The following is a 288,358-nucleotide window of genomic DNA, read 5'->3' on the forward strand; positions in this document are numbered from 1 at the left end:
CATCATTACACAGATCTCTCCTATTTCCCTTTTATAGCCACATTCAATTCCCTCTGTCCCCTTCCCTCTATAAAATGGTTGGCAGTAATCTGTTTTCCATTTCTATAATCTTGTTGCTTCAAGAATGTTGAAAGGGATTGAGTTTTTCACCATGCATAATTATCTGGAATTCACCCAAGATATTGCACATATCCATAGTTTGTTCATTTTTAACTGTGGAGTCATATTTTAAGGTATACATGTACCACTGTTTGCTTGTCCATTCACCCATTCAAGAAATTTTGAGTTATTTTTGGCTCTTACATATAAAGCGGCTATGAATAGCAATACAGGGTGTTGCCTGAAAATGTGTTTATAATGATATGCAACTCTTTTCCTAACTTTCTGGCTGATAACCACAGAGCAAAGGACATCAAAGCATTTGACAAATATCCTAGACCACTTCCTTATAACTGACAATTAAATAATGACTCATTCTTATCAGTACTTGCAGTTTTACAACTATCTCTTACCTGACCTTGCAAAGTCCTTGACTGAGCCTTAACTAGATAAGATATATGTTTTTCAAAGCATATTATTTGAAACATGAACTCCTGAAATGTTCCTAAAAGGTAGTGGTGGAGGGGGGTTCATGGTCACATTGAAGAATATATTACTCTTGAAATTAACAAATGCACACTGGTGTACAAAGGAGGAATTCAGTAGCCAGCTACCCAAATTCACATCCCAGCTTCATCACTAGGAAATAGTAACCCTTGGCAAGACACTTAACCTTCCTATACCTAAGTGTCTTCATTTGTAAAAGGAATAGTATTCCACTCATATGAATGGAAGAATGTGAGGACACATAGAAAGCACTTGATAAATATTATTTATTTATTTTTATTATTGCCATGACAAATTTAAATTTTCATAATACACATGCCAGGCCCTATTCCTGGAGATGCAGATTCGTTAAGTCTGGGGTAAGAGTCTGGTCTTGATGGAAGCAGAGGCTCAACTTTATTAAAAATATGTCCAAGATAACACTATAGACAGTATTTAAATGCAGACCAAATTTCTTGGAGGGGAGGCGTTACATTTGTGTCCATGTACAAATTTAGTACATCCTTTAAATGATTAACTCTGCTATCCTGAAGAGTGTAGTTCTCTCTCATGTTGGGATTATAACATCATAAACCCATGATTCCTCAAGAGGTAGTTCAATAAAACAAAAGCAGTTTGGTGCAGTTCACATACATACACACACACACACACACACACACACACACACACACACACACACCTAAATATATAGCAATTAGCATGGATACATGAAAATTTTAGCTGTGGGTCATAGCTTAGCAAATCAAATCTACAATAAGACATTATTTCCTTAGAAATGAAACAATCATGATTGCTATTATTTCTGAAGGTTCTACCACCACAGTGCTTGTTTCCAAAGATCTCTTTCTGATCAAATACGAGGACAATTTCCAGGGCACACAGGGAATCATTCTGGAGGCGGTGGCAATCTTCTGACCACTTCCATAGCAATCCTCAGGTAGGCTTTAGCCTAGAAGAAAACAGATTCATTTGTTCCACATGAACTGTTTGTCATAGATGCCCACTGTATTTGATGGTAAAAAGGTTGGCTGAGAGGAAGAAATTCAGTAGGGAGGAGATAATGCTGTGTATATTACAAGTGAAGCAGGGGAGAAAGGATTTTAGATTATGGGAGGGTAATTATTTGGAAGGCGACTTTCTGAAAAAAATATGTAGAACCAGCAATTACTGTTTTTCAAACTCTAATCCTAGTGTCAACACACTAGAAACCCTGTGTAGTTGTAGAAAAATTATACCTTCCTCCTCTGATAAGTTGATAATCCTGAGTTAGATACTACCAGAACTGCTTTGGCATAGAGGTCTTAGTCATTTTAAGGAGGATTATTTATCACCACCCTATGGTTTATCTTTAGAAAGCATTTTCTTTATTCTAAATGGTTTGTAACACCAGCACTGAGTACCTGTGGGCTCTTTTACCTAGCAAATTTTGGGTGTCATCCAAGAATTTCTGGTTCAGTGTTACACTCTTCATCACTGGGATCTGCAGTGCAATGAATTACTAAGAGAAGCTTCTAAGCCACAGAGTGGGCCACAAATTAAACCAAAGCCCATGTGTCCTAGTTAGAACAATGATCATAGTATTTGAATTTTATAAATTTTAAAAACTAATTGCCATGCAAATATTACCTTCTTGACTTATCCTACTCATAAAACACAACAACAAAACAAGCAGTAAGATTTTTTAAAACTATTGATGTCTACATTGATATATTTACAGTCATGCACCCTATACCACGTATCAGTGATAACAGCTAAAATTTACTGAGTACTTAATATTTGGCAAGTATTTTATTTATCTACATAGTTACCATGGGGGTAAATTCTGTCATTATTCTCACTTTACAGATGAGAAATCAAGACCCAGAAAAGCAAAGAGTCCATCCAGAGCATTAATGCTAGTAGATACTGAGCTGGGCTTTGAACCTAGCTGACCAACCCCTCAGTTCTGCACAGTAAAAAGATATATTTGAGGTGTGTTTGCTGACTTGATGAAATGCGTTAAGGATGCTTCACATATCTTCATTTTTAGAGACTGCCTGAATCTTAAGAGTTGAATTATGTTTTAGTTTTACAAGAAAACTGTTAAAATTTCATCTCAAAAGTTCTTTAAAAAAAGCAGCTTTCTAAACATGGATAAGTTAAATGGTTTTTACTGAGTACCTACTATATCAAGTACTATATCAAGTACTAAGTACTTCACACTTAGTCATGTAAAACAAGCATCATGGGTTCAACTTCTATGAAGAAACTGGAAGTTGTTTTCTCAAGGTCCTAATATCAGCAGACTGGAAAACATTCACACTAGGTCCAACTCACTCTAATGCCCAGCTCTTTCTACTATACCATATATTAAGCAGTTACTCACAACACAAGAAATTATAATCATAATGAATAGTCTAAAAATGGTTTCACTCTGTTATATTTTATAGAATCAATCATTTTTGTTTAAAATGGAAATAACTTGTACTTAAAAATAAATATTTTTCTTGAACTTAATGTGTTAATTTTCACTCATCATCCTTACAAATACTTTTTTTTCCCTCCATACTGTGGGATGTAATGATATAAAGGGAAGCAGAATAGCTTGAGAGTGAAGAATTGGGGCCTTAAAGCAGATAGGCCAGGTTTGGAATCTCAGCGTCAGTACTTATGAGCTGAGGGGCCATTGGTAGGTTACTTGACTCTTCTAGTCTTGTTTTTCACATCTGTAAAATGGTTATAAAATATATTTACCTAAAAGGGCTTGGGGGAATATTAAGTGAGAATAAGGCATGTGGAGTGCTGGCACAGAGGAAGCAGATAGGATTTATGAGGAGCTGCTGCTATTATCATCATACACTTGAGAAATTTGCAATCTCATTAAAGAGCTCATATTAACATGCCCTTTAAGCACATTTCCCACCTGAGGAATAATTAAACTAAACTTCTCCTTTTTGTTTAATACATATCTGGCAAAAAGGTCACACATACATCAGATGTAAAAGATTTGACTGAGATTTCCCAAACACTCTCTTCTTCCATCACCTCAACTCAACACAACCAATCATTCCTTTCTACTCTAGGTCTCTTTATTAAGCCGCCTAGAAGCACAAATGTACATATAGAACCTATTTGTCTGCAACAGTGGAGAAGCCAATATGCAAGAATTTTATGGAAGTTTCCTTTGTCTTTAGATGTTGAAGTTTTAATTTGGCATGCATGGTCATTTCATATTAAGAATGTGAAGTGATACTTTGGAAAATATGAGACAATAAAGTTTCCACTTACATTTGTAAGTCTTTACCACAAGTTTCTTATAGCACATTTTTCTGCACCTAATATTTGTACTTGATAGAAAGGATAAAGCCACAAAATTATCAGTCAATCATGGGCCCATTTTTTGTATCCTGGTCTCAGTCAAGGGCAAAGACAGTTTTAGTTGAATCAACAATTATATTCTGACCTGCATGAGGCCATGCTATTGCGTTTCTACTTTCTAAGTAACCACCTTCCCCTCCACCCCGCACCTTCCTCTATTGCTTTCCCTGGCTGTTAATGCCACTCACATTTGGAGTTTTCCTCCTTTTCCCTAAGTGGTGTGTGTATGCATAGGGTTTGGCCATTTGCTGGGTCCATAGCAGCCTGTCAGTGCTTTTAATTGGTGCTACAAGTCCTTCCAACTTTTCCAATGATATCTCAAATTCACTAAAATTCACACCTTTAAATTAATCACTGCCTTTAGTGTTTGCCTCTTCTGAAAGCTAAATGTTGTCAGGAATGTTAACTCCTTAGTGCCTTTAAAGTATTCTGTGGGTAGAGAACTGAGAGTTCTGACAGTTGGTGCTAGAGGAGGGAGTGATGGGATAGAAGGGAATGTGGATTAAGAAGGAAGTCAAAAACAAAAGATGAAACTTTGCTGATTAGTAATTTTGTTTGTGGATCAACCTCTAAAAGCAAACAAAAAAGTGTAGGGCTAAAGGGCTAATGAGCAACTGTGGGGAGCCACTCCTGAATTACATCAAGCCATGGAGATTTAGGTTTTTTCCATCCACTGCTCCCCTGCACGCATTAGACTGACCAAGGCACATGACCTCTATCTCCGCTCCATGAGGAAGACCCGTCCTCATAGCTCCGAAGTTGGGTGTAACCCGTTGGCAACTGAACAGCCCACCTCCTACCTTATCTGGCAAAGAACATTCCATGAAAAACCTTCCATGTTCCCTGATATAAATAAAGCAAGCGGGAGCGCCATTTTGTTCTTTTTGGTGTGTGCAAGCTCCATCCTAAGGTCGGCTAGCTTGTCCTTTCAAAAACATTTCCTGTGTTCTGTGGTTTTTTTTGTCACACAACCTTTCTTTCTTAGTCTTTATTTCGCAGCCAGCCCATTCTACCAAGAGGAACCCCATTCCCACCACTTGTGCGGGACACAGGCGTGAAGCAACAACTAATTTTACAGTTTCCATTCTATTAACTTTTGTGGAAGTTTATGTTGGCAAGTAAATTCTCCCATTATTCTTTAAATGAAGGTGTATAGGTAAAATGGGCACTGAGCTTCTGCCAGTACCACAGGATCTATTGAAAGTGTTGTGATTACTTTCTGGGAGTGAATTTCCATTTCAGTTTGTAGGGGAAAAGGAAAGAGTTTTATAAGCAGGCAAAACTCATTATGAGTCTAACTAGAAAGATGCATATTCCAAGACTCAATTACAACTTCCTAACCTTCAGGAGTTAACTTCTTTAACACTAAAGCTGGGAACTCTACTCTCATTTCAAAATTCAAATTCTGCCACTGTGAATTTCAAATGCCAATGGAGAGTGACATTTATCTAGTGTTATGTAAGGGAATGGGCATAAGTGGGCTCAGCCCTTTAATAAAGGGAAGAGAAAAGACATTTCGTGTCATGACATCTTAGATGGAAGTTTCAGAAGTTAATAAGTACAGTTGTATTCTATTTGGCATTTTTCAAAGTATTTTCACATTATTATTTCATTTCATCCCCATTATGACATAAATTTATAGGAGTAGAGAAAGGTTCAAGAGGTTAGGGAAATTGCTTCAGGTTACACTTAGAAACTGGCAAACTTGATGATGAATCCCTGCGCCGACTCAGCTTTAGTCTTTTCCTTCCATGCAGAGATCCCCTTTGAGAATTTAACAAAAGTTCTTGTTCAGTTCCCCAGAAAAATGTTTCTTCACACATTCTGGATTTAATTTCAGGGGATTCTCAGACCCATGTGAAGATCATGTTGGGCCTTGCAGCCTAAAAATCCAAGAGGTAGAGTCTGCTTATCCTCTTCTCTAAGCTCTGTGATATTATGAACAGAGTTGAACTGAAACTCAGCTTATATACACAACAGACACTGAACTAACCTTGCAGTTATTAGAAAGTGAAGCAGACAATGCATTGGGAAGAGAATGCATGGGCTGTACATCAGAGGTGAGCGTGGAACTGGCTTTCAGTACTATCTTAGACAAGCTTCCTTAATGTAAATGAACCCCTGCTATTCATCTAAAATAATGTAGATTATTATACCTATCTCCCAAATATGCTATGAGAATCAAATAAAATAATGTATTTAATATACTGAAGCACTATAGAAGAAACTGAAGAAATAATAGCTATAATATAGGACCCAGAAGTTAATATACTGGAAAGAAGCTAACATTTGAAAGGAATAGACTTGTCTTTTAATCACACCTTACAATTTAATACCTCTGTAAATTATTTAAATTCGATAAGCCTCAGGTTCCTCATCTGCAATAACAGGGCTATTTACACATTAATTTTTTGTGAGAATTTCTGAGGACTGAAATAATGTAAATAAAATGCCTGACAATGTCTAGCACACTATAATTAACATTATTATTAAGAAGATGACTAGTGATAACAAATATCTGCAAATCATGAGTAGGAAGTAATATCTTCCATGGAAAGAGAACTAAATACAACATATTATTTTTTCCTTCTTATGGCCATGTCTAAAAAAATTGATCAGATATCTTCATATTCTTACATGAAATTCTCACCATTTTTACAATAACCTCACCAAATCAAAGTTAGCCTAAACTATAAAGGTTTAGGCTGTCCTACAACTCTAGAAATGTTACCCAGAAACAGTAAAATAATGGGTCTAATATTTATGCAAATGTAGATCATATTGTAAAAATATGTAACTCCAAAAAACTCCACAAACACAGTTGTTTAGACTTTCAAATCATCTTAACTATCTTTGGATGACTGTTACATGTTCTCTTCTATTATATTCTAACATCACTGTGATGTGTCTTGCTTTTGGAGAATTTCAAAGAAAAAAAATAATAGGTGGAAAAATATTTAAAAATCAAAACCCATAATTGAAATAAACTAGTAAGTAACTTTTCTTATTTATAAGGAATCACTGTGGGATGTCTAAATATTCTGTTCTTGGGAGGCATTTGAATGTGTGTAATTTTTTAAAAAATCCTTCAATTTTGGTATTTTTCATATACTACATTTATAAAATATACCTATAGTAGTTGGGATTGTCAGGTTTTAATTACGAAAGCAATTAAGAATTATAGTTTTACACTACTCTAAGATTTCAACTCACTCCAGGCAGAATGACAACTATTAAGAATACAAACAATAAGTGTTGGCTGGGATGTGGGGAAAAAGGCACAATCATACATTGCTGGTGGGATTGCAAATTGGTGCAGCCAATATGGAAAGCAGTATGGAGATTTCTTGGAAAATTTGGGATGGAACCACCATTTGACCCAGCTATCCCACTCCTCTGTTCATACCCAAAGGACTAAAAAGCAGCATACTATAGTAATGCAGCCATATCAATGTTTGTAGCAGCACAATTCACAATAGCTAAATTGTGAACCAAACTAGATGTCTTTATTCATAAGTGGATAAAGAAACTGTGGTATATATACACAATGGAATTTTACTCGCCTTTAAAAGAGAATAAAATCATGGCATTTGCAGGTAAATGGATGAAGTTGGAGAACATCATTTTAAGTCAAGTAAGCCAATCCGCAAAAAACCAAAGGCTGGATGTTTTCTATCATAAGTGGATTCTGATCCATAATAGGGGTGGGGAGGGGAACATGGGAGGAATGAAGAAACTTTAGATAGGGCAAAGGGAAGGGAGAGGAAGGGAGGGCATGGGGGTAGGAAAGATGGTAGAATAAGGTGGATATCATTACCCTAAGTACATGTATGAAGACACAAATGATGTGACTACTTTGTGTACAACTAGAGAAATGAAAAATTGTGCTCTATATGTGTACTATGAATTGAAATGCATTCTTTCATGTATAATAAGTTAGAGTACATAAATTTTAAAAAAGAATTAAAGTTTTGCTATCTGAAAGCTATCTATACAAGACTAAAAAAGGAAACAAAATTTTTTTTGGCTTTGAAGAATCGTTTTTATTGTGGAATATAAAAAGAATATAAAGCATAAATATATTACTTTTCTAGTGGAAACACAACCCAGACCAAGAACCATACTTGCTGATAACCTTGAAATCCTCTATTCACTTCTTTCTAGTCATCTCACCAAAGTAGCCACTGCCCTGACTTAATGGTGATCACATCTTTGGGTCTTGGTCTTAATTTTTTTTTAATTTGTTCCAATTAGTTATACATGACAGTAGAATGTACTTTGACACATCATACATAAATGGAGAATAATTTAACATTTAATCCTAAAAGGTGGAGAAAAGTAAAACAATGATAACTGCTATGCTGTATTTACTCAAAGATCATATTACCAGCAACTCAATCACCTGTGCCATAGCTATTAACCCTTAAGAAAGGAAAAAGGCCCTTGGGCCTCTGAGAGAGATAACTCAAAATGAATCAACTTTACTCATCCAAAATTCTTGGTGTAATTTATTCTTTATTTATAGCTCTAGCCAAGCTGGTATCTTTTATTTTTTCAGTTCACAGAAGATTAGACAAAGCAAATTAGAAGGAAAAGGGTAGAGATTATGGAAAGACAAAATAATATAGTACTATAAGGTTACATCCATTAGCTAAGACAAACTATTAGAATAAGATTGACTGGGGATATTCAGGAAAGGGGCACAAAAACTACACCAAAATTGATCTACTAGTTGACAACTCACTTTTTAAAGTTAAATGGCAAGTACTACTTAGGACAGAGAAGATACATTTTACTTCTACTTTGAAAAGATTAAAATAAAAGATTTTATGCTTAAACATTTTATATTTTGGCAATTTTTAAAATCTATTAACTGTATCCCTGATGATATTAGTTAATGAAACATTACTAGTCTTTGCATTCCACCTCTCTGATGATGCACACTCTTTATCTATCCAAGGTAACACTTTATTACATTAGCTTCCCTTCTCCCAACAATCAACTGGACTTGGAATACTGAAATATAATTATCTCATTATATTTCACATATTTTTAATAGTTTTTTAGTTGTTAACAGACCTTTGTTTTATTTATTTATATGCAGTGCTAAGGATTGAACCCAATGCCTCACACATGCTAGGCAAGTGCTCTATCATTGAGCCACAACCCCTAGCCCCTTTATAGACTCTTATTTGTGTTTCTCATGAGAAAACTGGTTGGGTGATGATTCTCTATAAGTGAATTTATTGAGCCAACACTGGCAGCCTGCCATATAAAACAGTGATTAATTTAAATATATTTTGAACAAGTTAACTAAACCTTGTTTATATATATGCTCTCTGAACATGAACAGATAAGCTTGATTATCCCAATGTTATTTTTCAAAAAGTGTATATCCTGTAAAAAGTAATAAAAAATATTTAAAATCATAACTTACCTCATCACTTTCAGGCTGTGAAAACACAACTGGCTGGCCTGTATCTGAAGTCTCCCTTATACTGGGGTATAAGGGGATCTCTCCTGAAAGAGCCCATAAGATATTTGTTAGTACCAGAGAGGTCTGTTACAGGCATTTGGAATTTCACTTTTTAAATTTTGGGAAAAAAAATAAATAAAATCTGAACAGAACTCATTTGAATTAAACTGTATTATGAATATCTTTGAATTAAGCTGAGTCATGACATTCTCAATTTGTTAAATCTCGAACAAAGGAATTTCAAACAAAAATTTAGAAGCAAGAACTGCATGTGAGCACACGAAGTCTATGTGGCAGTCAACCAAGACATGAAGCCTCGATTTGCTTTTCACTGGAGGTCTTTCAGCAAGGAATGGCTTAGGAGACATTTTTAAATTATTTTCCCCTGTAATATCCAGTACAGATACATCATGCCACACAGCAAGAGGAGAAGATGCAGAGGCCCAGTAGTCCAAACAAACTACGACAAAATAACCTTCCGATGCTTGCAGATGAGTAGGCCAACCTGTTGCTTCAGCTGTCTGCCCCTCTATCAAGTAGAATCATCTTTCTTTTGCAATTTACTAATCTATGTACCATTATATGTAACTTGTAAGAGTTTGAAGAGTTCTCAGGAAGTATATAATACAAACCTCCACTATATAGATAGTAGTCGGAGATGTTACCTGATTTCAGTCTCAATCTCTTCATAATTGAATCTGCTGCTCTAGTTCAAGGGGTAACCCTCTGGATTCTGTGACTAAATTAAAAGGCAGGAGATGGGTCCTGAGCTGGAACTCTAAATTATTTTCCCATAATAATGTTAGACATGGCAGTCTGCAGCACTATCCAATTTTTGTGACCTGAAATCACTGTTTCTGTATCATTGTATCAATGTTTCTGATAACATTTTTAGGCTACTGTACACTTGTGAGCCATTGGTTAAAATGTAACTTCCCAGTAAGAGATTGCTTCTTTATGAGATGTTTCAAATTCTAAATAAATGACTTACAAAATTGCACCACTCATAAGTTAGGGAATTACAATATTGTCAACATAATTCAATAATTCCATTATAATTACACATTTACTTTATGATATAAGTGAATGTCAATCTGTTATGTCATTATGCAGATTTGGAAAATTGAACTTTCTAGGTTAGTTAATGAAAACAGTTGCAGAATATAATTAGTGGCTATGATTATAGCGATGTATCAAAATATATCATTAGTATTCACCTAGCATTATAGTTGCTCCAATAGTGCAAATGTTTATTAACAGTAACACATTTAACATTAACTTTTAGAAATTTAATTATAATAGAGAATGTTTTGAAATTCTTTGATCTCTAAGGGATCTTAATTTTTAACTACCTAAAACTAATAATTCATATTCTGTCTCCCTTATTCAGAATGTAATATCTGCTATTTCCCAGAACAGAAACTCACTCACAATTACAATATCAAAACATTTTCTAAAAAGTCCATTAAGTTGTGGATTTTTGAAAAATCTCGTTTTAACCCAAATCTGGGTTTTGCTCACTTAAGATGATTGTAGTTCTTCTCACTAATTTAAATTGATTCTTTAATTCAGTGCTGTGAACAGTGTACATAATATAAATTTCAGGTGTCATATTTTATAGACATTAGCAAACACATAAAAAAGATTATAGATAGAGGAAGATGGCAGTGAGAGAGAGGAAGAAAGAAGGGGGAAGTACTGAGGACACCCAATTGTGTTAATTGCATTTATTAATATGTCCAAGTGAATCCCACAACTATATATAACTATAACGTACTAATAAAAAATATTGTAGAAAGCAGTAAATACTGCCATTTTAAAGCTGTAAAAATGACAAATACAGAAGTGATCAGGAAGGCATTTTTATTTATGCTCTGAGAACTGACACAGAAATCGCATTTATCTGTTTATACTGAAATATATGTGCCCACTTAGCCAACAAATTGATAACCATTATTTAAAATATTGCTTCAAGATCACTGTACTTGGACCACAAAACTTTCTTCTCAAATTTAACTTACAGGCAGTTTTTATCTAGTAGAAATTATTATCATAGTTCGTAGAACAAATCTACCAAAAAAGCCAAAGAAAGGTTAACACATAGAATGGCACTGTACTAACATAATTAAAACACAAAGCCAAAAGCCACTGATAATTTTCTGTGACACTATCACCAAGCTTCAGACCCATCTTCCCTTCTGCAACTTCCACTGCAGAACTTTACAATGTTAAAGAACTTAACAATAACCCACAACCCGCGGACCAACTTCCACTGCAGAACTTTACCTAGAACAACTTACCCAGAACATCAAGATCAAGGGTCTGTGCTAGCTTCTTTGCACCATCAGCACCAAAAATATGAGTTTTGTGTTTACAGTTTGGACACTGGAAAACACTCATGTTTTGGACAAGACCAAGAACCTAGAATTAAAAAAAAAAAAACATTGAAATTAAAATAAAATTACATCATATTTTAATACATCATTTCAGCACTGAGTACCTACTAGGTGGTGATATAATAATAAGTTATAGACTCTGCTCTCAAGGAACTCACAAGGTAGTGAGACATAAAGACATAGGTAATTAATACAGTGATAAGTACTAAAAGTCACTGAGTAAACAGGAGCCAAGAAAAACTGCCTGGGAAGAATAAGAGGAGTTTTTGAGTAGCTCACAGACATTTGTTTCTTCAGGTTGCAAGTGGCAAGAGTGGGCAAGGCCTACAAAAGGAAATACAGGCAGAAGAAAGGGCACAAACTGAAGCAGCCAAATTTAACTATTTGGGCCCACATAATTTGTAACCTAGTGTGTGGTCAAGACAGAAGATGGTTTGTTAAGGAAGGCCAGGGTCAGAAGGTAAGGTGCCAAATGCCATCCATATATCTGAGACTTAGACACAGGAAACCACAAAGGTTTTTAAAGACAAAAAAAGATGATATCAAAGAGTTAGTGTTACACAATCAGATTAGTCCTGATAACAATATGGAGAAAACAAGAGGGGAGAAAATAGATGAAAATAAATAGTTAAGAGCTTACCTGTGGCAAAGTCTCATGGTCAATAATAGCTAACATATAACATATAACAACAACCAACAAACAGGCCCAAACAGTGCTTATTACAGATCACATACTAGAATAAATGCTTTAAAGGGACTATCATATTTTCTCCTCACAAAAAATTCACAAGTATTTTATCACCCCCATTCTATCCTTGTGAAAACTGAGCCTGTCAGTTCTTATTAGAATGTTATTGCTTGAAACAAAGTTTTGTAGTAATATAGAAAATTCCCATCTCTTTCTGGGTTTCCCTAGCTTCTGGCACAAAATAGATCCTTAACAGACATTCACTGGATAAATACACAGGCTCCGCAAATATAATCTGTATTCATGATCCTTTTAATCTCGCTTTCTTATTGATGAAAAACAGTGACTCCCTTCCAGAATAAAAATGCAGAACACTACCATCAGAAGCTTAGAGATAACAATGTCTGGATCATCCTATCAATTCCACCATAAGATTATCACTGCAGAAGATTAGAACATTTACATATAAAATGAAGAATAGCATTGATAGTCCATAATGAAACAGACCAGAAAGTGATAAAATTTGTTATTCTTTTGGAAAGAGGAACAGGAAAGACTAAGGTTGCCCACAACACATATAAATGAAGACAAACAGTGAAAGACATTAATTTGGAGCAAAGCATGTTCTAAGCATCTAATATATATCCTTTTGCTGATGCAAAGTATCACAAAAATAAATTACACTGGGTTTTGGTAATTCAGCACCAACTCCAGAAAGCTAGAAGAAAACATAGCTTCATAGCAAGAGCACTTTTTTTTTTTTATTCACTATGTCCATATGAATATACTTATTGCTTGGGCAGTTTTTCTGCCATTTATGTTAAATGTTTTATATACCCTGACTACAGGGCTTTCAACTTAAACATAAGAAATATCATTCAATAAATAAGATTAGGATATTTATAGACAGTGAAAAATCTAGGCAAGGCATATTTCAATTCATAGAGAACAGGAAAAGCCTTATTACCTTGGAATTTCTTAGACTTCCCAAGACATAAGAATCAAGAATATACCTGCAGTTTGCATGATTTACTTCTCATTATCAAATTATTCTCCATGGATTGTATAACTATCTCATATTCCCTACAGACTACATAAATGTCACAGACATAAAATATGAAACGACAACCAAACAATATTTAATGCACTCTTATTGTATACCAGTAACCAGGCTAAACACAAATGCTAGCATACTGTGGTGAGCCAAACAGACTTGATGCTGGCCCCCTTGAAGCTTGAGCTCTAATTGCAGAAATGCATTAAACAAGAAACACATTTCTGTGGAAGCAAAGCACAAAGTATATGAAAGAGCAGAACAGAGAAGACTCCACTGACTCTAGAAGTCAGAGAGGGTTTCTTTAAGGAAACATTTAACCTAAAAGATACAGGATAACCAGGCAAAAACTAGAAAAAGGGAAGAAAAATATTCAAGACACGGAGCATATGTCTACCTTCAAGAAATTGAAAGGCCAGTCTTGAGGCCTCGGGGATGTGATGAGAGTGACATGCAATCAGGATGGCAAGGCAGGGCATATGGGCCACATTCAGGTGTCTGGGTTCTCTAATGAGCACAGAGAAGCTGCTAACGGTTTCAAGTTACAGAGGCCAAAGTGGCCAGCAGTTTAGTGGACTTACTACTTGGGGTTCCTATCTCAGATTTAAAAAATAACACAAAATATCAGAAAAAAAAACTAAAAAAAATTGTCTTTGTGTATTTACTAAACAAACACAAATTCAGGTCTGTGTGCTCCAAAATCAATCGTGGAAAGGTGATCATTTTTAGTGCTATTTAAAATGTTCAGTTGTCCCAGGCACAAAGTTAGGACTTTTCTCCTCTGCAATTAGGTAATGACATGTAACTTGTTTTGGCCAATAAAAAGTGAGCAGAAATGTCACGTGCCCCTTCCGGGCTGAAGCTTTAAGTGTTAGTTTTTCATTATCTTTCCTTATCCTTTCAGATGGGAGCTGCTCTGTCAGTCTGGGTGCCAGAGTTAGAACAATACAGAGGAAATGTTGAAGCCAAACCACAATGGATATGTAGCAAAAGAAAGGAAACTGGTGTGGTTTTAAACCACTGGAATTTAAGGATTGTTAACACACATGGCCTATCCCATTTTGGCTGATACAGAAGTATATAAAGAAAATATTAGAATTACTATTTTATGATCACCTTTTAAATTTCAATTATTGTGCTTTATAATACAAATAGGATTAATTCAGTAATATATGCATACTATATACTATATATATGTATATATAACATAAATATTCATATATTGGGTATATGTTCAAGCATCATTTACTGATGATTCATAATCAAAAAAGTTAGGAAATAAAGAACCCTCTGTATGTTTGAGAGCCAGGGTTTAGACAACACTTGGCTCTATTACTACTAATATCTAACTTCTTTCAGTTCAAGGATAAATGCCCCAGTAATGTTTCCTAGGTCATCTTAAATAAACTAATTCCACTTAACTTTAGAATTTCTTATCTTAAGAACTTCTCATATGTATATACCTTTGCTTGATTAAAAAATTGATTGTAATGAAACACTAATTTATAGAGGAGATGATATAGCACTGCATGTTAATTGCATATTCACATGGAAAATAATGAATCTCAACCCACTTCTCACCACATACACAAAAGTTAATTCTAAGTAGATGTAGAATCAAATGTAAAAAGGTAAAACAATAATACTTATAGAAGAAAATAGGTAGATGCAGGCAGAGATTTTTCTAGAACCATACAAAGAGGCATTAAACATCAACTTGACATTTTATTAACTAGAACTTCATCAACAGAGTGAAAAGGCAGACCACAGAGCAGGAGATGGTTTTACCTGAAATATATAAATAAATATATAAAGAACTCCTGTAAATCAATAAGGAAAAGTCAGACAACACAATAAAAAACAGACACGAGACTTAATAAGCACTTCACAAAAGAGGATGTCCAAAGTACATTCATGCTTAAGACTAGTTTAGGAAAGATGAAAATCAGTACAACAAAAACAAACACAAATACCAAATGTTGATGAGGATGTGCTCATTTTTCAGCTGGATTATTTGTTTCTAGCTCTTGAGCTGAGTTACTTAGGTATTTTAGATATTAATACCTTATCAAATGTATGGTTTGCAAATACCTTCACCCACAGATGGTTTGTTTACTCTAATTGTTTCCTTGCTTGTGCAGGTGTCATCACATTTATCTATTTTTACATTTGGTGTCTGTGCTTTTGGGTTCATCTCCAAAAGATCACTGGTCAGAACAATGCCAGAGAACTTTTCCCTCATAGTTTCTTCTAACAGTTTTAGAGTTTCAAGTCTTACATTTAAGTCTTTGAGCCATTTTGAATTACTTTTGTATATGATATGAGATAAGGGACTAATTTTATTCTTCTGCATGTGAATATCCAGTTATCTTAGCATCATTTACTGAAGGGACTATCCTTTCCCCATGTGTATTCATGGCACTTTTGTCAAAAAACAATTGGCCACAAATGTGTAAATTTATTTCTGGGTTCTCCATTGTTCTATTTCTTGAATACAAACAGTGTGTACGTTCACTTTGTAAAAATTCATTGTGGATACACCTCCAGTTTGTACCTTTTAGGTAGGTAAGTCATAGTCCAATAAAAATTTGCTTAAATAAAGAGGTAGTCATGAGAAGACTAGTAATAAAGCAATAGGACAAGGAACTAAAACAATGGTATATTACTCATCTTGTATACCTGCACACAAAAATAACCATCTGATTTAAATAGGAAATACTATATAAAAATAAGAAAGTAGCAGTAAAATTAAGATGAGCTGCTTGGGAGAAACAACCTCCTGTTCTTCTTAATACTACAATGAAAGATCTGAAACAAAAGTCTAACCTCAAAGAAGCTGTGAAATGATGAGGTTATAGATCTGCAATGTCCGATCAGATAATCATTTGTCACATGGGGCTACTGACCACTTAAACTGTGGCTGGTTAGAACTGTGATGTGCTGTAAGTATAAAATACACACTGAATATCAATGACAGTATGAGTAAAAACAGGTAAAACATATCAATAATTTTTTAAGTTTGTGTTTAATTTTCAATTTTTTTGTCAAAGCATATCACAGATGCACACAAAAACATGCTCAAATCTTTAAGTGTATGGCTGAATGAACTTAATAAAGTACAACCATGTTACTAAAATCCTGCTAAGTACTGCCAGCACCCTGGAAGTTTCCTTGTTACCCTCCAAAACACTTCCCCAGAGGTATTTATTTTTTTTTGTAAATTTATTTATTCTAATTTGTTATACATGATGGAAGAATACAATTCATTTCATATTACACATATAAAACACAATTTTTCAAGTCACTGATTGTACTCAAAGTTTTTTCACACCATTCATGTCTTTATACATATACCTAAGGTAATGATGTCTAACTCATTGCACCATCTTTCCTACCTCCTTGCCCCCTGCCTTCATCTCCCTACCCTTTGCCCTGTCTAAAGTTCCTCCCTCCCATGCTCCCTACCCATTGCCATTATGAGTCAGCATCCTCACTCAGCCTTTGTTTTTTGGGGATTGGCTTACTTCACTTAGCATTATATTCTCCACCTCCATCCATTTACCTACAAATGCCATGATTTTATTCTCTTTTAATGCTGAATAATGTTCCATTGTGTGTGATTGTAATGTGTGTGTGTGTGTGTGTGTGTGTGTGTGTGTGTGTGTGTGTGTATATATATATATATTTTTTTTTTTTTAAAAACAAAGTTTCCCTAACCATTCATCTACTGAAAGACATCTGGGTTGGTTCCACAATTTAGCTATTGTGAATTGTGCTGCTATAAACATTGATATGGCTGTGTCCCTGTAGTATGCTGTTTTAAGTCCTTTGAGTATAAACTGAGGAGTGGGATAGTGTGGGTCAAATGGTGGTTCCATTCCAAGTTTTCCAAGGAATCTCCATACTGCTTTCCATATTGGCTGCACCAATTTGTAGTCCCACCAGCAATGTGTAAGTATGCCTTTTCCCCATATCCTTGCCAACATTTATTGTTGTTTGTATTCTTGATAGCTGCCATTCTGACCGGAGTGAGATGAAATCTTGATTTGCATTTCTCTAATTGACAGAGATGTTGAACATTTTTTCATGTCTTTTGATTGATTGTATAGCCTCTTGTGAGAAGTGTCTGTTCAGTTCCTTGGCCCATTTATTGGCTTATTTGTTTTTTTTTTTTTTTTGGTGTTAAGGTTTTCGAATGCTTTATATATCCTAGAGATTAGTGCTCTATCTGATGTGCTTGTGGTAAAGATCTGCTTCCATTCTGTAGGCTCTCTATTCACCTCACTGATTGTTTCTTTGCTGGGAAGAAGCTTTTTAGTTTGAATCTATCCCATTTATTGATTCTTGGTTTTAATTCTTGCGCTACAGGAGTCTTATTAAGAAAGTTAGGGCCTAATCTGACATGATGAAGATTTGGGCCTACTTTTTCTTCCATTAGGTGCAAGGTTTCTGGTTTAATTCCTAGGTCCTTGATCCACTTTGAATTGAGTTTTGTGCATGGTGAGAGAAAAGAAAGAAAAGAGAAAAGGTTTCATTTCATTTTGTTACATGTGGATTTCCAGTTTTCCCACCACCATTTATTGAAGAGGCTATCTTTTCTCCAATGTACATTTTTGGTGCCTTTGTCTAATATAAGATAATTATAGTCATGTGGGTTAGACTCTGTGTCCTCTATTCTGTATCACTAATCTACCAAAAGCACTATATAGATTCAATGCAATCCCAATCAAAATCTCAATGACATTCTTTATAGAAACAGAAAAGCAGTTATGAAATTCATCTAGAAAAATAAGAGATTCAGAATAGCCAAAGCAATCCTTAGCAAGAAGAGTAAAGCTGGTTGTATTACTATACCAGACCTTAAACTATACTACAGAGCAACAGTAACAAAAACAGCATGGTATCAGCACCAAAATAGACTGCTAACCTGATTTCTAACACCATAAATTAATTTTATCTGGTCTTGCACTTGATATGAATGAAATCATGCAACACATTCATCCAGCTAAACTATTTCTGTGTGGTTCATTTTCATTAGGTCCCCAAATTTCATATCCATTCTCCTATGGGATCACTTGAGTTATTTTCAATCTTTGGATACTATAAATAATGCTTGTATTAATGTTTTTATATGTCCTTTTGTGGGGGATTGGGTATTAGGTTATACCCCAGCTATCCTTTCCACTATAATTGTAATTTGCATTACCATAATTATTACTTAAATTGAATATATTTAAAAATGTATTGGTCATTTTCATGTCATTTCCTATAAAATGCCTGATCAGGTGTCTGGCTTATTTCATCTGTTCACAGGTGCCTAATTTCACCCATTTTCTCGTTTTTTTATTTTTACTTTTAAAAATATGGCTACTAAAAATTTATAAGTTACATTTATATACAATATATTGGTAGTTATCCTATTTAAAGTTTCAAAGTCCTAATGATGTCCAAAAACATTTTATCAGGTTCTGTGATTTATTATAAATATTTTAATATATTGAATAGAAATGAAACATTTACTTTCAAGAATACTCAAAACAGATTAAACTATCAGTTTCTTTGCTTTTAGCTGGAATCACATCAACAAAGAGTGATAGCACTCTTATGTGGTTATCTTGTCCTGTGCAAAAGCTCATACAACAGTTTTATACATATAAAACTTCATGTATGGATAGACACACACATACATATATTATGTATCCTCTCTTTAGTTAATTAAATAAATTAGTTATTAAAAAACACATGCAGACTGTGTGGCAAACAGCTCTTTCAAAACATAGGGTGAGCTGGAGAAAAACATAAAAGAAAGGTGTGAGCATTAAAAAGTTAGAAATCACTACTCATATTCATTTAAGAGCAATCCTCTATAATCACTGGGGCTTTGAATGGGGAAAACTAATAAACTAAGGAAGAACATTAGAATATCCATATTCCAATTTTGTTCATAAAATTTTTTCTTTCTTAAATAGGAAAGAATTCATTTCCACATGGCCCCCACCAAAAAAGCCTTACATTTTATGAATACTTTATGTATTGTTAAGCTGTTTGTTTATTGTAGAGCTATTGTGTATTTCCTTTGATAGCTGAAACATTATAGAACAGACGTTTGTTATAGCTTAATTTACATAATGCCATTGAGATGCAGCTGTAAGCATGCTCAATCATTTTTTAATGCCTCATCAAAGTATAAGCTCCTTTTCTTTTTACCTCAGCTTGTTTTACTGAAAGAAAGCTAACATCAGCCACCACCAACATTTTATATGTTATTTCAATTCATCATTGGCTCAGAAGGGTACTTCCTTTATTAACTTTTAAAAAATTGACTCTCTTGAAATATCAACATTGCTCTGAATATTGGATTTTTGTGTCTAAAGGTACTGAATTAAGCAGGCTCAAAAGGCCCCAATTTTAATTTCTTCTTGACATTTTAAACCCAGATTCAGGTAAGTAACAAGCAAGATTTTCAGGCTACTATATAATCCAATTTCTCAAGGTTACAATCAGGTTAAATGCTTGCTGGTTGGAAACTGTCATGTGGATTAAAAGCTATGTTTCAAGAAAAATTAAGGAGGAAAAACTTATTGTTAAATAGAGAATGAATTATAATAAATGAAACAGATTAGATTCATAAGTGCTTTTCAGTTCTCCATAGGCTCAAACCAGTTTTTGGTAGACATCTGAAGCATGTCTATAGATATTATAATTTTAAAAAAAATTAGATGGGTGTTCTTTTTTTTCTTTATCAGAAGAAGTAGTCTGACATGGAAAGAATAACAAGTAGGGAGGCCTGCATCCATGTTGCTCTCAAAGACCAACTAAGTAGCTGTGGGACCATGATATATAACTAAATTTTTCTATTCCTTGAATTCTTAATCTCTAAAATGAGGATTATAATGATGTCTAAAGTCTACCACTATAAAAACAACATTCAGAGCTACCATTTATACTACTAGGTACTGAGGTTGTACTACATACTGCATATATGTGCCACAGTGACCGATAGATATTGCCATCTCTACTTCATGAAAGAGAACAGTAAAGCTAAATTATTTGTTCAAGATTACACTGTAAATAACAAAGCCACAATCCAAACTATTTAAGTTACTGGTTTGTATTTGGAAGTCACCAAAAAACAAACAAACAAACAAAAAAAAAGATGTAAATGGATAAAGATTTGGTGTATGGAATTAGGTAGCCTGAGATAATGAATATCCACATGGTTTAGTAGAGCAATTTAACATAATAATTAAGGAAGGCCTAATTAGAACCATCTTCTTGCCACTTGGTGCCACAATCAAGCTTCAGACTTCATTCTCTTCTCCAAGATCCTGAGCATGAAACTCCCTTTCCCTTAATCCTTATTCGACTTTATGTCAATGAAATTTATAGATTTTTAATTCCTCTCTATTTTTTAATCCATCATTTTCTTCTGGTTTCATTTGTTTACCTGAATAATCAGAACCCCAATGATAAGCAAATTATAATGAAGACTCCTATATCCTACAGTTATCTCACCCTGAGATATTCCCTGATGATGACAGTACTAAACTTGAACTCTGGATTATCCACAGAAATTGCAGTTAAGAATGTGGGGTCTAGGGGATAGGGTAATATCTCAGTGGTACAGTAATTGCCCAGCAAGTGAGCTCAATTCCCAGCATGAGAGGGGGGGGAGGGAGAGGGAGGGGTAGGGGTAGGGAGGGAGGGGGAGCGCTTTATGAAACAGCAGGCTACTACTTGGTTAAATAATGTCCTCTACTTCACAGGCTTGTTTGCAAGGATGACTTTAATTAATCCAAATCACAAAGAAGAGCATCCTAATTTAAAACACATATGAATTGAGAGATTCTGTGGCAAGACACAGATGAACATACTCTTTCAGTCTCTAAGAAGTAATTATGGCTACAATGCAGAATGCTGTCTGGTCTTGTAAAGGTTATCACTAGAGAAAAGTCATTTTTCTAAAACTAAAATTACCCAATTGTGAAGAAGGAAGCCATATGTGATATATCATATGCAAACCAGTTAACATACATTCCTAAAAAGAATTTAAATAGTACATTGTAAGGTCTCCACAGGCAATACTGAGAGATTCTTTAAATATATCTGAATTAGTCTGTTTTTCATTACTATAACAACATACCTAAGGTGATCTAACATTTTAAAGGAAAGAGGTTTATTTAGCTCATGGTCTTGGAGATTAAACGGCATGGCCCTGGCATCAGTTTGGCTTTGGTGACGACACCATGGCAGATGGCAGGAGTTTGAGAGAGCAAGAGATTGCATTGCCAAACAGAAAGCTAGATACTGATTCAGGGGTCAGTTTTACTCTTGTAACTCATTCTCAAGAAAGTTCAAGGTCCCCATCATCCCTTCCAAGAGCATGCCTCCAATGACTGAAGGACTTCCACTAGTCCCCACCTCTTGAAGATACCACCACCACACTAAAGATAGAAATCTCCAACACATGAGCCTTTGGAAGACAAACCACATCCAAACCATAGAACATCAAAGGTAGTAAATAGCTGCAAATAGACTGCATCACACCTCGTGTACTGCGCCACTGCACAGGTGAATAACGAGTTAGAACGACCAAAAAATATCTTGTTAGGAACTTACAGCAAAATTGGGGTGCACTGAAACCTAGAGGAAGGATTTCCAGCACCGAGGTCTGGCAATTGAGTCTCAAACACGAGCCAACTGTGCGACCGGATATCCAGGCTGACTGATCCACGCAGCCCGCCCCGCGGCTACAGACTGCGGGGAACCGTTGAGAAGTGACCAGCAAGCAGAGAGAAACGTCGCTATGGATTCTGTGGAATCCTGCCGGCTGAGCCCTCACTGAGCCCCGGGCTGAGTTCGGGATTTCAGACTGGGAAGGAAGCAGTACAGTTCTATCCCCCACAACAGAAACTCCACCAAGGAAACCAGCGGCCACCATCTTGGAGAGCTGACATAACCACCGCCAGTCTCCGACAGATTGAAACAATAAAACAGGTGTGTGTTAATCAGCTCATCTCCTATACAGCGGGAAATTCGCATAAAATCTCTCCTAGGCTTTCCGGGGGAGGGATTATCTGAGCGAGCCTGTGTAAAGACGCGGGGAAAGCTAGAGACACCTGACCTTCAACTCCCCCTCCCATCAGCGGCAAAAACAAAACCTGTCTTGCCAGCGCTGGCGGGGGGGGGGGGGGAGGGGGGGGAGGGGGGGGGAGGGCAAGCAGAAAAAAATCAAAACAATAGAGTGCCGGGGTTCCCAATAGCCACCCTCCACACCCAGTGAATGGCAGGCTTAGAGTACACTTTGAACTGCCGAGAGGCATCACTCAGGGAAAATCTGGTCTAGCAGGAGAAACCAGGACTAGCAGGAGAAACCAGGGGACTAGAGGCCAAGCCCTCGCGACTGGGCGGCTGGAGACCCCATGCCCACCGGCGACATCCCACCCGCTGCCCGTGTGACTGGGCGGTTGGAGACCGCCCGCCCGCCAGCGACAGATCACCCGCTGGCTGCCCGCGAGACTGGGCAGCTGGAGTCCGCCCCCCCATCGGCGACCAATCACCCACCGGCTGCGTGCACGACTGGGCGGATGGAGACCGCCCGCCCACCAGCAACCAACCACGCGACTGGGCAGCTAGAGATTGCCCGCCCGTTGGCGACAGCCGGCCCGCTGTCCGTACTGGGCGGCTGGAGACCGCCCGCCCGCCGTCGACTGATCGCCTGCCTGCTGCCTGCATGACTGGAGACCGCCTGCCCACTGGCGACCAACCACATGACTGGGCGGCTAGAGATCGCCCACCCACTGGTGACAGCCTGCCCACTGCCCTCGCGACTGGGCGGCTGGAGACCGCATGCCCGCCGGTGACCGATCGCTGGGAGCTGATACCAACCAGAGACAGTCCAGTCCCACCCCCCCATTCGAACACCCCGGCAAGAAGCCTGGGGCCCACCATAACAGAGAGGTGACATCACTGAAGCTCGGCTGTCGGAATTCCTTCTCAGCAGAATCCACTTTAGCAGGCATAGTCTACCAACACAAAGGAGAGACAACAGAGATATACAAAACCAAAACAAATCTATAGAAGAGAGCAGAAACACAGCAATCAAATAGAGCTGGAAAGTAATGTGAACATCATGAAAAAACAAGGGAAAAAAGGAGTACAAACAATGCAGGACAACTTAAATATACAGGAGGACCTAGAAGCATCAGAAACATGGATAGGGAAAGAACTGAAGACATACATAACTCAGATGGAAAGGAATTTTAGAGAAGACATGAGACAGCAAGTCCAAGCAATGAAAGTATATTTTGAAAACGAATTAAACAAACAAATTCAAATGACAAAGAACGAGCTTTACCAGGAGATGGAGATCTTAAAAAAAAATCAATCAGTAATCCCAGAAATGCAGAAAACTATAAACCAAATTAAAAACTCAAACGAGAATATTACAAATAGACTAGATCAAGTAGAAGTCAGAACATCAGATAATGAAGACAAAGTTTATCAACTTGAAAAGAATATAGTCAACACAGAAAAGATGCTTAAATCTCATGAGCAATCAATTCAAGAGATATGGGATGGCATAAAAAACCAAATTTGAGAGTCATCGGGATAGAAGAAGGCATCGAGATTCAAACCAAAGGAATGGACAACCTATTAAATGAAATAATTCTAGAAAACTTTCCAGAGATGAAAGATGGAATGGATTGCCAAATTCTGGAAGCCTACAGGACCCCAAACATTCAAAACCATAATAGACCAACTCCAAGACATAATTATGAAGATAGCCAACATACAGAACAAGGAGAGAATATTAAAAGCTACGAGAGAAAGGAGGCAGATTACATTCAGGGGTAAACCAACTAGGTTAATGACTGATTTTTCATCACAGACTTTGAAAGCGAGAAGATCCTAGAACAATGTATTTCAAACTCTGAAAAATAATGGATTCCAACCAAGAATACTGTATCCAGCAAAATTACGCTTCAGAATTTGACAATAAAATTAAAATCTTTCACGATAAACAAAAGCTAAAAGAATCCGCAGCCAGAAAACCAGCACTGCAAAGCATTTTGAGCAAAATACTACAAGAGGAGGAATTGAAAAATAGTGCCCAAACTAACAGTGGGAGGTATCTCAGTAAAAAGGGAGGAAAATAACCAAAAAGTAAAAACTAGCTAAACTAAAATAAATAAATAAATAAACATGACTGGAAGTATAAACCATATTTCAATTGTAACCTTAAATGTTAATGGCCTAAACTCACCAATCAAGAGACATAGGCTAGTAACCTGGATCAAAAAAACAAATGCAACAATATGCTGCCTTCAGGAGACTCATATGATAGGAAAAGACACACAGGCTGAAGGTAAAAGGTTAGGAAAAATCATACCACTCACATGGCCCTCAGAAGCAAGCAGGACTGGCCATACTCATATAAAATAAAATCAACTTCAAACCTAAGTTAATCAAAAGGGATAAAGAAGGACACTATATACTATTAAAAGGAACCATTCACCAACAAGACATAACAATTATCAATTTGTATGCACCAAACAATGGTGCTGCAACGTTCATAAAACAAACTCTCCTCAAGTTCAAGAGTTAAATAGACTACAACACAATAATTATGGGTGACTTCAACACACCGTTCTCGCCAATTAGACAGATCCTCTAGACAAAAGCTGAATAGAGAAACTATAGAACTCAATAGCACAATCAATAACCTAGACTTAACTGACATATATAGAATATATCAACCATCATCAAGTGGATACACGTTCTTCTCAGCAGCACACGGATCCTACTCAAAGACAGACCATATATTATGCCACAGGGCAACTCTTAGTAAATATAAAGGTGTGGAGATAATACCATGTATCATATCTGATCATAATGGAATGAAACTGGAAATCAATGATAAAAGAAGGAAGGAAAAATCCTACATCACATGGAAAATGAAAAATATGTTAATGAATGATCAATGGGTTACAGAAGACATAAAGGAAGAAATCAAAAAATTCTTAAGAGATAAATGAAAATACAGACACAACATATCAGAATCTATGGGACACAATGAAAGCAGTTTTAAGAGGGAAATTCATTTCTTGGAGTTCTTTCCTCAAAAAAAAAAAAAAAGAAAAAAACCAACAAATAAATGAACTCAAACTACACCTCAAAAACCTAGAAAAGGAAGAGCAAAACAATAGCAAATGTAGTAGAAGACAAGAAATAATTAAAATTATGGCAGAAATCAACGAAACAAACAAAAAAAACATTGAAAAAATTGATAAAACTAAAAAAATAAATAAGATTGACAGGCCCTAGGCCATGCTAATGAAGAGAAGAAGAGAGAGAACTCAAATTACTAACATACGGGATGAAAAAGGCAATATCACAACAGACACTACAGAAATACAGAAGATAATTAGAAGGTATTTTGAAACCCTATATTCCAATAAAATAGAAGATAGTGAAGATATCGATAAATTTCTTAAGTCATACGATCTGCCCAGATTGAGTCGGGAAGACACACACAATTTAAATAGACCAATAACAAAGGAAGAAATAGAAGAAGCCATCAAAAGACTACCAACCAAAAAAAGCCCTGGACTGGATGGGTATACAGTGGAGTTCTACAAAACCTTCAAAGAAGAATTAATACCAATACTTTTCAAGCTATTTCAAGAAATACAAAAAGAAGGAGTTCTTCCAAATTCATTCTATGAGGCCAACATCACCCTGATCCCGAAACCAGACAAAGACACTTCAAAGAAAGAAAACTACAGACCAATATCTCTAATGAACTTGGATGCAAAAATTCTCAATAAAATCCTGGCAAATCGAATACAAAAGCATATCAAAAAAATTGTGCACCATGATCAAGTAGGATTCATCCCTGGGATGCAAGGCTGGTTCAATATACAGAAATCAATAAATGCTATTCACCACATCAATAGACTTAAAGATAAGAACCATATGATCATCTCGATAGATACAGAAAAAGCATTTGACAAAGTACAGTATCCCTTTATGTTCAAAACACTAGAAAAACTAGGGATAACAGGAACTTACCTCAACATTGTAAAAGCTATATATGCTAAACCTCAGGCTAGCATCATCCTAAATGGAGAAAAACTAAAGGTATTCCCTCTAAAATCTGGAACAAGACAGGGATGCCCTCTATCACCACTTCTATTCAATTTAGTTCTTGAAATACTATCCAGAGCAATTAGACAAAAGAAATTAAAAGCATAAAAATAGGAAAAGAAGAACTTAAATTATTGCTATTTGCGGATGACATGATAATATATTTAACAGACCCAAAAGGGTCTACAAAGAAACTGCTAGAGTTAATAAATGAATTCAACAAAGTGGCAGGATATAAAATCAACACACATAAATCAAAGGCATTCCTGTTTATCAGCAACAAAACTTCTGAAATGGAAATGAGGAAAATTCACAATATCCTCAAAGAAAATAAGATACTTGGGAATCAACCTAACAAAAGAGGTAAAAGACTTATACAATGAAAACTACAGAACCCTAAAGAGAGAGATAGAAGATGATCTTAGAAGTTGGAAAAATGTACCCTGTTCATAGATAGGCAGAACTAACATCATTAAAATGGCGATATTACCCAAAGTTCTCTACAGGTTTAATGCGATCCAAATCAAAATCCCAACAGCATTTCTTGTAGAAATAGTTAAAGCAATCATGAAATTCATATGGAAAAACAAAAGACCCAGAATAGCAAAAGCAATTCTAAGAAGGAAGTGTGAATCTGGAGGTATAGCAATACCAGAGTTCAAACTGTACTACAAAGCAATAGTAACAAAAGCAGTGTGGTACTGGTACTAAAACAGGCAGGTGGACCAATGGTACAGAATAGAGGACACAGAGACCAATCTACAAAATTACAACTACCTTATATTTGATAAAGGGGCTAAAAGCATGCAATGGAGGAAGGATAGCATCTTCAACAAATGGTGCTGGGAAAACTGGAAATCCATATGCAACAAAATGAAGTTGAATCCCTTTCTCTCCCCATGCACAAAAGTTAACTCAAAATGGATCAAGGAGCTAGATATCAAATCAGAGACACTGTGTCTGATAGAAGAAAAAGTTGGCTACGATCTACATACTGTGGGGTTGGGCTCCAAATTCCTTAATAGGATGCCCATAGCCCAAGAGTTAATAACAAGAATCAACAAATGGGACTTACTTAAACTAAAAAGTTTTTTCTCAGCAAGAGAAACAATAAGAGAGGTAAATAGAGAGCCTACATCCTGGGAACAAATTTTTACCCCTTACACTTCAGATAGAGCCCTAATATCCAGAATATACAAAGAACTCAAAAAATTAAACAATAAGATAACAAATAACCCAATCAACCAATGGGCCAAGAACCTGAACAGACACTTCACAGAGGAGGACATACAATCAATCAACAAGTACATGAAAAAATGCTCACCATCTCTAGCAGTCAGAGAAATGCAAATCAAAACCACCCTAAGATACCATCTCACTCCAGTAAGATTGGCATCCATTATGAAGTCAAACAACAGTAAGTGTTGGCAAGGATGTGGGGAAAAGGGTACACTTGTACACTGCTGGTGGGACTGCAAATTGGTGAGGCCAATTTGGAAAGCAGTATGGAGATTCCTGGGAAAGCTGGAAATGGATCCACCATTTGACCCAGCTATCGCCCTTCTCGGACTATTCCCTGAGGATCTTAAAAGAGCGTACTATAGGGATACTGCCACATCAATGATCATAGTGGCACAATTCACAATAGCTAGACTGTGGAACCAACCTAGATGCCCTTCAATAGATGAACGGATAAAAAAAATGTGGCATCTATACACAATGGAGTATTATGCAGCACTAAAAAATGACAAAATCATAGAATTTGCAGGGAAATGGATGGCATTAGAGCAGATTATGCTAATCGAAGCTAGCCAATCCTTAAAAAACAAATGTCAAATGTCTTCTTTGATATAAAGAGAGCAACTAAGAACAGAACAGGGAGGAAGAGCATGAGGAAAAGATTAACATTAAACAGAGACGAGTGGGGGGAGAGAAAGGGAAAGAGAAGGGTAAGCATATGGAAATGGTAGGAGACCCTCCATGTTACACAAAATTACATATAAGAGGTTGTGAGGGGAAAGGGGGGGAAACAAGGGAGAGAATTGAACAACACCAGAGGAGATAGAGAGGGAAGATGGGAGGGGAGGGGAGGGGGGACAGTAGGGGATAGGAAAGGTAGCAGAATACAACAGTCACTAATATGCCATTATGTAAAAATGTGAGTGTGTAACCGATGTGATTCTGCAATTTGTATTTGGGATAAAAATGGGAGTTCATAACTCACTTGAGTCAAATGTATGAAAGATGATATATCATGAGCTTTGTAATGTTTTGAACAACCAATAAAAAAAGGTAGTAAAAGGTAGTAAACATACTAGAGAGTTAAGTAGAACCTCTTGATGACCACATAGGAAAAATTATGCTCAAGGTTAAAAAAGAATAAATACATCACTTGCCTGCACTTCCACAAAAGAGTACCTATTTTTTAATTTTAATGCTGGTAGGCAAGAAAATTAGGTAAAATAGGACTAATAGATGCTAAAAATGCTTTGGTTGACATTACAAACACAGAAGTTCTGAAGGCATTCAGGGATTTAGATGTGGCACTCAGTTCAAATGAATAACTTTTTGCCATAAATGATTACTTTTTTTTTTTTTTGTATGAGGGATTAAATTCAGGGGCACTCAACCACTGAGCCACATCCCCAGCCTTATTTTGTATTTTATTTAGAGACAGGGTCTCACTGAGTTGCTTGCTTAGCACCTTGCTTTTTCGGAGGCTGGCTTTGAACTTGTGATCCTCCTGCCTCAGCCTCCCAATCTTCTGGGATTATAGGCATTCGCCACTGCACCTGGCCCATAAATGATTACTTTGCCAGAAAAATAATAAACCACAATTCTGATCTTTATTGTCAAGAAGGTGTTTCACATTTGTAGGATATTTAATAATGAAAGTGGGAAATGGAAAGAAAACAGTGATAAGAAGTGTCTATTCGAGGTTGTAGTATCATCTAGTTTTTCTTAGAAGACAATATAACCATTTACCTTTACAAATTACTAAAAAGTTTCAGAACAAAACAGGATTTTTCTTTCTTTGTTTTTAGTAGACAAAGTAAACCAATCTCTCTCTTATAAAATGAATAACTATTTACAAGGCTGTTTAGAACTTTCAGAGTTATTTATTAGGAAACAAAAAAGGTTAAAGATTAGGCTTTAATCTTCATATTTATTGCCAGGCCAATTATATGGTATAGACTGCTGGCTTCTCACCAAAACCAATGGTCTCATCTTCCTTGGCACATAGCTCAACTACACATGGGGGTCTCCTTGTGCTAATGTGACCAGCTGACTTTCACCTAGTGGAATGAAGTACAAGTTTCTGTACTGCATTTAGGCTTGGTCAATAAAAATTTCCATGAACATGCTTCTGTACTGTGTTTTTCCCTCCAGGATGACTAGAATAAAGATGGTCCCAAACTTAAAAGTCACATGGAAGGGGCTGAGGCTGTAGCTCAGTGGTAGAGTACTTGCTTTGCACATGTGAGGCACTGGGTTCAATCTTCAGCACCACATAAAAATAAATAAAGATATGTGTCCTTCTACAACTATAACATATATCTATGAAAAAATGACAGAGGCACCAACAGCCTAAATGACCACATGGAAGAAGGCTACCCTGACTGCCTGTTAATCTACTAGCAATGTTAATGTGAACAAAAAATAAACTTGTATTTGCATCATTATATTTTGAGGTGTGTTTGTGACAGCAATTAGCTCAACTTATTTCAAAGTTTAAATAATGCAGATTTTTAGAATCTTAATGACTTTAGCAACCTAAGAACTCTTTATGAAAAAGGATGGTTTAGGTTCAACTAAAATACTCAAAATTAAGGAAATCTCATACAGTATTTATCTAAATGTTTAAAAACTTCTTGTCAAAATTCTTATTAACAAATAATGCATTAGTCAAAATGCCTAAGCCAAATACATAAACATCTATGAATTACAAAGTTACCTGCTTCAATGACAACATCATGAAAAGGTATTATAATAAGGGACATTAATTATATGACATTATATCAACATTGAGTGTTCAGATTGTGCCAAACACTGTAATGAGTCATTTAGCATTACATTATCCCCTTTATTTCTCATCTCAACTCCCTGAGGGAAATACTACTATAATCCCCACATTATGAATGAGAAAATTGAGGTATAGAATAACTTATTCATATCATAAGAGTTACAAATGACACAGCTGGAATTTGAACTCTACAGTTCAAATTCCTGAGCTCCTGCTCTTCACTACTAGGTAACAATGGCTCTGCAAGTAAAATGTCTTATCATCCCCAAATTATAAAATTTTGAGAGTAATTTAATTTGAAACTAAATGAAATCAAAATGAACATTAAATAAAGAATCCTCTAAATAGTTAAAAAATATGAATAATAAGTGGTTCTATCTGATGCAAATGATATTAAAAAAGCCAGGACCAAATTGCTTTCTCTATCAGTCTCTTCCTTGACAAACAGTATTAAATCATAACCTTCACAATGAATAAGGGCAGAGATTCATGAGCGAGAATCTAACCTCTTATTTCTAGTTTGTTGTCGCCCTGATCAGAAAACCAGCCCCTGGTAGATTTATTAATGGCAACATAACTCTCAACATGTCTTTGATTTCTGACTTTTTGGTTCAACCCCTGACCCCATGAAGTCAATTGCCAAGCCTGCTAAGTCTTCCTTGAAAATGTCAGGTACATTCAATTCCCCTTACTATGTTCACTGCCATTGTTTTAAATCAGACTTGTACTACCTGTCACCTACTCTAGTGCTTTTCTAACATTTTTTTTTCTCCTAGTACTGGGGACTGAACCCAGGGGTGCTTTACGCTGAGTCACACCCCAGCCTTTTAAATTTTATTTTATTTTTAAATTAAAAAAATGTTAATTGTAGGTGGACACAATACCTTTATTTTATTTTTTTAAATGTGGTGCTGAGGATTGAACTCATTGCCTCACACATGCTAGGCAAGTGCTCTACAACTGAGCCACTACTGCAGCCCTGTTTTAAAATTTTAAGACAAGGTTTCACTAAGTTGCTGAGGCTGGCCTTGAACTTGCAATCCTCCTGCCTTAGTCCTCTGAGTTGCTAGGATTACAAGCATGTGCCACTGCACCTGTTGTTTTTTTTTCTAACTTTTTAGATTGTCTTCCTGTTAATAGAAATATTTTACATCTTGACCCAGTATAAACACATATATATGTGCATTTATAACAGACATCAAATTTTTATGAAATAAGATTTTCTCTTCCTAAGAGCAATGTACTCTAATATTACTTAATATTTGGTTACATCTCTCACTATCGATTTCATGATCACTGGTGGGTCACAACTAGTAGCGTGAATAACTTTAACTGTTGCAAATGCTTCCTTAGTGCCATCATGGTCTCCTGGCTCCTTTCTTTTCACCTCCACCAAATTAAACTTTTTAAAGGGCCATACTAACTATGTCTACTTTTTATACTGTCTGCTTCATATCCTATATGGATACTTCCTATAATCTAAAGAATATAGTCCAAATCCCTTGGTCTACCAGACATACGTCAATACATTACCCCAACTACAAAGTGAATAATCCTGATCATAATTTGAGCTTTTCTGATTCTTCTCAGATCACATTCTTTTCCCAAGTCCTTAGATATGTTTGTGAAAATTCTACTCAATCATTCAGTATATATTTATTTAGTGAGCAGTTACATGTCCTATGCATAGAGTGAAGCAGGTGGTCCCTGTACTCATAGAGCTTATAGTACAGTACTGTAAATGAGAAATTACTGACAAAAGGAGAAATAGAGTACAGCTGGAGTAGAGAGAGAAAGAGTTCACCTAGTGAATGGCAATGTGGCACCATGTCTCCCAGAGAAAAAGCCATTTGCTTAGTCTAAGTACCAAAGGATTTCCCAGGTAAAAAGTAGGAAAACATGATGCCAAGGGTTCTGAGGGAAAAAACGGTACATAGAAATCCAAAGAAGTAGAAGACCAGCTTGGCTACAGCAGAGAAAATTCAAGGCAGAGCAGTCCATCAGCCTGGGGAAAATGGAACAGTATTCCGTAGATGATGTTATATCCTAGATTGAAGTATTTACCATGACAGCCTATGCCAAGTATCTTAGCATCTACAAAGGTTTAAGGCATGTTTTCTTGCCATCCAGGAACTCATATTCTTCTGTGAAAACTGATAGATAAGCCTTTAATGGAGCCAAAGTAGATATATGTACAAATAGTTCAGAGAAAGGATTTAACTTTTCCTGACATATTGGGAAAAGCTTCCTAAGGGAGGTAATACCTGAACAGAAATTTGAAAAATGATATGAGTTCCCTAGCTGACAATGACTTATAAAGCAAAGGACCAGCATATATAAAATTACAGTACCAAGAAAAATTTTTTAAAAAGCATGACTTTTCCATGATGGCCCACAGGACAATTGTGTTTTCTTTCTTTTTCTTTTCTTTCTTTCTTTCTTTTTAATATATGACAGTGGGATGCATTACAATTCTTATTACACATATAGAGCACAATTTTTCATATCTCTGGTCATATACAAAATACTTTCACACCAATTCATGTCTTCATACATGTACTTTGGATAATAATTAACATCACATTTCACCATCATTTCTAACGCCATGCCCTCTCCCCTCCCTTCCCCTCCAACCCCTCTGCCCTATCTAGAGTTCATCTATTCCTCCTATGCTCCCGCTCCCTATCCCACTATGAATCAGCCTCCTTATATCAAAGGAAACACTTGGCATTTGGTTTTTTGGGATTGGCTAACTTCACTTAGCAGCATCTTCTCTAACTCCATCCACTTATCTGCAAAATTTGAAGACAAACAACAATAAATGTTGGCAAGGATGTGGGGAAAAAGGCACACTCATACACTGTTGACGGGACTGAAAATTGGTGCAGCCAAAATGGAAAGCAGTATGGAGATTTCTTGGAAAATTGGGAATGGAACAACCATTTGACCCAGCTATCCCTCTCCTCAGTCTATACTCAAAGGACCTAAAAACAGCATACTATAGGGACACAGCCATATCAATGTTTATAGCAGCACAATTTACAGTAGCTAAACTGTGGAACCAACCTAGATGACTTTCAATAGATGAATGGATAAAAAAAATGTGGCAGATGTACACAATGGAATATTATTCAGCAATAAAAGAGAATAAAATCATGGCATTTGCAGGAGGATTGTGTTTTCATGCTCCTAAGAATTTAGAGACCCTGCACCACCATGGAGTTGGTTGGCAGATTGAGTAAGTACTTGAAGAAACAGGCTTTGTCTCCTTTTTTCTTTTGTAAGTCCTACAAGGAAGCTTATCATAGTACTGTACTTACAGAAAGCACTCAATATCAGTAAATATGTATATACTAAGTGATCCCTTATTTGAGGAAGGAATAAGAGAGTAAACATATTCTAAGATAATTTTCATGGGTTGGGAAGGATATGACCAAAGAAGGAAGTGAAATATCTGTGACTCAAAAATTCAAATGGTAGGAGAAGAACTCCAAATCAATAGGGCTGGGACTCCCTTGTAAACAAAGGTAATAAAAATAGGTTAGGTGAGAAATTACATAAATTACTATTAAAAATGTGTAAAATTGAATGTTTTTAATTTAAAAAAATTGTGTACGTACAAGTACTGGCATAGTTGATATCATTTCAAGCAGAGAATAGAGAATTTAATAGTTCATCTCTTCTCCACCTTTTGATATCTATGCATTGAGTTTTAAGAAAATCATTTAAATTATCTTCAGCAGACATTACTAACTCAGTCCATACCAATGAATTCCAATGACATCATTGTTTCCATGGTAACTAATGCACTTCAAAAGGGGGAAAACAGAGAACAAGACTAAAAACCAGAGGAAAAATGGAATAAAGTGGAATAAATAAAGAATAACATCTCCTTTGCATTTATGGAACACTTTCTAATTTCAAACACTTTACCATTATTTAGACTCTGAGGCTTTTAAGAGCCAGGGGTTCTTAGAAGTGATCAAATCCACTTCTCACTTTCAGCCCAGATTCCCTTCTCAAGGTAGCTGCACTATGGTTGTCAAATAACAGATAGAGCTCATTGTCAAAATAGTTCTCACTCATTTACTTATAAATGTTGTTGAACATCTTTTTTGATCTGAAAGTTTAAGAAATCATTAAGACATTCTACCTCTTTAAAAAATTTCACAGTTGAGAGGGCAAATAATATTAAAATATGGGTGAAAAAAGAGGGCTATAATAAAGATATTGGAAGGCATTAAAAAAAACAAAGGAAGGAACCATTAATTCCATCTTGGAATCAATCTTAGATTACACAGCTTCAGTGACTTATTTCTACTCTCCTTCAGTCCCACACACCCACAACCACATCCTGGACCTTACCATGACCCAGATCTGCTCCAGTTCTGAAAATCTGAACTCCAACATTAACTGTTCGAGCCCAAACAGTTCTCTTATTCTCTAAATAATGCCTGAAATACTCCTATGTGCCTTATACAGCCCATCATCCTTCACTTGAGATACTTCTTCCCACATTCCCTAATATCCTCAACTTTTATCCTTCAATGGCATCCACCTAATAATAGCCTAACCTGGATTTTGTGACCATCCCTTTCCCCCTTTGTTATGTTCTAGAAGGATTATCTTTCTACTTTCTGTCTTAAAACCCAGAGAAAATTTTGTTAGAACAGTATGAGGCTGTTTACCTTTTTATTTATTTATTAACAGATAGTAAGTGCCACGGTCTGCCAGTAAGTACAAGTTAACGCCTAAACTAAAAGGAGTTAGACATGCTGAATTTGGCAACTATAGTTATCAGACTCTCAACTAGCAAAGTCTAGTAGTCTAGTAGGAACTTCCCCATAGTCGCTGCCACCTCAAATGACTATGTCAGCGGAAATAGTCTATTGACAAGGGGATAAAATAGGAAAAAGTTCTTACTCCCACCTTTTTAAGTTTATTTTCCTCACAGACTTCATGATGTTTTGAATAAGCTAGACAAGTTTCTCTACCTCCACCTTATAGAATGAGAAGTTAAGCATTTACTTACACACAGAAAGAAGGTCATTATCCTAACCTTAAGGTGATCTTAACAGACCATGGGCTCTATTACCTCATTTCTGCCAGAAAGAATGACAGATTACTTATAAATTCAGAGTCATCATTTTTAGTAGAAAGCCCTCTCTCTTAATTTTATAGTTTAAAATATCATATAATAAGCAAACCTTTTTAGCTATCTGGGTGGGCATTATTCATTTCTAGTTTTTCTTGGAGGTCATAAAGTCACTCTGTTCAAACTAGGTGTTTTAGAGACAAAGTTTTATGAGATGACCATTTGGATATTATTGCTTTAAAATTTTTCTAAGCTAAAATTCACAACATAGAACACTGGCCCTACACTACTTATCAATCACAATTTTACCCTTGCTAGTGAAAAATAGCCTTAGATTACCTGGAAGGTAAGAGTTAAGGTGTCTTCCTTATTAGGCTCAATTTTCTCCTCTTTTTCTTTTTTTGCCCTGTGGTGCTGTGTGCATGTAAGGTAAGTAATCTACCACTGAGCCACAACCCCCAGTTCCCAGGCTCCTCTATTTTCACCAGAGCATGTTGATCCAACCCAGAGCTCCACGTTTTGTCAATGCACACAGCTCTGCATTAAGTGGCAGGAGAGAAGAGGTACTTGTCAAGGAAGGTCACCTGAATCCCACTATTGTACAATTTTATACTTTTCAAATCTCCCCTGATAAACATTTATGAAAGCTTTTCTGAGAGTCCATTCATTCTAATACATTATTGGGTCTTATCCTGTGTCATGGTCTCATTTAAGTATCTGAAGATAGTTATGAATTCTTTCTATGCCAAAATGAACATAATTGAGCATATACCTTGTTATGGGAAACAGGAGATAGAGAGAATTATGAGATCTCTGAAGCTAATCCAAGAGCTTAAAAAGCTCTGTTGTATAAACTTTAAAATCTATCCTTGAAGTTAGCAAGTCCATTAGAGAGCTGCATAGACAGAAGTATCACCTTGGCCTTGTACTTGTACACCTTGTACACTTTGTCACCTTAGCTTACTCTAATTGTCCCCTGGCACAGTTTCTCTTGTTGAGGCATACTTGAAGGAGAAAGCTTTTTTTATTATAAAAAAGTAATGAGAACATGTTCAATATATATAGTTTCTTCTTTCTGAGAACACTGAAAAGTTCTCTTCTGGTCTCAGCTGTTTCTCTGGAGCATCCAGACTTTTTTCACCTTGTGGTAGTTGAGGGTGTTTTAATGGTGCCCTTGGCTGGTAGAAAACTCAGGGCATGCCTCCAGCAGGTATTGAAGTTCTAATGGCATGCATTTATACTGACTTTCTATTCATTCTATCTGATTTAAATTATTCTTTGTCTGTTTTATTATATTTTTACCTTGTTCAATTTTATCATACTGTGCAGAAAATCCTGAAGTATCTCTTAGAAGAAGGTAGGCTAATAGTGAGTTAAAATGTAGGTATTTAAGTCAGCTATTTCGCTGCTGTGACTAAAGGACCCAACCAGCACAATTGTAGGGAAGAAAGTTTATTTGTGGGCTCACGGTTTTAGAGGTCTTAGTCCATAGAAAGCTGGCTCTATTCCTTGAGGAGGCTGGAGGTGCTCGAGGTGAAGCAGAACTTCATGGTAGAAGAGTGTGATAGAGGTAAGCAGTTCACATGATGATCAGAAAGCAGAGCCACTCCACTGGCCAGACACAAAATATATACCCCCAAACCACATCCCCAATGTCTCACCTCTTCCAGCCATACCCCCTGCCTCTAGTCACCACTCAGTTAATCCCATCAGGAAATTAATACACTGATTGGGTTAAGGCTCTCACAATCCAATAATTTTTACTCTGAACCTTCTTGCATTGTCGCACATGTGAGCTTCTGGGGCATGCCTCACATCAAACTATAACAGTAGGAGACAACAAAAGGAAAAAAGTATTCTTTTTTTCACTTGTTCTCCCATAAGTAATCTCTTCAAGTCTATCTACTAGTTTCCTAAAATGCTCATCATTGTCATTATTTTTTTTTTCAGTGAAGAAGGCTACAAGTATTTGAGAGGAATAGAACTTTTTCAGAAAACTTGTATCAGAAGGATATTTCAGAATTTTTCTTAATTAATAATGTATAGACAGGTACCTATAAGAACTTTTAAAGTGATCATAAATATGAACTAGGAATTTCATAAAAATTTCTGTACTGGACTAAATTAAAACTCAGACTGTATTCTTCAATTACTTGCTTCTTCAGTTAGAAGAGTTTCATTTTTTTCAACAATGAAGCTGTCGATGCTTACCGGCACATGGACTTTTCGAAACATCTCGGCACCTTTGTGTGCATCCATCAATGCAATGTCTTGGGGTGTGGAGACAATCACAGCACCTAACCAAAAGAGAAACAAAACTGTTGGGAGTTGGCCTGGCTCCAAAGACTAACTTCCCCATCCCTCCAAAAGAGCCATCCAATGGTGAGCCCTGCTGGCTCACATGATCCTTACCCACCAATCACACTAGCCCTGCTGGCTCACATGATCCTTACCCACCAATCAGACTAGTCCTGCTGACTCACATGATCTTTACCCACCAATCAGAAAGCACCCATGCCAACTGTCAAACTGTTCAACCATTAAACTGTCATAACTGTAAAACCACCCCTGGCTCTATAAATATGCAGAGCTATTCCTCAATAAATGGGCATTTTCTCCAACCATGAGCCTTGTTCATTCTCTCATTGGTGCCGAAACCCGGGAGGGGGAATGCCTCGCTGCTCGAGGGCCCCCCTCTCAAGGTTTGCCGTCATCGTCCACTCTTTTGCACACTGCTACTACTCACACAACACTGGCTCTTCAGTAAGTGAGTTCCCCTATCGGGTATCCAACTTCAGATGGGCTACACAGGGGCTTTGACTGTAATCATCCAGCAAATCTCTGATGCCCAATCTGGAGGAGAGAACGTACCCCACCACGACCTTCACGGTCACGGTGGACTCTCTGGAACCCAGTTCATGAGCGGGAGGTACTGAGGGGTAGAAGAACAGGCACTCCTCTCTCTCTTAACCACTCTTGTCCCTCTTCTGACCTATGGGGGCCTCTTCTTCCATCCCTGCAGACTCCCTCTTATTAAATTCTGCAAACAGATTGGCCTTACTATCAATTAGACAATCAAAGTCAATGGCCCCCAGGAGGACCCCTAGATCCCGCAATTCTCAGAGATCTGTTTAACTTCTGCGAGCCCTTGAAAAAGTGGAAGGAGATCCCCTAAGTTGAGGCTTTTTTTCCTCTTCTTCGTTTTCACCCCGGCCTATCCGGCAGATAAACCCTATCCCTACCGACCACCCCCGTTGGCTCCGTCCAGCCCCTCAGGTGCTTGCCCTGATTCGGCCGACACCTTTAGTCCCCCCAAACTAGGTCCTGCTCCCTAGTCCCACAAACCATGGCCTCCTTAAGAGAGGTTGCTGGACCTGAGGGCATTATCCCGTTCTCTATGAATGACTTCATGCAATTCGAGGGAAGGTTGGGCTCATTCATCACAGAAGAGAGTTTCAATTGGTCCTCCAGGCTTATAGCCTCACTTATATGTTATTGGCTAACACTCTCCTTCTTGAGGAACGTACCAGAGTCTGGGAACTTGCCAGAGCCCATGCGGATGAAACTCACCAAGTTAATCCCAGTCACCCTCCGGGGCCACTTATTGCCCCAGATAATATACAAGCTGTCACACAGAATAGGGACTGATTCTCTGCATATATTATTGCTGGACTCAAAAAAGCGGCACGGAAGGCCATCAATTTTAAAAAATTACAAGAGACCCCATCCAAATTTCTGGATCAGCTTACGAAAGCCCTTCAGCAGTAACCTAGATCCTGAAACCCCAGATGGCTGTCATGTCCTTATGACATATTTCCTCTCGCAGAACTACCCCAACATCTGGGCCAAACTAAAAAAGCTCAAACAAGGCCTTGCCACCCCCCAGACTGAGAAATTTCAGATGCTAGCCCAGGCCCTGCAGGGTGCTTCCTCAGGTCACCGTCCATCACCTCAGGTCAAACCACCCCCACCCCACCCTCCGGGCACCTGCTTCAAGTGTGGCTAGGAGGGACACTGGGCCAGGGCATGTCCCACACTACATACCCCAATACCTCATGCCCTAAATGTCAACAACAAGGTCATTGGGGCTCTGACTGTCCTAGATGCCGTAAGAGGCCTATGACCAGGGAACCCTCCGATCTTCTGGGCATGGCAATCAATTGATGGAGTCTTGGGTCCTTGTTCCCGGCCGTAACGATCAACAGACAGGGACCCAGGGTGCAGATTCAGGTGGATGGACACAAGGTTGACTTTCTCCTTGACACTGGGGCTATCTTCTGAGTCCTGACAGAATTCTGGGGGCAAACGGTGCCGTCCACCTCTCCTATTGTTGGGGTAGGAGGAAAGACCATCTATCCAAGAAAGACTTCCCTATTACTCTGTTCCACAGACAACTTCCCATTCTCCCAGACATTCCTAATTATGCCCCAATGTCCAGTTCCTTTGCTCGGCTGAGATATTCTCTCTAAATTCAATACAACAATCAATATCTGGGCTCCTAGCATCAGTCGGGCCCCAGAATCAGCCTATTCATCTTTTCTGGCCCTTTTGGCAGAAGACTGGCCATTCTGCTCCACTTGTGAGGCTGACATGAAACACCATACTAAAAAAAGACCCCTACCTATGAACCTGGTTGACCCGATTCTATGGGATACCCACACCCCCTCCACCGTTTCCTGCCCACCAGTTAACATTCATCTCATGCTATCTTTGTTTATATATTTATTTTTTAGTTGTAGTTGGACACAATACCTTTATTTTATTTATTTTAACGTGGAGCTGAGGATGGAACCCAGGGCCTCTTCTATTGCTGAGCCACAACCCTAGCCCCCAAACAATGCTATCTTTTAATTCTTCATGGAAACATTACTTCTCTAACATTATGTTCCTTACAGCTTCAAAGAGTCTACTCCATGAGTTAGGTAATTCATACAGATTTTATATAAATAAGAAAGATGAGGAAATGTGTTCTTTGCTCTTGCCTTAGACTCCTCACTTCTAAAATCACAACTGATCAGTGATTAAGAATCATAACTATATCACTGAATCCTCTTCCCATTCACATAATGTGCTAGTGAGACATGCATAAAGCAGGCATAATGTCAAGAAGCTAATAATCTATCTGGGAGAACTTCCCGCCAAAAAAAAAAAAATCAAAGATTACAACACAAATTGCCAAGTATTAAAGCAGAGATGTGCATCTGAAGTTATAAAGGAGGGACAGGAAGGAAAGCTAACTGGAACAGAGGATGATGCTCTATGGGGTGGGAGGTGAAAGATTAGAAGCATTGAGGAAAAGTTTCAGAAAGATTATTCCTAAGTAGAGACCCAAAAGTTTATTTTTTATTTTTATTTTTTTAAGAGAGAGAGGAGAGAGAGAGAGAGAGAGAGAGAGAGAGAGAGAGAGAGAGAGAGAGAGAGAGAGAGAACACACAACATCCATCTTTGTTTGTAATGTGGTGCTGAGGATTGAACCCAGACCACACGCATGCCAGGTGAGCACATTACCGCTTGAGCCACATCCCCAGCCCCCAAAAGTTTTTTTTTTTAATTTTTTAAAGACAAGGATTTTTTTTTATATATTTATTTTTTTAGTTTTAAGTGGACACAATATCTTTATCTTATATTTATGTGGTGCTGGGGATCAAACTCCATGCCTCAAGCATTCTAGAAGAGTGCTCTACCACTGAGCCACAACCCCAACTCCCTAAAGTTTATATTCTAGAAAACTCACACTGTAGAGATGGTTTGGTGGGGGATAAACTGAGGGCCATAGCATGAATTCAGATTCAAAATAGTGGTGACTTGAATTAAGGCAGTATTTAAGTGACAGAGATGGAAGCTTCCCTAGATCTCCACTATTATCCTTACAGAAACCAGATAGCTATTGGGATGGATACAGAGTTTTGAGAAAAACTGAAGTATGATTTTTTTCATTAAGTGAAAACAACAAAGGCCTATTTATGATTTACAGAGGCTATAAATTTCTTAAATTTTATGGTTTCTTCTACATTGGAATTTTTTTGCAGTACAAAGATTCGGTTTCTTTTAGATAATAACCCCAAAATAATTAACATGAATATATTATAGATCACATGATTGGCCAAAACCTTTTAACTAAATACACAGTGCATGGACATTTCAGAACCCCAAACCATAAAATTGGTACCAAATTGTAAGGTTTATCATAGTTAATGAAAATAGAGAAAGAATTAACAATAACTGATTATACCAAGTGGAGGACAAATGACTCTACAAAGTACTGTCCGAAGGGATGTTCTGAAGAAATTAGAATAGAGAAAATCTGTAGACGAAACTAGTTTTCACCAAGTACATGGTGAAATAAGGTAATATAAGCTAATAAACTTAAAAAAAATCTGTGCAATAGTAAGCTACAAATTCATCTTGCAATCAGCATTTTCATTTCTGCAAAACTTTATCTTTCACATTAAATGTCATTAATTTGAATTTTATTGATTTTGTAAGTTTTCTTATATTTTTATGTTTTTAATGTTTTTAATTTTATAAGAGCTATAAACAAAAGGAATTTTTTAAGTAACTATTTAAGTAACTAGTTTTATAATAAAAATGAATCAATATGGGATAAGGGGAGGAAATTACTTTCCTTTTAGAAGGAGGGTTTACATTCATTATTCAAGTTTGAGATACACCAGCTTTAGAATTCAAACACACAAGGATTTGATGTTTGATTCTACAGCTGATTACCTGTGTGATTCAGGGATTACTTAACCTGAGTTTCAGTTTCTTCATTTACAAAATGACACAGTGATATTTAGATTTCAAGATCTGTTATGATTTAGATAATAGGTGTCTCCCAAAAGCTCATGTGTGAGATAATATAAGAAGGTTTAAAGGAGAAATTATTGGGTTATGAGAGCCTTAACCCAATCAGTGAATTAATTCCCTGACAGGAATTAACTGAGTGGTAACTGCAGGATGATAGGGTGTGGCTGCCGGAGGTGGGTCATTGGGGGTATATATTGGTGAGCTAAGCTTAGTGTGTCTGTATGGCTCTCTCTTTCTCTCCCCCCCTCCCCACCTCCACCTTGGTGTGATGTCTTGAGCTGATTCTCTCCACAACACTCTTCTAACAAAACGCTCTGCCTCACCTCCAGCCCCTAGGATGGAGTCACTATCTATGGACTGAGACCTCTGAAACTGTGAGCCCCCAGAAAAACTTCTCCTCTAATTGTTCTTGTCAGGTCTTTTGGTCATAGCAGTGAAAAAACTGACTAAATCAGGACTGAAATAATACAATAAACCACTGTACACAGAAGCTTAATATGGTGCCTCACATTCAATAATGACAGATATTATTAATAATACCATCACCATTATTATGTTTTTTTATTGTTATTATTAAAATGTCTTAGAAGTTGCTGAGAAGATAATTTTCCTATATGCCATCAGACAACTGCATCTTACTTTCAAACTGTTCCATGGACAGCTATCTTCCTATTTTAATTTATTCTGCCTAACAAACAATGGTTCTTTTTCCTCTATTTTAAGGATGGATAGAAATCATATTTCTGCAAAAATTATACTCTATAAATCTGATATATTTCCATGGTTTGCTATCTTTTAGATTCTGATGTCAATGTTTCACCATATTTTCATTTTCAGCCATTCTGAAGGGAAGAATTCTAGCTCTGGCCCCATCTAGCTATGTGACTAATCTTGTACAAATAACTCAGAATCACTCTGGGTATCAGTTTTCATAGCTGTAAAATTACTACATGTACTGGTCTCCAAGGTCTCATTTATCTCTGATTATATAATATAGCATTCCCACTTAACTATAAACATTTTCAAAACCACCCTTGCTCAACCTGACTGCCCTAAAATAATCTCATTTAGGTCAATGAGAAATGCCCTCTCCTTCAAGAAGTATTGCCTCTCAATCTCAGAGCCATTCTCTTTATACATATGGAAACTCCTTAGTTATTCCCTCTAAATCTTCTCCTTAAATATATACTAGTATACACTCTTGTCTACTATTTGCACTATCATTACAAAATATAGCTTTATGATTGTTATGATTTGGATGTGGTTTGTCCCCCAAGGGACATGACAGAACTTTTAAGAGGTGGGACCAGAACCTTTAAGAGATGGGTCCTTGTGGGAAATACTCAGGCTTTCATTGAGGATGCTGTCTTTAGAAAAAAATAAGGTAATTTTCATAGGACCCCAGTTAGTTCCTGCAAAAGAGAGTTGTTATAAAAGAGAGCCTGACTGACTCTTTGAATTTCTCAGACTTCCTGTCTTATTATGTGATTCCTACTCCCACATGCCATTATGCCATCTACCATGATGTGATATAGTCAAGGGGGTGTTTACCAGAGACCAAATGGATGGGGCTACCTGATTTTAGGTTTTCAGTCTCTAAAACTGTGAGCTAAATAAACCTATTTTCTTTATAATAACTATCCTTATGTATTTTGCTTAAGTGGAAAACAAGTTAACACAATGGGAAGTTATGTTTATTTTCATCTTTTTAATCAAACAAAAACAATGATGTAATATCTTACACAAAATAGGCACTTAACAAAATATCAGTGACTTAACGACTTTCTTTTATTTTCAGACTTATCCATCCTAGATTACTGCAGCATGAATTCTTAGTTGATAACTCCTTAAGAGTCAAGAGCTCTGCATTAGGTACTATACAACCTCAAAAATTCAGTAAATCTCAATACATCTCAATTAACTCCTCTATAAAATGAATTTATTTCCATTGGTCTATTTAAAGTGTTATTTCATTATTTTATAAAAAATAATATGAAAAATAATAATTATGTTCACTGACATTATTTTTAATAGCTATAAGACACTAAAGAGAGGGATTAAAGTGATTTGACTTTCTCTATACTTAACCCTAACAAAATCACAAATAACATTCATTTTAGCTGAGATTCTTTGCTGTCTGAATAGCACATAAATTAATAACTTTTTGACATGGAAAACCAGCATGTCCCATTTAATATTCACAAAATATGTGAACATTTCATTGGAACTACCAACCACATTAATTGAAATTAGTGACTAAGTCTTTGATCACAATATAATCAGCCTTTGGCATACTGTCCTGGTCCAACATAAATCACTATCTCTTCACGTTGCACTAAAATGTAGTGTATCCTGTAAATAACCATTCAAACAGCCCAACAATGGCGTTTAGAATTTACTAGAAGAAATAAATAAACAATAAACAAACCTCCAATAAAATTAAATTTAATCCTTAATCAATTTATACATCTTAACTCCAAAATTTTAACTTTAAAAGAACTATGTCAATTTTTTCTTATTAGTATCGCTTAGCTTAAAAAATGGTTTCCAAACCCTGGTGTTACATTTTATCTTTATGGTTCCTGGCTTTTCTTCCTATTAAATATTAATTTTGTTCATGGCTCATGAAATGTGAACCATTATGAACATGCCTAGAAATTTCTTCCTTTATAACATCACTAATGATGTCACTTCAGTTTCATGATGTTGGAAAACTTGTGCTCCCTGTACTGACCATAAGAAAATGTCAGCAGAAGCAAAAACTATCAGCAGTAGCATTAAAAAAAAAGAAAGAATGCTCAGTTTGCAATAAATGGGATTATCTGGGAGACTGATTACCCATCTCAAGAATTCCATTGAGAATTCTCTATCCATTTTCTAAGGTAAATGTCTAAGTCCTAGCAAATAATATTATTTAAATATATTTCCCAACTTGTAATCTGCTTTTTATCAGCTGTCAAATTCTAAGAAAGGTCATCTTGGTAGATTCTGAAAAATATGAAAACCTCTTACAAAATAATGTAGAGTACTATCTTAATTGTTAATTCTCTTTACTATTAAGAGGAAAATCTACAACTGTATATCTGGATTTGGGTCAGAGTTCAGAGTAGTTAAACATTTAAAACTAATTATTCCAGATGTTAGGCTGATCATAATTACACCACTGTTGGAACTACTCAACTATGCATTCTAGTCTCCAGGGCATAGATGGAATCTAATTCCCAAGCTTGATTGAGAACTTCAGGTTTAGAACCTCATAAACATGTACAACAAAATCTGCTCAGAAGTATACCTGGAGGAATAATTCTATCTTACAACTACTGAGCCCATCAATGCAAAACCAACTAAGACTAAAAACAAACATTAACTATTATTCTTAATGCTCACAGTGCTTTTAATATTTAGTGCTACTGATTCTCCTTAATTTTTTTTAGAGATAGACTTGCAGCAAAAGACAATAATCAGAGGCTAGGGATATAGCTCAGTGGTAGAGTGCATGCTTAGCATGTGTGAGGCCCTGGGTTTGATTCCAGTAGCATAAAAGAAGAAGAAGAATCATTCAACTTCTTCTGATTTTAACACAAAAAATAACAAACATTTTATGATTTTTAAGTTAACCATAATGTAGATTGGCTTTGGTAGTTTTCAGCTCTCCTTTTTCTCCTTGGACTTTCTGAATTATAAATATTATGTTCTGTAAGATCAAGGAAGTCTACTAATATTAGTATCAGCTTAAGCAGTACATGATTTAAAAGTCAATTTACCTCAATTGTATTCACAGACTACACTCCAACAGCAATAATTCTCGGAAGAATCACTGTTGTAGACTCCATGCTACCTTCCAACAGAGTTAAGAATTGACTACAGTCACAAAGAGGATGTGTCCTATTAATTTAGGGTCACAAGTTCAATGCCAATTTCAGCAACTTAGCAAGACCCCATCTCAAAATAAAAAATAAAAAGGGTTAGGGATGTGGCTCAGCAGATAAGTGCCCCAAGGTTAAATCCCCAGTATTCAGAAAAAAAAAAAAGAATCAATCATTTGCTCACCCCAGAAACAAATCACATTAAAGAAATTACATTAATTGCTGCCAAAACAGATTTATCAAACACAGTAATTAATAGAAACCACAGTATTTGAGAGCTACTGATGAATATGAACATGTTGTACTTTGTGAACTTTAATTAAGAATTCAAGTTCATCAAAGGAATATGGACACATATCTATTGTTTAGAAATAAAGACTGGTTCTTCAATATAATAGATTCAACAAGTAAAGGGCTTCCAGCCAATTTACATTAATGATACTACAAAGATTTAACCAGGGTCACCCAGGTTGCAATCAATAAGGAGACACTGGGGCTCAATGAGGCTTCCACAGATTTTCAGGAGTATAGGATGGAATGAGATAGATCTTATCACAAATACATGTTCTCTCACTCTCTCCCTCTTTGTCTTTCTCCCCCTTCCTCCCTCCACCTTTCTCTCTCTCTCTCTCCCTCCCCTGTCTCATTCTCATCCCCCTTCTCTATTCTGATGCCTCCAATAAAGTTAAGATAAAATCCTGGTTTCTTTCTAGTTTTGTATCCATGCTTACGCTGATCAGAAAACACCTTGGGAAACCTACACATTGTACAAATGTGTCTCTACAACTCAGAAAGATCTTTTCTTCTTCTGAAGGTCTGTTCATGTTGAACTCTAAGATTTATTATTCTGCATTTCAAATTCTGTTAGAAGCACATATAGCTCAGCTTGCCTGCAACTACAGCAAGCCACTACTAAAGGATGCTTGTTTAATAATGGAACACATTCCTTTTGAGACATGCTAGCCAAATTGCCCAGGCTGGCTTCGACTTGTATCCTCCTGCAACAGCCTCCCTTGTAGCTGGGATTACAGGCATGTACCATCATGCCCGGCTCAACACATTCCTTTTTATAACCATCTTTTTTTTTTTTTTTTTTTGCTAAAAGATCCAGAGAGAACTGCTACTTCATTTACACTAGATTTTATATAACCAGGTACATTTCATAAAAGAGAGGAAAAGAGACTGAGACTCTATATGGGAAGATCTTAGTCAATATCCAAATACGTTGTACTTAAGATGTGAAGACATTCTTCAAGCTATGCTTCAGATCCTGATAAATTTCTAACATCTACATCCAAGGGCAAAACCTTTTTAGATTTTGGGACTTTACTTTTTCCAATATTTGATGGATTTAAAAGTAGCTTTTAAAATGAACCCAATGACACATTGGCCATTATATTATTCACTGAACTTTAAGACCTTTAAGGAATTTTAGCTGTCTAGCTTGTCATGAAGGAAATGCTCAGAAATTCAGCAAAACTGAATGATCTCAGACACTATCTAAACACAGGATAGAGGACCACCTGGTAGGAATTCAAATAGATGGTTGGCTTAGACAAGAAATTCTCAAAGTTAAATATAGAAATCGGGAGGGGATGCTTATAAAGTCTGGGCCTTTTTGTGTCATAGTTCAGAAATTATTAATTCTCAGGCTACTTCTTTGAATTGTACTGTAATTTCTACTTGTGAAGAATGTTCAGCCAAATACAGGGGCCCTAAAGAGTTTATTTTAACTGCAGATTAGAAATATATTATTTATTAGCCAATGATGTTATATTTAATTTTATAAAGTTTTATCTAACAAGGACTAAAGTTTCAGAATGAAATACCAGGAATGACCTAAAAGATAAAATTGTGGAATACAGTTGCTAGTCTTTCTAACAGTTGGTATAATTTGTGTAACAACAAAGCAAATTTATTTTGGAAAGAATTTTTATAATTTGATAAATAAAACAAAAACTCTGTCTACATCATGAAGTTCTTGCCAAGTATCCATTAATTATAACTGCATCCAACATTTGCAATGGAAAGACAGTGCACCTGAAAGAAGTCCAAAATTGACTATCTCCTTTAATGTTCCAATCTGGGAACTGAAAACATAAATGAAGATTTACTATTCCAAAACACTAGGAAAATCTATAATTTAAGTCTTCTATTTAAAAATACTTTTTAAAGTTATAGATGTACACAATACTTTTATTTTACTTATGTATTTTTATGTGGTGCTGAAGATCAAACCCAGTGCCTCCCATGTGCGAGGTGAGCACTCTACCGCTGAGCCACAACCTCAGCCCCTTAAGTCTTCTACTTTAAGATGCAAGCATGTTTCTAGCTTTATAGTATGGGTTAATTATAAATTGTAAAATTGTAAGGAAAATACAGCACTAAAAATTCAATGCAAACAGTATTGTTCCTTTTGCTTTGAAAGAGTAAATTACAATCAAGGAACTATTTCAAGCAGAGGCCTTTGGCCATTCACGTATTTATCACATCACCAATAAGTTTCTGATCTCTCAATCCCTCATGAGGGTAGGTTTTCACATCACAAAACCACTGTCCAAATTCACAAAGAGTGTCATCATAGAACAGACAATTGATTAAGCCAGGTAAATTACTGATGGAGAGGAAAATACCAGGGTGAACATGTGTGGGTTTTTTCCTCAAGAATTTTTGATGAGTAGTTCAATCAGAGAGGCAATAGGCCCAACACTTTTCACAAGCCAGAAAAGTCTTTTCATTTTAAGCAATGATGAAATATTACAGTAGCTTAATTTAAAATTCCTATCCCATCTCATTTAAATGAGAAAGTAGAAAAAGGGTCTCTGGCTTTCCTTCTATCAATAGGGCCCAGACAGGAAAGGTCTTAGACAGGGAAGAAAGGACATCACCTCATTATCATAATATAACACCAGATGTTAGGGCAGCTTTTCTGGAGCCCATAGATATTCAGGGTATTAATTAGCTGAATACTTTGCCATACACAGCAGCTTTTCCCTATCCAGGAGTTAAGAAATCAAAATAGGACCCGCACTGTGGATTATTAGAACATTAAGAACTACTTGGATGTTTTCTATATCACTTTTGCCATTCCCTGGAAGAAAAAGAAAGAACAAACCAGGGATTATAATGGCTCCCCTGTTAGCTGCTCAGTCTCTGTCCCTTCTCTTATAAGAAAAATTTCCAAATGTTTCATTTCTGTATCAATCTTTACTTATAAAGAACATTTCCCCCCTAATTCTGTCCTATCAAAAACAACTTTTTCATCTATTACTTCTCACTACACAAAATATATTTGCATCACTGCTCACCTACAGTGTATATATTCTCTTTATGTTTAATGACAGTATAATATTGTCTCATGATAATATCGATTTTCTACCAATTTGAGTGTATTATTGTGCAGTACTGTCTATATTAGCTTGAAAACTTCTATAGAGCAGGAATCTTGTCCCCTGGCTTTGTATTTCATCTGTCACAGTCACTAATTTATAATGAAATGATGACCATGAAGATGAGAAGCTATGTTAGTTATTCCACTGGATGTACTCTTCCTTCTTTTCCCTCTTCAGTCTCTGCCCAGGTTCATTTTTCCATCCTCTGTCTCTTGACCAGTGAGTGCCCTGGTAGCTGACCTCTGTGGATTGTATCACCGAGTTTCCTTGTCTTTTGACTCCAAATGGGGATCTGCCACCAACAAGTACCAGTAGCAGAAAAAAGAGAATGTGGGAGGGAAAAAAGGTGAAGTATTATTACCTACCTTGCATGCTACTCTCTCCAACCTTGCTATAGTTCTGAGAATGGCCATAGCTTTCATCAGACAGCCCTTTCCCAGGGTTCCAAGAAATCTCCAGCTTCCACTAACACAGTTCACTCATTTGCCTCTTCAGGGGTGTGTATGTGGGGGGGGGGCAGGGGGCAGTAACAACTTCCTACTGTCACTAGTCCCTGGGTACTTCACCATCTCTTGATGGTTTTCTGAATGTTGCCCACACCTCTGCAACTAATCCCTTCATTAAATGAATTCTTTCTTTCCTGCTAGGACCTTGACTAATATGTACTTTAATATAAGTAAATTACTGAGACTTCAATTCTTGGTAAAATTAATCTTCACTTAATTCCAATAGTTAAAATGAAACTAAGACAGTTTTTAGACAGTAATTCAGAGGACTTCAGTTGAATAAAGAAAAAAATATTTTAGGTAATATCTATTAGAATTTGAATACTAAAATAGTCCATGTATTTTCAAGGAAATTATAATACTTCTTGAAGAATATTAATCATTTTCATTATGGAAAAGCAACTGAGTGATCAATGATTCCTAAGAGCATATAAGCATGCATTTAAGACATACTTCCAGAAGTCAGTCTTGGAATCTGTCCAATATAAAATAGGCAACAACTAATAAACAAATTAAAGAAATAAGCAAAAAATTAGTAAACTGTATAACTAAACAAAAAAGAAAAAAAAAGTAGAAAAATAATAAAGCCAGCCATAAAAAAAAACTCTGCCTTCTCCTCTTGGCAACTTCAATAAGATAAGAGCAAATCTTAAGACTATAATTATAATTGGTCATTTCTCATCCTTTAACCTAACTCCTTTCCCTTCAGCAATTACTGCAACCACTAGGTATCATTCTGGTCTATACTTGTAATATGTAATGATTCAACAGTCTATGTAAACTCAAACTTAAATCTATTAGCCATTAATATTGCTGTCAACACATTTACCTTTATTGTTGTGATACAATACTTTTAACACAAGTAAGGAATTATTATTTTTCTTCAAAATTTCTTCTTATAATGAGCCTGTCATCCAACCCATGGAACAAAATGGAACACACATAAAGAGCTGCTAATTAGCATTCACAAAGAGGATCTTTTTGCTTATACAGGTCTGCCTGCATAAATTTTCTAAAAGAATGTCTTTTTCCAAATATAAAAAATTTCATTCTCATATGGCTTCTAGAAATACAATGACACCAAGACTCCTAACTGATGACATTTCGCTACCCCTCCATGAAAAGCTCTTTTAAAGTCAAGTAGTTTCTAAAAAATGATACATTTAGATAGAGCTTTTGCACCATCCAGTGATTACAAAAAGGATGAATTATTTTCACATCAGTTTACTCCCATCTCATACTTAATAGCCTGTCTCACCAAAGAAAACATCTCAGATTCCATTAAGGTTACCAATGTATTAAAACATTCAAAATATCCATAATAATGAGGTTATATCAATATTTTAAAATAAAAGTATATCTTGTCAAAAACTTAAATTACATGCTTTTAGTAATTAAATGTCAATGAAATGACTTCGAAAATCAGTAAATAACTCGTGAAGACATTTTAACTATTTTTCCATGAGTTCACTTATATATGCAACTACATCTTTGTGAAATTTGGGGAAATCTTTAGAAACAGGTTCGATACAAAGGGTAACTACTAATACTTAAATTCCACATAATAAAAAAATCCACTACAATATATAAATAATTTGTATTTGATAAATTACTTTGTTAATTGCTCTTTTGACTTTAAATAAGTAAAAGAATATAAAATTTTCTTATAGTTGTATTTACAAAACAGACAAATTTCCTAATATTTTCTCTCATTCCATACTTGCTCAATAAATATTTACTAAGTGCCTGCCACATACACCAGTGCTGTAAGTTATTGGACTGCTATTAACTAGTGAAGTTTGTATATTTCATAGTTTAATATGCTTGAGTGCCTACATTTCTGGAACATAGAATTATATCACCACCTTTCAAAATGTCTTTATGTTTTTTTAAATATGCTCATTCTGATAATCTGAAAAACTCAATTTATGCTTTAGATCTCTAATGGAAAATTTATAAGTTCTTTTTTAAGCATAAAAATGTTTGCCTGTCTTGCAGTTTGTTTTTTCTCTATGGCAACATCAACACATCAAAGAAAGCATAAATTACTTTAACCTTTTAAGATTTAGATTTACCTGAAATGGGAATATTCTGTGAAACCGATAACTGTACATCTCCTGTTCCTGGTGGCATGTCAACAACTAAATAGTCCAGTTGACCCCAATCTACCTAAAAATCAAAATGACATAAATAACATCATTGTATAAACATTCTAGTAAAAATAGTGAGTATAAACAAAATGAATGTGCTAATAACAAATCTAAAATAACAGCTGTCACTTGAGTCCTCACTAGGTGCCAGGCACCAAGGGATAAGGTCAAAGATGAATACATGACAGCCATTGCCTCTGGTAGATCTTTGAATGATACGCTTAAATTTCCAGATAGTAATGGCAACCCCATTTTACAATTGTCTCCTAATCAGGACAAATCATTTAATTTCACTGGGTATAATTCAACATTTTATCTAAAAGGTCTTAGCTTTTTGCCCTTGGGGTTTTATTGTTGTTGCTTGCTGGCATAGCACTTCCTATGCAAACATAAATTTTCTAAATTTGTTGAGAGCCAGAGCCTGCTCAGTGATGCCACCCCCAGCTGCAGCCCCAGCAAACTTCCAGCTGATTGGCTCCTCTGTGGTGACGCTCATTGGGCTGTTTCCCTGTCCTTTCAGACCATGGAGCTGCTCATTGGGGGACTCTTTTGGCTCCGCCCACACGACCTGGAAGTCTGCCTCAAGGGGGGGGGGCAGGGGGAACCTGAGGTTCTGGCTCACTAAAAATAAAGTTTGTTCCTGCTTGACAAGTGGCTTGTGAATTGTCCCCAGCCAGACTGTGGCATAAATTTATCATTTTTCCTTCACAAAATATGACATACTAATAATGAAAACCAAAACTTAATAAGAAAAAAATTAAATATAACTACCATCCCAATACTATTAACATTGATTCTTTCTTTCCAAACATTTTTTAAAAAGAAATTTAGCAATTATATAAGTCTATAATGCTCAGACTCAATCTAGTTAGTTCTTAAGGATATCTTGTGCTCTTTTCTTTTCAGATAGTTCTTCCCTGAGTTTCCAGTCTTCTGAAAGGTCCTAGGATCCTCTCAGTTGCCTCAAGTAGAATCTTGGAATCATACTTAATGCTTCCTTTTCCTTCTTTACCCCAGTCAGTTATTCTGCCTGCTAAAATCGTTCAAATGTATCCACATTTCTCTTCTTCTACCGCCAAGGAGCCAAGGGAGGTCACTGCCACCTATTACTATTAAAGCCTCCCAGCCATTCTCTCTGCTCCAGTATTGCCCTTCCAGTCTGTCCCTAGCAACACTGAAAACAGACCACATAAAAGATGCAAGACTAGTTGTGCTTTTTTGCTTAACACTATTTTCCAGCTTTTAGGATAAAATCTGAGTTTAAGCTCTAAAACACTGTGTCTTGTGTTTTTGAGTAGTTCCTCCTCATTCTTCAGATCCTAGTTTAAAATTCGCTTCCTTAGGGAAATCTCCCACTAGATTAGATACAGTGTTCCTACTGTATCTTCACCTAGTCACTCATTTATTTGTCAAAGAAATGGTTAAGTACCTTCTATATATTAAGTATTCATAATTAAATGGTATCATGGTACCTACTTTTCAGAACTTGAAAGATTTTGTATCTTCCTATAAAACTAAACTGAGTTAGAATACTTTAGAAAGGAATGGACACATAGGAGATAATTACTAAGTTTTTTCTCCCCACGGAATGAATGATCAAATAAACACATACAAAAAGGTTTGAGATTTGTTTTTTTTTCCTTTAATCTAAATGGTAACTGTGTAGGTAATTCCATATTATGATTTGTATAATTCAATGTGTAACATGCCTTTTCCACATAATCATTTTTGATAAAAAGTTTGAATGAGATTAGATCAATAGATTCGTTCACATATTAATACACCTATTCAACACATATTTATTGAGAATCTATTAGGTGCCAGCCATTGTTCCAGGTGATGGGGATAGAGCAATGAATAAAACAACATTCTAGCTACTGATATTTTATTAAGGGAGACCTGAATACAGACAAATCAGAGCAATATGTGTTATGAAGAAAACTACAAGCATCTCTCACTATACAGTTATTTGTCTCCTGTTTTGGATAACCAGATCAAATAAGAAAAGTTCTAAAAAGCTCTTCAATTCTTGAATTTCATATATAAAGTGATAAAGAGTTCAGATAGCAAAGAATTTATCAAAAAATTTCTTTGACTTTCATTGGTTCCCAAGGTCAGATGATTAAGAAAACTTGTACAGTAGAGAGAAAGGATAGAATGGTGACCGGTGCTACTGTAGAAAGGGTGGCCAGAGCCACAAATGAAGTGATAAAGCAAGTGATGCAGACAGCTAAAGAAAAGTATTCCAGCCAGGAGCCCCAGCAAGTGATAGGCACATACAAGGAATAATGAGAAAACCAAGTCAGTCTTTCTAAAATAACACCCCATTACCACTGATCTCTCTCCTTCCCTGACATTGCTTTTCTTCAAATATTTACCAGTATCTGACACTACATATTGATTTGTCGTTTAGTAATCCTATGCTATTTTACAAATGTATGCACTTGATACTGATAAAATGCCATATTTTAAGAGAATGATGATATGATGAACATTATTTGGCTAATATTTAATATAGGGTTCTTTGGTTTGAAAAACAATTACCCCAAGGTTAACTATAAACACCATCTATAAAATATCTCCAAGAAAAGATAAAGGATGGGCTGGGGTGAGACCCTAGGTTGTATCCCCAGCACTGAAAAAAAAAAAGGGATAAAAAACTTTTAATTTTTTATTCTCAGTAAGCAGATTAACAGGTTTGTTTCAGAGAATACCAGATGACTGGTGCCAACAATTTATCACTGTTTTTCCTTAGCATTTAACCATATTTATCATGTTATCTTCAAGTTCTTATTTCAGAGACCTATTAAAAAATTGTTAAGGCAATTCATTTCCAATTACTCTTAAAATGAATTTAATCTATTTGAGAAAAGAACCTAGTTCAACACCTTTGTCACACATAGTGGCTATCCATAAAGGCTTGCTGATTGGAATTGGACTTAACTAAAGTTGATATGTGAGTTTCAGTTTTATGATATTCACTAATACTAATATTGAAATATATTAACTACCAAGAAGTTTCAGTTCTCTTATAAAAGAGCCACCAAAAGTATTGATTTTTAGAATGATTTGGGGCTTCTCCAGATTCTACATAAGAGTTTGTTTACTTGTAGAAATTATGTTTTACTAAGTGTAAAGAAATATACCAGAATCTCATTTATTAATAAAACCCAGTGGTAGAACCAGATTTTGTGTGTCTTGAAGCATATACATTTTGTATGGTTCTCTAGTCAAATAGAAACACAAAATTGTGAATGCAAAATTAAATAAAGATATCAATATAGATGCTCCTTGACTATAATCAGATTACAACTCCAGAAAATTGAAAATGTCATCAGTGAAAAATGTGTTTCACATACCTAACCTGCCACCCACAATAGCTTAGCAACACTCTAGGGTAGTGGTTGTCTTCATAATGCATGGTTAACTGAGAACAGGGGCTTGCTGTGGCTGCCCAACATAACAAGAGACCATAGACAACTAGTCAGGGAAAAAGATGAAATTCCAAAATCCGAAGTAGTTTCTATGGATTGTGTATTGCTTTCCCATCACTATAAAGTGGAACTACTTTAAGTCTCTTAAGTAGGGAACACCTGTATTTATTTAGAATATGAAAAAAATCACCATTAAGTGCCAGAACTTTAAAGATTCAAGTTCTCTAAGATCTCTTGAATAACAGGAATGCTTCCTAAATGCAACCTGGTTTCCACTCTCCACCTAGAACATTGTACAATTCCCAAGATCTCATAAGGTCTCATGTGAACATGTAACACTAAGCTGAAATTTCATTAGCTTCATCGCAATCCCACCTCTGGTAAAACCTTCTCAGTTCTCTCTCATGCTCCAGTCACAAAGGATTACAGTAGGAAAGTCTCAGTCAGTCTAGAACTGAAGATACCAAGGTAGTCCAGATGCCCTATGAATACAGAAATAGCACTACTGCAGAGAATTCAGCATGTAGCCACCAAGTCAAATACATGTAAAACTGAAGGGGGACAAAACAATGAAAAAGGAGAATCAAAAAAAGAAAAAAAGAAGTCAGAACTTAGTCCTCCTAATTGGCACACAATAGGGAGGCCAAAGTTACCAATAATATATTGACTATATATTTCAAAATAACTAGAAGAGAGGATTTTGAATGTTTTCACCACAAAGCAATAATAAATGTTTAAAAAGGCGATAAATATGTTTATTATCCTGACTTGATTATTATACAATATATATCAATATTGAAACATTACATCGTGCCATATAAACATGTACAATTATGTACATATTTATGTAATAAAAAACTTAGGAAAACAAAAACACAAAGCCAGTGTCCAGGGCAACTGAGGAAAATGGGATGAGACAAGCAATTAGGACTTGAATCTGTAAAAAGAAGCTTCTCACTTGATGCCTCTTTTACACAGTAACTTAGGACTCTTATGTCCCTTGGAATTATTTGACATGCATCCAGATCCAAATATAATGCAGTCCCAGAACTTGTACAAAGCCATATCTATCTTATCTATCTATTTATATATCTGTGTCATGGTTTAGATGTAGTGTCCCCCAAACCTCACATGTGAGACAATGCAAGGAGGTCTGGAGGACAAATGATTGGGTTATATCTTTAACTCAATCAGTGAATTAATTCCTGATGGGATTAACTGAGTGGTGGCTAGGCTGTGGGTAGGTGGGCTGTGGCTGGAGGAAGTGGTTCACGTAGGGCATGGCTTTGGGGATATATATATATTTGTGTGTGTGTGTGTGTGTGTGTGTGTATCTGATCATCATGTGAACCAGCTTCCCTCTGCCACACTTTTCCTCCATGATGTTCTGCTTCACCTGGAGCCTGAGGAATGGAGCTGGCCTTCTATAGACTAAAATCTCTGAAACCACAATCCCTCAAATAAATTTTTCCTCCTTTACAGTTGTTCTGGTTGGGTCATTTTAGTCACAGCAGTGAATAAAGCTGACTACACAGTCTGTATCCCATTCCTGATGTGAAAGTCCTAAAATCCTTGGAAACTCCAGAATGGGAAGAGTGTCTTTTGTATGCTCATGAGTTGACAGGAGGCTGGAAGCTCTTAGCCACAGTGTGGGACCAACCATGTGATCAGAGAATTGGAACTTTCAGTCCTACATCTGACTCAACCAACATGAAAAGGGAGAAGGGCTGAAGGCTGAGTTGACAAAGCAATGGCCAATGATGTAATCAATCATGATGTAATAAAGCTTCTTATAAAAACCTAAAGGACAGAGTTCTGAGGGTTTCTGAATAGCTGAATATGTGAAAGTTCCCAGAGAGTGGCCTTCCAGGAGAGGGGATAGAAGCTCAGTGCCCTTCTCCCATATATATTGCCCTACACATCTCCTCTTCCATCTTAGTGTTCATTTGTATTCCAAATCTCTGGCTTGTTGTCCACCAAGTGATTTCTCCTACCATGATGCTATCCACAATGCTGTGATGCAGCCAAGGGGGCCCTCATCAGAGGCCAAACAGATGGAACCACCTGATCTTTGACTTTTAGCCTCTAAATAAAGCTCTTTTCTTTTTCTCCTTCCCTCCCTCCCTCCCCCTCCCCCTCCCACCCCTGCTCTCTTTCTTTCTTTCTTTTGGTACTGGGGATTAAATCCAGCAGTGCTTTATCATTGAGCTATATCCACAGTCCTTTTATTTTGAGGTAGGATCTCAATAATTTGCTGAGGCTGGCCTCAAACTTGTGATTCTCTTGCCTCAGCCTCCTGAGCTACTGGGATTATAGGTATATGCTTCTATATCCAGCTAAACGTCTTTTCTTTATAATTTACCAAGCCTTAGATATTGTTACAGAAGACAGACTAATAAAACTGGTATGGAAGACGCATTTAGCCTGCTCTCAAGCCCCATGGCCAAATTTTACAGGCAATAATTACCAAACTCCTAGGACCTTAGATTCAACTAATTTCTAGGATTTGAAATCATTCTTCCAGCTCTAAGAATTCTTGTTATTTTTATACATAATTATCTCCCTAATTTCAATGTATGCTTCCTAACAGAAAAGAACATTTATATGCATTTCTGTACTTTCCTTCTACATCCAGCCCTCTCCACAGTGTCTAACAATATTTAATCAACAGCCACTGAATGATTCTGTGAATCAAGCTGCTTACAATTTTATTATACAACTAAAATTAAAATCTTTGCCATAGGAAAGTACAATAAACTAAATATTCAAGGACATGAATTTAATGGGCTACTGGATACAGGTGCAGACCTTAACAACATCTCTCGTCAAGAATGGCCAAAACATTGGCCATTACAACAAGCCACTCAAAAGCTTCAAGGCCTAGGAGTGGCGACTAATCCCCATAGAAGTGCAATGGTATTAGATTGGAAGGATCCTGAAGGATGTGAAGGAACTATACAGCCATATGTACTGGATTATCTTCCTGTAAATTTATGGGGACGAGATATCCTAGACCAATTAGGCTTGACATTAACAAATAACATCAACCAAAATGCACCCACTATTATGACTAGACAAGGTTTTAGGAAAGGAAAAAGATAAGAAAAACAAGAACAAGGTATAGCAGCACTAATACAAATAGATCAAGGAACAGACAGACATGGGTTGGATTTTCAGAAAGGGCCACTGAGACAATAAAAATTACCTGGAAATCAGAAAGACCAGTATGGGTTCCTCAGTGGCCCCTGACTAAAGAAAAGATACAAGCAGCCCATGATCTTGTCAAACAACAATTAGCAGAAGGACATATACAACCTTCTGTTTCTCCCCATAATACTCCCATTTTTGTCATCAAAAAGAAATCTGGTAAATGGAGATTATTGCAAGATTTAACAGCCATTAATAATGAGATGGTTATTATGAGACCTGCTCAATCGGGGATTCCTCAATTGTCTGCTTTGCCAAAAACTTGGTATGTTTTAGTTATAGATAATAAAGATTGTTTTTTTCAATTCCAATTCATCCTGAGGATAGTCCATGTTTTGCATTTACTATACCTGCACTGAATCATGAAGGTCCTGATCAGAGATATGAGTGGAAAGTACTCCCTCAAGGGATGGCTAACAGCCCAACTATGTGTCAAATTTATGTTAACAAAGTAATCCAGCCACTTAGAAATCAAAATCCTGAACTACAAATATTTCACTATATGGATGATGTATTATTAGCACACAACGCTAAAAACACATTGCTAGAATGTTATGCCACACAAACTTATTAAAAAATTATAATCTAGAGATAGCAATAGATAAAGTACAATTAAATTTTCCAATTAATTATTTAGGAGTTCTATTACCCTCAACCATGGTCCGTCCACTAAAAATTCAAATACAAGTAGATCAACTCAAATCACTTAACGACTTTCAAAAGTTATTAGGAGACATAAATTGGATAAGGCCTTATCTAGGTATACCAACAGGAGAGTTGGGACCTTTATTCGATATCCTAAAAGGTCCATCAGATCCAAATTCACCCCGCATGTTAATGCCTGAAGCAAGAAAGTATTAAAAATCATTGAAACATATATGGAAAATATGCATTTGGATAGAATTTATATAAGTTTGCCTTTATTATTTATTGTACTACCAACAAAAAATATTCCTACAGGAGTATTTTGGCAAGAAAGTCCATTATTATGGATACATTTATCTTATTCTCCTAACACTATTCTTACTAGGTATCCTGAGGCTGTAGGACAATTAATACTCAAAGGACTAAAAGAAGCAAAGGGAGTGTTTGGAATTTCTCCCAATAAAATTATTACTCCATATACTATGAATCAAATTGATGAGTTAGCTAATGAGTTAAATACTTGGGCAATAATCATGTGCAAATCTAATGTTTCATTTGACAACCACTTACCATCTAATCCTTTATTGTCTTTTTGGTCATTGTATCCTGTAATTTTTCCAAAAATGACAAGAAAAACACCTATCATGAATGCTCCAAATATATTCACTGATGGGTCAAATAATGGTAAAGCAGCAATAGTTACACCTGATCAAACTTTTACATTTTTAGTACCCAAATAATCAGCTCAAAAGGTAGAGCTTAATGCAGTATTACAAGCTTTTGTGATGTTTAAAGATTCTGTATTTAATTTATTTTCTGATAGTCAGTATATAGTTAATGCTATATACTGAAGATGCTGGTAGGATTTCCCCTTCCTCTACTGTTTTCTCTTTGCTTTCCACTATACAAAGTCTAATCTGGGACAGAAAAGATCCATTCTTTATAGGACATATCAGGGCACATACAGGATTGCCTGGAGCCCTTAGTTTGGGCAATGATTTAGCAGACAAAACTACACATGACATACATATTTTCTCTATACTAGAAGAAGCTATAAATTTTCATAAAAGGTTCCATGTCAATGCTAATACTTTACAAAAGCGTTTTAAAATAACTAAGGAACAAACTAGACAAATAACAAAACAATGTCAAAACTGTGTGACCTTTTTACCACAAGTTAATCTTGGAGTCAATCCTAGAGGATTGATACCTAACCATATTTGGCAGATGGACGTCACACACTTGCCAGAATTTGGAAAATTAAAATATTTGCATGTTACAGTTGATACTTCTTCTGGATTTTTGATGGGCTCCCTTCATGCTGGAGAAAAAACTAAAGATGTTATAGCTCATTGCTTACAAAATTTTGCCACTGTGGGCGTTCCAAAACAGTTAAAAACAGACAATGCCCCTGGTTATACTTCTACCTCTTTTAAACAATTTTGCTCATCATTTGGCATTACTCATATAACAGGAATCCCATACAATCCACAGGGAGGACAAGGCATAGTTGAAAGAGCTCATCAAACTATTAAAATGTACTTATTAAAGCAAAAATAAAGAATTGGGAAGAGGTATATATTCCCCAAAGATAAACTTAAAATAACCCTTTTTACTCTAAACTTTTTAAATTTGGATTCATCAGGACTTAGTACTGCGGAAAGGCATATGTGTTCAAAAAATGTGCATAAGCCCAAGGTACTTTGGAAGGATATTCTAACAGGACAATGGAAAGGTCCTGACCCAGCAATTGTCTGGAGTCAAGGGTTTGTTTGTGTGTTTCCATAGGGAGAACAGCAGCCCAATTGGATTCCAGAGAAATTAACTAAAGGGATTTCTACAGACCAAAAAAAAGATGATTTGGCTCAAATCCATAACAACTGATATCCAAAACTCCAGTTTGGCTATCCTTACATCTGGCTGAACCAGGATGCTTTTTTCAATATCTATTTTATTATTGCCCTTTTCCACATCATGAAGTTCTATTTTGTTTTTTGAGCTCATACAGACATAGGTTAATGTTTTGCTGATCAGTTCTATTTTTTGACTATAGAGTTTTTAAACATTGCAATGGAGATTTCACCTGTAAAAAGTTATAAGGCCTTTACTATTATGTTATGTGTTGTATGTATTATGTGTGCACACTTGTGTTTTGTGTTATATGTTTGAATGTACGTATGTCCATATATCATATATGATGAGAGCTCATGAAAAAATGGATCCAAATATTTTTTTTATTCACATGATTTAAATGGTTTAATTTAAATTGGGTAAATAGCTGTTGAGGATTGTTTCAATATATGAACAAAAAGGAGGTTAAGAGATCTGTTTGTTTACTTTCACCTTTCCTTTTCATTATATTTAATAATTCTCTTCAAGATGATGTAAATTGTTAAGAAAATTGTTTTCTTTTAGTGCCTTCTGGAATGTTACATAATCTTTTCTTTAGCCATTATTGCCAGAATTTCTATCTTCATCCCAGTGCTGGTGAAGACAAAGATAAAACCAATCTACAGCTTCTGCAATAGCCATCACTTAACTGCTTGCAGAACTTGCCTGGACTATGTATCACTTGTATGCATTGTGAACTCACCTGTATGCATTGTGAACTATCTGTTGGTGCAGCGACTTGTGGTATTGTTGGGGTATTTTTGCTGATGATGTCATCGGTGGTACAATTTTTCCAAAAGGAGCCGTCAATTGGCTTGGTGTATCTTCCTCCCTTCTGCTTGTCATGATTGTTCAGCTAAAATTTGGGGGCCAACAGAGGTAAGGCAAAGAACCTCACCCCCCCCCCCCCCCGCTGGTACAAAGACCTCTCCACAGGTGTGGCTGTATACTGAACCGGTAGTCATTGATGGGTAAGATCCAATTGCAATGGTACCAACCTAAGACAGGAGGCTGACGCCTTGAGGTCAGCTCATCCGATAACAGGTAAGAACCATATGCACTATTGGACAACCTAAGGCAGGCATGGTCCCTAAGCCACATGATTGCTGTTTAAAAAGAGAGGGGGAGATGTTGAAAGCCACAGCCGAAGGGGCCCCAGCAAACTTCCAGCTGCTGGCTGATGACTGGTTCACAGCGGCCCCAGCAACATCTAGCTGATTGGCTCCTCTGCGGTGATGCTCATTGGGCTGTTTCCCTGCCCTTTCAGACCACGGAGTTACTCATTGGGGGACTTTTTTGGCTCCGCCCACGTGACCCAGCCAATTGGCCTCAAGAGCAGGAGGATTGGGGGAGGTGGAGAGGCTGGTGGTTGTGGGAGAGGCTTGTGGGAAGCCAGTGGTGGCAGTTGGGCTCTGAGGGTTTTTCCTGAGGAGCTGTTTTGTTTGGCCTGTGTGGTTCTAAAAATAAAGTTCGTTTCTTTTGACAAGTGGCTCCTGAATTGTGCCCAGCCAGACTGCGGCAATAGGTAACTTTTACATATAATCTAAATGGAACATGAAGTGTTTTTCTTTATATCTGAACCATGAGTTTTGCTCTGCCCTGTGGCCTATTTATAAAATCATGCAACATCTTATTTTAGTTATGAGAAGAAAATTGCTATGAAATAAAAATTATTTAAATATAAATTCCACAGCAAATGTCTGAATAATACAAAAAAAATTCTACTACAGTTGATGGCCTACTGGCTTGTGGAAATAAATGATACAACACAATAAACTTATCCTTGAAATTATTCTAAGAGTTGACCCAATTATACAAGAACACACTATTCAAGTTACAATAATATAAGTATTCTTCCCCTAATCTTTTCATCCTCCCCACCATGATAAAGTTCTCCATTCTTTTTAAAATATCTGCTTTTCTAAGGAGAGGCTACTTGGGTAAATCCCTCCAAAATTACTATAAACCCAAACAGAAAGTGTACGGAGAAAAAGATGAAAACTTTATTCCTCTCCTTTCCCTTTACCATCATCTTCCATTTCCTTAGTTGTCCTCTTAGTAGAGATGTAAAGCAGACTGGACTTGACAGCTTGGAGAAGGAAAACTATTTCGATAAGCTAGTACATGGATCCTTCTTTGAAAACTCTCTGAACCTACTTACTTAAATAATATTTAAAACATGCTGTCCCAAGGATGACTATGTAAACACATACAGTTGAAACAGTAAAACTTCAAAACCAAAAATAATGACACTACCACAAAAGTAAAAGTATTTCAATTACTTATAGAAACTCTTAAGTTCTCTCAAGTCCTGCTTTGGGTCAACTGCTTATATGTATAGATTTTCATAACCTAGGAAATAGATGTTAGTGCAGGATAGGACTGGTACCAAAAAAGTCTGAAATACTACAAACCCATTTGAAATATCAAGCTATTTTAAAGAAATTCCCATGGGCTGGGATATAGCTCAGTGACAGAGCATGTGCCTAGTATGTGTGAGTTCTGGGTTCAATCTCCAGCACCAAAATAAATAAATGAATTAAATTACCAAAATAACCTTAAAATTTATTTATTTTTGGTATATTATGGTTATACATACCAGTGGGGTTTGTTTTGACATATTCATAAATGTAGAGAACACAGTTTTCTCCATTTCAATTCTCAGTAGTAGCCCTTTCCCCCCCATCCTTTCTTCCCTGATTAAGTTTCTCTACTGATCTTTCTTCTATATTTATTTCAATTGGTGCATTACAGTTATATAAAATTGGAATACATTGTGATATATTCACACATGCCATAGCTCAATTTGATCAACATCTTTCTCCAGTTTTTCTCCCTTTCCTTTCTTCCTTCTTCTCCTTTGCTCCCCTGCTTCTACTCTACTGATCTCCTTTCTGTTTTCTCCCTTTTTATTCCTCTTTTCTCTCTCACTTCCACATACGAGAGAAAACATTCAACCTATGACTTTCTAAGTCTTAGCTTACTTCACATAGCATGATGTTCTTCAGTTCCATCCATTCACCAATGTTATGGTTTGAATGTGAGGTATTCTCCAAAAGCTCACATGTGAGACAATGTAAGAAGGTGCAGAGAAGAAATGATTGGGTTACATGAGCCTTAACCCAATCAGTGAATTAATCCCTTGATAGGGTTAATTGAGTGGCAACTGAAGGCAGGTGGAGTGTGGCTAGAAGAGGTGAGGTATTAGGGTGTGGCTTTATGGTATACATTTTTTATCTGGCAAGTGAAGTATCTGCTTCCTGATCATCATGTGAGCTGCTTAACTCTGCCACACTGAAAGAAAATGGATGCCAACCAAGAATACTATACCCAGCAAGATTAAGCTTCAGATTTGAGGATGGAATAAAAACCTTCCATGATAAACAAATGTTGAGAGAATTCACAACTAGAAGCTTGCTCTACGGAACATTTTCAGCAAAATATTCCATGAAGATGAAGTGCGGGGGGAAAAAGTAGAAACCAGCAAAGGGAGAAACTACACTAAAGGAATAGTCTATCAAAGGAGAAACTAATTCAACTTAAAAACCAGAAATAATTCAAAATTACTTGGAATAAAATCATACCTCAATAATAATCTTAAATGTAAATGGCCTAAACTTATCAAACAAAAGACATAGACTGGCATATTGGATTAAAAAACAGGACTCAACAATATGCTAAGCAAAAACATCCACAGACCAAAGGTGAAAGGATGAAAAATATATATCACTCACATGGACTGTGTAAACAAGAGAGGTTTCTATCCATATATCAGATAAAGTGAACTTCAAGATAAAGTTAATCAGAAGGGAAAAAGAAAGACATTTCATACTGCTTAAAGGAATTATACATCAACAAAATATAACAATCATAAATATCAATGCCCCAAACAATAATAGAGCATCTATGTACATCAAACAAACCCTTCTCGGTTTCAAAAATCAAGTAGACCACAACACAATATTACTGGGTTACTTTAACACACCTCTCTTACCAGTGAATAAATCCTGCAAATAAAGAAACTATAAAACTAAATGATTCAATCAATAATTCAGACTTAACAGACATATATGCAGTATTTCATCCATCAATGATCGAATATACTTTTTTTCTCAGCAGCACATGGATCCTTCTCTAAAAAAAACCATATTTTATGCCACAAAGGAACTTTTAGCAAATAAAAAAAAAATGGAAATAATACCTTGCATTCTATCAGATCATAATGGAATAAAACCAGAAGTTAATACTAAAATAAAAGTAGAAGTTACTCTAACACCTGGAGACTAAATAATATTCTACTGAATGACTAATGGATAGCAGAAAAAGTCAGGGATGAAATAAAAAAATACTTAGAAGTAAATGAGAATAGCAAAACAAATCTCTGGGACACTATGAAGGCAGTTCTAAGAGGAAAGTTCATTGCATTGAGCCCATTTATTAAAAGAATATAAAATAGCCAAATAAATAACCCAACATTATATCTCAAAGCCCTAGAAAAAGAAGTACAAGTCAACATAAAAAGCAGAAGAGAGAAAATAATTAAAATCAGAGCTGAAATCAATGAAATTGAAAGAAAAAAAACAATTGAAAAATTGATAAAACAAAAAGTTGGTTCTTTGAAAAAATAAATAAAATTGAAAAACCCTTAGGCATCCTAGTGAAGAAAGAGAGAAAACTCAAACTACTAGAATTTGTGCTGAAAAAGGAAATATCACACCAGACACTTCTGAAGTACAGAGAATAATTATAAACTATTTTGAAAATTTATATACCAATAAAATAGAAAATATTGAAGATATCAACAAATTTCTAGAGACACATGATCTACTCAAACTGAATCAGGAGGACATACACAATTTAAACAAATCAATTTCAAACAATGAAATAGAAGATGCCATCAAAAGCCCACCAACTAAGAAAAGCCCAGAACCAGATGGATTCTCAGCAGAGTTCTATAAGACCTTCAAAGAAGAGCTAACACCAATTCTTGTTAAATTATTCCATGAATTAGAAAATGAGTGAACCCTTCAGAACTCATTCTATGAGGCAAATATCACCCGGATCCCAAAATCAGGCAAAGACACATCAAAGAAACAAAAGTTCAGACCAATATCTCTAATGAGCATAGATGCAAAAATTCTCAATAAAATTCTGGCCAATCACATACAAAACATATGAAAAAGATAGTGCATCATTAGCAAGTGGAGACATACTAAAATCAATAAAAATAATTCATCACATCAATAGACTTAAATACAAGATTATCTTAATAGGTGTGGAAAAAGCACTCTTTCTTTTTCAAACACTAGGAAACCGAGGGATAGTAGGAACATATCTCAACTTTGTAAAACCTATATTAAACCCAAGACCAGCATCATTCTAAATGTAGAAAAATTGAAAGCATTCTCCCTAAGAACTGGAACAAGACAATATGTCCTCTTTCACCACACTTTTTATTCAACACTGTCCTTGAAACTCTAGCCAGAGCAATTAGACAAAAATAAAGAAATTAAAGTGATATGAATAGGAAAAGAAGAACTAAAACTATCACAATTTGCTGACAACATGATTCTATGTTCAGAAGACACAAAAAATTCCACCAGAAAACTGCTAGAACTCATAAAGGAATACAGCAAAGTAGCAGGATATATTAAAAAAATTAACACCCATGAATCAATTGCATGTCTATATATATCACTGAAAGAGAAATTAGGAAAACTACCCCATTCACAATAGCCTCAAAAAATAAAATATTTGGGAATAAATCTAACAAAAGAGGTGAACTATTTCTCAATGAAAACTACACAAGACTCAAGAATGAAATTGAAGAAGACCTTAGAATACGGAAAGAACTCTGATTGCTCTTGGAGAGACAGAATTAAGATTGTCAAAATGGCCATACTACCAAAAGTGCTATACAGATTTAATGCAATTCCTATTAAAATCCCAATGACATTCTTCACAGAAATAAAAAAATCAATCATGAAATTCATTTGGAAAAAATAAGAGACCCAGAATTGCCAAAGCATTCCGTAGCAAGAAAAGTGAAGCATCACAATATCAGAGCTGTAGTAACAAAAATGGCATGGTATTGGCACCAAATCAGACATATAGACCAATGGTGCAGAGTGGAAGACACAGAGTCAAACCCCACATAAATACAGTTACCTCATGCTAGATAAAGGTGCCAAAAATGTACATTGGAGAAAAAATAGCCTCTTCAACAAACTGGTGCTGGGAAAAATAGAAATCCGTATGTAGCAAAATGAAATTAAAACCTATCTCTCACCCTGCACAAAACTCAACTGAAAGTGAATCAAGAGACACTGCACCTACTAGAAAAAAAAAGTAGGCCCAAATCTCCATCAATGTTGGTTTAGGAACTGACTTCTTTAACAAGACTCTTAACACACAAGAAGTAAAATCAAGAATCAATAAGTGGGATGGAATCAAACTAAAAAGCTTTCTACAGCAAAGGAAACAACCAAGAACATAAAGAGAGAGCTTACAGAATGGGAGAAAATCTTTACCATCTGCATCTCAGACAAAGCATTAATCTCCAGGATATATAAATAATTCAAAAATCGTAACACCAAAAATCAAATAACCCAATGAGTAAATGGGTTAAAGAACTTCACAGAAGAAGAAATACAATTGGTCAACAAATATATGAAAAACGTCCTTGAGCTGGGGATGTGGCTCAGGTAGAGTGCTTGCCTAGCATGTGTGAGGCACTGGGTTTGATTCTCAGCACTGCATGTAAATAGTCTATTAACAATTAAAAAAATATTTTTAAAAAATGTTCAAAATCTCCAGCAATTAGAGAAATTGAAACTAAAACTACACCGAGATTTCATCTCACTCCTGTCAGAATAGCAATTATCAAGAATACAAGCAACAATAAATGTTGGCAAGGATGTGGGGAAAAACATCCATTCATACATTGCTGGTAGAACTGAAAATTGGTGCAACCACTCTGGAAAGCAATAAAGAGATTCCTCAGAAAACTTGAAATGGAAACACCATTTAACACAGCTGTCCCATTCCTCAGTGACTTAAAATCAGCATACTACAGTGACTCAGTTGCATCAATGTTTACAGCAACTCAATCCACAATAGCTAAACTATAGAACCAACCTATGTGCCATTCAACAAATGAATGGATAAAGAAAATACTGTACTTACACACATTACTCAGCCATAAAGAATGAAATTATGGCATTTTCTGGCAAATGGATGGAACTGGAAACTATTATGCTAAGTGAAATAAGCCAATCCTCCAAACCAAAGGCCAAATGTTTTCTCTGATATGCAGATGCATATTCACAATAAGTGGGGGGTGAGTTTGGGAAGAATAGAAGTTCTTTGTATTAGACAAAGGGGAATGAAGGGAGTGGGAATGGTTATAGGAAAGATAGTAGAATGAAGTGGACATTACTATCCTATATGCATATATGATTAAATGACTAATGCAATTCTACATTGTGTACAACCAGAAGAATGAGATGTTATACTCCACATATGTATAATTTGTCAAAATACATTCTGCTATCATGTACAACTAATTAGAACAAATGAAAAAAATGTAAAAAAAAAATGAAGTAATATTCTACTCTTGAACCTTAGGTTAGAGGGGCTAGTGAATGGTAAAGAGGTGAGATGGTAGGTTTATGGATAATGGGTGAACAAGAGCAGAAGGAATTAAGTAGTTACTGAGAGCCTAGTATAAGGTCAGTATTAGATACTTTGGAAATATATAATGCTACAAAATAGATACCTCTATTTTACAGATAAGAATACTACAGATTAAAGAAGTTATGGAATTTTCCAAAGGTCATGCTGTTGGTAAATGACAGAGCTGGGATTTGGATCCTTGACTGTGTGACTTGCCTCATGTTCCCATTCTCCCAGAGTTGGTTATAGCTCATTAAGAATTGTTCGAGCTCATTAAGAGTTCTGCTAGTAGGGTGGGGGTTGTGGCTCAGTGGTAGAGCACTTGTCTAGCATGTGTGAGGCACTGGGTTCGATTCTCAGCACCACATATAAATAAGTAAATAAAATAAAGGTCCATGAGCAATTAATAAAAATATTTTTTTAAAAAAGAGTTCTGCTAGCAAAATCTCATGACTCTAAGTACATAAGAACTTCATTATATTACTTTTTCATATGGTAAAATAGGAATATAAAATAGAACCTGCAGAATGGCAGAAAATTATTTACACAATATAAAAATGGAAAAATTATTCATTTATTTCCCATTTTTTCCGCTTTCTGGTACAGTATAATGATGTTTATTTCTCTCTCTCTCTCTCTGTGTGTGTGTGTGTGTGTGTGTGTGTGTGTGTGTGTGTGTGTTAAGGTCTGTAAACAAGGGTCAAAATAACACCTGGTATTTTGCCAGGGGAATGTTAGAGTTCCTAAACAAGTCTGGATGGTGCCTGGCAAAATGCCAGAGGGAGTGGTTTGAGAAGTAACAAAAGCGAGCCATTAAGTGTGGAGATTCCTTATTGGTTGACTGATGTATCTAGTTTATGTTAATTAGATAAGCTGTGTGGAATGTATAAATAGCTCTGTTGTCCTACAATAAACGGCTCCTACTCCTGCTGTATCAACGTACACAACTTATTCGTCACCCCCCGGTTATTCTGCTGCAGCGGACTGTGGCATATGTGTGTGTGTGTGTGTGTGTGTGTGTGTGTGTGTGTGTGTGTGTGTGTGTGAATGGTTATCTCTGTACTCTTTACATGATTCTGAGTCTTTTGTATTATAAAGTAAAGGGTTCCAGTAACCATGGAAATTTGAGGTATAAATTTCCTGACTTTGTGCTATAGAAGAATACTAAGTGAAGTTAGACAATCCCCAAAACACTAAATGCCAAATATTTTCTTTGATATAAGTAGGCTGATTTATGGTGGGATAGGGAGAGAGAAGATGGGAGGAATAGACGAACTCTAGATAGGGCAGAAGGGTTGGAGGGGAAGGGAGGGGGCATGGGGTTATTAATGATGGTGGAATGTGATGGACATTATTATTCAAAGTACATGTATGAAGACATGAATTGGTGTGAATATACTTTGTATACAACCAGAGATATGAAAAATTGTGCTCTATATATGTAATAATAATTGTAATCCATTTCACTGTCATATATAAATTTAAAAAAATACTGGAAAAAAAAGCCTCAACAAAAAACATTAAAACAGTCCAAAGGGGGGGATATTTTAACTTTCAATAATCTACCATTAAATCCAGGTTTTATATTAAATCAATAATTACAAACATCTACACAAGGAACTTATGTGGAACAATCATTTAAATCATAGTAAAAAACCTATGAAGACTAAGAATAGATAAAATACTTTAAAGATGTTCTAACAATACCTATAGCTTTTTAAACATAACATTTTTGAAACTGGGTCAGTAGATTTCATTTAAAAAAATGAAAAATCTAAATCATATCAAATAAGAAACTGATCACAAGAAATTTTAGCTCCATATGCAGTTAAATTTTAAATATAAGCTATTATACTGAAGTTTTGTATTTTAAATTCTGATTCAGACATTACTTGCTATGATCTTAAGAAAAAAAATCAGCACTGAAAGGTAAGTTTGACAAAAACTGAGACTATGAACCTAGCTTGGGCCAGATAAGAATCCAAACATCTATTTATCAGATAAAGGACTGGGAAACATGCATATAAAAATTCTAATAATCTTTGTGACAAATTAGCTGTGGGATGATGGGCCAGCTAAGTAAGTGCTATGCCTTAGTTTTCTCCTCTGTAAAATAAAGTATTTTTAGGATATCACTAAGTTTCCTTCAAATTACTTAAAAGGGAAAAAAGGCTGACAAAAATCTGTGCAACCTGAAAAATATTTGGGGAAATTGCCTGCAGAAAAAGTAAACAAAAGATATTTTACTCCAAAGCACCAAAATACCAAACTTTTTTAAAAAGGAGAAGGAAGAGGAAAAAAGAAATAATAACAGTAGTAATAGTATACCTCCTGTTAGAACAAAAAATCTCTTAGTAACTTGATATAATTCACAAATTTATTTTATATAATGACCTATTTCCTTTGGAAAATTTAGCTGAATTTTATAAAGAATCCTAAAATATCTCACTGTACCCATCTAGGAACTAATAATTAATAATTATATTGATACAAAATGAATTTACAAACTAGATTGTAAAAATAGACCCACAATTGTTAAGGGGATGTCCCCCCAGGTGAGAAACAGGGAGGGATACAAACCTCCTTTTTGACCACTCATGACCATTTATATACTCAGCCAACAAAACCAAGCTCTGCTCATTCTGGTACTTCCCACACATCTATTATTGTGGATCAATAAAAGAATAGAAGAAAACATCACTTAAGAAACTTGTCCTAGGGGCTGGGGCAGTAACTCAGTGATAGAACACTTGCCTTCCACGTGTGAGGTACTGGGTTCGATCCTCAGCACCACATAAAAATAAATATTTTTTTAAATGAAACTTGTCCTATTTGTTTTCTTGCTATACATGAGATTTGTTTACTTTTGATTTACTCTATTTCTGATACCATCTAACTTCAGGTATTTTTTTTTTCTGATTTGTCTTTAGTTACTAGAGAAACTGTTATTTATGTGACTTCTCTCCAGTTCTTAATATGATAATCAATTAAAGAATTTTTTCCTTTGGATTACCCAAATATTTTCATGCTTTTTAAAAAATTAAAGGATTAGAGCTACAGAATATTTTTTAAGAAATAACCTTTTAGTAGGTAAAGAAATTAGCAAAATGTTCAGTATAAAGCAGAAGGGTTATGTGAATGGTCAATGGATAGATATGCTAAGCACAAAGGTGTCAAAGTCTTATTAGTAATTCACTGAACTTCCACAAGATGTATACATTTTCTGTCATTTTGTTTCTTCATATTACAATGGTATGAACAGACAATTTTGCAGCTAGAAAGGACCCAAGATATTATCTTGTCCAAGGTTTTTATTTTACAAATAAAGAAACTGAAACTCAGAAGTTAAATGATTGTCTGAAAGTTACCCTGGAAAGTAGGGACAATTAAAACATTCTTTGTCTGCTTTAAAATTTTGTTTTAGAAGGGTAAGTGATATTGTGATTGTTTTAATATTTATTTTTTGTAGTTGTAGTTGGACACAATACCTTTATTTGTTTATTTGTATGTGGTGCTGAGGACTGAACCCAAGGCTTTGCACGTGCGAGGCGAGCGCTCTACTGCTGAGCCACAACCCCAGCCTTGAGATTGTAATTAAAAAAAAAAAGTACTAGATAATTACATAGTAGTAGTATTAGATGAAAAAAGTTAAAAGTTACATTATCATATAATGTAAGAAAAAGTTAGAATATCTCAATGAGCATAAAAGGTTTAGCCTTACCAACAAATACTACGAAAAAAATTGTTCATTTGTGAGGTCAACACATTCCAAAATGATCCAAACAAGTAATTTTTAAAATCTTTTTGATTTGCCTTGATAATTTAATCATAGTGAATTGCCTTTTTGAAGGCTAAAGGAAAAATTCTCCAGAGTAACACTAAGCATGAGAATATTTGGTCAAAATATAATTTTAAAAATATGTAAGTAAATTTACTAAAACTAGGGACTAGTGAAAAGTCACATCTGTTGTTTGAATAAATTAAATTAGTATATTTTAGAGACCTATACCACGTGTCTACTGTTAAGCAGACTTTCATCTACAAAGCCAAAGAGAAGGCTGTACATTTGCTATCATAAGTAGTGACCTCATAGTGAAAACTAAATAATGCAGCAACCTTTAAGTGTAACTAGTTTTACCACAAAAGATTTTTAAAAGGTTAAGGAATATGAGAATTGAGATGGAGATGATAAGATATAGAGGGAAATAACAATGAGGATGGAGGAATAATAAACACATAAAACAACCTAATTCCCATTTCACCAACTTCAACATTTTCTAACTTCCTGAACTACATAATTACTCCAGAACCATACAAAAGACATCTAAAAAAAAACCCCTAAAATCATGAAATTTCAAAGAAGTAAGATAACGGATGATTTTATTTATCTCATGAAAAGACCATTAAATGAGCAATCCTTCATTCTCATTTAAGTTCACTGGTCATTTCATCTAAGCTTACTCACAATAATTTTGTATCCTGATGAGCAAGTGAATGTGGCAATGTAGCTAGAAGTTATTCCTGCCTCAATAGGTAACTAGTATGTTCATATTTATCTAATATTATGTGCTTAATGCCAGAGTACAAAGTAACCCAGTATAGAGGATAATTTAATACCAACATTTACAAATACTAAGTACTGTTCTAGACATCAGGTATACAGCAGTGAACAAGATCTTTGAAGTCGTTGCCCTCAGGAAAGGGGGATAGGAAAACAAATAGCAAACCAATTAGTAGATCACTTGTAATCTTGGTGAAAGTTATCTCAGTGTGTTATCTGTAAAACTGGCAAACTAACATTACTTTTTATAAATATCATTATATCCTTCCCAAACAAAAAACATGACAAACGTCTACAAGTCAGAAATTACCTCTGGACTTGTATGCCAATTATCCCTGCTCTATCCCCACCTCCAGTACTGCATACATAACAGATTGTCCACCAGAGTTTGAGGTGAGGGCACGCTGTGAAATAGAAGAAAACTAACTATTACATGATAGGGTTCAATCCAAGACTTTGTTCTATATAGATGTGCTCTCAAATAAAACCATAATGATAAATATGTACCATTTGAAGCATATTTTATCTGCCTTAGTTTCAATGTGAGTTTCCATATAAGTCATTTTTATTTAACAAATATGATGACTATCACTTTACAAACCTTTGTTACCAACTAAACTAATGTAAATCAGATTATGAATTATAACATATTTTGACATGAGAATTCTTTTTTCTCCCAGTAGAAGAAATAAATTTTACTTGACAGGATGAATGTATACTTTTGCAAAATTGCATCAAAACAGGCATATAGCTTGGTGTTTGGTTCTTGTATTTAAGACAACTAGATAAAAATGAGCAAATAAAATTAAGGGTTAAAGTTCTAACTAAGCTACCTTTGCACCAGAAATAAGACCATTTGGATATAAGTAATTAAAAGTCTTTGAATCAACTATTTTCTTGGTAATTCTGAAACATTAATGTATAGAAAATAAATTAGAGAAAAGCAATACATGCAGATTCCCTGTGTAAGTTAGTAATGGCCTGAATCAATCAATCTCTGTGTGTATGTGTCACATGTATCACACACACACCACAATCCTCCCCAATCAACAACACATGAAAACACAGGCAACACATGAAAACCTACACTGAGAAAACTAAGGCTAAAACTGAGCAAAAAAAAAAAAAAAAGAAAGAAAGAAAGAAAAGAAAATTGAAGAAATGTATACTAAAAATACATCAGTGAACTTACTCGTTTAAGGACAGGGGACAAGCTTTATTCACTCTTATATGTTCATGCCACGCACTGTTCAGGCACACTGAACAATAAATGTCTAATTTTTCTGAGAACCACAGAGGCAATTAAGAGACCATTCACATCTGCCCACCACCAAAACTAGTGACCTCTGGCACCAAAGCCCACATTCTTACTATGTAATGTACTTCCTTTCAATAAAGGTTACTTCTATACCCATTATTCTCATTCCTCTCCTATTATCCTCAAAAGATCTTACATAGATCCTTGATGAAAGTTCTGAATGTAACTAACATTTTGAAGGTTTTACAAAGACCATTCAACAAACTTCACAACTAATCTATGAAGAAACCCAGGAATGATAAACTAAGACTAAAAATGGGTGAGAGAGGGTGAGGGTGAGAGAGAGAGAGAGAGAGAGAGAGAGAGAGAGAGAGAGAGAGAGAGAGAGGGAGAGAGGGAGAGAGAGAGAGAGAAACTTATACTAACAATAGACCATTACCACTGCCTTCCTTCCTGTTAGGCAGTGAACTCATTCATTTAAGGACAGAGGACAAGATTGGCTAGTTTCTCTATATCAGCAATTGTTTTAGAATTGGGATAGAAATTATTGGCTATACATTATAATATAAGCTCAGAAGTAAGTACCTATGAATCAAAAAGCCATGAGCTCCAAAATCCAATATGCAGATGAACAATGTTTTGCTACAAAAATAAAAACCTTATTGGCATTCATACTTTCTTGAAGGGCTACTTCACATCTATTATTAATGAGGCACAGGAGTCCCCATATGTGGAACCAACACTTCTCTCAAAAACTGAATGTGGATCCATTTAAACTGCATACATACATATAAAAATTATACACACACTCATAATACATGCTTTATCAGATGTTTTAATAAACACAGAAATTATATAGTCAACATGGGTGCTATCCCATACACAGGATGGTTTATTAGCTTTTCATCACTGACCAAAATATCTGACAAGAATGGCTTTGAGGTGAGACAGAACATCATGGTGGAAGTGAATAATAAAGGAAAACCATTCAACTCATGGCAGCTAGGAAGAAGAGAGTCAGAGGGAGGAGTCAGGGACAGACTATATATTCCCCCAGGCATGCCCCCAGTGACCCACTTCCTTTAGCCATGCCCCTCCTGCCTAGAGTTATACTACCCAGTAATCTGTTCAAATTAATAATCCATCAAATGGTTTATTAATCTACTGATTAGGTTACAGCTCTCATACTCTGATTGCTTTACCTCCTTTGGGGTATGACTTATATCCAGAAAATATATTTTCTTTATAACTAGAAAATTTTTAAATTGTTTATCTCTTCATAGTTGTAAGCATGAAAAACTATATACAGAGACTGCTCGGAGATCCAACATGGCAGCAGGCGCGGAGAGATCAAATCTCTGACCTCTTCAGCTGTGCGGGCATAGGAAGTCGTAAACTGTCTAAATGCTGTTTGCTCAGGATCACTAGGCAATGCAGAGCTGACGTGGATCTGGGGCGAACAGTCTGGGCCTCTCAGAATACACACCAAGCTGGGATCGGCTGCATTCAAGCTCTCGTTCGCCTGCTTCTCGCAGCCAAACCACTATGACTCAGCACTAACGATCCCGCTGAAACAACTGGACAGCCCTTCTGATCCTACAGAAGGAAATGCCAACCGAGCCTTCATAGGCAGTGGCCACAGGATTGAAACAGGGCTTGGGAGAGACAGTCAGGACCCACCCGTTGCATTAGTCACCCAGCAAAGGGAAGGAACTGTCACCATTTGCATGGGATACCACCATGGCGGAGAAATGATGTCACCAAAATGCAGCAGAAGAGATAACTTCATTGAAACCAGCGGCAACAGCATCAAATAAATTTATAGGAGTAAACAGTAACTCAGCAGTCAAACAGAACAAGAAGTAACATGAGCAGCATGAAAAAGCAAGGAAGAAAAGGAGTACAAACAATGCAGGACAGCCTAAATATTCAGGAGGACCTAGAGTCATCAGAAAAATGGTCATATAAAGAACTCAAGGAGCACCTTAGACAGATGGAATGGAACGTTAAGGAGGATACGAGACAGCAAATTCAAGCAGCGAAAGAATACATTGAAAATGAATTACAGAAACAGATAAAAGAAGAAGTTAAGCATCTTTATCAGGAGATAGAGATTATAAAAAAAATCAAACAATAATTCTAGAAATGAAAGAAACTATAAACCAAATTAAAAACTCAAATAAGAGTATCACTAATAGAGTGGAGCAAGTAGAAGCCAGAACGTCAGATAATTAAGACAAAATATTTCATCTTGAAAAGAGTCTAGTCAACTCAGAAAGGCTGGTTAAAAATTACGAGAAAAACATCCAAGAGATATGGGATAACATAAAAAAACAAATTTAAGAGTCATCGGGATAGAGGAAGGCACAGAGATTCAAACCAAGGGAATGAGTAACCTGCTGAATGAAATAATTACAGAAAACTTTTCAGAAATAAAAAAGGAAACGAATATACAAATTGTAGATGCATACAGGACACCGAGCAAACAAAATCACAGTAGACCAACGCCAAGACACATTGTTATGAAGATATCCGATATACAAAACAAAGAGAAAATATTAAAAGCTACAAGATAAAGGAGGCAGATTACATTCAGGGGTAAACTAATAAGGTTAACAATGGATTTTTCATCATAGACACTAAAAGCGAGAAGATCCTGGAACAACGTATTTCAAACACTGAAAGACAATGGATGCCAACCAAGAATTCTGTATCCAAGAAAATTAAGCTTCAGGTATGACACCCAAATAAAAATCTTTTATGATAAACAAAAGCTAAAAGAATTTGCAGCCAGAAAACCAGCATTGCAAAGCATCTTGAGCAAAACACTACACGAGGAAGAAATGAAAAACAATAACCAAAACCATCAGTGGGAAGTGCCTCGATAAAGACAGAGGGTGGGGGGAAAGCTAATCATGGAGAAACAAACTAAATTAGAAAAAAAAGATAAATAATCAAACATGGCAGGAAGTATAAACCATATATCAATAGTAACTCTAAACGTTAATGGCTTAAACTCTCCAATAAAGCGACATAGGCTGGTAACATGGATTAAAAAAACAAATCCAACAATATGCTGCCTCCAGGAGACACATCTGATTGGAAAAGACATACACAGGCTCAAGGTGAAAGGTTGGGAAAAAATATACCACGCACACGGTCCTCGTAAGCAAGTAGGGGTGGCCATCCTCATATCGAATAAAATCGACTTCAAGACGAAATTAATCAAAAGGGATAAGGAAGGACATTATATACTGTTAAAAGGAACCGTTCACCAACAAGACATAACAATTATCAATATTTATGCACCAAATAATGGTGCTGCAACATTCATAAAACAAATTCTCCTCAAGTTCAAGAATCAAATAGACAACAACACAATAATTATGGGTGACTTCAACATACCTCTCTCACGATTGGACAGATCTTCCAAACAAAAGTTGAATAAAGAAACTATAGAACTCAATATCACAATCAATAACCTAGACATAACTGACATATATAGAATATATCAACCACCATCAAGTGGATATACTTTTTTTCTCAGCAGCACATGGATCCTTCTCAAAAATAGACCATATATTATGCCATAGGGCAACCCTCAGTAAATATAAAGGGGTGGAGATAATTCCATGCATTTTATCTGATCATAATGGATTGAAACTGGAAATTAATGATAAAAGAAGGAAGGGAAAATCCAATATCACATGGAAAATGAACAATATGTTACTGAATGATCAAAGGGTTACAGAAGACATAAAGGAGGAAATCAAAAAATTCTTAGAGATAAATGAAAATGCAGACACAACCTATCGGAATCTATGGGACACAATGAAAGCAGTTTTAAGAGGGAAATTCATCGCCTGGAGGTCATTTCTCAAAAAAAGGAAAAACCAACAAATAAATGAGCTCACACTTCATCTCAAAGCCCTAGAAAACGAAGAGCAAAACAACAGCAAATGTAGCAGAAGGCAAGAAATAATTAAAATCAGAGCAGAAATCAACGAAATTGAAATAAAAGAAACTATTGAAAAAATTAACAAAACTAAAAGTTGGTTCTCTTAGTCCGAAGCCCGGTACCCGAGCTGCGAGCCGCGCAGCGCTCAGGGCGGGTGACTCCGGTAGTGGCAGTGGCGGCTGCGTTCGCCTCGCCGTGGGAAGCTACGGGGATGCGCGTTTCCTCCGAAGGTCCCTTCAGCGGCGGCTCGGAGCGCGCTGCCCTGCTGCTGTAGGGAGCGGCGTTGGAGCAGTCACTCGCCCAAGACCCTCGGGACCCACTCATTTCGGCCCCTGCATCGTAGTGCCTGTCCCCGACTCCAGAGGCGCGGAAGAGGAGCGGTGCCCTCGGCGGGGCGAGGAACATGGGGAGAGCGGTGGAGGGGCGCGCCGGTGGCTTTCGTGGCTGGGGCTCTGCTTCTGGACAGCAGGGACTGCGGCTGCCCGAGGATCACTAGGCAATGCTGAGCTGACGTGGATCTGGAACGAGCAGTCTGGGCCTCTCAGAACACACACTGAACCTGGATCGGCTGAATTCAAGCTCCCGTTCGCCTGCTTCCCGAAGACAAACAGCTGTGACTCAGCACTAATCCATCCGACTGAAACAACCGGTCAGCCCTTCTGATCCTACGGAGGTAAATGCCAACCGAGCCTTCATAGGTAGTGGCCACAGGTTTGAAACGGGGCTTGGGAGAGACAGTAAGGACCCACCCGTTGCATTGGTCACCCGGCAAAGGGAAACAAACTGTCGCCATTTGCAAGAGATACCACCATGGCAGACAACTGACGTCATCAGACTGCGGCGGAGGAGATAACTTCATTGAAACCTGCGGCTACAGGTGTGTAATTCGCTAGCCTTCCCTCTCCACACATCGGGGAAACCTTAAGGGCCAATCTCAGCTCTCCTGTAAGGGCCTCTCCCAGCTCTCCCGTGAGCACGGTAGCCAGACCGAGGGAATTAGAGGTGGCGCGGGACCCGCCGTCGCGGGACTACCGCTCCCACCAGTGCAGACAGCTGAGGTCTCTTGCACCAGCTACTGGGGGTGTGGCTACCGGAGGGGCAGTAAAATTCGCTGAGGATTCTCAGCCCCAAGCTCTACAAACTTAGGGTCTGAGGGAATGGCAAACTGGAAGAGTGTGCCCAGTCATTCATGACAACAGGGCTCCCAGGAGCAGCAGACCTGGTGTGTACCCAGTATTGTGGTGAGCAGCACCTGTGAGAGGGGCCTGGCTAGAGGAAAAGTGGGGAAGTGACTAGACACAAGAGGACGCCCTAGGCACCCAGGATTGGAGACTCGCCCAGTCTGGGAGGAGGAGCTGCTGCACAGTGATTGGTTTCCGCGTATTGATAGGAGAAACTTGGCCCGGTGGTCACAGCGCCACCTACTGGAAGAGAAGTTAATCAAACTCTAAGACTGCATTTATTAGTTTTTTTTGTTGTTGTTGTTCTTGTTTTTTGTTGTCGTTATTGTTGTTGTTGATGTTGTTTTTTTAATTTTGATTTGGGGTTTTCTTTCAGTTTCATTTTTCTTGTTTTTTTAATTTTTTTTTACAATTTTTTTTTAAATTTTTTTTTCTTCCAATTTTAATTTTTTTTTTATTATTTAAAAAAATTTTTTTTTCTTTTTTTATTTCCTATTTTTTTCTTCTTTTGTCTTTTCATTTCTTTTCAATTATCTTATCCCCCCTTCCTTGAATTCTACCTGCTTACTCTCATTCTCTTTAGTGACTTTTTCCATTCCCTTCTAATACCTTTCCTCCCAAGCATCAAATAAATTTATAGGAGTAAACAGTAACTCAGCAGTCAAACAGAACAAGAAGTAACATGAGCAGCTTCAAAAAGCAAGGAAGAAAAGGAGTACAAACAATGCAGGACAGCCTAAATATTCAGGAGGACCTAGAGTCATCAGAAAAATGGTCATATAAAGAACTCAAGGAACACCTTAGACAGATGGAATGGAACCTTAAAGAGGATACGAGACAGCAAATTCAAGCAGCAAAAGAACACATTGAGAATGTATTACACAAACAGATAAAAGAAGAAGTTAAGCACCTTTATCAGGAGATAGAGATTATAAAAAAGAATCAAACCATAATCTTGGAAATGAAGGAAACTATAAACCAAATTAAAAACTCAATTGAGAGTATCACTAACAGAGTGGAGCAAGTAGAAACCAGAATGTCAGATAATGAAGACAAATTATTTCATCTTGAAAATAGTCTAGCCAACTCAGAAAGGCTGGTAAAAAATCACGAGAAAAACATCCAAGAGTTATGGGATAACATAAAAAAGCCAAACTTACGAGTCATCGGGATAGAAGAAGGTACAGAGATTCAAACCAAGGGAATGAGTAACCTGCTGAATGAAATAATTACAGAAAACTTTCCAGAAATAAAAAAGGAAACAGATATACAAATTGAAGATGCATACAGGACACCGAGCACACAAAATCACAGTAGACCAACGCCAAGACACATTGTTATGAAGATATCCAATATACAGAACAAAGAGAAAATATTAAAAGCTACAAGAGAAAGGAGACAGATTACATTCAGGGGTAAACCAATAAGGTTAACAACGGATTTTTCATCACAGACACTGAAAGCAAGAAGGTCATGGAACAATGTATTTCAAACACTGAAAGACAATGGATGCCAACCAAGAATTCTGTATCCAGCAAAATTAAGCTTCAGGTATGACAACGAAATAAAAATCTTTCATGATAAACAAAAGTTAAAAGAATTTGCAGCCAGAAAACCAGCATTGCAAAGCATTTTGAGCAAAACACTACACGAGGAAGAAATGAAAAACAATAACCAAAACCATCAGAGGGAAGTGCCTCGGTAAAGACAGAGGGCGAGGGGGAAAAATAATCATGGAAAAACAAACTAATTTTTTTTTTAAAAAAAAAACGATAAATAATCAAACATGGATGGAAGTACAAACCATATATCAATAGTAACTCTGAATGTTAATGGCTTAAACTCTCCAATAAAGCGACATAGGCTGATATCATGGATTAAAAAAACAAATCCAACAATATGCTGCCTCCAGGAGACACATCTGATTGGAAAAGACATACACAGGCTGAAGGTGAAAGGATGGGAAAAAATATACCACGCACACGGTCCTCGTAAGCAAGCAGGGGTGGCCATCCTCATATCGAATAAAATCGACTTCAAGACTAAGTTAATCAAAAGGGATAAAGAAGGACATTATATACTGTTAAAAGGAACCATTCACCAACAAGACATAACAATTATCAATATTTATGCACCAAATAATGGCGCTGCGACATTCATAAAACAAATTCTCCTCAAGTTCAAGAATCAAATAGACCACAACACAATAATTATGGGTGACTTCAACACACCTCTCTCACCATTGGACAGATCCTCCAAACAAAAGTTGAACAAGGAAACTATAGAACTCAATACCACAATCAATAACCTAGACTTAACTGACATATATAGAATATATCAACCATCATCAAATGGATATACATTTTTCTCAGCAGCACATGGATCCTTCTCAAAAATAGACCATATATTATGCCACAGGGCAACCCTCAGTAAATATAAAGCGGTGGAGATAATACCATGCATTTTATCTGATCATAATGGAATGAAACTGGAAATCAATGATAAAAGAAGGAAGGAAAAATCCTACATCGCATGGAAAATGAACAATATGTTACTGAATGATCAATGGGTTACAGAAGACATAAAGGAGGAAATCAAAAAATTCTTAGAGATAAATGAAAATACGGACACAACATATCGGAATCTATGGGACACAATGAAAGCAGTTTTAAGAGGAAAATTCATCGCCTGGTGGTCATTCCTCAAAAAAAGAAAAAACCAACAAATAAATGAGCTCACACTTCATCTCAAAGCCCTAGAAAAGGAAGAGCAAAACAACAGCAAATGTAGCAGAAGGCAAGAAATAATTAAAATCAGAGCGGAAATTAATGAAATTGAAACAAAAGAAACTATTGAAAAAATTAACAAAACTAAAAGTTGGTTCTTTGAAAAAATAAATAAGATTGACAGACCTTTAGCCATGCTAACAAAGAGAAGAAGAGAGAGAACTCAAATTACTAACATACAGGATGAAAAAGGCAATATCACAACAGATGCTACAGAAATACAGAAGACAATTAGAAATTATTTTGAAAACCTATATTCCAATAAAATAGAAGATAGTGAAGACATCGATAAATTTCTTAAGTCATATGATTTGCCCAGACTGAGTCAGGAGGATACACACAATTTGAACAGACCAATATCAATGGATGAAATTGAAGAAGCCATCAAAAGACTACCAACCAAGAAAAGCCCAGGACCGGATGGGTATACAGCAGAGTTTTACAAAACCTTTAAAGAAGAATTAATACCAATACTTTTCAAGTTATTTCAGGAAATAGAAAAAGAGGGAGCTCTTCCAAATTCATTCTATGAGGCCAACATCACCCTGATTCCGAAACCAGACAAAGACTCCTCAAAGAAAGAAAACTACAGACCAATATCTCTAATGAACCTAGATGCAAAAATCCTCAATAAAATTCTGGCGAATCGAATACAAAAACACATCAAAAAAATTGTGCACCATGATCAAGTAGGATTCATCCCTGGTATGCAAGGCTGGTTCAATATACGGAAATCAATAAATGTTATTCACCACATCAATAGACTTAAAGATAAGAACCATATGATCATCTCAATAGACGCAGAGAAAGCATTCGACAAAGTACAGCATCCCTTTATGTTCAAAACACTTGAAAAACTAGGGATAACAGGAATGTACCTTGACATTGTAAAAGCTATCTATGCTAAGCCTCAGGCTAGCATCATTCTGAATGGACAAAAGTTGAAGGCATTCCCTCTAAAATCTGGAACAAGACAGGGATGCCCTCTATCACCACTTCTATTCAATATAGTTCTCGAAACACTTGCCAGAGCAATTAGACAGACGAAAGAAATTAAAGGCATAAAAATAGGAAAAGAAGAACTTAAATTATCACTATTTGCAGATGACATGATACTATACTTAGAAGACCCAAAAGGGTCTACAAAGAAACTACTAGAACTAATAAATGAATTCAGCAAAGTGGCAGGATATAAAATCAACACGCATAAATCAAAGGCATTTCTGTATATCAGCGACAAAACCTCTGAAACGGAAATGAGGAAAACTACCCCATTCACAATATCCTCCAAAAAAATAAAATACTTGGGAATCAACCTAACAAAAGAGGTAAAAGATTTATACAATGAAAACTACAGAACCCTAAAAAGAGAAGTAGAAGAAGATCTTAGAAGATGGAAAAATATACCCTGTTCATGGATAGGCAGAACTAACATTATCAAAATGGCGATATTACCAAAAGTTCTCTATAGGTTTAATGCAATGCCAATCAAAATCCCAATGGCATTTCTTGTAGAAATAGATAAAGCAATCATGAAATTCATATGGAAAAATAAAAGACCCAGAATAGCAAAAGCAATTTTAAGCAGGAAGTGTGAATCAGGCGGTATAGCGATACCAGATTTCAAACTATATTACAGAGCAATAGTGACAAAAACAGCATGGTACTGGTACCAAAACAGGCGAGTGGACCAATGGTATAGAATAGAGGACACAGAGACTAATCCACAAAGTTACAACTATCTTATATTTGATAAAGGGGCTAAAAGCATGCAATGGAGGAAGGATAGCATCTTCAACAAATGGTGTTGGGAAAACTGGAAATCCATATGCAACAAAATGAAACTGAATCCCTTCCTCTCGCCATGCACTAAAGTTAACTCTAAATGGATCAAGGAGCTTGATATCAAATCAGAGACTCTGCGTCTGATAGAAGAAAAAGTTGGCTCCGATCTACATATTGTGGGGTCGGGCTCCAAATTCCTTAATAGAACACCCATAGCACAAGAGTTAATAACAAGAATCAACAAATGGGACTTACTTAAACTAAAAAGTTTTTTCTCAGCAAGAGAAACAATAAGAGAGGTAAATAGGGAGCCTACATCCTGGGAACAAATTTTTACTCCTCACACTTCAGATAGAGCCCTAATATCCAGAGTATACAAAGAACTCAAAAAATTAGACAATAAGATAACAAATAACCCAATCAACAAATGGGCCAAGGATCTGAACAGACACTTCTCAGAGGAGGACATACAATCAATCAACAAGTACATGAAAAAATGCTCACCATCTCTAGCAGTCAGAGAAATGCAAATCAAAACCACCCTAAGATACCATCTCACTCCAGTAAGATTGGCAGCCACTATGAAGTCAAACAACAACAAATGCTGGCGAGGATGTGGAGAAAAGGGTACTCTTGTACATTGCTGGTGGGACTGCAAATTGGTGCGGCCAATTTGGAAAGCAGTTTGGAGATTCCTGGGAAAGCTGGGAATGGAACCACCATTTGACCCTGCTATTGCCCTTCTTGGACTATTCCCTGAAGACCTTAAAAGAGCATACTACAGGGATACTGCCACATCGATGTTCATAGCAGCACAATTCACAATAGCTAGACTGTGGAACCAACCCAGATGCCCTTCAATAGATGAATGGATAAAAAGAATGTGGCATCTTTACACAATGGAGTACTATGCAGCAATAAAAAATGACAAAATCATAGAATTTGCAGGGAAATGGATGGCACTAGAGCAGATTATGCTTAGTGAAGCTAATCAATCCCTAAAAAACAAATACCAAATGTCTTCTTTGATATAATGAGAGCAACCATGAACAGAGCAAGGAGGAAGAGCAGGAAGAAAAGACTAACATTTAACAGAGTCATGAGATGGGAGGGAAAGGGAGAGAAAAGGGAAATTGCATGGAAATGAAGGCAGACCCTCATTGCTATACAAAATTACATATAAGAGGTTGTGAGGGGAATGGGAAAATAAACAAGGAGAGTAATGAATTACAGTAGATGGGGTAGAGAGAGAAGAAGGGAGGGGAGGGGAGGGGGGATAGTACGGGATAGGAAAGGTAGCAGAATACAACAATTACTAATTGGGCATTATGTAAAACTGTGGATGTATAACCGATGTGATTCTGCAATCTGCATTTGGGGTAAAATTGGGAGTTCATAACCCACTTCAATCTAATGTATGAAATATGATATGTCAAGAGCTTTGTAATGTTGTGAACAACCAATAAAAAATTTAAAAAAAAAAAAAAAAAAAGTTGGTTTTTCGAAAAAATAAATAAGATTGACAGGCCCTTAGCCATGCTAACGAAGAGAAGAAGAGAGAGACTCAAATTACTAACATACGGGATGAAAAAGGCAATATCACAACAGATGCTACAGAAATACAGAAGACAATTAGAAATTATTTTGAAAACCTATATTTCAATAAAATAGAAGATAGTGAAGACATCGATAAATTTCTTAAGTCATATGATTTGCCCAGACTGAGTCAGGAGGATACACACAATTTGAACAGACCAATATCAATGGATGAAATAGAAGAAGCAATCAAAAGACTACCAACCAAGAAAAGCCTAGGACCAGATGAGTATACAGCAGAGTTTTACAAAACCTTTAAAGAAGAATTAATACCAATACTTTTCAAGTTATTTTAGGAAAGAGAAAAAGAGGGAGCTCTTCATTCTATGAGGCCAACATCACCCTGATTCCGAAACCAGACAAAGACACCTCAAAGAAAGAAAACTACAGACCAATATCTCTGATGAACATAGATGCAAAAATCCTCAATAAAATTCTGGCAAATCGGATACAAAGGCACATCAAAAAAATTGTGCACCATGATCAAGTGGGATTCATCCCTGGGATGTAAGGATGGTTCAATATACGAAAATCAATAAATGTTATTCACCACATCAATAGACTCAAAGATAAGAACCATATGATCATCTTGATAGATGCAGAAAAAGCATTTGACAAAGTACAGCATCCCTTTATGTTCAAGACATTAGAAAAACTAGGGATAACAGAAACTTACCTCGACATTGTAAAAGCTATCTATGCTAAGCCTCAGGCCAGCATCATTCTGAATGGAGAAAAATTGAAGACATTCCCTCTAAAATCTGGAACATGACAGGAATGCCCTCACAACTTCTATTCAATAGAGTTCTCAAAACACTGGCCAGAGCAATTAGACAGACGAAAGAAATTAAAGGCATAAAAATAGGAAAAGAAGAACTTAAATTATCATTATTTGTGGATGACATGATTCTATACCTAGAAGACCCAAAAGGGTCGACAAAAAAACTACTAGAACTAATAAATGAATTCAACAAAGTGGTAGGATATAAAATCAACACGCATAAATCAAAGGCATTTCTGTATATCAGCGACAAAACTTCTGAAACGGAAATGAGGAAAAAGACTCCATTCACAATATCCTCAAAAAAAATAAAATACTTGGGAATCAACCTAACAAAAGATGTGAAAGATTTATACAATGAAAACTACAGAACCCCAAAGAGAGAAGTAGAAAAAGATCTTAGAAGATAGAAAAATACACCCTGTTCATGGATAGGCAGAACTAACATCATTAAAATGGCGATATTACCAAAAGTTCTCTATAGGTTTAATGCAATGCCAATCAAAATCCCAATGGCATTTCTTGTAGAAATAGATAAAGCAATCATGAAATTCATATGGAAAAATAAAAGACTCAGAATAGCAAAAGCAATTCTAAGAAGGAAGTGTGAATCTGGAGGTATAGCGATACCAGATTTCAAACTATATTACAGAGCAATAGTAACAGAAACAGCATGGTACTGGTAACAAAACATGTGGGTGGACCAATGGTACAGAATAGAGGATACAGAGACTAATCCACAAAGCTACAACTATCTTATATTTGATAAAGGGGCTAAAAGCATGCAATGGAGGAAGGACAGCATCATTCAACAAATGGTGCTGGGAAAACTGGAAATCCATATGCAACAAAATGAAACTGAATCCCCTCCTCTCGCCATGCACAAAAGTTAACTAAAAATGGATCAAGGAGCTTGATATCAAATCAGAGACTCTGCGTCTGACAGAAGAAAAAGTTGGCTCTGATTTACATATTGTGGGGTCGGGCTACAAATTCCTTAATAGAACACCCATAGCTCAAGAGTTAATAACAAGAATCAACAAATGGGACTTACTTAAACTAAAAAGTTTTTTTCTCAGCAAGAGAAACAATAAGAGAGGTAAATAGGGAGCCTTCATCATGGGAACAAATTTTTACTCCTCACACTTCAGATAGAGCCCTAATTTCCAGAGTATACAAAGAACTCAAAAAATTAGACAATAACAAATAACCCAATAAACAAATGGGCCAAGGACCTGAACAGACACTTCTCAGAGGAGGACATACAATCAATCAACAAGTACATGAAAAAATGCTCATCATCTCTAGCAGTCAGAGAAATGCAAATCAAAACCACCCTAAGATACCATCTCACTCCAGTAAGATTGGCAGCCATTATGAAGTCAAACAACAACAAGTGCTGGCGAGGATGTGGAGAAAAGGGTACACTTGTACATTGCTGGTGGAACTGCAAATTGGTGAGGCCAATTTGGAAAGCAGTTTAGAGATTCCTGGGAAAGCTGGGAATGGAACCACCATTTGACCCAGCTATTGCCCTTCTTGGACTATTCCCTGAAGACCTTAAAAGAGCGTACTACAGGGATACTGCCACATCGATGTACATAGCAGCACAATTCACAATAGCTAGACTGTGGAACCAACCCAGATGCCCTTCAATAGATGAATGGATAAAAAAAAAATGTGGCATTTATACACCATGGAGTATTACACAGCACTAAAAATGACAAAATCATGGAATTTGCAGGGAAATGGATGGCACTAGAGCAGATTATGCTTAGTGAAGCTAGCCAATTCCTAAAAAACAAATACCAAATGACTTCTTTGATATAATGAGAGCAACTAAGAATAGAGCAGGAAGAAAGAGCAAGAAGAAAAGATTAACATTAAACAGAGACATGAGATGGGAGGGAAAGGGAGAGAAAAGGGAAATTGCATGGAAATGAAGGGAGACCCTCATTGCTATACAAAATTACATATAAGAGGTTGTGAGGGAAATGGGAAAATAAACAAGGTGAGAAATGAATTACAGTAGATGGGGTAGAGAGAAAAGATGTGAGGGGAGGGAGGATAGTAGAGGATAGGAAAGGTAGCAGAATACAACAGTTACTAGTAGGGCATTATGTAAAATTGTGGGTGTGTAACCGACGTGATTCTGCAACCTGCATTTGGGGTAAAAATTGGGAGTTCATAACCCACTTGAATCTAATGTATGAAATATGATATGTCAAGAGCTTTGTAATGTTGTGAACAGTCAATAAAAAAATAAAAAATAAACTATATACATAATTCACTGGCTTTTGACTGCTTACAATATTTTTCACACTTCTTTTTTGGAATTATTTTCAAATTCTGTAAAATTTAAAATGTTTCATTTATGTTCCAGTTAAGTCTAAAGGAAATTCTATAACAGTAGTTCCAAAAATTAAATTATCAAAGACAACATCCCTGAAATAAGTTCATGTTTCATAGAGTATGATTTCCTAAATCTTAAAAGATGTTTTCCATATAACAAGCCACAATAAATCTACATTAAATACAGGGAAAAAATGAAATAAACAGGGCTGGGGTTATAGTGGTAGAATGCTTTCCTAGCATGTGTAAGCCACTGGGCTTGATCCTCAGCACTGCGTATAAATAAAAGTAAAGGTTCATCACTGACTAAAAAAAATTTTTTTAAAAAAGCAAATCTCCTTAGAAGAAAATTTATACTGGCAAACACCCAAATCTGAGCAAGTTGCCAGATCTGTAGCACTAGTAACTAATAAAAACAAAAGCAGATAGTGGTGTATTTCTGGTGAAAAAGTCATGATCTAAGATCATACTGGCCATACACAGGATGGTGAGAGGAGCCACCCTTGGCCATGGCAAAATAAGTCCAATTCTGCAGCTCCTGATGTGCTGTGGAATAAAAGCTTTTCTAAGACACAAGGATACAAAAATTCACCAGTCTTCATACTGTATTTGTATCTCCAGTAATAAAGGAAAGTTATTTCACGAGTGAAATACATCATTTTACTCAATAACCATTATGAACAATTTCCCTAGTTATTTTGAATGACAACAATTACTTGAATATAAATATAGTCACATACCTCATGACAATGGTCATGATAATGGTCAATGATGGGCCACATGTATAATGGGGTCCAAAAAGATTATAACAGAGATAAAAAAATTACCATTCCAAAGTGACAACTTAGCAGTCATAATGTGGTAGCACAGTGCATTACTCACGTTTGTAGTGTGGTGTGTAAAAATCAACTGTACTGCCAATCATAAAAGTATAGCACATTAATGTAAACTGCATAATAATTGACAACAATAATAAAGGACTGTTACTGGTTTATGTATTTACCATAATATACTTCATATTACTCTTTTAGAGGATATTCCTCCTTATAAAAGCAAAACTTACTATAGAAAGTGTGCAGCATTATGCCAACAGCAGTCTCATAGCTCATATTTATCTTGTCTCCTGATTGCATTAAGAGGTCACAGCAAGTGACTTACCTACACCATGTAAGTTGTGTAAACATCCTATAATGTTTGTGCAAGGAGGAAACTAGCAGAAAACGCATTTTTCGAAAGTATCCTTGTTGCTGACTCCTAACTATATAGTGTTTGTGTGTGTGTTTAAAAGAGAAATCTTCATCTCCCTATGCATTATAATTGTATGTGCTTTGTTTTTATTTACATCAGCCAAGAACTATTTGCCAATTTTTCAGATCACATATAAGTACAAATCACAAAAATTAACCTCTACTTATCTAGAAATAAAAAACAAATTTTAGATAAGATATGACATTACTCAAAACACAAATAAATACTAAGAGAAAATTTGATATTTTGTGAGTTTTCTAAATTCTTCTGACACTTTGCTAATAGAGTGAATTTTCTCACAATAAACCTTTGAAAACATTAATAATGAGAATGCCAGATTGTGGTATGTATGTGTAATAAGAATTGTAATGCAAAAAAATAAAACAAAGTACATGTATAAAGACATGAATTGTCGTGAACATACTTTATATACAAAGATATGAAAATTGTGCTTTCTATGTGTAATAAGAATTGTAATGCATTCCGATGTCATGTATTTAAAAACTAAAATTAATTTTAAAATAAAGAGAATGCCAACTGTAAAAATAAAGAGAATGCCAACTGAATTTTAAATAGCTTTGCTAGGCAACAATAGTAGATATTATTGATATTTATACATTAAAAGATGAATAAAGAGTTAACAGTTCTATATACTTTTAATTGATTTACTCAAAAAAACACTTACTGAACACCAACCATATTTGCCAAGCATTTGAAGTAGTGGGAATTTAATGATGAACAGGATAGTCAGGAACTCAGCACCACACCTGTGGAACTTATACTCTACAAGGTGGGAATAGTGAATAAACACATACAAAAGAAAATGTAAAATCATAATAAGTGATCTCATGAAACAAAAGAAAATGATACTGATTGTGACAGTCGCTTTTCTGAGACGAAAAGCTTAAGATAAGACATAAATAACAAGCTGGGATAGACCATACAGATTGCAGAAAGTTCCAGATAGAACAGACCTAAGTTCAAAGTGAAAATGAAGTTGGGGTATTTGATGAAAAGAGAAAAAAAAAAAAAAAAAAAACTCCAGGCAAGGGTGAGTTTGGTAGAGATACGGAGTAAGTAAGCAGAAATCAAATCAGGCAGAACCTTGAGGCTAATATAAAGACTTTGAGTTATGGTCTAAGGACACCAGATTTTTGCTTTGTTTTATATTTAATTGTAGTAATTTTAAACATGCATGAACGAAAAGAGCAAAATTAACCCCTACATATTATTTATCATTTGTTTTTAGTGATTATCAATTCCTGGCTAGTCTTATTTAACTTATACCCTTACACATTCCCTATTTACCCCTCAGGCATCATACTGCTTCACATACACAGATTTTAGGATCTGTCTCTAAAAGACATGGACTCTTCTTGCAAATACTACCACAATCTCTATAGATTATCCTGTATCCTATAGGTTATAATCTTTAGGTTATTCTAAATAAGAAATGTCAATGGATTGTACTAGAATAGTAGAAAAGAAAAGAGAAACAGAAAGATTTTGGATATATTTGGAAAGTAAAATCAACAGGGCTTGCTGAAAGATTATATATATGGAGCGAGGGAAAGAAAGAAATAACGGGTCCTAAGTAGTTGGCCTGAGCAAACTGGTTTATGGGAAACACAAGGAGAAACAGATTAGGAAACAAAATCAACTACTTATGATGTAGATGAAATTAAACCAATATTTATCACATTGCTGTTTGTATCCTGCCAAAAAGTAATAAAACTTTCAGAATAAAAATAAAATATAATTTAAGGATATTTTTCTATCAACAATACTTTTTGTTGAAATATAAATATGAAACAGGATAAATTTTGCCCTTTTATATCAGATAAATATATTTTCTAACCCCCCACACTGAGTATATATTAAAAAAAAAGACATGCCAGGCTAAAAAAAATTTTAAAGGATGGTAATAAATATTACTTAAACTCAGATTGACTATGAATCTCTCATAGGAGCTAAGAGATCACTACAAGTAGAAGAGCTAGACAGATGGCCAGAATATAGAACAATGGAGAAGCAGGGCTCAAAAACAATAACCAGTTGATTAATATTAACAAACTAATCTTGGGAGAAGATGGGAACACCATGGCTGGATGAGGTGGTGCACTCCTGTAATCCCAAGAGCTGGAGAGACTGAAGCCTCAGCAACTTATCAAGGTGCTAAGTAACTCAGTGAGACCCCATCTCTAAATAAAACACAAAAAAATGTGGCTTAGTGATTGAGTGCACCTCAGTACCAAAAAAAAGAGGGAATACCAATTCTTTTTTTAGCAGCTCATGTTCCATTCTGACATTTCTAAGTGAGTACCATTAATTCAAATTGTCCTGTTGGATTTTCTCTTAACCTCTCTCTAGGAAGTAAGAAGAAGAATATGGAAAGTTTAAGAGAGAAGCCCAATCTCAACATATTGACAACAAAAGTAATTAATGTTAACTTATAAATGACCACATTTATAAAGATATATTATCTAAATTTTCATACTGAAAAGGAGTATCAGATTTGTCACAAATAATTAAAACATATAAAAATTTTAGAATATTACACAGTTGGGTAATCTATATTTACAGAATATCTAATTGGTGAGATAAAAATGACATGAAATCACTCCATATTCATATATGAATCATTCATACCAGATTATGAATGTAAAGAATCATTCACATATAAATTAAAATATGAATAACAGTTGAACAAATTATATGGATTTGCATTAGAACATATGTATGTGTAAATTTAGCTTATTTAATAGTAACTGGGCTCCAGGATAGACCTTCCTTTTTTATATGTAAATGATGACTCCAGTTACATTTCCCGGTGTCAATATTGTCCTATTAATTGGACTCTACTGATTTAAGGAGTAAAAGAAATAACTGCCACTCACAATCAAGCTACAAAATAAGAAAAAGGATAAGCACAAATATAATTTCAAACACCACAAATGCAGATCAAATATTTCAATAATTAGCAAGAGATATCTTAGACTTAAGGGAACTATTGAAAGAAAGGAGGGTGGATTCATTTACAAAGACTTTAAAAGTAAGGATGATATTTTAGCTATGTCTGAAGACAAAAAAATCTTTCAATATAATGTACACATTAAAATATATAAAGTAATTCTACTATATTGTGTAGAATTATTTTAAAATATTTTGAATTCTGAGATATAATTGCTTTTTTAAGTACTATATTTTATCCTATTTTAAAATGCTTTTCTTGACACTTATTTTAAAAGAAACATAATTAAGTACTTTGTGCTTCTGTATATTTTTCTTAGTCAGAATCATCATGAATGTTTAAATGCAAATTAGTTCCATCAAATATCCTCAGAGATGATAAATAGTATTCTGAATATCAAGTATTCAAAATGCATAGTCAGACTTCCAAACTGCTTGTTTAAACAAAAAAATGTGCAAACCCAGATGATATATCTATTGACATTATTTGTAATGCAAATAGATTCTTTATATTTATATATATGACATAAGATCTCAAATGAGGCCTCTTAGCCTTAAATTTTTTTGCTAATTTACTAAGAGATCCCCACCCCAATGCTCTACCCCTCCGGGTAATTTCCATTTTTTTCTAACTCACTCCCATGTAAAAGTTTCACTATATTTCTTCTACCTCATTATCTCCCTATCTAAATTCTAACCCTTCTCCAAAATAAGTAATTGACAATTTCTTCAACATCCATCTCATGTATCATCCTTAACATGGGTAAAGTGAGAAACAGAGTTATGGTTTGGCCTAACAACAGCAATGCACATATTTTCATTCTCTTGGTCTTTCCAATTGCTATTTCTTTGATCTCCTCTGAAAGCTACTCTGATTACCCTACTCTTAGCTATAGAAATTAGTGTAATGTAACTTTTAAGAAGTTGGATGGAATGTAAATCTAAGGATTTTAATGAGTAGTCACAGACACAGGATGTCAGGGATTATCTGATCCTGGGGAAATTTTTCTCACAGTTAAGGTATATATGGTATAATCAAGCCAGAATTTCTATAAACAAGTGAGTGAAGATATTTCAGAAGCATTTTAAGAATCTTACGTTTTATATTCAAAACAGAAAGAAGGAGGAGGAGGAGGGGGAGGGGAAAATGATGATTATGACAAAGAAAAAGAACTGCCTAATAGAGGATATCACCATAACCTGTAGTACGGAACATTAGCGTTAAATCAGCTTGTAAGAGTTAAATAGATGGGAAGTGACATTAGCCAAATTATATTGTTATATTGTGCATATGTATGAATATGTAACAACAAATTTCATCATTTAGTAAACTATAATGCACCAAATAAAACTGTGGAAAGAGGGGAAAAAAAGAATTTCATAAAATATCCACCTATGGTCACCTCTAAAGAATCACTGAAAATATCATTCTCCAAATCTTTTATCAAATCATTAATTCTTTCTGTTTTTACTCTATTCAATACATCTTTGCAATAGCTTACAGTTTTCAAATACACAAATTATATCATTTATATCTTAAAGTAACAATTTCTTGATAACATGTATGAAAATAATAATCACTAAAATATGTGCAAATTAAATATTAGAATGGGAAGGCATTCTTTAGAGATTCTTATGTAAAGAAAGGAACACTCATATGTTGCTGGAGGGACTGGAAATTGATACGATCATTGTGGAAAGTGGTATGGAGATTTCTCAGAAAACTTGGAATGCAACTACCATTTGATCCAGCTATCCCACTCTTTGGTTTATACCCAAAGAACTTAAAAATCAGCATACTATAGTGACTGAGCCACATCAATGTTTATAGCAGCTCAACTTACAATAGATAAACAATGAAACCAACCTAGATGTCCTTCAACAGATGAATGGATAAAGAAAATATGGTATAAATAACAATGTAATATTACTGTGCCATAAAGAAGAATGAAATTATGGCAATTGCTGGTAAATGAATGGAACTGGAGAATATCATGCTAAGCAAAATAAGCCAATCCCCCCTAAAAATCAAAGGCTGAATGTTTTCTTCTGATATGCAGATGCTGATTCACAGATACTCCAATTAGGTAGAGGGGAGTGAAGGAAGGGGAGAGGGTATGTAGGTAGGAAGGATAGTAGAGTGAATCAGACATTATTATCCTATGTACATATATGACTACACAACTGATGTAATTCTACATCATGTATACCCAAAGAATGAGAATGTGTCAAAGTGTATTCTACTGTCATGTATAACTAATTAGAACAAATTTTTAAAACTGGGGAGAAAAAAGAATGTAGAGTCTTCTTGAACTAAAGACACTATTTTTTTACTTTTACTCCTTGTACTTTAACCCTTTTCATAGAACAATGAAGAGAGGTTACCATCAATGATGGAAAGATTTTGGAGAAGTCATGAAGAAATGGAATCATGAAATAAAGAACACTAGAGCTTTGAGTAGGAGAAAGAATAAGGCATTGAGATATGTGTGATAAAAGTGGGTGTAGGAACTATATGCCATTCTAAATCTTGAGGTTCTGAGCAGCCTGAGGAATGGTATCACAGAGACATCTGAAGAATTGGTTTCTTTCATTTGTTAACTGCTATGTCACACTTCAGTTATCAACATTTTCTATTTTCAGGAACACTTTGTTGTTATTTTTATATGGACCTTCACATTAAAAAAGTCTTTTTCTATACCCAAGCAAAAGGATGGCTTCTTTGAGAATCTTTGAGTTATACAGTAGCATCTGAGAATGGGTACCACACTATGAAAGAGATAAAAGATACCAATCTGGCCAGTATGAGATTTCTACCAGGTATGTTCAGCAACCTGGCTATAGAAATAGAGAGGCTAAACTGCAATTCTGATACAAGAATGAGCAATTGAAAAACAAGGAGGAAAATGGTGAGAAAGTCATCTAAAGGATGAAGATGAACTTAAGATTCAGAAAAGAAGGATATATTGTAAGGTACTGTTAAGGTCAGAGAAAGTAAAGATATCAGGAATAGGTTAAATTGACAGTGTGCTACATAAAGTGAAGGAATAAGTTGGAAGTTTGGAGTAAGAGTAGGACTCTGAAAGGTAAGACTTATAGGTAGGAGAGTTTTACTAATAATAAAATCTAAATGAGATCATGGTAATGGATTGCTGAAAGAGAATATGGTAACAACAAATTTGGAAGAATACAGAATAACCACTACTTCTAAAACTGGAGAGGCAGACAGGTAGATATGCAATTTGATATAGAAACCCACAAGCAGAAATCTTGCTCAGAATAAGTTCAGGAAAACCTAAACTGTAACTGACAATTGCTGAAGGTTCAGTGCTCACAGTCAAAAACTCCAGGAAGATTCAAATATAGGAGGATCCCTACAGTTTGTGAGTTTTACATACAGGAGCTCAACCAGGTTCTCACAGTGAATACCTGAGAAAAATCTAAAGCTTTAGGCATAAGTAGTAAAGCAGCCATTCTGCTATACAAAAGAGGATTCGGTTATTCTCAAGAATGTCTAACCCTCAGAAGAAACTATTTTACCAAAGCCTCACCTGCTGGGTTTATATCAGAGCCTAACACATCCCAGTTAAATTCTGCCCTTCCTGGAGGAAAGTGGGGGAGGCTGGCAAGCATGGGTCTGTGAAACACTTCTGAACTTCACATGCCAGGGGCACAGATTCATTAAGAGACTAGGACCTACCCATTCACTGGACTACAGAATACTTCCCCCTCTACCCACATCTCAAAAACACATTGAAAGACCTATTTACAGCTACTCCTTTTACAGAATACATCGTGTCTGACTATCAAGAAAAAGTACATTGGAGCAAATTATATTACATGCTTGTGTAATTATGTCAAGATAAACTCCAATGTTATAAACAACTATAATGCACTAATAGAAAAATTATCAAGAGAAAAAAGTACAATGCACACTAAGAGGCAAACAACAATAAAAAAATCCACCACTAACAAAATACAGTTTGAAAAGACAAAGCAAGTATGAGAACCAGACTCAGATATGGGCAAACATGTTAGAATTATCAGACCAGAAATTTTTTAAAATGATGATTAATATGCTAAGGGTGCTAATGAATAAAGTAGACAGCATGCAAAACAAATGGCAATTTAAGCAGAGAGAAGGGAATTCTAAGAAAGAATCAAAAAGTTTGGGGGCTGGGGAGGTGGCTCATGCGGTAGCGCACTCGCCTGGTGTGCGTGTGGCCCAGGTTCCATCCTCAGCACCACATATAAACAAAGATGTTGTGTCCGCCAAAAACTAAAATAAATAAATAAATAAAATAATCAAAAAGCAATGCTGGAGAACAAAAAAAGCTGCAATGTAAGTGCAGAATGGTCTTGATGGGCACATTCAGAGACTAGAAACAGCTGAGAAAAGAATCTCAGAGCTTAAGGACATCTCAATAGAAACTCACAAACCTGAAAACATGGATTTAAAAAAGGAAGGACATCAGAGAAGAAATAAGCAAAGGTAAAATAAAACTTATTTTTCTTACAGATCTAACAGGTAACAGTGTTCAAGATAATTGTGATAATGTTTTCAAATGGATATTTTTCATACACATTCATATGTTTAGATATATGCTGATGTAAAAGTGAAATGAATGGCAGTAATGACATATTGGATAGGATGGAGAATTGGGATTTTTGTTTGTTTATTTGTTTGGACTGGGGATTGAACCTAGGGGCACTTTATCACAGAGCTACATCCCCAGTCCTTATATATTTACTTTTTGAGACAGTCTTAGCAAACGTTCAAAATAAAAATATAAAAGGTTTTTTTGTTTATTTTTTTTCCTATGGATAGAGCCGAGAACCTCAGATATGCTAGGCAAGCGCTCTACCACCCAAAACTGAACCCTGGTACTCAAAAAAAAAAAAAAAATTGGATTTTGGATTTCTAGACTAGGAATGCTCAACTGGTAAATCTATGCAAACATTCTAAAATCTGAAAAACGCTGACATTTGAAACATTCCTAGTCCCTCGCTTTTAAGTAAAATACACTCAACCTGTATGTACAAGGTTATTTTAAGATATCACTAAACGACTATTAGAATGGCAAAATGATAATGATTGTGATATCTATTCTACAAAAATGTAATTTTAAAGAGTATCCACCTAGGGGGCTGGAGCTGTAGCTCAGTGGTAAAGCACTTGCCTCGCATGTATAAGGCACTGGGTTTGATCCCTGGCACCATATGAAAATAAAGATATTGTGTGTTCATCTATAACTAAAAAAATATGTATTAAAAAAAGGAGTATCTACCTAAAAATCACTACTAAGCAGGGCATGGTGGGGGTGCCTACTATCCCAGTAACTCAGGAGGCTCAGGCAGGAGTATCCAAGTTTGATACTCCTAGACAATATATCATCTCAAAAAATTTTTAAAAAATTCTAATTACTAAGAAATGCTTCAGGTACAACCACAGATGTAAAAACTTATTGTTTTATATTGATATTTAAAGCTAATTCCTCTCCTCAGACGTTAGATGACATATTTCTCTGTTGGGCTGTCCAGATTATCATTTTCTTCTGGGAGTAAGAAAACATACACAGAGATAAATTAAGTCCTTCAAAGTACTTGAAAGTATACCAAAAAACAGAGTATAAAATAAACACAGAATAAAGGAATCATCAAGGGTCCCCCAAACATTTAAATCTCAGATTCAGGCTCACAGAGTTTCATCTGCAAAAAAAGTAAAACAACAAAAACCACTCATCACAGCTCTGTAAGGCTGAAGCTTCTGACGAAGAGAATTCCAGTAGAACCCACGTAACTGGCAATCTCTTAACTCTACCCTCCAAATAGCTTAGCTTTCCAATTACTTTCTTTCCTGAGTAATTGCCACAGCTCCCCCTTGCATTTGTGATATGGCCTCAGGTAAAACAAGTGAAAGTAATGTTAGTGAATGTGAACATATCAACTACTTTGTTCAGAACATGAACTATGACACAAGTAGTAACAACAGTTATGTTTCAAGTTAGGTACTGAAAACTTAAAAGCTCTCAGATTCTTAAATATTATATTAAAACACAAAGGTAATAATGTAAAATTTATACATATCTGGTAATAATGTAAAATTTATAAATATCCATCAATGAACTTATTTCTTAAGTAAAAACTATACTTGCAAATAAATACTAAATTAAAAGCATTTCCAAAGAACAAATAAACGAAGTATCAAAAAAGTTAGAGCTTGGAGGCTTATGGTTTTAATTTTCTATATTCTTCTATAAAAAAAGGAGAGATTCAACTGTTAAGTGCAACTAGAATGAACAGAATTATTTATTACTGTAGGAAGCACAAAGATATAAATAAGATGCTTACTAGATAGCTATCAAGGGTTAGGTTTTGATCACATATAGGGTCACTTGATTTACAATCAAGATGCCACAGAAGTTATTTATTGGGATAGCTAAATACCCCTATGGAAAATAACTTTGACCCTATTTAACCCTCATCAAAAAAATTAATTTGAGAACAATCATAGACTTAAATGTGAAAGTTGAAATGATTAGCTTGTAGAAGAAAACACTGTGAGAATGTAAAAGAAATATTTCTTAAATAATACATAAACATAAAAAGAAAATTTGATGAATTAGGCTTAATTAAAAGAAAGAATATTTGGATCAAAATATACCATCAAGAGAGTGAAAATACAAGCAACGATTAAGAAAAGACATTTCCCATACATCTGCAAAGGGCTCCATACACAAAATATATATCAAATGCCTATAAATCAACAAGAAAAAGACCATAATGTGACTGAGAAATGGACAAAAAACCTGAACAGGCACTTCATAACAAAAGAATATCCAATTAGCCAAGAAGCATGACTCAATATACATATGCATTTTTAAACCAATATATACCAAAACATACCCACAAGAATTGTAAAGAGACAGGCATACCAAGGGTTGATAACTGGAACTCTCATATATTAAAGTTTGGAGCATAATGATACAACCACTTTGGAAAACTGCTTAGTATCTGGTAAACATACACAAGCCAAAAATCCAGCAATCCACTTTTAGGTATATATCCCAAAGAAATGAGTACATCTCTATGCTGTCAAGTATGTACAAGAATATTTATAGCAGCTTTTAAAGTAATATCCCAAACTAGAAACAAATTCTACTTCGGATATGTTATAATATATATACTAATTATAGAATAATACAATGAAATACTATATAGCAACAAAAAATAGACTTACATCGGATATGTTATAATATATATACTAATTATAGAATAATACAATGAAATACTATATAGCAACAAAAAAATAGACTTACGATTCATGTAAAAACACAGACAGGTCACAGTATTATGCTGAGAAAAAAGTAAGGGTTAAAATATTCTACTAATATGAAGTTTAAAGACAGACAAAGCTAATACATATTTAAAAGCACCCTAGTACACACCTATAGTCTAGTGACTTGGGAGGATGAGGCAAGAAGATTGCAAGTTTGAGGCCAGCCTCAACAATTTAGTTTTAATTTTAATTACTTAATTTTGACCCTGTTTCAAAATTAATAAATGGAGATGTAGTTCAGTGGTAGAGTGGCCCTGGGTGCACTCCCCACTACTGTTAAGTAAGTAAATAAAATTTTTTAAAATTAAATATATTTTAAAGAAGTCATATACTGGTTATTTGTGGGTATGAATAATGAGTGTGAAGGCACAAGAGGGAAACTCCTGGGTATTAAAAATATTCTAGATCTTGATATGGGTAGCAGATATATAGAGGCATATAATATATTAAGATTAACATACCTTACACAATTTATTGTTAAATAGTTCTTTTAAAGTTTTTTATTATTATTATTACTTTTAAGTTAGAGTGGTGGGGGAAGAAGATAAAAACAATGTTAAGAAAAATCTGAACAGAAAAGCAACATCACAGGCTAGGGTTTAGCTCAATGGTAGAGAGCTTGCCTAGCATGCACAAGGCCCTTGGTTGATCTCCAGCACTGCAAAGAAAAGATTACATATTTAAAAGAATTCTATGCACAAAATAAGTTTCAGACAAATATTTATTGATAATGATAAGGAAAAAAGCAACAAAAGAAAACAAAACCCCACTTCATTTCAAACAACCAGGAAAAGTTATAAGACTAAGTAATATATATTCACTCTGAAATGTATATAAGCTACTATAACAAGTTACCATTTACTGAGAATGCTTTATGTGTGCCTGTAGTAGCTTGTGAAGCATGTGTCAGACATATATCACACCAGTGATAGATAAACAAGTAATGTGGCTTTCTGCCTTTCCAAGATCATAAATGTATATTCATCCTGATTTTTAAGACCAGGGAAGCAGTTCTGCTTCGCAGGTAAAAGAATTAATGGGAGGAATAGGGCTGTGGCTCAGGAGTACAGTGCTTGCCTAGCACATGTGAGGCACTGGGTTCGATCCTCAGTACCACATTAAAAAAATAAATTAAAAATAATATAAAGTTATATAAGAAAAGAATTAATGAAAGACATCTAAAAAAAACAGACACAGAAGAAAAGCAGGTGCTCTTCCCTTATACTTTTCAGTTCTTTACTCCCTTGATCAGATACTATTATAATACCAAAAAGGTAGGAGTGATTATATCACTCAATATTCTATGGTTTAAAGTAACTAAGAGCTAACTTTGTCATTTTCTTATTGATTTGCTATCACTTGAAAAAGCAATTTAATATATACTTATGGGGGAATCCATTAGCACCACAGAAAGCACCAAAAGAAATTGACATTGAGTGGTAGATGTATACTAGAAACAATTTGGGCCTCCCTTCTAAAACGAGAGATTTTGTAATATCTACAGGCATTTTTAATTATCAGAAGCTCTGAACACCTAGTGGACAGAAACTAGAGATTCTACTAAACATCTTCTAGTACAAAGGACAACATTCTTTGCCTCCCAACAAAGGATAAACCAGTACATGGTATGGTAAAGCTAATAAAATTTAGAGTGGGTATAAAAGGAACTAAAAAATGTTATGTCATCTGATCATCCCTGACTTTTCTTCCTGGTTATAATCCAGAGATCAAAGGCCAGATCTAAAAGACTACCTAGGACTCACAGAAGAGGGACAGCTAAGAGAAGCCCTCTGTAGAACCTCTGGATTTCTATGGCAACATCATCTTTGATTATGAATAATAAATAACATTTATAATCATGCAAAGCATATGGTATCTAAGATTATAGTGAAGCTGAAAATTTTCTATTGCCTAATGACACTAGACTGTAGTCAACTGAATGTCACAGTGTTATGCATTACTAGTGTATTTATAGTGATGCTAGGGTAAATAAACCTATTAGTATTATAAAAGTATGGCATATTCAATTGTGTATGGTACATAATATTTGATACTAAGTGAATATTTTACTGGCTTATGTTTTTACTACAGTATATCTTCACCATTATTTTAGAGTCTCTTTCTTTTACTTACAAATTTTAAAAAGTTTATTGTAAAGTAGTATGCCATACTATGCCAGCAGCAGCCTCATACATCTCCTATGTACTGTGTCTCTTGATTGCATCATTTCCTCGTGTTTGACTTATACCTGTGTTACATTGTACATTACAGCCCTAAGAAAAACAGGCAATACCATATATGTATCATATGGTCTAGGTGTAGAATAAACTATACCATTTAGGTTTGTGTAAGTACATTCTATGATGTTTGCACAATGACAAAATCAATTATTAATGCATTTCTCAGAACATATCCCATATTAAGTGACACATGATTACATTTAAAATGAGGCAGTCAAAGTAATACTCAGGAACATTTATAGACTTAAGTGTGTTTATGATTCAAAAGATAAATACACTACAAAATTAGAAAATTAAAATACATCCTGAGAAAGCAGAAGAAACTTAAAAATAAAATTTATGAAATAATAAAATACAATTAACTATTACAAAGATATTATGAGAAAATTAAAGATCAATATCCCTATGAAAATAGATAGAAAAAAATAAGCAGGTAAAGCAGAGACAAAAGCCCCCTCTCCTCCTCCTTCCCTCTCTCTCCCTCTCTCTCTCTCCCCGCCTCTCCTATACAAAATATAAATAACAAAGGACACATATGTAGCATATAAAGAACTTCTACAAATTAATATATTTTATTTTTTTTTAAATGAGCAAAAGCCTTAACTTATCTCACACAAAGAAGATATTCAAATAGCTAATAACCACATGAAAAAGTGCTCATCTCCACTGGTCATCAGAAGAAAAAATAAGCAAACTTAAAACACAATAAGATATAAGGCTTGGGCTGTAGCTCAGTGGTAGGGCACTTGTCTAGCATATGTGAGACACTGGATTCGATCCTCAGCACCACATAAAGATAAATAAGTAAAGGTATTAGGTCCATCTACAACTAAAAAGACATTTAAAAAACACAATAAGGTAAACATTATACTTCCACTAAAATGACTAATGTCAAAAAGAATGACAATTCCCACATATGGCTAGCAGGAATGGAAAATGGTGCAGTCACTCTGAGAATCTTTAAGTAGTTTCTTATAAAATTAAGTGTATATCTACCCTGTGATTCAACAATTCCATTTCTAGGAAATAACTCAAAGAAATAAAAAGTATATATTCACATGGGAGTCTGAGGCAGGAGGATCGTGAATTCAAAGCCAGTGTCGGCAAAAGCAAGGTGCTAAGAAACTCAGTGAGACCCTGTCTCCAAATAAAATACAAAATAGGGCTGGGGATGTGGCTCAGTAGTCGAGTGCCCCTGAGTTCAATCTCTGTATGCCCCTCCTGAAAGTATATATTCACAAATATATATCAAAAGTATATAGTAGTGGCTACATTCATACTAGCCCAAAGAAGTTTAAACAACCCAATTGTCCAACAACCAGAGAGTGGATGAATAAATTATGGCATATTAAGATGAAATACTGTGGCTGGGATTGTGGCTCAGTGGTGGAGCACTTGCCTAGCATGTGTAAGGCACTGGATTTGATCCTCAGCACGAAATAAAAATAAATAAAATAAAGGCATTGTGTCCATCTACAACTGAAAAAAAAAAGATGAAATACTACTCAGCAATAAAAAGATCAAACTACTAATGTACAGAACATGGGTGGATCTCAAATTATTCTGAGCAAAGGTAAAATTACTCTATGACAAAAATATTCAGAGAGTGGTTGTCTCTGGGAAAACAGAGGAGAACTGACTGGAAAGGGGCACAAGAGAACATTCTATAATAATAGAAATGCTGTTTGTCTTATTTTGGATATTGGTTTTATGGGCATGCACAATAGTCAAAATTCACCAAAATGTTCACTCATCATCCTCACATTTTATTCCATGTAAGATGTACTTTAGTAAAACCAACAAAATAACCTGTATATTCAATCAACAAAGGTCAAAAGATTTCTTTTCTTAAAAAATAATAAAATAAGACACCATTTTGACAAATCATTTAAAAAAAATTAGAGGGGCTGGGGTTGTGGCACAGTGGTAGAGCGATTGCCTAGCACATGTAAGGCACTGGGTTAGATCCTCAGCACCACATAACAAACAAACAAACAAATAAATAAATGTATTGTGTCCATCTATAACTTAAAATTATTTTTAAAAAAAGAAAAAATAGAACTAGAAATGAGAAAGAAAGTTTAACAGAAAAAAAGTTTAACAAAAAAAGAAGTTTTAAAAAAAGGAGTTTAACAACAATGTAATTTTTTTATATTAGAACAGAATACTAAATATTCTATCATACCAATAAAATTTTCAAACTAGATTAAATGGATCATTTCCTAAGAAAACAGAAACTAACTAATGCAAGATGAGAAAGAAAATCTAAATAAAAATATAAGAAGGTGGGCATGTGGCACATGCCTATAATCCCAGCTATTCAGGAGACTGAGACAGGAGGAACACAAATTCAAGACCATCCTCACTAACTTAGCAAGACCGTGACTCAAAATAAAAAAATCAAAAGGAGTGTGAATGTAACTCAGTATTAGAGCACCCCTAGGTTTGATACCCAGTACCACAACAATTCCCACCACCACCAAACAGGCATACATGATATGGAGTTATGGATCCTAATTGAAACAAGTTATACTTATTCTCTGTAAGCATAATATGTTAAAATACACTTTGCTGTCATGTATATCTAGAAAGAACAAATAAATTTTAAAAAACACACACTCACAAAATTGAAAAATAATCAAAAACCAGCTGAAACCCTGAGAGTAATTAGGTCCAGATACATTCTTAAAATTTTTTATTTTTTATTTCTTTTGGTACTGGGAATTGAACCCAGGGGCACTTAACCAATGAGCCACATCCCCAGCTGTTTTTTGTATTTTCTTTAGAGGCAGGGTCGTGCATAAGGCTTCGATAATTTGCTGCTCCTGACTTTGAACTCAGGATTCCCTTGTCTCAGCCCCAGCCCCTGCCCCCCATCTCCCCGGCCACCCCTGGAATTACAGGAATTCACCACTATACCCAGCTGGCCCAGATACTTTTAAAGAATTCTTCCACTTTGGAGACTGTGAATGCACAAAACTAGAAAACTAATGTAATTCTAATTTTTAAAAAGGTGCACTGAATCAGCAGTGTTTTAAAAGAATATGCCCTAGAAATGTAAAATAAATGCCCAGAGTCTGAATTGTAGGAGAAGTAACTGGTCCAGAATCTAGTTTTACTACTTTCAAAACTGCAAAGTTAAAGAAAGAACAGTGGTAGCATAGCTAGAACTTAGGTCTTTCAGCTTACTTTCTCAAGTAAAGAACTGGAAATCTGAAGAGCCAACATGAAATCCAAATTCTATCCTTAGGTTATATTACATATTTGATCAAGTTTTGAGAATAATACTCCAAGTTTCTTCTGGTGATGTTCTCTTCTGAGGAAGGTTACAAAAGGAGTTAGTAGTATTTCAGAATGTAATTCACAAAAATAGACTGTTGTTAAAATTTAACTCTGGGTTTTCAGAATACTAGGCATTTCCAAGAATTCAGCCTCTTAGCTCTCCAGGTACTAAAAGCTGACAGTTGACAGCATTGAGTTTCTCATAAGCAAACTGTTCCCTGTATTCATTCTGGGCACCTACCTTAGGGTCTAAGAAATATTAGATACTTAAATATTTTCCTGAATGAAAGAAGGGTGAAGTTACAACAAAAACTTAAGCAATATTAGGACAGAGCTAAGTAAATTTGCATTATCACAACATTACCCATTTTAGAAGAGATGATGAAATCCAGGGGAAAAAAATGTACTGTCTTAGTCAAATTTATTGCATAAGCAAAGTATCGAATTTGGAACTCACATGGGCTCTCTGGGCTTTCTGATTCTTTGCACTGAATATCTATATCTCTGTCCTTTTTTGAATTTCCCACTTTTTACTGTTCCTCGTTGCATTGAAGATGATTTATTCTAATCTACCTCCCTGTTCACTAATTCTCTTTACATTTGCATCTAATCTGATATAAAATCTAATAACTAAACTTTTTGGGGGGGGGGCAGGGTAACCAGGGATTAAACTCAGGGGCACTCAACCACTGAGCCTCATCCCCAGTCTTATTTTGTATTTTATTTAGAGACAGAGACAAGGTCTCACTAAGTTGCTTAGTGCCTCACTGTTGCTGAGGCTGGCTTTGAACTTGAGATCTTCCTGCCTCAGCCTCCTGAGCCACTGGGATTACAGATGTGCACCACCACACCCAACCTAATAACTAAACTTTAAATGGTATATATTTCAGTTTTTAAAATTATTTGAATCTTTTTTTTTAACTCTGTTAGGTAATTTTTTATAGTTTCCAGTTTCTTACTGAATTTTTTAATTTGTTCTAATTAGTTATACATGACAGTAGAATGCATTTTGAAACATCATTCATAAATGAAGTATATTTTCTAATTCTTCTGGTTGTACATAATGTAGAATCACACCAGTTGTGTAATCATACATGTTCACAGGGTAATAATGTATGATCCATTCTACTATGTTTCCTACCCTATATTTTCTGTCCTTCCTTTTTTTTTTTTTAGAGAGAGAGAGAATATTTTAGTATTTATTTTTTAGTTTTCGGTGGACACAACATCTTTCTTTGTATGTGGTGCTGAGGATCGAACCCGGGCCCCACGCATGCCAGGCGAGTGCGCTACCGCTTGAGCCACATCCCCAGCCACCCCTCCTTATTCTTGACTTTATTTATTTGAACATAGTAAGTTGTTTTATACTCTATGTCTAATAATGCCAATATTTCATCTTCATTGAGTCTATTTCTATTGCCTGTTACATTCACTAATGATTATTCAAAGTGTCTTTGTTTTGTTTTGTTTTTCTGTGCCTGGTTATTTTTGCCTGTATTCTGGACAAGATACTTGAAAAAAAATTATTTGAAAAAATAAACTGATATATTAGATGATGATCTAATATCTAATATGGTGAGAATATTGAGCCAAGATGGTGGCAGGATGCTTTTAGTGCTGGGGTGTCTACTGAGGTAGGGGGGAGCCTGATGAGGTCAGGGGAGCTGGGCGACTACATTGTGCTACAGGTAGGTAGCAGCTGAGTGACTTGCGTGGGAGTGGAGGGGAGTCTTGGCGATCTGTAGATGTGTTAATAGGTGATTCTGCTAAGGTGCTCACTGAGTCTTACATGGGCTAGAACTTCGGGCTTTGGGTCCTGCTCCAACACCGGGTGTTCTGCTCCAAGGCTGAGGCCCGGGAGTCCCGCGCTGGTGATTTCTGTGGAGAGCAGCTGTATATGGGTCCTCTAACACTCTCAGAGATGGAATATTTCGATTAGGTGAGATCTGCGGGCAGGGTGGTGTGGGGCAAGGGGTGGCTCACTCCCTTCCCTCGACAATGTTTTTCTAATCTGTATTGTGGATCATTTCTAAAAGGGTAAACCTCTGGAATATTTTTATACTTGATCAAAATAAATAAGTACTCTTTATTCTATTGCTTGCATATCATGTAACTCCTTACTGCATGACACAAGAGGGTAAGGTGTGCCTTTTTTGTTCCTCAATTGTTGAATAATAATAAGTGAAGAAACTCATTCAATTTAAGATACTTTATGATACTTTAGCTTCTTAATGCTTTTAATTTTGTATGAAATTCTACAGTAACAATGTTTACTTTCTACAAGGGTTCACTCTTATAACAGGATCCCAAAATCTCAGGTTCAAATTTAGATAATAATAAATATTAACTTTGGTTTTCAAGTGGTTTAAAAACAATTTTAAAATAATCACAGAAGCACTTATTATAATAGCAACATCTCACAAAGGGGAAGAGCAGCAATCAGCTAGGTTAGAGACTACAAAGTAATGCCACTCAAGAAAGGACAAAGGGAATAAGAATGACAACTATTGATCATTTGACTACTAATGACTTCCTCAACCACAGAGCTGTCTCCAGAATCTCATTATAGCTGATATTTTTTCAAGTTTCTATGTTTGCAGTAAATCTAGATCTAGTTACCCACAGGCTTTATACAGACACTTTCAGGTTATAAGGTGATTCAAACAACATACCTAATGCATCTATACTCGGTACATACTTCTCAAATAAGTCCATCAAAAATGTTATAGCACAACACAGAAGAAGAAAAAAGTCCATTTAAGTGGCTGTCAGTTTCTATTTCCTTTTTTTTAATTTTCTTTTTTTTAATTATTAGTTGTTTAAAACATTACAAAGCTCTTGACATATCATATTTCATACATTTGATTCAAGCAGATTATGAACTCCCATTTTTACCCCGTATACATATTGCAGATTCACATGGGTTCCACATCCACTTTTTTACATACTGCCATATTAGTGTCTGTTGTATTCTGCTGCCCTTCCTATCTTCTACTATCCTCCCTCTCCTCCCCTCCCCTCCCATCTTCTCTCTCTACCCCATCTACTGTAATTCATTTCTCTCTTGTTTTTTTCCCCTTTCCCCTCACTTCCTCTTATATGTAATTTCGTATAACAATGAGGGTAGTTTCTATTTCCTTACTTGAGTTTATAGGAAATAAATATCAAGTTAAAAGCACCTGAATCCACTAAAAATAAGAGTGTTTTAAATGCTTTAACACAAAGTAGTTGAAAACATGAACTTCAATTTTTTCCTTCTATAATATAACGAAACTCGGATTTCAGCTGACAACTTCTATACTAGGTTTTGACTCAAAGCAATTTAGAAATAGCAAGTCAAAAACTCCTTAAAAATAAATTAGAGTTTATAATAGAAATAGTGACAGATGCTTCTTTAAAATAATGTCTGATAAGACCACTATATTTTAGAAATGACTTCATCACAGTATGCACACAAGTTTTGTATATTAAAATGTAAGAATGCCTAGTCTATAATTAAATCAGGATCATGAATAGTTCAATATAATATGTTGTAAAAAAAAGCATAATGTGACAAGAAAATATACTGAGTTAAAATATAATGCAAGCAGGGATTTATTAAAGCTTGTCATTTAGATTTAAACAACAGGAAATATCAACATAAATACCAGGGAGAGAAGTCAACAAGTACAAACTTACTGCAGCCTAAAAATGATTGATTTCCAGTGAGACTAGTGTATACCATAATTACTTATGAAGCCATATTCATCATGAGATGATCAAACCTCTAGACTGAGATGAAAAATATGAAACTTTAAAAATACATAATTTTAAAAAGCTTAGTTCTTCTGCTTCTGGAATCCTTGGTCATCTTACTGCTTACAGCTTACTTTGCTTCTACTCCTGCTATCACTCTTGCTTTCTTCTGTCTTTGATAGTTACAGGATACTATTTCTACCAAGCCCTGCTTATGAACTCTTCACATCTCTATTGTAACATAATGATTTGCAAAGCAAGCAGGGGCTAAAAATATGACCTAAATCAATTCTACCACCCTGAAAGAAAACTGGTAAGTGCTCATTTACTAAGCTGTTAAAGCTAAATGATGAACTTGAATTCATCATATTTAAAAAGAAGGAATACAAAAACATTACAAAAACAATTTTCCTAAAGTAACATGTATGCCTCAACATACAAATTATATCAATACAGAGTTTTATTAAATAATTTACAACAAGTTTTATCAAATAACACTACTGTCTCTAATCTTATAAAAATATTGGATTAGTCTTTTTGCATGAGTATGTGTTCTAGTGATTACTCATAATTTAGTGGTTTCAACAAGGAGCAATTTGCCCACAAAGGTACATTTGCAATGTCTGGAGACATTTTTTAATGCCATAACTGATATGTATGTGTGGGAGTGGGGGGTTACTGGTATCTGATGAGTATATAGAAGGCAGAGATGCTGCTAAAAATCCAACTCTATATAGAACAGATCCCCCAAAACAAAGCATCATCATCCCATAATATTCCTAGTGCCACAGTTAAGTAACACTGCACTAACTCCTTTGTTTACTTATTAAATAGTAATTTTACATAGTTTCTCCTATCTTTATCCCAAGTAAACACTCAAACCACCAAACAAAATCAGTACTGAACTTAAGGCAAAGAGGAGGGAAGTATGTATATCGACTTTCAAGAACAATTGAATCATTCATTCATTCAACAGATACAGGGCATTAAGTTATGCATTGAGATATTGTAGCCCCACAGACAGACAAAATCTCTGCTTTCATGTAGCTTGGGTGTTAGTGAAACTCGGAGGCTGAACAAATTTTCAACTGAATCAAAAACCCTCAGTGCCTGACACAGTCTGAAAAATTGATGTATCTATGAATAAGCTGTTATACTGATATAGCATTCATTCTATTTTTGGAAATGTCTTTATTTTAATGAGCCAAAATAACCTTCTCCATAGTTTTCACCCTTGAATCATAGTTCTGCTCTCTTGAATCATAAAGAACAAAATCTCTGTTCCACATGACAGCCCTTTACACATTTAAAGACAGCTATCATACATCTCTAAATTTTGTCTCCTAAAGGCTAATACAATTCTACCAGTGCTTCAGACAGCTTTTTATAAGACATGATACTTAAGAATAGAAGGAAATGAGTAAAAAAACACTACAGTTCTGCAATAATTTAGGCTATTAATCAGTATGTTCTATGTAATTTTTCTTCAATGATCCATCTCAAACCTATAATATTGCTTTTTGTAAGAAAGAATATAACATTTAGTAACTCCTATGTACAAAGAAATATGCTGCAAATTTTAGATGCATTATCACATTAGATAACCATAACAATCCTGTGAAGTAAACTGAAGTGTCTTTAGTTTAGCTCTAAAAATAATAGGCTCAGAAAAATTAACAGAATTTTCCCAAGACCCCATCCTTTACCTAAGCCTATGTTGCCTAAATAAAATATGCTGACTTTCATATTTTAATTCAGTTATTCAGATTACATTATTTCTATTTTACAATGAAGGCAACCTCAAAGTAGTTCATGCTCACATAAAGAAGAATTCTATTCTAGTAAAAAATGTACACATAAATTCTTACATCGAATGCCACTTTCGAATACCAAGAATATATGTTCTTTTTCTACCTATTCTGTATAGTTATAGTGAATTCTGGTTAATAAATTCTACATAGCAAATATTTTAACAAATTTGCTTTTCTATTAAGGAAATAATTTAAGACAATGTCCATTTGAAATTTATATACTAATTAGATATACTGTAATAATATACAATGCCAAAAATTCTTAAACTCATTCATGGTAGTCAGGCACTGTTAGAACAGGAATTAATAAAGCAGACTGTATTTGTAGCACTGAACAGGCCTTTTAACCTCTCTCTGTCTCTGTATTCTAACTTAAAAATGGAGGAAAAAATACAATCTATCCCATAGACTTGTTGAAATCAGAACAGGCTTTGAGTTGGCATCATCCTACTTCTGTTTTTCTCATCCTTTCCTGCATTTAATTCATTCCCTCAACACAAACCACCAAAGTAATTCTTCCAAAAATAAAATCTGACCATGTCACTCCATTGCTCAAAAAACCCCAATGGCTTTACCACACTTGAAATAAAACACAAAGCCTATACAATTCTACATGATCTAGTCCTTGGCTTCCTTGCTCACTTGGGACCACTGCACTTGGTCCCTCCATATTAAGGCTCTGACAAATACTTTCATGGTTCAATCCCTTTCCTTCAACCAAGTCTCTAGTTAATTCTCATCTACTCAGATAAGCCTTCCCTCATCATTCTCATATCTTGCTTTTTCTTCCATAACATTGATCACTATTATTTTAATTATTTGTTTCTGTCTCTCCCATAAAACATATGATCTATGAAAATAGGATTTTTATTTCTAGAGCCCCTATCATGGTATTTAGCACATCGTAGATACTAAATAAATGGTCAATCAACTGGCAAGGTGGTCAAATACAGTTGTCCAGCAGTGGCCTCTCCTCCACAAACAACTAGAACAACAAACAAACTGTTGCATTTTAAGGAAAGTGGCCAAGCAACAACTGTCAAACCCAGCAAGGAAGAGGTAGAAACCCCGTAAGATGTGGAGACCTGGGATGAGAGCATAGGGTAGAAAAAAACACACCTGATAACTACAACCCTAGCTTCTTGGCCAGGAGACTCCCCTTTGCAAGAGACGGGTAAATAAGAGAACCCAACATCAAAACAGATGCTGCTGCAGTGGAATTGACATATTGGAGATTTACCCTGCAGGCTATGCCACTGTTAGGCCTGACAACACACATTCCATCAGCACTGGCCTGCCCTGCAGCACTGCTTGGTTCAAGCACAAGCAAACCATGCCTTGTGCTGCCACTGCTACTGAATAAATATCCACCACTCCCAATGCAGACTGACTACTCTGTAGGTATTATGGTTTGGATATAAGGTGACCCAAAAAAAACTGTTAATGCAGAAATACTAAAAGGTAAAATTATTACCTGTAACCTGATCCATACATCTTAGTTTGAATGGACTGACTAGGTGATAAGCATAAGCAGGTAGGGTGTAGCTACAGCAGATGGGTCACTGGGTGTGTACTGAAAGGGTACATCTTTCCTATGAACTCTTCACCCCCTCTTTCTCTGCTTCTTTGCTGACATGAGGGGAACAGTTTCCCTCTACAACACCTTTCACCCATGATGTGCTGCCTCACTTTGGGTCAGAGCAATGGAGTTAGCTGTGTATGGACTGAGACCTCTGAAACCATGATCCCCAAATAAACTTTTCCTCTTCTTAAGTTGTTCCTGTTGCTTATTTTGGTCACAGTAACAAAAAGCTAACTAAAATAGTAGGTATCACATTGCTATGTGTACCACACACACATGGGGCAATAGAGTACCCTCTCCTCTATGTGGTCTCCAGAGACAAAAGGGCTCACTGACCATTCCACCACATATACCGTGCCTAAAGCAATCAATTATGGCTGAAAAATAAAAAGAAACTACACCATGGCTTCCAGCTGGAATCAAAGCCAATATAGATTATCAAACTGACATCCTAAAACAAATTTTCAAGAGAAAATACTTTACTATGAAACTCAACTTATGAAAGTGATAGAGACAACTGATCCACCAGATGCATAAATCTTAATGTAGGGACACAAGAAGTATGAAAAAACAAGGTAGCACAATGTCTTCAAAGGAACTCAATAACTCTTTAGAAACAGATCCAAAAGAAAAGGATGTTGACAAAAAACCTGGTAACAGTTAAAGAAAATACAAAAAGATAAAATTAGGAAGACAATTCATGATAAGAATGAGAAATACAGCAAAGAGATAGAGATCATAAAAAATAAACAAACAGAAATCTTGGAAATGAACAACTCAATATATAAGAAGGGAAACAGAAGCCTTATTAATACAGTAAACTAGCAAATCAACAAAGATAAATAAGAGAAAAAGAAAAGAACAAGCCTATTAAAAACAAACAGAAAAAAGTTAACAAAATGATATCAGCAAGGATTTACTATGAATTATAATATTTTATCTAAATAAGCTATATTTTTCCAAGTAAAAGATACAGAATAGCTGAATAAATAATCTTATTTAGTAATAAGATTAAACAGGATGTGGCCTATAAGAAACTCATTTCACCAACAAAGAAAGTGAAAGGACAGAAAAAGATATTCTACACAAATGGAAACTGAAAGCAAGTAGGAGTAACCATACTCATATCAGACAAAATAGACCTTAAGACAAAGGATATAAAAAAGAGACAATTAAGAGCAATGATCAAGAGATAGATTCAACAAGATATCATGATTGTAAAAGTACATACATTTAATGTTAGAGAGTTCAACTTTACTTTAAAAAAACACAACGCATTATTAGATCTAAAGAAAGAGAATTTCCAATACAACAACAACAGTGGGAAACTACAACACTCCACCTTCATCAATGTACAGATAATCCAGACTCAAAAAAAAAAAAATCAACAGATAAACAGTTAAATAATACTCTAAACAAGCAGATCTAACAGAAATTTACAGAATATTTCATCCAACCGCTGCAGAATACATATTCTTTTCATCAGCACATGGAACATTCTCTAGAATAGACCTTGATTTAGACTATTAAGGAAGTGTCAACAAATTCAAAGAAATTGAAATCATACCCTATATCTTTTCTGGACACAATGGCATAAAGTTAGAAACTAACAACTTTCACAGGCCTGTAATCCTAGCAACTGGGAGGCTGAGGGAAGAGAATTGCAAGTTCAAGGTTATTCTCACCGCTTTAGGGAGACCCTCAGCAATTTAGTGAGATTTTGTTCCAAAACCAAAACTAAAAAAAGGACAGGGGATGTAGCTCAGTGCTAAAGTGCCCTGGGTTCAATCCATTTAAAGAAAAAAGAAAGAAGAAAAGGAAAGGAAGCAAGCTAGTTAGCTTTGGAATGATACAAATACATGAAAACTAAGCAATATATGACTGAATGAGTCATGATGGGTCATTGAAGAAATCAAGATGTATATTACAAAATTTCTTGAAACAAATGAAAATGAAAACATCCCCAACTTACTGGATACAGCCAAAACAGTACAAGGAAGGTAGTTTATAGCAATAAGCATCTATACAAAAAAGAAAAAGAAAGATTCCAAATCTGCATCTGATTTATTAAATGCATCTGAAAATCATAGAAAAGCAAGAACAAACCAAACTCAAAATTAGTACAAGGAAAGAAATAACAAGGACCAGAAAGTATTTGAATAAGTAAACAAAATCAACAAACCTTTAGCTAGACTAGTGAAGAAAAAAAGAGAGAGAAAACCAAAATAAATAAAATCAGAGGTGAAAAAAGAGACATTGCAATCAATACTTCAGAAACAATAAGAAATAATTAGGAACTACTATAAACTACTGGAAAAAACTAGAAGAAACAGATACATTTCTAGACAAATATTAGCTACCAAAATTGAACCATGAGAACAAAGTAATCAGAACAGACCAATAATGACCAATGAGCTTCCGTCAGGAATAAAGAAAACTCCCAACAAAGAAAAGCTCAAAACTGGATGGCTTCATTAATACGTAATATCAAAATTTAAGGAAGAACTAACACTAATTTTTCTCAAACTACAAAGAGAAAATTGAAAGGAGGGGAATCCAGGCGGAAGTACCCTGATATCAAAATCAGGCAAGAATACAACAACAAAGAAAACTATAGACCAATATCCCTGCTGAACATACAAAAATTCTTAACAAAATGCTGGCAAACTGAATTCAATAGCACATCAAAAATATTATTCACTGTGATCAAATGGGATTTACCCTAGAGAAGCAACGATTCAACCAAATGTAAATAAATAAATGTAATGTATCTCATCGACACAATGTAAGATAAAAATTATATGAGCATCTCAATAGACAAAGAAAAAAATCAGTAATATTCAGCATTCTCTCATGATAAAAACAAAAAATAATAGCTACAGAAGGCTCATACATCAGCATAATAAACATTGTACAGGACAAATCAACAACCAATATCATACTAAATGGAGGAAAGCTGGAAGCATTTCCTCTATGACCTGGAACAAGACTTAGATGTCTACTCCCACTACTCTTATTGAAGAATATAAAACTGAAAGTTTTAGCCTGAGAATTTAGGCAAGTGAAAGAAAGAAAAGGCATACAAATAGGGAGGAGTCAAATTAACTCTGTTTGCAAATGATATGATTCTATACATAGAAAAACCTGAACACTCTATCAGAGGGCTATGAGAATGGATAAATTCAGTAAAGTTAAAGGATAAAAAAAAACTCCATGTACAAAAAAATCAGTAGCATTTACATACACCAATAACAAATCTGCTGAGCAAGAAATCAAGAAAACATAAGACCCCAAAAAGCCAAAGCAATCCTCAAGAAAAAGAATAAAGCTGGATGCACCACCATACCTGATTTCAAGACATACTACAGAGCCACAGTAATCAAATAACATTGATACTGGCATAAAAACAGACACACAGTCCAATGGAGCAGAGGAAAATCCCAGAAATAAACCCATGTGTCTACAACCAACTGATGCATGATAAAGGTGCCACAAACTTACATGGAAGAAAGTACACCCTCTTTAATACATAGTGTTAGGAAAACTGGATATCCATTTGCAAAAGATTGACTCATTCCTTTCACCCTATACAAAAATCAATTCAAAACTGACCAAAGACCTTAATGTAAGACCTAAAACTATGAAACTACTAGAAGAAAACATGGGAAACACTTCAGGACACAGGTATCGGGGTAAGACCTCAGAAGCATGGGTAACAAATGGGATTATAACAAACAAGATACTGCTGCACAGAAAACAAAACAATCAATAAAGATACAACCTATGGAATGCAAACCATTCACCTGACAAAGGGTTATTATCTAGAATATATAAGGAACTAAAAAAACCCTCAACAACAAAAAATAAATAATGCAATTTAAAAATGGATAACATTTCTCCAAAGAAGAAATACAAATGGCCACAAATGGCCAACAAATATGAGAAAAAGGTGCTAAATATCATTAGCCATCAGAGAAATGCAAATCAAAGCCACAATAAGATATGATCTCACCCTAATTACAATGGCATTTATGAAAAGGAAAACTCATAACAAATGCTGGTGAGAATACAAATAAAAGGAAACTCATATACTATTTACAGCAGTTATAGAGAACAATATGGAAGCCTCTCAAAAAAACTAAAATAGATCTACCCTATGATCTAGCCATCCCATATCTAGGTACATATTCAAAGGAAATAATATTGGCATATCAAAGAGATATGTGCATGCCTATGTTTACTGCAGCATTATTCACAACAACCAAGAGAAGGAATCAACCCAGGTATACATGGATGGATGGTGTATATGTGTGTGAGTATATATATATGTATATATATATATTTATCACACACAGTGATAAATATATATATATACATATATATACACATATGTGTGTATATATATACATATGTGTGTATATACATACACACACACACACAAACACACACACACACACACACACACACATATATATATAGTGATGAAATATTGGACTATTATCCATAAAGAAGAATGAAATCCTGTCATTTTCAGCAAAATGGATAGAAGTGGAAGACTTTACATTAAATTAAATAAGCCAGACACAGAAAGCCAAATATTACATGTTCTGTTTCATATGTAAAAGTTTTTTTAAAAAGTTGATTTGAATGTAAAATAGTGACTACTAAGAGCAGGAAGGGAAGAGAGAGCGGGATGTTGGATAATGGTATCAAAACATAGGCAGATAGGGCTGTGGTTGTGGCTCAGTGGTAGAGCACTCACCTAGCATGTGTGAGGCACTGGATGTGATATTCAGCACCACATAAAAATAAAATGAAGATACTGTGTCCACCTAAAACTAAAATAAATATTTTTTAAAATAAATATTTTTTATTTTAATTATTTTTTTAAAACATAAGTTCTGATGTTCCACAGCACAGTGAAGTGTTTATAATTCACAATAACTTAGACATTTTATGAAGAGCTAGAAAGTTGAGTTTGAGGGCTCCAAACATAAAGAAACATTAAGAAGATGAAAATATTAATTACCTTGATTTGATCAGTACACGTTGTATACATGTGTTGAAATTTTACACTGTACTTCGTAAGTATGTACAACTATCACATGTTCATCAAAATGGAACAAAAAATTCAAATGAAGTTACTTAAGAGGCAGCTGAGATGTAAAAGAATCCTTTCCCAGGTATATATGATCTTATGAAAGCTACTGAGCTTTCTTATACTTCTGTTTTCTTATCAAAATAGAAAAAAAAATGTACCCTACCTCATAAAAATTATGAAAGTGAAATAAAATAAGAGGTGAAGATTCTAGGCATATTCTACTATGCTAAATGTTTGCTCTCTCAGTTCATGGACTATAAATTCAAGCATGTGGAGTCTACTAGAAATACTTTCTATTTCGTGGATCATGGACTATAAACTCAAGCATGTGGAATCTACTAGAAAAATACTTTATATTTCGTGGAATGTTGGCAGCGTCTGTCCCAGACTCAGTAAATGTTGGCATTGAGTTCAATTCTATAGGGCAAACATATCTAACTCCCCAATATCTAATTTGCAGAAGAACCAAAGAGAGCAACTTGCCAAAGACTTTTTTAGTCACTAATGAGGTAAAACTGATAATCATGCACTCTACTAAAGGGGATCCACATTTCTTTAGACTGGAAAGACTTCAACATTGTCATAATTCCATCTGACTCCCCAAAATTCATATCATTTTTTACTCATTTGTTCATTCAGCCAACACACACACAGTAAAATTCAGCTACATGCCATGTACTATGTGTTCAAGATGAAAAGAACAAGGGTTGGTCCCTCACCCACCAAGAAGGAATTCAGGGGTTTGAAAATGGCTAATATTAAGGATTATGGAAACTCTAGGAAGAAAATCAATTATTTTATGAAAGGCTTTATTGTAGCATTGTCCAACAGAAATTTCTACAGTAATGAAAATATTCTTTAATCTGTGTTATCCAATATAATAGCCACTATTCACATGTGGCTACTGAGTTCTTGAAATATGCTTATGATGGACAAATTAAATTTTAAGATTTATTTTAATAAATTTAATTAAGTAGACACATGTCTAGCAATTACTATATTGGACAACAAAGATCAACAGGATAGGTAATATATGAGTAGAAATCATCAGAGATAGGAGTTAGTGTATTCTGTGTAATGGGAAGGACAGGAACTACACAAAAGTCTCTGAAAACACCTTGGTATGTTCAGGGAAGACTGCCTAGGAAATATGGAAGGTGTAGACCAGAGAATAATAGGTTAAAAGGGTTAGACAGGACCAAAATATGAATGTCTTTAAAAACCAGCTAAGGCTTCAATATAATATTGAAGACAATAAAAAATATCAAAGACTGTAAAGCCAAGGACTATATGACTACATCCATGGTTTACAAAGGTAATTTTTAACTATAGGATGAGTAATATTTTGAAAAATGAAAAGGCCAAAGGGTGGGAAGACCAGTTCTGTAGCAGATACTGCAGTAATTCAAGTTAAATGATGAAGGCTTGAACTACTATAAAAACAGTGAGAATAGAGATGAAGGAACATATTCCAGAAACGTTCTGGAGATAAAATTAATGAGATTCAGAGAACTCTGAGATGTGGCAGACAAGAATAAATTAAAGTAGGAACTACTGAAGTACCAGCCTTAAAAAACCCAAAATAATATCTAGGTATTTTTACATCAAATAAAGGAATTAAAGAAAGTTTATAGACTCCTGTTCAATGTTGTATTTAAGAAAACAACCCAAATAAGACAATAAGCTCTTAAAAGTCAAATCAATTATGTAATCATTCACGATGGTATACAGTAGAGTTATTAAAATTATTTTTAAAGAATACACACAGGATAGTGTTCATTATATGGAAAATGAAGTAAATAGGCTATAAAGCATCATATTTAGCATTATTATGAATTCATTTTATGCATTAGATTTTTTTTAATTAAAGGAATATGCCAAAAAATCAATAATGATTTACTTATTAGTGGGTCATTTTAGGTATTTTTGGTGACTATTTTTTTTATTATTTAATGATACTACAAGTATTGAATATTTTTTATTTACAGAAATAAACTTTTGCTTTTTAAGCATTGTACATAAAAGCACTAGGCCATAAGGTGGATCTACTAAAGTCCACAGCAATGTCACAAATGGAGGATTTGACATGCATGGCCAGATCTCAAGTCTACTATAGGAAACTAAACTTGCTAGCAAATTGACTATAAGGCAAATTGTTTTCTTTTAGAAAAATCTACTCAGACTATGAAGTATAAAATGAATTATTTCCCATTTAATTTACTTATAATGTCTTAACATTTGTAACAGGAATGACTCAGCAAAAGTTGCTGCCTAGGTATTAAAAGTAGGATAACACACCTCATAGCTTAAGCCAATGGTCAGCAAGAACTGCCTGAGTTTAAAAAAACTCTCAAGTTTTTTTAAACTCAGGCAGTTTCCCACAAACTTAAAGTAACTCCCACCCTCATTCCTTGTATATACTGCTGGTTATCACATTCTTGGGCATGTACTCTCCTTCTCTCTCTCTCTCTGCCTGATCTGCTGACAAGAGGGCTATCCTCCACACTCAGGATCTGTAAGTAATAAATCTTGGAATTTATTTCCTATTGTGATGGTATACTGACCCCAGCATGGGCCAGTTAGAGTATCCTTTGAAAGATGCACTGTAAACAACCACATCTACCAACACTTTCTTTACTGTTTGGGCAAGACCCCTAGCTACTTTGATGGTAGAACCCCAATTTAACTAGGGGCCCTCAGAATACATGTATAGCTTACATCTGTATACTTGCAACTACAGTTGGGAATGTTGTATAAACCTGCATTTTATTCTGCCACACAAAATAAGAGATTCATTCTATTCATATCAATTACAATTACTCAAGTTCATTTGAAATAGAGCAGACACTGTATGCTGAAGAAGCGGCTCAGTAAATGCTAACCTTTTTTACACATGCATGCCAGTCCTTTCTTACACTTAACAAAACCCAGCTTTCCAAGTTCTAAATTTAGATTTAAAAGAAATTCTGACCTGGCATAGATAAGCCTACTACAGAGATACATGGCTATGACAAATTCTTATACATACTGTATGTGAACAAAAGATAAATTAGATAAAGGATATAATAAATTCCCTCATTAAATAAAAAATGAAAGAAATTTTCCAACCATAATTTTAATCACTGTACTTTGCTATAAGATAAGGGTTGTACTTGTTTCAGGAAACCACACATATAATAAAAAGATAACGTTAGACTAACATTTCCAGCTATAATGCCAAGGCTTATTCTGATCATTCTACAGAAGAAGTAAATAAAAGGCTGAGAATAAAATCACTTTTCCATTTTAGATTTCTACAAACATGGTTTGATTTCCTTAACTAAAATTAGTTATATAGTTTATTTTTATGCTTTCTATTAAAACACACTGGCAGAGGACCATCTTTACACTGGGTCACTTGTAAAAAAGCTGTACAGCTAAGTAGCAGTCATTGGCTCATGCAATAAATGTAATGAAATTGACCAAGGTTATACATTGAAGTAGTAGCAGATCTGGGACTATGGCCAGGTTTCCTGGCTTGAAAACTAGTGCCTCTTTCTGACAAGATTACAGTTCTTAAATTAAAATATATTTTCCCAGAGAAATGAAACAAAGGATACATTTTAGGATACCAGTTAGCAGCACTTGGGAAACCTTATATAGCTCCCAAACCCAGAAACTTCCTTACATATTTTGGCTAACTACCATATATGACATAGTGGGCAAGAGTCACTAAAATAATCACTCCACAAACAAAGAGAATTCAGAAATCTGCAATAGCAATTAGCCACCAGTATCTTACTATGTTTCTGTGATCTGATGTCCATTTCCATGGAAACAGGAAAAGAAGTGAGAGGCAGCCAAGAGAAGAGATGTCAGAACTTGTCAGGTTCAGTGGCTGGGGCTGAAAGCTGAAAATACCATTTTTTTTTTAAACAAACAGTATCAGCTGACTTCTGGCATATAATCGATTCCCAAGTTAGGCAATGTCAGCTTGCTTAGAGAAGCATAAAGCTAAAGAACAGGCTTGGGGTTTGTTTTGTTTTTAAAAGCTTAGATTAAGGGGCAGAAAGACATTAAAAATCAAAATGTACAATATTCTAAATTTCTAAAATTTAAGAATACAACAGAATTATTTCAAATTTCACGAAGTAAAGGGAAGAATTTCTTACTATGATTAAGAGCCCTGCCACAGAACACTGAGTGGAATGAGTTGTAACAGGGTGGAGGTAGGGAAGAGTCCTCAGACAGAGGAAGCAGCTCATAGAAAGGCCGGAGACAAGAGAGTGGGTGGCCCTTTTAAGGTACTGCAAACACCCTAGGGCACTCAGTGTGGGATGAGGGGTTATCACAGGAAGCTTTCCCAAAAGAGGTGACATCTAAGCAGAGAGGTGAAGGGTGAGATGGAGTTTCAGAAGAATATTTCAGTAAGAGGAAAAAGCAAAAGTGAAAGCCTTGCTAAAGCAAGAGAAAGCAAACTGAATTCAGGAATAGTAAACTGCTTAGGTCAGTTGGAACAGAGTAGGAATAGGGGAATGCACCATGATTAGATCAAGTAGGCCTGATTTCCTGAGTTAGATTTTGAACTTTTGTCCTGAAAACAAGGTACAACTAAAAGTCTAAATCAGAAAAGTAACATGATGGGGGGTGGGGGGCGTGGGTAACCTATACCTTGGAATGGCTTGTCAGACTAGTTCAGATTACATAGAACCTGGTATGAAGTCTGTTATAGCTTTCCCTGGGAATGGAAGTGAGAAACTACATTGGGGAAGGGACAGCAGACAGATGGGAAACATAAGACACAGTGAATATAAATAGTGAGAAGGATGAGTCAAGGATGGCACTCAGGATTTTGGCCTGAATATCTGGGTATATGGTAGTTCCTATCACTGAATCTCTGTCATAAGCAAAGAAGGAGGAATTTCAGGTGAATGGTGATAAGTTCTCATCTGGACTTTATGACTTTGAGGGATCCATGAGACAATGAAGCAGAACTATCCAATTGGCAGTGGATCTACAATTCAGGAGAGATAGTTGGGCTGAACTTTAAGTATCTAGACTTCAGAATTAGATAAAATTGCCCAGAGAGAGCATAAAATCAGAGGAGAGTCCTCCAGATAAATTTTAGAGGCTTTAAACTATGTTCAAATGCTGGCTGCATCATTTACCAAGTACATGACCTTGAGTTATTTAATTTCTAAACCTATAAAATTAGAATAATTATACCTATGCTGAAGATTGATAAGGAATAAGTAGAGAAATGAGAAACTATAAAGTAGAATACTAAAAGATAAAAGGTAGATACCACAAAAGAATGCAGTATTAGAAAAACTAGTGGAAAAGAGTAGCTCATGATTTGTTGAGAGCCACAGCCAAAGGAGCCCCAGCAAACTTCCAGCTGCCGGCTGATGATCCAGCTGCCAGCAAACTTCCAGCTGCCGGCTGATGATTGGCTCACAGTGGCCCCAGCAACATCTAGCTGATTGGCTCCTCTGCGGTGATGTTCATTGGGCTGTTTCCCTGCCCTTCAGACTGCCAGCTGATGATTGGCTCACAGTGGCCCCAGAAACATCTAGCTGATTGGCTCCTCTGTGGTGATGTTCATTGGGCTATTTCCCTGCCCTTCAGACTGCCAGCTGATGATTGGCTCACAGCGGCCCCAGCAACATCTAGCTGATTGGCTCCTCCACGGAGCTGCTCATTGGGTGACTTCTTTGGCTCTGCCCACGCAACCCAGCCAATCAGCCTCAAGAGCAGGAGGATTGTGGGAGGTTGAGAGGCTGGTGTGTGGGGGTGAGAGGCGTGTGGAAGCCGGTGGTGGCAGTTGGGCTCTGAGGGTTTTTTCCCTGAGGAGCTGTTTTGTTTGGCGTTTGTAGTTCTAAAAATAAAGTTAGTTTCTTTTGACAAGTGGCTCCTGAATTGTGCTCAGCCAGACTGCGGCAATGATTAATCATCATATGCTGCAGAAGTCAATTAAAATAAGGAATGAAGGGGCTGAGGTTGTGGCTCAGTGGTAGAGCACTTGCCTAGATTGTGTGAGGCACTAGGTTCAATTGTCAGTATCACATATAACTAAATGGATAAAATAAAGGTCCATCAATATCTAAAAAATATATTTAAAAAAATAAGGATTGAAAAGTATATGTAGGATTTTTTTTTAAAGGCATCTTTGGTTACCCTGGCAAAAGTATGGTGGAGGAAAAAATATATCAGAAAAAAAAGTGGTAGGCAAGGGAGTGGCAGACAGATACAGGAAATTCTTTTAAGAAGCTTGGCAAAAGAAAGAGCAAAGATTAGGTAGTTATCTAGTATAAATCATGAAGTCAAGATAGAATTGCTTAGTTTTGTTTGTTTATGTATGTTTGTTTTGACTGGAACAAACTTGATAGGTTAAGATGTCTTTAGCTGCAAATATGAGAAAACCTAATTATCAATGCCTAAACAATTAAAGCACTTATTGCTTACTTTTAAAAAGTCAGAAAAAGTACATGACTCTGGGGTTGTGTTTTTGTGTTGTTGTTTTTTTCCCCAAAAATCTCAGTGATATCATCCAACCAAGTCTTTATCTTTTCATTCTGCCAAAAAGTGACTACACAAGACAGGCATCATGTCCTTAAAACACATTCCCCACGGAAACAAATGGTGAGAACAATGCTTGCCCTCTGTTAGGAAGCAAAACATCTTCCCTTGAGGTCCCCCCATTAGACTTCTTTACAGCTCATTGGCTAGAACTGGGTCACATGGCCACTGTTAGTGATAAGAATAGGAAGAAGATGACCAAACTTTCCAGTTCTATTTTGAAAAAGTAAGAAAGATGGGAGTAAAAATGACTTTTACATAGCCAGCCAATACTGTCTGCCACGGTAAGTTTAAATGCTGATGAGAAGATGGTATAAAAAAGAGAAAAGTCAAGGGCTGGGGTTGTGGCTCAGTGGTAGAGTGCTCACCTAGCATGCACGAGGCACTGGGTTCAATCCTCAGCACCACATAAATGTAAAATAAAGATATCGTGTCCACCTAAAACTAAAGAATAAATATTGAGAGAGAGAGAAAGAGAGAGATAGAAGTCAAAGACATGGAAGGGAAGGGGTAAAAGTTAATTCAGATCCAGATAAATCTATAAGAGGCTGGTTGGGAATTGAGAGAGTTTGTGCCACATAAATTTAATTTCAACAGAAAATAGAATTACTCATTTAAAAGTCTCAGATGAGGCTGAAGGCTAGAAGTCTTCAGAATAACAAAGTTGATTTTAGAATAGTTCGTATTTAGAACATAAGAGAGGGCTGCCTAGGATAATAGGTTTCTGGGCAAGATAGAAAAAGAAAAGAAGAAAGAATCATTTCCTAGAGATTGTTGGCAGTGTAGATATCATTTATTCATAATGCTACCCATACCACTTACAAGGATTTCCTTGAAATCGTACAGCAGTATGAGATTAAGAATAGAGAAAGCAGATTGTCGAATTCACCATAAACTGGAGCTTATGGTTTAGAGGAAAAGTAATATAGCAATGAGTAGCAAGTACAATACAAAACCAAGGAGACAAACGAGTTGAAGTTATCATCAGCAAGCCAGTGAAAGAAATAATGGGCCATATATTAATTGTGTTAGGAAAGAAATGAAAGTTTTGAAAAAAGCAGACAGAGTAGGACAATCAAGGAACCCAAGGTATACTGGCCATAATAAAAGGGCTGAAAATGTGGAAAAACTACGGTCAGATGAATAAGATAAGTACCTCCAGTGGACATGTTGGATGCCCTGAAAATAAGCAGCTAAAGTAAAATAGACATATAGGGTACTCAAGCAGGTGAGGAAATTGAAAGATTAGGATGTTAAATGAATTGTCTACACAGACAATGAAGTCAATGAGAATTGTGCTTAGGACTAGAGTAAAAAGGAAGAACCAATATCTTTATTTACAAAAGAGGAAAGATAACCAAAGGAGAAAGGGAGAGAGTGATTATTCTTTTAATAGCAATGATTATCAAAAAGAATATAAGTGTGGAGGAGAAGGTGTCTGAGGAAACAAAGAATATGCCAAATCTTATTCTAAATCTACAGGTAGACAGTGAAAGAATGAGCTGTATCCACTAAAGAAGACTTCATGAAAAGTTATATCTGCAGGGAGTCAGTTTTCAGTTTCAGATATTAAGAAAAACTTTATTTAATATAAAACTGGAGCTCCAGAAGTACAAAACAAAAATTTGGGAAGAAAAGGAAGGAATATTTGAGTTTAGAAAAGAAGTCCTATACAGTATAAAGATGACCAGAGAGGCTTATATTTCAGAGATTACCAAGAATGATAGGAACACGGTACATAATGGGATTAGGCCTACAGGTATTCCAAAGAACTAGTCCTAGTAATCTCTCTGGCTGGAAAACAATATGGCCCAGAACAATTACACTTTCAAGGAATTACTATTCTGAATTATATCGCCTGATTTTTTCAGTAACAATGTATCATACAGGCTAGGTTAACATTCTAATTTAGTTTTAGACACACATACATTTTGGAAACCAATATTATTCACTTCACAGGCTATCCCAAGAGCTTGGGATAAAAGGGAATTTGAGTTGGGGATTTTTTCAAATTTGGTAATATTTGAAAATATTCAAGAAGATACCTTGGGGTTGGAACACAAGTCTAACCATGAAATTCATTAACTTTTCATATACACTTTAAATATACATAGCCTGGAAGTAATTTTTTGGGGGGGTGGTAATCGGGAATTAAACTCAGGGGCACTCAACCACTGAGCCACATCCCAGCCCTATTTTCTATTTTATTTAGAGACAGAGTCTCACTGAGTTGCCTAGTACCTCGCCACAGCTGAGGCCAGCTTTGAACTTGTGATCCTCCTGCCTCAGACTCCCAAGCCACTGGGATTACAGGTATGTGCCACTGCGCCCAGCACCTGGGAATAATTTTATGCAGTATTTTTACTGCATCTGCATTTTGACTACAACTGTCACAAGAAGCCAGATGTGAAATTTTCCTCTTGTGCCATCAGGTCAGCACTCAAAAGATTTTGGATTTTGGAACATCGTAGATTTTGGATGTTAAGATTAAGGATCCAGTTAAAAAATAAATATTGAAGAAAAAAAAAGATTAAGGATCCTCAAACCTTATTTCTATGTAGTGAAGAATTTAACCTTGTACAAAACAAGGACTCAACATAACTGGCTTCTGACTTTAGCTTTTAGAAATAATTTCTAAGGTCTCTGCTAGACTATAGGCCTTGAGCAATGGAGTAGGAGTTTGCATCATGCCTAGAGGGACAGAAGAATAGAGACTAAGATCGGACACCTGCATAATGAATTATACCCATGTCATAGATCCCTCAATAAAGTTCAATCATCATGACTCAGATGCTCTTACTCAGTTGGCAATATTGACACACATTCTCAAACATTAATGCCAGAAGACTGGCACATCTTAACTCTGCAGAGAAGAGAGTAGAAGTTCTGAATTTAATAAATTCTTGAACTCTAACCAACTTCTTCTGTTGACTGATTTTAATCTGTATCCTTTTCCTGTAATAAACCATAATGTGAATATAAAAGCTTTCAGTGAGTTCTATGAATCCTAGCAAATGATTGGGAACCCCTGAACTTGCAATCAAGTGTTGTAAACAAGGGCAATAATGCCCTCTAACTTCATTATTTGGCCTAATTTTTTCACAATATATGTTCTCCCTAAATCTATTTGTTCATGGGGGTGGGGGATAATGATTTGAAAAGAATACCTGAGATTAGCTGAAACTGTCACTGAATGGCAACTAGTTTACTAAACTGCTAATGACCACCTGCTTCCATAAATCCCTCTGAGCACTGTACAAGTCAACAATTAATACTATGGACTGCTGAGTTTTAATCTGTATAAAGCAGACATTGTATCACTGAGATGGAAAAGTCTCCCTTTACTGTACACCTTGTTCTAGGTAACTGTGAAATGCCATTGTACCTTGGTGTGATGTGATCATGTCCAAAGAGTAAATCTTGTGAAATAATTTGAATTCAATTTTAAATTTTGTTCTTAATTGATAAAATAATAGTAATATTTATGGGTTACAATGTGATGTTTAATAATACAATGACATTATGAAATAATCTAAATTAAACTAACAAACATACCCATCATCTCACATTCTTATTTTGGGGACAATATTTAATATTTCACCTATAGCTATTACATTAATAAATGAATTACTGTAGTTACTGACATCATAATATAGAAGGATTTATCAAACTTCTCATTGCCATATTATTTAAAAATACTGTAATAACTAATTTCCATATAAAAATTGCCCCCAAATAACATATTACCAAAAATGTTAAAAATGCAATTGACATGGGATAAAAAAGGGGCATTTAAATAATGAAGAGATTCACAGACAGTTTCTCAGAAATGCCTTCTAAATCATAATGAACAGAACACAAAATTTGTAGCCAATTTAATTTACTAATATCAAATGATCATTTCAAGGATGATATAAAAGAGAATTTTCATTCTTTTAAGTAAAAACTTAGAACTTTGAAAAACTTCCAATTGTATAGTTTAGTTGCTCAGCCTAGAGAATCAGCAAGATTAACTGTAGGACCCTGGCCAAGTTATTTAATTTCTTTGGGCCAGTTTCTTCATTTATAAAGTAAAAATAATAACAGTACCGGGCTGGGGATGTGGCTCAAGTGGTAACGCACTCACCTGGCATGCGCGGGGCGCTGGGTTCAATCCTCAGCACCACACAAGATAAAACAAAGATGTTGTGACCACCGAAAACTGAAAAATAAATATTAAAAAAAATTCTCTCTCTCTCTCTCCCTCTTCTCTCTCTCTCTCTCAAAAAATATAAAAAAATAATAACAGTACCTATTACATAGAATTGTGTGGGTTAAATGAGATAACACTACAGGCAAACAGCATAAGGCTTATACAGCTTAGCACATGGTAAATAGGGATAATATATTAATCTGACCTATCTAATTTGATGCTTCTTACATCCAGCTAACTAATTCACCACACTAAAACTCTACCAAAATAAACTAACTGTAACAGTCTAACATTTGTTTCTGCAACATAAAGTCTTGGCATAAACACACACACACACACACACACACACACACACACACACACACTGCTAATTAAAAAACAAAAGTAGAAGGAAGGAACAATAAATAGAACAGAAGAATAGAATAATAATAGAACAATAATAGAATAGAAGGAACAAATAAATAGAAGGAATATCATAGAGTGGAGAAAGGGAAATGGCAGGAGGGAGAAAGGGAAGAAAAAAGAAAAGTAGTAGTACTGGGGACTGAAATGAAGCAAATTATTTTTCTTGCATATTATCATTACGTCAAAATGAACCACACTATTTTGTATATTCACAATACACTAATGATGTTTTTTTAAAAAAAAATCAATGGGTAAAGGTTGATAAATAATGCATGGATTTTTTTCTTACTTAATATTCCTAAAATTATTCCTATGAATTTATGAATAAAGTCAGAGGGCAGGTTGTTTTAAAAAGTAACACTGATGGTGTATAAAATGACTGATATCATGAGAGTCATACTTTGGGAAGAAAAATCTCTGAGTAAGTGAGAGGAGGAAATAAATTTAGTGATTGGTGGATGAAAGAAGATAAAAAGATTACCAAAACAGTCACCAGAAGTTTAAAATAGCCTTTCAACAATGAAAAAAAAAGGACCAAAATGAATGACATGGAATTACTCTGCAGCAATTATGATAGAAATGGGAATACAAATCACTCACCATTAAAAGAATCACTAGAAAAACATGTAGACTATAAGTTATACCATTATTTTATATACCACCAAGAAAGAAAAAAATTCTAAAATTAAACTATAAGAAAGTGCTAAATGTTAAACTGATGACACAATACCACAATGTTGTTGATTATAAAATACACTCCCATTTCAGAGACATTAAAATTTGAAAAACATGTATCTTAAAATTAATGAAATATAGTATCTGCCTAAATAGTAAAAAGAGGTCACAATCCTATGAAATCCCCAGTAGTATTCATAACCTCCTCATAGCCTGCTTGGGATCTGCTGAAGTCTCCTTGAAGCTCGAACAGCTCCAGCAGGCTTATGACATCTGCCTTTGACCCCATGATCCCACATCTGCACCTGAAGAGACAGGGTAAGCCCTTGCCCATCCAACAGGGGCCACAGCTCCAAGAAGCTCTCCTTAAGACACAGCAAGTAATTTTATATAACCTTTATTAAGGCGCTTTAATTATCACTGCAGAAGACACGATTCTTTTATAATTACCTCATCTAAGACTTAGTTCAAATTGTTGTAGATTATCTTCAAGGTCTACATCAACTACAGAATTGTGTGAAAAAGTCAGAAATTCCTCTGGATGTGTTCAAGGTAGAAATGGTCTATTGTTAAGGGTTTGGCAATCAGCCTCCTTTTTAATTTACTCATTTTCAAAAGCAAATTACTTTAGCCTCACTGGTTTTTGCTGCTAATGAATTGTGTCTGACATCTTTCATCCTCCTTTGATCAATATATTCTTCTGGCTTAGCACAGTTTTTCCTAATAGTGCTTCCTTTTGCACTAATTTTGATTGCTGGTTTTCAATTAAACGGTAGAGTACCATTTTATCAATTCTCTCAGAAACAAGCCGGTTTTCTGCATGCTGCCCACTTAAGTCAGATATACAATTAGAGCCTGCCCTTAACATGAAATGACCGTCTCAAGACCTCTACTGCATCACTTTACTCTGGCACATACACAAAGAATGAAATGAGAAAAGTTCTCTGTTGTCAGACAAAAGAATATATAAGTGTTTTTGCTTTATCAAAGAAACACTGGCCCAATTTAAACCACAACAATAGCTTTGATTCCTAGCACTTTTAAGTTCTTTCTCTTGTTACTTTCTGTTTGCTCTTTTTTCAGTCATGCCTAGATTTAGGCTAGATTCTCTATTTTTCTCTAATTTTCCTTTCTTCTTTATTTAGATGACAGAAAAATCCATTAATGATATCTGTTGTAATACTTTTATGTTTGGAATAAAGAGGCAAATCATATGTTTTGAAATTCTATGTATTCTGATTCTCTGTATTCACTTGCTGAGAATGAGAATATGAAGAAATAAAATCAAGGTAAAGTCTACCTCTCCTTATGAAGCACCCGAGTCAATGACAGAGAAGTTAGCCCACAAATGGGCTTAGAACATGGTTATCATTCAGGCAAAAAGATATATTCAAAGTAAACAAAGGTTTGGAACTCTAAAGGGGAAGAGCAGGGGGTGAGAAAATTAATACTGTATTGAAAAGTTCCAGGGAAGAAGGTGATGCAACTAGGTAAGGAAGCCATTTTACCTTACCAAAGAGAGAAACAGCTAGTGATAAAACGAATGGGACATGGGGAGATGACATGGTAGTTCCTGCATCCAGGACAATGCAAGATATGTCTGAAAGCCCTAAAATTTAAGGAAGACAATTTATAGCCAAGAATAGTGAAGTACTTTCATCTTTCAAAGGTACCAGAACAAGGGCTAATCATCAATACAGAACAAAAGATAATCTAGCTCAGCTAGATTAGCAGAAAACAAAGGGTATTTTAAGTAGAAGGAAATAACCAGCAATTAAAATTCATAGGCTGTTTGTAACTCCTTCTGACAACTTGTTCTTTTTCAATGCTGTTGCAGAGGGCTACAACAGAAGGCCTTCACTGGGTAATGGGTTAGGAAAAATGCTCACAGAGCCACGGCACTCTCCTTAGCCTCACAAACAGCTCCAACTCAAAACTAGAAGCAGGAAGTGAGAGTATGAGTGACTGACACTGTAAACACTAACTCCCTGTTCTTAATACTTTGGTTGCTTTGTTTTATTTCTGTTGCCATCTTGATAAAATTACCCATGTAAAGCTTTAGATCACTTAGTAGTTCTAGTAGGTGAAAAGTGTCTCTATACCTGTATTAATAGGAAAGAGAGGAAACAAAAGTAAATTGGTGAAGACAGATCTACTCCAGTGCTTAAACAACTCACTGTAAATGACTTGTGTGGGAAACTGGGAACAGTCAGTGCCAGTCTAAAAAAAATTGCAATACTTTTGGTCTTAGAAATCTATAATAGCAACATGTAAAAAAGAATATTTCATTATAATATTCAAAACTGCATGGATAAGTACTCAGTCATCACAGTGAGTTGAAGGTAAGTCATGTAAGTCATCCCTGACAATTAGCAGAAAATGAAGGGCATTTTAAATAGGAGGAAATAATCAGCAATTAATATTCATAGGCTGTTTCTAATTCCTTTTGACAACTTGTTCTCTTTCAATGCTGACCGCAGGGTTTCTTCTATGACATGGAACCTAAATGAGATTGCAAAATCTGATATCCTATAATGATAGCACAACCTAAATGGTCAAACCATATACTACTCAGCCTTGTTCTCTAAATTCCAACTTCAATTGCCTTAAATAAAACACTATACAATGATATATGAAAAATCACCAACATTTCCAGCATATCTGAATGTCAAAGGTAAGTCTAAAACTAAGCTTTTTCTTTTCTTTATTTCTTTTTGGTGGTGCTGGGGATTGAACCCAGAGCCTTGTGCAAGCACTCTACCGTATCTCCAGCCCCCCTAAAAACTTTTTAACAATTTGAAATCTGGAACTTTTTCTCACACATTGTTGTATCTTCAGCATCTAACCAACGTCCCAAACATAGTAAATAATAAGTAGCCAACAAATGTCTACTGCTGAAATGACAGTCTAATGACATTTTTTAAAGTACAAAAATAACTGATGCAAGTTCAATAGATAATTATTAAATGAATGAATAAATGCATGGTGTTTAAAAGAAACTTATGCTAGATTAATCAAACAAAGCCACTTATGAAATAATATTACCTTATAAAAAACATTTCAAAGAACCTGGCACTAAAGCCAAGTTATAATTCTTTTTCCTTGTTTACTAATCTATACTCTTAAACAGGAAATAGGAACTCAAAACTAACAAGGAACTCAAAACTCTTGGGCCTCAGATTAAAGTTCCAAATAAATCTAAGTATAATAATTGAGATATATTGTATAGAAAATCTGCTTCATGTTTAAAGGGCTAAAAAATAAAAATATTAAAAACAAACATGTCTTAGGTGCTTGAAAGACTACTTACTCTCTACCCTCTAACTGAATTAATTGGTGTTCTTCATTTTTAATGTTTCATGAAGACCTAATAAAGTATTTTAAAGTATGAGCTCATATAAAGTACCTGATGATGCAAAAATCATAAAGAGGACTGAATAAGGTCAAATATCCAAAACTGACAATGAAGACATTCAATGACTTCACCAATACTTAATGCAGTCTGTGAACCTAATCCCTGCAAGGTAATAAATTTCTTTGTTATATTTAAACAGGGCTAACTTAATTATCTTAAGAACATCATTTAATATTTTATCTCTTTGCCTAAGTGTCTGAGAACCTTTGAAACTTAATATATCATACTATAAATCTAGATGAGAAAGGTACTTTGTTATTAGTTATATAATGTCAAAAGAAGAAAAATGAGTAATTTCCTTAGAAACTGTTTAAACTATAAGTGACTACAAAGAAGGTGTCTGCAGTAATTTTTTCATGCCTCCATATATCTTAACAGTCAGATGATTTCCAAAGCTATTGCTACTGTCAAATAAGGATTTAAAAATATAATTTGGTTAAGTGCAGATGCCTTACAACTACTATTTAAAGATAAACAATGAACTGTTTAATGACTCATCTTAATGAGAACTATAAGGGCCTGTTTAAAATCTTTGGGAATAATTATTATTTGATATAAATATTACTTAAAATCAATGGGTTATATAAAAATGCTTTCACTATATAGACTTTATATTGAAATAGTACTCGTAATAAAATTTTATGCATATTTATTTCCACAATACATTAGTCATAACCTAATAAACTTCTATTTGCTGTAAACATTAAATACAGGAAAGAATTTGGTTGTTAATTATCCTATTAAACACTGGGAAAAGTACTGCCTATTATAGCTTCTTGTATAATCACTTGCCATTTGAGAAACTATGTATCAAACTCCTTTGGCTTTTCCCATGAGAGGTACTTAGGAGGTTCAAACTTTTTTTTTTTTCATTTTATACAGGATTAAGCAGAGCTTAGCCCAACTCAAAAGCAAAATTCTTTAAGAAACCAAAGGCTGAGAACATTCCTTATTCAAACGTGAGATTCCATTGTCAGGGAAATCACTAATACCAACTATCAAGGGAAAATGTCTCATTCCTATTGTAGGATCAGCTAAAGTGAAACTGCTTCTTTAGTTGCTAGGAAACAAGGAACTCATTATATGCCATTATCAGAACCCTAGAGAAGAAAACTGGCATCTGCTTCACATTTGGGGATACCAGAGATTGAACTAAAAGCACTGAAACTGCTGCCAAAATCCCTGGTCTCCAAGGTTTACACTGTGACCACAGCAGGTGCTCCTATCAGACTAGCCTTTGAAGTTTCCCTTTCTGTAGCTATTTTTCTAATAACTAAAATTATTTTTCTAATATCCCACATTTTCAACTCGGGATTCTAAGAAAAGATTTGCTCAGGAGTTAAACTAATTAAGTTTATGTTGAACACAATTTAAGAGTCAAAAATGCTACTCAGGAATCTTCTAAATTACTGAAAAGTTAAAAACTATTAGTTATTCATTGAGTGAAATATATTACATGTTTATGTCTTTGATAATTAAAGTCAAGATGGGAAATAAAAAGAAATTATTTCAAATATCTAGAGAAAGAAAAGAGACACATAAAGATAAATCCAGTACTTAAAACGACATTCTAGCATTTAAGTACCTAGTTTTCCTAACTGATCCTAAAGTTTTAACTTCTTATTTATGTCTCAACAAACTTTTTTGAAATACAACACAAAATATATTCATGAACACATACCCACATAACCATGTTTATTCATCAATCTTTTTCTTTCCATTAACAAATCAGATAGAAGGACGCAGGGTGAAAGTAGAGAGATAAATTACTAGACATTGGCAAGTTGAAACCAAAAGATTTCTATACTACAGCTTCAATATTCTTTTTTAAAAAAACTTACAAACCATCTTCCTTCATTAAATTAAATCATGTGAGGCTCCATGCCATATTATAATTCTTCTCTCCACCTCCCACCCTAATATTCACCTCATTTCGGTTACTTACATTTGCCATTCTGGGCTCAAAAACCTGCCCTGCTCAATAACTAACCCCAAACTCTTATCTCGAGCTACTGTGCTGGACTTCACTAGCAGGCCCACCTTCTCTCAAACTGACTCTTGCTCATCTTCTTTGTTTTATAAATATTATTTCCACTGAGGATTGCCAGATTTAGCAAATAAAAATACAGAAAACTCAGTTAAACTTGAATATCAGAAACAATTTTTTTTTCATTTGAGTATGCCCCAAATTATTCATTGTATATCTATCTGATACTCAAATTTAGCTGAGTATCCCACATGTTATTTGGTAACCCTATTGTAAGATACCTTGATCCCTGATACTTTCTCACTTTATTAGAGACCTGACTTTTTTCACATAACCTTATTTTATTTAAAAAAATGCCTAACTTCTTAAATGTCTTTCCTTTTATGAAGACAACCATTTCTTAACTTCACTTCTCACATGGCTTCTCTTGTAGCCACTGAATCACTTCTTCCCCATCACAGGAGATTTTCAATTAGTTGATGCCTTCAATTTTTCCCAGTTTCCTGATCCCTCCTGACTACAAATCTTCCTGGAAAACAGGATTTCATTTCAATGTTTCCCTCAATTTATTCCCTGGGTACATTCCCCTTTTGAACTTTCTGCCATGCCAGTTACTAATTCTAGATCTAACAGTAGGTTTGCCCACGTTAACTTTCAGGCTTTAGAGAGTTACTGAAGACAGTCATAAAAACTTGGTAAAACTAAAAGCTTTGACATTTAGCATCCAATGGGCTTTTTCTACTGCACAGAAATCCTATCATTCATCTTTTAATTTATTCCTCTGAAAGAATTATAAAGCATGTATCATTATATCCCTAAACGCAATTTCAGAACTGGGTTAGTCACCTGGGATAACTGAATTAAAGCTGCAAATTCCTTGGCCATACCTTGGATTTACCAAATGAAAATCTTCAAGTGGAAGAATTAAATAGGGAAGCTGTAAATCTGAATTCTCCACTAGCTCCTAGCTCTCCAGGTATTTTATGAACACTGAAATTTGTGAATCATTTTTTATTGAGTAAATTCAACGTCCTTTTCCTTCCAACTGAGAAGACCAAGGAAAAAATAACTTTTATTAACTTTTTTTTAGCAACAAATATGATAGGGTTACCTCATCTACTCTCCTTTCCATTTGAAGTTTGAACTTGAAACTATAGACTTCCTTCTCAAAAATAATTCATATGATATCTAACTTCATTGCCTTTGTCTCTTTCATAATATTCCTTTTTCAATAATCCAATTATTTCCTACAATCTTCAGTCCCTGCTCAATGAATCCTAGTACCTTGGAAAAGATATGACTGTCCCCTTTTGTGAATGGAGGAGGCTTTCTTTTCATACCATTCCCCCATAAGCTATTTCCCCAAATCCCCATAATGGCTGTTTACCTAATAAGCAGAAATACCACCCCCTTTATTGTCTTGCTTTAATTTTATTCTTAAACTCTCATAATCCAATTTCTTTTTCATTCTCTCTCCTACCCAAAGTTAAGAAATGGTCACATAATAGCTGTTATCTCCTTGTCCTATCTCAAGCCACATTCTCACTGAATTTTCATTCTTAAAACTCTCCAAACTAGAGATTCTCACACTTATTTACAGATTAGAATCAGATGGAGACTCCAAAAATGCTGATACCTGGGTCATACTACAAGAGCATATGATTTAATTGGACTGGAGTGTGACCTGAAGTTTTTCAAGATCACTAGATGATTCTTTTGTACAGATATGTTGGAAAAACATTGCTTCAAACACATAACCTAATACTCCACTGAATGTAAGATGTATCATTATTGTATATAGCACAGTTAAAGAACAATAAAACACCTAAAATGAGTTGGAATCTATCAGGAGAACCCTACAAAAGCTGGAATCCCAAAGGACTACATTCTTTTAAACTAAAGTAAATGAAAAATCCAAAATTTAGAAAGAAATTAGAGGGAATAAACATCAATAAATCTTGGCCTTGGCAGGAGAGTGGGACATGGCATCACCTTAGGAACATGAACCCTAAGTTGGTACCCACAATGCTTTCCATTCTGAATTCATACCACTGAAGTGGACCCAAAAACCTCTAACAGAATTTAGTTGAAAGGTGCCTCAGATTGAAAGTATTCCCAGATGACTGCACTTAGATCCAAGCATAAAGTAACCCTAAAACAGCCATAAGTTACAAGATATATCTTGATTAAAGAAATAAAAATATTAAAAGAAAATTATATTGTGATCGATAAAATACAATAATAAGAGCACACTTATATGATACAGGTTTTCTAAGGACATTACATGTTTTAACTCATTTAACCTTGAAGACAAAGAAGCTACCATTAATCCCATTTTACAGGTAAGGAAACAAGCTCAGAGAAGTTTTTGCTCAAAATCACAGTGCGATGAGGACTTAAAACTCTTAGGCCTGCAAATAAATATCCAATAGACAACTAAAAGCAGGATAATAAAAAACTTGGCATTTCTGCCCACATTTTGCATCTGTCTCATTTGCTGTGAGTCACATTGGATTTCAGGAATAACAAGTCTGATCACAAACATCTATGATGAATTGACACTATCCCCCAGACAACAGCAACTTTCTTATTACACAAAACCCCCACCTGACCAATACTGATATCAAAATCAACCAGACTACACAGTTTAACCAAGAATGCTTGGCTATGCATATTTCTGGTCTCCCTTGTCTATATAATCTGGAAGCTCATGTCAGTACCCTCAAAGATATGACTTGAGATGCTTGTCTCACCTTTCCTTTTCATTATGACCACATGGATTAAAGTTTCTTTTCTGCTCTTCGCCATTACTTTTTCTGCTTTGTTTTTGAGGCAAGTGGCCAGATCTGATTTGTTGGGACCCCCAGAGTCAGGCCTCTTGTCTAGAACTCTAGAGACAACAAAACTATTAGATATGGAAAATGGAATGAACTCAGGCAGATGTGGCTCCAGAATCCACAACCTTAGCAACCAAGCTATGACAACATCCATATTAAAGGGATAGGCAAGAATATAATGACCCTAAGCTATAAAGGAAATTATGAAAGTTACCAGAGAAAAAACACAGTACTCACAGTGGAACAACTATGGAAATTATTGCATATTTCTTATCAGAAATAATGAGGCCAGAAAATGAGGCCAAAAAACAAAAGAATATCTTTAAATTGTTGAAGAAAAAAAAAGTCAACTCAATTCTATATACAGTGAAAATATATAGGGAAAAATAAAGATGTTTCCAGTACATTGAAGTTGAGAAAATTTATCACCAGTAAACCCACACCACAAAAGAACACTAAGAGAAGTTCTTAGGTTAAAGAAAAAAATACATCAAATACAATACAATTCAGATCTAGAGTGAAAAAATGAAAAGCATTAAAACAATAAATATGCTATTGTTTTCTTATTTAATTAATTTTCAGTAATACAGATTGAACCCAGGGTCAGTCTGTCACTGAATTATACTTCCAGCCCTTTTTATTTTTTATTTTGAAACAGGGTCTTGCTAAATTGTTCAAGCTGGCTTTGAACTTAGATCATCCTGCATCAGCCTCCCAAGCTGCTAGGATTACAGGTATGTGCCACCCTATCCAGCCATTGGCCTGATTTCTAAAGCAAAAATGTTTCTAAATAAAACAAATAAAAAGGAAAAACACCCTTAATTAGAAGCTTATATGATGGACACTAGCCTGAATGTAGTCCTAAAATATAGCTTTCCAGCTCCCATTAATATGCACAGATGAAAATGACTTTACAAAAGATTGTAAGTTAGATATACAATAATTTACTACTCTAGGTAACCTCTAGGCATCCTGATAAAATAATAAAATAAATTCATTTTCTCAATCTCAACTTTTATCCTGATATTTCTGTGGTATGTTTGCTAAAAATGTAACTTCACTGCTTATAAGAATAAACTGACTTTCAAATAATTTGTCAGAAAGCTCATTTTCACCAAATCTCCACTTGATCCTAAGCCAGATTACCAAATTTTCTAATATTTTTAAATGGAACTTTTGATAAATGTTAAGGACAATGAGTAAAATTAGATAACCAAAGTGTTGAGAGATTAGAGAAATTTTGATATAAAACATGTATAATGATCTGTACAATTAGAAAAATGAGAAATTATACCCCAATGATTCAAATGTATGAATTGCCAAGATCATTGTAATGTCATGTGTAGCTAATAAAAAAAATATATAATGCAGCTGGGTGCTATGGCACATGCCTGTGATTCCAGTGACTCTGGAGGTTGAGGCAGGAGAATGGCAAGTTCAAGACCAGACTCAGCAACTTAGCAAGACCCTAAGCAACTTAGAGAGATCCTATGTCAAAATAAAACAAATAAAAAGGGGCTGGGGATATAGCTCAGTAGTTAAGTGTGCCTGGGTTCAATTCTCAGTACCAATGGGGAAAAAAATGCATAATAGGCAATTAACAAAATTATTCTATATTCTCTGACAGTATTCAACAGTAGAGAAAAGAAAGGCTGGGTTAATCTAGACAAAGCTCTCCTTATATACTTAGATTATTCAATCCAACTTTCTCTTCATTTATTACCGATAAATTAAAGTTGATTGGACAGACAGTATTGGACAGATTTATATAACTACATATACTCAAAGTAAAGCAAAATTACATTTTTATGAAGCAATTTAAAATAACAAATACCATAATTTATATAATTTTTCTACATCTCAGAAATGTCTATACTGCCCCTGTAACTCAATAGTGACCACAATAAGATTAACCATAAAGCTAAAGGAGGCAGATTACTTATAAAAAAAAAAAAAAAGATTTGTTCTTCATACCACAGACTCAACAATCAACAAAACAATCTAAAATAAGACACAGGGTTTTAGTACTCACAAGCAATGAGAAAGACTAAATCATGTAACACTGAAATTTGGTCTTGGCACCACATAACTCATTATGTACATTACTCATTGTACATTCAGCATATCAACTAGATTCCTTTGAAAAAAATCTCAAACTTGATTGAGGATTTTAACAACTCTCCAATCAGCAAATGTGTTAACTACAGCCTTTCCAATAATAAAAAGATATTTAATACAACTTTCTTACCTGTCTCAACAGTTTCTCAATGGCTGACATTACCATAAGGCCTCTCCAAACTACTGGTGCAGTTTCTTCAACCAGGAAGCCCATAGACATACTGCAACAGTAATATAAAAACAAAAGTCATTTCTATAAATTAATGGATATTAGTCTGCAAAGTAAGACAAAATTAAAAAGATATGCTCACCATGCAATACCGTAATTGAAAAGAGGCCTCATAAGGTTGTCTGAAATAAGAAAATAAATGTCTCTTTTAGAAAGGTAAACCATTATACATAAACATACTGCTACGGTTTGAATCTGGAATGTCCCTGGAAAAGCTCATGTGTGAGGCAATACAGCAATATCCAAAAGTGAAAAGACTGGATTATGAGGGGTCTGACCTCACTGGTGGATTAATCCATTTGATGGATTAATAATTTGAATGGACTTACTGGAATATGTGAAAACAATAGGCAGATAGGGCACAGCTAGAAGTAGGTCGCTGGTCTTGAGGGGCATGGCCTTCAGAATATATCTGTCCCTAGCTCCTTTCTCCCCTCCCCCATCATTCCCACTTGTTATGAGTCAAGCAGCTTTCCTCTGCCGTGCCCTTCTAGCATGATGTTTCTACCTTGGAGTCAGCCAACTATGTACTAAATCTTCTGAAATCATGAGCCAAAATACATCCTTCTTCATCTAAATTGTTCTTGTCAGGCATTTTCATCCCAGCAAAGTAAAGCTGACTAACACACACTGATGTTTATTCATCTTTTAAAACATTTTATTATTTTTAATTGATAAATAATCACATATGCATGTATGCATTGTATAATAGTTATATCAACATAATTAACATATCCATTTATATATATATCCTTCCTTCCTTTATGGCAAGAACATTGAAATTCACTCCTTTAGCAATTTTGAAATATATAATAATGTATTATTAACAATAGTCACCATGATTGTTAGAACTTATCCCTCCTGTCTAAATGAAACTTGTACCCTCTGATTAACATTTCACCTCTTCCTATGCACCCTTGTGGACAGGCTGCTTGTACTGCTGTAATTTAACTTACAATTAATTAAACTCAATTTGTAACCATTTAAACATTAGAACAATCATACTATTTATATTCTTTTTTATAATCTTCTTTTTTAAAATATTTATTTTTTTAGTTTTAGGTGGACATAATATCTTTATTTTACATTTATGTGGTGCTGAGGATCAAACCCAATGCCTCATGCATGCTAGGTGAGCACTCTGCCACAGAGCCACAATCCCAGCCCCATAATTTATATTCTTGATAAATGCAACATCTAAAAATAGTTGGAATATAGTTAGCTCCATTAAGAAACAATTCATCTACAATTTCAACATGTTTCTTAAAAAATAGCCTCAATAAGTAATTTTTCACCAATTATATTCATGTATATGGATATACAAATACATAAATTATATATATGTATATATATATATGCTTATCCAGTATGCATATTCTTATATGTGTATATTTGCATATACACACATATAAACACACACATCTAATCAATTCTCCCAACACTCCACAGGGTTGGGATTGAACCCAGTACCACAAAAGAAAATATATTTTTACATAGTCAGCAAATGGTTATTATAAAATAGTTTCTTTCAGCACATTTTCTATGTAACCACATCTTCAATGACCACCAGTGTTGGGAAAATTTCATCCACAGATCACTTACTAAAGATGCCATCCTTTTCAGGTTAGCAGGTTTCATGTAGTAATACTCCATTGAATATTTTTCCCTCCTGAGGCACTAAACACTGTCTCCATTACTTCATACATGGACCTATAACATCTAAACCTAAGTCATCATTATGTTTTGGATTTAGAATGTCCCTTAAAGGCCCATGTGGTGAAAGATTTAGTCCCAAGCTTGGTGTTATTGGGAGGTGCAAACTTTAAGAGGTGGGCCAAGAGATCTTTATAGGTCACTTGCCCTTGAAGAGGACTGTGGGACCCCATTCTCTTCCCCTTGTCTTCTTTCTCTTACTATGAGCAGCTTTGCTCCTCCACATGCTCCCCTACATGTGATATTCAGCCTTGCCACAGACCCAAAAGCAATGGAGCTAATTGACCATGGACTGAATCTTCTGAAATCATAAGTCTTTTTACTTCTTTTTAAGTTGATTCTCTCAAAAATAACCAGAAACTTCTACAAGTGATATTGGAGAAAACATATCTATAGCAGTGAACTCCTATTTTCTTATTATTTCGGAGAAATCTACTTCCTTTCCTAATATTTTGTTCATATTTCATCCAATATTTTAAGGTATATTATCATAGGAAGAGTTTCTCCAAACACCTACCCTGCCAGATTGCCAGAAATACACATGGAAAGTTACTTATTTTTATGTAGTGGTCTTATATCTCACTTAAAGCCCCCAAGGTATCTTTTAGAACTCTCCTTTTTTGTTGTTGTTGAGTTTGTTTGTTTGTTTGTTTGTTTGTTTGTTTGTTTTTGGTACCCGGGATTGAACTCAGGGGCACTCAACCAATGGGCCACATCTCTAGCCCTAGTTTGTATTTTATAGGGTCTCACTGAATTGCTTAGTGCCTCGCTTCTGCTGAGGTTGGTTTTGAACTCACAATCCTCCTGCCTCAGCCTCCTAAGCCACTGAGATTACAGAAATGCACCACTGTGCCTAGCACTAGAACTCCCCTTTTTTTTTTTTCCATTCGTGTTACAGTCTGGCTGAGAAGCTGTCTGTATTTTGCCTGTGTCACGAGACTTTCTGTGAAACTGATTTTTATTTTTTATTTTTTTAATTGATTTTTAAAAAATATATGACAGAAGAATGCATTACAATTCTTATTACACATATACAGCACAATTTTTCATATCTCTTGTTGTATATAAAGTATGTTCACACGAATTCATGTCTTCATACATGTACTTTGGATAATGATATCTATCACATTCCACCATCCTTGCTAATCCCCTGCCCCCTCCCCCTTTCCTTCCCTCCCCTCTTCCCTATCTAGAATTCATCTAATCCTCCCATGCTCCCCCTTCCTACCCCACTATGAATCAGCCTCCATATATCAGAGAAAACATTCGGCATTTGTTTTTTTGATATTGGGCTAACCTCACTTAGCATTATCTTCTCCAACGCCATCCATTTACCTGCAAATGCCATGATTTTATTCTTTTATTACTGAGTAATATTCCATTATGTATATAAGTTTTATCTTATTATTCTGTTTGAATCTTCTACATAGGCAAATATATTAAATGGAATTAATAATAATTTTTTCTTCTCCTTCACTATATATGCTCCTTCCTTTTATTTTAGGACATTGGCTAAAAACTGCAGCAGCAATAGCATCCTCATCTTGATCTTAATGGAACATAATACAACATACCAAAATAAAATCTGAGAATAAAGTGAGAACCTGTTTCAAAATACAAACAAAAAAGGCTAGAAATGTAGCTCAATGGTAAAGCATCTCTGGTTTCAACCCCGCAAAAAATCTAAGTAGTTTAAACCCTGTTCAAAACATGACCAGAAATTCTAACTAGGATTGGGATAGTCAAAAACATTCTCACAAAACTGAAACATAAAATCTCTGCATACTACATAAAGAATAGTCTTTGGGGGCTGGGGTGGTGACTCAGTGGTACAGCACTTACCTAGCATGTGTGAAGCAAAGTGTTGTATTCTCAGCACCATATATAAATAAATTAAATAAAGGTCCATTGACAACTAAAAAAATATTTTCTTAAAAAATGGTCTTTCACTTATTTTATCAGTATGTTATGTCATAAACCACAGAAATATGAACTTCAAATTTCTTGATGTTAATGAATGATATTATAAATTGAAAGCTCAGCAAAGCAGAAAATTCATCACCAAGTTAAATGTGTATCTTGAAACTTCAATAGGTACTCATTTCTACAGCCCACACAGTAATGTAATGCTTAACAACAGGGATGTACTGAAAACTGCACTGTCAGATGATTTTTGTCATGTGCACATCATAAAGTGGACAAAATGTACACAAACCCAGATGGCATAGCCCACTACACACCTAGACTACACGGTATGTGTATAAATGAGTGTGCATGTACATGCACATGTGTATGTGTGTGTGTGTGTGTGTGTGTGTGTGTGTGTGTTATAATCTAATGTTCCTAGGGTCACAATAAACAAAACAACATGAGAGTAAATCAAGCACAAGAGAAAATGATGCAACAAAGGGACACAATAAGCATAAACTATATGTACTACATGAAGCTGCTGCCAGAAATAACATGGAACATTGTTTTACAATAAAATTTTTTATGAGTATAAAGAATATACTCTAAAATAACATTAGAAGCCTATTAAATATACAAATTAGTAATATAGTTACTTATCAACTATTATGTACTGTACATAAAACAAATACTTAAACCAGTAATACAGTCATTTACTATTATTCTTACAATCATTCTATTATGTATAATTGTAGGCACTATACTTTCTTACAATTGGCAGTAGTAGGTTTATTTACACAAGCATCTCCACAAGCATGCAAATAATGCATTATACTATACATTATGTTAAGATGGCTATAATGTCACTAGTGAGAGTTTTTTTCAGTTTCTTTATAATCATATGGGACCACTGTTGTATATGCAATTGGTCATTGTTCAAAATATTAGTATAGTGTCAATGACAAATTGGAATGATACAGAGAAGATGAGAAAAGTAAATCAAAACTACAGTGAGATACCATGTTACTCCAGTAAGAATTGCTATCATCAAAAAAGACAAAAGATGTCACTTTTTTTTTTTTCAAGGATGTAGGAGACAAGGCACACTCATACATTGCTGGTGGGACTGCAAATTGATGCAGCCAATATGGAAAGCAGTATGGAGATTCCTTAGAAAATTTGGAATAAACCCACCATTTGACCCAGCTATCACACTCCTTGGTCTAAACCCAAAGGACTTAAATCAACATACTACAGTGACGCAGCCACATCAATGTTCATAGCAGCAAAATTCACAATAGCCAAACTGTAGAAGCAACCTAAATGTCTATAATAGATGAATGGATAAAGAAACTGTAATAAGTATACACAACAGAATGTTCCTTAGCAATAAAAGAGAATAAAATTATGGTATTTGCAGGTAAATGGATGGAGTTGGAGAATGTCATACTAAGAGAAGTAAGCCAATCCCAAAGAACCAAAGGCCGAATGTTCTCTCTGATAAGTGGATGCTGATCCATAATGGAGTGGGGAGCATGGAATGAATGGAGGAACTTTGGATGGGAAAAAGGGGAGTTGGGGAGTGGGCATAGGGGTAAGAAAGATGGTGGAATAAGACGAACATCATTACCCTAGGTACATGTATGATAGCCTGAATAGTGAGACCTTACTTTGGGTATAACCAGAGAAGTAAAAAATTGTACTCCATTTGTGTACAATGAATCCAAGAGCATTCTGCTGTCATGTATAACTGATTAGAATTAATTAATTAATTAATTTTAAAAAGTTTAATAAAAGACAAAAGATAATAAGTGTTGGTAAACATATAGAGAAAGGGGAAACCTAGTACACTGCTGGTGGGAATACTGGTACAGTCATTATGGAAAACAGTGTAGAGGTTTCTAAAGAAATTACAAATAGAATGACTGTATAACTCAGCAATCTTTCTTCTGGGTATAGATCCAAAGGAAATATAATCACTACCTCATAAAGGTATCTGTACTTCCATGTTCACTACAACATACAATAGCCAAAAAATGAAAACGATCTAGATATCTATCAATGGACAAATGGTAAAGAAACGGTGGTATGTACATACAATGGAATATTATTCAGCCTTAAAAAGTAAGATCCTGTCATTTCCTACAACCTACATGGACCTGAAAGACATTATGCTAAATGAAATAAGCCAGACACATAAAAAAAAATATTACATGACTTCACATACGTGAGGACTCTAAAAATACAAAATTTAAATATATAGAGATAGAAAATAGTGATGGCCAGGTTGGGGTATGGGTAGGAATTGGGGAGAAATAGGTTTAAAAAAAATACAAAGTACCAAACAAGTAAGATAAACAAGTTGCAAGATTTCATGAACAACATGAGAACCTGAGTTGAGAATACTGTATTGTATTAAGGGTTTCTTCTAAATGAGTAGATTTTAGATACTATTGCCATGCAGGTGGGAGAAACAGGTAACTCTGTGAGATGATGGCTGTTAATCTGCTTTACTACAGTAGCCATATTACTACATATATCTGTTTTATGAAATCTGTTGTATACCTTAAACACAAAAAATAAAATTAGGAAAAAAAAATTAACATGGCCCCTGTACAAGGATGATATGCTAAATTTAACACGGAAAAAATGTATACTGAACCCCTAAAAATATATAGTATATACATTAAAAAGAAAGTTATAGGAATATTCTTCATTGTCTTTCACTATGAGTGAGTAAACAAAATTAATACTGCCTAAAAACATTTTACTTTCACTGATTAATAAAATTATCATAAATGCAATGTTGGCATAGCTTGAAGTAATATTTTTAAGTTAATAGAGAAAGGCTCTGAATAAAAACCCCATGGTTACAAATACAAATTAGTTTCTCTGTCTTAGTATTTCATCCTATAAAAAAATATACATACCAATTTTTCCACATAAACATAATAGAAAAATTAACCAAGTATTACAGGTTGAAAGTTTGTATAAAAACTTTGGAATCCAGTACCCTGTGAACAATGACTTTTTGAACATAATTAGCTGAGGTTACCATGACACAGATCATTATTTCCCACCTCTTCATATCTTCACGATAGCTCATGCATTTAAGCACAAAAGATTCTTACCATAAGTCAATTTCAATTGCCATAATGCCGCTCTTAGAATGAATGACATTCTGCTGCATCCACCTCAATCTACTGCAACAAAGTTCCCTCATTTCTAACAGATGTGAATTTAATTAATTTATTTTATGTCACTAGTGCATTTTGAACAGATTTAGGGACTGCTTTTATATTACAAATTGTTAAGCCAGAATGAATGGCACTGTGGTCATGTAAAACTGAAGAGCTGGATAAAAAGGAAATAGGTATAAGAAAGGTCGATTTAAATCTTTAAAGTTGACATCATTAAATGTTCCAAGCATAACTCTGATCTAGAATCAGATCTACTTTCTGTAGAGGCCCCATTGTTCATGACTCAACTAAGGAGCAGACATTATCATTTACATGGTATTAGCAATAAACCTGAGAAACCTCTGTACTTTCCATACCACTCCCTGGATTTAAAAATAATGGAAGTATTTTGAATATAGATGAACATCAAGGTTGAGGGATGACAAAAAAAAGTTATAACTTGAAACCATATAACTTGAGGCATTTTTTTAAAAAATGAGGACTGAGAGTAAAACCTCCTTCATGAATTTTTAGGACTTTTAAAATTATAAAAAAAAATTTTTAAAAAAATAATTGTCCATATTAAACAGAAAACAAGCAAAGGTACAAGAATGATCAGAGAGGAAAGGGCATCTAGTACAAAGTGTACAATTTCATTTTCTCCCATCTACTTCACTATTCCTTCTTTTCTTTCTGAAACCACAGCCCTTTCTTATCAAAGACCAAATGCAAGAAAGGAGTTGCATCCATTATTGTTCTCTCAGTAGAACTTCATGTGATTGAGTGAGACAAAATAGTTCCACCAATAATGGTCCCCAGGAGATGTTTATAGTACCCTGTTTGCCTAGGAAAAAAGAAGAGAAATTAGAGAAGGTGCGTAAAGGTGAGTCAAAACTCAAAACTTGACTGGCAACCTGGACAGCCAAAAGACAATACAGTAATATTGTATCTAGAAATAGGAAGAAGCAAGATCTAGAAAATTAGAAAAGGAAGCAGAAGGACTATTTTTAAATAGTTTTGTTTTTTTTTAAGCCTTCTAACACTCTTAATATGAAAATTTCACTTGTATTTGGGATACTTTCATATGTCTTTCAATATACTATTTTTGTACCATCTTGCAACTCTGCCATCCCATACCATGCACCCTACCATCTAACAACTGAAAGCTGAAAAAAAGAACAACAACAAAAATATGCCCTTTTTTCCCAATCCATCTCTTCCTCAATCAAAACGTACATTTTCTCACAGGTATACGAGAAAAACAATCTGACTCAAGTAAATCACAATAGAAACTTAAGCTTTGCAGAAGATAGAACAATGTTTTAAATGAAAACTATTTTCACTAAAATATAAATAAGAGAAAGCATAAGGGATATTTTGGAGCTGGGTGACATCTCAGATTCTTGTCTACTCTGGAACTAATTCACTGAATAACTCCAAAAACAGATATAAATTTGATGTTCTACTTCTAAAACTGACATTTTATACTGAGAGCTTAACAAGAAAACATAAAATGATAGAAGTAGAGAATAGGATTTAAGGCAAGCTTGTTAAACACTGGATAAATATTTGGTTTACTGTTACTCCAATACCCATACCGGCCTCCAACCTACTTCATACCTGTCTTAGCATCACTAATTGATCACAATGTGATTTCCTGTTGAAACTAGAGATGGTGTCAGGTATGCTAACTATGCTCCAGGTAACAAGTTGATATTTAAGATGAAAACTATGTATCATTAAAGGAATAGTCAGGTATCTGGGAAGGGAAAATTGAGAAGATGAAAGAAAAAACCATTTATATTCAGCCCAGAATAATAACAACAATCGTAGTCTTCCTACATGTCACAAAGCTCCCCCGACATTTTAGACATTTAAGATATTTTATTTTATTAAATCCTTTCAACAATCCTATGAGGCTAGCAATATCTTCATTCTGCAAATGGGGAAATTAGAAGGTCTCCTCAGATTCTTCTCTGCTTATCTAAACCCCCTTCTTCCAAGAAATAAAATCAATCAATAAATACAACTGAAAAACTCTTCAACATCTCTAGCAATTAGGGAAATACAAATAATAACTACTCTATTTCATCTCACCCTAGTCACAATGGCAATTATCAAGATTACAAGCAACAGTAAATGCTGGTGAGGATGTGGGGGAAAAGATACATTCACACATTGCTGGTAGAACTGCAAACTGATGCAGCCACTATGGAAAGCAGTATGGAGATTCCTCAGAAAGCTTGAAATAGAACCACCATTTGACCCAGCTATCCTACTCCTTGGTCTATACCCAAAGAACTTAAAATTAACATACTACAGTGGTGCAACCACATCAACGTTTATAGCGGCTCAATGCACAATAGCTAAACTATGGAACCAACCTAGATGCCCTTCAGTAGATAAATGGATAAAGAAACTGTGGTATATATACACAATGAATGTTACTCAGCAATAAAAGAGAATAAAATTATGGCATTTGCAAGTAAATGGTTGGAGGTGGAGAATATCATGCTAAGTGAAGCAAGCCAATCCCAAAGAACCAAAGGCCAAATGTGCTCTCTGATAAGGAGATGCTGATCCATAATGGGGGCGGAGGCCATGGGGAAAAATGGAGGAACTTTGATTGGGCAAAGGGGAGAGAAAGGTGGGGAGGGGGTATGTATGGGTACAGAAAAGATGGCGGAATGAGATGGACATCATTACCCTAGGTACATGTATAACTGCATAGGATGCTATATCGTGCATAACCAGAGAAATGAAAAGTTGTGCTGCAATTGTGTACAATGATTCAAAATGCATTCTGCTATCATATAATCCCTAATTAAAATTAACTAATTAATTATTAAAAAGAATGAAATTATGGCATTTGCAGGTAAATGGATCTGTAGAATATCATGCTAAGCAAATTCATCAATTAATTCTATCAATTAATCCTAAAGAACCAAAGACTGAATGTTTTCTCTGATGTGCAGATGCTGATTCACAGTAAGGGGGAGGGGGCATTAGGAAATAATAGAGGTACTCTGGATTGGGCAGAGGGTAGTGTAGGGAAAGGAGGGGTTAGTGGGATGGGAAGAATAGTAGAATGAATCAGATATTATTACTCTATGCACATATATGATTGATTACACAACTGGTGTAATTCTACATCACATACAACCAGAAGAATGAGAAGTTATACTCCATATATGTATGATATGTCAAAATGCATGCATTCTACTGTCATGTATAAATATTTAGAACAAAATTTTTTAAAGTAAATCCCCTTCTTCAATAGCATCCTCCAAATTATCTCTCCATGATCCCTCTTCTGATCTTCTCCAGCATCTGACACTTAACAAAACGTTCTATTCTTATGCCCCTTCCTGCCTCACTAAATACTATATTCTCCTTGCTTACTACAGCAAATTACCATAAAATTACATTTACACAAAGGCCAAAGTAATTTTGTAAATAGCTAACAGTCAAATGTGAACAGATATTAAAGGAAAGCTTGATCCTTAGGCACTTTTTAAAATATTTTTAGTTGTATGTACCTTTATTTTTTTATTTATTTATATATGGTGCTGAGGATCAAACCCAGTGCCTCACACGTACTAGGCAAGTACTCTGCCACAGAGCCACAACCCCAGCCTCAATCCTTGGGCATTTTTAATGAAGTAAAAAATTGTTATTAGAAATTAGCCACTTACTAGCTGTGATATTGGACAAGTTATCTTCATATGATATATATGAAGCCCTCACATGACATAGAGTAGTTGAACATCAGAAAATGAAATTAATGTGCCCAAAGTTAAACAGCAACAAAAGTAATAAGGATTTGAATTGAGGGAGGCCTGTTTTCCTCCTGTCTGCTATGTTCTCCAAAGTTTAATGTGTTGACAGTTTGGTCTCCAATGCAGCAATGTTCAGAAGTGGGGGTTTTAAGAAGTGATTAGACCATGAGGGCTGCGTCAATGGATTAATACAATGATGAGTTCATAACTGATAACATTATTGGGAGGTGGTAGAAACTCTGGAAGATGGTGGAAACTTTAGGAGGTAGGACCTAGTTGGAGAAAGTAGGCCACTGGGGGTGTGCTCTAGAAGGGTATATCTTGTCCCCAGCCTCTCTCTCTCTCTTTCTGACCACCATGATGTAAGCAACTCTGCTCGGCCAGACCCTCTCTGTCATGACACTCTGCCTCCCCACAGGACTATAGCAATGGGGCCAGAAGATGATGGACTGAAAACTCTGAAACCATGAGTCAAACTAAATATTTCCTCCTTTAAGTTATTTCTCTCAGGCATTTTGTCATAGTAACATAAAGCTGACAAACACACGTTCTGAGTCCCATATACTCTCCATACACATATCCAACAGAAGGTTTGTGGTTATTCCAACATATAACACTTGGATGGTTAGTTAATATAGAAACAAGTTTCCTTATATTGCTTGATGATGCCCAGACAAGTTCCCTGAAATGACTGAGCAGTGCTCTAACAAACAATGATATTCTATAATATGATTTTGGTTTTTTTAAATGATTGTTTTACTTATTTATTTTTATACAGTGCTAAGGATTGAACCCAATGTCACATATATGCTAGGTAAGCATCCTTCCACTGAGTGACAGCCCCAGCTCCTGATTTTGCTTTCTTTCTATACAATCAGAAGAATGAGAAATTATACCCCATTTGATTCAAATGTATGAAATGTCAAGATCATTGTACTGTCATGTGTAACTAATAAAAAAAAAAAAAAAAGATAAAGTCTCACTATGTCGACTTGTCTAGCCTCAAAGTCCTGGATTCCTGCTATCCTCCTACCTCAACCTCTAGAATACAAGACTAGTGCACACCACTGCTGAATCATGTTTTAAGTCAAAGAAAAGTCTTAGCTGGGGTTAGGAGCTATAAAAACTGCAGCTGACACTTCTGTTTGTTTGCTTTGGAACATTTTTAAACTGGATTTCTGTTATCCCAAATCTTTCTATCTATATGATGACATTTCCTACCTTCATTAAATTGGTTATCTTCTATTAGTGCACCTGACTTCCAAAAACCTGTAATTCATTTTTAAGCAAAAATTGTGAGCTCCAGGGACTGGAATTTGAAACTTGCTGGCAATACATGGCCACAAGCAGTGACAAAATAAGGGCACACAGCAGCAGGAGCAAAACAGGATGACATACTATGATGAGAAAAAGATATTTAAGCCCCATAACAAGAACTTAACACAAAACCACATTTTTCATAAGTAACTAAAATGCCTATTAATATGTATGATATGAAGCAACAACAACAACAAAAATTCAAACAGGGCTATGAATGTAGCTCAGTGGCAGAGCACTTGCCTAGCATGCACAGGCCCCTGTTTTCTCTCTCTCAGAACCAAAAAGGGAAAAAAAAATTTAAGCATTTAAAATATTAAGACAAAATTACGACTGCCAACATAAAAGGAACCAATTAAGTACATAAATAGAATATAATAGGAAAAAAACTGACATAGAACCAAAGATAAAACACTTGTGTCAGTATGGCCCTTACAGCACTGTGGCTACTAGAATTACATAAACTCAATTTGTTTTTTGAGAGGAAAGAAAAAGGTACAAAACATAAAAGTGAAAAAATATTTTAAGAAGACTGCTGAAAAAATTTTCTAGCCTAATAAAAATGGTATAATAAAAAGATATAGCTGCAAAATAAATAAACATTAACTATAATAAAAAATGAAACTATAAAAGATAATACATTTACAAATGCTAAGAGGCCAACTCCTTTCCATAAATGTTTTGTATAGACAATAAAAGCCTTACTATACTACCCATTTAGTTATATTCTAGGTTTGAGAGTTTATATGAATGGCTCATGTATCAGATAAGAAGTCAGAGAAAGGAAGGAATAGGAAATAGACCCAAAATCTGCACCAGAAGTAAAATGGAGGCTGTCCAGAAGGCTAATGAAACTTTGGAATGTTGGGGTCTTTTGCAATTTTGGTTACAAAGCTATCATTTCAGCATTTCTAGGAGACTGTTTTAAAGACTCTATCCTGTGCTGTGTAAGATTACAGGCAGTTATCAACTTATAAAATATCAACCCCTACAACAAAAACTACACATAAATTGTATTTCCACAAAAAAGGAATTTTATTTCAAAAGCTTGAGGAACACTCACAACATAAGAGAATTCTTTCCATTCACTAACATATTTATTGAATGCAAATTATATACCAAGCAGGAGGTCTGGTGCCGGGATATAATGAAAAAGACAAACAAACACAATATCTTTCCTCAAGAAACATAAAATCTAGGGGAAAGATCAAGACTTACCATGAAATCATTGCACAAATGTAAACTTGCAACCAAAATGAGTCCTGCAGGAAAGCACAGGACTTGTTCTAGTCACAGTCATTTTGGGAATAAAGGAAAATTTCATAACTTAAAAAAGCACCCTTTACACTTGACAATTTTCTAAAGTTTTAATTTCACATACTGATGTCATTAAAATCAGGGTACACATTTTGGAAATATTACTGGAGAGAAAAAATGCCATCATGTATCTAAAAAAAAGCAATTTTATTTGTTATATATATATATTTAACTGGGGATTGAACCCAAGGGCCTGAGCCACATGTTCCCAGCCCTTTTTATATTTTTTATTTTGAGCCAGGGTCTCACTAAGTTGCTTAGGTTCTTGCTAAGTTACTGAAGCTGGCTTTGAACTTTTAATCCTCTTGCCTCAGGCTCCCAAGATGCTGGAGTATAGGCATGCAATAAAATTATATATTTATGGTGTAAAACATGATGTTTTGATATTTGTATACACTGGAAGATAATTTAATAAAGCTAACTAACATATCCACTATTTTACACACTTATTTTCTTCCAGCAGTTTTCTTTAAGCAGTTTTCAAGTATAAGATACATTATTATTAACTGTAGTCACCATGTTATACAAAAAACTTCCTAAACTTATTCTTCTTATCTGATTGAAACTTTCCACCCTTTAATCAACAGCATCTCTCCATTTCACCTCCCTCCAACTCTCGGGAACTACCGTTCTACTCTCTGAGTTCCAGTTTTTTAGAGTCCACAAATTAGTGAGATAATACAGTATTTGTCTTTCTGTACACAGCTTATTTCATCTAGCAAATTGTTCTCCAGGTTCATCCATGTGGTTGAAAAAGGGAGGTTATCTTTTTTATGAGTAGCATTTTATTGTGAACATATATTATATTTTCTGTATCCATTCACCATTGATAAGACACTTAGATGAATTCTTGACTTTTGTAAATAATGATTGAGCCCTTGAGTTCAATCCCCAGTTTTAAATGATATAATGAACATTACAGGGCATATGAAATCACATTTTGTTTGGATACTCATATGTGGGGCTACTAGAGCATACGATAGTTCTATTTAATTTGTGAGGAGCCTCCATACTGTTTTCCACAATGGTTGTACAATTTACATTCCCAAACACATCTTCACTATCACTTACCCTTTGCCTTTTTGATCATAACCATTCTACCAAATATGAGGTGACATCAAATTGCAGTGTTAGCTTGCATTTCCTTGATAATTACTGATGTTATACATTTTTTATAAATGGACATTTGCATGTCTTTTTTTTTTTTTGAGAAATGTCTATTCAAGATCCCTGCTCATTTTTCAATTGTTATGTGTTTTCTTACTACTGAGTTGTTTGAGTTCCTTATACATTTTGGATATTAACTCCTTATATCACATATATGGTTTATAAATATCTTCTCCCATTCCATAGGTTGCCAAAAATCTTTTAAAAATTAAATGTTTTTCTAAATGTTGGCTTAAAAACTTAGATTAAAATATGAGATACAACTTAGCTGTTTAAACAAACATCCAAAGATCTAGAATTTTTGATATTTTGATATTTTAGAACAGTTTTTAAAATAGCATTTTAATATCTGGCTCTCAAAGAAGTAGCCAATAGACATGGACATTAAGCAAGAAGAGAACATTTTTAATGAAAAGCCCAAAATGCTTTAAGTTAGGTTTTATCTTTACACACATATACAATTATTTGGACTTACACCAATGTTTACTAATTCAACTAATTAACAACTTCCTCTGTATATAGCTAATATTTTTTTTATAACATGATCAACACAAAAGTGAATCTTTAATTTGAATCTCCTAAAAGCAAAGAGCTAAACTTGTCCAAGTCTAATGAAAAATATTATGTAAATATTATTTGTGCTCCTCCTTGACAACATAAAATGTAACTTAAAAGTTAAAAAAAATAATTTCAGCAGTCTCAATTGCATATGCATAATATCTTATCACCTCATACTTTTACTCTATTGCAATGTCAACTTAGGTGAGTCTTTATTATGCAAAAATAGTTACCTACAGTTATTTATATTTAATCTCTAATTAAAATTATTTTAAAATGTTTTATAGGCCTTTAAGTTCATCATGTCTTATTTTGTATATAATTTATAATGTACTTTTATTCATGTTTAACTAATTCATTACAGATTAAATTCCCCTACATAATTATCTTGATTACAAAGCTAGCTATGTTAAGTTGTCTAAAACATTTAAAAATATGTACAGAATGTTGCTTCTGGCCATAAAAAAGTAACAGGAGCAGGATTTAATCCCTGAGTTCTCTTCTACACACATACACATATGCATACAAAGATACACTTTAAAATACTCAAAAACTGGTCATATAAAACTACATCTTCAGACACAGGAAAATAAGCAGGGCTGACTATAATTCCTGAAAAAAGAAAAATTGAGATGAGACCTATGACTGGCCCAGTTTATTACCCTGGAGGCAGTTTCCAGGCTTTTGCAAAGGAAGGAAAATGCAAACAGCTTGAAACCTTGCTAAGTTGGGGGGAAGGGGGATCAGAAGCATCATATGGAAAGGGAGGGAATTAAACAGAGAGAAAACTCTCCCAAAATGTAACAGAGACCTGTTGAATCCTTCATATCAGAGGAAATTGCCTGAGACTTAGAAAAGAATCACTGGAAAGTATAAATTTCATAATTCCCAGTACAGCACACAACTAGGAATAATTTATGTTCCCATCAACCGGAAAGCAAAAGTAGAGTCCTCAGAAAGATATGACCCTAGGAAAGAGGTAAATAAGCCTTCAACTAAAGGTTGCTCTTTAAATGTATTTTTCTAAATGTGCTATCAGAATTAGGGTCTGGATCAGTCAGATTCCAAAACCCAAGATCTTTGTATCACACAACATTGTATTAAATATAGCAGATATCACAGACCTTAGAGAGAAAAGAAGTACAAGAAAAAGCCATGTTCTAAACCACAGAATGACAGTGAAACTCTGAATGGGTATTTTTTTGGAAAGGAGAAAGATTAATCAGTATGACATGTTATTTTTGCACTATGGCACATATAATTTCCCCATTTCTATTAAAATATAATTTAGTTCTATCATCTTCATGGAGCCATTATTCATCTACCAGGCCTTGATCTTTCTCTCCTCTGATCTATTATATGATATAATATTTAAAGCAATTATGAGACAGCATAAAACATATTATACTGCTATATTTGTATGTATATTAATAAGATTACAAGCAGCATGAGAACAAATTTTATATCTTATACTCTATATTCCACATGATTTAAATGTCTCTATGAGGAAGGAGGAGATATTTATGAGGACGTAGGAGAGAAGACAGAAGTAAAAAATTATAGGAAGAGTAAAAGAAGAATTAATGGAGGTTGGCTGTTTGCAGGAAAAAAGAGAGAAAGAGAATCCAAAGAAACACGTAAGTGAGAGGAAAAATATATAATGCAAAAAATTTTTTTTTAATTTTAAAGTAAAAAAAGAATAAACAATAAAACTATAATATACTAATCAGACATCCCAGTCCTCAATAAACTGATACATGAAAAATTCTTGGTTTCAAAAATGGTAGAAATGTGAGAGAAAAAAAAAGAAAAAGCAAACAAGAGAAAAAAATCTTGATGAAAAATTGAACAATTGTTTCCATTGGAGTTCAAAAGTTTCTCAGCTTCCCTTTTCAGCAGGTAGGTAGAGTTGTCTTGTATATGATGCTAGCTCCACCCTCAGGATGGGTGGAGTTGCTGGGTAAGAGACAGTCCTGGAGGTAGAATTCCTGGAGGCAGGGTGTAGGCTTAGGTATGCTCCAGTCTCTTTGCTGGGTGCAATTAGTCTGGAGATTTTAAGTTAGCACAGCTCCAGGACCCAGCAATTGCTGATCCACACTACAAGCCTGCACCCCAGGAATCTCCTTGGGCTCCACTTATGTGGTATAAGAGCTTGTTCTGAGCCCACTACTTCACCTGAAGACCCCAAGATTCCTTTTCTGATTTGGTCTCTGAACTCAAACTCTCTTGCCCCTGCCCTTTCAAATTCCCAGTCAGACACGTCACTGCCAGATTGAAGGAGGAGGGGAAAGCCATGACCAGTATTCCCCTATGTAAATCTCCTCCATGTTTGATTTTCTCCTGGTCACTTAGGCATACTCTCTGACACACCATGTGGGTTTGCCTGGCTTCTTTTTTAAGCCAGATTGGGGCTGAGTCTGCCAGTAATTGGCTCCCCTAGTTGTCAGCCCCTGTGCTGTGGCTCAAAATGATTCCTTCCACTGTCATCTATGTACACCACCAGGAGAGAGATGGTGGCTTCTTTCCCATACAAAGATACTATGCAGCACAGATTACTGTTTTTTTAAACTCTCCATACCCCAACATATCTCAGTCTTCCAGAGAATGGGTGTTCCTTTAGTTCCTTTATTGCTTTACTGAATTCACAGAGGGACTATTCTGGTTTATGCTTCCAGCCGCTGCTGCTGCTGTGGGGTTAGGGATCTTGACTACTTATTTTATTTTATAAGCTCTCCTGAGTTCCTGATCTCTTTTGAGAGTCCAGTATTAACTTCTAGTAAAATTCCCCCAATTCTTGATCATTGACCCACCTTGCTGAAAAGAGCTCCCTGTCTGCTTTTCTTGGTTCATGTCAGAGAGACACAAGGGAAGCAATCCCTCTATTCCAACATCTTCTCACAAATCTCAGTAATTTTTAAAATCATAATAGGCTCTAGAGAACAAAAAGTTTGAGTACCATTACATTATATTATGTTATAAAGAAATACTCAATAGAAGTTGATGACAAGCAAAAGTGAGCAGAAATGCACCACATTTCTTTGTTGAAAAGCTTTTATTTTCATTCAAATTTCTCCTAAGCAAACAAAAATCATTCTACAACACTCTTTATACCTACATGCCTTCTCATGAACTTACTCTATCTTAGTACTTATTTTTCCCTTATAGGAAGGGTTTTTAAAAAAAAAAGGCAGAAGCATTAGGAAGGAAAAATATAATTCCAATTTCCTTTTTCTATACATATTTCTGATTGTACAGAATGCGGACAAAATACTAAACTACTGTAACAACTATTAAAATGCTAATAAAAAATGTACTGAATGCTTACTATGTACTAGACACTGTTCTCCATGCTTTGTATATAATACATTCTAAATTACCTACTAATCATATAAAGAAACCAGCAGATCCTAACCAGATTTTTCATTCAGTGGGTCCAGGGTAAGCCTGAAAACCTGTATTTTTAACAAGCACTGTGGATGATTCCAATATAATTCCTTCACAATATTTGAGACTCTAATTCACAAATAAAGAGACTCTAATTCTGGGCCTACAATTCTGAAATTAATAGTAATGTAACTCCAGACAAATAATTCATCTCTGGCAATCATATCTAGAATAGATGATTTCTCTAAAGGGCCTTTCATCTCTATCATTTCATGTCACTAATCTCAATTTATAATCCAAATTAGGAATCTAGAGATATACAAATTTGTGAGAAAAACTCTCACCACCCCTGGGTAAAACCTGGGATTAGGTGGTAGATGGATATAGTTTGTTTGGGAATGAAGGGATAAGCAAAGAAAGAGGCAACTCTCAGATGAATTTACAAATTCTCAAGACTGCAGTAGCATTCAATAACCTACTACCACTTCCAATATTTGGTGGGAATCCCTCTATGGGATAACAAAATAATATAAGAAGGCTGAGAGGAAGGAGGCAGATTACAAAGGAGAAGATGCAAGCCTCAGGCATATTATAAAGGTACAGGCTATTTGGGGGTAGAGATGGTAGAAGGTAACTTATAAATAAAACATCCTACACATATTTTGCTCATGATAGAAGGAATAATCCATAGTGTAACTGTCAGTTTTTTGTTTAATATCAAAATTTAAAACAAATGTTTTTTCATTACATTTTTAAAAATGTGCCCAAGTTTCTTATTCCTTTTTATGCCCTATGATTGGAAGTCAGGATCTAGGTCTGGTGGGACTACATCATATACCTCAATACTTACTATGATACTTAATGTGATGATATCTCTCTCTCCCTATGGACTGTGAACTCCTCAAAAATAGAATTTATAGGGGCTGGGGTTGTGTTCAGCGGTAGAGTACGCACCTAGCACAGGTGAGGTCCTGGGTTCAATCCTTAGCACTACATAAAAATAAATAAAATAAAGATATTGTGTCCAACTACAACTAAAAAAAAAATTTAAAAATAGAATTTGTTTTACTCAGCCATTTTCCCTAGAGCATAGCACTGTACAATGATAGAGATGCTCAATAAGTTATTTCCAAATGAATGACCTTCCAAGGGTCAGACATAATATCTTTCTTCAAGAAATACAACTTGTACTCAGATATCTTCAAACTAGTAGTTATGTAAATTGAAAATATATGAACATACTGTCAAGTCTAAAATGAGACCTTCAGTTCTTACCTTAATTAACCACTCTAAAAACGTTGGCCATTTCCTTTCACAACTATCTCCTTCCTTGGCTTTTACAGTATAGTTAGTTCCTTGTCTTCTTTATTCTTCTATGGTAACCCTTTCTTAGTCTTCCTCAGATCCCCTCAGAATGATATTACCTAAAATTCTATCCTTAGTCCTATATTTGACTTCCTCTAAAAGTCTTAGGGTTGCCTTGTTTAAATCAGAGTTCCTCAACCTTAGCACAACTAACATTTTAGACCAGTTAATAATTTGTTGTAGGAGGATATCTTGAGCATTAATAGAATGTTTAGCAGCATTCTTAGCCTCCATCCACTAGATGCCAGACGTGATACCAATTATGACAACTAAAAATCTCTAATCATTGCCAAATGTCTCCTGGGAGTCAAAATCACCTCTGACTGAGGACCACTGATCTAAACTAACAACTTCAAAACACACATACACACACACACACACACACACACAGAACTCCCAAATCTGTATCTTTAAATTAATCCAAAATCACCTCTGACTGAGGACCACTGATCTAAACTAACAACTTCAAAACACACACACACACACACACACACACACACACACAGAACTCCCAAATCTGTATCTTTAAATTAATCCTCTCTCTTGAACTCTAAACTCATATCCAGTCACCTGTTGACATTCTTTGGATGCAGAATTCAACAAATCTAAATTTTAATTCATCATTGTTTTCCTTAAATTTGTTCCTTTTTCCTATTCATTCTATCTTGATAAATAATACAACCATCTACATAATCATCTAACTCAGAAATCCAAAAGCTGTCCTAGGTACATTTTCTCAGTTAGTTCAATGAATTGACAAGCCTCATTTATTCAATCTCTTTAACAGGTCTCAATTAGGTCCCTTCTTTTCCATTTCTACTATCACAGACTTGAATCAGGTTTCACCTGGATCACTGCAATAGATTTCTAACTGGCCCCCACTTTCCATCTCATTCTATTACCTTTCCTCTACAATGGTGCCAAAGTGATCCTCCTAGAATACAAAAGGGATAGTATCACTGTGACTTTTAATCCATGATTGTTTCTTATAAACTTTGACACAAGATAGCATTTATGAAAGGACCTCTGACTATCTCTCTGCCCTCCCCTCACTTGTGCAACTCACGCACAAACTTCTACCTTGACCATGCAGAACTTTGCATTCTGCAACTTTTAATATCTGCTATTCCCACTGCTTGGGATGCCATCCTCACTTCTTTCAACTGACTCCTATCTTACCAACTTTTCAAAGTTTAGCTCAAGAGACACCTCCTCCAAAAAGTCTTCTCAAAGTTCCAGAGAGTTACCATCTCTGGGTTTACAAAGAACCATTCTTATCTTCTATGATAGCTGTTGATGACACTGAAGATCACCCACTGTCTAGTGTGTGTATTATAAGCTCCTGAGAACAGGGACCAAATCTTATTTGATCTGATAGCCAAAGAACAAAGTATTTCTCATGCCTACTATCTAGAAGATACTCAACAAATGTTTGTTAAATGAACAAAAATAATTCCTCCTTCATTTTTTATCGAACTGTATATTTTAAAGCTAGATTTAAAATATGCTTAGTTTATACTTTTAAAGGCAACCATTTTTATTTAAGCCAGTGCTGATTAAGTTGCAAGTTAAAAGATTTTTTAAAATGCTTTACTTAAATATGTGTGAGAGAGTATACTTTTTTGCCACTGAATCCAAAATTTTTTTTTAGTTGTTGATGGGCCTTTATTTTATTTATTTGTTTGATTATTTATTTATTTATATATGTGGTGCTGAGAATCAAACCCAGTGCCTCCCACATACGAGGCAAGCCCTCTACCACTGAGCTACAACTCTAGCCCCATGTGATAAACATTTAAATGAAAATAGCCCTAAAGGTTCTTCCAATGCCTATGGTACCTACTAATATACCCAAACAGAGCCATCAGCTTTTCCTGATTACTAAAAGCTAAAGTACCTCAATTTTTCATTATAATTCATACCCAGATGTGACAGAGTACACTTGCTATTTGAGGCTTCTGGATTTAATGTACAATACATACTATCATACTGTACAAACTTTTGCTTGAAATAAGAAACCAGATTACAGAAAGATCAAATGACCATCAGTTCAAACTTAGCCGCTATTATTAAAGTCCCAATCCCCACAATACCGCTATACTTAAAACTGACCAGTATCACCTATGCAGCATTACTTGTTCCCAATGAGCACCATTCTTAAAGAAGTAAGGTTTCCAGTTCTAGACTCTGTTACTACCAAATTTTATATATTAAAAATCAAAAATTATCAGATTGAAAGAATAAAACCAATAAAAACATACACATATATATTTCTAAATATTGCTCAAGTATCCCTCTTAAGTATATACTCCCTTGACAAATAAAATTTTGAAATGCATTGGTTTAATAGATTTGGGGATCATTCCATATTCTCCTAAAAATTCAAGATATCAAAATATAGATAGAATAGAATCCTCTATCTTCTTAAGTGCCTGCTATTGTGTCATAGCATCAGTCAATAAAGAAGGTATTCACTGAAACAGCTGTCTGGATTATAGAAGAGTTCAACTTGTCACCCCATGTATCAGGGGTGCTACATATGCCATCCAGACCTTCTTAGACTCACTTGCCTGTCATTCCAGCTGCCACTGTAGCAATCAGCTCTGCATAGGCTATGATCACCTCACAGAGAGGGCTACAGGGCTGCAGCTCACTCAGGCCTATACATAGTGCACTCCTCACCTCCCATTCAGAAACTTCCATGTTAACACAGGGAGGGGACACCATGAAACATCATAGGTCTCTGCTGGGCACTCACATATACACAACTTAGAAATACAGTTATTAACTCCCAAGGTGAGCCTTTGGGCAATGGGAGATAAATTTTTACTCCTTTCTCCCCAACAGATTGTCTTAGGTATAGCACAAGATTATATAGGCCCAGGCAGTCAAGCAATCTGTCCTATTTAGCAATAGCTAGTTTGAAAACACATTTTCATATTGGCTCTCCCTCCTTTCCTTCTTTACTCCACTTTTGCACTACCTAAAAAATTAAAGTGCATGAGCTCTGCTTTCTGGGGAAGCCAGTTTAAGACACCTATTACTTCAGAAAAGTTTGTGGTTTGTAAACTACAAGGAAGATCCTTATCCCTTTAAACTTCAAGCTACTATTTCTGCTTTCATTTCCTCAACTGAAAAACCTCAGAGGCAGCAGAATAAAACTGAAACCTTATTGTCACTGATTCCTCACTCACTACTTCTCCTAACCTATTACAATACTAATCTCAAGAATAAATACTCTCAAAGAGGACTTAATATTAGTTTCCTTGTACTATTTTAGCCTACCAATAAGGATGGTCTGAGGAAAGAATAATGAGGTACACTGGCCTTTTAGTTCCTTCTCTTTTTCACAGTTGTTCACAATCCCAGACCTGGAATTCTCAACAATACTGTTTTTCATCATGGTGAAAATTCAGGCCGCAAAGGACCCTATCTGTAAGTGGGCAGAACGATACTAAACAATTCAAAACTAAAATATAAAATAAGACTAGCATTACCCTAGCATATGGAAACAGCCTGAAAAATTATTTTATTCCATATAATATAATGCTCAACAGTCAAATTAGTAATCATTCAGATTTTTTTCCTTTTTCTTTTTTTAAAGCATCAGGGTGGTGGAGCAATATAAGATAGCTTCTCAAGTATATCACAACAATTAACTACTGAGCTAAGATTAGCTCAGTGATAGAACATGGCGTACTGTACACAAGGCCCAGGGTCCAATCTCAGCACACACATACACACACACACACAAAAAAAAAAAACACTACAAAGATAATATATTTAAACTGCCTTATTCAGAAAAAAATCAAATTAAGTTATTTAACACATACAAAGCAGACAATTATGCAGCAACACACATGAAATGAAGCAGAAGTAATGATGTTATTCATTTATTCAAGTAGGATTTACCGCACGCATGTATATTATATACCAAGCATTAGAGAAACAAACCAAACAAAAAGCCTCCACTCTGTCGATGTTGCATCCTTCAGTAGTTTAAAAATATATAAACAGATAATATCAAAAAAGTCTATCCTTGCAATTGAGATAAGGAAGTAGAAGAATCAGAAAGACTCCATGGAATAAGAAATGTTAAAACTAAATTCACATCTTCATACATGATTTGGTGTCAACATATCTTATATACAAACAGAGATATGATAAATTGTGGCATAAAGGTGTATAAGAATTGTAATGCAAAAAAAAAATAATAAGAGAGCTCATGTATAATGGCATAATTTGGCATGAACATACTTTATATACAGAGGTACAAAAAATTGTGCTGTGAATGGATAATTATGATTATTTGTAATGCACTCTATTATTGTCATGTATGTAAGAAATTTTTAAAAATTAAATTTAAAAAAAAAAAGAAAAGAAATGTTAAAACTAAGTCCTGGCCGGGTGTAGTGGTGCACACCTGTAATCCCAGAGGCTTGGGAGGCTGAGGCATGAGGATCACAAATTCAAAGCCAGCTTCAGCAAAGGTGAGGTGCTAAGCAACTCAGTGAGACCCTGTCTCTAAATAAAATACGAAATAGGGCTAAGGATGTGCTCACTGGCAGAGTGCCCCTGAGTTCAATCCCCAGTACCAAAAAAAAAAAAAGAAACTAAGACCTGATGACTGGAATGATTACAGTGGGAGCAGAAAAAGTAGAAGGCATTCAAAACAAAGAGAATAAAGCATGTGAGGTCTCTGAAATAGCAGAGAGATGGGTATGTTATACAAGAAGAGTCCCTGTGACTGGTGGTCACTGAGTAACAAAATAAGCTTGAAATACAGACTTTAGAGTTTAGGTGACAGCTAGGATCAGATTATGAAGGACTTTATAATACTGGTGGTATTGGTAACTATTAGTAAAATCAGTAATGATAACATTAAAGATTTTTAATTCTGTCACTTTTCATGAAATGAAAAAGGATAATATAATTTTATGCTATAATTCATAACAACTAGTAGGCTAATAGTTTCCAAAATGAAAATTAGAGAAGGCTAGTAGCTAAACTAAGTCTCCCAATAAAACATCACTATTCTATTTTCTCCAGTTCTGTAACAATTGCCCTTTGAAAGAACAGATTGACTCACTGGGTCAATACCACAGATACTACTGAAGAAACCCTATACTTTTATGCCTTAATAGATAGGTATATCCAATCTATCTATCCTATCCAATCTTGATGAGCAATATCTCATTTCAATCTAATACCCTGTGTGGAATCATATTATATACATAAAATCAGAGAAGGAATCCAAAGGAAAGGGGGAAAGATGTTCTCTTTCATCGATATTTTTTAATTTTTAAAGTGCTTTATAGTATACATAATTTATCTTCTCTCTAGTTAGCCTCACCAAAAATGAGAAAAATTAAAAGAACTTATAATTGTTAGGTAAATAAAGAATGAGCTTGTGATTCTCTTTATACTCTATTTCTATATATGTGCTTTATTCAAATCTGGGCCATCAGAACTTCTCATGGCTCTTGGTACAGTATTATTACTTATGCTCTTAGTAGAGTATCATTACTATGCAGTTTCTAATTCATGAATGAATACTCCCTACATCTTACACCTTCAAAATTTATTTTATATCCTACTTTCACCACACTAATTTCCTTCTTAAATGCTTTGCTTTCTGTTAACCAAAAGAGAAAACAAAGAAAGCAAGCACTATAGGTTTTGTTAAATACCACTAAAAGTACCCAGTAAATTATTAAAGTAACTACAGATTAACAATATGTGACATTATAAAAAACAAAAGCATCATAAGGCAAATAAATAGAAAAAAATGAACAGTTGAACAGGCAATGGCTATCAACATATAAGTTGAACAAGGCATTCTTTCACTGACTTCACTTGCTACAGTCCTGAGCTAAGACAGTCTGTAACAGAGCAATAAAAATCTAAAGAGGCTGGCTATTCTTCATCTCAGGAAGGTCAGAGGAAAAAGGGAAAGGGTCTTACCACACAATAGGTAAGGTATTTAGTTCAAGTATATTCAATGAACTATATAAGAAATGACATAATAGAGAGATGCATGGACTTTTGCTTTGATAAACTAAACTGAGAAGACTCTCCAAAGAATATAAACCTTGTTTCAGATATTGCAAAGGTTAAAGTGCCGAAAGCCTGAACAAAATAACTTTTTAAGATTTCTTTAACCTCTGATTATGTTAACATCACCTTGACTTAATATTCCAGGTACAACAGGATGAAAAGAGAATCCAGAAAAGCAAAGGAAAGTCATTTTGTAACATTATGATTATGGAATACATCTCAGAATCTTCCCAAAAACTTATTATGATTTACTGATGTATTTCTTTACTAATGATCCTTTCTACCTCATTCTCTTCTTACTTTTTCTACAGTCTTCTGGTTTCTATGCTCATTATTTTATTCGGCATTGCTATCTCAAAGACATTTAAAAATGTACTGTTTCCAAATTTAGTTATATCTTCTTGGAACTTAATGTTTCTGGCCATGTTTAGCATTGACTATTATTCATTGAAGCAATATCATAGTTTCAATTTAGTTCTAGAGTGTAGTAGTCTTTTAGGGGAGCAGCTTCCAAATATCTTATTTCCAGGTATGTTCATATCCCAGGTTATAAGCCTGCATTTGCAGCTATCTGCCAGATACCTCTGTGTACCACTGGTATTTCAGTCAATATGTCTAAAAGAACATCAGCTGTCTGTTTATTCATTGTGGATTTATATTAATCACATTAGTATTCTTGTGCCTGGAGCTTAAAACCTCTTTGAACTTAAAACCTCTTTGACTCTTTGGTTTTATTTTGTATTTAATAGCCAGTTATCTTTTCCCCCATACTCATAGTCTCTTATATATCTATCCCATCACTTCTTACCCTCACCACTGTACATCACAAGTACATCAGGTAAAATAGCATCAGATAAAATCAAAGTGTCCATAGGACAATGGCCAAAAGAAGCAAATCCTAAATCAGAAGCTTTAGAAGCTCCAAACACTGGATTAAAATGTGTCCATGCATATCAAAAACTTCACCAACATCCCTAAATCTCTTCCCTGATAGGAAACAATGTTGTAAATTCAGGAATAACTAGAGTTGATTCTCATCCTGTACACACTAAAATTACCTTTAAGAACTCTTAGTCCCTTCCTCATAGTTTTACCAGAGACAGATGCTATTATAATAGGTCATTTGCTGATGCTGATTTCCTACAAATTCTCACAAGGCCACATACTATGCATTCCTAAATCTGAAAAAAAAAAAAGCTAAATTCCTTAAAGCATAAAACTGTAATATGAGTGTAAAATTACTATCTCACAACAATAGAAAGGACATGTGGATCCCACTCAAAAAAGTCTCACATTTCATCATTAATAATCACTGTGTCATCCCCAATAAAACTGCTTGACATCCCTATTTTAGTAAGCTCTCTTACAAGTTCTCAAAATTTTCCTACTTTATTAGCTCTGTACTTCAAAAGACACTCTTCAGTAAAACTTAGTAACAAATTCACAAGTATACTTAAAGTGACATTATCACAAAACTATGAAAGAAAGCAGAGATTTCTACCAGAAAATCATTTTAGAAAGCTTAATGTTATGGTTTGGATGTGAGTTGTCTCCCAAAAGCTCACGTGTGAGACAATGCAAGAAGGTTCAGAGGAGTCATTTGGTATTTGTTTTTTAAAGATTGACTAGCTTCACTTAGCATAATCTGCTCTAATGCCATTCATTTCCCTCCAAATTCTATGATTTTGTCATTTTTTAATGCAGAGTAATACTCCATTGTGTATAAATGCCACATTTTTTTTATCCATTCATCTATTGAGGGGAAATGACTAGGTTGTGAGATCTTAACCCAATTAGTAAACTAATTCCCTGATAGGGATTAACTGAGTGGTAACTGAAGTGGTAGGGTGTGGCTTGAAGAGGTGGGAATTGGGGGCATGCCTTTGGGGTATATATTTGTATCCAGCAAGTGGAGATCTCTCTCTGCTTTCTGATCATCATGTGAACTGCTTCCCTCTGCTACACTCTTCTGCCATGATATTCAGCCTCATCTTGAGCCCCGAGGAATGGAGTCTGCTATCCATGGATTGAGACCTCTGAAACATGAGACCCCAAATAAAATTTTCCTCCTCTACAATTGTGCTGGTCAGAACTTTTAGTTGCAGCAGTGAAAAAGCTGACTAAAACACTTAGTGAAAGCCCTCAACCTGGTCATAATAAAGACTATTACATTGGTGGAATGTAGCAATACATCTGAGTACAACTATTATTTAATATTCATTTGCCACTTCAACGGAAAACTTTCTAGTCAATTAATTATAAGGATTATAGTTCAGTTACAAGATAACACAAAAATTGAATATTATATGACTTTGAAATTTTAAATAGAAAGAACTGGCATTTGTTCTTTTGTTTTCAAAACGGGAAGGGGATTATATTCAGGTTTAGATGCTAGTTTCTCCAACCACACACAGATTTTATTTTAAATTCTATTAGGTTCCCAAAACAACTGGTCGTGTGCAGTTAATACAATGTCAAATAGTTTATGTTTTTCTATAATAATATCCTTTCTACAAACTGCTAGACCTCCCATTACCAAAATTTTGTATGCTAACAGAAAAATCACTACTGTCATTTTAAAGCTGATAGAAACATTCTCCGCCTAAGGAATGCAAAAGTAGTATAAACTTAAATTTCTTCTCCAATCACTAAATTCATTTTGCTAAAATCAGATATAAAATCTCTCTTGATAATCAAGGCTAAAATGTCATAATCGTAAAATATATGTTCTCCAAAATTTTCTAATTGTTCTACAACCTCCTCAAATAGAGAAAAGAATGTGAATAAATGTAAGAGCCATCAACCCTACCATGGAGTTTTAAAATAAACAAATTGATGAAAACTGCATTGCCATAATCTATTTAAATAATGAAGAGAAACAGACAATGCTGAAGTCCTACTCCCTCTAAGGTTGTCCAGCTCAGTCCAAGAACAGAAGAATGCCTAAAAGCTGGTCTATCTCCCTAAAACCTGAACTGCTGAAAACAAGTTGTTCACAGATTTTCTTTATTGTAAATTAGGTAATTTTTACATTGCATTGTGTTTTCTGGAATAGAGAGTGTAACAGGATAAATTAACATGATAAAATAAAAAATGTCAAAATGATGCCAATTAGTATAATGGCAGCAGGTTTTCTTAAGGTTCAAAAATAATTCATAAGTTGGGTTTTCAAAAATCCACATTCTTTTGAGTGAATGCCTAAATCATTCAATTTATTTCCTGAGGAACTTAAGATCAGCTTGTCAGCACAAAAAAGGTTCCCCCCACCCATGCTTTCCAAGATTTCCAGTATCTCATCTTTACCAGAAAGCCTACTTAATGGCAGCCAATTTGCAAACATCAAATTTAAGATTAAAGCTTCAGTAAAACAAGAAGAAAGAAATTAAAGTTCACTTCAAATATTTACGTTGGCATAGACTGAACAGACTACTTAAGAAAAGGCTGACACTGAGGCTCTGTTCTGCCATCACTCATGGCTGCATGCACCAGTTCTCACATCACTTTAATCAAGAGATGGGCATAAGAACTCTATCATTTATAGTATACAAATTCATTACTCCTTTGTGAAAGTTTGTCAACTTGGCTCATGTCATGTATTTGCAAACTAAGTATGTGTTGCACTAAAAGCCAAGGAAAAAGAAACTAGAATAACAGCTTTTTAAATATATATTTTCATGAAACAAGAAAACAACTGCTAAAGTTAATTTTAGTCACTAGATCTTTAAGCTTTCTTCAGAATGTTAGAGAACTTTACTTTCTCATACTGAATTATCCACATTTTAACATTATAATTTACTCCACAAATAAACTACAAACAAATGCACCGAAAATAGAAGACAATGTCTAAATAACTTTTAATAACAAAAGTAATACTTCCATTACATAGATAATGCAATAAATATCCATAAGAAAATGTGATAATTTTGTCCCTGACTCATGCAAAATAAGAAGCCCAATATGAAACCAAAAAAAATTATTCAACTGTATCCTCTTATTATGATTACAAATCAATTTTATTAAACCAATTTGACATAAAATAATTTTTCAAGAAAAATTAACAGTTTTTCCAATTTTCCATTTTTTTGATCACAGAATTTTCTTATTCTTAAAATTTATATTTGATAGCCTTACAAGAAAATGTAATAACAAAAACAGTAAATATAAAAGATTTGTTCAAAAAATTACTTCTTCCTCTTGATGGCACCAGTGTTTAGGGTTTCTGTGAAAATGCTTTAGGAAAAATCTGATAAAAATCTGTTTGAAGAAAATAATTTTCATCTGTCCTAACCCAAATATATTTTCTATTCAAATATTTCCAATACATCCACACATTTAATGGAAAGAGACTGATGAAAATCTATCATATTTGATCATTTACTATGTGCCAGAACTTACCGAATACATTACACTTATATTAATTCTCATAGCAATTGTTAGCCTATTTTACACATAGGGAGTCAAGGTACTAAAAGGCTAAACAATTTACTCATAGATACACAGTCAGTGCCAGAGCTGAGATGCAAACCCAGATAGTGTGGTAGCATATCTGATTTCTAAATCACTATACTATATGATGTATAATGTACACTTGGTATCTGGCACAATTATGACACTTAGTAGATACTATATAAAAGTCCAAGTCTTATCATAATATTTATCTCTTCTTACTTACTTTGTGATAATTCTGGATTTCCTTTCAGATTCATCATTTTTGGAATTGAAGGACCATACACATCTACATCTAACAAACCAATGGCCTTTGACTGTAAGAAAAAAGAATTTACCATAAGATTATTCCCATTCTGATGGGGGGGGAGGGGGGATAGTAGAGGATAGGAAAGGTAGCAGAATACAACAGTTACTAGTATGACATTATGTAAAAATGTGTATGTGTAACCGATGTTATTCTGCAATCTGTATTTGGGGTAAAAATGGAAGTTCATAACTCACTTGAAACTAATGTTTGAAATATGATATGTCAAGAACTTTGTAATGTTTTGAACAACCAGTAAAAAAAAAAAAAAAAGATAAAGCACACAGTAATAAGTCAGTCTACGGAAAAGAAAATTTGTAAAATATTTCAAAATCATAACCTAAACATTCAAAGTAACATTAAGTGAAAGCATAAATTGCTAAGGATATACATTTTGATTTACTAATATCTTCTGGATAACTGTCTAGAAAAATCCAGTCCACATATTTATGTTTTGTAGTTTAGGTCTCCCATCTACTCCATAAACTTTACATTTTGTAGTAAGTCTCCCATACAGCTGCAAGATGATTAAGACTTTTTGATCTAAGCATGACTTTGAGAACTAAGAAGTAACATGCAAACAAAGCTAAAATAATGATTTACTATGGCAACAAAATCCCAAGAAGATGGAGCTTTAACTTTTGGAAAATCCATCTAACACATCAAAGAATACAAAATGAAAAAAGATCATGAAAACAAGACCTTCATAAAGTAAGTGAGAAATTTCTAATGCAGAGCTGGCATAAAAGAAATACAGTGCTAACAAGGATATTAGCCAACATAACAGAGATAACCTCTTACATATAAGAAACAGTCAAACATGACTGTTTATGAATCTGGAGGATTCATAAACAACTAAAAACTGTTTTGTTTGATAACCTATCCAGGTGCCAAAGGGAAGAATATCTTTACTTGTCTCTGCTAGCTGCTAGTTAATCAACAGCTTAATCAAGGAAGAGAAAACAAAATTCATTATTCCAAAATAAATATTTCTTGTTTCCCTTTCCCCCAAATCAATCTATTATCAGTCTTTCTCATCCACAAGAAACCATAATGCTAATACTAACTATATATTTCACCAAGTCTCACAATTCTCCTCCCACTCTCTACATATCCTGCCAAGATAAAACTCGGAACCTCTTAGCAAAAAATTTTTTTTAATTTTATTGTGCATATCAATTATACAGAATAGGGGATTTAATTGTGGCATATTGATACAAACATATAACATAATTTGATAATCAATTTCATGCCCCAGTACCTCCCCTGGCTCACTTTTCCTCTCCCTAGCCCACTCCTTCCCTTCCTCTACCCTAATGGTCTCCCTCCTATTTTCATGATATCTCTCACCCTCTTTTTTTCTTTTTTTCTCTCTAGTTTCCACATATGAGAGAAACATATGGCACTTTTCTGAGTCTGGTTTATTTCACTTAATGTAATGTTCCCCAGTTCCATCCATTTTCCTGCAAATGACATAATTTTGTTCTTTTTTGGCTAAATAAAACTCCATTGTATATATATACCACATTTTTTATTCATTCATCTGGTGACAGACACTTAGGCTATCTATAACTTAGCTATTTTGAATTGTGCTACAATAAATGTATCATGCATTTAGAGATACACAGGTTATCTCTAAAGTATGCTGTCTTTAGTTCTTATGGATAGATACTGAGGAGTGGTATACAGCTAGATCACATGTGAGTTTCATTTTTAGTTGTCTGAAGAACCTCCATTCTGATGTCCATAATAGCTATACCAATTTACATTCCCACCAACAGTGTACAGGGATTCCCTTTTCCTGCATCCTTTGCCATCTTTATTGCTATTTGTGTTCTTGATGACTGTTACTCTGACTGGAATGAGAAGAAATCTCAATGTAGTTTTTGATTAGCATTTTCCTGATGGTTGGAGATGTTGAATTTTTTTTTTAAGATAATTGGGCATGTAGGGTTTGTCAGGATGAACCCAACTACTATGTGTAACCATTAAGCTCTAATTTTAAAAAAATAATAAGTTTTGGTCATTTGTACTTCTTTTGAGAAGTATGTTTTGTTCATTTCTCAGCAAATTTAAAAAAAACTGAAACAATCCCTTGTCTTTCATGTTATCTACCTATTTAAAGGCACAAAATTATTTTTTAAACTTTATTGTCTGTTCCTATAAATACATAAGGTAAATTCAACATTTACCTTCCTAACTTTACCCTGATACAACTTGCAACTCTAAAAAAAACCAAAAATGTAGTTTCTCTGTGTGTCCTCATAGGAGAAAAATGGTACTGATACTTGTCTATATCAAAATCTTGGTTCACTATAAAATAATGAGAAAATAGGAAATATACTAAATACGGATGGTAGTTTATAAAATTTAGGTCTAATGCCTTTAGATACTCAATTTTAAAAAGTTGGAACATTCTATGAGAAATTCTGACATATTTACTAAACAAGATAATTTAATTGGATTAAAATAGAATTAAATTTACTATGAATTATAAGATTTCAAATGAGGAACCTAAAACTTTTTAAAATATGGCAAATTGTTAACACTATTACCTAAAGGTCTACTGATACTGTGTCAACCTAGAATTTTGTATCTTTTCTGTGATATCTACAACTAAAAACTACCACAAAATAATAATAAATAGTAATAGAAACAAAAGTATTTTAAGATAATTTTTCTTTCTTCTCTTATTTATATCAATGTTGATTTTACAGTTACTCGAAGGGATTAAGTCCAAAGTTTTAAATTGCTCTTCTAACAAGAGCTATCAAGTAAAATAACTTAGCTTTTTTTTTCTTTTTTTTTTTTTTATAGATGGACACAATACCTTTATTTTATTTATTTACCTTTATGTGGTGCTGAGGATCGAACCCAGTGCCTTACACATAGCAGGCAGGCACTCTGCCACTGAGCCACAACCCCAACCCTAACTTAGCATTTTAAGTTCATTTTTTCATAAAATAATAACCAAGAGTTCTAACTAATATGACTGTCAGTTTCATCATCACTAGATCTTCAAGTTGCCATTAAAATCTTAGGGATAATCTATCATCTCTCCTGCCTTCTAGAAGAAAAAAAAGACATGCGTAAAGGTGAATCCTTGGTTCCATGGTCTAAGAAAAAAACTAAAGATCTGCCCTAATATTTGCTATGAAAGTAATGAATTTTATATATATTACCTGGATGGCTGCCAATATACATTATTATACAAAAATTAAGGAGGAGAGGGAGGCCCCAAGATTTTAGGATTCCTCTGCTTCCTAGAAAATGGAGCTAATAATAATAGAGAATATTCTGTTTGAGGCTCTCTGCAAATTCTCTCTAGGAATAATTTCCCAAATTTAGTTCCAATGCTTATATATATCAAAAAGAAAACAGAGGAGAAGAAAATATGAAGACGGGGAGAAGGAGAAGAGAGGAAAGAAAGGAGGAAGAGAGTATGAAGAGAAATTGATCAGCAATGTTATATTGAGACCCCGGATAAACTGGGTCCACAGCTAGTTCAGACAAATCAGAAACTAAAAACATCAAGATTTTCCCTGATTATATCTCCCCATTGCCTAAATTCTTTCTGGTTGCCAAACACTAATCTAAGCATTCTATTTACATTTCCTATTTACTCCTTACAGCAATACTGCAAGGTGGTATCATACCTACTTATGGATGAGCAAGCTAGAAATTAACATTAACACTCATAATAACTATGCTTTGTTTTATGTGTTCTTTCTTAGGATGAGGCAGAATAGGGAATTATTAAACATGAAAATATTAAACTTTTTAACCTCCACCAGAACTTTAATGCAATCTGACTATAAAAGACCCAAATATAGAGCAAAATGTTTCTTAAAGGATCAACTAATAAATATTTCAAGCCCTGAAGATCATATGATACCTACAACAACTACTCAATGCCACCACTGTAGCATCAAAGCAGCTGTAAACAATACATAAATGAATCAGCATGGCTGTGTTCCAAAAAACTTTACAAAAACAGGCAAGTTACTCAATTACCCAAACAGCCATCTCTTTTAGTGTGAAAAGAGCTATCTCAGTAAAAATTTACTTCCTCATCCTTAACTGGATAATTTTTAAAAATAAGCAATGGTATACTTTTCAGACTGTTTCCCAGGAACTAAGTATGTCTTACTCAGATTTTATACATCATGAATAAAATTATCACTCAACACCTATGGTATTAAGTAATATTGTACTTATAATTGGCATAGCTGGATGTGATGGTGATCTGGCTGCAACATCTGTCACCCCATTGATTGCCAGAGTTGATTCAGCTGGTCTGGCTGGCTAGGCAAGTGTCTCCCTCCTCCCTTGCCACTCCATGTGTGTCCATCCTGAAGGTCTAAAAGGTTGAAGACCTTCCCTGATAAGGAAGGACCATTCTTTAGTCCACGTAGCTGCACTCTCCCGCTAGAACCTCCACACAAGCTCTCAAGAATTGGCACAGCAACTGGACCAATACAATCACATTGCTATAAAAATAAGCTTAAACAGATTTTCAAATCTAGAATCAAATCATGTTCAGAAGCTGCCAAATGCACTTCATTTGTTCATCATAATTTACTCCCTTATTTTTAAATAAGTGCCTATTTTAAGTGTATAAATAGTCTTCCAATTTAAACTTCCAAACAGTTTTACACTATAGGAAAATAAATGTACACGGTAGAAGACTATAAATAAATATATGCAGCTGGATATTTAACTAGCTTAGTTTTATGAATTCTTTCCACCTCACTTTTCCCATACTAATTATATTTAGTCAAGAAAGTTTCAATTAGAAATTTTTATCTTTAATTTCATCCAGACTCAGAAGAATAATCACCACAAAAGCCTTACAAATACACAATAAAAGAAAATTTTTATTAGCAAAAATAACTATAAAATTACTATTAAAAAATGTGACTGTCATCTTTAATGACAGCAATGTTATATCATAAACTTAGCCTAATATGTTGGTGTCTAACAATATGCTCTTTTTCTGACTCCCAAGCGGTAATCAAAACCCAACAGGTTACATAAAACAAGACAGATCAAACTCCAAGACACCATTTAGAGTTTTAGATTTGTTGCTTTATAATTTATAACACCCTGTGAAAGCTGTAAAAGGTGGCAGAATTATTCAGAATGATTATACTGTTTCATTACTACTGCATGAAAGCTGCAATTTGAGAGCCTACAAGTCTTCTTTTTTTGTGTCGGATTTCAAAGGAACCAACAACAGTTTTGATACTGCTTTGTTCTTCCAACAGAATTTATCCTAAAGAAGATTGTAAAGCTTCATGACATGTTCCTTTTATCCCTGTCCTCTGCTAATAGAACCCATCAAAACAACATCTTAGAGCACTCCCACCCAATTATTTCTAAATAAATATTCTTTGAGACCTACCTAAAGGTTGTCCTTTCCATAGAAATACCCAGCTAAGATTCCCATGAGTCCTCAAATGTTATATTCTATTTAATCTTGGACTGGCAATTGGTATTTATTCAATTTAGAGTTGATTCAAGACTTTCTCTTTATGCCTTTCTTCACGTCAAGCTGTCATTCATAAGAATTTCACTCTCTTAGTAGAGGAAAAACATGTTTCCTAATTCTATTAGCTAGGATTAAATAAGGATCTGATTGTCAGAAGAACTAATGGTTGAACAAATTGATAAGAGAACAATCTCCTACTGTTTATCAAAGGACTGTCTAAATCTTCAAGTTCACTCAGGAAAGAAAGAACGAGGGCAGCATAAAGGGAAAAGCTCACCAGCCTGGTTAGAACATAACTACAGATAAGCCCATGAAAAGTACTCAAAAAGAATAAATGGAAGAAAAATAATAGATGTTAAAATTTTATTTTAGAAGAGAAAGAAGTCGAAGAGGTCACCTTAATCTTCTGTTCACTTTTTAGTGATAAAGAAACTGAGGCCCAGAGATACAGCCACAGCTGAGCCCAGGACCCAATTCTTTCTCCAACTTACCATAAACCCTGAACACTAACAATCATCAGCCACTTGTCTTTATCTCTTATATCATCTCCTGTCCTCCACCATTCATTCCAATCCAGACACAGTGCTTTTCTACAGTTTCTTAAACATGCTAGGCACATTTCTACCTTAGGATCGTGCAGTTGCTATTGCTTTCGCCTGGAATCTAAAACCCACCTACCCAACCCTCCCACCTTTCATTTCATTGCCATATCCACAGGTGTTTCACTCACTTCCTTCAAGAACTAAACATCATCATGTAATAAGGCTTCACTGACCACTCTAAAATTGCAATCCCCTCCCCCCTATATTAAGACATCTCCTATTCTCCTAGCCAGTTTTTCTTTCTTCTTAGTATCTGTATTAGTATTCAACATACTATACATTTACTTATTTGTTTGTTTAGTGTTTCTCCCACTAAAATGTAAATTCTAGGAAGGTAAGGAGTTTTGTATGTTTTGTTCATATACACAGAACTAGAAAAGTAAGCACTTATGAATCCGTATTCCATCCTAAAAATTCTGATTCATTAGGTTTGAGCTGGGGTCCAACAAACTGTATGTGCAAAACTCTAGGATATAAGGTGACCAGAATGTGAAAAACAGAAATGCAGATAATAGAAGAAAGATATGACAATGTGCTCTACGAGCCTAAGTCTTGGAACCAGCAGAATCACAGCAATAATAATATATAGTTATCAAAAATAACTTTGATGAGATTCTATTTTAAATGTTTTTTTAAAAAAAAGCAGTGAGCATTCTGCCATATGATTGAAAGAATAGTCAAGAAACCTATGTATACAAAATATTACTCATTGTTTATCTACAATTCAAATTTAAAAGGCATCCTATATTTTCATTTGCTAAATCTAGAAATGCTACCCCAGCATCTCTTCTGAACAGAGCAGCCAGAATGATTCAGTTAAAACATAAGTCATATTATGTTGTTCTACTTAACACCCTCATTGCCACCACTCCCTCATCTCATTCATGTGAAAGCCAAAGTCCTCACAACACTTACCCACTAGACCCCAGATCATCTAGCTAGTTTCCCACCAACTTCCTGCCTCCTCATTGTATTAATTTTCATCATCTATTACTCCATTCTACTTCTCCCTTCAGAAGTCACATTGCCCTCCTTCCTACTAAATAGTAAGCTAGGCATCTTCATACTTATTGGACTTTGTACTGGCTATGCCCTCTCCCCAACACACTCTTCCCCTAGATAGTCACACTGCATATTCTCATCTCCTTCAAGTCTCTGCTCAAATGTCATCTTTTCAATAGTTCACCCTATTTTAAATTACAAACCCACACTCATTCTCAAGTACTCCCTCTTCCCCTAATCCCAGGCTATCACCTTTGACATACTATTTAACTTAATTATGACAGAAATTATCTATTTGCTATAAGCTTCATAAGGACAGGGATAGTCCCAAGCACCTAGAATAGTAAGAAGTAAACAAATATTTGCTGAATGAGTGAATGAATGAACAAACTACCATTTGTTCCTCTGAAGAATATCAGGATTGGCTACTATATAATCCCTAAGGCCCCTCTTAAGCTTTAACATTCTATGCTTTCAGGAAATCGACTCTCCTAATTACTTCTATACTAATATGCAAAGTTATAAGACTCAGATAATATATATAAGCTTAAACATATTCTGGTATTAAAGAAGAAGGTCATAGATTTTGCAGAAAATCTTACACAATAAATCTCCATTTTTCTTTTGATTTCAACTCCAGAAAAATGGAACTTCATGGAAGAAAATCTAGTGCAAACAATGGTTATGGTAGGCTAGTACATGAAATATGATAAAATAGATACATTGTTTAAAACTTTTAAAACTAAAGCTATATCATGGCATGAAAACTGTTAATCAAACCTGGAGATGTAGTTCAGTGGTAGAGAGCTTAATCCAGTGTGCAAGGCTCTGCTGAGCTCAATCCACAGTATCACAAAGGGTTTCATATATGAAAGGGATACACAGAAGTTTTATTGTTTATTTTGTGTGTGTGTGTGTGTGTGTGTGTGTGTGTGTGTGTGTGTGTGTGTTTTCCTTTCAAGGGCAGGATCAGCAACAATCATCTACAATAAGAAGAAATCTAATTTTGTACTTGGAATGGAACCACCACTTGACCCACTTATCCTACTCCTCAGGAATATACCCAAAGGATTTAAAATCAGCATACTACAGTGATGCAGTCACATCAACATTTACAGCAGCTCAATTCACAGTAGTTAAGCTATGGAACCAACAAAGGTGCCCTTCAACAGAGGAATGATAAAGAAAAAGTGATGTGTACACAGAATGGAATATAACTCAGCCATAAAGAAGAATGAAATTATGGCATTTGCCTCTATACATGGATGATCTAGAAACTATTATGCTAAGTGAAATAAGTCAATCTCAAAAGAAAACAAAGGCCGAATGTTCTCTTTGATATGCAGAGATACAATAAGGGGAGGGGGAAGGAAGAAGAAGTTTGTAGGGCATGATGTAACATGTGGGTCATGTTGCATCAGAAAAGAGGAAACCTAACTTGCTAGCTACTACCTGCTTCGCAGGCCTGGGGCCGCACATGGCTAGGATGGCACCTGGCAATCAGCCAGAAGGCATTACTGTGGGTTGTGACAAAAAAATCGGACCACCTCTAGGATAGGCTCAGAACCCTTCCGCCCTCGTGGACAGCTCGTGTCACCCATTACTGCCTGTAGGATGGGTGTACATGTGAACTCTCTCCACCCTGCTGACCTTTATCCTGATTGGCTCTTGTACATTATATTAGCTGTGTATATTTTCTCAGTAAATGAGCTCCTGCTTTGACTGGTCTCCCTGACGCATCTGTTCGTCCTCCAGTAAGGGAGGGCTGGGGGCGGGCTGTCAGACAGCCCTCTCCTTTCTTGGCTCGTCCTGGTTGTGCGTGCTCTCCCCATCTCTCCCGCAGGTCGGGAGGGAACGAAGGCTAAAAACCCCGACATCTGGCGCCCAAACAGGGACATGAAGAAGTCGGTTCACCAAAAGTAAAAGTATCGGCAAGCCAAGCCAAGCAAGTTCTGAGGTAAGGGTCTCCCTGAAGAGATGGGGCAATCTCACAGTAGGCATAATGACCCAGCTCTTAAAGTGCTGAGATTCATGCTCAAAAGCCGAGGTTTAGAGATCTCGGATGCCCAGGCCAAAAAGGTCTGGGAAACCTTGACTCACGCTGCGCTTTGGTTGGTGGCTGCCAATCATTTTGATTGGGCCACCTGGGACCTCGAAGAACAATTGGTAAGGAAGAGGAAGATTATCCTGGGAGAGGACCCCTCTCTGGGCATCTACCCGACCCTATCTTCCCTCAAAGCCTGTTTCTCCCCTGGTCCCTCAAAAGGAACATCTAGGGACAGCAAAGACCCTTTTAAGACACCTAATCCTCCTACCACTACCTCAAAGGGCAACCTGGCTTGGGAAACCCTTATTGAGGAGCGACTTGGGTCATGGCGAGTCAGTCCTCTCACTGCCCAGGAGGAGAAAGGCTTAAAGCCTCACTCTGACAATGGCATCCTAGACCCTTTTGATCCTTGGCCTGGTTCTCTGAATTCCACACCAAGTGCTCCTGTCCTGGAACACATGGTAGACAGCCAGGATGGGTAGTGGCCTCCGCCATGTCACCCCTCCCCCTGTGGAAATTCTCTCCCATCTTGTGCAAACCCAGAAAAGCCAGTTAAGCCACCATCTTGTAAGACCAGCGATGACTTATCCCCATTGTGTATGGCTTTCCTGGTAAATACTAACCCTGGGGGCAATAGACTGGCCTTATGGTATCCCTGGGAGGCCCAAGATTTGAAAGAACTCAAAAAGGCCATCGCCGAGGATGGACCTAATTCATCATGGGCCGGAACCATCCTCCAGGATCTGGCCCACCAACAGTGTACCACCCAAGACTGGAAAAACTTAACCAAGGCTGTGCTTCCTGGTCTCCTGTACCTGAAATGGTATTTTTTTTTCCAGTTTTTCTTAAGTTCTTTTTTTTTTTTTTTAATTGTTGGTCGTTCAAAACATTACACAGTTCTTAATACATCATCTTTCACAGTTTGATTCAAGTGGGTTATGAACTCCCAACTTTACCCCATATACAGATTGCTGTTTCACATCAGTTACCCTTCCATTGATTGACATATTGCCTTTCTAGTGTCTGATGTATTCTGCTGTCTGTCCTATTCTCTACTATCCCCCCTCCCCTCCCCTGAAATGGTATATTTTTTAATGAGGAGTACCATGCTCAGGCTGAGAGGAATCAGGCTGTTAATCCCCAGTTCCTGTAAGTTATGGGATACCGGCGGGGTCCAGTGATCAATTTTCCACAGGCCTTCAGCAGGCTGCTATCCCTGCCCCCTACAAGGAGCAGGTATGGGCTTTAAGACTGGTGACATGGAAAAAGTTGGAGGAAGACCTTTCAAAGCCCCTGGTAGCAGGAATTACTCAGAGGGCTACCGAGGATCTTGCCACCTTCATCGAGAGGGTGGTAAAGAGCCTCCAAAGGAAATTCCCCCCAGGGCCCCTTCAGGACCAGTTTGTCAAGATGCTGGTCTGGGAGGGGATGACCACAGACCACAAACTAGCCTGTGCAGGGATGAAGGACAGATCTATGGGGAGGTGGATAGTGGCCCCTATGGATGTCGGTTCTCAGGCACACCAACCAGTCGCTGGTTGCAGCCTGGCAGGCCCAAAGGGCTTCACTTGCTGAGGCCCTTACTACTCTCCTCGCCTCTTCCAGTGGCACCGGGAAAGGGGTTTGTTATGGGTGTGGACAACAGGGCCACTTCAAGAGAGTGACCTACAGGCCAAATAAGACCCGGTGCCCCACAGGAACGTCCCTTAGGTCAGACTAAAGGGGCAAACTCCGCCTAAGATGACTTGCCCCCGATGTAGAAAAGGATTCCATTGGCAGAGGGATTGTAAATCCAAATTTGATATTGAGGGGAAGCCTTTAAACTAATAACAGGGCACCCTCCAGCCCTGTCACTCAAAGGAGGTGCCCCTCCTAGTGACCTGCCTAGGGCCCACTGGACAGTCCCAATAATCCTGGGAATTAGGCCAAAAATGGATATCTTCATAGCAGGGAAAAAGTTCCGCTGCTTGATTGACATTAGAGCAGATAGGACAGTATTAAGGAAAGAGGAGGTCCCCCCACAATGGAAGCTGATTCCCGGACCTCAGTTATTGGGGTGGGGGTTGATACAAGGTCTGAAGAAACCAAGAATTGGCTTACTTGGAAGGATGTAGATGGTAATCAGGGAGAGGTACGCCCTCTGGTGGCATCTGGCCTGACAGCTAATCTGCTGGGACAGGATATTTTGGGGGTAGCTGAGGTGTTCATCACCACAGATCACAAAGGAATATATGATGATATTCTAGAGGAAGAGGAGTACCAGCAACAGTTTGGCCTATCAGGTCCCCTTAGCAATTACCAGGGGGGATCCACTTTTTGAGACATCGAGGCGGAATGTTCCTGAACTCCGTGTGAGGCCTCACCCCCAAACCTAGAGGCCACTGTTCCTACCATCCCTGCCATTCAATGGCTTCTGGGCCCTCCAGTATGGGTGGAATAGTGGCCACTTCCCCTAGATAAACTACAAAAGTTATAAGAGATAATATCAGAACAACTGACCCTAGGGCATATTAGGCCCTCACTGAGCCCTTGGAATAGTCCTGTAGTTGTCATACAAAAGGCCACAGGGAAATGGAGAATGTTACAGGAAATAAGAAAGATTAATGATCAGATGATTCCCGTTGGTACCCCCTTGCAAGGGCTACCCTGGATCCCCTCCATCCCTCGGGATTTGACTCTCATTGTGATTGATATCAAGGATTGCTTCTTTTCTATTCCCCTTGATCCCCAAGGACTTTGAGAAGTTTGCCTTCTCCATTCCCTCTGTTAACTTCCAGGGGCCAGACCAAAGATATGAGTGGGTGGTGTTACCCCAGGGCATGGCTAACAGTCCAGCTTTTTGTCAACATTATGTTTCACAAGTCCTGCAACCCCTTTGGAGGCGATCGGACATAATTCTATATGTTTACACGGATGACATCATTATTGGGGCAGCAAATGCCAAAGTGTTAGGCTCCGCCTATAAGGAACTCCAGACTCTCTTACAGAAGGGAGGATTACAAATAGACCTTACCCCCTTTTAACTTAGGTTGGACTCTGTCCCCTTAAGCCTCAATTATTTATGTCTATAGATACCTATTCACATGCTTGTTGGGCAACTGTTCATTCGGGCGAAAAAGCGCAACACGCTGAAAGCCATTTCCTACAATGTTTTGCCATTTTGGGATTACCCCTACAGGGTAAGACAGACAATGGGCCCTGCTTTGTGAGCAAATCATTACAAGAATTTGCCACAGTCCGGCTGCAGCAAAATCACCAGGGGGGGCGGGGTGACGAGCAACTTGTGTACATTGATACAGCAGGAGTGGGAGCCGTTTATTGTAGAGGTGTATATATACGTTCCACACAGCTTATCTTAATTAACATAAACTAGATACAGCAGTCAACCAATAAGGAATCTCCACACTTAATGGCTCGCTGGCATTACTTCACAAACCATTCCCTCTGCAAAATGCCAGGTGCCATCTTGACTTGTTTACAGACTCTAACAAGAATTCTTCCAAAGTTGGAATATTAAACACACCACTAGAATACATACAATCCAAAACGTCAAGCTATAATTGAGAGGCATAATAAGACCTTAAAGTACCAACTAATCAAACAAAAAGGGGGAAACAACCCCCATAACCAATTAAGGACAGCCATGCTTATATTAAATATTTTAAATTTTTCCAAAGACCAACCTCTAACTGCTTTCCAGAGACATTGGTCTAATCAGACACCTTATTTGAAGGTAGAGGTCCGATGGAGGGACCCCCTTACTGGATCATGGTGTGGTCCTGATCCCCTCATTAGTGTAGGAAGGAGATTGGGTGTGTATTCCCGATTGGGGAGCCAAGTCCAATTTGGGTACCTGCTAGAGATCTAAAATACTGTTCACCAGAACAAAAATGATTACCCAAGAACACCCCTTCTTGAGGTATAATTCTTTATTTTCTCATTTGTAGGAATGAAAGACCATTTTGGACGCTTTGCCTGCTTGCGACCGGACTCCTCATTATCTTCCTTGTGGCATTCATCTTGACCACAGGGATGGGACCTGGACTTGCTGGCCTCGATACTTCTTTACAGATATACAATAAGCTTTCTCAGCAGATGATAGACGATATGCACCATGTTGCCAGCACTATCTTGGACCTGCAATCTCAACTCGATTCCTTGGCTGCGGTAGACCTCCAAAACCATTGCGGCTTAGACCTGATTACCGCCCGAGAAGGAGAACTATGTCTGTTCCTACAGGAGGAGTGCTGTTTCTACGCTAACCGCTCTGGTATTGTCCAAGACAAGATCAAAAGACTACAAGAAGACCTTGAAAATCGACAAAATGAGCTGCAATCAAGCTTCCTATGGACTAGGTTAAATGGGTGGCTTCCTTACTTTATCCCCTTTATAGGACCCTTGGTTACTATAAGTCTTGTATTTACATCTGGACCTTGTGTAATCAACAGGCTCCTCCAGTTTCTCAAGGATGGAGCCAGAGCTGTTCAAGTGATGGTGGTCCACCAGTAATACGCTTTCTTACAAGACACTGACTGGGAACCCAATGAGGTTGGCTACGGCTCCTACCAGGATGTGCAGGTGTAAGCCAGGAGCAGAAAGGTTTCCTTCGTAGGCGATAGCCATCTCTCTTCCTTGAGGCTTCCCATTGGGCCTGCAGGCCCTGCAGGTAGGATTGCCCAAAAAGCTAGAGTGGTAGTCAATGACAGGTAAGATCCCCAGAGGGGGATAACCTAAGACAGGCACACTCTGTCTTAAAACAAAATAAAATTTAAAAAAAAAGGAAAGATGTCGGGCATGATGTAACATGTGGGTCATGTTGCATCAGAAAAGAGGAAACCTAACTTGCTAGCTACTACCTGTTTTCCAGTCCTGGGGCCGCACATGGCTAGGATGGCACCTGGCAATCAGCCAGAAGGCATTACTGTGGGTTGTGACAAAAAAATCGGACCACCTCTAGGATAGGCTCAGAACCCTTCCGCCCTCGTGGACAGCTCGTGTCACCCATTACTGCCTGTAGGATGGGTGTACATGTGAACTCTCTCCACCCTGCTGACCTTTATCCTGATTGGCTCTTGTACATTATATTAGCTGTGTGTGTTTTCTCAGTAAACAAGCTCCTGCTTTGACTGGTCTCCCTGACATGGTCCTCCAGCGAGGGAGTGCTGGGTGTGGGCAGTCAGATGGCCCTCTCCTTTCTTGGCTCGTCCTGGTCGGGTGTGCTCTCCCCATCTCTCCTGCAGGCTAAAAACCCCAACAGAAGTTTACTGGATTAGACAAAAGGGAATAAAGGGAAGGGGAGATGGGAAAAAAAAGTAGATAAATCAGACATAACTTTCCTATGTTCATATATGAATACGTGATCAGTATAACTGCACATCATGTTCAATCACAAGAATGGGATCCTAATTAGAATAAGTTATACTCCATGTATGTATAATATATCAAAATACACTCTACTGTCATGTATATCTAAAAAGAACAAATAAAAAGAAGAAGAAATTCGCCTTAAGTCCCACATTTTCATTTAGGAAGTAAAAGACAAAAATAAAATAGAACTAAAATACTAAGATTAAGAAAGAGCCTTAAATCCTTGCCCTATATACCTTAAAAAAAAAAAGTTTTAACATTCTTAGTAAATTTTTTATACACAGAGAAAATTAGAAAACTTTTCATCAGTATGAAATGTTACAAAATGTAGAAAAGAATGCTTATAAACACTAAGCCCTAAAATAACAATAATCATATTTATGACATCAGCTGGTCTTTTTGTTGCCGGAATATAAGCCTGGGAACCTAGACCCCTAACTAAACAAGAACCTTTCCCAAACCACAAAGTACTATAGCAAAGGCATTGGAGAACCAACATTAATTCCCTAACAATGACCTTAACTAAACTGCAATGTAAAAGAATAGCATTTACTATGCTGATACCAAATCATGTGCAGAAAACAAAAATCAGCTCTTAACAGAGCACTTGATCTGAACTTCAGCAGCCAAGGAGAAACCCATGGCCCCATATGCTCTACTCTTGTCCTCTCAGTGACTCTTCCAACATTGCCTTGATGAGGATTAAGACCTTTCTTATTCCTGAAGATCAGATGGGGGGAAATAATTTACTGAGGGGAAAAAAGCCAGGTGCGGTGATGCATGCCTATAATCCCAGTGGCTCAGGAGGCTGAGACAGGAGGATCACATGTTTGCAGCCAGCCTCAGCAACTTAGCAAAGCTCTAAGCAACTTAGTGAGACCCTGTTTCAAAACATAATAAGGGCTGGAGATGTAACTCGTGACGACAAAAACATAAAAAACACCCTACACACACACACACACTCCGAGAAAGAAAAAAAAATGAGTTGGTGAGTGCCAAGTTAGTGAAGAAAAAGGATAATTATTTTAAGAAAAGAAATTGTTTTATAGAAAAGATCTGGATAAATTCTTATTAATGAAATTCAAATGATGCACAGTACTTTTGCTACCTATGTGTAATTAATGAAAGGAAACTAAGAAAGAATATATTAAATGTAAAATTAGGATAACTGTTCTCTTTCTAACTCAGAAACAAATACTTCTTTTGAACAAAGTGACAGAATGAATTACTGGCAGCATGCTGCACTTTACCAAAAGTAATTTAAAAGATAGGCCAAAGGGTCCTGAGGAGGAAAACACCCTATTCAATAGGTTCTTTAGAGCTATTCAAAACAAAATTCACTGCTTCTAACTGTAAATTGCAAAGTGTGTTGTGCATATGCTTTCTACCTACAACCATACAGAAAACATACGGAGAAAGACTTGTGATGCTTTTTACCTACAAGATTATCTCAACACAGTATTTTATTGTATTGTATTAAGTAAGTGTGGTGTGTGAATCTATGTCCTTGGTAAGAAGGAAGAAAAATTCCTAACAGAAGATTGGCTTTAGGATCTAGTTTAACACTTTTTCATGTCTCTATTATATATTTAATTTTTTAAAAATTGTCTTGTTATAATATTTGATGTTAAGTTCCTTATTCAGAACAGTGTATTATTCTTATAAGAGATACACAACTGAAGTCAATACTACAACATGTTAGTGGTTTTCAATTAGCAAACGTAACTGCTTTTATTTTTTATAAAACTTAGGAACCTTCAAGATATTGATTATCTACTTAATCACAGATCACATTAAATCATGAGTGAATTTTAAAATTGTACTATATTCAAATATAAACATAACCATACAGTTATATGAAATTAAAAACAAAGTTGAAAAACTATGAAAATTCCCAAGATACTAATGTAATTACTACTTACAAAATGATGCTCTAAAAATATCATTACCTAAGTCCAGGTAAATTATAATTATGTAATTACCTTATTCTTATAATATACAATGTATGTTTAAATATTGGTGCAATATTTTAAATTAAGGGACAATTACAGAACTTTCAAAAATATTAACAACTCAAGGTTCAAAATGTTAACCCATTAATTATTTTGCTAAGTACTAAAAATGGGGTTTTTTTGGATAAAAGAAAATCAAGTCGACTTAATACCATATAAATAACTAAGTGATTTTTATGGACAAATTATGACCTTACTAAGCCTCAGTTTTCTTATCTGTAAAATAAAGCTTAAGAACATATCCTAGGGCTGTGGTTGTAGCTCAGGGTAGAGTGCTTGCCTAGCATGTGTGAGGCACTGGGTTCGATCTACAGCACAACAAAAAAATAAATAAATAAAATAAAGGGATTGTGTCCATCTACAGCTAAAAAATTAATTAGTTAATTTTTAAAAAGAACATATCATACTTAAAAATAATAATAAGGACATTTCCAGACAAAAAAAAATAGATAACTAAAAAAAAAAAGAAAGAGAGAGAGTTCTTATGGGATTTTTGTAAAGATTATAAAGCAGTATAAATTTGTAAAACTCAAAAAATAGCTCTTATATAATACTATGTGCTAGGAGCTTTTTAAACCCTTTGCTTATGTTAATTTATTTAATCTTCACAATAATCTTTTGGGGTGGGTGTACAATAATACTCAATGAAGAAACCAAGGCACAAAAGATAGAAATCTCCCAAGGTTAGACAGCTGTTAAGTGCAAGAAACCCAGGCAGCATGCCTTCAGAGACTGCAGGTAACAACTACAACATACTGCTCCACTAAGCCAAATTAAGTTAAATTTCTAGCACAAAGTAAGGACTTAAAGTTAGTGACTTTCTTCTTTCCACCAGTATCTCTGTATTCACTGAAAGAGGAAAAATAAACATTCATTCTTACCAAGTGGTTTTTTTACTACACAAAACCACCATCCAAAAACTACATCCCAATTAACAACCCAGGCAACTACATAACATAAACTTTGAGAATAACAAAATGATCCTTAATGTGCACTTAATATTTTTATCTTAATTCATATTGCCTTTTTGTTTAAGAACAAAAATCATGTTCAGTTTAAGGTTTAATATGAGATCACTATGAAAAATAGCCTCTATTAAATAAGTAACATATTTCATAGAAATTGGGTTTAGAGATTTTGGTTTATCAGCCAATTTATAAGTTATATAAACTACACAAAACAGACACAGCCAAAAAAGCAGTTAAGAAAATATGATCAAGACTAGAAGATATTTGACGGGGTTAAAAGGGAATCAGCTATTGATTATAATGAATACTATGCAGCAAAGGAAGCAATTTATTATATTCTGCTTCTTTTTTGTTGTTGTAGTTGTACAGAAATCTGTGTTTCTGAAATAAATCAAATGCTTGCTACTTATTATAGGCTATCACACATAATGATATGAACTGAACCATAACCACTAGCGCCAGACATCCTTACAGTGTTACATGTATAATATCTCTATAGTTCACAAAAGCTCTGAAACGTAGTTGTTATTTTTACTATTACACATTTCCACAGATGAGAAACCTGAGCTCTGAGAGGTCAAATGCCTTGCCCAAGTTCCTACAGTTAAGTGACAAGTTAGGATGCAAATTCAGGTTTGCCTGAATCCGAAGCCCACACTTTCCCTACTAAAAGTGCTCAAACTTAGCTAGTTGTGCATCAGAATCACCTGGGGAGCTTGTTAGCAAAATTGATGGTCAAATCCCACACCTAAAAATACCAATTCCCAGAGTCTGATTTATTTAACAAGCTCCCAAGTGATTCTTAAGCAGCAAGCTGGCACTGGTCCTAGGAGTGGCATTTAAAAACCACTGTACTACTTCCAAATGCCTCCTCCATTTTCATGATTTGAAACTAGGAATATAAGGTACCAAAGAGCTTTAGATAAAAGTGAGTAAGTGATTCAAGTAAAAGAGTAAGGACGCAATTCAATTTCAGATTGGAAAATATATTTTGGTAAATGTGTTCATTCACCACCTAAACCTGGAGTCATTTTTAATGCCTCTTCCCTTCTAATCTATCCTTTAAATTGATATCTTCCTTGACCTTTTTACTACTAACCACATTGCCATCTGTGGTTACTGTTGGTTGCTACCCAACAGTAATTTCTATCCCCACCTGCTCCTTTCCATACACAGCATGCACCACTATAAAGTTGAAAACCTCAGATTCTACACTTGCCCAGCTTCCTTGCAGTTAAACATAGTCATAAGATCCAGTCCTGGTCAGTGACATTAGAGAGGGCCTGTAAAACAAGTTTTCTTCCCTAACAACAACAACAACATCAACAAAATCCTAAGGGAATACACCTTTTTTCTTCCTCTTTGCAACTGAGGCAGCCATCTTGTAACTATAAGGATTAAGCCAAGAGAGATGCAGAAATGCCACCTCAGAGCCCTGACATAGTTGAGCTTCTTTTTAACCAACTCCATAACTTCTTGCTAAGTGAAATAGTAAATCTCTATTTTTAAAATTGATTTAGTTGATAATTTAACTCTCATTCTGGCTATTGCAACAGCCCCTAGTGCTTCCAACCTGCCTAATACTTCAATATCACTATAAATCTTACTTTTGAAAAGCACACTTTTATCACGAACTGAAAACTAGTAGAAAGCTTTCTAAGGTTTCACACTGATCACAGGACAAAATGCAAACTCCTTTATGCATCATATGCATCCATTCGATCTTCAGATGGATTCTCCACTAACCCTCTTGTCCCAATATATCATACTAAAACCATACAAACCACTTCTCATCCAAACACCTTGTAATTTCCTGCTGCTATGACTCTGCTCCTATAGTTCCTTCAATTTAGGATTCTAATTTTCCCTATTTTTCTACCAGCCAAAATTCAACCCAGCCTTCAAGAAAGAGACTGGAAATATATATATGATGTTTTACCTGAGAAACTAGTTCCTGAGAATATATATATATTTGTTGTTGTTGTTATAGGGATTGAACCCGGGGAGATTATATATATATATATATATATAGTTGTTGTTGTTATAGGGATATAGGGATTGAACCCAGGGAGCTTTACCACTGCACTACACTCCTAGCCCTTTTAATATTTTATTTCAAGGCAGGTAAATTGCTTAGAGACTCACTAAATTGCTCAAGCAGGCCTTGAACTTGCAATTCTCCTGCCTCAGCTTCTAGAGGTGCTAGGATTACAGGCAGGTGCTACCACATCTAACAGGTAAAACATACTTTGTTTATACACTCCAACTGCCATATCTGCTACATTCTTTCTTTTATATAAATAAATACATAGATCTGTTTCCCCACAAGACTTTTTACCCATCCATGGGTAAACACAGTCTCTAATACAAGATGATCCATGTATTATTTAACTGAATTTGTCCATAATCTCTCGGACATTCTCAATTATGTTATTTAGGGCTAAAAGAATGGCAGCTGTACTTTAAAGGGAAAGAAAAAATACAACGAAAATAGTTGGGGACTTTGGGATAATTATTTTTGCGGTATCTCAAACTGGAACTTTAGGTACAAAATAAAATTTTTTAACCATTTGTTGCTAAATGAGAATCATATCATGTAAATAAAGCCTTACAAAATGCTTAAAATACATGTATATGCCAGTTCAACTCTCTTCTACTCTCTTATGGTTAAAATGACTTCTTAATTTCTACCTTAGTTAGTAAACTTCCCAGCTTCAATTCAATTTCATTTTAGTCCAATAAAAACACTGTTGGAGGGCTAGGGCTGGGGCTCAATGGCAGAACGCTTGCCTAGCATGTGTGAGGCACTGGGTTCGATCCTTAGCACCACATAAAAATAAACAAATAAAATAAAGGCATTCTGACAATATACAACTACAAAATATATTTTTAAAAATATATATACAAAAAAACACTGTTGGAAAATGCAAATAAAATCATGAGATACCACTACATACCCACATGATTATGACAAGATGATTATCACAAGATGACCATAATCAAAAAGACAGAAAATAAAAATTGGTAATGATATGGAGAAACTGGAATCCTCATATACTGCTAATGATATTATAAAATCATATAACCACTTTGGAGAAGTCCAGCAGTTTCTCAAACAATTAAAGAGAGTTTAATCTTTATCAATACCATTTATCATTTATCAATACCATTGATAGGTATATACCCAAGAGAAATGAAACATATATCCACACAAAAACTTGTATACAACTATTCATAGCATCACTATACACAACAGCCAAAAAGTAGAAACCCAAATGTCAATCGACTGATATAATGGATAGATTGTATGAAGTATATCCATATAATAGAATATTACTCAGAACTAAAAAGAAATGAAGTACTGAAACACATAATAGTCTCCCTATATCCACAGTTTTATATTCTGCAGTTTCAACTATCCATCAACTATAGTCCAAAAATATTACATGGAAAATTCCAGAAATAAACAATAAGTTTTAAATTGCACACTATTTAAATAACATGATTAAATCTCACATAATCTCACTCCAACCCACTCTGACCCCCATCCCAGGTATGAATCATCCTTTGTCCAGAGTATTTATGTTACCCATCCATAATCACTTAGTAACAGGCTTGACTATCAGATCCACTGTAGCAGTATTGCAGTGTTCAAGTAACCCTTGTTTTAATAATGGCCTCAAAACACAAAAGTAGTAATACTGGCAATTCATACATGCCAAAGAGGAGCTATAAAGTGCTTCCTTTAAGTGAAAAGGTAAAGTTCTTATCTCAATGACCTTGACTGAGATTGTTAAACTATACAGTAAGATTGAGTGTTGATCCCTGAAATTTGAAGGAAGAAGAAAGTCAAGCCAGTTTTGCAGTCACACATCAAGCTACAAACATTACAGCCACAGTGTGTGACAAGTGCTTAGTTAAGATGGACATGTCATTAAATTATAGATTTTGGTATTATCCACAATTTTAGTATCCACTGGGGGTCTCAGAACATATCCTCAGACAATAAAGAAAGAATATTGTACTAATAACATGGATGAACCTTGAAAACATCATGCTAAGTCAAAGAAATCAATCACAGAATACTACATTTGATGGACTAAATGCTTATGTCACCGCCCCCCGTCCTGCCAAATCCATGTGTTGAAATCCTAACTCCTGATGTGAAGGTATTAGGAGGTAGAGATTTATAAATAATTAGGCCATGAGAGTGGCCGTATCATGATTGCAATTAGGGCCTTTATAAAAGGAACCGAACAGAGCTCTCTCACTCACTTTCCATCATATTATGATATGATGAGAAAGTACTGCACAAACCAGGAAGCTGCACCTCAATCAGACATTAGATTTGCTAGCACCTTGATCTTGGATTTTTCCAGCCTTCAAATTGTGAGAAACAAATGTTTGTTGTTTAAGCCATCTAGTCTAAGGTAATTTGCTAAATAGCCCAACCTAAGACAATTCCATTTATATGAAATATAAATCTAAAATAAGCAAATCTGTAAAGACTAAAAGTACCTTAATAGTTGCCTAGCGCTGGGGTCCAAGGGGAAATTAAGGGATGATACCTAGAGATGTGGAGATTCTTTGGGGGACAATGAAAATATTCTAAAATTGATGGTGAAATGCAAAACTCTGAGAATATACTAAAGTGACTGAATTATACACTGTATATGGGTGAATTATATGATATACAAATTATATCTCGATAAAGTTGTTTTTTAAAAGAAAAATCTAGGATTCCAGTCAATCATGACAATTGCAAGCCTTAGACAAAAATATTATTTAGTAGATAAAACAATATAGGCTGAAAAGTATCTTCCTTTTCCATTTTGATCAGAAAGATAACTGGAAAAGTTCAAAATATTTGTGAATTTTTGTAAGCAGGAGAAATTCTATATACTGAACTTGAAAACATGAATATTATTTTTCAAATGAACTGGGAAAAATCTGTCTTACTGACTTCAATTCAGTTTCATGGGCAAGAAACTTTAAATAGAGGTCATCCTTGACCCTTTCCTCTCACCTTTTGTATCTAATCCATAAACAAGATCTATCAATTTTACCTCCTTCTCCATCTCCCGTGCCAACTCCCGGTCCAAGATAGTTACCACACTCTCCTGCTTATGTTATCAGAGTAACCTAAACTTATCTCCAGTATCCACTCTAACACTTGCCCCTCCCCATCCTCCATGCAACAGCAAAGTAATTTTTAAGCAAATCTGATCCCATTACTAAAATTCCTGACATAGCCTCCAAGGCTGATACTCTCTCACACTGATTGTTACTTCTCTGGCCTTCCCTGGGTACATTCACATCCCCATCCTCCTTTATAATCAGGGTTTTCTGGCATAAAGGTCCTCCCTCTCCAAGAGCTTTCATTTTTAATGACAGGGTGAGAGAGCATGGAAGGAGATGAACAGTAAACAAATAAAAAGAAATGGAGGCAACAGTCATTATGACCATGGAAACAAAATTAAAACAGATCGATATGATGCAGAGTAATAGTGGTAGTTGTAGAAAAGCAGATGTCATTACTATTATTCCCTGGGGAAGACTTGTCTCAGCCCTCAGATTAGGATGAGTTGCTATACGTTCTCCTCACAACGGACCTTCTCCTTTGTGGCACTTATCACAGATGTAAATAACTAATTTGAAATGTCTATCTTCTTTACCTCTTTATCCAAAATTCCTGACATATAGAAGTTAGTTAACAAACATTCCTTTAAAGGAATGCCTTAACTTCTCCAGTTTCATAAATTAAATCATAAAACCACAGGCTATGTGATGTAATCAGCTAACCTCTCAGACCCAAAACCAACAGTCATCAAGAGAAACATGAGAGGTTATCCACAGTTACCCTGCTCTGTGAGCATCAGCAACACCCTCTCTGCCACCTTTGATTTACTCTGGCCTATGTCATATTTCCTGCAGTGCTTCATGAGACACACACTTAAGTAACAGCTGGCTTCCATCATCCCTATCTAATCATGTATAAAAATAAAACATCACTTATATTGTCACAAGCATTTCCATAGCAAATATGAAAATGTCAGAGTCCTAACTCAAGGACTACAAGGAAAAGTAACAGCCTTGCAGGGGATTTTGTGAAGGCAGATGTTAGCTACTCAAGTTCCATTTATAGGACTTGTTTCTAAGCAAGTCTATTCTTTCCTGACTTCAATTTCCTCCTTTAAAAAAATGACATTTGGTGGACTCTTTAGATTCTCAAGTTTTCCTTTTTCTTTGATTTGTTATAATATACATTAGTAACATGAAACCAAACTCCTTTTTTCCCCATTATAAAAGCAACTTCTACCAGACTACTTTTGCAAAAATGTGATACTCAAGGGCACAGCCCAGGACCACTTCAGCCCACCAGCAGACCCCCGCCAGAGCACAGGCTGGGCCCAGATATGCCTCGCTGACCTGCGCAGGGGTTTAGGCCCAGGGTAGGCCCAAGTCCATCCCTCTACCAGTAGATATCTACCGGAGCTCAGGCCCAGCCCAGATCCACCTCACTGTCCTGCATGGGAGCCAGGGCCTAGGGTAGGCCTGAGTCTGACCCCAACTTTCATCTTGAGACACAGCAGTCATCTCCATAGCCTTCCCCACACAGTAGCCTCTACCTTGGGACAACAGACAGAGCCTAGAAACAGCTGCATCTTGGAGCAGGCATCCCAACGCCAGTGTAAGGCCCACCCTTTCATCCCCATCTCTGAAAGATGTGGCTTCCATCTTGGGGCACCTCCACTATTACCTCAAGTTACCTCTTGCTATTGCTGGCACCACCTATAGTTGAAGTAGCATCCATCCTGGGACACTGCAAGGGTCTGGAAGCACAACACCAAGGTGAGATACAGATAAACTGCACAGATACAACAAGATTATAGGATAGACACTATAATATCTCAGATCCACACTGCAAGAAAGAAAACCACATAGACAAGATGAAAAAACGAGGGAGGAAAGTACCTCAAACAAACCAGGATACACAATAACAGAACCCAGGGACAGTGAAGTTGAAGAAATGTAAGAGAAGGAGTTCAGATGTTCATAATTAAAATGATCTGTGAATTAAAGAATGATCTAAATGAGAAATTACAGGCAAAAACTGACCACTCCAACAAAGAGATAAGGGACAAATACAAGTAGAAAAAGATTAGTTCAAGAAACAGAGATTCGGTGAGGCGGGGGGGTGGGGGGAGACAATCATAAATCCTTGAAATGAAGGAAACAATAAACCAAATAAAAACTCAATAGAAAGCATCACCAACAGACTAGATCACTTGGAAGACAGAACATCAGATAATGAAGACAAAATATACATTCTGGAAAATAAAGTTGATCACACACTGAAGATGGTAAGAAACCATGAGAAGAACATCCAAGAATTATGGGATAGCATCAAAAGACCAAATCTAATAGTTATTGGGATAAAGGAAGGCACAGAGTTTCAAACCAAAGGAATGTACAATCTCTTCAATGAAATAATATCAGAAAATTTTGCAAACTTGAAGAATGAATTTGAAAATCAAATACAAGAGGCTTACAGGACACCAAATGTACAAAAGTACAACAGATCTACACCAAGGCACATTATAATGAAAATGCTTAGGATACAGAATAAGGATAAAATCCTAAAGGCCACAAGAGTGAGGAATCAGATCACAAAAGGGGAAGACCAATTCATATCTCAGCAGATTTTTCAACCAAGATCCTCAAAGCCAGAGATCCTAGAACAACATATACCAATCTCTGAAAGAAAATGCATGCCAACCAAGAATCTTATATTCAGGAAAATTCAGCTTTAGATTTGATGATGAAATAAAAACTTTCATGATAAATAAGAGTTAAAAAGAATTTATAACTAGAAAGCCTGCACAACAGAACATCCTCAGCAAAATATTCCACAAGAGAAATTGAAAAACAACAATGAAAATCAGCAAAGGGAGGTATTACACTAAAGGAAAAATTAATCAAAGGAGAAACCAAGTCAAGTCAAATACCAAAAATAAACAAAAATGGCTAGGAATACAAATCATGTCTCAATAATAACCCTGAATGTTAATGGCCTAAACTCACCAGTCAAAAGACATAGACTGGCAGATTGAATTTAAAAAAAAAAAAAATATGCTTCCTCCAAGAGACTCATCTCATAGGAAAAGACATCCACAGACTGAAGGTGAAAGGTTGGGACAAATCATACCACTCACATGGACTGCAGAAGCAAGCAAGGGTTTCCATTCTCATATCAAATAAAGTAGACTTCAAGCCAAAATTAATCAAAAGGGATAAAGAAGGATATTTCATACCACTTAAGGAAAACATTCGTCAACAAGACATAACAATAATAAATATATATGCCCCAAACAATGGAGCTCTACGTTCATCAAACAAATTCTTCTCACCTTCAAGAGTCAAAAAAACCACAACACAATAATTCTGGGTTACTTTGACACACCTCTTTTACCACTGGATAGGTCTTCCAAACAAAAGCTGAACAAAGAAATTATGGAACTCAATAACACAACCAATAACTTAGGCCTAACTGACATATACAGAATATTTCATCCTTCAATGAACGAATACACTTTCTTCTCAGCAGCACATGGATCCTTCTCTAAAATAGATCATATATTATGCCACAAAGCAACTCTTAGCAAATATATAAAAATAGAGCTACTACCCTGCATAATATCAGATTATAATGGAATAAAATTATAAATCAATGATATAATTTTTTTAAAAATTATACTACTACTACTACTCAAACACCTGGAGACTAAATAATATGCTACTGAATAAACAATGGGTTGCAAAAGACATCAAGGAGGAGATTAAAAAATTCTTGGAGGATAAATGAGAACATAGATACAATGTATCAAAATCTCTGGTACATTATGAAGGCAGTAGTAACAGTAGCTCATTGTATGGAGTTCACTCCCTAAAAGAAGAAAAAGTCAACAAACAAATGACTTAACATTACATCTCAAAGCCCTAAGAAGAACAAATCAACACCAAAAGTAATAGAAGACAGAAAATAACTAAAATCACAGTTGAAATCAATGAAATTGAAAAAATTGACAAAACAAAAACTATATATTACAACTAAATATATATGTTTTAAGAAATTAGAACTAATACCAATATTCTTCAATTTATTTCAGGAAATAGAAAAAGAGGGAGGACTTCCAAACTCATTCTATGAAGCCAATATCACCATGATTCCAAAACCAGGCAAAGACACATCCAAGAAAGAAAACTTCAGACCAATATCTCTAATGAACATAGATGCAAAAATTCTTTGAAAAACTAAATAAAATTGACAAACCCTTAGCCATGCTAATGAAGAGAAAGAGAAAAAACTCAAAGTACTAACATACATGATGAAAAAGAAAATATCACAACAGACACTAAAAAATACAGAAGATAATTAGATATTTTGAAAACTGTACTCCAATAAAAGAAAATATCGAAGGCACTCACAAATTTATAGAGTCATATGATTTGCCCAAATTGAATCAGGTTGATATGCACAATTTAAACAGATCAATTTCAAGTGATGAAATAGAACTTGCCATCAGAAGCCTACTAACCAAGAAAAGCCCAGGACCAGATGGATACACAGCTGAGTTCTTCTTTAAAGAAGAACTAGGGGCTGGGGTTGTGGCTCAGTGGTAGAGCACTTGTCTACCACATGTGAGGTTCTGGTTTTGATCCTTAGAATCACATAAAAACAAATAAATAAAATAACTACAATATATATTTTTAAACAAAGAAAAACTAATATCAATACTCTTCAATTTATTCCAGGAAGCAGAAAAAGAGGAAGGACTTCCAAACTCATTCTATGAGGCCAATATCACCCTGATCCCAAAACCAGGCAAAGACATATCAAAGAAAGAAAACTTCAAACCAATATCCCTAATGCACATAGATGCAAAAATTCTCAATAAAATTCTGACAAATCAAATACAAAAACATATCAAAAAGATAGTACATCACAATCAAGTGGATTTCATCCCAGGGAGACAAGGTTGGTTCAACATACAAAAATCAACAAACATAATTCATCACATCAGTAGACTCAAAGATAAGAATCATATGATTATCTCAGTAGATGCAGAAAAAGCATTCAACAAAATACACCACCCCTACATGTTCAAAACACTAGAAAAACTAGGGATAACAAGAACATACCTCAACATCATAAAAGATGTCTATCCTAAGCACCAGCCCAACATCATTCTAAATGGAGAAAAATTGAAAGCATTCCCTCTAAAAACTGGAACAAGCTAGGGATGCTCTCTTCTACCACTTCTATTTAACATAGTTCTTGAAACACTGGCTAGAGCAATTAGACAAAAGAAAGAAATTAAAGGGACACAGATAGGAAAAGAACTCAAATTAGCACTATTTGCCAATGACACAATTCTGTACCTAGAAGATCCAAAAAATTCCACCAAACTTCTAGAATTAGTAAATGAATTTAGCAAAGTAGAAAGATATAAAATCAGCACCCATAAATCAAAGGCATTTCTGTATATCAGTGACAAATCTTCTGAAAGGGAAACGAGGAAAACTATCCCATTTACAATAGTCTCAAAAAAAATGAAATACTTGGGAATCAATAAAAGAGGTGAAAGGCCCCTACAATGAAAATTACAGAATGCTAAAGAAAGAAATTAAAGAAGACCTTAGAGGATGGAAAGATTTCCCTTGTTCTTGGATACACAGAATTAGTATTGTCAAAATGACTATACTACCAAAAGCACTATAAAGATATAATGCAATTCCAATCAAAATCCCAATGACATTCCTCATAGAAATAGAAAAAGCAGTCATGAAATTCATCTGGAAAAATAAGAGACCCAGAATAGCTAAAGCAATCCTTAGCAAGATGAAGCTGGTGGAATCACTATACCAGACCTTAAACTATACTACAGAGTTATAGTAACAAAGACAGCATAGTATTGACACCAAAATAGACTGGTAGACCATTGGTACAGAATAAAGGACACAGAGACAAACCCACATAATTAAAGTTATCCATATTAGACAAAGGCACCAAAAACATACATTGGAGACTTTTCAACAAATGATATTGGGAAAACTGGAAATCTGTATGCAACAAAATAAAATTAAGCCCCCTCTTTCACCATGCACAAAACTCAAAGTGGATCAAGGATCTAGGAATTAAACCAGAGACACTACATCTATTAGAAGAAAAAGTAGGCCCAAATCTCCATCATGTCAGATTAGGCCCCAACTTACTTAATAAGACTTCTATATCACAAAAATTAAAATCAAGAATCAATAAATGGGGTGGATTTAAACTAAAAAGCTTCTTCTCAGCAAAAGAAACAACCAGTGAAGTGAACAGAGAGCCTACATTTTGGAAGCAAATTTTTACTACTTGCACATCAGATAGAGCATTAATCTCTAGGATATATAAAGAACTCAAAAATCTTAAAACCAAAAGAACAAATACCCAATCAATAAATGGGACAACAAAGTGAACAGACACTTCTCAGAAGATGATATACAATCAATCAAAAAATATATGAAAAAATGTTCAACATCTCTAGCAATTAGAGAAATACAAATCAAAACTACTCTAAGATTTCATCTCACTCCAGTCAGAATGGCAGCTATTAAGAATGCAAACAACAAAAGTGTTGCCAAGGATGTAGGAGAAAAGGCACACTCATGCATTGCTGGTGGGACTGCAAATTGGTGCAGCCAATATGGAAAGCAGCATGGAGAATCCTTGGGAAACTGGGAATGGAACCACCATTTGACCCAGCTATCCCACTCCTCAGTCTATACTCAAAGTACTTAAAAACCACATACTTCAGGGACACAGGCACATCAATGTTTATAGCAGCACAATGCACAATAGCTAAACTGTGGAACCAACATAGATACCCTTCAGTAGATGAATGGACAAAGAAAATGTGGTATATATACACAAATATTATTCAGCATTAAAAGAGAATAAAACCATGGCATTTGCAGGTAAATGGATGGAGTTGTAAAATATAATGCAAAGTGAAGTTAGCCATCCCAAAAAAACAAATTCCGAATGTATTCTCTGATTTAAAGATATTGATTTATAATATGGTTGGGGTGGGGTGGGTGCATGGGAGGATTAGATGAACTGTAGATAGGGCAAAGGGGTGGGAGGGGAAGGGAGGGGGCATAGGGGTAGGAAAGACCGTATGATGATATAGACATCATTACCCAAAGTACATGTATGAAGAAACAAATGGTGTGACTCTACTTTGTGTACAGAGATATAAAAAAATTGTGCTTTATGTGTGTAATATGAATTGTAATGCATTCGCTGTCATATATAACAAATCAAAATTTTTAAAAAGTCTAAAAAAGGTGATACTCAAAACATAAAAGTATTACTTCTAATGGTTAAAGTTCTTCTAAAAGAATTGAGATTCACAAACTTCATGGAGTGATTACTGTTAAGACAAAAATGGGAACTAACTAAGCTGAGTAAATCTCATTAAAAGGAGGAGAAAACCCCAAGTAATAATAAGAAGTGACTCTTAAGTACTTAGTCAAATGTCTATGAAACAGAATCTAGGGAAAGTTCTACCCCAGAATTACTGCAAATATACCTCTTATTCTAAATATTTCCTCCACTCCCACCTTACTCTACCAGAGTAATCTGATCATTCTTTTGAAATTTAATTTTCTAGAGGGAAAAAAAAAAGACCAATAGCCTCTAAGGAGCCTCTCTGATGTTAAGAAAACAAATACACACATTTTTCCAAAATGTCCTTCCACTGGATAGGTGTCACCTGTACTCATACCAGCTGGAAACCTCACTAAATACTCCATTCATAAACAAGCCCTCTCTATGCTATTATCACTGGCATCTATTAATTTTCAAATTGTCCCTATCGTGATACAATTTCTGTTCTGTGTAGCTTTTATAAATAACCATACTAGCAATACCCAGTTCATCCTGACACAAATTTTTTAATTATTCAGAGAAGTTCTAAAAGAACAAAGATTGCCCTGATTATAAGTCAGCAAAGTAAGGTAATTGGCTAACAAAAAACAAGCAAACAATTCTTAACACCAATGTGCTATACCAATAAAAACATTTAAAACCAATGTCATTTTTTTTGTAGTTATAGATGGACAGAATGCCTTTATTTTATTTGTTTACTTTTATGTGGTGCTGAGGATTGAACCCAGTGCCTCACACGTGCTAGGCAAGCACTCTACCACTGAGATACAGCCCCAACCCCCAATGTCATTTTTTAACTCTATAGATTTAGCAATTTAGATTAGTATTAAAATACATGGTATTCTTTACTACAACCTTAAAATGCACAAATATTTAAAAGATCATTTTCTCAAATCTACTCTTCCTTATAAGGTGATCTTTTTCAGTTCCATTGCCTTAAATGCCACCAATGCTGTGATAACACCCAAATTTAAATCCCCAATCCCAACGTCTCCTCTGAGCTCTGGACTTACTCAACTTATTTACTTGGGTGTCTGTTGGGCATTTAAAACTTAACATGCCTACAAGAAAACTGCTTTTTAATCCTCATTCTTTTCCACAGACGTCTTCCATCTCAGGAAACATTACTGCCATTCACACATTACTAAAACGAAAACCAAAGAACCTAAATTCTGATACATGCTACAACATGGATAAACTTTGAAAATACTTTGCTAAATAAGCCAGACACAAAAGCAGAAATATTGTATGATTCCAATTACATAGGTACATAGAATTGTAAAATTCACAGAAAATGAAAGTAGATTGGTGGGACAAATTGTCTAATAAATACTGAGTTTCAGTTTGGGATGGTGAAAGTTAGTGGTGATTATTGTACAACCATATAAATATACTTAATGCCAAAGAATTAACATTTAAAAATAGTGCTGGGTGTAATGGCTCACACCTGAAATTCCAGTTGTTCTAGAGGCTGAGGCAGGAGGATCCAAGTTCAAGACCAGTCTCAGTAACTTAGCGAGACTCTAAGTGACTCAGTGAGACCCTGCCTCAAAATAAAAAGGGATGAGGATGTAGCTCAGTGGTAAATTGCCCTTGGGTTAAATCTCCAGTACCCAAATAAATAAATAATAAAATTAGCTAAAATGGTCAACTTCATGTTACATATATTTTATTATATAAAACAAAAAAACAGAAAACTATCTCTTTCCTTCACCAATCACACCCAATTCATCAACAAGTTCTCCTAGTTCTATTTTCAAAATGATTTGGGAACTTAAGAACTTATCATACCTCTACCACCACAGTCCAAGCTGTCAACATTAACATAGATTCATTCCTACATAGCCACTATCTACTCTCCCTGTTTTGTATTCTAACATCCCTCCAGTCTATTCACAATATCCCAGCCAGAACCTTTTAAGGAGTAATCAGACCACTCTGGTCAAAAATTCACCTCAGCATATTTAGAAAAAAAAATCCAAATTTCCACTATGGTTTACAAGGATCTGTATGACATGTACCTGTCCCTTCCACTATCCTTCAATCATCCAAGTTGACCCCACCTTAGGGATTTTGCTCTTCCTATCATCCAGTTTCTCAATTCATTCAGATCTCTGCTCAAATGTTATGTCTTAAACAACCCTATCAAAAAGAGCATCTTTCATCACTTTCCATTTCCTTACACTGCCTTATTATTTTTCATAACTCTTATTACTACCTAAAGTATGTTTGTTTATTATACCTCTTTCACTAGATTGTAAACTTCTTGAACACAGAAAACTTTAACTTTTACCACTACCTCTTCAGAATCCAGAAAGGCACCTACCACACTGAGTAAACTCTTGAATAAATGAACATAATGATCCTTATTGGTAGAAGGGAATATTAGTCCCTTGAATTTAATTTCATACAAATAGGCTTTATTAGGACATTAAAGGAAAGCATGTTATTTGAAAAAAAAATAGAAGGCAAGCTTCAATCATCCAAGCTCCTATTTTTCCTTTACAATCAGATCTGACCTCAAAAATGGAACAAGCCTTTCATAATGCAATTGATGTGGACCACAATATCATACCTCTTCTATCACTGCAAATTTCACCTTATTTTTTTAATTAACTAATTAAAACACATTCTACTATCAGTACAGGTAACTACCCAGGTTTCTGCTCAAAACTTACTCCTCTATTCACCAGTTCCCCACAAAGAATATGAGAGGGACTAACATGGTTCACACTTCCAAGATAACCACAAACATAAAGCCTTCCCTATTTTACCTACAGACTGGTCATTTCAGAAGATGTGCTTGTTTCAAATAGCATGCTTTCCTTCAATGTCCAAATAAAGTCTATTTGTATGAAATGAAAATCAAGGGAATAATATTCAGTGCTTCTACCAAAAGGATAATTATGTTCATTCATTCAAGAGTTTACTAAGTACTTACTATGTTCTAGGTGCATTTCTGGATCCTACAAATGTCTATTATATCTGAATACTTAATTGCCTTAATTTCTTACACAAACTTTTAATTTTTATGTCTCTGACACCATTGCTTAAACCACATTTCACATTTCTAGTTGGCAATGATGTGATATAATAATAGCCATTCCTTAACTTCTACGACAAATCCCTCTCTATCACTAAACAGGTAAATAGAAATTAAGTTTTTGTTATTCTGTTGCATACATAAGCACTGAGGCCAACAGACAAAATCATAAACCAATGGAATTATGCCCATCCAGAATAATTTTCATTAATGTTCCTTGGCCAGGATGCTCTTCAGCTGCATATAATATTTTCAGTAGCCCAAAAGAAACATGACACAGATATCCCATTCTCCCTTAAGTAAATCATATTTTTAATCATTTTTAAAAGAAAATATATATGTGAAAAATAGGATTAAACATATTGGTCATCATTTATTTAAGTTACCTCAAAAGCACAAAGGACAAGACTACCACCTTAGTTTTCATGGCAAAGAACCCCATCACACTCCAGGTATCATTCTAGTACAAATTTGAGGGCAAAGCTATTCCAGGGTTTGCAGTTGTCTTATGCTTCCTGCTGAGAACAAACTTATCTGCATGCAGAGGATCTAGACTGCCTTCAAAGACTACCAGAGTACTTTCCTCCCTTGATTCAAGAATGTTACATTGTTTAAGAGCCACAGGCAGTAATCCAACTTGTCATTTATTGCTTAGAAAATCCTAGTTTGTTATCTGTCCTGACAGTAATAAAATCATCTTTTAAAGCAACAGTAGGAAAAAAATTCTTTCTTCTAGCTTAGCTGAAAAATAGGTGGTTGTACTTTATCACCCAGAGTAGAACATGCTATCTGCTCTCTTTAAGTGGCCATCTAAGATTTTTACAGAAGTACAAAGAAGACTTATGTCCTTTTGGATGACAAGAGAGGAGAAAGATTTTCTGAAGAAGCATCTTAATAATAGCTAAAAGAACTATTTAAAACACCAATCCATTTTCTGTAAAATTGGTTGATGTGATTAATTTGGCAAAACATTTAAGAGATGAAGAAGGAAGCAGGAACATAGTGAGAAGTTCAAGCTTATAATTATTTTGTCTTATTTCACCAACAATAAATAAAGGCCCTTTAAAAGTGTTTTCCCTTTCATCTGAATGCCCATTGACCCATTTCTGCAGAGCAGTGCTGACCCCAGAAGCCCTTTCACACAGTACAATTGCCAAAAGTGAACTATCACACGTTCCTAACCAGAAAGAAACAGGCTGGAACACAATCCATCATGTGAAATATTTCACGGCCAAAATTAAAGCTTTAAAATGCCACAACCAAAAACAATACTCTTCTGATTTCAATTTTATTCTCATTGCCTTTAATCTTATCAAAGCTTGTTTTAAATGTAATACTTGCCCAATTCCCTAAATTTTCTGGCACATAAGAACAACATTTTAAAATCAGTTTCTGGTTTTTGCTGTATATGTTTTAAACAAAATAAAAATGCTGAAGCACAGGATGTAAACTCCCTTTTTTAAAAGCTTCTCTAAGCATAATTCTCTCAAGGCAAAAATAACTCCTCAGTAATTTTATGGACTTTTGAGAAAACCCAGTAACTCATTCAAAACTTTGGAAAATTCCACCAAAGTGTAATCTGTTTTCAATCACTTAGCAAGAGTTTACTAAGTATGCAACAATGGGCCAGACATTAGTGGCAGATGATTTAAGACACAGCCCAGATCTAGACTGATCACATGGAAGTCATGATCACCCTTATGGCATGAAATCAACATCTGAATGAAGTGAGGAGAATGTGACATTATCTGAAGCCACTAAGAAGGCTTCACAGAGGAACTAACACCCAACATGAGACCCAAAAGATAACAGGATTTGGCAAGGAATGCAAGGAAGATAGTCAATGCAAAGAAGCAATATAGGCCTAGTCAAGTTCAGAGTGAAAAATTAGATAGACCAGCCCTTAAGAACTAAGCTAAGCAATTTGGGCTAAGACTCGTATATGATAAGAACTTTTCTACAAACAATATGAGGAATAGGTTAAGTCAAGATGGAAGAGATTAAATTAGCCAATTATAAAATTATAGAAACTCTCAATACAAAGACATGACAATGGAGAAAAGATATTTCTTAAATAAAAAAGACATAAATAAAAAAGACCGATATTTAAAGGTGGAATAGAAGAGATGAAAGACAAGGATGATGTCAAGGTTTCAAGATTCTTGATACTCTTCCTCTCACAGGTGAGGTTTCTCATGCTCCCTCCTTAAATCTGAAAAGGCCATGACTACTTCAACCAAGATTCCAGCCTGATTACCAAGGCTAGGTCACAAAAGACCAAACAGCTTCCTCCTTATTTAATGTGACATTAATTTTTGGAGCTCTCAGCCAACAACGAAGTTCAACCACACTGAGGTGGTCATACTGTGGGGAATCCAAAGCAATATGTAGTGGCCATATAATGGCCCTCTAAGCAACAATCCTAGCTGAATTTAGACTTCAAGTCATTCCAATCCAGGTACCAAGAATATGACTGAATAGCCTCCAGATAATGCCAACTCCTCCCCATTTAAATCTTCCCAGCTAAAACTCCAGTCATTGCAGAATAAGATAAGTCATTCCTGCTGCTCTTTACAAATTCCTGTAAAGATATATACATATATATATAATTTACATAACACATCAGTCAATAACTGAAAAGAGGTAATAGTAATATGTAAGTGAAATATTAAGGGACACATGAATAGGAGGTTTTGGAGATGAAGAAAATTATTCTGGATACATTTAGATCATTTAAATCTGACATATCTGCAGAACATCAAACAGAGATGTTGTAAACTACCAAAAGAAGAATCTGAGCCAGGTGTGGTAGCTCACACCTGTAATCCCAGTAGCTCTGAAGGCTGAGACCGGAGGATCACAAGTTCAAAGCTCAGCTTCAGCAACATAGTGAGACCTTAAGAAATTCAAGGAGACTCTGTCTCTAAATAAAATATTAAAAAGTGATGGGGATGTAGCTCAGTGGTTAAGTGCTCCTGGATTCAAAAAAAAAAAAAAAAAAAAAAAAGAAGGAGGATCCAGATTTCTAAAGAAGTAGAGGCTAAAGAAGCAATATTATAAGGGAGAAAAATAAGAAGGCCCAAAGTTCTGTAAATTCACTGGGTTCATCTAAGGGGTTGCAGTCAGAATTTGTCTGGGACTACATTCACCTCAAGTTTTGATAGGACTAAAGCACCAGTCTTATTATGCCTGGCAGTTGATTCTGGCTTTCAGTTGGAAGCATAGCTGGAGCTTTCAACTGATGCGCCCAACAAGCAATCCCTTTATACAGCTTAGGGATCACATTGTATCATGGCTGGAATTTAAGAGGGAACATTCCAAGGAGTTGAAAACTGTAAGAAATCTTATGACCTATACCTGGAAAGTTAGATCATCACTTTAGCTCCACTATATTGTTCAAATGAGTCAATAAGCCCAGCTTAGATTCAAAGGAAGGAAAATGAGACTTCAGGCAAGAAAGCATTTTGTGTGTATATAGAGGAAAGAAATTCATAGTAGTCATCTGTGGAGACACACTGAAGTATTGTTTCTGTCTTGAACATACTAAATATAAACTAAATGTAAACACTAAATATAAATCCTTCATGATGAGTATGGACTCTATGTATTACATGTACCTTTGAAATATCAATTTCAAAGATAACTACAATGATACCATACTATCTTTTCAATTGAAACTAACCAATGTTTCCTTTATACTGAGAATAAAATTTAAATTCCTTTAAAAAAGAAAAATAAGAAGGTATAGAAATGGAATAATATGAAAAGTTAGAGAGGAAAATGAAAGGATCAGAGAAAGAAGAATCAAGAAAGAATAAACTTGGGAAAGCCAAGCAAATAAAAATTCTCTAAGGTGGCAGCAACTACAGTCAACAGTATCAAATGCAGTAGGAAATCAAGAAGAATCAAGAGAGAAAGAGAACAAATATATTTGACAAAATACTGGTAACTACATATTACTGTTTAGATATTAGGTGTCCCCCAAAAGCTCATGTGTGAGACGATGCAAGAAGTTTAGAGGTGAAATGATTGGCTTATAGAGGCCAATAACCTAATCAGTGTATTAATCCACTGATAGGGATTAACTGGGCAATAACTAGGCAGGTAGGGTTTGGCTAGAGGAGGTGGATCACTGGGGGTGTGCCTTTGAGGTTCATATTTTGTCAAGGTAAGGAGAGAGCGCTCTCATCTTCTTTTTCTCCTTTTTCTCTACCTACCTCTTCATACACACCTACTCCTCCCTCCCTCCCTCCCTCCCTCCCTCCCTCCCTCCCTCCCTCCCTCCCTCCCTCTCTCTCCCCCCTCCCCTTCTCTCCCTCTCTCCCTCCCCCCACCCACCCCTTCTCTCTCTCTCCCTCTCACCTTCCTGGTGCTATTTCTGAGATGCTTTCCGGGGCTAATCACTTCCACCATAATGTTCTGCCTTACATCAGGCCCCAAGGAATGGATTCTGCTGTCTATGGACTAAGACCTCTGAAACCATGAGTCCCCTAGATAAACTTTTTATCCTAAAATTGTTCTTGTCAGATCCTTTGGTCACAGAAGCAAATAAGCTGACTAAAATATTAGATGAGCAGAGACTCAATAGTGCAGTATTAAGTCAAATTACAGAAGTTGAAAAATGAACGAGAATTGAATAAACTGACACAGCCAATGTAGACTACTCCCTCAAGCATGGCTATAATACAAAAGTAACAGAGAGAACAAAATCTTGAGGGTAAGCAGGGGTTTAAAAAAGTCTGCTGATTCATTCACTCACCCAATAAATACAATTTATGTTTCTCAGTGAATATGAGTAAGATGCATAAAGGTCTATTGACCCGGGGGGAAGGAATCAATAGAGAAACTAAAAATAACAAAAAGAAATTAAGTCAAAGTTCCAGAAGAGGCAGGAAACAAAGAATCAAGAGCCCAAGTAGAGATTAGGACTGACATCTTTTTCTCTGAAGCAGAAAGGAAAGAAGGTAATAATGACTATAGAAAGAGATAGACTTAACAGAGGGAGAGAACATTAAAGAACATTAAAGAATCACCAAGAAAAGCCTATTTTTCATGTGGAATAGGAAGCAAGACCTGTGCTGGAAATAAAGAAACTGAAGTGGGACAGAAGACATGAGGAGAGCAATAAAGATTGGGAAAAGCATCAGTGGTAAATGAGAAGTAGACTGGAGACAAGTCAAAGAATCATGTCATACACAGAGCCTGGTACAAACTAGAAGCTACCTTCTAAATAGTTACTTGAACAATAAGTTAAATAAGGACAGGGGTATGACTTATATGCTCCAGATCAGGCAGAGCAGCTAGGAAACTACAAGCCCTCGATAAATGTTTGATAAATGTACAAACAGCCTATATATGGAAAAAAAAACAAGAAAAAATATTTCATCAGAAATCTATTCAGTATGTATGGCTGCATGTATGTGTGTGTGTGCATTTGCATATATATGTGCCTATCACAATGATCAAATATTTTCAGGAAAATTCATTGACTATAATAAGTATTTCCATTTCAAATCTTAAAAGAAAGCCTTAGTTTCAGTAAAGACTTTCTCTCTAATTATAAAAATATGTTCTGAGTCTTTTTCTCCTTAGTAATTGTAAAAAAAAAAGTGAATCTGAATGCCTTTATAAATATAAAACACACTTCTTACCAAGAATTACCTTTGAACTAAAGAACAAAAAGCAAAAAAACAATGATTTTGCAAGTGTTCCTTCTGGATCTATCCTCTTGCCCCAAGTTTCCCCTCTTCCCCTCTAGCTTTAAAATAATTACATTTTAAGCACAAAGTATAGTTTTCCTCCAAAATGGCTGATCATAATACTGAAACAAAATATTTTTCATAAGGAATACATCTATTATATATATGTATATATTTCCTAGCTATAATAAAAACATTATTAAGAACAGGTTAATTTAGCATAGTGTAATTCCTTTACAAGTATTGGTATTAAAGAAATGATAAGCTCCCAAAATTATAAACTTGAATTAAGTAAGTACATCAGAATTTCCCAACTGCAATTGTGAGAAACATAGTGACATCCATATTTAATTTTCATTCACATCACAACTAATACTCCAGATTATAATACCATGAATAGGCTGCATTTGCAGTACCATAACAGCTAATACAAGTAGCTCTTAATGGAATTATTCACTATGTGCCAGCACCATGTAAGTGCTTCATACATGTTATATCCTTTAATATTCACAACAACTTTATAAGGTAGAAATAGGCAAAAATCATGTAGTTTGCAAGACACAGAGCCAAAATCATGCCCCAGTCTGCCTGAAACCAAAAAATTAAACTGTTAACAGCTATACACATATTGTAATGAAGTCAATAACGGTGCTGTAAATGGTGACACAAAATATGTTCTGTTCCAAGACTGTTCAATATCTCAAAACCCAAAACTAAACCTTGAACTAAAATTTCCTGGTTTGTCCTAATATGATGACAGAAGTTCAGAGGCTTAAGATACTCCTAATTATGTTTAAAGAACCACTCCTAATAATTTGTGAGAAAAGCAGTACATCTAGAAAGAATACATGTAAAGACATTATGTGGTCATGAGGGAAAACAAATATTCTGAGATAAGCATAAATGGAAAAAGAATTAACCAAAGAAACAAACTCTTTAAAGATAATACTGCTTCCTTTTCCATTTTTAAATCGAATTAAAATTCTACTTAATGATCATTCTAGCAATGGAAAGAACTCAAAATAAATTTTGCTAAAATATTCAAGTAAGTAAAATACATGTTCACTTTTATTTTGAAGTTACTTACAAAAGGCATTTATCTGTCTATCTACACTAAAAATGTATTTAGAACTTACTATGGGTTAAACATTGTACTAAGCATTTCATATACATTATTCCATTTAGATTTTAACTATTTCATTTGCTCAGGAAAAAAAGCATAATTATGTTGCACACACTATGGACAACTTAACCAATATTTGGAATTTCCCGTGTATATTGTATGTGTATGTACCTGCATACACACACCCTCTTAACATGTTCCATGATCATTGGTAACATCTATCAAAAGCCTACTATGTTCCATCACTGGACTAGGCACTGGGGATTTAAAAAAAAAAAAAAAGCAAAATAACTATCGTAACTAGCCCCAAGGGTTCACACCCTTGATTAATATGGGAATGGAAGGATACTGTATCATTCCCACAGAAGAAAGACAATTATAAGAAAGGAACGAATTTAGTCTTACATAGACTATTTTAAATGCTTTTAAAGCATTTAAGTGGTCATCTACAGTAGACAGCTAGTCAGACAGGTCTGGTGGCCAGATGAGATATCCAGTTTGGTGATGCATTTTGAGTCAAGGACATTTAAGTAGTAACTGAGAGTGTGAGAAGAATTACTGGGTAGAGTATAAAATGAGAAGAAGGCTAAGTAGAATCAGAGAGGATACCACCTTTTAAAAAGCAGGGGGAAAATGTGTGCAGACTGTCAATTTATCACAAATGTTCACATCCCACAACACTCCTCAAAAACAAAACATTATAAAATTTGCCTATGTGCTCTCATCTATGCAGCAAACATTTATTTTGCATCTACTAAGTCATAGGCATTGTGCTAGCTGCTGAAGGTAGCAACAATGAAGACAATCAAGTTTTTTGTTTGGTTTGTGGTTTTGATTTGAGACAGGGTCTCACTAAGTTGCTCAAGTTAGCCTCAAACTCTTGAGCTCAAGCAATACTGCTTCAGCCTCCTGAGCAGATAGAACTACAGATGTACCCCATCATGCACCTGACCTGTTTGGTTTTACAGGATCTCGCTATATTTCCTAGGCTACAACCCAGTTCTTAATTGTAAGAATCCAAACAAAATAGGAGAAGTAGGTTAAAAGCACAGGATCTGGGTTTTCATTCAACTATTAGCTTTGCCATTTACTTTCTTGGGTGAATTACTCAACTTTATGTGCTTTTACTTTCTCATCTACAGTGAAGATCTAATAGTATATATTCCTATCCAGTTGCTATGAAGAGAAAATGAATCATGTCATTAGATTTAAATTAGTCCATGTAAAACACTTATTAAAAGTGCCTAAAATAATAAGTGTTCAGTAAATGTTAATTATATTATTAGTACAAAAATTACTAGAATGGCTACATGAGTGCAATAATAATACAAATAAACAATGTTACTGGATTTCACAAAATAAGAAAAGACCCTCACTCTGGGAGAATTCAGGGAACACTTCACTGAACTGCCCCTGGGGAAAAGGATGGTTCATAAAATTCCCATGTAAGAATTAGAAAGCAGCCCACAGGTGCACATCAAGAGGCTGGACTGGATTTCTGTCATCACTCAACCCCTTGCCCAGCACCCTTGTGCAGGATATAACCAGCACAGTCATATACATAATCTGCAAGAGCAGACACAAAGCTGAAGAGAACATTCCAGTAGAAATGTAGAAGATAGACTACAAAGCTCTCGAGAATAGGGCATATCCAGCTCAGACTTGGTTCCTCAAGTAATTCTCATTAGCTGAAGCACAGAACTAGTTGAAGAAGATAAACCCTGAAAGTATACTGGAGCAGATGATGGAGAATCTTAAATACTGATATAAGGCATTCCTCTGTGACTCTGAGCAGTGAAATTATATAATTCTAATACTTAAGAGTGATCTGAGTGGGAAGGATGGTGGATGAGACGGACATTACTACCCTTTTACATGTATGATTGCACAAATGATATGACTCTGCATGGTGTACAACCAGAGAAATGGAAAGTTGTACTCTGTTTGTGTACAATGAAAAAAAAGAGTAATCTGGCATCATGTACTAGAAAGATTTGAGCACAGGCAGATAAGAGGTCACTGCAGTGGTGTACTAGTTTATATGTTCCTCAAAGGCAAGGCCTCTGCAACTCATTCATTTCTGTATCCTCTAAACTAACACAGCACTTAGAACAGAGTAGGCACTCAATAATTATTTGAGGTATAAATGAATAAACAAGCCAAACAAATAATATGAGCCTTAATTAAAGCAAGAATAGTTGAAATAGAAAAATAAGTATTGGAAAAATATTGCAGATATAGTCAAGGATTTTTGCTGGCTGATGAAATGTGGCAAGGACAGGGGAAAATCAATAAGGCTGTAAAACTGATAAATACTACGTGGACAGGTTTCTGTGAGAATCAAATATAATTACACTCATGGAAATACTCTACGAAAAATAAAGAGAGAGAATGCTTTTCCCTGGAATAAAAGGTACTTATTTGGGGCAGATTTACTATTACATTTGACCTTGAATATATATCATCATTGAAAGACATTTGTCTTCCTTTTGTCTTTGCTGGTTTATAAAACTTTAAGGGTATGTAATGTGTCTACACTGTTATGAAGCACAAAAAAAACTAGATCCATGATTCGCAAACTTTAGCATCAAATCAGCTAAAAGGCTGATTACAACATGATTGCAGAGCTCCATGGCAGAATTTATGATTCTGAAGGTCTGGGGTAGGATTAGAAAATTTGTATATCTCCCAAATTCCCAAAAATACTGAGTCTACATCAGGGTGGCACATTATGAAAATGACCGTATTAAACAAAGAGAGATTATTAAGAAAAACATTTATATTCATTGTGATTAATAAAATTAATCTCTCCTCAGAGAGATCCAAGAGAATGGTATGACTATTTTTATTGAGAGACAGTAAGTAGAAAATTGGAAAAAATAAAATTTCCGAATTAAATTTTTTCAGAAGGGCTAACTAAAATCCTATATATCACTATGAAATATAGTCTAAGACATCTTTCTAAACACAAGGCAAAATACAAAGATAGAGAATATAAGAGAAAAATTAACAAGCATAAAGGGTCTGTATGTATCTAATAGGTTTCTGGAGAAAAAAACAAACACATCACAAAAAGTAATCAATGAATAAGAAAAAGTTTTCTCTAAGCTAAAAAAGACTTGATACTGCAAGGCCAGTTTTTGAGCAGGTAAAAACTTTTAAAACCAACAACTACAGACATATTTGTGACAATTTTTAAACTTTAAAGTCATAAAGAGAACCTTAGAAACTTTGAGGTAAAATAAAGAAACACATACATCATTCAAAGAAATAGGAATCCAACTAGCATCAGACATTTTATTAACATGCTTGAAGAAATTGTTTTCAAAGTCAAGAGAGAAAATAATTTTGAACCTAGAATTCTACATTTGGTTAAACTATTAAATATGAAGGCAAAATAAAGACATCTTTGGAAATTAAAAAACTAAGAAATTTAATTTCCTATATCTATTAGTTTCCTACTTCTTTTGTAAGAAATTATCACACAAGTTTAAGTAGATTTCAGCGAGCTAAGATTAAGGTGTTGGCAGAATCACATACCTTTTAAAGGCTTAAACAATCTATTTCCTAGCCTTTCCTAGTTCGTAGAGGGTACCCATATTCCTGGACCAGTGATCCCCCTCCAACTTCAAAGGCAGCAGTGATGGAATGAGTCTTTCACACATGGAATCCCTCTGACTTTGATTCTCTTTCAATTATAAAGACCCTTTGTGATTACACTGAACCTACCTAGATAATCTAGGATAATCTTATACAAGCAAGCCTTTTTTTCCATGAAAGGCAATATATTCACAGGCTCCAGAAATTAAAATATGGACATTTCTGGTTGGCCATTATTCTGTCCACCAAAGCCCAGAAGGACTCAAGGATGTCCTTCAGAAAAATAAAAATTAAATTCAAAAAGAAGACAACATCAGATATAAGAAAGTAATAAAAAGAAGAAAGTTGTAAGGCAATTTAAAAAGAAACTTCAATCTTGACACTAGCGTATAACTTCTCATTAGGGAAGCACGACTTTAGAAAATGTAATTATATATTCTTTTCTAAAAAAATCCAATTATACTACTTGGTTCCACAGTGAATAAAATTTAGATGACCAAAATACCATACATGTTGTTCATTATTTTCCAAATTTCAGAAATAACTGAGTCAAACATCAGAAAACACAAATATATACATGCCTACCTCTGGGTTCTAGCAGATTATGGATTCCCTACATCAGTATCATACTTGTATAGATAACACACATTATTTTTCCACATATGCTATCTATTGAGAACTGAAATTGCATAGTAATAGTAGAAAGTACATTAGAAGCACAGTCACAGCTAGACATGTCAAATAATTCTCGCCTATATTTTAAAATGTATAAAGGAGAAAATAAAATCAATTCTGAAATATGTATGTAATTTTATTACTCTTTGGTAATTTATGGAGTCACACAATATATCCAATGTTAATTTTTATTTTAAGTATCTAAAAAAAAAGCACCCAAAATTAACTAAGTAACTCCATAGACTATAGCAAAATAAAAAATGAAGCAAACAGTTAGGAGTACATAGGTACAATTTAATCTATGCATACTTTTTGATCTAGTAGTTTTATTTCTAGAATCTATCCTACAAAAATATCTTTTCTGTGTAAGAATGCTATATAAGAATTCCACTATAGTGTCATTAGAATAAGTGGGGGAGAACCAACCTAAATATTTCATCAAAAGCTGACTGGTTAAATATATTATAGTCAAGCAATAATGCAGCAGCCATTAAAAATATCACAGAGAGACATGCATTAACATACATACATTTTTTTTAATTTTTATGTGGAAAGAAGAAGAGCAAAAGGATATACATACAACTAATTCCTACAGTTAATTCTTAAGTATAAAGGAGGGAGTATGATCCTTCAGTTTTACGTTATATACATATTCTACTTGAATTTTGTTTCAATGGACATAAATTATTTTTATAGTATTTTGTACCTTAAAAAATAACTGAATTACTAACACTTAAAAATTGAATCCAGAATAATCCTTCTGCAGATTGTAAATTGTGAAAATTAATTTAAGATATGATCTCCTTGCAGAAATGTGAAAGCCTTTTCTGGAATACATAGCAAATGATATATGGTCAACATTTAAATGCTATTTAAGTGTTATTATTAAATGCAACCAGTACTAATGGAAGCATTTTTAGTTCTTTAAAGACATGAAACTATATAAAGTAAAACTATATATATTTATTAAAATGTTTATTTTAATAAATTAATATTTTTATTAATTAATACCTACCGAATCATTCGCTGATAGTGCAAGTGCAAGGTTCACTGAAAGAAACAAAAAGTAATTAAATTTAGTAACTTCTATTAAAATTCATGTGACTTTAATATTTTCAGTGTAATAACCAAGTATAGAAATTTTTAATATAGCTCCCTTATTTGCAAAGAAAAATGACATGGAGAGAATGTAGAAAGTTAAAAAAAAAAAAGCAATTTAGCAATAACATAATTTAGCAATAGATACTGGTCCTAAAATTAACATTTTAAATAGTTTATAAACTGTTACAATTTTGTTCAAATAATCCACTTGGCTTTTTTATTTTAAAACATAATTCAATTATTTTAAAAAGCATATTTTATAGAAATTTATCTTTTGATAAATAAAAATGGATATGATCCTATGTCTTTTAGAAATAAATGCTGATATTTTAGGAGTCCCAAGTATCTAAACTCATAAATACACATGTATACAAAAGGTTGGGCAACTGTACAGAGGGAAGAGAAGAAGGTAAAAGGATAAAATGTGCTTCCCAAATTGCTTATGCCAGTGAATCAAAGAGATCTAAAGTAGGAAAGTAGTGATCCCAAAGCCTTCTTTAGTCCAGCAATGGAAGAATGCTACATCTAAGAAGAGAGGTCATCAATAACATACTTCCAAGATTGATAAATAAATAGACCCTCATACTGTGAATAACATTTCCTTATAGAACAATACCATAAATTGGATCAAAGTGTTTCCTTTAAAGTAGTTACACTAGGATCAATGGAACATGCTGTAATCCCAGTGGCTCAGGAGGCTGAGGCAGAAGGATGGTAAAACTAAGGACAGCCTCAGCAACTTCATAAGGCCCTACACAACTTACCAAGATCCTGTCTCAAAATAAAAAAATTAAATTAAATTAAAAAGGCTGGGGATGTAACTCAGTGGAAAAGTACCCCTGGGTTCACTCCCCAGTAAAGAAGAAGAAGGAGAAGAAGAAAAAGGAGGAGGAGAAGAAGGCAGCAGACCTGATGCAAATCCCAGCTCTAACACCTTCTATTGTATAACCCTTCTATTGTATAATCCCAGCTCTAGCACCTTCTATTGTATAACCCTCTAGCACCTTCTATCGTATAACATTATTTTACCTGTAAATCTGCTTCCTCCTCTACAAAGATAATTCCTACTTTATAATTGTTGTGAGGATTAAATGAAATACTATATTTAAAGTGCTTAGGCTGAGGCAGGAGAATCATGAGATCAAAGCCAGCATCAGCAACTTAGTGAGGCTCTAAGCAACTTTGAGAGACCCCATTTCAAAGTAAAAAATAAAAAGGGCTACAGATATGGCTCAGTGGTTAAGTGCCCCTGGGTTCAATCCACAGTACCATACATAGATAAATAAATAAAGTACATAAGGTATGGAACTTGATAAGTATCTCTAGCATATCTTGAAAATATTTCTAGTGTACATATTCAAATGGTAAGTATTTTTAAATAGTTTGGAAAAGGAAAAAATACATCAGGGGAAAGAAATATAATATCAACAGAGTTACAAAGAAATAACCTATTTCTAAGGCTTGGGTATGCTGACAGAACTGTCATGAAAAAATACAGACTAGCTGTTTGGAACACATAGTACAATGTTAAAGGGGAAAAATAAGTAAAGGACATTTACTGAAGCACCTACTACGTGTCACACTCTATTCACTTTTTCATACATTTTCCTATTTAAAAGTTGTCACATTCCATGACAACAGATCATCTTCCAACTAAAAACAATAAACAATCTGTTTTAAACAAGCAGCTAGCCTACAGACCCCCAAAAATGCACACACGTATAATCGGGAAAGCACTTCCCATCTTTATCCAGTCTATGTAATCACAGTGTGTAAAAGAATTCACACTACTGAAAACAGGTTAATGTACTCCAAATTTTCCAAAACTAGAGAAGATTCTAGAACCAAAGATTAAGAGCTTCTAAATTTTAAGAACAAATCACCAAATGGGTTATAAGCCTTTAAGGAAAAAAAAATGTGTAGGTATAGCCTGAATTCATTAAGAACAAATCACTAATCATTTTTAATAATAGTACAGTATCTAACAAATAGATATGGATAATAATCTCACAACACTTGATAAACCTTAATTTCTCTAAAACATCTGACAAACTCTTCCACAATTTCCTTCAGGTCAAAATGGAAAAACCAAAGCTAATAACACTCTATAGCTGGTTGCTGGTTGTACAACTATAAAACAATTATACCAAGAAGGTACAAAATATGGCTTCAAGTTTACACAGAAGACCTCTAATGAAATGCACAGAATTCGGACCCAGTCTTATTTTAAAAAGGCTTCAATAGAACTAAAGAATTTAAATGTAAATATATTCTTCTTAACTTTAGGCTAACAATCTGAAAAGAACACAAATTTTTTTAAAAATCTTGCCAGTCTAGAACTGGGTCAAAAATTTACAAAATGAAATGTAATGAAGATAAAATTTTTCTTAAAAAAAATCAACTGCAAGAAGAGATTGGGTAAGGCCTAAATTAGCAGCCATTCCTACTGAACTCACTGAAAATTCAATATGAGGTATTTATAAAACATGAATACTTTATGGCTCCAAATTAATAAATTACAAGGGTCTAATACAAGTTAAAGTTATAAGTTCTACAGACCTGATGTACAGCAGGTGATTATAGTTAATAATAACGTACAACTGAAATTCACTGATAGTATTCTCACCACACACATGCAAAAATTAACTAGGTGGGGTAATGGATGTGTTAATTACCTTAATTGTGGATATCATTTCACAATATGTATGTATATCAAAACACCAAATTCTATACCTTAAATATACACAAAATTCATTTGTCAAAACACCTCAATAAAGCTGAAAAAAAATTCAAGTTACCTCTAGTGAGAACTGGAAAAAACTTCCCTTTTATATTTACACTAACATAACTATTATTTTTATAAATAAAAGATTTCTTTTAAAAAATTTTTTGAATTATTAGTCTTGACTAATAATTAATTCTTTTATTTCTTTTTTCTTTGCTGGGGATCAGGCTCAGGACCATATACATGCCAGGCAAACTACAACCACAGCCAAATTCTGATTTTGGTGGCACTTCTTTTTTGGGTTCTGAAAATAGGATTTTAGCAACAAATTTACAATCAATAAAAAGACCACCAAAATACCTCTTTATTCGTAGCATGTTAACATAAAAGATATAAAGGGTAGATAACACTTTAAATAATTAAAACAATTTTAAACCTTTTCAAGCACTTTCAAATATTAGGCCAACATAAAAAAAAGGTCACAAAAACAAGCAATCTCACTGCAGATATGTAGCTACATATTCATTGATAAAGACAGGAAAAGAGCATACATATTTTAAAGTTATTAGGTGTTTTAAGAATAAGAGTAACCAATTACTGAGCACTTACTATGATGGAGTCTAACTAGTTAGCTTGTTTAATTTGCATAACCATCCTATGAAAGAGGGCACTTGACCCCTTTTCATAATTAAGAAAAGTGAAGATCTGCTGGGTAACCTAGCCACTTTTTCCTCAGTTATGGTATAGACAACCTGGTTCTATATTTAGTTCTGTCTAACTCCAAATCTAAGCTCCACTCAATATCACCTCCAGATACTAAGAAATCAATTATTGGTAAACTTCATAAACAATAAATTAAAGAATAATTTTTATAATGTGCATTTGCCAGCTGGTGTGAATTCTTAATCAGAATCAGAATGAATATTCTACCTGCTGTAGTAGATTTTCCAACTCCACCCTTCCCAGAAGCCACAACTATAACTTGTTTAACACCTTCTATTGGTTTCTGTTTTGGGAGTCCTCGCGACATGATTTGTGTTCTTCTTTGTTTTAGGTTCTCACTGTCAGCGCCAGACAACTTCAAGGAAAAAAAAAAAAGAAAGTGTTTTAAATAAACCATCTCCACTCTCACGCTGTAAAAGTAAAAACAATGCTGATTTTGCAATTATGAGGGCTTTCTTTTCTAATTCTGCTTCTCTCCACTAGTTCTGCATTTAATGGTATTCACCTGTTACAGATCACAATTGTAAAGATACATTGTTTAAACCGAAATGTTTCTGCTAAGATATGCTTTTTAAATGGAAATAAGTTGCCTCTTTACGGAGTTAAATCTCTCTCGTGTTTTCCTTCTCTTTAACCTATTTACTAAATAACCCAAAACCAAGAAAGCAATGTGCCACACACATCCGTGTTCTAACCATCTGTTTCATGCCCCGCCACGTCTCAGCCCGGTCCTACTGAGGGCCTGCTGGAAAAGCGGGCAAGCCCAGCCAACTAACTGAAGTCTCACAGAGCCTGCAACTGGAAGGGACCCAAGAGGGACTGAGTGGAGTCCCTGGCAAGAAGCAATGCCAGGGGGACCTGCAGCCCAGGCGCCTCACATAGTCGTCCCGCCCGCCTCCCCCAGCTCTGCAGCACCACGGACCTGGCGCCGACACACCAATGACCGGCTTCTCCCAAGCGGGGCAGGGATCCTGCCACCACCTCGGAGCAACAGCCCACCACAGAGGAACAGATGCTGCCAAGTCCCCATGGCGCGGAAAGCGGCCCTGAGACCTGCTGGGAAATGTCGTAGCAGACGCGGAGTAATGACGTCACATAGCAACCGTGGCTTCCTCTCCCTAGCGACTGGTCTTTACGTTTCTTCGGCAGGGGAAACCTGTTCTGGTCCTGTTTGTGGCCGGCTACAAAGCATTTTTCAACATTTCACCAAATGTTTGCGAAGCGTTTTCACATAACAGCTCCTTTTATCCTTACCGGAGTTCCAGAGAAAGCAAAAGACTCTACTAGGATTCTATTTTTATTAGTAACAAAACCGAGACTTGGTTCAAGAAGATATGACCCGACTTAAATTCGAAACGACAGAACTTGAGAATTACTTCAGGTTTTCTTACTGCATAGTACCGTATGTGGTCACTTAAACACAGCCACGGTTAAAGATCTTACATTTTTAAATTTTTTTTTCTGCCCGATCTATTATGCTGTTCACTGCTTGTGTTGCTGACAATTCCCCTGAAGAGATGTCTGGTGCTTTACTTGATTCGAAAAATTTAGCTAAATCAGAAAACGGGTCCCTAGGAGGCAAGTTTCGCTCAAAAGGACTGAGGGTGTAGCTCAGCGGTAAGGCACTGGCCTAGCGTGGGGGAAGGGGGAAACGCTGGACTCAGTCCTCAGCCCACTGGGAGGTGGGGAGAGCTTAAATAAGACAGATCTTTAGAGAAGAGGTGGAATTTATCCTGGAGGAAGAAAGGAGACCGAGCTTGAGGAAAGAGGTGGAATTTATTCTGGAGGGAAAAAAAAAAATGAAGCATCCCTATAACCCGAAATAAATAAGAAAGTGAGAGAAATCGCTTTAGGAGAGCTCTGGGACTGATCCAGGAAACCAGGCCCAACAAGTGGATGATTGGGATGTGATACAGTTTACCCTCAATCTCCATAATATTTTCTAGGACAGATTCTCATTTCGTTCATGTGCTTCTAATTTGTAGGTCAAAGACACAAGTTCATTCATTTTATTTTATTCTAACCTGATTTTCAAGTTTCTTATGTTTAATACAGGCATAACAACCTCAAAGAATTATTATAAAGATTAAGTGAGAGGTTTTGTCAGGGGACAAATAGCTGAGAATGGTGGGAACACAAGGTTAAGAGAATAATTCTATAAAATGAGCCCACTGTACTGACTCCCCACAGGCTTTCTTTGCCAAAAAACAGTCTGCTTGCAGCCCCACCTGGCCTTGGGGGATGGGAAATGTCACATTCCTCAACAAACTAAGGCAGAGGGCAGAAGGCCTGGCAGTCAGTGTAGACAATGAATGATGGGGGTCAAGAGAGAATGACAGTGTTTTATCCCTGGGTTGTTAACAGCTAACCTACAGGATCAAACTTTACCAGCTCAACTGGGATGCTAACACCTCTACGGGATTGTATTTACCAACTCCTTCCTGAGAATATGGGGAATTCTGGAGGTCTTAAAAAGAGCAAGACACACCTACTCCTGGGGGCACCCAGCTCTGGCCCCCTTCTTTTTGAAGAAGTCTACGTCATCCTTTGTCCCTCTCTTAAATAAAACTTTCTAAGCTTGCCTCCACGTTTCTCAGGTGTTTAATCATCAACACTGGAGGAAAAGGACTCCTTCCTGATCTCCAAGACCAGTATCAATATTAGCATCAAAGCACATTCCATGTGCTAAACTCTGAGAAAAACATTCAATTCCTTGATTTTTATCCCCTAATCCCACAAACTTATTGTTTCATCCAACTTTATTTACACTAGGTTTGACACTTTTTAACTTGCTTTATATCACTTTATTATCACTTGTGACATGTTTTCTCAACTAATTCTATTATTTTTTTTAGTTTTTTTCTGCTTAATTTGTATAAATTGTGAGCCAAAAGTACAGTGATAAAGGAAACAACTCTCAGAATAATCCATTCACTAAACAGGAAATGCCAAATATTTGTTTCTCTCCAGGCAGCTCTGTGAAACTTTTTCTTAAGATTCATTCATTCAACAGATATTTATTAAACTACTACATGTAAAGCATTTTACTATATTCATTTTATATATTCAGTTTTGAACCAGACATAATCCCTCCACTGACTTTATAGTCCAGAGCAGAAGAACAAATAAATTAACAAGCAATTACAGTACAGTGTGATAAATTCAGCAGAAAAATGCTGAGTGCTACAGGAGAGCTAAGAAGAGGAACCCTATTCAATTAGGAAAGGCTTCTAAATAGGGTAACATCTGCATGGAGCCCTGAGTGCAGGTAATGTGTAGGAGTTAGCTAGGAGAACTACTAAGTGGTTATTGTACAGAGAGAAGAAATGAACTCTTACCCCATAAATATGTACAATCATTATATTAATTGAAAACAAAATAAAGGACAAAATAACAAGCAAGTACTGCAGATAATTTGTATAGTTTGAGGATAGTTTGACTAAAAAGATGTAGATAGAGGTGGCTAAAGATGGCAGTTGCAGGCTGGGGATGTAGCTCTGTAGTAAAGCTCTTGCCTAGCATGCCCAAGGCAGATTGGCCAAATTGTGAAAGGATTTCTAAAGGGATTTAGACTTAGGGAACCATCAAAGATTAATTTTAAACAGGAATGAAACATGATCAGATTTGTGTTCTAGAAATATCATGATTACTAGGTTTAAAAAAATGGATTAGAAACTAGAGGCAAGAAGACATGCTGTTATTATGGTAATTCAAAGGAGATTTGGAGGCTTGACTTAACATCTCTAAATTTCACTGATTATTAATAAAATAGATAATACTTACTTGTAGAGTAGTAGTGAAGTCCAGCTTAAGATAATGCATGTAGAATGCCTATCACATAGTACATAGAAATTGTTTACTGTTAATAATTGCTTAGGATTACTAGTCATGTAGAAGTTTATGACATGAGCAAGCAGAATGAATTGACATTCCTTGAGAAAAAATATACAGGGAGGAACAAGTGACTGATTTTTCTATAATAAATGAATCATTAATTTGGTTTACTGATAAGCCTATTAAAATTTCAGAAGAATAATAAGATGCCCATTGTTTCTTCTCCAACAGCCACTCTCACACACCCAAGGCCCCTTCTCAAAAGAATATTTTCCGTTAGCCTCTAAGATTCACTCATTTGACCCCATCCCTATGATCACTAATTTGATTAAAGACTGACGCACAATGAAAAATTGGGCCAATCAGATTCTTTCTGCAGAGAACTTAAACAATAGAAAAAGAAATGTTACTCAATTTAATTTGCATTTGACCTGATAAGGGTGAAATGACTACTTTCTGCTATGTGAACAGACAAAAAAAAAAAAAAAACGGCCATTGTTAATAAGAAGAAGAAAGTAGATGATAAGAGGTTATGTGTTCATAGAGGGAGGGGAAAAGACCTGCACTGGTTCCTAGCAGTTTTCCCTCCCTCGGTGGTAGTTAGTCCATAGCAGGATGAGGCTACACTTTCTGTGCTTAGATCTGTGAGATATGCTCACATCCATCAGATAAGTTCCCTTTCTGCCTTAGCCTAAATTGAGTGGGCTTTTGTGCATTTGTAACTATGATGACACATATTTTAAAATATTTATCAGGAATTATTTCCCTGTCATTCTTTGTATCTCATATAGCCCTTCCTCATTTGGACAGATTATGTAACATCACTTTCTGACACAGCAAAATATCAGGGAAAAGAGATTACTTTCTTGCCTTTGAATTTTGAAAATGGGAACCCTTTAGGACAGGTCTAGCTAGACAGGTCTAGCAAAAACAATAGATTTGGAAGACTTATATAATGATACAAGGATATGATTTCTTGCCTTAGGATTATATTTGACAGAAAGTAGCAGAAAATCTATAATTATTTTAAGCAAATTGGAGTATATTAGTCTCATATGAAAAGTTTAGAGGTAGAACCTACAGATCTGATGCAATGAATGGGTCCATGGTTGTTATCATATCCCAAATTAATTCTTTTTATTCCATTGTCTTGGTATCCTCAATTTTGTTCCCTCATAGTCATAAGATGGCATCAAGACTATGTTCCATATAATAGTAAAAAAAAAAAAAAAAAAAAAAAAGGTAAAGAGTTTCCACAGTGAGTTTCTCTGGCTCTATTTGGGAAAGGAAATCGCATGTGTGCCTGCACACATGTGTGTGCACACACTCCCTGAACTGGCTAGAATCAGGTCACATGACCACTCTTAAAAGCAAGAGAGGATGAGAAATCAAGCATCGAAATATCTCTAACTTATAGAGTAGAGGAAAGCAGTGGGTACCTAGAAATGGGCATTGAACAGAATAAATAAGTATCTGTCCTAAAGAGACTATATTAAACTATGGGGAATGGAGAGAAAAGAAAAGCAAGAACTCGGATAACTTTGCCAATCTCCTGAACGCTTGCCACCTTCAAAAAAAGGCTAGAAATCCATATACTCACTTCCTCAGTCTCACATGCTAACTCTGAACATATTCTGACCTTGTATGACATAGTTCTGGACAATGTGATATGAGGAAAATGTTCTGGGAATGTGGGGGTTCTGAGAAAGTCTCTGCTTTTCTGGTAGAGTAGAACCTAGTTGGTGACACCTGGATATATGGCAATCACTTTGTGAACATGAAAAGCACAGTTGTGATAAACACAATGACAAAACTCAGTAAAGATAACGTCGGGCCGAGCTCAGTGGTGCACACCTGTAATTCCAGCAGTTTGGGAGGCTGAGGCGGGAGGATCATGAGTTCAAAGCCATCTTCAGCAACAACAAGGCACTAAGCAACTCTAAATAAAATACCAAAAATGGCTGGGGATGTGGCTCAGTGGTTGAGTGCCCCTGAGTCCAATCTCCAGTATCAAAAAAAAAAAAAAAAAAAAGATAACATAGGGGAAGTGTGGTAGAAAAATGAATTCTTGGTGGTACAGTTAAGCTGCTATACTAGTCCTCTTATTATTACATCTCCAGATCTCTTATTATGTGAGATAACTAATTATTTAAACCTCTACTGGTTAGCATTTCCATCACTTGAACTAAAATAATCTATGCCTATTACAGCTCCTAAGAAGAAAGCCCATATACTTTGACTACCTCTCCCCAAGATTAATCCCTAGTGGGAAAGGAGGACAACAGAATTCCAAATCAGTTTGCAGGACTTGACTCTACTCTATATGAGAACAATAGAATCAATGCTTCCATTCCCAGGTGGAACTCAGTACTGTGGCAGGACCCCAGAATCAAATGGTTGAGTGTTATGTTTAAGCAGACAGGCCTGAGTGAGCCAAGGAATGGTTGAGAAACTTCTGATCCTAAAGAGGCCTCACAATCAAGAATGAGGGAACACTTGGCAACAATCTGAATGGTTAGGTAGGTGGCATCTCCATGGATGCCAAAATGAATAGAAGACCTTGAGGATTAAATCTGCTGCACTATGTGGACATCTGGATACTACATAAGCTCCCTTTAACTTAGCTACAATCCTAGTGGAATCTATGTTAAAATTAAGTCTCCACCATCTCGGCAAAAATTTATAAAGAAATAAATATTGATCAAAACAAGGAGGATGCTCTTGAAAGTCTCCCAACTTTGTCTAGGGAAATCGTGTATTGTTTTCCAGATTTGTACCTGCTAATTTGCCCCTCCCTTCTCTCAAAAAAAAAATATCCTTCTTGAGTGACTGAGGAGTCACTGAAAATTCAGATTCCCACACAGAGGAGGAGCTATTACTGCATTGCCTGTCAGTAGACCCAGATGTCCTCAATGTCGCTGAGAACATGCTCTACTCCCTTGCCCAGCTGAGCCAGGACAGTCTCTTTTGAATATACTGAATGAAGCTCAGAAAATAATGCCAGTTCCTTCACTTTAAGGTTACTGTCTGTAACTAAACCTCTAACCAGTCCAAGTACTTATCAAAAACAAAAACTTCATCCCATCTCTAGGACTTGTCTAAATGACAATACTATTAATTTATCCTACTTTGCCTGACACTTTATTTCCAAATCTCTTTCCTCGTGACTCCAAGTATGAAACTGTCTCTTATCTATACCTAATACAAATTTTTAGACTAAAATAAAGAATAATTCTGTTTAAGTGACTAGCTTCCAATCAGCCAGCACCTCTGTAGAAAATCTAGCCTAAGAAATTTGTGGACTTTCCCATATCAGAGACTTTGCTGGCCTTTTTTCATATATTAGTTCACTTAAACTAGCCTTATTAAAGAAGTTTCCCCCACCACTTCTTTATTTTTTTGGCGGGGGGGGAGGAGTATTGGGGATTGAGCCCAAACACTGAGCCACATCTCCAGCCCATTTGTAAAAAATATTTTATTAGAGACAAAGTCTCACTGAGTTGTTTAGTGCCTCACTAAGTTGCTGAGGCTGGCTTTGAACTCGTGATCCTCCTGCCTCAGTCTCCCGAGCTGCTGGGATTACAGGCACGCACCACTGTGCCCAGACCCATTATTTTTTTATAATATTCATTTTTTAGTTGTAGTTGGACATAATACGTTTATTTCACTTATTTATTTATGTTTTTAATTTGGTGCTGAGGATCGAACCCAGGATCTCTCACGTGTGAGGCGGGCACTCTACCGCTGAGCCACAACTCCAGCACCCCCAAGACCCATTCTTAAAATTAAAAATGTACATATCAGACTGGATAGACTTCTGAGAGTATGTCTTCAAGTGACTAAAAAAAATCCACTTCTAGAGTGTGATGGGATGGGTTTCTAAATGCCAGTATTCACAGCCAGATAAATTATAGGTGATTTGACATTTAAATTTATAATTTATAAGCTTGAGCTGAACCCTTAGACAAAGATCACAACCTTAGTTTGTAGATGAATATCATCATATGTAGCTTGTTTGAAACTTCAAAGAAGATCCTATCCTGAAATAGAAGCCACACAATCAGGATTTGGAAGAAGCATTTGTCACCCAGGGCAAATACTCACTACACAAAGGATCTCACATTCCTATGGTTTTGCTTTTTTATTTCATTTTCTCTGGTAGTGAGCATATGTATTTTTTTCAACCAAGCCCTTCCTAACCTTCAAATCTGTCTTAAATCTGTCTTAGAGATTAGAGGACATATGTTTCTACAAGAGTTTGCCAAAACATGTCTTCATTGTGTATTCGGAAGAGAATTTTCCTGTTTGTACTTTAGAGGACATACCAAGGACAATGACAAAGCAGAGACCCATCAAGATACCAAATCTTCACTTCAGCTAATGTGAAGTTCTATTTTCTGCAGGGAGAAAGATAATGTAGTTCTTGTATCTTACATTGCTGCCAGACTGCAAGGATGTCCTCTAGAACCATGTGACTTGGAGGACATTTTAGTGTACTTGTTGTTCTGGTACCAAATATTATCAATTCATTTATTAACCTTCCTTATGTAGGATATATTTACCATATGTAAAGATATTATACATTATATGTATAACATATATTATACATTATATGTATGGCAGATCCAAAATTTTTCTAACCCATTTATATAAGTGGGAAATTCCTACAAATCACCATCATCTCTCAAACTGCATTCTTTATTTAGATTTAGAATATGGAGCAGAAATAACAATTTTAAGGATTACAATATCAATATTCTGAAATAGACTGCAAAATTTAAAAGATTGAGGTCCAGAGCTAGGGATGTAGCTCAGTGGTGGAGCACTTACCTAACATGTGTGAGGTATTGAGTTTGATCTCCAGCACTGAATGAAAAAAAAAAAAAAACACGAAGTTAATCTTTGCTTTCTGCCTTCCAAACAGTTCCATCTCGCTTGAAGTGTTCCAATTCATATGAGCCACCCCTACAGGCAATATTTGGGTGCATTTCCCATAGCATCTTCTGCAGCTTAACTCAATTACATTTTGAAAATAGGATTTTCCTGACCACCCATGATACAAGGTAATGAACTTACTCTCAATCCTATTAAAGTACATCCATCAACCATAACTCAACAGTCCAAACACTGCTGAATTCAGAACTACTAATCTCTCCCATTTTATGCTTTTCCAGTCTTTGCTAGTCTTCAAAACAGATAAAAATGGTATTGCAAGGAGTATGTTTGGGGGGGCTATATTCTAAACAGTTTAAGAGCTGATATTCTGACCTGATTAGAAATACAAATAGCTCTTCCAGATACCTGATGAATCTGTCAATTAATCAAAGACTTTGTTATTTTAATGTCCCATTTAATTTCTTTTGCAAATTTCTAATCATGTGCAAAAATTTCTATTTTATTTAGGAGAACACTGTGGCAATATGCCATTGAAAATGCCATTTGTAATGGAGTTCATTTACCAGCAAAACATTCATCAGCATTTGCTGATGAAATGCACACTCCAATAAGTTTTTGAAGGATTGTATTTTTCTCTAATGATTTTCTGAGGTACAACTCTTTCCCAAAGTATGACTTTATCATTTCATAGCTGATAACTCTAGAGAAAGAGCAGAATAGTAGAAAAATGTACCCAAGTAGTTTGTGGTTATTAGTTTGTGGTACTATATGAATTACTGGAAATTTCACTGTTGATCAATCCAAATTCAGAAGCTACAAAAGTAAAAAGTACTTTGTTTGGTACCTTAGGAATTGCAATTTGGGACACATAGGTGCAGATAGTTCTAAATTAGTGTTCCAAAGAGGTAGGAAAAGTGGGAACTTTAATGAACTATTAAAGGTCCAGATAAAAAGGGGGCTACTTGAGAAAGAATAGGGGCCATGAGAAGGAGACCAATTTTTTAAAGAATATAAAGAAGTGTCTATAAAACAGGAATCCTATGACTTTTTGATATGCATCATGAGCCTCTGGATAAATATAAATGTCCACTAGTCCAGCCATTCCAGATGTCAGAGGTCGGGAGACAGTGATGAAAGTTCACATTCCAGGCAGCAGGTGGAATAGTGCTTAAGTCCTGCTTCCTAACAGTACTTTGACTTCAACTTTTAAAGCTCTTTTGATAATAATTCATTTGTTTTATAATATTATCAAACCCCTAAAATATTTTAATATCAGTCACTACAAAAGGAATATGGAGGTAATGAATTGTAGAATCTCTTTGCTTTCCAAACCAAGTTATTTTTTTTTTCACAGTGTGTTAGCTTTGCATTACTACAACCAAAATACCCAACAAGAGCAACTCAAAGGAGGAAAAGTTTATTTTGGCTTATACCCCACAATGCCTACAGCTACCAACCATTTAGTCTATTCAAAATAGGATGGACCGAACATATGGTTCCCATAATTGAATCCTTCACTTCCTGCATCAGCACAGGAGATTTTGGGGGTCATCTCACATCCAAACCATAGCATTTTGCCCAAGACCTCAAAATCTCATGTCCATCTCACAATGAAAAATGAGTTTAGTTTATTCCAAAGAATCCCCATAGTCTTAACAGTTTCAGTATTGCCTAAAAGCTCAAGTTCAAAGTTTCATTTTAGGCTCAAGACAAACTCTTGGTAGTGAGCTCTGTCAAAATAAAAAGCAAGTTACATGCATCCAATATACAATGGCACAGAGCAACCATTCCAATTCCCAAAGGAAGAAACAGAAGCATAGAATGAAGTGATGGGACCAACGACCAAAATGTAGCTGAGTAAACAAGTCCTATAGCTCCACATCTAGCATCTGGGGCACTTGGCAGTGAGATGTGCTCTCCAAAGGCCTTGAGAAGTCCTGCCCCTTTGGCCTTGATGGTTGCAGCCCATATGGCCTCTCTTTTAGCCTGGCTCACTCCTATGCCAGCAGCTTTTCTAGGCAAAGTCCACATTACTCAAATCAATGTTGCAGAGAACTCTGCCAAATTTATTCCTAAAAATATCTGCATAGAATCTCCATTGACTACTCTCATGTACATCTAAAAAGAACAAATTAAAAATATGAAAAAAAGAATCTCCATTGAACCATAATTTTTGCAATTCTTTTTTTCCTCCAGCTTTGTGGAAATATAATTGACAAATAAAAATTGCATATCTTCAGATTCACAATTGCCATGAGGTTAGCAGGGCAGTTCTTGTTAGTCCCTTTTCTGGATAAGAAAATGAAGAATCAGAGGGTTAGATGACTTGTTTTAAGGCAAACTGTTGAAAGCAAACAGATACTCTTATTTATACAGGATGACTACATACTGCTGAAAAACAATATTCCCTTAGGACTAGCTACCACAGAAGTATCTGGGGAAATGGCACCACCTCTACAGAAAGAAATCTAGACTCCTACTCCACTGCTTAATTTAGTAGGTATTTTCACCTCTAAGCTTCTCATGTAAACTTAGGTTTTACTAGCTTTAGTTAAAAGCAATTTATTTCAAAGACCATCAAACATATTTGATTGCCTTCTGTTGAGCAGCATTGTAATCACATTTTAATTTATAAGCTATCTAAATGTTCATTAAAATATTGTTCATGTCCCACTTATTATAATAATTTAAAATCTTTCAATTCTTCCTAATTGTATCATTCCTTGAAATTCTGTCTCAAATGCTTCTCTTCCCATAAAGACTTCTTTGGTCATTTCATCAGTTATATTAATCTCGCCTTCCTTAACAGCCTTTAACATTTTTTAATAGAGCATGAACTTAAAGTGCCATTTGATCACTTTTGTTTTATACATTTAAATTAGTAAAGTTAACCTATATCAAGTCTCTTATACAACCTGTTTTCAATCTCAAATCAATATTACCATACATATCCAGGTTTACTTAAAATGAGGCATGATATTATATTTGTATTCATCCATACCACTTAATCCTTAATTTTATCCAATTTTGAACTTTATTACATATTACCTTTTATTATTTTCTAATTGTGTTTTCTCATCTGAGGACTAGAGTTATATCATAGCAACAATTTGTGTCATCTATCGATAGCACAGTGCCAGATACAATGTAAGGTCTCAGGAGTTGCTGACCAGTTAGTTATTATGACAACACTGATAATGGAATTATCAGTGAAGTAGAAAGTTTGAAAAGTTTCAGATAGTGTCACAAATCTGCTACCAACTAGATGTATTATCTTGCATAAATTATATAACTCTCTAAATTTACTTCTGAAAGACAACATGAAGGGATTAAACTAAGTAATCTGTAGATTTATCATTCAAACTCATATTGAATTAAATTAGGAACTGAAGGGAACAAAGTTGTTTAACTTGACTTTTCCCAAAATAATTTGAGAAAATCAGGGCAAATACTTAGAGATAGTTCAGTCTTGGGGAGGGGAGGGAAGACTCAAATTGCCTTCCTTAAATAGGACACAAAAGATTTATGTATGGATCTCTCAAATTTATCATCATTCCTTCATCTTGGAAATGGTTTTTATTTTGTATTTTGGTTCTTAGATTCCTGATTTTTCATAATCCAAAGAGTCTGCAACTCTAACCCCAAGTTATGCAAAAGAAATTGTTTGTTCAAATGATTTTTGACAAAGGTGCTAAAAACACATTGGAGAAAAGACAAGCTTTTCAATAAATGGTACTAGGTAAATTAGGTTTCTATATGCAGAAGAATGAATGAATCTAGACTCTTAGCTCTCACCATTTACAAAAATAGACTCAAGTAGATTAAAAACTTAAATGCAAAATCTGAATCTATGAAACTACTATAAGAAAACATGGGAAATTTTCTCTTTGGGACATTGGAATGGGCAAGGATTTTTTTGGACAAGATCTCAATACCACAGGAAACAAAAGCAGAAACAGATAAATGAGATTATATCAAACTAAAGAGTTTCTTAAAATAAAACAATTATTAAAACAAAGAGACAACTTGCAAAATACAAGAAAATATTTGCAAACTATACAAGGGTCTATATGATAACCAGAGTACATAAGGAACTCCAAGACTCAATAGCAAAAACAAAACAACAAATAAACTAATTTTAAAAATGGACAATAGACTTTAATAGACGTTTCTCAATAGAAGACATACAAATGACCAACAGGTATATGAAAAAAATGTTCAAAATTTCTAATCATCAGGTAAATGAAAATTAAAACCACGATGAGATAACACCTCACTCCAGTAAAATTTGCTATTATCCAAAAGACAAAAATGTTGGGGAGGATGTAGAAAAAAAGGGAAACCCCTGTGCACTCTTGGTGGGACTATAGATTAGTACAGCCATTGTAGCAAACGATATAGAGGATCTTCAAAAAAAATTTAAATACAGCTGGGCACAGTGGTGCATGGCTATAATCCCAGCAACTTGGAAAGCTGAGGCAGCAGGACCACAAGATCAAAGCCAGCCTCGGCAACACAGCAAGCCCCTCAGCAATGTAGTAAGACGCTGTCTCAAAATAAAAGAATTAAAATGGTAAAACACCCCAGGGTTCAATTCCCAGTAACCTCCCAAAGTTAAAATTGAACTATATGATCTAGAAATCTCACTCCTGAATATATATTCAAAGAAAATGAAATCAGTGTGTCAAAGAGACATCCAAACTCCCATGTTAATTGCAGTACTATTCATAATAGTCAAGAAGTATAAACAACCAAAGTATACATCAACAGATGAATGGAGAAAGAATATGTTATACATATACATAATGGAATAGTAGTCCACAAAAAAATAAAATAAAATCCTGCTATTTACAACTACATGAATGGAATCCAGATCATTATGTTAAGTAACCAGGTACAGAACAAAAAGTACCTCATGATCTATTCATGTGGAATCTAAAAAAGGTGATATCATAGAATATCAGAGTAGAATGATGGTTACCAGAGGCTGGGGACAATAGGAGAAAGGGAAACAAGGGGAAAGGACAATCATGGATAAATACTAAGTTACGGTTAGATCAGAGCAAGAAATTACAATTATGTGCTGGGCGTGGTGGCGCATGCCTCTAATCCCAGCAGCCAGGGAGGCTGAGGCAGGAAGATCTTCTGTTCAAAGCCAGTCTCTGCAAAAGTGAGGTGCTAAGTAACTCAGTGAGACCCTGTCTCTAAATAAAGTACAAAATAAGGCTGGGGATGTGGCTCAGTGGTCAAGTGCCCCTGAGTTTAGTTCCTGGTACCCTCCCTTAAAAAATTACAATTATGTATTGAATATCTTAAAAAGCTAGAAGAAAAGATTTTCAATGTTTTCTCCATAAAGAAATGATAAGTATTCAAGAATACAGATATGTTCAACCTAATTTAAATATTGCACAATGTTTACATGTATAGAAATATTACATTATTCCATTAGTATGTACAATTTTATGTCTGTGTATACCATTTTAAATAAAATTAATAAAAAAAAAGAAAAGGAGATTTCTATCCAAAATCCCTTCTGAGTAAACAATGCAAAGTGGAAAAAATACTACTATAGTATTTTTATTTATATTTTATTTATAGGTTTTATTTTATTTTATTTATAGGTTCTCTTGTAGCCTAAAAGACAAAATACTGATCAGACACTGTTTTTCTTTTTTGAGGAAGTATTCAAATATATCAACCTACATAGACATTCTTCTTTTAAAAAGTCCTAAATTAAAAATGTCAAAATATTTTATTATAGCAATACATTTAACAAAACTCTAATCATAATTTCAGTCATTAATGAACTGATTATAAAATTTGTATGGAAATCTAAAGGACCTAAAATATCCAAAGAACAATCTTAAAAAAAATGAGCAAATTGGAAAACTCATTCCTGAATTTAGAGTAATCAAGTTTCTTAAGCATGGTAGCACACACCATTAATCCCAGCAACGGAGGAGGCTGAGGCAGGAGGATTACAAGTTCAAAGGCCCTAAGCAATTCAGCAAGACCCTGTCTCTAAATAAAATATAAAAAAGTGCTGGAGATATGACTCAGTAGTTAAGTGTAACTTGGTTCAATCCCCAGTACAAAAAAAAAAAATTTATATGGGTCACAGAACACATAATCACTTAGCAAAAAATTGAAAAAGTAGGCTTGATCAAAATTTAAAATGTCCACTTATCAGAAGATTCCATTAAGAAAATGAATAGGCAAACCACATAATAGGAGAAAATATTTACAAAACACGTATCTAATAAGGACTAGTATCTAGAGCTGCACGATTCAGTGTGGAGTCATTGGCCAATGTTGCTATTTCAATGTAAATTAATCAAAATAAGTACAATAAAAAATTCTATTCCTGGGCTGAAGTTGTGGCTCAGTGGTAGACTGCTTGCCTGGCATGTGTGAGGCCCTGGGTTTGATCCTCAGCACACACCAAATATAAATTAATTGATTAAACAAAAAAAATCCATTGACAACTAAAAAGATATTTTTTTAAAAATTCAGTTCCTAATTTCCACCATATTAGACAGTGCAGAGACCATATTGGACAGCACTGACCTAAAATACAAAGAACTATCACAATTCACAATAAATGAAAATTGAACTATAAAATAGGAATAAGGTTTTTAAAGATAGTTAATTAACATGAAACTATATGAATGACCAATAAGGACATGAAAAAATGTTCAACATTATTAATTAAATATTAAAATGCAATAATATATCCCTATATACTCACCAGAAGAGCTAAAATTTAAAGAACAGACAAAAATCAAGTGTTGAAAAAAATTTGGCATAACTGGAACTTTCACACTTTGTTGGAGGAAATTTAAAACACTATCATCACTTTGGAAAGTTGTCTGGCATTGTAAGTCTTAAACATACACCTACCCTGTGATCTCACAACTCGACTCTTAGGCATTTGTCCAAGATAAATGAAAAGAAATGATCCACAAGATTTGAATAAAAATGTCCTATTTTTAATGGTCCCTAATAGGAAACAGTCTTGATGTCAATCAATATAAGAATGGAGCTTAAATTTTCAGTATATTCATAAGTAAAAGACATTAACAAAGAACAGGAAAAAAAAGATGAGTCTCAAAAACATGTGAATGAAAGAAACTAAACATATATGAGTACATACTGTATGATTTCATTTATATGAAATTCTGAGACAGGCAAAACCAACTCATTGTGGAAAAATAAAAATTAGGCTAGCAAATGCCTCTGGTGGAGGTGGGGACAGGAATTATTTGAAAAGGAGGATGCAGGAACTCTACTGGAGTGATAGAAATGTTCTAGACCATCACAGTGGTTTGAGCTACTCATGCAAATATATTTGTCAAAACTCAACAAATATATGAATAAGATTTGCACATTTCATATTATAGAAATTTTGTATTTTAAAAACTGTACCTAAATATATTGAGTTCCAGTTATTGGTATGCATACTAAAATAGTTAAGTGAATTGTCTTATGTCTGCAATTTAAAATGCATCAAAAATTAGATGGATTCCTTCCACCCCAGCAGCCATTGAAGAACTGCAGCCATGGCTGTGTGCTACCCCATGCTGTGGGCCTCAATAAGGGCCACAGGGTAACCAAGAATGTGAGCACACCAAGGCACAGCCACCACAGTGGGTGCTTCACCAAGTACACCAAGTTAATGCAGGACATGATCCAAAAGGTGTGTGGCTTTTCTCTGATGAGCATCACACCATGGAGCTGCTTAAGGTCTCCAAGGACAAAGGGGCCCCCAAGTTCATCAAGAAAAGGGTGAAACACACATCTACACAAAGTTGAAGCGGGAGGAACACCATGTCTTGGATATCGTGAGGAAAGCAAACTGGGAAGGACTGAGCACTGATCCTCAAAAAAAAATTATAGAAAAAAAAATTAGATGGACAGAGGGATAAATGGATGGTAGATATATGCTAGGGTCAGTGGAGTAAAAATAGTAGGTATATGCTAAGGTAAGTAGAGTAAAAAGTTACTGGTAAAATCTAGGTGGTATGAATAGATTTCTTTTTTTTAATACTTATTTTTTAGTTGTAGTTGGACACAATACCTTCATTTTATTTATTTATTTTTATGTGGTGCTGAGGATCGAACCCAAGGCCTCGCACATGCTAGGCAAGCAATCTACACACTGAGCCAGAACCCCAGCCCACATGAATAGATTTCATTGTAAAATTATTTCACTCAAATTATTTCGACTTTGCTATATGTTTTAGTTTTTTACAATAACGTGTTGATGAGAAAAGAGGTAACCCAGGCCTCCCACAGATGCAACTTCAATATTAAATCATTTGTTTGTTTGTTTTTTTACCAGGAAATGAACTAAGGGGCACTTAACCGCTGAGCCACATTCCCAGCTCTTTTGTTTGTTTGTTTGTTTGTTTGTTTGTTTGTTTGTTTGTTTTGAGACAGGGTCTCTCTTAGATGCTTAGTGCTTCACTAATTTGCTGCAGCCGGCTTTGAACTCAAGATCCTCCTGCCTCCACTTCCGAGCTGCTGGGATTACAGGCGTGCACCCAATACACACCTGGTCAAATGTTAAATCTTTAAAAACAATTTTGGAACAAAAATCATGAATAATCATGCTTCTCTAGCTCTTGTCCATAGCCTTATCCTACAGCTCCACAAACTGTGTTTGTCTATTTCTTATTAGATAATTCCATCCCTTCAGGGATTGTGTTATCAAGAAGGAAATACTCAGGGTCCTTAAAATTGCAAATTTTACTTTAAGCTTTGCTTTTCTCTCTTGTGCAAGAAAAAAGTCAGACTCTGATTTACAGTTCTTATATCTTGATAATCCCATCCAAATCAAAATGGGAATGAAAACTTTAAAAATAAATTTTAAACAATGATTCAGGAAGAACTTGGAAATGATTAAAAAATAATGTGGATAATATTATTCTTCAATAATAATTTCTTATTTAAAAAAATAGTACTCCTTGGGAAAATGGCTGATTGTTGGACTGGGGCCAAAAACATAAGATGAACTTAAAGCATACAAAAAGAAAAAGAAGGACTAAAAACAAAACAAAAGCAAAATCAGGTGTGGAGTCCCAAGCCTGGGATCCCAGAGGCTTGGGAGGCTAGGGCAGCAGGATCACTGTTTAAAGCCAGCTTCAGCAACTTAGTTAGGACCTAAACAATTTATCAAGACAGTGTATCATAATTTAAAAAAAATTAAAGGGCTGGGCTGGAGATATGGCTTAGTGGTTAAGTGCCCTTGGGTTCAATCCCTGGCATCAAAAAAGGAAAAGGAAAAAGAAAAAAGCAAACACAACACAATGGAGGGAGTATGTCAAAGGGACACAAGAACCTACTGACAGAGCTCCCAATGACCAATACTAGAAACATGAAGAATAAAGTACTATTAGATTACAATCCAAAGAATAAAATGTACACACATCCATGGTTACATAAATAACAGTTAAATAAATAAATGAGGAAAAGACAAAATATCCTTTGTCAAATAATTTAATGTAGGTTCTCCCTCCTCAGGAAGGTTGAGCATGACTTCTCACAGTTTAAGTGCACACAGTGATTCCCTTCCAAAGAGTAGAATGTGAAGAGGGTGGGAGCAGAGAGTAAATTTACAGTAGAAAAAACTGACAAACATGAAGTCATGTTGCTAGTGTGCACCTGCTGTGTAATAAAGAATTAGAGCAGGGCAGCATGGATTACAGAGTACACGCCTGTAATCCCAGCAACTTGGAAGGCTGAGGCAGGAGAATCTTAAGTTCAAGGCCAGCCTGTGCAAATTAGTAAAATCCTGTCTCAAATTTTAAAAAATTAAAAGGTCTGGGGATGTAGCTCAATGGAAAAGCACCCCTGGGTTTAATTTCCAGTACCACATATACATAATAATAATAATAATAATAATAATAATAATAATAATAATAATTCAGCCTTTATTTCTACCTTCTGGGAAAGAACCTCTAAATCCCTAGAACCATATCTGAATTTATGAAAACAAGATAGTTATTGATGAGGGCTAGCCATGGTGGAAAGATCAACCATAATCTGATTAGAGGGTTGTGGACTTTTGAGCTAAATATCATTTCAGCCTAACCTCTTCCATGAAGCACAGGGAGGGGTACTGGAGACTGAGTTCAATCACATAGCTAATAAGTTCATCAATCGTACCTATGCAATGAAACCCCAATATAAAATGAAAAACAGGAGAGTTCAACAGAAAGTTCAGGAGAGTTCCCTAGTTCAACACACTGATGGTGACATCCTGATTCTGTGGAAAGAGGATATGAAAGTTCCTTATTTAAGCTCTCCTTGACCTCACCCTATGTGTCTCTTTACTTGACTGGTTTGTATTCTTTTATTTTTTTAGTAATTAAATACTATTCATTTTTTTAGTAATTAAATACTGTTTTTTTTGGTTTGTATTCTTTATTTTTTTAAAAAAAAGTTGTATGTTTTCTTTGCATTGCTGTTGCAAAATATCTGAGAAAATTGACTTAAAGGAAAAAAGATTTATTTTGGCTCACAGTGTCAGAAGTTTTAGTCCATGGTTAGGTTGACTCCATTACTTTGGAGTGTATACTAAGGCAGACATAATGGTAGGAAGCATAAGGGGGAGCAAAGCTACTCACCCATGGCATCTAGGAAGCAAAAGAGAGAGAGAGGGAGGGACTGGGATCCCAATAGCTCCTTCAAGGGCATGTCCTCAATTTCCATCTACTAGGCCCCACCTTCCAGCACCACCACAGGCTGGTAACTAATCCTTCAACACATGGCCTTTGTGCAACAGTGAAGACCCAAACCATAGCAAGCTGTAGTCAAAACTATAGTTTTTTCCCAAGTTCTATGAGATATCACTGGAGGCTTATGGAAAGTCTTGAATTTGTAACTGTTTGGTGAGAAGTACAGGTGGCTTGGGGACTCTCTCATACTTATGACTAGCAACTGAAGGGAGGGGAGTCTTATTGGGGACCATGTGCTTAACCTGGAGTCTATGCTAACTCCAGGTGGTTTGAATCAGAATTGTTCTGCAGTAATGTACACCCTTCCAGTTAAACAAACATAATTGAACATGCTAATTTATCTGCTGCCACTTAAATAGGTAAAGGAAATTTAATGTGGTAAAAGTGGCACTTGATTTCTGTGATCTTCCTCCCCAAACTCATAATCCTAATCTAATGATGAAAAAACATCAGACAAATCCCAGTTGAGGGACATTTTATACCTAACCAGTATCCCTCAAAATTTTCAAAGTCATCAAAAACAAGAAAAGTCTGCAACTGTCAGAGCCAAGAGTCACCTAAAGAAACACAATAAATACATGTAATATGGGATTCTGGAACAATGAAAGGACATGGAGTAAAAACTAAAGAGAATGAAAAAATATGAAATATAATTCATTATAGTAAATCAATATTAGTTCATTATATGTTATAAATGTGACTTACTAAGTTAAAATATTTGTAATTATGAAAATTGGGTGTGGGATATATGAGAACATTCTGTGTGGTCTTCACAACTTTTCTGTAAATCAAAACTGTTCTAAAATTAAGAGTTTATTTAAAAAAAAAAGAATGAAGAGGAAAAATCAAAGTGGGTATGTGATGATCTTGGAGATAACGATACACTAAATAAATCAGTAGTTAGTGACTGTTAATTTACAGAATTTAGTTGCTGATACATACATTTCAACTATCTTAAATCAATTCAACAAATTTTAAATATACAATACTTATTGAGCTATCCTTCCAGTTAAACAAACATAATTGAACATGCTAATTTATCTGCTGCCACCTAAATAGGTAAAGGAAATTTAAATAGTCAACACACAAAGACAAGGAGAATGGGAAAGAAGATAATAACCAAGAGTTGATATCAACATCTTCTTAGAAGTTAGGAAGCAGATGGAACTGCAGCAACTGACCCAGGAGGGATGAGGCTCTGCCCTTCAATGCCTCCAGGGATGCTTATTTTACTGGCGTAACCAAAGAGGGCTTAGGACTTTGTGGTACTAGGCACAGTAGAAGGCAAGAATAAGGTATGGACCTGAAAACGCAGGGATTTGTCCAAAATCTGTAAAGGAAGCTATAGATCCCAGGTTTACTCATATCCTGTGTATTTAACCCATCATTCTTCATCCTTCCCCTCCCACAAACCCTCCCACAGGCTACCAGAACTGTGTTCTCAAGAGAAAATGCGCAACAGACACTCCATATTCAGAAGGGTTAGGCACAGTAAAGGGTCAGGGTTGGGCCTAAGCCTGGAAACAGCAGCTATGCTCTGAGCTAGTTTTACTAATTCAAAAAAGCTGCTTGCAAATTTTTAGAACTTTCATGAGCCAGCTGTTAACACAGCCCTGTTTTAAAATTAAATCAAATGAGCTTACAACTAAATAAGTTATGTTCCAAAAGGATATAATAGATACTCAGAGTTTTTAACTTCCTGATTATTTTTACTACAGTTTATGAGTATCGATTCTCTTCAAGCTATTTACATCTATTCCATGTGCATGGTAGAAACACTATGTAATGGTGAGCTTCTGTGCATCTTTCCAACACCACATTGATATCATATTAGAGGTTTGAAATTGACCATAGGAATATTTATACTACAGATGTTGACCCATGTCCTGCTTCTAGAATGTATCTGTATACATACCTTTGAGTATTCTTCTTTGGAGAAATAAAACCATAAAGGAAAAGATATACAGATACATCTAGTTGGGGATCTCTTCATAAAAGAAGCTTGCTTGCTGCCTGATCACTGTGCAAGGAAGTCCATCCACATGCATAAAGTTTCCAGTCAACTTTTTAGGACCTTTTGCAAATATAAAAAGACAATCTAGTGCCACCCAACAACTGAGAAGTGTCTCCAGCCTAAAACTCAACAATCTGAAAAAAAGGAACTCAGAAAAGGCAATTCAAGTATCAGAAGAAAACCCTTTAAAACAATAATTAACAGTCTCCGGTTTTAAAGGGAATGTTACACCCATGAAACAAGATGTATTTCTTTAGAACCATCGGAGAAGAAGTCTTGGAAATTAAAACTCTGGGAGCTGAAATGAACAATTCAGTAGAATGATTGAAAGCTAAACTTGAGAAAATAACTCAGAACATTAACATGGTATGAAAAGGAAAGGAGAAACAAGGTAATAAAATTAATCCAGGAGTTCCAGAAAGAGAGCAGATGAAATAAAGGGAAAAACCCAACAATGGACTATGTATCAGTTAGAAGTTATTTGGTTGTAACTGACAAAATGCCAAAAAGAAAGTGGCTAAAGTAATAAATAAAAGTGTTCAATGATCTCTTATAACATAAATTTTGGAGGTAGGTCATGCCTGGTTTGGGGTATTAAATCAGTCAACTCTGCCAGTGTTGTCCATAGGCATGTCCATATTTTGTCCATAGGCTGTGTCCTCTTGATCGCAAACTGGGTATTACAATTTTAAGATGACATCATGTCCTTTCATAATCGCATCCACATCAGGAAAAAGAGAGAGAGAGAGAGAGAGAGAGAACTTAATGAGCCCTTCTCATACATATGACTCACATCAGAAAACAAAACTATTCCTCAAAGCCTTCCCTTCCCGCTGCAGACTTCTCCTTTTATTTCACTCACCAGAAATGTATTACATGTTCACTCTTAGTTACAAGAAAGCTAGAAAAGCAAGTACTGAATCCCACTGAAAAGCAAGTAGGATTACCATAATTGGTTTTAACAATCATGAACTCTCTGACCTTTGGAACTGAAGGTTATTGCCTGAGTAAAATGAAGACTTTTGTTAGGAAGAAATATGAAGAAAATGTCTGGTGAACAAGCAGCTAAAAGTGTTGCTATAGTTCGGATCTAAAATGTCCCGCAAGGTTCAAGGGTTAAGGGCTTTCTTCCCAGGTTGGCACCAGAGGGAAGTAGTGGGAACTGTAAGAAGAGGGGCCTACTGGGAGGTCCTCCAGTCACAGGGTCCATGGGATAGTGAGACCCCAACCCCTTTCTCTCCCTCTTTTTTTGCAGCCATGAGATAAGCCACACTCTCACCAATGCACTCCCCAACATTCTGTGCTGCCTCACCTGAGACCCAAAAGCAAAGGCCAACTGACCATGGACTGAAGGCTCCAAAATTATGAAACAAAATATATCTTTGTCTTTATAAGATGATTATCTCAGAGGTTTGTTACAGTAATGGAAAGTGGACTGATGTAGGTATTTTCTACAGTAATGCAAAAAAAAAAAAAAAATGTCAAGAACTGAAGGACGCAGATATCCAGAGAGCAAAGGCACACCAAAGATCAACCACAGTAAAAACCAAAAATCAAAAGATCAACACAAAGACACATCTTCTAAACACTTCTTAAAGACATATTCAAAGAACTTGGAGTCACACTATACATATCAACAAAAACACTGTATGTTAGAAAATAATAAAGCAATGCCTTTGAAATTCTGAGGTAAAAGCATTTTTCATCCTAGAAATTCTGCACCTGACCAAATTAGCAAATATTTTTTCAAATATTCACAGCCTCAAAAAGTTCCGCCCATGTACCATTTGTTGAAAAAGTACTAGAGTATGTGCTTCAGCAAAGCAAAGGAGTAAACCAAGAAAGAGGATATCGTAGGATCCCAGAGATATTGAGAGCAGGCCTAAAAATACCTAAACAATATTGAAAAAGAAATATGGTAGGTCCCATAAGAGAGAAATCAAATATATCGAGTATCTGTTGTGTTCAAGTGTCTTCCTAGGAAGACATAGCAAAAATTATACAGAAAATAAAGCAAATGAGAATATGAGATAATAAACCTCTTGTAGAAAAACAAAAGGCTGTATCAGAAAGGAAATTTGCTTAGAAAACACTATGATATATATATATGTCATAATATTATAATCAATAAATATTGATTTAACCCAAAATTGTAACATAACTAAATTAGGAACATGAAAGGAGAGTATATCTGTTAGATCCCAATAAGAAACAGATGGTAGACACAAATTCAGATAAGCCAGAAGGGTTTCTTTACAAAGGGATTATTTGCAAAGATGTGGGCAGCTTGCAGGGAAATCACAGAGCTAGTGACTCAAGATTGGACCTCTAAGACCCAAAGGAGGAATGGAAGGAGTGGCTACCAGGACCCAAAAGAAGAAAGTTGGGAGGAGGAACTCATTCGGAAAGGAAAAATTACCTGTGTTCAAGGGGCTCTGAGAGGAAGTTGGGGTAATAAGCACCCTGATAGCCTGACTTCACTAGTCAGGCCTTCTGTCTGCTCCACATGGACCAAACTCAATAAAGAGCTGAAGCCATGGGAGTCATCAATGCCGTCCATACGGTTAAGAAGCTTGAGGGGCTGAGGCTGTGGCTCAGCGGTAGAGTATTCGCCTAGCACATGCAAGGCCCTGGGTTTGATCCTCAACGCCACATAAAAAATAAATAAGTAAACTAAAGGTATTGTGTCCAACTAAAAGATAAATATAACTGGAGAGACACACACAAGATATCTGGCACAGAGATGATGTGTGATAGTGCAAAAGAATGAAACCCTCCTCTAACCACAGTTTGTCAATATTTGACACTGATGTTGAATATTATTTTAGCTATACGAAAGAAAATGTCACAAGAAATAATAATGAACATTCCTGAAGGAGGTAACTGTGTGGGAAAAGCACAGACGCAGGAAATCTCGTTCAAAGTAACAAGTAACCCAATTTGTTTGTACTTAAGGAATCTATAAAGGAAAAGCAGGAGATAAAACTGAAGTGACAGATTGAGGTCATACTGTGGTGGCTTGAATGCCAGGCTGAGGATTCTGTATTTAAACAGTGTTGAGCCTCATGAGTGACATAATGAGGGCTGAGCCCCAAGTAAATTCAATCTGGTAGCGATATGTAGGATTAACTAAAATTAAAATCTAAAGAACATGAGACATGGGAGATTCTATTTCATAGTCCCAGTTCGGATTTCCAAATGTCTAACATAATGGTGATGATGAGAAGGGAAAGGACAATATTAATCTAAAAGATGTCTCAAAACAACATTAAAAGAACTTCACTCCTTCAACAAACATCCTTCCAATACCCACCACTTGCCAAACATTATTGCAGTCAAAGGAAATACTGCAGTGAACCAAGTATTCAAAAGTCCTGCTCTCTTGGAGCTTGTATTCTGGTAGAGGGAAACAAATATGGAATAAAATAAGTAGGTACTATGAAAACTAGAGATCCTATGAAGAAATCCAAAGAAGGGATGTAAGACTGAAGGTTTGAAATGACTAATTTGCATTTGGAAATGAGTTTGAAATGGATCTGTGATGTACAAGTAGATATTCCCAGATAACTGGAACTCAAGATAAGTCAGAGCTAAAGATATGAAAAGGGATTATGGAGATAGAAATGAGACAGCCAGACCTGTTCTCTAAGGGATCAGAGTGATAGCTCCTTCATGTAGCCAGTAATTCTTCCAGTTTTGCAGGTCAAAAACAATTCTGTTTTTGTCAGTGCATTCAGAGATGACTGGGCTTAAGACAACTAACAGGTGCTAAAACCACAGATTTATGTAAACTCAGAATTTTAACTTTAAAATGAGAAATATAACTGTCAATTCAACTGTGGAACTCGCATTGCTAATACCTGTAGAAAAGTCTATGTTGGAAGCAAGAACATGATCTGACTCTTGCTTGCTGATCACAGAATCAGAGCTAAGAAAATAAAATAAACAATCTCAAGGGCTAGCCTCATTAACCCCATAAAGAAACGTTTGACAAGGGGCAATCATGCTTGTGCCTGGAAATCTATCCACTGTCTTCCTACAGAGGTAGAAATGTGATGTCAAAGTCTTCCCCTTTCTTCTGGGCTCCTTATTGACCCTTTCCCTGCATTTCTTCTTAGAATATAGTATCTTTCTTTTGGAATTGGGATATGTTTAGAGAGGAATGTTGGGTTATGATGGAAAAGACGATGACAACAGCATCACTTATCCCCCACCCCCAAGTAAAGTAGTGGGTATTAAATCCAGGGGAAAAAAGAAAAGGAGCCCACAAAGAAAATGGGTATAGTTTGATCAGAGTAGGAAAACAGTCTGGTACTGTGCTAATGATATTGAGGAAGAATGGAAGGAAGGATCAGCAATAAATACTGGTAATACAATGGATTTGGTGACTACACGTCATCAAGCATCTCCAAGGGAGTAATTTCAACCAGATGGTGAGGTTTAAAGCCAAAGAACAAGGTGGCAATGAGTGAGTGTGTAATGAAGAAAAAGCAATAGTGTCTTCTAGAAGGGTGGGATGCTCGTTCCATCTGTCTCTCCTCCAATAATTGTGTCAAAAGAAGGAAAATGGCCCTCTTCTATGGAGGAAGTCTATCTCATCCTTATTATAAAATGACTAACCTCCCAGTTTGCCCAGTATTTTCCCAGTTTAGTACTGAAAGTCCCAAGTATGGGGGCTTACATTTGTGGGTAAACTGGTACTGTTTCATATAAATGTGACATTTTATTTTGGTGAAGTTTTAGATATCTATTGGTGATTTTTGTTTTAAACAATTTTATTGAGACATCATTAATATACCATAAGATCCACTGGTTCTGGTGATCATTTAAAAAAACAATCTCAACCCAGCATGTACCTAAAGTTACTGTGGCTTGTAAAGAATACCAGTGACATGGCTGGGATTGTGGCTCAGTGGTAGAGTGTTCGCCTACCACATGCAAGTCTCTGGGTTCAATCCTCAGCATCACATATAAATAAATAAATAAATAGGGGTATTGTGTGCAACTACAACTAAAAAATAAATATTTTAAAAATGTATTGAGAATACCAGTGACAGACCCTAGCCCTAGGGGTGACTAAGACCCAGTTGTTACTATTTTTTTTTAAGTAATCCAGCTTACTATAATGTATATTCAAGGTTAAGACCCACTAGTTTAAAGGAAAGAACACACAATTTTCGATTTTTTTTAAGTTTTCAAAAAGGAGAAATAAAGTAAGCACTTAAATAGGAATGATAATACATGCTTCTCAAATGAGTAAATTTTTGAAAGGGTGAAAAAAGAGTATTTTAAATATTTTTTGTTCTGAATTGTAGGGACAAATTCAAGAACTTAAATGGATTTTTAAAATCAGAATCCAGCACATTATCTTACTAGGAAAATCATAATTTATTTTCACATTTTGCATGAAATCCTATTTTTGGTTATACCATAATTCTACAAAACAAAAAAGGAAATTTTTTTAAATGAATTGAATAAATGTTTCCTTTGAATGTGTAAAAGGAAACGTTTCAAGACTCAAATCTTCAGTCACCTTTCCAAAAGCCTTTACATGGTAAAACGTAATTGATTTCAATGTAAAATGAGATTGTGTTTTCTATAAATGCATTATTCTCTGACTCCAAATCAATTAAAGACACCCTGCTATATTCACAAGAGACTCTCTAAAAAATCAATGTTAATTCCAGAAAATGTTTTACCATTTTAAAATGTATTCATTATAACACTGGATTGATTTATCTTGAGCAGGAGAGGTATCCAAAAAGAATATATTACTGGAATTATTATAATATATGCCTATTGATAGTTATAAGTAAAAAAATTCTGATATAAAGCTATTTAGTGATTAATAATGACACAGTGGTAAGTTTCAGCTCATGATTTGAATAAGCAAGAGATACAACTTTATTTTCCTATCAGTCAAATCAGTTTCTATGTTGAAGTTTCTGTCTGTATGGAGTATGGCACAGTCTGGCTCTGCTCTTGGTTAACTTGAACAGTTACAGATTTTACCCTTTCTTTGGTTCTTGGTCCAAAGGGCAGGGCCCAGGACCTTCAGTGAGAGATCCATAGCATCCATTTTTTCCATTGCTTCCTTGCTGCTTGTACTCTCCTGAGTCACCTCTAACAAAGGATGTTATATGAAAAACACATGACTGACATCACACTTAATGGTAAGAAAATGTTATTTCCCTAAAATCAGAAGCAAAACAAAGACATCTGCTCTCACCACTTTCATTCAACATTGTGCTGAAGGTTGTAGCCAGGTCCAGCAAGCAAAAAAATAAAAATTTTAAGAAATCTAGATTGAAAGAAAAAAAGCAAAATTCTCTCTATTTACAGATAATATGATCTCATTTATACAATGTCTTAAATGGATCTACTAAAAAAATATTAGAACTAATCAATCAGTTCAGCACAGTTGCAGCATAAAAGATCAATATACAAAAATCAGTTGTATTTCTCCATGCTAACAATAAATAATCCAAAAATAAAAAATTTAAAAATTCATTTCTAGTAGTATTAAAAATAATAAAATAATTCAGAAATGCTTTTAAAAAGCTTAAAATACATTCTGGCCAGGCATGGTAGCCCATGCCCATAATCCCAGCAACTTGGGGGGCTGAGACAGGAGGATCACAAGTTCAAAGCCAGCCTCAGCAATGGTGAGGCACTAAGCAACTCAGTGAGACTCTCTCTCTAACTAAATACAAAAAAAGGGGTGGGGATGTGGCTCAGTAGTCGAGTAGTGCCCTGGAGTTCAATCCCTAGTATCAAAAAAAAAAAAAAAAAAATCTGAAAACTACCAAACATTTAGATAAATCAAAGCAGATCTAAATAAATTAAAGACATCCCATATTCATAGATCAGAAAAAAAGACTTACTATTTTAAATGACAATACTTTCAAAATTGATCTGTAGGTTTAATATAATCCCTATCAAAATCATGGCTAGCTCTTTGCAAACTTGACAAACCAATTCTTAAATTAATACAGAAATACAAGAGACCCAGACCAGACAAAACAGTCTTGAAAAAAAAGAACACAGTTGGAGGATTCACACTTCCCAATTTCAATTTTCCCACACAGATGCAGTAATCAAGGCAATGTAATAATGGCATGAGGAGACAAATGCAGACGAATAAAACAAGTTTGAGAATTCAAAAGCCCGTATTGTTATGGTCAATTGATTTTAACAATAGTGTCAAGACAATTCAATGGGGGAAGAATAGTCTTTTCAATAAAAGGTGCTAGATAACAGGATATTTCCATGCAAAAGAATGAAATTGAACTCCTTACATCACATATAAAAATTAATTTCAAATGGATAAAATAGCTAAAATTATAAGTTTTCTGGAAGACAATATAGGAATAAAACATGACTTTGAGTTATGCAAAATCTTTTTAGTCAAGACACTAAAAGAAAAAGTAACAACAGGTAAAGAAAGCTGGCCACCCACACCTGTAATCCCAGAGGCTTGGGAGGCTGAGGTAGGAAGATTAAAGGTTCAAAGCCAGCCTCAGCAACTTAGGGAGACCCTGTCTCAAAATAAAAAGGGCTGAGGATGTGACTCAGTGGCTAAGTGTCCCTGGGTTCAATCCCCAGTACAAAAAAGAAAAAGAAAAGTAAAGAAAAAGAGATAAGTTGGACTTCATTTTAAAAAAAAAAAAATCCTTGTACTTCAAATAGGAAATTAAAAGACAACCCACAGAATGGTAAGGATTTTGCAAATCATATACTGAAGAGAGACATACATCTAAGATCTATAAAGAATTCTTACAACTCAACAATAAAAAGACAAATAACCCAATTTAAAAAAATAGGCAAAAGGAGCAATAGAAACTCTCATTTATTGCTGGTAGGAATATAAAATGGCACAGCTACTTTGAAAGATGATTTGACAGTTTCTTAAAAAATTGAATATACTCTTGCCCTATGATCCAGCAACTGCACTCCTTTATCCAAAATGAATGGAAAACACAGAGACGCACAAATACCTGCACACCAATGTTAAATGCCACTTACTCAAAATCCCCAAAAGCTAAAAGCAATCAAGGTTTCCTTCAATAGATAAATGGATAAATGGCAGTACGTGTTCATAGTGGAATATTATTTGATGACTAAAAATAAATAAGCTGTTATGGTTTGGGTGTCCCCCAAAAGCTCCTGTGTGAGACAATGCAAATAGGTTCAGAGGAGAAATGATTGGGTTGTGAGAGTCTTAACTCAATCAGTGAATTAATCCCCTGATAGAGATTAACTGAGTGGTAACTGAAGTGGTAGGGTGTGGCTAGAAGGGGAGCACATTGGGAGTGTGCCTTTGGGATATATATGTTTGTATCAGTGGAGACCTCTCTACTTTCTGCTCATCATGTGAACTGCTTCCCTTCACCACATCTTCTGCTATGATGTTCTGTCTTACCTCAAGCCCCAAGGAATGAAACCAGCCTTCTATGGACTGAGATCTCTGGAACTGTGAGCCCCCAAATGAAACTTTTCCTCCCATAGAATTGTTCTGGTCAGATCTTTTAGTCACAACAGAAAAAGCTTACTAAAACATGAGCTATCAGGCCATGATAAGACATCAAGGAAACATACAGTGCATTTTTAAGTGAAAGAAGCCAATGTGATTCCAACTATATGACATTATGGAGACACTACAAAGATTGGTGGTTATTCAGGGTTTTGAGGAAATTGGAGTGGGAGGAATGAATAGGTAGAGCACAGGCAATTTGGGGGCAGTAAAACTACTCTATATGATACTATAATGAGGAATACATTTGTGAGATTGGGTAAAATGCAAATTTGTGAGAACCCATAAAATGAAAAGTACAAAGCATGAACCCTAATGTAAACTATGGACTTTAGATAATAATAATAACATATCGACATTGGTTCATATATTATAACAAATGTACCATGCTAAAGTTCAATGTTAACAACAGGGGAAACTGTTTGGATGTGTAAAGATTGGGTGTTAGGGAATATAGGAACTTGGGCTGGGGATGTGGCTCAAGCGGTAGTGCACTCACCTGGCATGTGTGCGGCCCAGGTTCGATCCTCAGCACCACATACAAACAAAGATCTTGTGTCCACCGAAAACTGAAAAATAAATATTAAAATTCTCTCTCTCTCTAAAAAAAATATAGGAACTCTGGTATTTTTGACTCATTTTTTTTCTATCACCCTTAAAAATTAACAATTATTTTTTTAAATAGGCAATGGACAGATTTCCAAAAAAGATTTAAAAAATTACCAATAATCACATTAAAGATGTTCACTATCATTAGCCATAAGTGTGATGCAAATAAAAACTATATTGAGATGCCACCTCACTTTCATTAGGATGGCTATAATCAAAAAGATACATAAGAGAATTGATGAGGATGTGGAGATATAGAACACTGATACACTGTGGATGGGAATATAAAAATGGTACAGTCACTTTGGAAAACAGTTTGACAGTTCTTCAAAAGCTTAAATATAGGGTTACCACATAACCCAGCAATTCCACTCCTGGGTATACACCTTGTATTTCTGTTTTTAATAGTATGGAAATCTTTTCCAGAAGTCTCCACCACAGATTTCCCTGCATTTCTCATTGGCCAGAATTGTGTTTTACGTTCTTTCTTAAATCATACTGGATATCTCTCTCTCTCTCTCTCTCTCTCTCTCTCTCTCTCTCTCTCTCTCTCTCTCTCTCTTTTTCTCTTTCTGTGTGTGTGTGTGTGTATGTATGTGTTGGGGGATGAAGGGTGGGGTGGGAGGCACTGACTATAACTGACATAGACTAATCAGATTTAAGCATGTCAGGAGGGTTAGGTAAGCACAAAATCAAGATTCTGGAGTCAAGGAAGAAAGGGGCAGGACTACTGGGTGGGCATCACATAAACAAATGACCAATAACACAGCCTGCTATAACACAGCCAAAAGAGAAACATGAAATGAAAATTGCACTGTACTTTCTTTAGTTCAGAATGAGGTTATGTGCCCTCCCTTCTGTACCAAGTCAAAACTAAAGCAAGATTTCTTTTTTATTTTTATTTTGATTAGGTATATATGACAGCAGAATGCATTTTGATTCATTGTAACACATAAAGCAAGATTTCTATTGTTTCTTGGAACTATTTGATTTCTCCAGGGATCTGCACACCTAAAAAAGCATCCCCCTAAAAAAACCAACCATTGCTTACTAGGAAAGACACACAGGAGGAAGCACCCCATTTTTGTGCTGCACAATGCTATGTCAGGATGGAATGTTTGGAATTGTGGTAATGAGCTTACAAATATGAGGGCAGCTACCTATTAAAAGGTAAACAAATTTTCCCTTTGAAATCAATGGGAGTCTATCTATGACAGAAACTGAAGCTTAAGCGTGAAATGACTTTCTCTGTGTCTCATGTGAAGCTTGTGATTACCTCATTATTACATTCGGCATTCTAAACTCAGCATTCATCACATTTGAACATGTGGACAATTTTTGGAGTTCAAAACGTGTACTGTTACTTACTTTAACCTCAGTGTTGGGCTCAACAGCATTAGCACACATGCTAGTCATCAGAAACCTAGGTGAAAGCTGAGTTGCTCATAGAACTATCTTCACTCATCTGTTTTATGAGACAAACACTCATCTTAACAAAAATGGGTCAGTGAGGACACGCCATCCTGTTCTGCTGTAGATTTTGCCTTTATAGTAGGTCAGCATGTGTAACTTGCCTAGCACATTCAAGGCTCTGGGTTTGATCCTCAGCACTGCAAAATAAATCCACCATTGGAGGTGAAGAATAGTCTGCTAAGCAAAGTAAGCCAATCCCAAAAAAAACAAAGGCCGATTGTTCTCTCTCATAAATGGATCTGATCCATAATGGGTAACCGGCGAGGGGCATGGGAAAAATGGAGGAACTGTGGGGCTGGGATTGTGGCTCAGAGTGAGAGCACTGGGTTCCATCCTCGGCACTACATAAAAATAAAGATATTAAAAAAATGGAGGAACTGTGATTGGGCAAAGGGGAGGGAGAGAAGGAGAGGGGACATGGGGGCAAGAAAGACGGTGGAATGAGATGGACACCATTACCCTAGGTACATATATGACTGCACATATGGTGCAACACTACATCATGTACAATCAGAGAAATGAAAAGTTGTGCTGCAGTTGTGTACAATGAATCAAAATGCATTCTGGGCTGGGGTTGTGGCTCCATGGTAGAGTACGCACCTAGCACATGTGAGCACATGTGAGGCCCTGGGTTCGATCCTCAGCACCACATAAAAATAAATAAATAAAGGTATTGTGTCCAACTACAACTAAAAAATAATTTTTTAAAAAATGCATTCTGCTGTCATATATATCTAATTAGAATAAATAAACAATCCACCATTATGACGCAGAAGCAAACTTGATTTAAAAAGCCAACTGCCTTGCTGGTTCAAGGTTTTGTTAGCTCAGCAGGAAGGAACATTATGAATGCCAGCGAACCCTGAGGCTTCATGCTGTCAATTTTGTTCTTTCTGTTTCTGCAGTTTTGTGTTGCAATGATTTGGTGAAGGAACAGTTAGGCCAAAGTACTTGTTACCCCCAGTAGAGAACCATCACTGAAGACTTTTGCATTTGCTGTTATCTGAATTACACGCTCCCCACTTTAGTCATCTGTAAAATGAGAGGGCTGGACAAGAGCATCTCATAATTCTTTTCTGTTCTAAAATTCTGTGATTCTCTAATCAATACCCTGACTTTTCTAAATGTGAAAAAGCCTCGAGAAACCTTTAAAATAATCTTCCAGTTCATTCATGCAGTTACAATTTATTTATTCAGAATTATACTATATAACAGTAGTAGTTATACACAATCCTAAAAACTAATTCACTCTTGAAATTAGCTTCTTTTGCCCTTTGAATATTTTTGATGTCCCATTTTAAATTTCCTAGGGGTATATTCAAATCTAATATGCCACATAATTTCAACATATAAGTTTATTATTGAGAAGAAAAAGTATTCTTATTTACCCCAGGAAAGATGTTCCTACATATAAATACTAGGTATTAGAGGAAATTTCCTTGGGTGGGAGAGCATTGGACTCTGCTATATAATAATTCACTTTTAAAACTAATAATAAGGTATTTTTAAATGTTAAATGCTTCTTTAATGGAGAATATCGTTCAGTGTTCATTTCCTTTTTAATAAAAGATCAGCTGAATTTCTTAATGCAAAATGAGCTTGTCCTGATGCTTTTGATTCCAGTGAAACTCACTCAGACTCTTACTGAGTTAAATTCTCATCAATTTCAAAGAGAATGAATATAGAATTCAGATGAACTATAATAGTTTCAAAATGGAAATCCAGGTATGTGGTTTAGATTCATGGATCTCCTCCATGAAATCAGACATTAACATGGCCCTGATTCAATCCTTCCCTCCTTCCTCCAGTTCTCATTGTCTTCTTTCTTTATCTCTCTGTTTTCTTCTTCCTTTCACAGATATTTGCTATGTAAGTGTAAAACTTATATATCTGTGATCCTTGTGGTTCTATCCCAGAATGCTATCAAGGAAGAAACATGGTCCAAAAACAAAAAGAAAACAAGTCCTTTGTGTGTGATGTTCAAACACCAAAAAGAGAGCACGTGTTTCCTATCAACACTTCTGAAAAACCCCTGCATCCCCTCTCATCCACTGGCCTTCCATATCCAGGCAATCCCTCCCTTCTTTCTGTATAAGCCTCTGGAAAACTCTTCACCCAACCCTAGCGCTTGTGTTCTTCTGTTCCACGCTTACTGTTTCCAGTTCTTATCATAAAAATCCAAAAAACCAAGACAGGAGAAAGGCTGGAAAAGTTATTTTGGTAATTTTTGTTCAATTATCCCTTCCAAGTACATTGTAGGTTATATGAAAAAGCAGAGTCTACCTTTGAAGGCCTATAATCAAAGGAAGGATATTCAACATTTTTTTGAATTATGCAAAGTCAAGAATTCTGCCAAGTATCAAATAACCAATGGCCTCTGCCCTGGAGAATTTGATAGCCCAGCGTGGAGAGGCCACATGGACACAGATAATGCTAATACAATATGATAAATACTAAAATAAGATTTACACTAAAAGTGATATGAAAACTTAACATGACTTCCTTTAAATGACTCACTTACCAGAACTCTTAATTAATAATATTAGTTTTTTCCTTGTTACAGGAACTCCAGTTTTGAATTGAAAACAATTTATCATTGTTTTGTCAGACTCATCTGTGTCTAACCAGTCTCCAGAGTCTCCCAGCTTCATTCCTACTTATAGTAATATTCTCCCAATATATGATAAGGCCAAATGGTGATGATGGACAAGAAGGAGAAAAAAAAAAACTAGGTTTTATCTCCTGGAGGAAACAAAATCTGAAATCGTAAGAAATATGTTAGAGTTGTCAGAAGTACATGAATTCATCTTTATGAAACATACTGTTTGTTGTGTTCCATAGCAGTATGGTAATTCTAAAAATTTCACAAAGATTAAAAAACAAAACCCACCACTATTTCCAAATAATATGCATCCTCCCCAACATTTTTACTCACCTTACTTATCGAACTCTGACCCAGATTCTCCAATTCTAAACTGTCCAATCCACTTCCAGATTAATTATGCTAAATAGTGTTTCATATGTCATTCTCTTTAAAAGAAAACTGCAATAATTTCTCAACAGTTTGTACAAGGGAGCTCAAACTCTTGAGCTTCACATAAGGATTTAAGAACTTGGCCCTGAACTATCATCTTTGTAACCTTCTTTCTTTTTATCGATAACTCAACCATATTTGACAATCAATTTAAATGCTCAGACTTTCCAAGAAATACCCACTGATGCATCTGCCTAGCAACCCTTTCTTAGAACCGCTCCACCTCCCTTCCAGCAACATAATTTCAGTTACTTTGCCCTTCGATGGTAACCCTGATTTCCACTGGCAATTGATCCAGTGTTAACATGCAACCCAAGCTGGTCCAACAAGTCTTTTCCCTGAGGGATTTAGAATGGGAACTGAGGAAGTCCAGACCCAAGCCAGTTGTCATTTTCTGCCACAGAGACCAGAAAGAAGAAAAAGCCACAGTAAGAAATGAAACAAACATCTCAAGAGGAACAAAAACAAGATAGAAAGGACTATAATGAACCATGGTCCATGCATTCTATTCATCTGACTCAGGAGCATCCTACTGTTGGGACCCAAGGGTCAATTGTCACAGTTATAATAATAAATTATGTACCTTTGCCAACTTTATCTTTTTTTGGAGGGTGGGGGGTAACCAGGGATTGAACCCAGGAGCACTTAGCCAGTGACCACATCTCTAGCCCTTTTTATCTTGAAACAGGGTCTCATTAAGTTGTTTAGGACCTCACTAAGTTACTGAGGCTGGCTTTGAGCTTGTAATCCTCCTGCCTCAGCCCACCAAGCTACTGGGATTTCAAGTGTTCCCCACCTCACCCGGCTTAATCTTAACTTAAATGAGCTTTGCTGCTTACATCCCAGAAGAGTTATGATTAATTATATCACAGTTACATTTTAAAGAGTTCACTCCATCCACAGTATGGAAGAAGGATGAGCTAATAAGAAAAATGATTTACAGTAGAAGGGGTAGAGAGAGAAAAGGGGAGGGGAGGGGAGGGGAGGAGGGATAGTAGAGAATAGGACTGACAGCAGAATACATCAGACACTAGAAAGGCAATATGCCAATCAATGGAAGGGTAACTGATGTGATACAGCAATCTGTATACGGGGTAAAGTTGGGAGTTCATAACCCGCTTGAATCAAACTGTGAAATATGATGTATTAAGAACTGTGTAATGTTTTGAACGACCAACAATAAAAAAAAAAAAAAGAACAAGTCGTGAAGCCATTGAAAGAATCCAGGAACAGAATTTGGTGATGACTGGATGTGAATAAGTGTGGCAGGGACTGAGGATGACCCGAAGGCTGGATAACTGGGTGGAGAGAGGGAAAGACAATATTGCAGAATTTGGGTGATGATAGTGAGCTTGGCTGTGACTGAGATAACGTGTATGGAAGCACCTAGCACAATTCTCAAGCCATAGCAGAGCCCTGTAGTCAGTGTCCTAAGTCTCCTCTGACTTCTATCTTTGTCTCCCTGTAAGGCTGTAAGCTCCTGTGGGGGAAGGATTACATACCAAACTTCTCCTTTGCCCTCACAATGACTACTTGGGTCCTGAAACACTGTAGACATTCAGTATCTGTTAATTTTATTTGGTTTTAGGCAAGACAGTGCCGCAGTCTGGCTGGGCACAATTCAGGAGCCACTTGTCAAAAGAAACTAACTTTATTTTTAGAACTACACACACCAAACAAAACAGCTCCTCAGGAAAAAACCCTCAGAGCCCAACTGCCACCACCGGCTTCCCACAAGCCTCTCACCCCAACACCAGCCTCACCACCTCCCACAATCTTCCTGCTCTTGAAGCCAATTGGCTGGGTCGTGTGGGCGGAGCCAAAGAAGTCCCCCAATGAGCAGCTCCGTGGTCTGAAAGGGCAGGGAAACAGCCCAATGAGCATCACCGCAGAGGAGCCAATCAGCTAGATGTTGCTGGGGCCGCTGTGAGCCAATCATCAGCCAGCAGCTGGAAGTTTGCTGGCAGCTGGAAGTTTGCTGGGGCCCCTTTGGCTGTGGCTCTCAACAAGACAGTTTTGTTTTGATTGTTTATAATAATACATTTTGTCAAAGGGAACAATCAGAATAGTATTGTATAGAATTGCTTTAGACCAAAAATTCAAAATATACTCTCCTCACTATAATCTTGTTTGATTTTTGAGTAATCTTCAAAAGGCCTGAATTCTAATAAAAGATCATTTTCTTTTTTATGGGAAATAAAAATAAAATCTAGACCCAAAGAGAATAAATAAATAAGCTTTTCATTTATAAATATGTATAAATCTGAAAGTGCTCAGTAAACATCAATGCACAATACTAAAAAATAAACCTGAAAGCTGAATACAAATCCTGACTTCAAATGTAAACACAAACTAATCAAAGCCAAGAATTCAGATTTTAAAAGAGCTTCCACTGTTGAATATCAATATGTATCTCAGATATATCTGTAAAGTTTGGGGGAGATTGATTTCTTCCTAATTCTCTATTAAGATTATTTTCATTGTCCACATATATTGTGTCTATATCTCTATAAATGTAATTATACATAATTTGTAACTACCATATAATTATATTATGAATTATTTTACAACTATATCATATCATATATAATTATATCATGTTATATCATATCATATTATGTAATTATCACATAGAATATATATTTATAATAAAATCACATTTATAATATTAGAGAGTGTAAACGTGACATTTAAAGTAAATTTTAAATTTAATTCATATTTTAAAATTAAATTTTAAATTTTAATTAATATTTTTAAATTAGTAGTTTCCTATCATCTTACAGAGAAACATGATTCAGCTCTTAAGCCCATACCTTTCTTCTCAACCTCATTTCTTGACATTCTCCTTCTCCCAGCAAATAATCCCTTCCACCTGTATAGCTGATGCCTTCTCAATGTTTCAAACTCAAACAGAAAAGCTCTCAGAAAATCCTTTCCTTCAACAGATGAATGGATAAAGAAAATATGCTATATATATATATATATATATATATATATATATATATACAATGAAATATTACTCAGCCATAAAAAGAATGGCTTTATGAATTTTTGCAGGTTAATGAATGGAACTGGAGACTATCATGCTAAGTGAAATAAGCCAATCCCAAAAAACCAAGGGTTGAATGTTCTATTTGATATGCAAATACTAACACACAACAAGGTGGGGGGAGTTTAGAAGTTCAGAGGATTAGACAAAGGGGAATGGAGGGGAGGGGAGATAGGAAAGACAGTAGAATGAATCAGACATAACTTTCCCATGTTATGAATACATGACCAGTGAAACTCCACATCATGTACAACCACAAGAATGGAATCCTAAATAGAATAAGTTATACTCCATGTATAAATATGTCAAAATATACTCTACTGACATATATATATATACATATATATATACATATAGAACAAATAAATAATTATGAGATTAAAGTTAAAAAAAAAGAAGAAACGCCTTTACTCCTCACTGTAACCAAAGTAGGGTTCTGTATTCCTGTAACTTCTTTCAAAGCACCAATAACAATCTTCTATTCTTATATATGTTTTCATTTACTTACTTGATATTTCTCTGCTTTAGTTGGATACAAGTCCTTTGGGGGCAAGGACTTTGAGTATATTATACTCTATTATAATTCTAGCTCCTATACAGTGCTAAGAATGTAAAGTATTTGCTAGATGAGTAGATGAATAACAGAGCATTCTGGATGTTGTTTTGGCTATATATTTCAAAAGATCTTAAAGCAGTCACAAAGTACTCAAATAATTCTTTTAGGAATTTATCTTAAGGAAATAATTGGAAATATACAGATTTATGCATAAAATTTTCTTCATAGACTTGTTTATATAAGGGAAAACTAGAGGGACTGGGACTGTGGCTCAGCGGTAGACCTGGGTTCAATCCTCAGCACCACATAAAAATAAATAAACAAAATTAGCAATGAATATGTCTTACTTTTACAAATGTATAAAAGAAATACATTTTGGACAATAGTATGGCCCTATGTATAAACGAGGCTGTATAAACAACAATGTGATCCTGCAATCTGTACACCTGGAAAAATAAGATTACGTACCCCATTTGAATCAAATGTATGATATGTCAAGATCATTGTAATATTTTGAGCAACTAATAAAAAAATTTTAAAAAAAAGAAATACATTTTGGGGCTGGGTTTTATGGCTCAGTGGTAGAGCACTTGCCTAGCATATGCGAAGCCCTAAGTTTGTGATGGAAAAAAATGTTTTTAATCTAAATAAACAGCTAATGTGTGAAAAAACACTCTGCTAATTACACAAGGTTTCAACACTTTTGAATAGATGATTAACACTTTTCCTGTTCTCCAGAGGTTTGCAATTTATGACTTAAGTAAGTTTATTTCCAAATTCATGACAGCTGGCAATAGGAACCATCAACAACCCCAGAGGGAGGATAAAAATGAAGGCATACAAATGGCAAGGTGGCAGGAGGCAGAGCAGGACAGTACAAAGGGAAAGAAGGGAAACAAGGAGGAAGAGGAGGGGACCCCCTAAGATAAACTTCATCTGGTTGATCTAATCAACAAATACTGAGGATTCACTGGGCCAGGTATTCTATTCTAGACTATCAGGGGCAGGCAAGTAGGAAAATCAGTTATGTTAGGACTCAGTTTTCTGATTATGCATAAGATATTCTGGAAGTATAAACAAGGAGCACCTAAGGAATAATGAAATGGGAATGGTCAGAAAACACTTCCAAGAGAACATAAAATCATGTTAAATTCCAAAGAGCCAAATACAGAATACTAAGCAGGGGAGAAAAACATCAGTAAGGTATAAAATCCCATGGCTATCAGATGCTTTAAACTGCATGTGGACCTAACTAGAACCCTGGGCATCTATTGGAAGGTAAATATCAACCACTTCCTCTGAGCTCCATATAAAATGCAAAATTGCAAACTATCATTGTGACATATTGCTTCTAATCCCAGCTACATGGGAGGCTGAAGCAGGTGGATCACTTGAGGCCAGGAATTCAAGACCAGCATAGCAAGACCCTGTCTCAAAAAGAATAAAACTTTAAAAATCACTAGGAATGCAGTTGCCTAAATAGTGGCAAATTTGCAAACTTCCCTGAATAACTTTTTATTGTGTAAATCTAGATGTAGTTAATATTTATCAAGAGACTAGTGTGCCTCAGCATTATTACCTGTTATTTCATTTATAACAGAAGAAATATAAATAAATAAACTAACTAACTTACTCTTACCCACAGGTAGCTCACCAGAGTGTAAGGCTGCAGGTAGCAGCTGGTCTGAAGTCACCAGACACAGCAGATCGGAAAGGCAAAGAACAGACTTTCTTTTAGTTTTATCGCCAGCCTTTTTTCCTGGAAGGAAGAGAGGAATCAAACTGATTTAATAAACTGAGTACATGGTTAGATCAGTATATCATTTATTTTTAGATTTCAATCTTCCCTCTCTTGAAAGGCATTTAAATTCAGTTTGGTGGGATGATGGGGGCAGAGCTGAGCACAGCGATGACTTAGTTTCTCATCCCTGTCCCTTATGAATACCCTAGCACTACCTCGACACTGAAACCACTGAGTCAAGAAAAAAGAAATCTGCAGCCAGTGCCTCTGTTCTCCGAGATTGTGGCCCATAACAACAATATGCAATGATGGCCATAAACACCAACTGAATTAATATTTTGTAAATAAAAAGTAATAAAATATTTGTATTGTTTGCCAAAAGAGCCTCTAGGCTTCTTTAAAAGAAAAAAAAAACTTTTCTTTCAAGCCTTAATATAAAGTTTAAATCCTGAGTGTGTTTTTAAATCTTATTTTAAATAATCAAGACTTTGGGAGCAACCCATAATGCCAATATCCTGCAATATCAGCTAAAATAGATTTGTCACCAAGCAATATATTAAAACCAATTCAGCTAACTTCCAGAAGGGGTAATCTATTATATTTTCGACTCCTCCATACTAAATATATTACAGGACTCCAATACACCTGTTGATTACATTTACATCTAACACCATTGTCACTGTTCTTGAAGGCCTTTAAAACACGTCTACACAGACTTCACAAAGAATATATTTTTTCTCTCTCTCGTGATTGGAACTTCCAGGAACAGAATATTAGATCATGAGCACAAAATTGGGATCATGTTCAAAATAAAGAGAATATTCAACTGTGACACTTTGTCAAGTACAGACTTTCTGATTGTTTGCCAATGAATAATGAGTACCTTAAAGAGGTAATTTTACAAAAAAAAAAAAAGAAAGAAAAAAAAAGAAAGAAATGAAGTTAGTAAACAAAATCTTCACCTTCAAGGAAAAGTAAATTAGAATAACAATAAAGAACATTGATTAGTTTAAAAAAATGGTCATTTGGCAATGAGTTGTTTATCCACCAATCAGTGATGGCAGTGGGGCTCGTAGTCACAGTTGTTCCTCTCCCCCGCCCCCCTCCTGCCATCCTCCCTTAGATGAACACATTAAATAGGCCTGGTGAGAGTCCCTCCCTAAGACTGATATATTCAAACAAAAAAGAGTAAAATTCCCTCTTTCCTCTGACATTGAGCCAACCTAAGCCAAGAGCTCTTTGTTGGTCAACTTCTCCAGCAGCCTTCCTGAAAAAAAAAAAAAATCCATTTTCAATAGGAGACAAGAGGTCCACAAAAAGAAGAAAGCAAAGGGGATACAGTAAAAGGAAAAGAGGAAAAGGCGGGGGGGGGGGGGGGATAAAAGATCTGACCTAATGGCCAGGCATGGTGGCACATGCCTGTAATCCTAGCAGCTCTGAAGGCTGAGGCAGGAGGATTGTGAGGTCAAAGCCAGCCTCAGCAAAAGCAAGACACTAAGCAACTCAGTGAGACCCTGCCTCTAAATAAAATACCAAATAGGGCTGGGGATGGGGCTCAGTGGTTGAGTGCCCCTGAGTTCAAGCCCTCATACGCCCCCCAAAAAGAAAAAAAGGATCTGACCTAAAGTATAATCAATGCTACATAGTGAAGCCTGAATTCAACCCCTGTGCTTCCTCCAGGACATGAGGAACCAAATTTCCTTTTTCCTTTCTCTTTTTTTCAGGGACACAGATTTATTTATAAAAGCAGATATATACAATCAAGGTGGAAGGTAGGTTATTTCAAGAGAGAGACATCTTTGGGGGTAAAGTAAAAAATACACATTCAAGGGAGAATGGAGGTCATCATAAGCAAGAAACTTAATTGGTTTAAAGCAATGAATGCACATTCAAAGGAAAATGTGGGCCATCTCCAGAGGAGAAAAACAGCAACCCCTTGGTGTAAGGTAATAATATCTATGGAGGAACAGTTGGTAGGGGATGGACTAGAGGTGGAATCAGGATAGAGTTAAACAATTTCATGATAGTATTTTTAGTGCTTGTACATTGCTTTATTTTACTTTTTTGCAGGCAAGGTCCATGGGTCAAGGGCACAGGCCAAGGGCATGTGCTAAGGACATGGGTTGGGTTGCTCATGAATGCTTGTTTTGTATTTCAAAGGTTCATGCATGTTTCCTCCATTCCAATGGCTCATGGGCTCTTTTGAGACTTAGTAAGTCTTTCATTTTCTGTATCCCCAAATTCCTATCTCATTCCCCACATCCCAGACTTGAGATCCTTTGCCGCAGTCTGGCTGGGCACAAAATCACGAGCCACTCAAGCAGGAACAAACTTTATTTTTGAAACTGCCGCCAATGCCCCGTATGCGCCAGGAAGACTGCCAATCCACCCACGCGGCGTTCTCCTGGAACCCCAGAGGAAGTTCCTCCCCCGGAATTCCCTCCTACTGCACTTCCCCAACCAATGGGAACTCTCCAGGAGTCTGTAGCAGGCCAAGGTGAACAGCAGGAGTCCAGTATCCATATGAATGCAAATCTTAACATAATCATATCATCTCAATGGCTAGCTGGTGTCACCTTTCAACCAAAAATGCCATGCATCATATTACTTGGCTGTGGCTCTTAGCAATCCTTTATTCTTAAAGGTCAAAAAAGGGGAAGAGCTCTCTTCCAGACTGCTACAAGCTGGTAAGGAGCAATGCCCCTACCTAGCCAGGGAATTATAGTCTCTGCCTGACAGATCTAATGTGTACAGAGACAGACCGGTCTTAGTTGTTGGAATAGGTTGAAATCCATGTATTGCTATCATCTTAACCACTGAACTATTGCAGTGTGGGAAATACAGATTTTACTAGGAGGTCAAGAAGTATATTAATCACCAGGCACTCAGAGTAGCCAACAACTCAGGAGGTAGAGACAGGAGGATCACAAGTTCAAGGCCAGCCTCATAAACTTAATGAGTCCCTATTTCAAAATAAAAAATTAAAAGGACTGAGTGGTAAATTGAACACCTGGGGTTCAATCTCCAGTACCAAAAAAGAAAGTATAATAGTAGCCCATTTTATACATACATATAAAACTAGGCTAGTATAGTAGCTGTTAGTGGTAACAGCTGAGATTAGGTAATGAAGCCTGTTTTTTTTATTTTGTTTTTTGTTTTGTTTTAGCATCAGGTATTGAACCCAGGAGTGCTCAATCACTGAGCCACATCCCAGACCTTTTTTTTTTTTTAATTTTAGTTAGAGATAGGGTCTTGCTAAGTTCCTGAGTCTATCTTTGAACTCACATTGCTTCTGCCTCAGCCTCCTAGGCCACTAGGTTGCCACCTCATCTGGCTTAAGCAAGTAAACTTAACTATTTTTCACCTGAAAACATCTCAGGATCTGGATTTTTTCCCCCCCAATAGCAGGTTGGTTAGATCTGGCTCACATTAACTCAGGACAAATTTATGATCTTGGAAAGGCTCTTTTGATAGTTATTATCATACACTCCTACTTAAGACCCTTTTCCCTCTATAAACTCTTAGCATTGTTTGTTTTGGTAGGCTGACACAGGAGCCTATGTCAAGTTACATTTAAAAGGATCATTGTCTGTCCCTTTTAAATAACCAGGCATGACTATTCTCTTTTATTTCATCCTTATATGAGTATATTTACCTTTGGTCATTCTTGCTTGCTGGTATTCAAGGACAAGTAAGTGACCCCCAAGTTGGTCAAAAACTAATCTCTTTCCTTTCTACTGTTAATGTCAGCCAAGGCTCCTCAGTGGTTAGTTTTTGGCTCACATGAGAAGCCTCTTGATTCTTTCAGCCTTTTTCTTCTACCAATTGTATCATCTGCCAGGATAGGTCAGGGTCTTGCTGACCACATGTTGCTTCCCTTGGAAGCATAAGGAACATTTCCCTCACCAATAACCCTCCTCTTTGAAGAATACACACTGGTTATCTTCCTGTTCTCTAGTGTCCTAACAATTCCCCTGATTGGGAAGTCAGGTGACCTACTGAGTTGCAGGAACTTTAGAGGGGTCCTCTGTCATTCCCAGTGTCCTGGCTATCCTTGGAGGGGAAGGACCAAAATGTCGCTTTTTTTTTTTTCTTAGCTCTTTTATTTCCCTAGGCTTTGGTCTTCAAGGTTAGTTGTTGAATACCCAGAGAGCCAGAATCACCAGTCTTGAAGTGGGAGTAGTGGGTTTTAAGTTTAACTTACAACGTTACAGTTATCCCTTCCTTTTTTAATTAGTGTTGGTATCATACCCTATCTTTTCAATAGATGACAGCTTATTGTCTTAAATTAACTCAGGTTATTCTGTTAGAAATGTTACTTCTACAAAACACCTAACAGGCAATAATTATAAAGTTTTGTAAGGAAAATATAAAATGAAATTAATAAAAGCAAAAACATATTTAGTTTGTATAATAGTACTGACCAAGAAACATTTTTATAAAGGCACTAATGTGTCTTTGATATTTGTTTAGCCTCTACATAAAAAAGACAATTTAATCATACATAAAATCATTTATAATATTTCTTTTAAAAACCTTTTTATAACCTTTTAAGACCTTTTATAATTTTCCCAAATTCTTATTTAGTTTTATACTGTGTCTATTTCTACCTCGGGATTGCAGCAATCTTTATGACAAAATCTATCCTTCCAAACAAAATAATGTGTCCAATTTTAGCCTATTTTGGGGCCTAACATGCAGAGCAGAAGCCTTACCCAAGGTGAGACTGGATTTCAAATCTATTTGAAAAACATTTAAAATAATAATATCATATCTGAAACATAAATAAATCAGAAAAGTTAAGAGAGCTCTTAATATCCTTTTCTTTGTTTTTGTTTAAAAAAATGGCAAATATCTCCATGTCATACCTTACCCATCTTTAACTCAATCAAATTCTCATTGTCGTTTCACAAATACATTTAAATTCCTACCTCAGTGTAAAGACATCTTTCTTCATGTAACTTACTGATAACAGGTTATTTTTTCTAATTATAAAATATTAAATGACATCACTAAATTTCAATTTAATTCTGTCTTTTGAGAATAAATGAAATGTTTTAAAATAAAGTAGAATGTATTTGTTTACAGATATACTCCCTAGGTGGCCAATGTTCAATCTTTTTAATTATCAGAATTTAAAGTTTGAAATGCTGAGCATTTGAGTACATCTAATTATCTTTGCTTGAAGATGTATTCAGAATACAATTAGGAGCACACACACATACACCTGAAAAAGACTTTCCCTAAACAATTTTAGTTTGGAGGACACACCCTTAGTACAGGTTTTCATAAGCTTTGTATTCTAGAGGGTTTATACATTTGGGGAACATAAATATATTTAACATATAAAGAAGTCAGTAATAGGGGCTGGGATTGTGGCTCAGTGGTAGAGCGCTCACCTAGCACGTGTAGGGCGCTGGGTTCGATCCTCAGCACCACATAAAAATAAAGGTATTGTGTCCAACTACAAGTAAAACAAGATATTTTTTTAAAAAAAAGAAGTCAGTAATAATTAGTATCACAGGTATAGAGGTGTTTATATATGTGTGTGTATACATATATTACATATTAACTTAGCTTTTACTTTTGAAGTAAAATTCAGAATCAGTATCTCCATAGGACAATTATTTTTTATGTGGATATTTTTCTGAAAGAAGGAAATGGGAGGTCCATTGTTGTTCTGGAGGCTGAGGCAGGACACCTAGCAGGGAGACCACTGGGGCTGAAGTGTATGTAACTGCCAATCTCCACCTATCACTGACCACCTGTCACTTACCACCTAGACCTCTAGCTGTGGTGGAACCTACTTCAAGTTCCATTGTTCATTTAAACATGTTTAGGTTAGGCTTTTATTATTTATACTCAAGAATACCAACACAGTACCCTCCCTGACAATTTTACTGATAACACTTACTATTGTGGGAAAGTAATTATGCATATATGTTATTACTAGGTTTTCTTCGGTTTTATGCAGCAGAAATATACTACAGTTGCCTAACTAAGCATGAATTAGTGAAAAGAATTCCAAAGGAAGGAATCCAGAGCTGGTGCAGATGTTCAAGAAAGTCACAAGCTCCTTCTGGCTTCCTGTTCTACTAGCTTAACTTAAAGTTGCAAGAAGACTGCTCTATATTCAATCAAAAAGAAGAAAGGTGGGGGAAAGAGGAAAATATCCATGGCAGCTGAGCATATTCTTTTAATTACTGTAAGAAAAAAAAAAAAAGTGTTTCTAAAAGCTGAACCCAACAACTGTCATAAGCCAGAGGCCAGCCATATGGATATACCTAGTTGCAAGGGAGTCTGAGGAAATTAGATGCTTTGAACAAGTCACATTCTCACTAAAAAAAGTTTTTTTATTAATCAAAATATAAATGGATATTGAATAGACAAATACAGAGTTTATCTCAGTCGATTTGTATTATGAAAATTATAAAAAGCAATTTCAACTTACTGTAAAAACGTTCATACCTGGTGATCCAATAATATTTCTTCTTGGAAGTTATTCTGAAATAATTCAATATATGAAAGCTGTAATAAATATATTTATACTAAGGACATTAAGGGAAATCTACATAACAACCCCAATATCTAAAAATAGAAGCATGAACAAGGTCCTGGTTAGATCCCTAGAACAACAAAAAGCGGTGGTGGTGGTGGGGGGTGAATCAGTAGAACAAAACAGAAAATATAAAATTAAGAAAATGATTATGAAAATCATGGTAAGTTTGCCAATTGCATAGGCATTAAAATTAGAAAATAAGACTATGGAACAATCTGAGGAAATACTTATGATACAAAGTTCAGTTAAAAAATAGACTATTGGGCTGGGGATGTGGCTCAAGCGGTAGCGCGCTCACCTGGTATACGCTCAGGCTGGGCTGGATCCTCAGCACCACATAAAAATAAAATAAAGAAGTTGCATCCACCGAGAACTAAAAAAATAAATAAATATTTTTTTTAAATTATCTCTCTTTCTCTCTCTCTCTCTCTCTCTCTCTCTCTCTCTCTCTCTCTCAAAAAAAAATAGACTATTATAAATAAATAAATAAAAGATCAGAGCTGGAGAGGTAGCTCAGTGGTAGAAGACTTGCCTAGCATATGCATTTTCCCCAGCATGATCCCCAGCACCACCAAAACAATTATGATTTAATACATAGTAAAATTTTGTACATATCAAAGATTGCAAAGGAAAAATTACTGAAAGAAAATACACCAAAGTGCTAGCAGTGCTGTATTAGGCTCTTGGAAATATATTTTTCTTATTTCTTCCAATTTACAATTTTAAGTACTTTTTCTTTACTTTAATAATAAATTAATAAAATAAGACATTGTGTTAAATTGATAAAATCAGCATATATTCTTTAAGTAGCACTTAGATTCTTTCATATTCTCTGTAAAATTATACTAGTATTTCTCCCATGGTTTACCACAGCACTAGGATCAAAGTAGTGTCTAGTAAATATTTGTTGGTAGATTATTAAATGCTTATCTTTAAGAAAAATTAATATTACCAGACTCAGGTCCAGGGTGCTCACTGCTCAAAAGCCAATATTTGGGAGACGAGAGATGGTAGAAAGGAATCAGGTTTATTCAAAGGCCAGAATTTTGAAAAGATGGAGGGACTATTGCCCTCAAACTTCCATTTTGGGGGAATTAGGGGTGCAAAGGATTTTTATAGGAGGGAAAGATGAAACAGGGCAGAAAGTTTAAGTGTTGAGTCTGGTCTTGGTTATCCAGAGAGTGTGTCTCCTTTTTTCTGTGGAACATGGCAAAGAACCTCAATCCCCTGGATTAGTTCCTATAGTCCTTTTTCAATTAGACATTACTTTTCTGCAAGTTAAAGCTCATAGCAATTTATATGCTTTGTGTTAGTTGATGCAAAGGATTAAAAGAACTAGGAAGGTCATTACACATCTTGGTGTTATCTTAAGGTCTCCAGATGTTCTGGGCTCTGTAATTCTAAAAAAAAAATTAAAAATAAAAAAAAATTATTTAGTGGTTAACATCTTAACCATTTAGCAAAGAATTCTCTTTTGAATTTAAAATACTAGTCAAAAGGGAAAAGACATAATCCTGGAAAAAGGATCAAGGAGGGAGAGCAACCTTGCAAAAAGGCAAAGGGAGGTGAAGCAAAAGTAACTGCAAAAAACTACTCCCAAAGGAACAATCACATTATACTTACACTACATTAGTCAGGGTTCTCCAGAGAAACAGAACCAATAGAATGGATGAATAGATAGAAAATAGATAGATAGATAGTTAGACAGACTGACTGCCAGACAGGAATTGGGAGGCTGACAAATTCAAAATCTGCAGAGCTGATGTCACAGTTTGAGTCTAAAAGCCAGCAGGCTGCCATAGAACTGGGAAGAGTTGAGGTCCCAGTTCAAAGGCCATCAGACAGGCAAATTTTCTCCTACTGGGGGAAGGATCAGTCTTTTGTTCTATTCAGGCCTTCAGTCGGTTGGATGGGGCCCACCAACATTATAGAGAGCAATCTGCTTTACTTAGTCTATAGATATAAATGTTACTCTTATCTAAAAGCTCCCTCACAGAAATATCCAGAAAAATGTTTGATCAAATATCTGAGCAACCTTATGACCCAACAGTTCATCATTCAAGCTAAACAAATTTATGTTAAATGTTGGACTTGATTTATCTGTTTTAAAATCAGCTCCTCTTGGGGCCGGGAATATGGCTCAGTGGTAGAGCTCTTGCCTAGCATGAGTGAGGCGCTGTGTTCAATCTCTTTCTTCTATTTACTGCATATGGGGAATTTATACACTTTGCATTTGTCCATGGAATTTTGCTTCCATGCTCATGATCAATCTACTCCCTGCATGTGGAATGCTTTTCCTGTAATTGCCACCACATTTCTAAAACTTAAATATCTTTAGGCCCTGATCAAACACTACATCCTTCATGAAGCCTTCTCTGATTTGTGCTTTTCATCATCCCCACTCCCACAGACACATCAAATTAGAAGCAATTTTCCTTCTCAACACACATAACACCCTGACTCTGCTTTCCTAATGGCATAGTCCATATTTTCCTTGATTTATACATTTTAATGAATAGATTAGTTACTTCCAAGTCTATTTCTTCTAGAAAAAAGATTTAGTTTTGAGAGTCCTAAGTACATAATATTTAATAGATTTCAACATTTATTTGTTGAATTTATGTTATATGTTTTCCATATGATCAAAGAATTCAGTATTTTCTTGGATAAGAAAAAAAGTTCAAGGTATTTTTTAACTAAGGAATAGATTTCAAGTAATTGTCTCTTGATAAATTCATATATTGAGCAGTTTAAGATAAACACACCTTTAGCTGGTTAGAATTTTCTCTCACTTTTTAACAAATCTATATATTTTTACTTTTAAGAATTAATTGTCAAATGTACTTAATGCAAAGCATAGGGAAATTGTTCTGGCTATGTTAGTATTTTTCCTCTATTTGGAACACTTAATACATTCATCATTTATCCTTATTATACAGGCTTATTTTTTGCACTTACTCTTTGAGCAAAGGTACACGTTGAACAAAACTGTAATTTAGCTAGTAAACCATAGGACATGTTGTTCCTTACTTTTTAGAGAAATCACGTCATCTTTCCATTACATTATTTCTACAGAATCTCATAAAATCAATAGCTTTGCAACAGTGAACAATATGTGCTAATATCTTCCTTGAATTCATTATTTCACTGCAATTAGTGCACTTCACTGCTGGCATTTAACTAATTGCTCAGATTTATCAAAAATTTCAAAGCTTTTCTTGTTTCTCCCTCTAGTGGTCAATAACATTCATTAAAATGGAATATATATATATATATATATATATATATATATATATATATGAATGAAATGGGTGAAATGTAGGATGAACATTTAATTTAATTGTAATATATATAAAACATTTAAATTTATGCCTAATAATCTGGGAAGTGATTTATTTAGGACACAGTTTCTTTAGATACCATGCATCCTCTCTATTCTCTGAATAACAAATACTTATAATTTTAGACTAATTGTTTAGATGTATGCTACATAATTAATTATATAAAAAATGTGGTTTTCATACTAAATTACCTGATATATTTTGGAAATAAGCACATCCCTAAATAATTTTATAAAATGTTTTCTTAATTTGATAATTCTCCCTCCAGTGTCTACTTAATTAGCATTGACTATTTGCTTTTCTATAATAGTTCCCTTTCAACTTCTAATTTCCTTGCTTATAAAATGTTGTGAAAGCTTAACTAGAAATAAATTTTTAAAATTCAGGATAATTTGGTTAAATAATGAGATAGTCAAATACAAGTGAGATACAGAAGGATAAATCTGTGTATAAGAAATTCTGTTGCAGATGTAGAGCTATGATCAAATTCTCAAGACAAAATGTTTTTAATTGAAAATTTTTATTTATTAAAAGTGGTAAATAGTGAATTTCTGCAGTCTGGCTGGGCACAAAATCAAGAGGCACTCAAGCAGGAACAAACTTTATTTCCAAGACTCCCGTGAACGGCACGCACGCGGCCTTCTCCAGGGACACACCACACCAACTGGAAATCCCTCCTCCGGAAATCCCTCCTACAGCACTTCCCCAACCAATGGGAACTCGCCAGGAAGCTCCAAAGTAGCAGGCTGAGGCGGACAGCAGGGGTCTAATATCCAATTGAATACATATCTTAACATAACCATTATCATCTCAATGGCTTGCTGGCTGTCACTTTTCAACCAAAAATGCCATGCGTCATTCCTACTCGGCTATAGTTCTCAGCAGTGAATCATCTCAAAACAAACACTGTCAAACATTAAATAAAATATTTTTTTTAAAAAGGCTGGGGATATTGCTCAGTGGTTAAACACCTCTGGGTTAAAGAGAGAGAGAGAGAGAGAGAGAGATAAAGAGAGAAGGAGGAAGGAAGGAAACCCTTTGGAGAACCCTTGCCTGCCCCTGAAAAAAATAATTAGATCATTTTATCGAAGATCAAGTGATCATATAATTTGTCATCAAAATCAGGACACTTTTGAGAAGGGGGGTGATATTAGTAATAACGTGAGGCAATAGACATAATCTGAGAGTGATCTCAGCAATTCAGAACATGTGGTCACTCTAATAACCCCTAATTTAGTTTTTAAAATAATTTATTTATTCCACCATCATTCCTACTCCCTGGCCCCCTCCCTATCTTCCCCTTCCTCCCCTGTGCCCTATCCAAAGTTCCTCCATTCTGCCTATGCCCACCCCTATTATGAGTCAGCATCCTCATATCAAAGAAAACATTTGGCCTTTGGTTTTGGGGGATTGGCTTGCTTCACTTAGCATTATATTCTCCAACTCTATCCATTTACCTGCAAATGCCATGATTTTATTCTCTTTTAATGCTGAGTAATGTTCCATTGTGTATAAATACCAAAGTTTCCCTATCCATTCATCTACTGCCTTGAGTACATGTATGAAGAAACGAATGATGTGAAAATACTTTGTGTACAGTGACTTGGAAAACTGTGCTCTATATGTGTAATGTGAAATGAATTGCATTCAGCCATCATGTATAACAAATTAGAATAAATAATTTAATTTTAAAAATCATTTATTAAAAAGAAAAAGCAAATTGTAGTGTCCTTTCACTGAGAAGGTTATAATAAGCCCCACATGGAGTTTTATTTGCTTTAGGTTAAAGTTGTTTCTTGTGGGGTCACCGAACAACCAAAGACCTAAGTCTATTAGAATCTTTTTATTGAGTAATCAAGTTGTTTCCGTTTCCCTGGGACTTTCCCAGTTTTAAAACTGAAAGTCCCTTATTCTGGAAACCTATTAGCCACAGGAAACCAGGAAAGCTAGTCACGCTATTAGAAAAACTTTCCATAGCTGTGACAAAATATTTGAGATAAACATTTAAGGAGGAAAGATTAATTTGAGCTCACAGTTTCAAAAGATTTCAGTTCATGGTTACTGGCTTCATTGATTTTAGGGCTGTGCTAAGGCAGAACATTATGGCAGGGAGAATGTGGTGGAAAAAAAAAAAAACTGCTCTTCTTATGACAGCCAGGAAGCAAAGAGAAAAAGGAAGGGACAAAGAAAGAAAAAGGAAGAAGCTGGAAATAAGATATACCCTTTAAGTACGTGCTTCTAATGACCTTCTTCCTCCAATTGAGTCCCACCTCCTAAAGCTTCCGCCACCTCCCAATAGTGCTATTAGCTGGGGACCAGACCTTAATACATAAAACTTTAGGGTACATTCCAGATCTAACCTATAACATAGTCTGATCCATATGGCTACTTTTTAACAAGGTGGCATCTCCTCCTTGACCCTTAAAGTAATGTAGGGCAGGGCATTCAAGCAAAACCTCTGCCTATTACCAGGCCTGTCCTAGCTTTTTCTTATCTGACCTCTGACCTAGTCTTCTTGATGGTTGACAGGCACCTCAATAACAGCAGAACTAAAATCATCATCTTCCCTTACAAACTATTGTTCCTTTTTCTATATTGTTATTTAAATAAACTACAGCACCAGCTGGTCATGAAATAGAGTTTCTCTGCTTCTGCTAACGGGTGGGGTCTTCTCAGGCCTCTGCAGCTGAGAAAGCCCAATTCTTCTCCACTACCAGTGAGTGACATGTTACTACTTTTAATGGGCAGGCTATACCCTGCAGTGTTGCAGCATACTCTAGCAGCTCAAAGCCAATTTCTTCTTTCTGGGTTCTTCCATATATTTTTTTTAATTTTTTAATATTTAGTTTTTAGTTTTAGGTGGACACAATATCTTTATTTTATTTCTATATGGCAAGCGCTCTACCATTGAGCCACAACCCCAGGACCCTCTTTCTGGAGTCTTGTTTGGTGAAATTAGAGAATGACATCCACAGATGAGGTGTGTAAGAGTAGGATTTATTCACTCCTGCTGGGTGAGAAGGGACCCAAAAGAGGTTGCCATTTGAGTGTGCTAGTCTAGGGGCTTATATAGTTGTAGACTTGGGTTGACACTATTGGTCCAAATTTATGCTAATTGGAGTTTGGTAAAGAACTAGCCATTGGTTCAAATTTGTGCTAATCAGGGTTTGGAAAAGTACTAATGCTATTGGTTAATCCTTGAGTTTGGTTTGCCCCATTTCCATTTTCTCACTACTTGTAATCCCAGTTTCCCAGGAGGTTGAGGTCTGCAGACTGCATGCTGGGGGCTCAGACCTGTGGTACTGTGTGGAGTGGGAGTTGACACTGGCCCTGGGATGAAAGGTTGACAAGCTCTGGATTGCCTAGGACCTTGTTTACTGTACTTCAGGCCCATGCCAGCATGGCGAGCTCTCCTTGCCACTTGCATTCCAGCCCACCCAAGCTGTCACACCACAGCTCCAAGACAAGGACTTGGCTCCGGTTAAATGCACAAACCAAAAACTTAGGAGTCATCTGACTCTTCCCTCTTTTCACTTCCATACATCATCTTCCATCAAAATGCTGCCTTCTCAAGGGCTGGGGCTGTAGCTCAGTGGAAGAACACTTGCCACTCACATGTAACGCACTGGGTTCAATCCTCAGCACCACATAAAAATAAATAAATAAAGACAGTGTTCATCTACAACTAAAAGAAATATATTTTTTAAAAAAAAATGTTTCTCAAACCCATCTTCTTTGCAGCCTACACCCTGAGGTCACTATCATCTCTCTCAGTAGACTCCTCAAGATCCCCTCAATTGCCCTTCTCCAATCTCTTCTCTATACTACAGCCATGTAATGAGCTAAGTTATGTCCCCACAAAATTCACATGTTGCAGTCTTGACCCCAAGGACCTTAGAAAGCAACTCTATATGGAGATAGGGCCTTTTGAGGGGTGAGTACGTTAAAATGAGGCCATAGAGCTGGCCTGAATCCAATCTGACTGGCATCCTTAAAAGAGGAAACCTGGACATCTGGAGTGGTCAGCGGCTCCATGCTCCAAGAAAAGGACACATAAAAAGGCAACAAGAAGGAGGCCATCTGCAGCCTAAGGAGAGAGATTTTGGAGGAAACTAACCCTGCTCCACCTCGATCTCAGACTTCCAGCCTCCAGAACTGTGAGAAAACAAATTTCTGTTATATCACAGGGTATTCCTAGAAAACTAGTATTTATGAACAATCCACATGAAAATCTTCCTTTATGGGAACTAAGGACTGCCTGCATTATAGTGGCTGGCTAGCAAATATGTGGAAAGGTCAGCCAGCAGGCTGATTATATGAAGTCTGAATTGCAGTACCATTTATATTCTGAAGTTTTAATTTCTATTTGCCAGTTACGGTGTCTTTCTCCTTTCCATCAAAATAAATTACAATAGAATTATCTTGACTATAAAGCTCTAGATGAACTTTGTCCTATATGTGTTTCCTGCCTCTCTTCTCTCTCTAGCTCTCTCCCCTCCAGCTGTGCTGAACTTCTTTCAGTTCTCAAACATATTTGGGGCCTTCTCAGAATATGTTTCCTTTGCTAGAAATACCAGTCCCTACCCCCATTACCCACATACCTTCAAGTATCTACTAAATTGGACCTTCCTCAAGGATATCTCCCTGACTCCCTATCTAGGTCAATTTCCCTTTTATATTCCTAAACTCAGCTGTCATTGCTGATATCTTGCCTACTGTTTTTTGGGGGGGAGGTTGTTTTGTTTTGTTCCCACTAATTCAGAAGCTCTGCAATGGGTGAACGATTTCTAGTTTACTTCTCTGAGTATCAGCATAGTACTTGGCACGTAGCAGGCCTGTAGTTAATATTAGTTGACCATAAGACTGCTGTTCTCTCTCAATAACTAACTATAGCCACCTCTGTTGAGAAATTGAGGCATCATCTGTCTTAGCTAGAGAAGCCACTGGGACAGCACCATAAGATGCTATATATGAAGTCATATATTGCTCTTTCCCAGGAGGCTCTAATTTCACTGCCCCCCCTGCTGGTTCCCAGGAGATGTAGCATGAAGAAAGGATGGCTAACAACAAACCTAAAAGCTCCTCTACTCAACCATGTCCCAAGATATTCAGGGATGTTGTGCAAGCTGAGCCTGTAGGATATGTCTGTATTCTAAACCATCTGAAAGCACTTCTGTAAAATGATGTTCAGAGAGAGGCTATGAATGAGTCACCTAGTAAATGCTATAGTGTTTTGAGTTGCTGCCAAGCTCATTTACAAAAATATTTCTTAGAATGTTAAGGGATATTTGAAAACCAGAAATGTAGTAAGAGGAACACATATTCAAATAGGAATCTGGAATGTTCCTCATGCTCTGATAAGCTCACTGAAGTGGGAGGTCATAAACTAAGTTTTATTCCATGAAGAAGAGAACACAAACACCTCCAGAGTGCTATAAGGAAAGACTTCACAGAGATGAAGCTTAACTTTCTGCTCTGAGAAGCCATCTCCTAAAAGTTTTTCTTTCTTCTGGGATCTTCTGGTTTTGCAACCTTGAATCAGGAGGGTATACATTTTATTCTTTAAAGAAGGCTGGGCACCATGGCACACACACCTGTAATCCCAGCAATTAGGGAAGCTGAGACAGGAGGATCGTGAGTTCAAAAAAGCCAGCCTCAGCAATTTGGCAAGGATCTAAGCAATTTAGTGAGACCCTATCTTAAAATAGAAAAACATAAAAAGGGCCAGGCAATGTGGCTCAGTGGTTAAAAAAAATTATATATATATATATACACACATACAGAGAGAGTGAGAGAGAGTGAATGCTAGATATGGTGGCTCATGCCTATAATATCAGCTACTTGGGAGGCTGAGGCAGGAAGATCTCAAGTTCAGAGCAGCCTTGGCAACTAAGACCCTGCTCAAAATTAAAAAAAAAAAAAATGAAAAGGACTGGGGATGTAGTGGTAAAGCATCCTTTGGTTCAATCCCCAGTACCTAACAAAAAGAAAATCTTCAATATTCTCTTACATAACCATGAGAGGAAGTCTATCATCTATGCAGGTCCCTGGGCTACCTTTTTTTCTGATACCTTCCATGATGTCTGAAACACAAGATTCCTGGTCCTGATATATGAACAATTCCATGTGAAAGTCTTGCTTTATAGAATTAGGACTGCCTACATGATAGTGGTTGGCTAGCAAAGATGTGGAAAGATCAACCAGCAGGCTGATTATATAAAGCCTGAATTTCAGTTATATTATATTATATTCTGAAGTTACGATTTTTATTTGGCAGTTATATTCACATATTTTATTTCATTGAATTTCAAAATAATCTCTAACAGAATATTAGCTAATAGAACATGATAATACTGATGTATATTTATTAATCTATTAGTTTATTGACATGAAAACATAACATTATTAAACAGAAAAGGTTACCAAATAGAATGAACAGTGATTCCATTTTTATAAAAAAAAATCTTTTAAATACATATTTAGATGTATATACCAGAACAAAAAGTCTAGATGTGACCTGCTTACTAATTGAACTAGGTTGCTCCTGCCCTTTCTTCTAAAGAGGAAACTAAGCTAATTGTTCTTCCCACTTTCACTCTCACCCCCCACCAATCCATTCTCCCCCTCAAAAGCTGGGCTGTCTTTTTAAAACTATTGTCGTGCCCATATCAAGTACAATTTTAAAGTTAAGATAAAAAGAGGACATCTGAAATTTAAGATTTTAAATTGAAGTAGCCCCCAAAAGAAATGGAGTAGCCCCCCCCCCAAGACCCTTGCCATAATTAGGTCTCTTGTCAACAATATTTTACAAAGAATGTCAGTAGGAGTTCTGCAGAAGCTCAGGGTGGTTGGAAGCTTCCTCTTTCTTGTAAATACCAGATTTGCACACAGAAGTGTGACTGATTCTGTCTCAAGCTTGTTGCTATACAACAGATACTATCTCTGTTGTCTTGGTAAAAACTTACAAGTTATCTTGTACATTGCCAAACACTTCCTTCCTTAGTATTTTGCTAGATTACTTCTTTAGTCAACTCTTTGGGGGTTTTGCTTGCTTGTTTTCGCAATGCTAAGGGTAGAACCCCAGGCCTCATACACACCAGGCAAGCATCTCTGGGCCTTTGATGATTAAATCATAATCTCAGTCAAGGACTTGTGGAAGGATACTGGGGATTGAACACAGAGATGCTCTACCACTAGGCTACATGCCTATCCCTTTTTCTTTTATATTGAGAAAGGGACTTGTTAAAGTGCCCAAGCTCCTCCTGCCTCAGCCTTCCAAGTAGCTGGGATTACAGGCATGCATCAGCACACCTGGCAAGGATGATTTTCTATTGTCCACTTTCATTTCCCTAGCAATAGAAATTTCTCATTCCATCATAAAGATGGAGAAAGAAAAAGGACATGTGATTCATAAGACAAGGAGCTCTGAATTTCAGTCTTATGTTACCTTCTGATAACTATGGTTTGAAATAAGAAAAAGAAAAGAGGACACTGGAATACTCCCTGAAAGAAATGAAAGTAGCCAGGCGTGGTGGCACACGCCTGTAATCCCAGAGGCTGGGGAGGCTGAGACAGGAGGATTGTGAGTTCCAATCCAGCCTCAGCAAAAACAAGGCCCTAAGCAACTCAGTGAGATCCTGTCTCTAAATAAAATACAAAATAGGGCTGGGGATGTAGCTCAGTGGTCAAGTGACCTGAGTTCAATCCCCAGTCCAAAAAACAAAAAAAAGCAGAACTTTCATGAGTAGGATTAACAAAATGGAGAGTGTGAAATTAATGTGCCCAAAAGTTGCTTACATGCTCATCTTTCACTTCTCTATCTTCATCACTGTTACTCTGGTCCAAGCCACCTCTGTCTCTTGCCTGGACTAACATAATAGCCTTTTAACAGATAATTGCAGATCCCCTTCAATGCCCACCATGACTCTATCTTTACCATTTCTGTTCTTTATGGCCAGATTTTCTTCTGTGGCGTGCACTCACCTACCCAAATGTTCTCTCTGTTCATGTGTTTGGCAGAGAAAGTACCAAGAAATTAACATCCCCTGGGAATATCCTTCAGTCAAGGACTGACAGACTGACTCTATAAAGACCCCACCTCTTCACAATGCAGATGGGGTAACCCAGCAATATCTATTATTTACCATTTTCCATAGTTCCTCAATGGGGTGATGCTTTAGTAACCCACAGATGTGACCTATTTACTAATTGAATTATGTTGCTCCTACCCTTTCTTCTAAAAAAAAAAAAAAAAGAAACTAAGAGGCTGAGTATATAGTTCAGTTGGTAGTAGTGCTTGCCTTGCATGCACAAGGTCATAGGTTCAATCCCCAGCACCACAAAAATAAACAAACAAAAAAAAAGTTAATTGTTCTTCCCACTTTCACTCTCACCGCCCACCAATCCATTCTCCCCTTCAAAAACTGGGCTGTCTTTAAAACTATTGTAGTGCCCATATCACTACTTGCTTAAAACCTTTCAATGATATCTAATGTTTGGGGGGTAAGGACTATCCAATATCTTATTTTCAAGTTTTAATTCTGATAGTTGTTTTACTACCTGCTTTCCTTTGGAACACTCTAGAGACTTTGCCACCACTCAGTGCTGCTACACCTCAAATATTCCAATACTCCATATCTGGCCAGTTTTCTATGCCTATATATACACTACTACTACTACACCTTCCAGTCCCTCTCTCTCTCCCTTTCTCCCCATCTGGTCAATGTATCATGACTTTCCATTCTCCCTATTCACATAAACCCCCAGCACAGTCACTTCTACTACTCTTTTATTGGTGATCTCAACTCAGCTGGCCTCCTCTCCTTAATATTACCTTGGAAACCATCAGCCCTGAATATTTTGACAATCTGCTCTGCTACTCCTACATTCAGGATGGAAGAAAATAAAACAGACTGAACTGGTCAGAATTTAAAATTTGCATGATAAGTTATTTTCCCCCATCTTTAGAGGGTAGACTCACAAATAACTGGTCTCTAATCTCAAACACCCTTAATAGCATTCAATCATTTTTATATGTTTCATCACTGTCATAGGAAATTCTAAACATTGGGTTTGTACATTCTCAGCACTTTACCTTGGGTCTGAGTTGCAAAGATACAAATCTACCCAAAGCCTTAACTCTTTCCTATACAAGGCCTGTCTTCTCTACCTCTGCTCCAAAGCCCAACCCTGTCATTCTTGAGATTGAATCAAGTTTAAGTTATTTTGTAATCAAGATCTAGGTCAATTTCCCAGCAGTATCCCCTGCTTCTTCTCTAAGTGTACCCTGCCTGCAGTTCTGGGAATTTCCAGACATGAAGAGGGCCTGAGGTTCATTCAATGCGATGCTTTATGTCTAATAAGGCCACCTGCCAGAAGCATATTCCCAGGACAGAGTCACTTGAACAAAACTGAACTTATGTTCCCAAGAAGGCTATGATAACAAGGATTGAGAATTAGTCCATTTTTCCATTACTTTAGCCAAAGACCTGAGTCTAGGTAACTTATAAAAGAAAAGGAGTTTTATTTAACTCACAGTTTGGGGAGGCTGAAAGTCCAATCAGCATGGCACCTGCTCTGGTGAGGATCCCCTGGCTGCATTGCATCACAGTAAATGGCATCATGGTAGGAACATTAGCAAGAGGGAGAGATAACACAGTGAGATAACAAGCCAGAGCATAGAGGGGCCAGTCTTGCTCTTTCATAATCACCTTCTCATGAGGGCCCCACAAGAACTACACCAATTCCTTCTAAGGGCAACACCTGCAGTGGCCTTCTACTAAGCTCTGCCTCTACAAAGTTCTGCCATCTCTCAACATGGCCACACTAGGAACTGAGCTTCCAACACCTGAATGCTTGGAGTGGGAGGGGAGGCCCTTAAGCCCCTCAAGAAGGAAAACCTAGGCTATAAACAAAGGGATGAAGTTAAAATCATGAACCAAAGATTCCAATAAATGGGAAGTCCCAATTGAGAGAGCAAGAGCAGACAGGAAGTAGAAAGCAGCCCATATGGAGTAGAAAGATGTGGAACAATCTTTCTCTCAACTACCCTTTGATCCACCACAAGCATTTTAGCCATAAATATTAAGAAGTAACTTCAGCACTTTCATCAACTGAGATTTTGCAACCATATAATTTTTTTTAACTTTTTTTAGCCTGGGGATGTTAGAATTCACCTCAGTGGTAGAGCACATGCTTATTAGCATATGTAAGTTTTAGGGTTCAATCCCTAGAATTCCATCTAGTTAGATGGAAGCAATAAATTCAAAAGTGTAGAAATAAAATGGGCATTCAAAGCATATAAAATAAAATTTATTGCCATTATGTGTTTTAGCAAGTAAAATAAAAAATAACTACTTCAGAAGGAGATTGCATATTCCATTTCCTCATTACATTCATCCAAGAATCCCACATGGGATTGGTAAGCTCCTTTCAGAGTTAGGCCTTACAGAACCCTCTGGAGTTCATAATTATCAATGATTATTCCTTCCAAATGAAAAAAAGGGGGGGAATGTTGATCTTTTAAATAAATGAGCTAGAATTAAAACAAAACAAAATTTTTAAAAAAGATTACTTGATTACTGCACACTGGCTCTTTCATTCATTCCAATTCCATCAAACATCCTTTCTGGACCATGGTCTTTCTGGATCACTCCATCTAAGGCAGCCACTTAGCCACTCATCCTATTTTCGTGTTTTGGTGCTGTGCATAGCACTGTTGTACTAGCTGATGTCTTTTCTTTATGTATTTATTTACTGGTGTATTGTCCATCTCTTCCCCCTAGAATGTAAGCTCCACTCGAACACAGCTCTTCTTGTTTACTCTGTATCCCCAAAGGCAAGAATAGTGTTTCAAGTACAATAAATACTCAGCAAATACTGGGTGGATAAATCAAATATCAGGAACACTCTACTCGTTTTTAAAGATCTCCAGATGATTCTGGTTTCAGCCAGGCTGGAAACCACTGGGCTAATAGTCAAATCTCCTTTCTGTGTTATTTTATGAATTAAAAAAGGGAATTTTGGGGGTTGAGGATGTAGCTCAGTCGGTAGAATGCTTGCCTCGCATGCATAAAGTCTTTGGTTCAATCCCCAACACAGCAAAACAAAAAAAAAAAGGGGGGGGATTTTGGGTTCATTTCTCCTCTGCCCCCGTTCTATATTTCCTAATTCTATAATTATTAAAATTCATAAACAACAAATATTTTGTAAATAGTGTTTAATTTTCCCCCCAAAGCAGGCATTGGAGCTAGTATCACAATTAGCCTAAAATTGAATTCTTCCATAATTCTCCTTAGAAATACTATCAGTACTATTTTCTTCCCATAAGTTCTTAAGCCAGTGGTAATTAACTGTGATGAAATACACAGACTATGTTTGAGGAATTAATGACTCTGCTGATGTGGTTTTTCTGATGTGGTTATATTCAGTTCGCTTTTCATGTTCCAAATTAAGTCAGGTGGTTTCAAGTAAAGAACTCATAGAAATGGAAACTGATGTTGTTTATGTTGCTTTGTATAACCACAGCACACACATGTAAAAGTGCAGCAGCAGATGGCGTTGCTGAGGAGTCTTTAAGCATACAGTTTCTAAGATCTAGAATGTTCTCTCCCCTACATTCCTAAGCTATTCAGTTCAGATATCATCTTCTATAACAACTGTAAACATTAAGGGTAATTACTTTGAATTATGTATTTTGCTTTCGCCAATCTCAAACACTGTCTGGAATGCAATAACTACTCAATAAATTCTTCTCGAATTGCACTGCTCAGATATTCACCCTAACCCACTGGGCTTGCGGGGTCCTTTGCTATGACTTACACAATATTGACATAATTATCACTTATTTAATACTTATCATGTACCATGCACCATGCTAAGTCTTTACCTATAATATTTCATTTAATCCCCACAAGAATACTTGAAAGAAATGTGTTAATGCTGTTGAGGAAACTGAGATTCAGAGTTTGGATTTTATCTAGGGTTTTGCTTTCTATTCTATACTGTTCAATCAATATAATACCCACAAGAAGTGCATCAATATTTTTAGGGTACATTATTTCTGCCTCAACTTCTTTGTTAATAGATAATAGAAACTAGGACACGTTCTTAAATAGCTCTAAAAGAGATAACCCTAAGGGAGTTTGGTGAAAACCTATTGTGATTCACTTAACCTCTCTGTATCTCAATTTGCTGATCTTCAAAATTAGTAGGTTTGAACCAAATAATACCTCAAGTTGCTTCTGGATCTGTGTTTTAACCCAAAGGGCATGAAAACCTGGTAAGAAATCCCTTTTAAAATGCAGCTGCAAGTTTGAAAACTCATCCTTAACCTGCAAAGAAGATCAGTTCATAGGTTGAAGGTTACAGCCACAAATGAATTGAGAAGTAAAATTTAATCCTATTTCTAATAAGGGAACAGATGAGCAGTGAAAGCTTTAAAATTCTGAGTCTAACATCGTCTAGGTAATGGTTTTGATTCCCAAGCTCTTCTCCACTGAACCTGTGAAGTGGTTTTTATGTATTTCTCTGCTGGCAGTGAAAAGATGAAGAGAAAAGCAAGCAGAAAAGAAATCAGGACACTGAGGTCAACACAGAGATAGATCAAAAAAAAATTCAGAGTTGAATTAGAGAGAAGAAAATAGGAAATGTAGGACTGAGTCAGTAATTCATAAAGGTGTGATCTTTGTTGTAGTATTTCTTGTAATGAGTTTATCTCCTAGGATGTGATAACCAACTCCATTTTTTTCTTGATTTTTTTTGCACCCCTCTCAACAATTGTTCAAATGCAGATCACTCAGCCTGTCTGCCTTCATCCTTCCAAACTAGACAATATAAATCTTTGCCTGTTTTGATATAAATGGATTCCATTTTAATGTGAGACTCAATGTTTAAGTTTTTCTTTCTAACCACTTTTCTCCAGCAAGGTTAGGTAGCTCATCTCCGGATTCTATTTTTGTTCATGCCTGATATTTACCGCATATATATGTACCTAACATCACTTATCCATATGCTAATCAAAATCCTAAAATTGAGGCAGAGCAGGTTCCTGGTGGGATGACCTAATACAAGAAAATAATTTTAACCAATGTTTTAATACCTGAAGTCAGTTATTAGACTTTTAAAAATGGCCTTGCTTATGAAATTTTAAAAATTCTCCTTTGAAATGGAGAAGAAACAATTTGAAGAGAAGTAAACACTTCTCTGCTTCCACCTCTACAGCAGTATGTTCCACAGAAAAAGGAACCAGGAAGAGCGAAAAGACTCACTAAATATTTAAATAGTAAGTTTAAGGTTAGGAAGTTGCAACAGCAAAAGGAAAAGCAGATAACTTGAAGGCCAAGTGTCACCGATTTTTGTCTCTGTCCTTAGAAGATTGCTGATGTAGAGTCACTGTGGCTTGCTCAAGACTCTCTGGAACGAAGATACAGCTCTAAGGTAAGATTCCCTGGACTATCGCCTAGTCCTATCACCTGAATGGACCCTCCAGGATCAGTTTTCTCAGGTTCTGTGGCCCATTCCCACAAAAGCAGCTCAGTGTCCCCAAATGGAAGTGGTGTCTTCCTTAGAGCTGTTTGTGCCAGTAAGTGCCATTACATCAACCTTAAGATAACTCAAAATCTGAGAGCTCTACCTGAAGAGATGGATATTGGGATTTTTCAAAACTCTCTGAGGGTATCCAAAATTTAGTACAGGTACTCTAGTGAGGAAAGACGTATATCCTGGGGCTGGGGATATACTAAACGGTAGAGCGTGAAGCTCTGGGTTCAATCCTCAGCACTACATAAAAATTAATAAAATAAAGGGGTTGTGGCTCAATGGTAGAGTGCTTGCCTAGCATGTGTGAGAAACTGGGTTCGATTCTCAGCATTACATACAAATAATTAAAATAAAGATCCATCAACAACTAAAAAAATTTAAAAAATAAATTCATAAAAATAAATTAAATAAGGGCATTGTGTCCAACTACAATTAAATTTTTTTTTGTTTAAAGTATATCCTGTAGTATTAAAAGAGCAAAATGAAGCTGTTACTGGCTTTAATATAATAAGCTGAGCAAAATAATAGATTAGAAAATTATTGAGCACTTACTGTGTGCCATGAAGGGAGCTCAGTAATTTTAAAACATTTTCTTATTTAGCCTTCATAAAAATTCATAGGGAATGCTGAGCGTAGTGGCTCATGCCCATAATCCCAGCAACTTGGAGGCTGAGGCAGGAGAATCACAAGGCCAGCCTCAGCCACTTAGGCCCTAAGCAGTTCAATAAGACCCTGACTCAAAATAAAAAATTGAAAGGATAGGGATTGTGGCTCAGTGGTAAAGAGCCCTTTGGATTCAATCCTTAGTATGATAAAACAAACAAACGAACGAACAAACAAACAAAACACCCCAGCTTAAAGAGTTACTTAAGAGTCTGTAGTCACAGAGCTAAAATGTAGTAGGGATAAGATCCAAACCCAGGACTATGGAACACCAGAGCCTGAAATCTGCCCCGTTAATTTATGTTTAAGTACTTTAAAACCTTCTTAAAAGATATTTAAGAATGAAGGGGGTTGGGGTTGTGGCTCAACAGTAGAGTGCTCACCTAACACATGTGAGGTGCTGGGTTCGATCCTCAGCACCACATAAAAGTAAACAAATAAAATAAAGATTTTTAAAAAATGAAGAATTCTCCTGGTTGTGTACAATAAATCAAAGTCCCTAGAAACTTTATGTAATATTCAGAATCATTTTGATGTTATTCAAGTTCTACAGTATTTTCAGATGCCTTTTAAGAGCTTAGCCACACAATTAAAAATTTTCCTAAAATTCAGCTTTCCACAATCACATATGAAGAGATCCCCCTACACACACCCAAAGCACAAACACATAAACACCATAACATACACCATTCCAAACATAGCCTGCAGATGTATATACACAGATCACACAAATATACTACAGATACACATACACAGACCCCACATCAAACAGACATACACAGAAACCATAAACCTATCTGCATTCGCACAAACACACTAGGTATACAGAAAGAACAAAAGCATACCTAGCTTCTCTCTCTCTCTCTCTTTCTCTCTCTCTCTCTCTCTCTCTCTCTCTCTCTCTCTCTCTCTCTCTCTCTCTCTCTCTCTCTCTCTTCTTCCCTCCCTCCCTCCCTCCTGGGAAATTCTCCAGGTGATTATGTTTCTCCCTGGCTACTCAAGCCCCAATATCTATCCAATTTCCACTGCGTGCTTCCTCTCAGTCACATCTCACCTCCTACTGCTGTCTTTTTTCTCTCCATCGCACTCCATTTCCAAATAGGGAACACAAACTCTTTTGATTCTCCACAACCTCCAATACAAGACAATTGTGGCTTAATGGGGGAAAGGGACATTATATTATATCAAAACATAGGAAATAGACAAAAATTGGGCATTAGACCTTCTTATTTTTACACCCCCTCAGTCTTTTCTGCTTCTCATAATATCTCATTGACTTCTCTTCAGGCCTCTTAACCTCCTGCTGGCTTCTTCCTGTGCCTCCTCTCTTAAGACCACCCCCACTCCCCTGCCCTCTCCTCTAGGTCTCAGGACCTTAACATGACCTTTTTCTTGAATTTTCACTCTCCATTGCTATCCATTCCATACCCTTTAGACTTTGAGTTTTATTCACAAAGCAGACAATTAAGGGATTTTACTGAGAGAGGAACTTTTTTCTATTTTAAAGGAAAATTTCACAAGTCCCTTAGAAGGCAGCATTGACTTAAGTCAGTTGTGATTTTTATATAACAATTATTTTATTTCTTTTCCCTTTATAATCTTAAAATGTTTTTGCTTAGTGAAAAAAAAATGCATCATTAGTCATTTCCATTGCTTTACCCAATTCATCAAAAACCAATTTTTGATATGACTCTTTTATAATAGCTATTTCCAAAACATTTTGGGGTTTATATTTTTGATACTACAGGAACTGTTATTCAAGAAATTTGATGGTTTAGATACTTTGATATTTAGGTACTCTTGATTCATGGAGCATTGTCAATTGCCAATTTTCACAGACAATATAAAACAATGGTACAGTTCCCCATCTGTCACAACAAAGGCGTGGTGGAAAATGTGGGTGATAAAAGATCTTTAGCCATTTTAAAACTCACTTTCCCCCCTGCTTAAAAATTTGCCTCACAGGCTTGTGAGAAAAAAGAAATGATTTTTTATGGAATAACACAGACACTAGATAAATGTGAGTTTCTAGACTTTTTTCCTCCTCCTCTCCTCAAGTGAAAATAACTACTCCTTGTATCCTATAACATACTTACCTCTTTGGTTGAAGATTCCACATTCTCATAGTACTCTGCAGCTCTCATATGAAGATTACTGTTATATGCCAAGTATCAGAATACTAGATAACAGTATTTACTAAATATAGTTAGCTTATAAGGGAAATCTAATTAGGCAACCCCTAATTTGCAACAGTTGCTATTATTTTTGTTACTCAAGTTTATTTCATTAGCAACGTTTGTCCCTGTCCCAACCAAGTCTTAGTCAAGTAAAAATGACTCTGAATTGCCTTACTCAAGAAGCTGTGCCCATCAGGAAAGGTCAGACTTCCAGTTAACATCTGAATAGAAGATTTTTTTAGCCTAAATTGATTACTTAACAATTGTTCCAAAGTCCCAATCTTTTTTTCTCTTTCACATTTATTTCATCTGTAATACTTCTGTTTTTAGTGCTCAGATTAATCTGATCTTAATTCTACATACAACATAAAGTGTACACCTTAGAAAAACATTTTGTCTGTATTATTATAGAAATAATATGTTTGCCATTGTTAAAATATTGTCATTTGGACTATTACTATGCAAAAATCACTACTTTAATCTCTACATTTAATATTTTATTTTGCTTTGTTTTTCTCCATAGGTAATTATGAAGTTGATCATTTCTACTGATGACCTGATCAATACTTCTATTTTAGTAAGAAATAGCACTCACTTTTCAGCTTCTGCCTCAGACATGATTATTGCCCTTTCTTTGTTCATGTCATCTATAGTCGGTACCATCACCAACGGCCTCTATCTATGGGTGCTAAAATTCAAGATGAAAAAGACAGTCAATACCCTCTGGTTTTTTCATCTCATTTTCTCATATTTTATTTCGATATTGACTCTGCCATTTTTGGGCATCTACTATCTTCAGGACCATTACTGGATCTTTGGAACAGCATTGTGTAAGGTCTTCAATAGCACTTTGTCTCTGGGGATGTTCGCCTCTGTTTTCTTCCTCTCTGTCATCAGTCTGGATCGTTATCTTCTCACTCTTCACCCAGTGTGGTCCCAGAAGCACCGAAACCCACGCTTTGCTTCCAACATTATCCTGGGAGTCTGGATATCTGCTACTGCCCTCAGCTCACCTTATTTGGTTTTCAGGGA

The 288,358-nt window shown here is 35.7% G+C and overlaps 2 protein-coding genes across 5 annotated transcripts in view; one reads left to right on the forward strand and one right to left on the reverse strand.

Annotated features, from left to right (window-relative positions):
• Nucleotides 1–854: 854 nt before the first annotated feature.
• Nubpl (NUBP iron-sulfur cluster assembly factor, mitochondrial) lies at nucleotides 855–221,636 on the reverse strand. 4 transcript variants are annotated; one of them, XM_078050244.1, is made up of 12 exons: nucleotides 221,492–221,636; nucleotides 220,777–220,924; nucleotides 217,036–217,070; nucleotides 171,815–171,905; nucleotides 141,481–141,520; nucleotides 141,300–141,390; nucleotides 62,446–62,598; nucleotides 52,492–52,585; nucleotides 38,057–38,142; nucleotides 11,740–11,860; nucleotides 9,401–9,483; nucleotides 855–1,555 (listed from the first exon to the last, which is right to left on the reverse strand). In XM_078050244.1, exons 1-12 carry the CDS (start codon nucleotides 221,597–221,599, stop codon nucleotides 1,493–1,495), a joined length of 1,113 nt encoding a protein of 370 aa, XP_077906370.1. In that variant the 5' UTR covers nucleotides 221,600–221,636; the 3' UTR covers nucleotides 855–1,492. The 4 variants fall into 4 exon arrangements, with proteins under 4 accessions (XP_077906370.1, XP_077906371.1, XP_077906372.1 ...); XM_078050245.1 differs by lacking the exon at nucleotides 62,446–62,598; XM_078050246.1 differs by lacking the exons at nucleotides 171,815–171,905; nucleotides 221,492–221,636 and having other exon boundaries at nucleotides 220,777–220,882.
• Nucleotides 221,637–287,855: 66,219 nt separating this feature from the next.
• Nucleotides 287,856–288,358, forward strand: part of Gpr33 (G protein-coupled receptor 33) — a 1,336-nt gene continuing 833 nt past the window's right edge. Inside the window, exon 1 of the mRNA XM_005322663.3 lies at nucleotides 287,856–288,358. This exon is cut by the window's right edge and continues 833 nt beyond it. Within this exon, the coding sequence (XP_005322720.2) occupies nucleotides 287,856–288,358 (503 nt within the window).

Source organism: Ictidomys tridecemlineatus, chromosome 5 (assembly GCF_052094955.1).
Source record: "Ictidomys tridecemlineatus isolate mIctTri1 chromosome 5, mIctTri1.hap1, whole genome shotgun sequence".
NCBI lineage: Eukaryota > Metazoa > Chordata > Mammalia > Rodentia > Sciuridae > Ictidomys > Ictidomys tridecemlineatus.

Bases quoted from the DNA above. Each gene is read 5' to 3' on its own strand.
- Nubpl (XM_078050244.1), bottom strand. From the start codon at position 221,599: ATGGGGACTTGGCAGCATCTGTTCCTCTGTGGTGGGCTGTTGCTCCGA. The intron at 141,521-171,814 runs GTAAGTAAGAAG...TTCTTATTTCAG, and splicing joins AAATCCAGAATTATCACAAA to ACAACCTTATGAGGCCTCTT. The intron at 11,861-38,056 runs GTAAGCATCGAC...TTTTAATTCTAG, and splicing joins TTCGAAAAGTCCATGTGCCG to GTTCTTGGTCTTGTCCAAAA.